The sequence below is a fragment of the Phyllostomus discolor genome, chromosome 1, assembly GCF_004126475.2.
Source record: "Phyllostomus discolor isolate MPI-MPIP mPhyDis1 chromosome 1, mPhyDis1.pri.v3, whole genome shotgun sequence".
NCBI classification, from domain to species: Eukaryota; Metazoa; Chordata; class Mammalia; order Chiroptera; family Phyllostomidae; genus Phyllostomus; species Phyllostomus discolor.
The window spans coordinates 142,633,942-142,864,904 of record NC_040903.2 but is presented as its reverse complement, the minus strand read 5'-3'; the positions used below and the strand labels follow the sequence as shown (position 1 = coordinate 142,864,904).

The window sequence follows — 230,963 nt, the reverse complement described above, 5'->3', positions numbered from 1 at the left end:
CTCACACTTACTCTGGGTGACTTCATCCACACTCATGGTTTTTAATTGCTGCCAATAAGCTGATGACATCTCCTGCCCAGCTGTCTTGCAAGCTTTAGTAATGAATGAAAATATATGTATGTCTGCATACATGTGCACACACATTCAAAAGCCTATTAGATATTACATGTGTGTCTCAGAGACACCTTGAACTCCAAAAGCAAAAGGTTTCATTGACTCCTTTCCATCCAGTCTAAACTTTGATTTTTACATTTCCCTATTGTAATGAATGGTACTATTCCTTCCCCACTTTTCCTTAATATCTCTTAAAAACCATCTCTAGTCCTACTGCACTAAGAATTTAGGCTCATTTCTTCGCTGGATTGTTGATACTCTTTTCAGTGTTCCCCCATTTCCACTTTCTCCTCTATTATCAGTTCATCTGTGCAGCTGGATCAGTCTTTCTAAAATGCAGATTCCATCGTGTCACCTCTCTGCCTGAAAGCCTTCCATGGCTCCTGAAAAATTTTCAGGGCAGATTTTGAATCAGGTTAGCACATCAGGCCTTTTGCCACCTGGGTTCTGCCAAGCCTCTCTGGCCTCTGTCCTGCTTGTCCGTGTTAAAAACTCTCCATCACTGCTGACAGCACTATTTGCAGTTTCCAAACATATTAACCTGTTTCCACTTCTTGACTGCCCTTCCTTTGCCTGGTAACTCCTGTTCATCTTATAGATTTAACTCAAGTTGAAGTTCTCCAAAATACCTCAGTCTGATTTAGAAGACCTTCAAATGTGTCATTATTAGAGTACTGATATTTCCTTTGCCTACTGTAAGCCTTGGTTTATATGCCAGCATCTCTTATCAGGTTCAGAGTTCCTGGAGGACAGGAACACACTTTTGATCCTGGCTCTGCAATACTTAGCCTTGGTTCTTAGGAGTTATTGGGTATTTATTTGAATGAATGAACAGAACACCACATGGGGGTGGGCTGGCTTGGCTGGGTCTAGTATGGTGTTGGCATTTAGGGAAGGAAGAGTTCTTGTGGCCTGGACCAGCTCAGGGAGGTTTCCTGGTGGAGCCTTCATGGGGTTCACGATGACAGTGTGCATGAGTGTGTGATGTATTTTTGAGAAGTGCACATCTGTGTAGCATGTGTATGTTTACAACTCACGTCTGGGTAAGACAGCGTGGCTTTGAATTTTTTATATTCCATACCTTTTAAAAAATCCTCATCTGAGGATATGTTTATTGATTTTTTTTGAGAGAGAGAGAAAAGGAGAGACAGAAACATCAATGTGAGGGAGAAATAGCAATTGGTTGCCTTCTGTATGATCCCTGACCTGGGATCGAACCTGAAACCCAGGTATGTGCCTTGGCCCAGGCATTGAACCTGCACCCTTATGGTGCATGGGATGACGCCCCAACCAACTGAATCACCCGGCCTGGGCTCTTCTAGGCCTTTTTAATAATATTCACCTGCTAGAGTTGAGTGAAGATTAAATACAATTATGTAGGTAAAGTGCTTAGAACAATGCCTGCACTGAGTAAGGACACAGTAAATAGTAATAGTAGCAATTTCCCCATTTTTTGTGACAAATATGCAAGGAAATTGAGACTCAGAAAGATTAAGTAATCTGTGTCTGTGCCAGCCCTTCCAACTCACCAACTGATTTTTTTTGTCACCACCTGCTTTTGCTTCCTGCTCTATACACACTGTCATATGTATAACCAGATACCTGGGAAGACAGGTGCCAACAGGTGCAGTACCATCTTACATCATAGTCACTAAGAGAAGAGGAAAGGGGTGGATGTAGGCTGAAACAGTCATGAAATATGTTTTAGTAATTAGCAATCTTGAAACTGGGAAAGTTGAGTCAACCAGGCTTAAAGGAGGAAGTGACTGTCATGAACAAATCTGCTTCCAAGGAGGTAGGGCCTGTTTTTGGAAAGAGAGGGCAGGAAAGGCATTTCAGGCATGTACTACGATGTGAAGGTGGGAAAGAGAAACCAAACAGACTTAGCTGGCAGACAGAAGGTGAACCAGGTGCCTTTGGAGATAAGAGCAGTGGAACCAATGACAAGCCTCTTGCTTTAAGGCAAGAAGCTGTTAGGAGTTATTGTGGGATAAGTGGGAAGCATGCAGGTGTCTGAGGGCCATGATCTGAATGATGTTTGAGGAAAGAATTTTACTGCCTTCTGTGTAGAGAAGGGAACAAGCAATAATTGAGTTCCAAGTGAGCCTCAGACATCTTAATGTACTCACTGCATATAGTAGTGAAGTAGGCATTCTTATCCATATTTTACAATGAGAAAGCAATGCTCACTGTGGGTTTACCAAGGTTAAGTTGCTTGCCCAAGGGCACACAGCTTAGAGGAAACACAACCAGAATCCAACCGTAACTAAGCCTGTGTGCCTGCCCACTGCATAGGTGGGAGTGGCCATTGCCAGAGGCTCAAACTTGAGCTTCTTTTAAAAAAAAATTTTTTTTTAAATATTTCATTGATTATGCTATTACAGCTGTCCCATTACCTCCCTCCATCCCCCTCCACCCTGCACACCCTCCCCCACCCACATTCCCCCATCTAGTTCATGTCCATGTGTCATAAGTTCTTTAGCTTCTACATATTCCATACTATTCTTGTCCTCCCCCTGTCTATTTTCTACCTACCATCTATGCTACTTATTCTCCATACCTTTCCCCCTGTCTCCTCCTCTCACTCCCCTATTGATAACTCTCCATGTGATCTCCATTTCTGTGGTTCTGTTCCTGCTCTAGTTGTTTGTTTAGTGTATATTTGTTTTAGGTGTGGTGGTTAATAATTGTGAGTTTGCTGTCATTTTACTATACATGTTTTTATCTTCTTTTTCTTAGATAAGTCCCTTTAACATTTCATATAATAAGGGCTTGGTGATGATGAACTCCTTTAACTTGACCTTATCTGGGAAGAACTTTATCTGCCCTTCCATTCTAAAGGAAAGCTTTGCTGGATAGAGCAATCTGGGATGTAGGTCCTTGCCTTTCATGACTTGGAATACTTCCTTCTAGCCCTTTCTTGCCTGCCAGTTCTCTTTTGAGAAATCATCTGACAGTCTGATGGGAACTCCTTTATAGGTTACTGTCTCCTTATTTCTTGCTGCTTCTAGGATTCTCTCCTTCATTTTTACCTTGGCTAATGTAATTATGATGTGCCTTGGTGTGTTCCTCCTTGGTTCCAACTTCTTTGGGACTCTCTGAACTTCCTGGAAGTCGATTTCCTTTGCCAGAATGGGGAAGTTCTCCTTCATTATTTGTTCGAATAAGTTTTCCACTTGTTGCTCTTCCTCTTCTCCTTCTTGTATCCCTATAATTCGGATGTTGGAATGTTTAAAGATGTCCTGGAGGTTCCTAAGCCTCTCCTCATTTTTTTGAATTCTTATTTCTTCATTCTTTTCTGTTTGGTTGTTTCTTTCTTCCTTCTGGTCCACTCCATTGATGTGAGACCCAGCTTTCTTTCCATCACTATTGGTTCCTTGTATATTTTTCTTCATTTCACTTATTGTAGCCTTCATTTTTTCATCTAATTTGCAACCAAAATCAACCAATTCTGTGAGCATCCTGATCACCGGTGCTTTGAACTGTGCATCTGATAGGTTGGCTATCTCTTAGTCACTTAAAAGGATGGGTTCTGGGACTTTCATTTGTTCTTCTGTTTGAGCCATCTCTCTCTCTCTCTCTTTTTTTTAATCTGGTTGCACCTGTTACGTATGAGGGGTGGAGCCTTAGGTGTTCACCAGGGCGGGGCAACCCAGTAGCTAGGTTGTGATGCTGCATGTGGGGGTGGGGTCCGAGAGGGAACAATGGTGCTTGCTCCACTCTTTGCTGATTTCAGTCCCTTCTGCAGCTTCCCCCAAGCAAACTGAATCTTTCTGGTGCTGATTCCCTTGTGGGTGGGCTTGTGGACCCCATGGGACTTTCCAACGACCTCTCCTGTGAGGATGGGAGTCTCTCCCTGCGCCTCAACCCCCACAGGTGTTTTCAATCAGTGCCCTGAGGCTCTATTTCCCAGCACTGGGATCCTGGGTTGTGTGCAGTGCCTTGCTTCACAATCGTCGCCTCGCTGAGTCTTCCGGTTGTCACCCCTCAGCTGGGGTTTGCCAGCCGCCACTTGCACGCCCAGGGTCTGCCAGCTGCAGTCTTACGTGCTCGGTCCTAACACTCTTTGTGCTGCACAACCCCTCTCTGCCCGGCTGCCCGACTCCGCCCCTCCTACCAGTCTGGATGAACGTGTCTATTTTAACTTCTTGTGTTGTCCAACTTCCATACAGTTCAATTTTCTGTCAGTTCTGGTTGTTATTCTGTTTCTAAATTGTTGTTGTCCCTGTCTTTGTTGTGTGAGGAGGCACAGTGTGTCTACCTATGCCTCCATCTTGGCTGGATGTCCTAGTATTGTGTGATTCTATATATGTGAAACTCTCCAAAAGTCAAACTTGAGCTTCTTAAGGCCTGGAACCATCTCTTGCTAACCCAGTCCTTTCTCTACACCTACTTCTACACACACACACACACACACACACACACACATTTACAATGCCTCTAGGACCCTGAATCACAAACCAGAGATGATTTGGAGGGAGGAAGGAGTCCAAGAGCCCTGGGTTGGGCTCTGGAGGCAGAGAGTGTAAGGAAGAGGCAGGTACTGGAGCTGGTGTGGGGCTGGTGCAGTGTGGCAGTGTGCACATTAATTCAGTCACTTGAGAGGTCTTGAGCATCAGAACTAGGCCTGAGGGTGTGCTCACTGCCTGCCAGGGACACAGTGCTGGGCCACAGAGACTTAGTCTCTGCCTTCCTGGAGCTTACTGTGTAGTGTAGCATTGTGCTAGACTAGAACGTTCTGTGATGTGGAAGTAGTATCTACGCCATCCAGTGTGGTCACTCCTAGCTCCATGTGGTTGTTGAGCACTTGAAATGTGACTAGTGCAATTGAGGAAATGAGTTTTAAATTTAATTTAATTTGAATTTATTTAAATATAAACAACCACATGGCACTCGTGGCTATTATGGGACAGGGCAGGTCTCAGGGGTGAGACAGATATGGCAGCATGTAAGCTGGAGTACGACAGGGGCTTATGGGACAGGCCCCAACCTGACCTAAGCTGAGGTCAAGAGGAGCTTGTTCTAGATCTGGTGATATGAAATGGTTTACAATTTTTTCCTTAAACTCCTGGTGCTTTTCATCTTCTTGTAAAACTTGTCAATGAAGTACACGTATACGAGTATACTAAAACTGCACAGATCATAAGTGTACAGCTCTGACCCTCCTATTTTACACTCTTTAGTTATAGGTATGTGGAAGGGGGTTGTCAGGTCCCAGAATACAGGGAGTGGAGGTGAGTGTCAGAAGGGGGTCAGAAACCCCCCTTCTCAGGGATATTTAGGCAGGACCTGAAATCCAGATCTGAGTCCCCTCCACTTTGCTAGGAAGTGGGGTGGAGTTGAGGAGGGGGCTGGTGAGAGGATGGCTATTTTTAAGGAATAGTAGGCAGGACTTGGTAGCAGTTGGGACTGAGATGCTGGGACAAAGGTGACTTTGAGGCAGACCTGCAGGTGGTAAAGCTGAGGGACTTGAGAATTTGTGGGGTCTGTAGAGGTCTTGGAACATGGGTGGGGGCAGGGCGTGGTACTCAAGAAGAGAAAGGCTACTTCTAACACGTTTGGTGTCCTGAGGCAGTGGGAAATGCTTGCCTGCAGAGGGCTTGAGAGGTCAAGGCAGAGGTGTTGGCTAGGTGCAGATAGTAATTAGACCCCGCAGGGAACAGCGCTCCAGAGAACAGCACTCCAGGAGGGGACCGGAGGAAACCCACAAACAAGCTGTGGGTAGAGTCATGGTGAAGGCAGGACTAGGGGTGCCGGGCATAAAAGCCTCAATAGGGGAGCAAAAGAAGAAATGGACTTTGAAGAGAGGTTCTGTGACCCTGAGGCCAATATTGATGAGAAATAATAATGACTAAGTGCTTTATAGCCCTGATGAGAAAAAACTGAAGACACTGTCCATGGTCATGCCACTCATAAGCAATAGAGCCTGGTCTTGTGTCCTGGCTGTCTGATTCCAGAAGATACATTCGCACTCACTTTCCCTCCAGCCTAACCTTGCCCACTGATGTCTGCTCCACTTGGCAAAGACGGAGAGTGTAGAGTAGGGTGAGAAGAGTGTGGATATGCCTCAGACTTCTGGGAAGCTAGGGTAAGTGTGCTGGAGGGCCTGGTGGGGAGGGAGCCAGCCAGGGGAACTTGGGCCTGATGGTCCAGATCTTCTTGGAGCCCTAGATCAGCAGGTTATCACATGATCAGTGGTTAGACATCCGGATGGGGGCAGCCAGGCACTTGAAAGAAAATCAAATGTTGTGAAGGTCTGAGAGGGTCAGCGTAAGTTGTGGTAAAAGAATTTCAAGTGGAAGAGCTGAGCAGGGCATCTGCTGCACAGCAGGAAGGGCAGAGCTGAAGCTTTCTCAAGGCCTGGTTGGAAGTGCCCACTTCTTATCTTCTGTAACATGGGCCCGCCTCTGCCCCAGCTTCCTGACTCCCTAACCCTGACCTCCAAGAACAGGACGTCAGAGCTGGAGAGGGCTTCACAGACCACCTAGCCCCCTGCTCATTTCCCAGTGGCTCTGTGTTGGAAAAGCTCAGTTTTCCACCATCTTTGTATGAAAAACCCGGTTCTTCCCTGCTGAGTCTTTCACCTGTGCGTCTCCTTTACTACACATATAGAACACTGCACACACAACACACTTCACTTCTGACATTTCTGGTCACCAAATGTGTGGAGGTTTTTCCCCACAACAAGCAATTCTCTGTGATGTCAGCTGGGTGTCCTACAATTTAACTCAATTCTGACACTACCTGGAGATAGCGCAAGATCCCACAGGTTAAGGGCTCAGTACCACAAGGGTACTCACCCCTAAACCACACATACACTTCAGATGCCAGTTGAAAGCCCAGGTTATCACCTGTGCTTCTGACTAAGTGGCTACAGATTGGAGGTTCCAAGGATTCCCCTCCTTGAGTTTGATTAATTTGCTAGAGGGGCTCACAGAATGTAGGGAACATGTATGTTTGCCAGTTTATTATTAAAGGGCATGATAAAGGAGACAGATGAACAGCCAGATGAAGAGATACATAGGGCAAGGTCTGGGAGGGTCCTGGGTGCAGGAGCTTCTGTCCCCGTACAGTTGAGGTGCATCACATTCCCGATGTGGATGTATTTGCCGACCTGGAAGCTGTCTGAACCCCACACAGTTGGGATTTTATGGAGGCTTCACCACACAGGCATGGTCAGTTATAACGATGTTTCCAGCCCCTCTTGCCTCTCGGGAGAATGGAGGGTGGAGCACTGGCAAGCAGTCCACATCCAGAACCACCCAGAAGCCCACCCTGAGTCTCCTCATTAGACAAAAGATGCTCCTAATGCTCTTATCACTTAGGAAATTACAAGGGTTTTAGGGACTCTGTGCCAGGAACTGGGGACAAATACCAAATATATATATATTTCTTACTATAAATCACAATATCACAGGCCTAGAGATCCTTGGTGACATGAAATTTGTATGCATGGTGGCAGAGTCAGGGCTAGAAACCAGGTTCCCCAATCATGGGAGGCAGTCAAGCATGTGCTGGTCCGTCACTTGTGAGAATGTGGCAGATTGTCTCAGTGCTTTCGTACCCAGCTCAGGGTACGTCTAGGAACAAAATGGTGAACTGTGTGTGGGATAATAGGAGAGTAGGTGCAGTTATAACCGATAGGACGTTCATCTCCAAATAAAGGTGATTAAATGTGTCTTTGTCAACCTGCAGAGAAATCTCTAGTGGTGGCAGTTTTCCAGTGACATGTTGAATGATCACATAGGTGCCATTCTCATTAAAAGTCAATAAGACACCTTTGGGAGGAACACTAGGTCATGGAACCTGATCTAAACATAATTTGAGGGCCAGATTTGAGATGGTATTGAACAGGGATAGAGGTAGAGTCTGGGTCTTCGGTTCCCCAAAGTCATCTGCATAAGAGCAAGAGTTGTGGGCGGGGGGACAACAACAGTGTGTGCAGACAGGGAGACTCTGGTTGGCACAGGGCTGGTCAGACGAGACTCTGTGCTTCACTTGCCAAAAGCACTGACATGACTTTGAGCTGCATGGAGACAGCTTTAGGACCCAGAGTGATGGGGCCCAGGGGCCCTAGGTCTGTGATAGGCAGACCCTGTCAGGAGGGTAAAGTCTATTTTAAGAGGGATAGGAACAAACTTTAGTGTCCAAAGGGAGAAATCAGAATGGTGAGGAGAGCCCATGACCAGAAGGGAGGACGTGGAGATGTTAAACCGGGAGAGGGGATGATGCAAGGGGCAGATGATAGTGGTCCCCAAACTCTTGAAGGACTGCTAGTTAGAACAGAAACTACATTGATTCTGTATATCTGAGAGCAAAGACAAAAACTATTAGGTAGATATAGACTCAAGAATAAAGACTTTCTGATAATGAAATCTGTCCTAAGGTGAAATGGGTTTCAGTGAATGGTAGCTCACATCATGGGAAGTAATCAAATATGTGTTGGTCAACCACTTTGTGAGATGTGGTAGAGGACACTCAAAGATCAGAGTCTCTCTACCCCAGAGTTCTGCAAGGTTTTGATTCCTGGGGTGGACCAGGAGACCAGAATGACCCAAAGTGCAAGAGGATCCTCTACACAGCCTGTCCCCAGGGTCCTGGGCTCCTTGGGCACTTGGTCTGAGTGCTTGGATATTTTTTTCTCTCTTCCCTGCTCCCAAGTTCCTTCTGCCAGACTGGGGAACTCCTCACTGGCCAGTGGGGCCACCATGTGCCCACAGCCATGGCACATGGCTCATACTTCTTGGCTGGGGAAGAGGAAGGAATAGGCAGGCTGGTAGGAAGGAAGGGCAGGGACCCAAGGCTGGGCCCAAAAGACAGGCGGGCCCCAGAGGGAAAGTCCCCACAACAGAGCTTCCGATCCTACCCAGGGCGTGGAGGGTGCTAACTCAGGTTGGCGTCTCTGGGAAGAGATGCCAGAAAAGCAACCAGGCAGTGGGCCTGCAAATCTGGTAAAACTTCTTGAGTCAGAACTGGAACCTCTTTTACAGGAATCAGGCCTTGCACAGTGGCTTTTGAAGATGACAGTGTTGCTTTAAAATTGCTGAGAACACTGGTGGGCTGGACACATGGCCAAAAGGCTTGCTGCCTGGCAGGGCTAGAGTGGCAACCACTGCTGTACAACTCCAGGGGGCGCCTGAAGTTTAGGGAATATACAATGTGAGTGGTGCCAGGAGGCAGCAGCCCTGAGGTTCTATGCCCACACAAGAAACAAAAGCCTTAGAACAAAGTAGGATTGTGGGAGCCTGGGGTAAGCAGGGGTGCTCTGGTTGGTAGATGAGCACAGGAGACAAAAGGCCAGTCCCAGAAAGCAGGAGCTGTTCCCTTGGGGGAGGACCTGGCCCCTACCCTTCCCTGTCCCATTCATTCATTCAACAGCTAGGGACTGAGTGCCCTTTGTACTGAACACCGTGCTGGCCATGGGGACCAAGACAGTGAGCCAAACACAGACACAGGCCTTGCCCTCATGGAGCTATGGTTCAGAGCAAGGCTGTCCAATAGAGCTTTCTGTGTGATGAAAATAGTGCCACCCCAGCTGGTGTGGCTCAGTGGATTGAGTGATGGCCTGCGAGCTGAAAGACTGACTGTCCCATTCCCCATCAGGGCACATCCTGGGTTGCAGGCCAGGCCTGCGGCTGAGGTCATTGGAGAGGCAACTGATTGATGTGTCTCTCATACATTGATGTTTCTCTCCCTCTCTTTCTCTGAAAATGAATAAATAAGATCTTTAAAAAAGAAAAAATTGTACAGAGATGGAGTCAAGTAACTGTATAAGCAAATGTAAAATGACAGCTCTGCCTATATCTGGGGTGGGGGAAGTTTCCCAGGGAAGTGAGCTAGAGCTGGGGCGGAAGGGGCGGGGAGGAGCCCTGGCTGTCCCTGTGCCCGCCCCCACACCGTGGCCTGTGGTGCCTGCATTCTAGCTCACCCCGTGGTGTGCGGCAGCCCCGCTTTCACTCCAGCTGTGAACTATCCAAGGAGCCTTGTTTGATGGCACCTCTCCTCACCCAGTCTGGTGTCCACACCAGGGTGGTTGCTGAACAGACATTTACGTAATTCAGCCAATCACCAAGCAATAATCACTGAGCACCAGTAGGACTCACTTTGCAGCAATGACCCAGACTGCTGAGGCCCCTGCTCTCACGGAGCTTCCACTTGTGGAAGCAAGTGTACACAACAGATGATTTCAGAGTCAGAAGTTCCCTGAGGAAATTAAACAGGGTATTGAGATAGTGTTGTTGGTGGCAGTGGTATTGGGGTGTCCTGGGAAAGAATGAATGAGTGAATGGATGATGAGCAATGGAGGTGAAAGAAAGACTACACTGCACGCCTGGGTTGGAGTGGGGATTAGGGAAGCGGGAACTCTTAAATCCCAGGGCGGGGAGCTTGGGGTGAGGTGGGGAGGAGAGGTCTGAGGTGGCTGTGCTCCAGGCCTCATGGCCAGGGTGAGGCGGAGAGGGAGTGGGCAGGGGATGGGGTAGAACCTCAAATTCAGTAAAGAACACGTAGAATTGCTGACAGGAGCAACACTATGTCCCCATGTCCTTTTTGCACCCAATCATGACTCAGGGTTGAGTTCTGAGGGAAGGGGTGGGGCCTAGAGCTGAGGTTTCGGGGGACTTGCCTCAGTTTTCTCAGCTGTAGGAGAGTACTTCCACTACATGGCAGATGAAGGAAGATTAAGTACAACCCAGACAGAGTTTAGGTCATTGCTGGCGCTCTGTAGACACTAATTCCTGCAGCCCTGCAACAGCGAGTCTCTGGTTGGCTCAGCTGTGTCACAGTGACGCCAAAGCTTGCAGCCCAGGCCCCTTGGCTTCCTTTCGCACAGGGTGCTCTGAGGATGCTGGGGCAGTGTCTGCGTGTGCAGTTCCAGCTTTGCTGGTTTCTTCTGGAACCACCTCTCCAAGGAAGGGGGAGCCAGGGATGGGGCATATGTGTTTGTACTCACTGAAAGAAATTGCACAAAGCTGACCCCACTTCCTCCCTCTGCCTCCTTTCCAACATTCTTTGGTCTTCTCCATTTTCAAGAGCTTAAGAAAGGGTCCTCTTCTTTCCCAGATTCCCCATTAAAAAGTTAAGCACAGGTGGCTTCCAGTTCCTCTCCTCCTCTGGCACGCACGTCCAGGAAAGCCCTGTGGCCTGTTGACCTTGCGCTGAGTGAGCCTGCTTGGGACAGAGAGAGATGGGCAAGGATGCCCTTAGTTGCCTGGAGGCAGGGACTGAGGCTGAGTTGTGAGGGTTTGGTAGAGAAGGCAGGGATCAGAAAATGAAACCTGAAAAGAACAAGAGTTTCCTGTGACCTGGAGAGCAGCCTGGCTACACTGACTCCTCCTGCTCCTTTGCGTCCCCACCCAGGGTCTTGCCATGGTTGTCCAATTGTTCCATGATGATGACCCTAAGCATTCTGAGAGCTGGACCCTTGCTTTACAAGGCTGGCCTGTGCCGGTCCACCCTGCCCTGCCCAGGGCACAGCAGGAGGCTGCAACAAAGGCCAGCCAACTAGGAGATGGAAGGGTAGAGGAAGGTCCTGTGGAGAGGTGGGTTTGGGGGCCAGGAGGAACAGTGGCAGGAGAGGCCTGAGAGGGCGTGGGCAGAAGGCTCAGGGAGGAGGGCCTCTGTGAAGTAGTGGGCCAACTTAGGGGGTGAGGACCAGGGACCAGATTGGATAGGGACAGGTTGTGGCAAAGTGACTTCTGAGGATATGGTGGGGCCCTCCCCAGGAATGGGGAGGCCAAGGAGCTGAAGGGACCTCACTCGACATTTCAGAGGCCACGTCAAAGCCTTTGGGGGCCATGGTGTGTAGCAGCCAGGATGAGGAAGGAAAAAGGACAGGTCTGGGACCAACCAGCTCATCTTGATTTGTCTGTTGGGCTGGGGCTGCTCACTCCCTGTTCCTAAGTCCCCAGCTTACCATCACTCACATCCCTGAAGGGGCCTTCATGACCCAATGGGAACCCCTCCTTGGTGACTTGTCCCGAAAGCTGGAATCTGGACCTCTTGGTCCAGCCCTGCTTCCATCAACTTCCTGTTCATGTTGGCCAGTTGGTCAGAGCTCACATCCACGGGGACAGACACTTCCCAGTCTGCTTCATGTTGGCAACTCTAACTGTTGGGCAGTTGCTCTAGAAGGAAGAATCCCACATCAGGTGTGACATGCATTTCATAGTTGCACCGTGGGCTCCCTTCTGTGAGGAGGCCAGGGCTGGGCTCCTTGGCATTCATGCCCCTTCTCTGCGGCCATTATTCTCCATCCCTTAAGCTGTCAGTCACTCTCTTACTCTCTCTGCTGGCAGAGTCAGGAAGTTTCTGGTGATGGGAGCAGCTGCAGGAGGGCCCGGGAGGGGAGGGGCCTCTGGGCTCAGGGATACTCCTAGCTTAGAAGTAAAGGACTCAGGGCCAGTACAGGTCTCAGGCTGGAAGATACACGCCCCTCTCCCCCCCTTAGCTAGAGGAAGAGATGTCCCACTTTGTACACAGTCCCATCAGTTCCTTGAGTATGTATAGCTATTTACTTACAGCTATTTGTCTGGGCTGTTTCTGGGCCTACCTCTAAACTTGGTAGCACTGGTTGCCTTGCCTGAGTTGGGATATAGGCACTCAAAGGCAGGGATAGGAGGGGACTTGTCATGGCACACCTTTCTATAACTTTTGGGTTCTGGGCCATGTGAAAGTGACCTTTAAAAAATTTTAAATTACAAATGCAACCCCCCCCCCCCCCCGCCCCCAACCAACCCTCTTCTCCCTGGGCTCTTTTGGGGGATTAACCATCTTCTGGGGACTAGTCAAGCTGGTGAGGGTAGGGGCTGCATGCATCTCAGCCAGCCCCTCAGGGTCCCACCAGGGCTAGCCTCGGGCAAGCTGGCGTGTCCTTCACAGCTCAGGTGCATCCCTCCTTTCTCCGTGCCTGCTGCTGGTCTCATGGTTCCCCATGCCAGTGGTAACACCACAGCAGTCCTGCCCTACCTCCCTTCCCACAGGCCCCCAGTCTGTTGACTCTGCCACCTACCATGTCCCCTTTGCCCCCACCTCCACTGCCACCACGTCCTGGGTATGGTATGTTGGCTCTTCTGGCTGGTCTCCTTCTGGTGTGTCCTCCCCAGACCTCAGTCCCAGAGAGCTTCCTAGAATACAGATCTCATCACACGACTCTCCTGCTTAACTCCTCCTGTAGCTGACCCTTAGTGCTCCGCCCACATCCCCCTGGGTGCCCTTTTCTATTTTTGCACATGACGCCCCCTTCAGTGTGCTTTCTTGGTGGACACTTCAGCTCTTCTTGGAGGGGGGTCCTTGGCCTCACGGAGCTGCTTCACCCCTAGGCCACAGCTGGGGCTGCCCGGAGCCCTCAAGCTCGAGCTGTTTGGGTGGCTAGCTTGCTTGTCTGCCCCCAACCCCACCCACCTGCCGGCCTCCTCTGGGAGCACTTCCTTAATAGTATGTCACTCAGCATCTAAGATGGACCCCTCAGTGGAAGCCTACTGCCCATAACTTAAATTTCAACCACTTGTCTTTGCTCATCTCTCTCTCTGGAAATTGATTCCTTATCATATCTACATTTAAGCCACATCAAAGCTCTAGCTGTTCTGTTCTGTCACATTTTTTATCTTGGTACCTTTTTTTAGTAAAAAAAAAAAAAATTATGCCCTGGCTGGTATTTCTCAGTGGATTGAGCACTGGCCTGCAAACCATAGGGTCATTGGTTGGATTCCCAGTCACAGCATGTGCCTGGGTTGTGGGCCAGGTCCCCAGTGCAAGGGTGTGTGGGAGGCAGCCACACATTGATGTTTCTCTGCTTCTGTCTAAAAATAAGTTAAAAAACAAACTAAACCCCTTCTCTCCCCATACTTTACATCTCTGGTCAGCATCATCTCCTTCAGTTCTGTAATGGAGCTGGCTGTTTCCTCCTGTATTCATAGGGCGTTGTGCAACCTTTATTATAGGGCTCATCTCACCAAATTTAATTAATCTTTGTGGTGTCTAGCATGGTGCTGGGTGCAGAGGAGGCATTACATAAATGTTTTTTAATGAATACTGATCCCCCAAATATCCTAAGACTCTCCACTATTGGGCTTTTCAGTCTTGAGTCTCTTCTACGTCCAGTGAAAATTCACTGTCCTGTCTTCATTATCTCAAAGCACTGTACTCTATTGCTTATGCTGCTAAGATTAATGAAATCCTGTTGGAGGCAAGCAGGGTGGTGGACTATAAAGAACACTGTTCCTTCTGGTACCCCGGGATACCAGAAACTCCAGGTCTAACCGCATATACTGTGGGATCCTGCAGGGCCAGCTTGCTTACTTCTTTCACTAAGTGGAAGGTGTAGATGACCCCTGAGATGGTCCAGGGCTGAAACGAACATTGTTCGTAGGCGGGAGCCTGGTCTGTCGTATTCTTTGTTCTCCCAAGACCAAGAATGGTGCCTGGTGCAGAGGATGCTCTTAAATGTTTGAGAGAAGGATGTGGCTATTTCAATAGTTATGTATTTCCTGGTGCTTTATGTTATTTCATGCAGTTCCCGAAGTGGTGGGATCAGGATTTATATGCAGATTTGGATGACTTTGAAGTGCATGTTCTTCCCATAATACCTTGTGGCAACAAGGATTTCTTCTATTGATGGCTTTTAGTGGTGGCTGTGGAAGGCTGCAGGTGACCCTGAGGCCCTTATTCATATTATAGCACACAAGCAACTGCCTCTGCCCCTCGCCAACCTTGGGGGACAACAGGAATTGAGAGTGGGTAAGAGGGGGGTGAGGAAATCTTATCACTGCGATCCAAACAGGGTGCCTGGGCAAATGGCGGGGTTTAGGAGCACAGTGCCAGTCATGTGCTGACAAGGCCAGCTCTCTCCCTCTCTCTCCAAAAAACAGAACAAAACAGACAAACAAACAAACAAACAAGACACCAAAAAACAATAAAAACCATGTTTGGTAGCTCTTCTTGGTCACTGTGGTACGTGTGCTCTCACTATATGGCCGGCTTCTGGCAACCACTGTGTAGTTGCTACTGCGGACTTGGCAGAACTGTGCACAGTTGGCCCTCACAAGCCAGTGAGCTGCCCCAGAAAGCTAAGGGAACAGTAACCAGGGCTGTCCCCAGAAAGCCACAGGAAGATCGAAGCTGCTGAAGGCACCGTGGGCAGCCTTGGGAAGGACCCTGCCTTTTTGGAAGACTAGGGATGGTCTCTGCCCCTCTGACTTACAGCAGCGCTCCCATTACCTCCGCGGCCATTTAGGCTGCTGTCTGGAAGGCCCTCCCAGAGTGGCCCTTGGCTCCTCTTTGGAACACACCCTCTGCTGCCTTGCCTCAGGCTGGGACAGCCCCCTGAGCAGGCAAGGCAGCCCTAAAGGGCTCTTCAATTAATTCTTCAGAAAGTAATTCAGGTGATATCATCCTGAGAGGAAGGATGAGAGTGTGTTAGTACCATCACTTATTCCTTTGCCCCTCACTTGAATTCGGATTATACTTTCCTCCCAAGTCCCAGGAAATCATCACCCCTGAGCACAGCGCCCTCGCTGCATCAGGTGCAGCTGGAAGGCAGCTGGCATCCCTGAAGAGATGGTGCAGTGAAGGGGCAGGAAAGCAGTGTGAGACCGAGGGGTGCCTGCTTCTGGTTGTGGATGGGCACTGATCCTCAGCTGGGGTGTGAGAAACAGGCCTTCCCGCCCCACGGCAGGTGCCCCTGAGATGGACTGTTTCACAGGGAACAGCAGGAACAGCTCTAGAGGAAAGGGGCCTTGTCCCAGTTATGGAGCTCCTGGAGAGCCCAAACATTTTGCATGTCTTTGGGTCTTTCTCTTGAGTATTCAAAACATGGCCCAATACAGAATCAGCACTCAAAAAAATGTGTTGAAGGAGAAATGGGACCTAATTAGTACCCAGAGTTATTTGTCAGGACTAAGGCAAAAAGAAAAGTGTAGGGGCAAGGAAAACCAAGGCACAAAGAAGGACCTATAGGGCCCCAAGGCTTGCCAAAGACACACAGCAGAGGTTTTCTCTCTTTGTATTGGGGGCACGTGGTACGTGGGAAAGGCTGCCCTGTTCTACTGAGATAGGCCCAGCCACCCAGTCCAAATGCAAAGACCGGCAGAGTAGTGATGTAAGCACAGGAGAGTTAGAACTTGCTTGTGTAGAGCGTCATAATCCACTTGGGCATCCGGAGAAAGCCAGGCAAGTAGGAGGCTAGCCAGCCCAGGCTAGAGGCAGAGTGGAGAACCGAACTCAGAGACAAATAGTCCCAGATGGGGCGGCCTGAGGAGAACAGGAAAAGAAGGAGGATTAGACCCTCATTTACCACTCCTTGGACACCTCCACCTGGGCTGAGAACACTGAGCAGGATGTGAGGGAGGAACAGGAACGGATCGAGGGAGGAGTAAGCAGGAAACAGAAGGCAGGCAGGGCCAGGCTGGTTGCTGGGCTGGAGCTCTTACCATCCACATCCTGAAGGCCGTAGCGCCGAGCAAGGTCACAAGATGGCAGCACCTTTCCACTCAGGCTCAGGATATTGGGGTCTGTGGGCACACATACAGCTGAGATGGCATGGGAGTGGTGCAGGGTGACAAGGCTCGGGCCCAATGGGACAGGGCACCACTGAGACAGGCTGAGGAGCCCAAAGTTGTTTCTGGTCCTAGGAAGGCTCCTGGGACTCTGGCTTCTGGTCATATGTCCTAGGAGCTAGTTCTTGAAGTTCCCCAAAACTTCCTGAAGATCCTCAAAATGGGAATCCTGACCCTTTGGGTCTCCAGAAGCCAGAGACAAGAAGGGTTTATTCCTCAACCACCTCCTGAGCCGAAACCTAGAACTGGCTGCCACCACCCTGCAGACCCTTTAGGCCCTTTCTGCCACCAGCTGCCCTACCTCTTTACCTGTTGCCAGAGCCACCACACATTTGCCACTCATTTCTGGGGTTTCCCCGGATGAGAAATTAGATTTGAGCTGAAACATAGGAGCAGAGAAGTGAAGGGTTAATTTTCCAGAGCACTGCCGAAATCTCTCCCCTGCTTTCAGCTTCTGTTCCAGAACGGAGGCCCTCAACACTGCACCTGTAAGACTCAGCATCTTGGAAGGTGCCAGAACCACTCCTCCCCACATCCACGTGAGTGGATGTACCCCAGCCCCAGGACCCATTGTCTTTCCTAAGTGGAAGGATCAGGGGAAGCCAACTATGTTGACCTTCTAGGTTAGTGCAGTACAGGGGTCAAGACCATGGGATGACCTTAAGTAAGTCTTTTATCTTTCTGGGTTTCAGTTTCACTATAAAAAGGAGATACTGTCTCCCTGACAGGATGAAAGGACAAGATGTGTGCACAGCGTTCAGCCCCATAATCTATTGTCGTGGTAAAATACCCAGCATCTACTCCTTGCTGTTGTTACTGCCTTGATGTTAAGGATGGACAAGCTGATTCCCCTGCATTCTGTGCCACCCTCGGCTTCCCCTCACCAACCTGCTTTAAGAAGGGATCCTCAGCATTGTCACTCTTCTCCATGTAATCCTTCAGCAGTTCTGTCTGCACCAGCCCTGGCCACAGAGACACATAGCTGACCCCGTGGCGCCGTAGCTCATGGGCACAGTCAGCAGCCAGCCTGTCACACTGCAGGGGGACAAAAGGCAGAGTGAGAGCCAGGGCATGTGGCCATACCACCTTCCTCCCCTGCTTTCCCTGCTTCCGCTGGGGATGCCCCAGCCCTGTGCCCTTCCCAGGTGCCCTGTCTCAGCTGTCTACCTTTCCCAGTGCACTGCTGACTCTGGCCAGCAGAGGAGTCCAGCTGAAGGAACTGTTCATGGAAGGGTAAAGGAGAACTTGATGGCCAGCTGGCCTTACCCCTCTGACCACTGGGGATTGACCTCCCAAGGTAAGTGGGTACCATCACTGTTTTGTACCTCCCCAACCCCTGTGCCACTGGGTCCTCACCGCAGCTTTGCCCACGCCATAGGAGACATTGAAGGTGTACCGCATTCCCCCAATGGAGGAGATGACCACGATGAGTCCCCGGCCAGCTGGTACCATCAGCCGTGCCCCATACACTGAGCACAAGTAGTGGCCTCTAGAAGGAGGGGTAAGGAAGGAATGGGCCCTGTTCAGTGCTGGCCTGGGTGCTGGAACCTACACAGCTTCCTCTGCCCTCTAGTGGCTAAGGTCAGCCAGGAGAAGGCAGCACAGCAGTGCGGTAGACCTGGAGAATCCAGGGCTTGAGGCCACCTTCTGAGAGAACATGATAGAATTAACCACTGAAGGATGAGAAATAGTACTCTGTAGAAGACACACTGGAAGAAAAGAGCTCTCTCATGATAGCAGTAACAAACCTAAAGTAGCTCAGGGGAAAAACATACAAGATCTACATGGAAAAACTAAAATTCTGTCTAATAGAGAAGAACAAGTACAGGCATAATTTATTCAGAAGAATCAACATGTAAAACATCAGTTCTATGCAGATTCAGTCAATTCCTATTATATCTCAATAAGACTTTGGGAGGAACTAACAAAATAATCTAAAGCTCAGTGAGAATAAACATGGAATAGCCAGGACAGTTCTGAAAAAGGAAGAGTAGTATCTTGTGGGTAGGAAGATGTGCTCCCCCATCCCACATTAAAATGTATGGTGACATAATAGTTAAAAGAATACAGTACTAGTATAACAATACACAGAAAGTCAATGAAACAAAATAGTCAATAATTACATCCAAGTGTAAATGAGAATTCAGTGAATTATAAGGGGAACATTTCAATTCAACAGGAAAAGAGGCATCATTCAGTAAATGAATTTGGTACAACTAGCCATTTATTAGGTGGGTGGGATTGGCTGTCCACCTCATTTATCACTTCAAAATACATTTCAAAAGGATAAATTATTTGAGTATTAGGAAATGAAGGCACTGAAGGAAAGCATGACAATGTATTCATGAACTTGAGGTGAGGAACACTTGTCTTAGAGGCATACCAAGATAGAAAATATAAAAGGTTGACCTATTTGACTTCTTAAAAGTAAAACGTGTGCATAAGTGTTTTATATGTACATATATGTAAATGACAAACACATCTACATGTTTATGTATATCAAGAGCTGGAGAGAACATGTATGCAAAAAATGAGTAATAAATTGGGAAAAATAATTGTAAACATTATATCAAAGGAACCTATTCAACAAAGATCGCTTACAAATTGATGTAAAAATAGCCCTGGCCCTGTGGCTCAGTTGGGTAGAGTGTTGTCCTATACACCAAAAAGGCTTTGGTTCAATCCCTAGTCAGGGCGCCTACAGGAGGCAACCGATTGATGTTTCTCTCTCACACTGATGTTTTTTTTCTATCTCTATCCCCCTTCCTCTCTCTCTAAAAAAAATAAAATAACATATCCTTGGTGACGATTAAAAAAAACCAAGTTGATGTAAAAGTAAGTTTATAACACAAACAGCTCACAAAAGAATAAAGAGCCAATAAATAAATGAATAAAAAGCTCAGCTTCACAAATAATAAAAAATATGAATCAATCTTCGGATCTCTCTGGCCTAGGCTGCCTGACCGAGTGGCCTGGTGGTTTCGCACAGCTGAAGACGTGAAAAAGGTATTCTCCAGTACTGTCACCAGTTTATCAATTGGTGGGGTCTTTTTGGAGGACGGTTTTATAATGTTTATTAGATCTTTAAGAAGTACATTTTGGCCTTCCGGCAAGATGGAGGAATAGGTGGACACACCGTACCTCCTTGCACAACCAAGATTAGAACAACAATAATTTACAGACAGAATAACTCCCAGAACTGGCAGAGGATTTATCTGAATGGAAGTCGGACAGACCCAGAGGGGTAGCGATTGTGGACCAGGGCAGAACTCGCAGCCTGGGAGCCCAGACAAGGGTCTGAGCCCACAGAACTATCGCCATTGTTCCCTCTCATCCCCGCTCCCGCTCCCGCCCCCGCCCCCACATATAACGTCACAATCTAGCGACTGGGGTGCCCAGCCCCATTGAACACCTAAGGCTCCACCCCCCACTGTAACAAGAGTAACCAGACCGGGGGGTGGGGGGTGGGGGGAGAAGGAGAGACAGGGGAAAATCATGTTTTCAACAGAGCAGATCAGTCCCCCAGGACTCATCCTTTTGAGTGACCAAGAATTAGCCAATCTATCAGATGCGCAGTTCAAAACACTGGTGATCAGAAAGCTCACGGAACTGGTTGATTTTGGACGCAATTTAGATGAAAGGATGCAGGTTACCATAAAAGAGATGCAGGAAGATACGTGGAGCAGAGCCAATAGTGAAAGGAAGGAATCTGAGTCTCAAAACAATACAGTGGACCAGAAGGAAGATAGAATCAACCAAGCAGGAAAGCATGATGAAATAAGAATTCAAAAAATTGAGGAAAAGATTAAGAGCATCCAAGACACCTTTAAACGTTCCAATATCCGAATTATAGGGGTACCAGAATCGGAAGGGGAAAAGCAACAGATTGAGCACGTATTTGAACAAATAATAAAGGAGAACTTCCCCAATCTGGCAAAGCGAACAGTCTTCCAAGAAATCCAAGAAGCTCAGAAAGCCCCAAAGAAGTTGGACCCAAGAAGAAACACACCAAGGCATATCATAATTACATTAGCCTAGGTAAAAACAAAGGAGAGAATCCTAGAAGCAGCAAGAGATAAGGGGACAGTAACCTACAAAGGAGTTCCCATCAGACTGTCAGCTGATTTCTCCAAAGAGACCTTCCAGGCAAGAAGGGGCTGGAAAGAAATATTCCAAGTCATGAAAGACAAGGACCTACATCCCAGATTGCTCTATCCAGCAAAGCTCTCATTTAGAATGGAAGGGCAGATAAAGTACTTTTCAGATAAGGTCAAGTTAAAGGAGTTCATCATCACCAAGCCCTTATTTCATGAAATGCTAAAGGGACTTATCTAAGAAAAGAAGATAAAGAAAAGACATGTATAGTAAAAGGAGAGCAAACTCACAAATATTAACAACCACACCTAAAGCAAAACCAAAAGAAACTAAGTAAACAACTAGAACAGGAACAGAACCACAGAAATGGAGGGCACATGGAGGGTTAGCAGCAGGGGGGTAGGAGGAGTAGAGAGGGGGAAAAGGTATAGAGAATAAGTAGCATAGAATGTAGGTTGAAAATAGATCGGGGGAGGGCAAGAATAGTACGGGAAATGTAGAAGCTAAAGAACTCATAAGTATGACACGTGGACATGAACTAAAGGGGGGAAATGTGGGTGGGAGGGGGGTACAGGGTGGAGGGGAGAGAAGGGGGAAATGGGACAACTGTAATAGCATAATCAATAAAATATATTTAAAAAAAAAAAGAAGTACATTTTGGCCCTGGCTGGCATAGCTCAGTGGATTGAGCACGGGCTGCGAACCAAAGCATCACAGGTTCGATTCCCAGTCAGGGTACATACCTGGGTTGCAGGCTACAGCTCCCAGCAACCACACATTGATGTTTCTCTCTCTCTCTCTTTCTCCCTCCCTTCCCTCTCTAAAAATAAATAAAATCTTTAAAAAAAAAAGTACATTTTTTTCCCAAGAATTTCACTACTGCAACAAATAAAGGATTAGATAAATTATGGGACCTACTCTAAGTTGAATATTTTTTTTTAAATATACTTTATTGATTATGCTATTACAGTTGTCCCATTTCCCCCTTCTCTCCCCTCCCCCCTGTACCCTCCTCACACCCACATTTCCCCCCTTTAGTTCATGCCCATGTGTCATACTTATGAGTTCTTTAGCTTCTACATTTCCCGTACTATTCTTGCCCTCCCCCGATCTATTTTCAACCTACATTCTATGCTACTTATTCTCTATACCTTTTCCCCCTTTCTCTTCCTCCCACCCCACTGCTGCTAACCCTCCATGTGCCCTCCATTTCTGTGGTTCTGTTCCTGTTCTAGTTGTTTACTTAGTTTCTTTTGGTTTTGCTTTAGGTGTGGTTGTTAATATTTGTGAGTTTGCTCTCCTTTAACTATACATGTCTTTTCTTTATCTTCTTTTCTTAGATAAGTCCCTTTAGCATTTCATGAAATAAGGGCTTGGTGATGATGAACCCCTTTAACTTGACCTTATCTGAGAAGCACTTTATCTGCCCTTCCATTCTAAATGAGAGCTTTGCTGGATAGAGCAATCTGGGATGTAGGTCCTTGTCTTTCATGACTTGGAATATTTCTTTCCAGCCCTTCTTGCCTGTAAGGTCTCTTTGGAGAAATCAGCTGACAGTCTGATGGGAACTCCTTTGTAGGTTACTGTCCCCTTATCTCTTGCTGCTTCTAGGATTCTCTCCTTTGTTTTTACCTAGGCTAATGTAATTATGATATGCCTTGGTGTGTTTCTTCTTGGGTCCAACTTCTTTGGGGCTCTCTGAGCTTCTTGGATTTCTTGGAAGACTGTTCGCTTTGCCAGATTGGGGAAGTTCTCCTTTATTATTTGTTCAAATACGTGCTCAATCTGTTGCTTTTCCCCTTCCGATTCTGGTACCCCTATAATTCGGATATTGGAACGTTTAAAGGTGTCTTGGATGCTCTTAATCTTTTCCTCAATTTTTTGAATTCTTATTTCATCATGCTTTCCTGCTTGGTTGATTCTATCTTCCTTCTGGTCCACTGTATTGTTTTGAGACTCAGATTCCTTCCTTTCACTATTGGCTCTGCTCCATGTATCTTCCTGCATCTCTTTTATGGTAACCTGCATCCTTTCATCTAAATTGCGTCCAAAATCAACCAGTTCCGTGAGCTTTCTGATCACCAGTGTTTTGAACTGCGCATCTGATAGATTGGCTAATTCTTGGTCACTCAAAAGGATGAGTCCTGGGGGACTGATCTGCTCTGTTGAAAACATGATTTTCCCCTATCTCTCCTCCCCCCCCTCCCCACCCCCCGGGTCTGGTTGCTCTTGTTACAGTGGGGGGCGGAGCCTTAGGTGTTCACTGGGGCTGGGCACCCCAGTCGCTACATTGTGATGTTATATGTGGGGGCGGGGGCGGGAGCGGGAATGGGGACGGGGACGGGAGAAAACAATGGCGATAGTTCCGTTCTCCTGGACTCAGACCCTTGTCTGGGCTCCCGGGCTGCGAGTTCTGCCCTGGTCCACAATCGCTACCCCTCTGGGTCTGCCAGCTGCAGCTTGCGTACTCAGGGATCACCGCTGCGTTCTTGCGCCCCCGGATGGCTGTTGCGCCGATTTCGCGCCAAACTTTCCCCGACCTCCGCGCGCCGCCGTCCCGAGCCAGCCCCTCGCCCGCCTGGCTCGTCTTCTCCTACCAGTCCGGATGAACGCGTCTACTTCAACTTCTTGGCTGTCCAACTTCCATTCAGATAAATCCTCTGCCGGATCTGGGTGTTATTCTGATAGTAAATTATTGTTGTAAATTATTGTTTTTCTAATCTTGGTTTTACAAGGAGGTACAGTGTGTCCACCTATTCCTCCATCTTGCCGCTAAGTTGAATATTTAGAACAATGGTAGAATACTAAATTATCAACACTAGTTATATCTCAGTCAAGGGAAAAATGGGTGGTGATACGAGAGTGAGATCATACTGATTTTCACATCTTTCCATAATTTAAAAAATAATACGTATAAACTTGGTAACCATAAAAAAATTTCTTTTGCATGGGAAACAGGAACGTCCAAAGGAAAACAAGTACAGGGAATATGGTTTTGAAAGGAAGCCCAGCCTAAGGTAATGCAGAGGAAGGCATAGTAAATGTTTATGTGCAGGTCTGTGGGGCAGGTGAGAGGTGGTGGTGATGGGCTTCCAAGAGGAAATGACCTTAACCTTGGAGAATTCATCAAGGCTGGGACTTTGCCTTGTAGGCTGAAAACCCTGACCAGCAAGAGATAAGTGTGAAAGGCCCCTCTCTTTGCAGGGCTAAGGATGTGGGTGGTGCCTATTCCCAGCTGTTTGGATTTTCTTTTCTTGCTTCTAGGCTACCATTGCTGTCTGTCCTCATAGCCTGTCTTGTACTCTGGAAATTACAACTGGATTCCCATTCTGTTCCTTGGGATTGCCACTAGAGGCTGTATGTGTTCTTAAACAGTTTAATCTTAGATTTGCAGATAATAGCTTAGTGACTCTCACAGGTGGCTGGTCATATTCAGGGAGTGTAGTTTCTGAGAGTATCACGGTTCCAAAAATAGAAAACACAGACACTACTGGTGTATTATCACGCTGAGAGAACTTTAAATACTGTGTTTCATCTCACTCCTATACCACATGTACAAGAACGCCTGTGACACTCATGTGACAACCCTGCCCCCGAACTTGGACCTGGGAATGCCCTTGCCTGCGGGTCCGGAGTAAGGCCCTGGAGGCTAAGATGGCTGGCACTCAATCTTTGTTATTGTCCTTCTCTTGATCTAAAATAATACAATTTTGATAGAGGGAGGGGATATAAGGGAACCAAACGGTAATGGGAAAAAATATGATAAAAACTAAATAAAAAATTTCTTCTAACCATTTTTGGAAATATTGACTATGGATGGTGTGCATTATTGAGGGAAGGAGGCCCCCTTCTGGGTCATGCATTTGGATAGGCAGAGAGGGAGGCAGGAAAGAGGCAAAGGGCAAGGTCAGATGAAAATTACTGACAGAAACAAGACCGAAGGTGACATTCTCAGGTACAGATTCACTTGGATGGAACTTCTCCATAATTGAGTGGAACAAATGGGACAAAAGGGAGACAAAGAGATGGGTTATCAGAGGGAAGAGGGGGCATATGGGGAAAGATCTGAGCCCTCAGCCTGTGTAAGTGAGTGAGAGGAGCCCAGGCCCTTGCAGTGGGGCAAGGGGAGCACCCACCTGAGTCCTGCGTTGTTGATATCATCCCAAATGGAGGCGGGGCTTTCCCAGAATGCCTTCTTGTTTTTCAGAACTGTCTGGAAAGCAAAGAGAGAGTGGTAAATTAGATGGTCTGAAGGCAGGATGGTATGAGGGGCTGGATCGAGGAAGGGACAATGAGTGGGGATAAGGACTCAGGGGTCAGAGTAGGCAGTCAGGGCCGTGGGGCTGGGATCAACGTCCAGAGTACCTGGACCCCAGCGTAGGCGTTGTTGACCAGCACATCCAAACGCCCGTGCTGTTCTCGATCCACTTGTTCAAACAGGCTTCGCACGTCACTTTCCTGGCTTGAATCACACACCACAGGCACACAACGGCCCCCTCGGGATTGCGCCTGGAGAGAAAGAGGATATGAACTCACAGTCACTCATGAGTGTAGCCATAAGGCAGCTTCCCTGAGTTCCCAGTATGGGAGCTGAGAAGGCTACCACAGGAATCAAAGCCAGCGGCTGAGGGAACATGGCTGGCAACATTGCCCTCTGATGAGATCCTTCCTTTATAGAGCAAGGTGGATTGGGATCTCAGGTTTAAAATATACAAACATTTACCGAGGCTTACCATGTGCAAGGCATTGTACTCTGCATGTGGAGGGCATGAGACAAATAAGACATGGAGACTGCTCTTGTGAAATGAGAATCCATATTTTTCCTTGTCCTTGGGCACTCATCTCATGTGCCCTTAGCTCCCAACCTTCACTGCTCACGTGGAACCCATACTCAGTCCCAGCCCTCTTACCCTCTTCACTCCACCTGTGCTGCTGCCTGGTAAAGACATCAAAGCTCTTAGCCACGAACTGTTTCTACTTCCTGATCTGCCTCAGCTTCTACAAATGTGCCTCATCCTCTAAGTTAATAAAAAGAAGAGTACCTTATTCCGGAACAAGCCTCCTATATCAAAATTCATGCTCTGGGTCCAACTCTCTTATCTCCTTGCCTACTAACTGCTCGATTGGCCTCCAGTCTTTCTGCCTTATATTATTTGTCATACTCCAGCCACACAGTATGAACTATCTAAAATGCAACTCTGTCTTGCCCTGGCTGACGTGGCTCAGTGGATTGAGTGCCAGCTTGTGAACTGAAGGGTCGCGAGTTTGATTCCCAGTCAGGGTACATACCCAGGTTTCGGGCCAACTCCCCAGTTGGGAGTTTGCGAGGGGCAGTCTATCAGACAGATCAATGTATCTTTCACACATTGATATTTCTTTCCCCCTCTTTCTCCTTCCCTTCCTCTCTCTCTAAAAATAAAATTTAAAAAACTTTTAAAATATAGATCTGCTTAAAGTTCTCTAATGGGATCATCACCTCTTAGAGAATAAAGCCAAAGTTCTCTACCTGGGTCTTCCAAGACCCATTTTCTGTTTCCTCTCCAGCCTGTTACCTAACACTCCTGCCTTGTACTTGTATATAAGCTTTGGAATTCTTTCTCACATCTACACTCTTTCACTATTGTCCCTCTGCTTGTGAAGTTCCCTTAGCTGTATAGTGGTCTTAGCTTTACCTTTCAAGACTCAGTTCAAGAATCACTTCCTCTAGAACACTTTCCCTAACTAACCTCCCATATCATATCGAAACCCTGTGAAGCCAGAGCATTCTGTGTACATTCGCCTCTTAACCACTTACCAAGTTTGTATTACATTGAAATGAACCATTTCTGCCTCTAGCTGGACTCTAGCTTTTAAGAGGAGCAGTTATATCTAATTAATCTGGGTAGCCCCAGTGCTTCACCCAGTGCCTAGCAAATCAAGTGTGCCCAAGTATTTAACTGAAAACCAGTAGAAAAGTCAAGTAAGAATGTACAGCTCAATAAAAGTCTTGTCTAAAATAGAGGAAAACACAGGTCCACAACTCTTTAGCTGCAATTCCAAAATCCCTAAAGCTCTCAAACAACACTTTTTCATAAAACTCACTTGGTAGCAAATAGGACCCAATCTGAAGATATTTATGGAGTTCATTTATCCCACTTTGAGAAAATATTCACGTTTTATTGAGGAGTGTGAGGGGTTGGGAGGAGTGGATAATAGGAAGGGATCCTGCAGGTGGTTTCTGTCCCTCTGGTCCCAGAGGAAGCACTCACATCCTGAGCAGCAGCCTGCAGTGTGTCCAGATGTCGGCCAGTGATGTAAACTGTGGCACCGGCTTGGCAGAGCTGCAAGGCGATGCCACGCCCAATACCCCTGGAGGCACCAGTCACCACGCACACTTGGCCCTCCATGGGGGTTGCCATGAATAACACACAAGCAGAGGGTTAAAACCTGCGGAAGCAAAGATTTGCTCTGAGGAAAGCCTGCAGATTGTGTATGTGAAGGGGGACTCCCAACAGTGGTAGGAGTTGGGATCCTCCGAAGGGAGATAAGTTTCAGAGGGGGACAACTAGGTGCAGGCCTCGGGACAAGGCAGGCAGTCCGCTTTGGGATATCCAGAAGTGGAAAAGGGGGCTGGGTGGGGCTGTCCAGGGTGGGACATCTACCAGGATTCCGAGTGAGCCTGGCTGGGTGAAAGATTCGGGCGCAGCACTCCCTCACGAAGCGTCCACGCAGAGGGCTACCTGGAGCTCTGGGCCCTGGCCTGGCTTAGCCAGGCTGAGCTCGGACGCTCGGCTTCTGGGCCAGGTTGTGAGCCAAGGTCTTGGAACCCTGGGCCTTAACTGGGAAGAGTTTGCGTCCCTTACCGGTCACTTGTGCTGCCTCTGGAGTCCTTGCTCCGCTAAACTCGCAGATTGCCTCGAATCGCGAACTTTGATTCTGGGCACGGAGAGGAGACCGGGAGCTACCGCTGAGTCAAAGTTCAGGACTGGGGTACAAATCGATGTTTGGGCGGGGTTTTAGCAGGCGTCGCGGACGGGAGAGTCCCAGAGCCTGAAACGCGGATAAAGGGCAATCTGGGTATACGCCCCCCACCTCCGCGCCTCTAGAGGCCGTCGCACGGCTATGACGTAGGCGCTGCGTCCTGGGCGCGCCGGCGTTTCTAAACTCTTCCCGGAGCTGGCCGGCGCCTGGGTCGCTGAGTGCTGACCGGCTGCAGCTGAGACAGCTTTCGCGGGCTGAGAAGGAACTAAGCACCCATGGCACTGGGTCCGCGGTCCTCCCATAAGACCGGGAGCAGGTTCCCAGCTGGCAGCAAACGAGGGCGCGGGGCCAAGGGGTCGGGGCGCCCCGCATCAGGCCGTCATAGACAACCCAGCGCGCCTCCAGAGGGGCGCTCGGAGCCGGCTGTAGACGCGCATCCTCACCTGAGCCCCGAAGCGCTGGGGTATTTCCGCCGGGCTTTGACGGCGCTTAAAGAGGCCCCGGAGACCGGGGAAGAACGAGGTAGGGAGGAACTCCCGGGTGGGACCAGGAGAGGGACTTGACTATAAAATCCGGTACAGGCAAGGAAATTTTCGTGGGTTCCCAGGGCATGGGGGACTTAAGTTTCATTTACCGTATCCTTTTTCTCACTCCCAGCCCCTTGGTTAAGGATAAGTTTAACCTTATCCTCCTCTGGGTCTCTTTAAAATTAAAATCTTTCTTGTCTTTCTAGAGCTGATGGTGCACAATGTTTTGAAGGAAGTGGAGGCTCAGGCCCTCGCTTTGGCCACAAACAGGACTGGCAGCGAGATGCTGCAGGAACTGTTGGGGTTCAGTCCCCTGAAACCTCTGTGTCGAGTACTGGCTGTTCTGCGCTCTAACTTGCGCTTTGTGGCCTGTCACCGATGCGGGGTCCATGTATTGGAAAGTGCTTTGCTGCAGCTGCCTCGATTGTTGGGGAACCCTGTGGAGGAGGAGGAGGAGGAGGAGGTGGAGGAGGAGGAGGATGGGAAGGATCCTCCCTTGGACACCCTGAAGGAGCTGGTCCTGGGACTAGCCTCTGAGGTGTGTGATGATTTTCTTTTCTACTGTGGAGACACACATGGCAGCTTCGTGGTCAGAACTCTGCTGCAGGTGTTAGGAGGGACTCTTCTGGAGTCTGAGAGAGCCAGACCCCGTGGCTCCCAGTCACCTGGTAAGTATTAGGAGAGAGGGAAGTGGACCTAGAGGAAATGAAAGTCGAGGAAGTTCAGAAGGACAGAGTAAGCGGAAGAGTAATTCTTTGTGTCCTTGAAGAATTAGCAGATAAATGAGGACAGGGCTTAGCAGGCCAAAGATTAGGGAAAGCTGAACATGACTCAATGTACGTTTGTATTTATACACATCCTGGATTGAAGCAAAAGATTGGGAAATAATACCCTTAATACATACAAGCCACTCTGACATTTTCTTTCCTTTTTTAAATTGTTGTATTAAAAAGGTGCTGGTTGAGACCCACTAAATTGATTTCATCACACACTCATAGGCAGTGACATACATTTTTAAAAAACTTCGGGAATAAAGGTTAGAGTATTTAGATAAGGCTTGATTTTCGAACATCTACATTTCCTGGCTGAGGAGTTTGGAATATCCTCATGGACCATGGGGGAGCTGGGGAAGTTTCTTAGAAAAATTAAAACAAATGTAGTGTCAATTCAGTCATCTAGATAAGAAGACACATTCAGCTGTGTCCTGCCTCTCTAAGCTGAATCCTGGTTCATCTATGGTGATTTTCAACTGGTGTGCTGTGACACACTGGTGCACCGCAAGAATTTTTAAACCATGCAGTGCCTGACTATATAGTCAGGGGCACTGAACTCTGTTCCCTTAGACTGTCAAGTTTAGCATTAAAAAATGCTAACAGCCAATATAGCAATAAACTGTCCAGTGTGAATGAATCAAAGTTAATGCTTATTTTTTTGTCAGATTGGCAAAAAATATATTTTTAGTGTGCCACAGAATTTTAGTAATCAGTTTGTGTTCTATGAGATGAAAAAGGTTGAAAATCTTTGGAATTCTCCCTCCTAGCTGGTGGTTTGTGCTCTCACTGCCGCACACATTCTTGATCTTCCTTCAGAAGCACGAAGGGCCCCAACCCGGGAATATAAGCCAGCTGCTTTCGAGGTTCCCGAATCCTTCTTGAATTGTCTTCAGGACCTGAGCTCCTGCTTTCTGAAAGACATCGCTGGTAAGGAGAGAAATAGGAGGAGGGCCCAGGATCTCCCTTTCTGGAGGTGATTATCTTCAAACAAGGCCCTTACTGAGATCAGTCTTCTTTTCCAGTCTGACCTGGTTTGGTGTTGCAAAGCCTATAGACCCTTTGTCCGTGGTCCCTTGTACCTTGTTGTTCGATGTTGTACAAGTTGTCTGGATTTTGGGACAGTTGCTTTTATTATTTGTGCTCTTGCCCCACAGTGTTTATCACTGACAAGATCTCCAGCTTCTGCTTTCAAGTGGCCTTGCAGGTCTTACACCACAAACTGCCCCGGTTTTGTGCTCACCTGTGTGATGCTGTGATTGGCTATCTGAGTAACCGCAGTTCTTCAGCAGATGGCAGGTACGGTCAGGGCCTGAGGATTAACCAAGGCTGGTGGGGCTATGTGAAGTGAATGAGGTGATGTCGGTCTTTTGGATGGAGTGGAGTTAAGACTACCTTCTCACTTTCCAGCCCCCTACTGCTATTCCTGAGGGATCAGACGAGCTCCAGACTCCTGGAGCAGGTGCTGCTGGTGCTGGAGCCCCCAAGGCTCCAGAGCCTTTTTGAAGATCACTTCCAAGGGCGGCTGCAGACCCTGGCTGCACATCCTATTGCCAACTTCCCTTTACAGCGTTTACTAGATGCGATCACTACCCCTGAGCTGGTAAGCTGGGAACTTGCCTGGGTCTCCTTCTGTATGCTGTTGTTTTTATTTGTTCTTGTTCATTGGGCCTTATTTTATGGTGTGTCCCTCTCTGTATCTCTGACTGTGTGCTGGCTATTCCCCTTGAAAAGTTATTCCTGGGGGGTTCCCAGAGCTAAGGGTGAAGGTGCCTTCTTCCCAGAAAGGATTTGCTTTGGCTTTACTCAAATGCCAGTGCCAGCAGGAGACTGGCTTAATCCCAGGTAGCAGCTTGAGGTTCCCTTCCACCCAGACTGGGTACTTGGCTATAAATCCGAATGAGCACTGGAGCTGTTGCCATAGCTTCTCTTTCCCTTGGCTGTTTAGTGCCAGGGCATGCTTCCCTGGGGTGTCGTGGGTTGGGAGTTAGGGTGGAAGGACAGGTTTGAATCTAGTTCTCCTTTACCCTGAAAGTGTGGTCATTTAAAGTCCCCTCCCCATGTGAGGCAGCTCCTCTAAGACAGCCCCCTTGTCCTGGACCTTTCTTATCCAGCCAAACCAAAATCCTGATATTGGCAACGCTTTTATGTTTTATCTAGCATTTTTGTTGTTTTTGGCAGAAAGACTTCTCTGAATAACTTAGCCCACAATTAGCATAATGCCAAGGATTCTTTATTTCATGTCTCCCCTTAGCTGTCCCCTGTGTTTGAGGAGCTGAGCCCCGCCCTGGAAGCGGTGCTGGCACAGGGTCACCCAGGGGTAGTCATTGCCCTGGTGGGAGCCTGCCGTCGAGTTGGGACCCACCAAGCCCAGGTCCTGCAGCTGCTGTTAGAGGTGAGTGGGTGTTCCTGCAACTCATTTGTGCCATCCCTTCAAATTCTACCCTTAGGACTTATCGAATCTTTAGACATTGTATCTCTGGACCCAAGAGATTTAATGCCCAAGGAGTTTACAGGTAACATGGGAGAATGAGGCCAAAGCCATCCCATAGCCCTAGAATGAAAATTGTTTCCCAGAACAAAGAGAGAAGTTTATTTAAGGACTAAATAATCATTGACCCCTGGTACATATGTACATTATGGGGGTACATCGGGGCAGATGAGACCGTGTTCTCATGCAGCTTACATTTTTGTGGGCGCAGGCATTCTCACTAAACCTGAATCTTTTTCCTTGTCTAGAAAGTCAGGGTTAAAGTCAGTTCTCAGACTCATTACATTTTGTCTTCTCATCTAGGCATTCCACTGCGCAGAGCCCTTTTCTCGGCAGGTGGCCTGTGTGCCCCTCTTTGCCACTTTGATGGCATATGAGGTATACTACGGACTGGCGGAGGAGGAGGGGTCAGTCCCCACGGAGCACGAGGTAAGGCGGGGCAGAGCCCAAGCCAGTGACTAACTGGGGGTCAGGCCCAGGGAGGCTTCGGAAGCCCGTCACCACTGAAGTGAGGGTGGCAGACCTCTGGCTTCCTCCAGGAGGTACTTTGGTGGCTGTCTCCTGATTTCCTGTCTCTGTCCCAGGTTGACATGGCCGCAGCCAGGGCCCTGGGGGAAGTGACAGTGCTTGGATCTCTACTGCTTCAGCATCTGTTGCACTTCTCCACTCCTGGCCTTGTACTTCAAAGTCTGGCCGCCATGACGGGACCACAGCTTCTGACTCTGGCCCAAAGCCCTGCTGGTTCCCATGTGCTGGATGCCGTCCTGACCAGCCCTTCTGTGACACGCAAGCAGCGCCGCCGTGTGCTCAAGACGCTGAAGGTTAGACTTCCAGCTTCTGCTTTGACTCCTCTCCCATTTTCCATTTAGAGAACACGAGCTTCCCCCAGGACTATTCTTCAGAGACAGGGAGGATATGCCTTTCCTAGACTCTTTCTACTCAGCCTCTGCACTTCTGAAGCTTCACTCCCTCCTACCCTCCCCAACACATTTTCACGGACTGCCCTAGAGGGACCTGCCTTGCTTGTCTCAACACAGGGACAGTACGTGGCTTTGGCTTGCAGTCGCCATGGCAGCCGTGTGCTAGATGCCATCTGGGGCGGAGCAACCTTGGGGGCCCGGAAAGAAATTGCTGCCGAGCTAGGTGAGTACCAGCATGTCTCTGACCTTTTCAGACGTTCTCTTTCCTTACTCCAGGTAGCTGGGTGGCTGGAAGAGGCATTTAAATTCAGCAGAGACTTCGGTTCCAAAGGGTGGTCTTGGTCATGGTGCTTAGTAGTCTCATCTCCCCTGCCCCTCTGCTGATTGTGCAGCCCCATACTCCCACCCCTCCTCTCAGCTTGTTCTTTGGAGAGTGAGGGGTTAACTCCATCTGAAGGTAGGCCCAGGGTCCAGGGAAATGGAGGGATCTTCACTCCAAGTGGAGTCTCTTTGAGCGTAGGTTCAGTACATTCTGATACTCAACATGAATGGTTCCCTCTGCAGGGGAGCGGGATCAGGAGCTGATAAAAGACCCCTTTGGCCACCACGTGGCACGAAACGTGGCCCTGACTACTTTCCTGAAGCGTCGAGAGGCCTGGGAACAGCAGCAGGGAGCAGTTGCCAAGCGGAGGAGGATTTTGAACTCAATTCTTGAAGACTGAGGCCTCGGGACCTGGGAGTGGGTGTAGACGGGGGAGGGAGAAGGGGAGTATCTGTCCTGTCCCCTTACTAACTTAAATTGGTGTCATCAAAGTCAAAAGTCTTACCGGTAAACATTTTTATATTTTTATTGGTAATGCCTTTGTTATTCTTGGGAAGGGTATGAGAAAACAGAGATCTCAGAGTACAGTCCAAGACGGCTGACTGTCTTCACCGAAGTGGGAGCGCAGGGAGGGGAGCTGTGTGAACATCTAGAGGCCGCAGCAGTCAGGGTGGCATGAAGATGTCTGGGACAAGCTTGTGGCCTTTCGGGGTAGGTGGGAGGCTGAGAAGATGGCTAGGAATGGGGCTAGGCTAGCGGTGTGAGGCATTATGCTGACAGGGCAGAGGACAGCGGGGAAACCAGTGGAGTTACCTAGTCTGCACTATCTGCAGGTCCCCGGGCCTAATGTCACAGTCCCTATAGCTGTCTGTTGGGATGAGTCTAGGGGCAGAAGCTCCAAGCCCCTTCTCAGTAGGGATGAAGGCGACCTTGCTGCTGCCACTGCCCAGCCCCTTCCACTACATGGCGAAGGGTAGAGGCAATTCCCAGCAACGCATGGCCCAGGCCTTGCAGCAGTGTGGAGGTCCATCGGAGGAGCTCCCTGAAGGGCAGAGACAAGAGGCAGTCAGATGGCCAGTGGGGAGTATAGAGCTGGGGGCCAGGGGCTCGAAACAAGGGAGAGCTAATGGGTTAGGTGGGTGCAGAAGGAACTGCGGGACTGAGGCTGTAGGGGTGGGGAAGTAAAACATGTTGGGCTCTGACCTGAGTACTTTCTTTGGGCCGAGTCCTTGAATGTCACAACTCATGGAGTAGAGCCCATAGAATGTGGCCTTGATGTTCAGGCTCCCAAAGAGGTCTCGAGGGTTTTGCTTGTACACGTCAAAGGTGATGCGGGCGATGTCCTTGCTGTGCTTGGGCTTCTCCCGGCCCAGGCCATATGACAGCACCCCACTCTGTAGGGCACCCCATGAGTGCAATGGACCCTCACCTGCTGACAGCCACTGTTAATCCCCACCCATAGTGGGACAGACCCACCCTCGCCTGGACTGTTAGTCCACGATAAGGTGTCCTCGATAAATCCTTACCTCTCGCGTCACCCCTGCCTCCCAGGGTTAGGCAAGAGGAAAGGCTTGGGAGAGACAGAAAGGGTTGGTGGCCGATAGCAGCCCCAGGACGAGCCTCTCACCCTGTTGGGACTCCAGCTCTGTCCACACTCCAGCACCATCAGGCACGTGTCATCCTCCAACAACTGGAAGAAGTCTTCGCTCTCCACGGCGGTCCCATCCTCCTCCAGCACCAGGGTTAGCGCTCCACTCAGCAGCAAGGCCTCCAGTGCCTGCCCAGTGGCAAAGCAGGAGGGAATGGCAGAGTTTGTCCCTGCCCCTCCTCCCTCCAGCTGCCCAGCATCTATTGGGTGGCCTGATACTGATATCCCAACTCTGCTTCCTGGTGCTTTGCCATCCATTCAGGTGTCTCTGGATCTCAGTGTTCTTTTGTGGGGGGCCTCACCAGGAGCCAACCTTTTTTTCCAGTTTGCTCCTATCATGTCACTTACCTCCCCCACTCTCCTCCAGGCCGCTCCTGGTTTGGGATTGAAAAGCTGGCAAGGGCCCTGGCCACGTGGCTCAGGTGGTTGGAGCATCATCCCGTACACCAAAAGGTTGTGGGTTTGATCCCTGGCCAGGGCACACACCTGGGTTGTGGGTTCAATCCCTGGGGGTGTGTTTGGGAGGCAACAACAGATGTCTCTCGCATTGATACTTATCTCCCCCTCCTCTCTAAAATCAATAAACACCCTCAGGTTAGGACTAAAAAAGAAAAAGAAAAGCTAGCCAGGTTGTGCTGAAGTCCATCCTTTGGGAACAGGCACAGGCTGGGGTGCAGGGCATCATGCTGACGGGCCTGACGAGATGGAATCTCGTCTCTCAGCCCCACCACGCTCTCGCCGCCCCCGCCCCCCAGAGTTCCCCACAGCAGTTTTCAGTAATGACGACAGTCTTTCGAGTCTTCACTAGTGCCAGGTATCTATGCAGCTGTTTACATACACTATCCTCTTTTACTTCTTCCAACCACCCAAGGAGGTATATTATTCCCTTTTTATAGTTGAAGAAATGGATGTTTTGACACTAGGTTTGACACTAGGAAGTGGCAGTATCGGGACTTGGACTTAAATTGTTACACGAGTCACCATGCCGTACTGACTAAGTCTGTCTCTCCACCCTCTATCTACTCCTTCTCCTATCCTCAAAGAAAAGCCCACTCCTTGGGGAAAAACTAGATTGACCCAAATGCAGCAGGGATTGTTCCCCCCACCTCCCTTTAGTTACCAGAGGGAAGGGCACTGTGAAACCTCAGTGCCCTTTCTGCAGCTCATCCCAGCTTCTCACTCTTCTTGACCCCCTTGGCTGCCTCTGGGGTAGGAACCCAGGGGCCTGGCTCACTCACCTTGTCTAGCAGCTCCTCTCGGGTGGCAGCTGTCAGACCTTTCCGGTTGGTCCGCTTGTGATCACAGACACGGAAAGGTCTCGGGGGTGGTGAAGCTGAGGTCCAGACTCTACGGCCAAACTCAGAGCTCATATTGGATACTGACCTGGTAGTTCGGAGAAAAGGTCAAGAAGGAGTGAGGGGTTTGCTGAGTGGAATGGGGATGATGGGGGTGGGGTGGCTGGAGAGTTAGGGAAGGAGGGGTTAGGTTTTTGGATTAGAGTAGCCCAGGGAGAGAGGGAGAGGCCCCGGAGTGGAGGTGGATGGTGGTGGTTTGGAAGCTGGACAAGCCCACTGTGGAAAGTCGGAGTGGGAGGGGAAGGGGTTCATGAGGTTCATGGGTTTCCTAGGGGCTGAATGAAGTTTTGCTGGCCTGCTCCTGCCCCCAGAGTCGGAGAGTGGAGAGGAAGAGGAGTAGTCACCTGAGTAGGCCACTGGGATTCAGGGCAGAGAGGTACTCCATGGTGGAGGGAAAGAGGAGAGTTCTGGGCTAGGCTGTTCTCTGCTGTGCTGGGCTGAAGCGGTGATGATTTCTGTTACGGAGCTGGGACCTCAGCCCCAGTGAGGTGGGGGATGAGTCAAGCCTGGACTCTGGCCCCCTGCCTGGCCTGTAAGGAGGGCAAAGTCCAAGGGGAGGGAGGAAAGGAGGGGCCTAGATGGGGTCCTGTGGGAAAGATTAAAGCCCAGAGTTGCCAGGCAAAAGCCAAAGAAACTTTCTGTGGGTCTGTCTCCGATGGCAGCATGTGGTGTGAGGGTAAATGGGAACTATGTGAGAGGATGGAATGTGACCTCTGGTGTTTTTCTTCGTATGGAGCTAGTTTCTAGGTATAGAAGCTGCATTATGTGTTTTGTGCTGTACATGCTGCCACCTACTGAAACACCTGTAAACTGCAGCTTTAGGAAAAGGGTGGCTGGGTTGAGGTTGGGATCAAGGGCAGGGCTTAGAGAAAGGGGAGGTGAGGCAGTGAATTTGGGCGGGGTGTGAGAAAAGGATAGGCCCTCATCCGTGGACCTCCAGGCTCCTGTCTGGGACTCTGGCCCTCCTGCTTTCCTGCTCTTTCCTGGTCTAGAGGTAGCAGTTGGCTCTATATTTCTTTGGTTCAATTCTGCAGAACTGCTTGCTTCAGCCACACTGGATTCGTCGCTTTCTCTCTCTCCTTCCCCCTTTGACCACTCAATGGGCATGAAGATTGTGAAAGGGGAAGGGGTCCTTTGATGAGATCAGGACTTTAGCTTTTGATGTCCTATCTCTGATCTCAGCTGCAGTTGTGATGGGCAGTTGTGTGGAAGCTCAGACTCTCACCGGCAATGAACTCCTCATATGAGTGCAAGTCCCTCTGCTTTCCTGCCTGGAAGTCTTGTCTGAGGCTTCAGCAGTCCAGTCAGTGCCTTGACGAGGGCAGGCTACAGGTGTGTGTAACAGTGTCAATGCCGCCTCTTTCTGGAAGGCATCCTCTGCATTCTTAGATGCCCCTAATGCCTATGGAAGGAGCCCCATAACACTCTCACGGGCTTTCCTCTTCCCTCTGTTCTGCTCGCACTCCTGCTTCCCAAGCTGATCTCCCAAATGTGGGGTTACCTGTACCCATACCCTTAACTCACACTCTGCTTTGGAGGGAACCCAAACGGAGATAATGTTAGTGTCCTGGTCCCAAGGAACCCCCAGTTCTGGCTGTTGACTGATACAGGTCTTTCCCCTCCCTTCAACTTTATCAGTTTACTAAGTCCTCTCAAATTTCTTCATTTCTCATCTTTGCCTGACCTCTCCACCCAGAGAAGGCTTGTTTTCAGCATGCCTTCCTTTGTTTCTTGTCTTGTATCCTGGTGCAGCCTAGTAATGTGGTATCTTCAGGGTAGTGTGCTGTAAACTCTCAGGCAGGTTACACGCCCCTTACACCTCCATGCATTCCCCAATTGTCCCACGGATCTTAGCACCACACTTTACACTGAGAGCTGTCATTGACAACCCAGCGAGAGACCTGAGGGTGGGATGACTGGGCTGGGAGGGTTAGAGCCAGAGCTGGGTGTCAGGATTCAGCAGTGTCTCTACTCATTCACTTGCATGACCAGGGAACCCCATCTGCACCCCTTCAGCTTTTCCTGTTGCCTGGGAGGCAGTACCTCACATGCCTGGACGTGTTGGTGATAGGAAAGAGTAGGGTGAGGGAGGTGCCCCAAGAAAGGCCCCACCTTGTCCCTCCCCATTCTCGCCTCACTCTCTGCAAATTTAACAGGCACAGGACAGGAGCAGGCACCTAACCCATTGCTGCTTTGCCTTTCAGCCTCCCCAGGCCCTTTGTGGGCCCTCACGCTGCTAGCTTCCAGCTGGGTAAGTGGATCTGCCCAAGTGCCCTTACTTCCCACTGCTCGTTTTTGCCCTGAGGTGTAAAGAATGGGGCTAGACAAAGAAGGGTAGAGGAGTGCAGGTGGAGGTGCTGACAGCCTGAGAGTGAGGACTGGGTAGGCAGTTGACTGAGAGCAGGGCAATTGGGTTCTAAGAAAAAGAAGTGTTTTGAGTTGGGGCTGGGGTCCCTGAGGAAGTCAAGGCTTCCAGACAGAAGGGAGTCAGGCTGCAGAGAAGTGGGAGAAGGTACAGTTTCCTCTCACCTGGCATCAGGGATACCGTGGGCTTTTACCCACCTCCTGAATGCGCTCTGTGGCTCTTTCCAGCCCCCCGTAGGTGCAGAAGGATGACTGACTGCTACCGCCCCCCTGGGAACGAGACGCTGCTGAGCTCCACGGCCTCACGGGCCACAGGCACCGCCTTCCTGCTGCTGGCAGCGCTGCTGGGGCTACCCGGCAATGGTTTTGTGGTGTGGAGCTTGATGGGCTGGCGGCCTGCTCGGGGGCGACCGCTGGCTGCCACTCTCGTGCTGCACCTGGCGCTGGCCGACGGCGCGGTGCTGCTGCTCACACCGGTTTTTGTGGCCTTCCTGGTGAGGCAGGCGTGGCCGCTGGGCCAGGCGGGCTGCAAGGCCGTGTACTACGTGTGTGCGCTCAGCATGTACGCCAGCGTCTTGCTCACCAGCCTGCTGAGCCTGCAGCGCTGCCTCGCTGTCACCCGCCCTTTCCTGGCGCCTCGGCTGCGTAGCCCGGCCCTGGCCCGCCACCTGCTGCTTGCCGTCTGGCTGACTGCTCTGTTGCTCGCAGTCCCAGCCGCTGTCTACCGTCACCTCTGGGGGGACAGCCTGTGCCAGCTGTGCCACCCGTCGCGGGCCCACACCGCCATCCACCTGAGCCTGGAGACTCTGACCGCTTTCGTACTGCCCTTCGGGATGGTGCTCGGCTGCTACAGCGTGACACTGGCGCGACTGCGGGGCGCCCGTTGGGGTTCCGGGCGGCAGGGCACACGGGTGGGCCGGCTGGTGAGCGCCATCGTGCTCGCCTTCGGTTTGCTCTGGGCCCCCTACCATGTGGTCAACGTTGTGCAGGCAGTGGCTGCTCTGGCTCCACCTGAAGGGGCCCTGGCGAAGATGGGCGGCGCAGGCCAGGCAGCACGAGCTGGAACTACGGCTTTGGCCTTCTTCAGCTCCAGCATCAACCCGGTGCTCTACCTGTTCACTGCGGGGGATCTGCTGCCCCGTGCAGGTCCCAGCTTTCTCACGCGGCTCTTTGAGGGCTCCGGAGAGGCCCGAGGAGGCGGTCGCTCTAGGGAGGGGACCTTGGAGCTCCGAACTACCTCTAGACTCAAAGTGGTGGGGCAGGTTCGGGGCAATGGAGACCCGGGGGGCGGGGCAGCAAAGGAGAGTCAGGAGGGGGATTCTTGACCCCAAATCCTGTTCTTCCTTACCCCCTTCCATCACCCCTCAGAACTCAAGAAAACCACTCCTGAGCATTTGGGAATCCTCTGACTAGTTTGGATCTGCAAAGGCAGAGCTATTATGCGCCTGGGGCAGGCCCAATTTCCTCCAAACTGAAGGATTGCGTGGGGTGAGGGTTCGTGCTAATGAATGCTGGGCACTTGCAGGTTGGCATGTGCCCATGTGCCGGCGCTGCTAGCTTGTTGCCAGTACATATTGTGAAAGACGCCGTGCAGCCATGACACCATGGCTGAAGCATGCTCAGCCCGGTGGTTCAGCGTGCCTGAACTTCAGGGGTACTACCTGGTTTCCCTGCTGGAGCGAGCCAAGTCTGGGCAGGATGAGCCTTCCATGGCATCTTGACCTGTCCTTTCCTGCCCAGGTGGCCTGGTTCCCTCAGGTCAGCCCATCCAAGCACTCTGTAAATACAGGGAGAAAGGAAGGAAAGGTGTGTGTGCTTGCATGTGGGGCGGGGGTGGGATCCGTCTTCCGGGGTCTGGAAGAGCCAGGTGGGAGGAAGCTGGCTCTGGAAGGTGAAGTCGGTCTATGGAGTTTGAAAGGGAAGTTTTCTGTCTGTCTGTAATGTGTTTGGCCCAGTGAGGGAGGGTCCCTGGGGGTCTGAGACTCATCTTCCTCTCCGAGTCCAACACTCCCCTCAGAGGTCGCCCAACTCAAAAGGGAGCCCAGGAGCAGGCACTCGCTCTCCCAGAGGGTGTCTGCGGTTGGGGGTGAGGGAGTATGAGGAATGGTGTGGAATTCTGGAGGACAGAAAGAACTTTTCAGGGAGGTGCCACCTCTCCTTTATCCTTTTTCTCTCTGCCAAGTCTTGGCTCTTCCCAAGACTGCTAGCTGTTCCTTACCTGCCCTCCCCAATACTTCCCAGCCCCCATCTTTTGGAATCTCTTTACATCCAGGCCTCAAAACGATTCTGGATCCTGACAGTTTTGAGTTTGAAGAGGCAAGATGGGATTCCTTTTGGGGGACATTCCTGTGTATACACATGTGGCCACTAGGGGGACCGACTCAACCTGGTTGGCCCAGGACCCTCCCAGTTTTAGCAGTGGAAGTCTCTTATTCCAGTCCCCTCAGTCTCTGGCAAACCTAGATGTTGGTTATCTGAGTTCTGGGCAATCTGACCATTACCCCAGGTCCTGCTTTAGTGGCTGTTCACACCACCTAGGCAGAGGCCAAGAGAGCAAAGGAAACCCAGTCCTCAGGGTCAGGGTCACACCAGGGCCACCAAAACAGGCTGAGGGTGGAGCTTTGGACTTCAGGGCAGGTATGCTCAGTGTCTAGCCCCGGTTGGAGGAAGAAAGACCACCGACAGAGATGTACAGGGGAAGCAGCTCAGGAGAGGAAGAAAGACAGTTCAGTTTGTGTCAGAAGGAAGGGGCCTCTGATTGACCCCAGAGCTCTGAGTCAGAGGCCTTGACACTGATACATCAGCTGCAGAGGCTTCTCCCTGTCTTCATGCACTGGGGGAGCGGATTGCCAACTTCCTCTGTTACATATTCCCTGTCTCACACACTGTCTGTGGTCAGAAAGCCCTTTCTCAACCCGGCCTGCTTGCTGTGTGGTTTCAACCCTTTCTTTTCCTCATATCCTCTACCTGACAGCTACTGGGTGAACTCCGCTTTGACTTTTCTCAAAGCAGAGAGAGTGGGAGGCACCATTACACTCTGCAAATTTCCGGAGAGTGGGAGAGTTGGAAGGGAAGCAGGAAGCAAGGAGGTCAGACTGAAGGAAAGACTTTCCAGCTCTTAGCTCCTGCAGGAGAGTTCAAGAAAAGGAGGAAAGGGGAGAGAGATCCTTTTGGGGGGCTGTTTCCTTTTCCACAGCCCTGTTTTCCCCTTTTGGCAGGGCAGGCATGAAGCATCACTGCTCCCACCCCCTCATTCCTGTTCCCCATGCTCAGCATCTATTTCCCGTGTGTGTTGAAGGTGGAACTGGACAGTAGGCTGTGGGAAGGCAGGAAAAAGGTGGTGCTGACCTCCTGTCCAGTGCCCAGATCTTAAATCTGAACTCATGTGTCAGGGTAGCCACGAGGACAAGCACAAGGCAAATGGTTGGGGAAGGGGAAGAAATTGACATTCCATGTGATAGTAAGGAGACCCTTTGGACTTAAATTGATTAACCTAGAATGGAACCAACCCTTTTAAGTGAGGGGAGGGCCTGGGTTGCTGGAAGATGGACTTCTCCCCTCAACTCCACTCATTCTTGAACCTGAGCCAAAGATGACTTGCTGATCTCTTTAAGTCATTTCATAACCCAAACTTCGAACCTAACCACAGATCTAACCTACATTTACTATTAATCTAAAAATCTACTTGTTCACACAAAATATACTCAACATTCTGCCCTCACATTCTGAACCCATTTCCTCTCTCTGGCTTCCCTCCCTCCTCCTCCCATATGACACAGTTTATTACTGTGTTCAGTTATCCAGTCTAGACCTGCATATGAGGCCACACCCCAGCCTACTCACTCCTACACCCTTTTCTCTCTCACTGCCCCTTCTAGGGCTCTTCTCATCTGGCCCCTCCCCTGAGGGTCCTCCTCCCTGCTGGCCTTTTTGGAACACAAAGGATATCCCTCCTTCTAGTGAAGGGAGGAGGGTAGGCGTTTCAGCCCCACCTTCAAGAAGTATCTTCCCCCTCCTCTGTGCTGTGGTACTTCCTCTCTGGCTGACTTAGCTGACAGCATCCAGACTTGGAGCCAAATTCCTGGCACTGAGACAGAGCCAGGAATTTGCCCTGACCCTGGGATTGGTACCAGCTTCCAACCAGTGCCCAGCAAAGCCTGTGAGTAAGGACCCTGGGAGTGGAGGAGGTGCTGGAGGGGCGGGGTGCAGCCACGAGAGAAGGTCCAATGGAATTTCTGAAGAGAGCCTGACCTGTGGTAAGAGGACTTGGGAGGATTTGTACTTCTTTCCTTGAACTCCTTCCCATCCCTGTTACTCCTGGTGAAACTTGGGCATCTCTGGGGCGAGTGGGTAGGGAACTGGAGGACGTCAGTGGGACTGAGGGGGCTAAGGACCTGGCAAAGAATAGAGAGAAGTTAGCCTTTTGAGAGGCACAACATTGGTAAGGAAGTCCCTCCACCCCTAGTTTGGCTCTGGGTTTGAGGGTCTTCTGAGGAAAAGAGGCTGAAAGGCTCTGGAAATGCTATTGCTGCCGTTATTGTGTATTTTGCAATTGGGTCTATGCACAGGAAGGGGGCCTGTGGCCCAGTTAGGAAATTAGTCTTTCTTCTCAGCCAGATCTCCTAAGATAGGTCAGTTGACAGTGATGAGGGCAGTGCATTGCAAAGGTGCATCTGATGTTGCTGATTTGGAGAAAGATGAAGAGGATTCAGGCTGTTTGTGTCCAGGGTGCCAGGAAACCCTCGAACCCCTACCCTCATGTGCATGTCCACCTTAACCTCCAGATCCTTGCGATGGCCACGAACACTACATCTCCTGCAGCACCTTCCTCACAAAGCGTCATGTTCATCTCTCTGCTGGCTATCATCCTACTGTCAGTGGCTCTGGTTGTGGGGCTCCCTGGCAACAGTTTTGTGGTGTGGAGCATCCTCGTAAAGATGCGAAAGCGTTCTGTCACTGCCCTGCTGGTGCTGAACTTGGCCCTGGCTGACTTGGCCGTATTGCTCACTGCCCCCTTTTTCCTCTACTCCCTGGCCCGAGGCACCTGGACTTTTGGAGTGGCTGGCTGCCGCCTATTCCACTATATTTGCGGAGTCAGCATGTATGCCAGCGTTCTGCTTATTGCGGCCATGAGCCTGGACCGCTCTCTGGCGGTGGCCCTCCCCTTTGTGTCCCAGAAGCTGCGTACCAAGACGTTTGTCTGGCGGTTGCTGGCAGGCATCTGGGTGGTATCATTACTGCTGGCCACACCCGTCATCGTATACCGCAATGTGGTACCGAAGGGCAGGAGCCTGGTCTGCTTTCCAGTATACTCCAGCGAAAGTCACAAGGTCTTTCATCTGCTCTTCGAGGCCATCACGGGCTTCCTGCTGCCCTTCCTGGCTGTGGTGGCCAGCTACTCAGACATTGGACGCAGGCTGAAGGCCCGGCGCTTCCGCCGCAGCCGGCGCACCGGCCGCCTGGTGGCGCTCATCATCCTGGCTTTCGCGGCTTTCTGGCTGCCCTACCACCTAGTGAACCTGGCTCAGGCTGGTCGAGCGCTGGCCGGCCACGCAGAGGTGGGGTCTGTAGGGCAGCGACTGACGCTGGCCCGCCATGTGCTCATCGCCCTGGCCTTCCTGAGCAGCAGCGTGAACCCCCTGCTGTATGCGTGCGCAGGAGGTGGTCTCCTTCGTTCAGCCGGCGTGGGTTTCATCGCCAAGCTGTTGGAAGCCACCGGCTCGGAGGCATCTAGCACCCGACGTGGGGTCACCTTGGGCCAGACAGTGAAGGGCGCCCCTACCTCTCCCGAGCCTAACCCAGCTGAGAGCCTCACTGTCTCCACCGAACCTCTCCAGTGAAGTGAACTGAACCAGGCCTGGAGAGAGGCGGTGGAAGAACGCTTGCTTTCCTCCTGGCAGAATGCCCCCACGCTGGCCTGACCCAATTCTGCATATCGTGTGGAGGTGGAGAGGAAGAAGAGGGAGGGGAGAGACGAGTAAGGGCAGAGTGAGATCCTGGTTCCCCTGGGCAGCTTTGCAATTAAAACTGAAGTCTGAAACTGGGTTAACCCTGTGTGTGTGGCGTGTGCATTATGGGGGATTGAGATGCTCCTGGGTGTGTCTTAATGGGGGTCTGTCTCCACAGTTGAGAGGCACATCCTTTAGTTTCCCATGATTTTCAGTTTTTGAAGGGACACAAAGGCAGACATAGAAATCAGCTCCCTCTCCTGCGTTCTGAGACAGGTGGCCTGCAGGTCATACTTAGAACACAGGTTTGCAGATTCCTGAAGGAGCTCACAGAGGAATACCACCCGTGTGGGCTCCTCACTCCAGACTCTGTGACTCATCTGACTTTCTGAGAAAATGTAGCACTGCTCTGGGACCTCTACCCTGAAGCCAGTGATAGTTATCATTGTTACCATGGCTCCAGCTTCCTGCCCTTGACCTTCATCCTCTCAGCGGTATGTTTCTAAGGGACTGGCTTTCTTCCCTTGAGGGGAAGGCCCCCCTATCTCCCAAAGAGGCCTCACTTGAGAACCGAGTCAGCAGATCTTGTCCCCTAGAATTGACATCAGCGTTTAGCCAGGCCCAGCAAACACACTCTGGCACAGGGTGGGGCTGAGGGTACTCCGTGACTGTGATCACGCTTAGGAAATGAAGATTCCCCAAAGTGCAGAGGGATGAGGCATTCTTTCCTAGGGATGGCTGTGGTCTTAAGGGCCTCTGTTCTGACAGCATTTTAGGAAGATGGGAGCAGCAGTGGCAGTGGCATACTTTTTGAATCTTCCCCATAAGAAAAGAAAGAACAACTAGGAGAAAAACCAAAAAGCCATGCTTTTGTTTTGTTGCAAAATATTTGCAACAAAGCTAGGGTGTCAAGATATCCCTCATGGTCTCCAAAATATGAGCAGGGGAATGAACCAGGGATGCTTCAAGACCCACATAATATCGGCATCTGAGCAGAAGTTTACAGAAGGAAGCAATGGGGCATCTGAGGGGCCCCAAAACAGAAGAACCCCAAAACTGTCTACAGGCCCTCACAGGAAAGCATCGTGGGTCAGTTTTAGAACAGCTGAAATGGGGAGGGACCTAACAGATTTTTTCCAAGGCCTCTCACCCATGCTGCATAGTAAGCACATAAGAGCTTATTTAGTGTTTGTTGAATGAATAAAGGTCAAATGACATTCTTCCCAAAGATTCCTTCCAATATTTGTGGGTGGAGAGCAGGAAAGGACAACTCCTTGTTTTGAGTCATGCAGCTAAAATTCTTCATACTTCCAAGGTTTATTAAATACTGAAATCAGGTTGGCAGGCAGGCAGGGAGGCTGAGGCAGTTCTCTTCCTGAGCTTGTGTAACGAATCATTCCCTTCCATGCACTCACGCTCATGCTTGCACACACACACCACTCTGTGTGACCTGGGGAAAAGCAGTCTGGCTGAGAGGTGTGGAGGTTGTCCCAGAAGCTGTCTCAGCAGTTTCTCACATCAATTTGCTCCAGACATTCCAGTCTCTTTACTGAGGATCTTCGAGATGAAGAGTAGGGAGTAGGGTCTCAGCCTAGCGTGGCTGAGGGAGGTCCAGCTCGTGTCAAATCTGTGTTCAGGAAGTAGGTGCACAGCTGCCCTTTGCCTTTGACCTTGATAACACCTCTGCGGTAGCAGGTGTAGCCTAAAGCCTGCAGGGCCCAGGCCGTCTCCTCTGTCACCTGCGATGGGAGGAGGGTGAGGAAGTACGGGCATGGCCCTAACCTTACCCACTGCCCCCATGCCTCCAATGCGGTTTTCTCACTTGGATCTTGCCCAGGACTCCTGTGCTCTCCATGCGGCTGGCCACATTCACCGTGTTGCCCCAGATGTCATATTGTGGTTTCTGGGCCCCTATCACTCCAGCCACTACAGGTCCATGGTTCAGCCCTGACAAGACATGGTAAAGATGGGACAGATTTGAGGAGTGAGAGAAGAAGAAAAAGCTCAAGGAACTAGGAAGAAGGGCCTGGGGGCCTTAGCAGAGAGGAGTGCAGGGGCAGGGAGTGGGTGCACCTCATAGCTTTTGGCCCAGCAGCTTCCTGTTCCATCTCGAGGGGTGAGTCTGAAGGGAGGTCCAGGGATGAGCTGGGAGCAGCTAACAGAGGACATGGGGAGGGAGAGCTTGGGAAGGTGAGGAGGAGGTCCCAGACTGCCCCAGCGCGGCAAGGCCCTTACCCACACGCAAGCGGAAGTTGTTGAATGAGTGCTTGTTGATAACGTCCAGCTTAGACCCAAGGGCCACTGCAAATTCCACCATGGTGCCAAGGTGGCTGCAGCTTCGCTCAGCATCCTGGCAATGGGTCAGCCACCAGAACGGGTCAATGAGGGCACAGGAATAGGGCCCGTTTATGGACCTTCCAATGAGAGCCCAGATGAAGGTTGGTAGGTAAAGAAGGAATGCTGTACCTGCTGTGCATCCTGTCCAGAGGTGGCATTTAGTCCTGTAGCTGCCATGTAGGTGCTGCCAATGGTTTTGATTTTCTCCACCCCGCTGAACTTGGGCTTAGAGAGCAGCTGTATAGAGATGAGGCTGTGTCCCCAGTCTCCCTTGCTCTCTCCCTCCTCTCTCCCCAAAGCCCAGCCCCAGGCCTTTGGAGACTAAAGGACCAGTGAGGAGTCAGGGATGGAGGCAGGAGGGGGAGTTGGTAGTGAACAGAGTTGCTGAAGAAGGCAGAGCTGGGGTGTTAGAGGAGAGGTGGGAAGGCTCAAGAGGGCAGACTGGGCCTCATGGCCAGAAGAGCACAGTATTTAGGAGGAGGGACTGGTGGGGAATTCTAGGGTCCCGGACATAGGATGTGGGGGACCCTTGGAGTTGTCACCTCATCAAAATCAGCAATGATCTCATTGAGCAGCCGCAGACACTCTAGCCCCTCATGGTTGATGTTGGATTCAGAGTAAAACTCCTTGAAGTCTGGGACTGAGGCGAAGAGGACACAGACACATTCGTAGGACTGGTGGTAGAGGTCCTGGGAAGGTGAGAAGCTGGAGTAAGGCTGGAGGCCACATTCTCTTTCCTTCTGTCATTTTGTCCCCATGCCTCCACCTCTGTGTAAGGACTGGGAATGAGGGGGCAGGGGAGGGCTAGGTTACCCTAGGGATATGATGCAGGAGTCAAAGACGGTCTCATTGTGAGTCCAGGAAGGATACATGTTTGAGGTAAAGATCACCTCATAGCAATGTGAAGGGAATTACTTTTAGAACTGGGATCATGTCAATAGGAATTATCTTTATATCTTATCTATTGCTGAAAGGTGTTAAGTGAGTTAAATCAGCTTATAAAGATCTACTATTTGCACAATAAAATAAAGCAATAATAGGAAAAATAGGGCAAAGGGAAAATAAGGGTAAGATGGTAAAGATGGAATCAGGTCTGAGGTTGGTTCACCAAATGGGTTAGTAAACCCATGTTAGTCCTTGATTCTGTGTCTGAGCTTTCGAGTAGCCAATGTGAAAACAGAAACAAGATCACTCACAAGATTCCCAGTGTCTATAAGAGAAGAAACTAGAAGCAGAGCTACTTCTGATCTTGAGAGCAGACAGCAGTTGGTGGGGACATAAGGCCGTAAAATAACCTCTGCACTATTTCTTTCAACACCTCTCAATACAGGCCAAGAGCATTGCCATAGCAGAGGATGAGGGGTTGGTGGTAGTACGAATAAGAGGGTACAAATATGTGGGTGACCTTCTGACGGACTGACTATAGCAAGATTATTTGAAGATCTAGAGCAGTGTCATCTAATAGAAGTTTCTGTGATGATGAGAATGTTCTATAGATGTGCTGTTCAATATGGTGGCCACTAGCCACATGCTGCTGTTGAGCACATGAAATGTGGCCAGTGTGATGGAGGGACTGAATTTTCCTTCCTTCCTTCCTTCCTTCCTTCCTTCCTTCCTTCCTTCCTTCCTTCCTTTCTTCCTCCCTCCTTTCCTCCCTTCCTTCCCTCCTATTCTCCCCCTACTTTTTTTTTTGGTTTAAGATACAGGTTTATTTACAAGACCTGAAAATTACACAGCACACCCAAGGCAACACAGCAAGGTCATGGGTTAAGAGTGAGGGTGTAGGTTCTCCGTCTCACCTTTTTTAAATTTGTCAATTACAGTTGGCATTCAATATTATTTTATATTAGTTTCAGCTGTACAGCATAGTGTAGACATTTATACGATTTATGAAGCAATCCCCCAATAAATCTAGCACCCACCTCACACCACACAGTTATTACAACATTATTAACTATGTTCCCTAGGCTGTACTTTACAGTGTCATCATTATTTTGTAACTACTGATATTTATGTCTTAATTCCTTCACCTTTCTCACCCAGGCCCCAAACCCCCTCTCATTTGGCAACCATCAGTTTGTTCTCTGTATCTATGAGTTGGTTTCTGGTTTGTCTGACATTTATTTTGTTCTTTAGATTCCACATATACATGAAATTGTATGGCATTTGTCTTTCTCTGCCTGATTTTTTTTCACTTAACATAATACCTTCTAGGTCCATCCATGTTGTCATGTGAATTTCCCATTTGATTAAGTTAAATTTAAATGACCAAATGGGTTAGTAAACCCATGGCTACTGGCTACCACACTACAGTGCAGGCCTAGAGAGGAGGCGGACTCTGTCCTCCACACAACTCTTGTCAACATTTGACAAAGCTTCTGAAAGGTGTGGAGTGATCCTGAGTTGGAGAGAACACTCTTTCTAAGAACTTGGAATGCAGAGATTCTGTGCTCACCAAAAACAGAGCCTAAGGTCTTGTGAAAATGGGAGGCCCCTGACAGGGGTATGGAGGGGCTTGGGCAGCTGCCCAGTCCACTCTGGGGGCATCTAGAGAGGTTGGGCTAAGTCCAAGACTTTCATCTGAAATCAGCACCTCTGGTGTCTGGGGCTCAGGAGTCAGGAGTCACCTCATTGCGCCGGTTCTGGCCAATAAACTGGGGGGCCACATGTGCAGGAAGCACATTCTCCAAGAGCAGCCGAGTCAAATTCTCCATTGTCTCCGTCTCCTCCCTCTCCTGCCTCAGCTTCTTCTTCCACAGGAAATCCAGGCGGCAGTAATACTCATTCTGGGGAGGGTCATGGGGCCATGGGGAGACACAGTGAAGGGGAAACCCCATGATGCCTAAAGCCACACCTCTTCACAGTTTAGAGATAAGGTTTAAGATGCAACTAACCTGGGGAGACTACCTTGAAACTAGATTCAAACTAGGGTGGGCAGAATTGGTAGCAATTTTTTTCTTAAGCATGGGCTTTCCTGGATTGGTGGTGGGCGGGAAGGGAAGAGTGAATTTGAGGACACTCTCCTCGAGGAATTAAGGAGAAAGAAAGGGAACAAAAAATTCACTTAGAAGCTTTCAGTGGGTATGCCACTTGGGCTCAACCCTGGAGACGCCAGATTAAGGAAAGTGTAAGAGAGACCAAGTCACAAATATGGGGACCCCATCTCATTCTTCATAGGGAGGCCCTGGAAGGCTGAACTGGGTGACTTACCTGCCGAGCCAAGACAAGGAGTGTGAAGAAGAAGATGAAGAAGGAGATAGCTCCCATCAGTTTGGGCTCCTTCAGCACTCCAGGCCTGAGGAGGCCATGGGTCAGGGCTGTCTCTTGTCTTGCCCCTTCACGATGGCCTCTCCCTGCCCACAATGCTCATGGAGTCCTCAGCCCCCCTCCCGCTTTTCCTTGTGGGTGGTTCAAGTCAGTGAAGTGAGGACAGTTCTGCCCTGTCCCACCACCCAGTCCCAGAGGCCCTGGGCACCTCTTTCCAAGCGGCCATGCGCACCTGGAGTCCAAGGAGCCCTGATAGAGGCGGGCGACGAGGCAGTCGGACAGCCAGGCATGGGAGTGCAGGAAGAGGGAGCAGGAGGCCGCCAGCCATAGCAGGAGCAGCAGCAGCTTCAGTTCAAAGCTCATGTGCAGAAAGAGGGAGCAGGAGAGGAAACCCAGTATGCAGCAGTGCATGGAGTACTGTGGGGCCAGACAGGCTGGTCAGGAGGTGGGACATGTCCCACAGGCAGGGGTGGGGAGGCACCTGAGGGCTCCTGTCCCGCCCCTCCCAGGTCCTATCTGGGGTGTCATACAAACAGGTACACACCAAGTGTGATTTATGACCCTGACCCGTGGCCTCCTCACAGGGTGGAGTGTTCTTCAATGAAAGATGTGGGGGAGGAGCTGAGGAAAGTTCTGGAGGAGATATGAGACACTCACCGGAATGCTGATGAGAGGCAGGGACCCAGGGAGCTCCCAAGAGAGGTTGAAAGCCATGGAGGACACATTGGGAGCCCGGAAAGGGCAGTTCGATGTTGCCGGTGTGAAGAACTGCAGAAGGAGATAAGGAGCTGAGGTGGGCAAGCAGCTCCTTGGGCACAGTGGTGACTTGGGCTGGGTGTCAGCTGAGCCAGGGATAAGTCAGGGCCAAACTCCTCCGCAGGAGCAGATTTGGCTGCTTCTGGATGATGAGGCCCCTCACTGGTGGTAGGGAGCAGGGACTAGAGGAGAGGCTGTCATGAGCCCTAGACTGCCCAGGCTCCGCTGTGTGATCTCTTGCTGGCCACTCAGCCTCTCTGGGACCGAGCTTTGTTTTCTTGGCTGGGCATGATTCCTAAGGTGCCTTTCAGGGATAGAATTCTAGGAATGATTCTAAGTTCTGAAAAATCAGCCAAACTTCACTATAAAATCATACTGAGTGAGCTAAGTAGTGATGATCTGCCTACATTAAAAAAAAAGAAAAGATGGGAAAGATATCTACCAAAGTGTTAACAAGATTATGCAGGTGGTAGATCATGAGTGACTGTCATTTTTTTTTTTCATTCCTTGTTCAAAATTTCCAGCATCCCCTGACCTTAGTTGAGCTGCCCTCCCAAATCCAGAGGTCCCCTTTCAGCCTTGGCAGATCTAGCATGCCCTGATGGGGGTGCAGAGGGCCCCCTCTGCCCTTACCAGGCTGGCAATGGCCATGGCGAAGATGAGGAGGATGGTGGCAGTGCCCAGGGCAACTCGCAGTCCAGGCCGGGTGGCCACCAGACCAGACAGTGCGGGCAGCCAGTGCAGCATTTTGGGGCCTTTCAAGACACACCTCTGTGGAGGAAGCATGGGAGTCTTTGTCAGGATCAGGTGGTGGTCAGAACCCCAGCTCTCCACTTCCGCCCCACAGCCCACCTCACCGTCAGGTGCTCTGAGAAGCAGACGAAGAGGAGGAGGAGGAAGAGGAGGAAGGTGATGCTATAGGTGATGGCCAGCGCTGGGGGCCTAAAGGGAGGCAAGAGTGAGGCTTTGAGGAACCAGAATAGGCTCCCTGTGTGTGGAAGGGTGCTGTATCACCTGGTTGGAAGAAATGGGAAGTGGTTCTGGGGATCTGAACTAGCTGCTGATGGGGTCTGGGATGATAAAAGGCATTACGTGATAAAATGGGAAAGTTGAGGGGTCTAGGGCAGTGTTTGGGTGGGACCAGAACTAATAAGATGGGAACAATATTGGAAGGGGCAGTGGGGCCCACAGTGTGGCTGAGGCTGTGTCAGGATGGTCTCCGAGGCTTGAGGCCAAAGGTCTTTCACCAGGCTGAATTTTAAACAAGTCCTCACCCCTCCTAGCAGTGGACTAGGAGCGAGGACCCACTTTTTATATTTGTTTGCTGTGAGATTTGGGCTTCTTAGTGGAAATAGAACCTCATTCATGGGAGTGTTAGACTCAAGAGACAGGCATGTGAAAATGCTCGGGTCCACCAGATGTAGGAAATTCACAGGATGTACAGTAATAAGTGGGGGCTGTGGTTATCATGGTTCCCCAGAACACATGTCTCCATTTCCTCTGTGGGTCAGTGCCAAGGGCAAGTAGGCAAAAGAAGAAAGTGGGTGTCAGGGATTGGAAAGAACCAGAGGGCTCATTTCTTGAGAATCCGGGCTTCCCTTTTCTGGGACTGTCTCACCTGTTTGTCACCAGCATCTGAATGGTGAAGTTGGAGAGAAAAACCAGGAAGGTGCAGGCTGCGTAGTATTTGAAGGCGGGGAGTGCAGACAGTCGATACTGGAAGGGAGGGGGTCAGGGTGGAGACAGGATCACCAGTGCTGCTCATCATTGTGAAGGTGTCAACTCCAGGCAAGGAGTCGGCCCCCCAGCCTCACGGCCCCACCCTTCATTAGTTCTAGGTAGCTGCTATGGGTTCTCCAAGGAGCTGTCCTCTCTTCCATCACCACCCAGTAATTCAATCTACAGTGTGACTTTTCTTCTAGAGAGAGCCACAAGCCCCTCCATCGCTCCCAGGATCACAAACTGATCACACCTGTGGTGGGGAGATGGGACCGCAGGGCATCCTTTGACGCCCCCCTCCAGCCCCGCAGCCCACCTCTTTCTCCATTTCCTTCTCTCGGAAGTACAGTGTCAGCGGGTTGAAGTCCTTTGACTGCTTCCACTGTCTGGTGGGAGGTGGGGAGCAGTGAACCCCAGAGAGGAAAGAGCAGGGCAGGAGGAAATGGTTAGGCGAGTCTTTCCTCAGGCTGGAGAGGAAAGACCCTCCCTCCCCTCCAGGTCATCAGCAGAACAGCACCCCTGGCCTACCCCAGGAGCCCCAGCCCTCCAGCCCTCCCAGCCCTCTTCTGTTCTCCATACTTCTGAGAGTTGAGCTGTTCGATGACCTGGAAGAACTTGGCGTCCCCGGTGTCTAGTTCATCATCTAGTCCCCGGGGTGTACGGCTCCTGCACAGTGAAAGCCAAGCCTGTTGCCATAGAGATCCTCAAAAGCATCTGGGCAAAGCAGGAGCGACCCCCACCCTCACCCCAAGGATGGAGGTTGGTCACCCAGACAGCTCCACTGTCAAAATTGCTCAGGCCTGCTCACCGGTCCAGGCTCCACTGGGGGCTGAAGGAAGCCAGGGCCTTCTCCTGTCGGGAGAACACAGGGAGGAGAAGGTGGGAAGATGGTGTGGGTCCTTGGAGCCTCTCTGGAGCGAGGCACTTCGTATCTACACATACCTTTGACCTTGGGCATTTGATACGGCTGTGTCTGCTGCCTCTAATGACTGCTCTCTCTCCACCAAATTCCACCTGCTCTTCAGGGAAAGTTCAAACTGCATTTGCTCCTTAAAGATTCCTCCTGACTCATTCTATTTACTTAAAATATTTTTTATGAGTTTATTTGAGCCAACCCTTACCAGGCAACCCTATGTCTTCCACAGGCTTGAGTGGTTGTTGGCTCTGTGTGCCTCACTTTCCCTAAGGGCTGCCCAATGCCAAAGTCAGGGGCCTTCCCATCACCCTGGGATGCCCACAGATCCTTACTGGTGTGAACTGAAGTGACAGTGCAGAACATTTTGACTCCTCTCAGACCTTTTGTGATGGTCAGGCTGAGCTGGGAGGTGGTGGGGGTGGGAAACAAAAAATGGAGAAGAAAGGAAAAGAGGAAGAGAAACAGACTTGGTTGCAGTCATTCTGTTCTGTGTCAAAAGTGCTGCACAGTGCTCGAAGAGATAAGAAGACAAACGGCAGGTGGACAAGCACCAAGGGACAGGGTAAAAACGCTGGCCATGGCCCAGGGCAAGAGGTGTGATGACCTTCCCTGATCCCCTGGGCTCAGGTGAAGGAAGCAGGGTCACACGGGCCACCTCGTCTCCCTCAACCAAAACCGGGTGTGTGTGAGAGGAGCGGGAGGGACGGCGACTGAGACAGGAAACTGAGAAAGATTAGGAGGCATGTTCTAGGAACGAGCTCACGAGCCCATCTGTGCATGTGTGCCTGTGCCTAAGTTTTTTCAAATTTCCTACCTGCCCCCGCTCAATGCCTATAAGTTATTTTAAAAAAGGGAAAGCATCTTATTTACTTCTATCTTTTCAATACCTAGTCTAGTGCTTGCCATATAGTAGGTGCTCAAAATTATGGAGGGGGTGACTAGACCAACAGGATACACTGGCACAGACATGGCCCCGCCTTCCCAAAATTCCTCACTGTTTAGGAGTAGGCTGATTGTGATTCTCAGGATTTCTAACATGTGACTGTGACCCTGGAACTTCAGGGACTGAGGTGAATTTCTGGGCCGGTCAGGTCCTGTCCATAAAACAAGGGGTCCCTATCCCTCCACTGTGATACTTCTTAGCTTGCATCTTCGTGGGGGTTGGGAAAATCTGGCATGGGTTCTAGGGGGCATCCCCACCATGGGGACGGCACTCAATGTGGTGTCACGTCCTTGGGTCCCCAGCCACATCCCCTTTACTCTACCCTCATCCTGGAGGCCTCATCCTGCACCAGCCAGCTGGGTCTTGGGTACTTTTTTCCTCTCCTTCCTGTGAGCTTAGCCCTTCTGACTTGTCCTCTACTCTAGCTGAGGCTTGAAATGAAGTACTCTCTTGACCCACAGCTACCAATGTCCCCTCACTCCTCAGTGGCCGCTGCTCTCAGCCTGCTTTCCTGCTGAATGGGAGAGAAGAGGGATGGAACGGAAAGGATCCCCTGGGGTCATCCCATAAATCTGACCAGGTCTACCAGTAGAGAAGATTCTGGGAAGATCTGCAGAAAGGTAGCTGGGAATGCCTATCAGGGAGATCAGGAAGATCGGTAAGATGGAGAAGAGCAGGCTGAGGAACCTGACCCCGTGGCAAGCCTTTAGGGACATAGCTTGGCTCCCCGCGTGAAGGCTCTAGTCCCTCATCACCCAGCACCAACCCCGAGAACTAGAGGCAGGGCTCCAGGCTCCTCTGCCAGCTGGAGGTCAGTAGTTACCTGAAGGGACTATGCCTAGGATCACCCAGTAATCGGCCCTGCCCTAGCTTTCCCTAGACAGGAGGCAGGCCCACTCCCTCCCCTTCCTCCCTCTTCCCTGCCTGCTCATGGTGACTTTCTTTCGCAAAGCCATGTGAGATTCTCACTGTCACCTCGTTTTCTCTGTGTACAAGTGCTGAAGAGTAGCGTCAACAATTGCCCCATCTTCCCAGTCCTAGTGGGGACTGAAGAAGAGAGCATGTAGTCGCAGGAACTGAGTTAAAAAGAGACACTTCCCAATGAGAATGGGTGTGAGCACTGGCTTCAGAGTCAGGAGGAAGTGGGGTCCCCAGAGGGGGGCTTTCTGAATGGAGGTTGGGGAGCCATGGGCACGGCGTCTATGGGAACCTCACATCTCTGCATTGAGCTCAAAGGGCAGTCATCTTTGCCCTTTTTCTTGAGACAGGGCAAGGAAGGTCCTGAGACAGTGACTTGGGTGACCAGAGAGTTCAGGCTTGGGATGTCTGTCATCAGGTGACTCACTGGTGGTAGGGGCAGGGAGGCTGGGAATGGGCACTGGGGGTGGGTTTATGTAAATGTGGGGGCTCATGGTGGAGGTGGACATACCTGGAGAGGAGTAGAAGTGGACACAGGGCTCTCAATGTGGCTTAGGTGAGCAAAAGGCTTGGCTGCACCCCAGGATTCCAGATAGCGGGTCATCAACAGTGATGGACGCATCTTGGGGCCCTCAAGAGAGGACAGCAACCCTCCTGCAGTACCCTTCTCATCCTCCTCCTCAGCCTGGGGTATATAACGGTTGACAGTCAAGATTATGAACCCTCCTCCATTCTCCCCACAGACCTTAGAAATTCGTGTCCCCTTCCCTGCAACATGCACACTAGGACCCAGGAACTCCATCTCTGGCATTGGAGAAGAGACTGGACCTGTGGCTGTGGGTGGTTAGAGCAGGCCAGACCTTGGGTTCCCAGTTAGGCTTTTACCCGGGGATCGATGACCAGGTAGGTAGGCTCCCCTAGCTCCCGCAGGTACGGGTCCCGGTGTTCCATGGCTGCATCCTCCACAGCGTAAGCTCCTGCCAGCAGGGCCAGGGTAGCCCCTGTGATGTGCACTCGTCTGGAAGGAGGAGACCATGGAAGTTAGGAGGAAGGGCCCCCAAACTGTCTTTTTTCCCAAGGCTCATTTCTGAAGGTCTGACTTCAAGGAAGGACCAGTGCCATAGGAGGTCCCTCCCAGCTTCCCTCCCTGCACCCCACAGGCTCCCTGGGCCCCAGTGGGATTGCTTATTTGAAGGAACTATGAAAAGGGAGGCAACAAGGGGGAGGCCTGGTTGGCTTCTTCCTGTAGCTTCTTGGAGCCCCAGGTCTCACCCTGGCACGCCGCTCGCCTCCATGTGGTTGGCTAATGTGACGTCATGGGACCAGACATCATACTGCCACTTCTGCAGCCCGATGACTCCACAGAGCACGCTGCCTGAGTGCACACCCACGCGCATGTTGATGTCCACGCCTGTGGCTGCTCGCAGTTTCCTGAGCAGGGTGTTTCGGGGATAACCTGAGTGCTGTCTTCAGCCCTACCCAGGCCACACCTCTCTCTTTCTGCAGGAAGACTTCACCACCCTGCCTCTCCTCTCCCACATCCATCCTCGGGACTCCTCCTGCCCGCCCTCCTGAGCTGACCTGATGGCCCGGCACATGTCCAGCCCCATGCGCACACAGTTGATGGCGTGGTCTGGCAGGGAGAGGGGCAGCCCGGAGACACAGTAGTAACAGTCTCCCAGGATCTTGATCCGCATGCATTCGTGCTCCTGGGAGTGTGTGTGTGTGCAGGGGGGAGAGGGACACCTGATTAGAAGCCAGAGGAGGCAGGAAGAAGTTGGGAAAGGTGGGAGCACATGGGGTGTTCCTGAGGAACTTGAGAGGTTGGGAGTGTCTAGGGTGGATCTATGGACACCCTTAAATTGTTGTGGGGCTAGTTGAGGTCTCCCATGCAGGTGTTGTTCTCAGAAGGATTTCTTAAGGGTTGGGATGTCTGTCACTCACCCCAGCTTTGGCATGTGTAGGGTGTATTCAGATTTGAGCATATAAAAGTAGACTCTGGTATGAGGAGATTTTGGGGCCAGGAGACCCAAGATTAAGTTGCTTGGGGGCATCCCTAGGGTCTAAGCAGGTGGCACTGGGCCAGAGATTTCCCTTGGAAGGTCCTCCTAAGGCTAGCGCATCTGAATATCTAGATTTGGGTTTAGTGTCCAGAGACACCTGTGTTGGGGTTCTGGGCATATTTGGGGTGCCGTGGTTGGGGCACCTGTGGAGATGTTGAGAGGTGTCTCTAGATTTGAGGTGTGTGGTGAGTGGCTCCATAACTGGGGTGTTTGCCAGGGTTTCCTAATTTTCAGCAGTGTATCTGGGAGCCCACATGGGCTCTGAAATGAGACCAGGGTCTTATAAGTTAGGGATTGCTTTTGGAACAGGATCTCGAGTGGGGTGTTTGAAGCTGGGGAGAGAGGCCCCCTCTGACCTTGGCGATCTGGTCGAACTTGCCAAAGAGCTCATTGAGCATCAGCACCAACTCCTTTGGGGAGCACTCACTGGCTAGCCGCGTGAAGCCCACGATATCAGCATACAACACGCTGGGCAGGGCAGATGCAGTCAGTGAGGCCAGGGTCTCGGCGCATGCCCCCTCCCCTCCGGCCATCCTTGCCCGTACCTGACTCCCTGGTGCCTCTTGACATAGAGGCTGTGGAAGTTGTTGGTGTTCTCTGGCCTCGACCCCTGTCCAGCCTGCAGCCGTGCCATGATCTCTGCCTTCATCTCTCGGGCCAAGTAGGCAGGAAGGATAGACAAGAGAAGGTGTTCCTGAGGGAGGTCACTATGAGAACCAATCCTTCTGCACCCTAAAGCCAGGAGCCCAGCGTCTCCAATGCCTGGGAGGCCACGTCCTTCTCCAGCCCCACTAGGTGTTCCCCAGGGTGGTCTTCCAGGTCTTCCCCACCCCACATACAGCTACGCTCCAGTACCCCATCTTGCACTGACCACCTTTAGGGATTGAACTCCCAGCACCAATGCCAGAATTAGAATTTGTTTAGTGTCATAAGGTTCTAAAAGGCTTGTAACCTTCCAAGGTAGGTAACAGCCACTTTTGACAAAGGAGAAAATAAATCGGATGACCTGCCTGAAGTCATTGGCTTGTGAAAGAGCCCAGTTGTGTGAGTTAAGTATCCCTTTGCCCCTGGACTGGGTCCCTCCTCACCCCCAGTACAGGCAGACCTGGTGCTTCTTCTCTGTGTCCAGCCGCCGGCGAGAGTGCAGGGAACTAAGCGCCTCTCGGAAGGTGGCACGCAGTGCCCGCTCCATCAATGCCTTGTGGTACACTCCGGCCACATTCCCGCACAGGAACAACACCGTGTTTGCTGCCAGCTGTGGGTGAGGGTCAGCCTCAGGGGGGGCGCTAGAGCTGGGTAGGGGTGGGGGTGCCTATGTGTGTAGCTGGAGTCGATCTCCAGAGGAGCTGGGGAGGACACTACCATTAGAGACCCAAGTATTTGGGGGCAGTTTGTGCCACACAGTGGGATCCGTAGGTGGTAGGTGGCACTTCTTGCTCACCCCGCCTCCTTACCCCAGTTGCAGACTCTTGGCTGCTGCACCGATATAAGCTTCTTAGGTCTAGAAACCTTTGCACATACTTTTCCTCTGCCTGGAATACTACTCTATAACCCCACCCCACCCCTACACACACAGCAGCACAAAACTACTCAAGCTCCAACTTTTGCATTCTCTCTGAGGGCTCTATCATGCACAGCTGTCCCCACCACCCCTGTCTAACTTCCTTCCCCGAGGGCACAGAGCCCTCTTCTGGTGTCTGCAGGTATGGCACTGCACCAGTGTACCAGCTCCAAGAGGGCACAGTCCGGGTCTATCTGTATGTGTGCCCTGTGCCCAGCATTGTGTCCTGCCGTAGCGTCGGAGCTCAGCAAACGGCTGGTGAATGCCCTGACGAACCAAGTAGCGTCCAGCTGTGCTGGCCCTGGGCGCAGCCTGTGCTACTCCTGAGTGCTCACCTGCGGCAGCAGCGCGGGTCTTGAGTCCAGCTGAGGCCCAAGATACAGCCCGAGGACCAGCAGGTGTGAGAGTGACGAGACGAGACCCGCAGCAGTGGCATCCCGCATGCCCAAGGGCAACATGGCATACGTAGTGAAGATGACAAAGAGGAAAAAGGACACCTGAGGGAGGGGGAGCGGGAGCGGAAAGCTGCAGGCTGACACTGCTGCGCTGCTCGCTGTTGGTGTCCTGGGTGCAAGTTGGAGGTCGGGAAGTCCCACTACCTCCTGCTCCACCTGCCACCCATCTCACCTGGTCCCAGGCGCTCACCACGCCCCCAGTAAACAGGAAACCGTGGCCTAGAGCAAGCAGTGCTGCCCACACGAGGCCCGACAGGGGACGCGTCCAGCGCTGCAGTCGTTGCTCGCGGGAGGCCAGGCCCAGCAGCAGTGAGAAGCCACCCAGCGCGCACAGCACCGTGGTCAGAAAGCCCGGGTCTGAGGTCAACTCCTGTGGGGAGCGGCGCGGATGGAGTTTGGGGAGCTCATCCAAGAGCAAAAATGGGCAGCCCCTCAGGCCAATTCTGAAAAATGTCTCAAACCCAAGTACGTAAGGGAGGCAGGGCACCTCTGCTTGCCATTCATATTAGGTTGAACCATATGAATTGTTGATAACCTGATCTTAATCTACAGAACTAGCAATCTCATAAGGTTCAACCTAATATCTCACTTGCATGCTGCAGAGGCGGCTGAGCCATTAGCCATCTACCCAGAAGTTGGGACTCCAGCTCCATATCGGCCATTGAGTATCCGTGATCATTCTGAGCCTCAGCTTCCTCATCTGTCAAATAGGAATCACAGCACCTGCCTGGGATCGGTGAACAATGCTAGCTCACAGAAGGCACTTAGAACTAAGTGCATCCAAATCTGGCCAATTTGATGGTGAAATTCCCTGCCCTAGGCAGACGGCTCAGAGTTTCCGAGCCCCGGGAAGCAGTGCTCTGGCAGCAGGGGGCGCCAGGAACTTCCCTTATCCCTCAGGGGCTGCGTTCTCGCCACCGCCTCTGGGCGTAGAAGTCCTGCCAGTGTCTTCGCCCTTTGTCCCACCTCTTCCTGGACTTTGAGGTGGGTTAGCAAGGACTGGTTACGTCCAGTGAATTTTCCCCACCTCGCCTCGGAAGAATGAAAAGAAAACTTGAAGGAGGATGTTTCCAGAAATGGATTTAAAGACCCCTTTTCTCCCTCCAAAGGAAAGTGGACATTGGTTTATTTTGGGACTAAATGAGAGCGGGATGGAAGGTAACTTCGGGGAGTTGGTGCGTGCAATTGCCCCGCAGCTCCTTAGGTGGAAAGAAAACCAGGAAATGGATTCCCACGGGGCCTGGCGTAATTTCCCCCACTCTGGAAAATGGGAAAATCTGGTGTTGGGTGTTGGATTTATTCTAGAACTAGTAGATTACAGAAGCTCATAAGTACAGAAGATCTGTCAGCACCCTGAGAGAAATTAGAAGCACCCAGGGCTCAGATACCTCCCAAAGTAGACCCAGAGACTGTGTGGCCCAGAGAGGTGAAGTGACTTGTTCAGGGTCTCTGTAGAAAGGCTCAATGCTTCTTTCCCGGGTCCCAGCAAAGAAGCCCATAGAAAAGAAGAACCCACAAGCCTCAGCACTGAAAATACCCCATAGACAGTGACCCTCCCGTTGCCCTTGAAGCTTGGGCACCAGAGGCCCTGCTCACCCTGCCGCTGGCTGAGGCGACAACAAGCAGGGCCAGGAGCTCACAGAGCACGATCACCAGCAGCAGTAGCAGGAGCGGGTACTGCTGGCTCAGGCTGTAGTAGGTCTCGTAGAAGAGGTCTTCGCTGGGCGGCGGCCCGGGACTGAAGAGTCTGGCCATAGTCTTCTCTGGTCCCGCGCTGCACCGCCGCGGGGCAGACCGCGGGGCTGGGGAGGGCCGTTGTCTGGCTTACTGCCAGCGGGCCCCAGCAAGCCCCAACTGTGTCCCTCTCACCTGGTACAAGCCACTGCCACCCCGCTCCCAACCTCGCGGGAACTCATCTTCTTCCAGGCACACCCTGTGGCTCCCAGTGTTCTCCCAAGTTGGTGGTGCGGGCACTGCTGCTCCTCCCTCAAACCCCGACTGCCGAGGTATCCCCCATCCCCCCACCCAAGCCCAACCCCGCAGCAAAAGCCTCACCTCTAGGAGGACAGGATTTGAGGTGGAAGCAACAGAGCCCCGGGTTCCCTTTATTCCCCAACTCACCGCCTGCGAGGCTGCTGCAGCTGAGTTTGCTAGGCCCGGGGGCGGGAGCCGGGGGGCTAGCTGCGGAGTCTCTGCCCGCCGCTAAGTTAGTGGCTCAGAGCCCCGGGCGACAGGCGCTTCCCTCCCGGCGCCTCGGGCCCCCTCCCACTTCCCCGATGAAACAGCCCGGCCCTTCCCGTGCCCGAGCGGGACTCCCCAGGCCCCCTCCCCCACTCTAATTGTTTCTTCTGACACTACTGCCTTTCCAGTTCAACCCACTTTAGTAAGCAGAATGAAGACCACAGGAGAGGTGCCTGCGGTGGGCCCACTCAGTGGCAAGTGTTTAAAACAGAGGTGGAAAGCTTGGCTGGTGGGGAGGCTGAGGGAGCGCTGGAGTGAAGGCTGGCGAGAAAGGGATGCCCACGGTAACAGATGGAGCTAGGATCTAGGTCGGATGGAGGCAAGTGCTCATTTCCCCCTTGCCCCTAGTGCCTGGACAGCAACTGCTGTGGCCGCAGCCGAAGTGTCCATTCTCCCACCATCTCCAGCTCCATAGGAGGGGACATGTCTGTGGTTGCTTTGAGGAACCATAGCTTTCCACTCCCAGACACAAGCTGAGAACCAAAAAGACTCGTACCTCAGAAGTAATGTGCATGTGTGTGTGATGCAGGAAGGTGACCGTATGAGGGCTGACCTCCAAGAGACTGGAGGGGCTCTCCTGTAGGGCACAAGATGGGCGGGGATCTGCAAATTCCCATGGAGACTCCCCTCCCCAGGACCCCATTGTGGAGTCTCTGTAGCTCGGAAGAAAACAGGGCATAGTGGCACCACAGCATCTATCCCCACAGTTTGGGTTTAGGGTGGGGAAGTGCTCTGCCCTGAGATTAGAGTGGGCCCCAGGAGCAGGCCTCTGAGATTCCTGGATTCCTTCCTGCCACCGGCTGGGCCCTGACCTCCTGCACCATGGCATGGCCGACCCTCAGCCTCAGCATCCCGCTTGCTTCCTGTGTCAGCGAGACTACAGTGCCTCCTCTACCCATAGCCTCCTGCGTAGTACTTTGGTTAAAATTCCACCACTTTATTGACTGCTGAGGCCACAAAGTCAGTTCCAGTGCCAGGCCTGATGGCCCTCAGAGAAAGACTGGGCTAGCTGCCTCAAGTCCAGGAGGCAGTTTAGAGGCTTCCTCAATTCCTGTTGTTATGATACTGGCTCTGTGACCCAGTCCAGGCATCAGGTTCTTGCGTCACTTCTTTCAAAGCTACTTGCGGGGGCCATGCTGCCAGCCCCTACCCATACCCTGAGGTGGCCAGTTCCTTGTGGGGAAAGCAGTTTTTCCTGATATTATCATGTGGTTGTCGTGTCCGATCTGCACCCACTTGCTGTTATGGATGGTAACGTGCGATGGCCCTTTAAGAGAAAGAGTGGTGTTAGTGTGAGGGTTGAGCTGTCCACAACTCAGGAGGAGCAGCAGAGTAGAGGGGCAGCGGCACCTCGTGTTCACCTGGGGAAATGCAAAGATGGGGTCCCAGGGCCTCCCAGGGAAGGTGTTGGGTGTGCCTTTGTCTGTCCCCTATTGGCTGCCCCTTCAGAACTGGGTGTACAGAAGCTCAAGAGTGGTGGCAGCTGATGTTTCTGACTCTGGTATTTGGGTCTTTTCTGCTGGGAGGCCCTCTGTACTAACCTACCAAAAAGGAATTGGGGGATTCATAGGGCTGGTCCTGGGGAGCCAGAAGGCCCAGGGACAAATCCAGGCTTTGCTGTGACCTCAGCAGGATCCAATCCCAGTGGGTGTCAGTTTTTCCATGTATGAAACGAGAAGATGTGGGGTAGATGGCCTCTAGTCCTATCTCTCCCTGCTTTTCCCCAAGGTGCCCTGGATCTACATAGAGTCCTGAGGGTGAAGCTGGTAGAGGAGCAGGGTAGGGGGAAAGGAGTGGGAAGTGGGTACCTGGTGTTGGATTTGGCCCTGGCTCCTTAGGAGGCCAGTTGGCGTCACATCTCTCAGGCCCCTGTGGACAATAGCGTTCTCAGGCTCCCTGTCTTGGGGCCTGTTTCCAGACCATAACCCCTAGGCCCCAAGATTTCCGTGGAAAGGGGACAGGATTTGCATCCTCTAGTCCTGCCAGAGTCTCACCTGATTTCCTTGGGGTCCCAGACCTGGCGTCCAAGCTGAGGTGGGGTTTGGCTTCTGGTTTTTGAATGATGAGGTCTCTGGAGTTGAAGGAGGTTGGGCTGTTGAATCAGAAGACATGCCTGCCGTCCAGGCATGCTGAGCCTGCTCTTTCTGTGCCTCAGTCCTCTCAGGAAGGTTCGCACCTCTTTTGGGAGCAGAGCTGGAGCATTGCAGATTCAGTTTGTTCAGCATGTCAGAGGCCAAGATGGAATCAAGGCTTCCTGTGGGTCCCCCAAGGCCATCATTTTCTGTTTCAGGGGCAGACAACTGCCTGTTGCTGTTCCTGTGCGTAGACAGGAACTTCTTTACCTGCAAAGACAGGGAGAACTTGCTGGGTGTGGAGGCAGGAGAGCCAGAGTAAACTCGAGGAAGGAATCTCTTGATTCATAATCTGCTGTCTGGGAATTCAGGAGTGCAGTGGGGAGAGTGGGCATGAGGGTCAAGGCATAAAGAACAGTGGTCAGTAGGAAGCTGCTGGGTGGTCCGGGGAGCCATGTGGTGCCATTTACGCCCAGTTCTCGGGCTGGGTTTGGTGTGGGACACTCACTGTGGAGACGGCAGCATCCATCTCCGTACCATCTTCATCTCCACTTTGTACCAGGCGGAGGATTTCCTCAATGCATTGTCCACATTCTGGAGAGAAGGCAGAGTGGGTGGCAGGTGAGCAAAACTCCTTTCCTAGGGAGACCATCTGGCTGACAGATCCAGGCTGCAGCCAGCTGCCAGTTAAATGCCAGTTCACCTTGGAAGGAAGGCCTGTCCTTGGGTTCATGGCTCCAGCAGCGCTGCATTAACTCCACCAGTCCTTCCAAGCCTGGAGTTTCCGGGCCAGGCTGGGGCAGCTCTGTCAGTGGTGGCCGGATCTTCCTGTCACACACAGCACTCTTCACCAGTGATGTCTTGTTCACTGCTGATGTGGGTGTGTGGGACATGAAGAAAAAGCACTCAGGGTATGAGGGGCCACCTGCTGCCTCATGGAAAGGGGCAGAGAGTGTAGTCCAGAGGAGGTGAGGAGGGAGTAAGACAGTTTGAGCAGGTAAGAGGGAAGAGCAGGGCTTGGGGACTTTCAGGAGGAGGGCACCTGCATTAAGGACCCCAGAGTGTGCTTAAAGTCTTACTCTCAGCTTCTCTTCCGGCGAGCACTGCCCACATCAGCACCCCAAAGCTGTCAGAGACACAAAGGTGAGGCCAAGTCCAATCTCTGGCAAAACACCTCTCCAGTATACCTCCCCCTAGAAGGGCCCCGAGAGGTGTAAAAATTGGGAATGTGTGTTTGGCATGGGTACCTTACCTGTAGACATCACTGGCCATGGAAGCCTTCTGGTTTACATCAGCCAACAGTTCTGGGGCCAAGTAGGCTGGGGTACCCCCTGATACCTCAGATCCTGCCCGTGACCGTGGGCATCCCAGAAATGTGGACAGGCCAAAATCTGCCAGCTGCAAAGAAAGGGAAGGAGAAAGAGGTAGGGGATGGACGGAGCGAGGCAGCTTCCAGAATCCCTTTCTTCCCCCACCCCGAACCAGAGATACAGATCCAGCCTTGTGAAGGGGGTGTGGAGGGTTAGGGGAACAGTGGGACCAATGGGGCCCTTGGTTTGGGGGTCTGGGGCCCCCCTCTAATGAGCTCAGTCAAGGTCTGAGTTTCCTGAGCTGTCAGCCATGGGTCTTTTGAAGTCCTACTGGTGTGGTCAGGGCCTCTGTCACTTGTGGTAGAGGCTAAAGCTTCTGGGTGGGCCTTGGCACTTGGGCAGCTTTCGTACAGAGGAAGATGCTGAGGGTGTTCAGTAGACAGGACTGTAGCAGATGCTACAGTGGGTGGTTCTGGAGCAGCTCTAGGGCAGGGCCTTGTCCAGAGGCTGAGCTGGGGTGTGGTAGGCTGACCTTGGCGTGCAGGTCTGAGTCCAGTAGAACGTTGGAGGGCTTCAGGTCCCGGTGCAGAAGCACAGGATCCTGGCTGTGCAGGTAACACATCCCAAGCACAATCTCCTGCAGCAGGCGGCAGATAAGTGGCCAGGGCAGAGGACATTGGAGTTGCAGCAGCCCCGCCAGGGAACCGTTCTCCATGAATCGAGTCACCAGAGCTGGTCCAGACGCGTAGTCCCACTCCAGCTGCTCAGTGACTCCCAGCAGTGGCAGCACGTCCTCACTATTCAGACTGGCCATGACCTTCACCTCTCCGGATATCACCTCCCTGTATTCCATGAGAGAGCTGGGGTCCCACTCTGCTGGGAAGATCCCTCCCTTCCCCATTCAGGCCCCCAAGGACAGCAGCCTGCCTCCAAGGCAAGACACTGGCCAGCCAACAGCTGGGGCACTCACGAGTTCACGATCTTGACTGCCACATTACGACCCCATTGCTCATGTCGCGCCAGGAACACTGTGCCGAACCCACCTTGTCCAATGCGTTTCACTTTCTTTAATGCCTCAGTGGGCACCAGGGAGGCTTGGCGACCTTTGAGCCTGAGAGAAGGGGCCTTGTCACCAGCTGGCCTCGGCCCCAAGTCCCTGCTGCTTCCTGAAACCCTTCCCCACAATGACACCTGTGACTCAGCAGGGTTGGTACAATCCACAGCCTCCCCCATGGTTCCCACCGTCCCCTGGCTTCAGCACGGGCACAAAGGTGGTCCCTGAGCAAGTTCAAGGGGCATCCTGGGTCTCATTCTCAACTCACCATATCTTGCTGTAGGACATCAGGCTGGATGGGGCGAGAGGCTTCTGGAAGTTGCGAGTTCACACGAATGGAGTAACTTCTGGGAGTGGGGTTTATGGTAGAGAGGGGTCTTGGGGTGGGGTGAAGGGTCAGTCTCTAGGCCACTTAGGCCACTGCACGGATTCAACTTCCTTACCCTGAGTGACTGAATAACTTCCTTTTACAAGAACTGCCGGGAGCCTCTAAAGTTCCGCCTGTCTCTGCAGTCCCGCCCCAAAGGGGCTGGGCAGAACGGAAGCTCAGTGCTTGTCTTTTTCTTTCTCTTTTTTAAAAATTTAATCTTTATTGTATTTTTTTCATTACAATTAATCTCCTCATGCCTCTCTCCCCCCAGCAATTGCTTGTCTTTTCTCATTGGCATTTCCTTGAACAGCTGCTTTATGCCACAGCCTGTCAAGGTGTCACTGGCTTTTAGCCTGGCACAAAGGTGTCCTCACCTTCCAGGAACCCATTCCAACAGCTGGTATCTCTCTTTTCTCCCACAGGACTCCCAGCTGTGCCACCTGCCAGGCCTGGGCTGGAGGTGGGATGGTGCTGAGGAGGATTTCCTGGTCCTAGGGCTCAGCTCTCCCACAGCTACCCTAAGACCATAGCTAACACCTCTGTAATGCTTACCATGTGCCAGGTACATATATGAGCTTATGTAATTCTCACATCAATCCTAAGGGCATCGATACTGCTTTTATGACTTCTTTACGGACAAGGAAACACAGGCGCTGACAGTTTACCTTGGCCAACCCAGTGTGGAACTTCAGAGCCTGCCTCCAACCATCAGGCTTTCCTATTTTCACACAGGCTTCAGGGCTGCACCACTCAGGGGGAGGTGAGAGTGGCTGAGGAAGGTGTGAAGAGTCCAACAGTGTGCTGAAGGGTCCCTGTCTGTATTCCTGCCTAGTCCCTGACAGCTGCTGTCACTGAGGAAAGCTCCTGGCATTGGCAGTGACTTGTCTGCTGTCAAGACCAAGACCTGCTCCCAGAGTGCTGTGGTCAGCTGGATGAACAGCCCCGCCGGAGGGTTGCTGACATGGAGGTGTGTGCTGCAGTGGAAGTACCTCAGAACCTCCCTGCTCTTTCTTCCCATGCACGTTCCCTGGTTAACATAGCTTTCCCATAAGCATATGCTCTGAACAAGGGCTTTTCAGAGCTCAGGAGCTTGGGGAGCCTTAGGGGTTTAGGGTAGACAAAAAGTTACATTACCTATGCAAGGCCTGACCATGGCTGGAGCTTGTGGAACAGCCAGCTCTGGGCGCTCAGTCCTTCACAGGCAGACCCATACCTGTGGGTCGTGTGCCAACTCTCACCAGAAGGTACTCATCTTGGTAGGCACTTTCCATTCTGTTCAGTGGTCCATGGGCTTTGCTGGATGGAGTACAAGTGGCCAGTAGTCAGCTGTGATTTTTAGAGCCACTGAGAACTCCAGAATCCACCCCATGAATTCTGGTGGGGTCAGTCCAGAAAACAGCTATTTTGGAGCTGTTTAAGGGATTTTTTGACCTTAGTCAGTACATGGTACACACCAAATATTTGTTGAATTGAATTAATAAAAGAACAACCAAAACTTCAGGGGCTTCCTTAAGATGCTGATCATCCCAGCTGGAGCTCCATACTCATTGAGAGAAAAGAGGAGGTTGGGCTTTTTCATGGTTAGGGGCTCTCACTTGCACATTGACAGAATACATTGGAATTAGACTTTATTATAGAGATATGATGGTATTTCATAGACTATGAAGGCAAGTGCAGCAGGTCCTCAGAAAAGTGTGGTCAGGAGCTAAGAGCCAACAGGGAGTGTGCCATTCCTTTCATGACTATCTCTAGGGAGAAGAACCTGGGCTCAATGTCTCAGCTCTCCTTGATGAGAACAGACAGAAAGGAGACAGAGGGGTATTTAAAGACCTGGCTGGATTTCTTAGATTGGGACAAACCCTGAGAATCATGGGTGAGCCACTGTGAAGCATGTGGTCGGGGATAATGTTGGAGCCTGTACTGTTTTTGACTCAAGATAAACCAAGTCCCTTTAAAGGAAACAGGGGCAGGAATGGGAGTCTGGAGTGCGTGCTTGAAAAGACCCTCTGCTTCTAGCAGGAGGGGACTAGTGAGGCAGAGTTGATTCCTAGATTTTGAAGCTTGGGCCTTTCCTGAGGCCTGGTGCCCCTGACCCCAGTTGTTCCAGGTTTTGGATTCTGTTTCAGTGTCTGTCATCCTTTTAGTTCTCTGCTCCTGATTTGGTTGCCTTCAGCCCCTCCCTTGTAACCTGCTCTGGCTCCCTATCCCTAGTTGTTAGGGTGAGAGGTGGAGAGCAGAGGGTGTAGTCTCTCTTCCTTCATATTCTAGACCTAAGTAACTCTCACCTTTTGTTTGATTAAGAGATTTCAATTATAGACCAAATGCTATTCATTAAGGTGATGGCAAAAACGATTACGGAGGATTTTCATTTTCCTTAGTGTAGGAATATTTTATATTAGCATACATTACTTTTTTTAAATCCTCACTGGAAAACGAGCTTATTGATTTCTAGACAGAGGGGCAGGAGGGAAGGAGAGAGGGAGAGAAACATTGATGTGAAAGAGAAACATCAATTGATTGCCTCTCACATGTGTCCTGGCTGAGGACTGAACTCATAACCTAGGAATGTTCCCTGACCAGGAATTGAATCCATGACCTTTCAGTTTATAGGCTGATGCTCCAATGAACTGAACCACATTGGCCAGGGCAGCATATATTACTTTTATAAAAACTTAAAGAAGGAAGAAAATCATGATTTTGCAAAAATTTAGCTATGAAGATATTAACTCAAGTGCTGTTTAAAATAGTGAAAAAAGAACCCTAGATATCCAATGATAAGAAAAAAGACCAAATAAATTTTGTAATAGAAGACTACATAGTCATTAAAATGATGCTCTAGACCTATATTTATTTATATGACAGGTGATTTCCACATATCAAACGGGGAAAAAAGCAAGTTATAAAACAACGTGTACCATATAATCACTTTTTTTGTTTGTTTAAAAATTCTCTTCCAGTAGTATGAGTTCTCAAAAGCCTCCTGTAGCAGAAAACTTAAGTGCCGTACTGTATAAAGCACGGCAAATAGATATTTAAAATTTCTTTAATGAGCTCTCCCAAAGTAATCTCCCAAGGGCATCCCCCTGAAACCAACAAAATAAAACAATACAAAACAAAGGGTAGAAAAATACAATAAAAATAAAAAAAAAACTAAACTAAAGGTAAATAGCAAATAAACAGAGAGGTCAACTAACTAGAAACCTAGAGCTTTGGGGACTGGGCAGGGGTATGGGAAGTTGGGGGAGAATCAGAGAGTAAGCCCTAGGGCCTAGGAGGATGGAAGAGCTAAATGTGAGAGACACCCCTATTCCCCTCAAAGCTGGGACCCTCAACGAGGCTACATTCTTAGTGGAAAGGATACAGTCCACTTGCTTGCAGAGGGAACCTACAAGGAAGCCTATCTAGGCTGCATTACTAGATGTTATAATTAATAAAAATGTTAGTCTCCATGTGAGACCTGCTCTCTTTGCCTTTGATCAAATAAACCATACACTGAAAAATTTAAGAGGCCCCAGATTATTAATGCTCCTTAGAGTTCAGCAGATGCAAACTGAGTCCTCCTCAGAGGAAAGCAACCTCAATCCAGGCTTCTGGATTAAATTCAGACAAATATAAACCTACCAAAAATTACTAAATATATACAGATTCAGATCACTATGAGGGTGAATAAGTAGGAACAGTAATCAACAGGTTTATATCTCTAAGGACTCCATAGTTTGGAATAATCAGATAATCTAAAGGAGCTATTGTAAAATGCTTAAAGAATAAAATATGGAGCATAAAAACTGAATGAAGAACAAAAGATGATTAAAAATGCCCAGATAGATCTAGGAAAAAATAGAATATCAAAACCCCCAAAATTGTATGTGACCATTAAAATTAAAATTGCAATGCTTGGTTAAACAGAAGATACAGCTAAAGAGAGAAGTAGTATGCTAAAATGGATCTGAAGATATTCCCCAGAAAGCAGCAAAGAGAGACAAACAGAAAAATTAAGAGGCAAAGACTTAGGAGATTCAGCAACTATCATCAGATTGGATGGATCCCTGTGAGGGGAGAAGAGGAAAAAAATGGGAACCAGGCAATATTTGAAAAGAAAATGGCTGAGAATTATCAAAAATTGACAAAATGCAAGAATCCACAAATATAGAAAGCACAATGTATACCAAGAATGATAAATATAAAGAAATCTACATCTAGGTACATTTTAAAAAAGATTTATTTATTTTTAGAGAGAAGGGAAAGGAGGGAGAATGAGAGGGAGAGAAACATCAGTGTGTAGTTGCCTCTTATAAGCTGCCTGCTGGGACCTGGCCCACAACCCAGGCATGTACCCTGACTGGGAATTGAACCAGTGACCCTTTGGTTCTCAGACTGGCACTCAATCCACTGAACCATACCAGCTAGGCCTATATTTGGTAAAATATGTAAGTGGAAAAATAGAAAAATGTCCCAAGTAATGGCTGGTAAGTTTACACATGATTTTATTTTCTTATATTTTATATTCATATTTTTTTCTGTATTTTCTAGCTTTCCTAAAATGAATTCATGAAAGTTATGTAGCCTCCGCTTTACTCCCAGGACATTACCAGAGATGCAGTAGTTCCCTGTGCCATTTACTACTGTTCTAACAGGAAATCTACTCTTGGCTGTTCCCTCTTGATTTCCTGAAGCTCTCTCTACATAGGCCCACTGGCTTCACCTTTGACACCTGATTGGTTAACCCTTGGTGGTCTAATGATGAGTAGGACTTTATATTAGACCTAGGAGAGGTAAGTCCAGTCAAGAACAAAGGTACAAAGTTCACAGCGGAACTTTGGGAAAGGCAAGGAGCTCAGACTGGCTGAGTGACCATTTCCTCCCCCCCCCCATATGCATCATTATTATCATCATATCATCAACAATGATAAAAACTAGTCTTTTTACACTTGATAGTTCACAAAGCACTTTTACACTAAATCATCACAAGCCTGTGAGGTTGGACCAACTGTCAAGTTTTGCAGATGAAGAAATAAAAAGGCCTCACTATTGCCTGGATGTAAAAGACAAAGTGGTAAGAAAGTTTTTACTGTGGTTGTGCGAAACCCACCCACTGGTGCAAGTCTGCTTTACTCATCAGGGAAACCCTTATCTCTGCTCCCAGTTGTGGAAAAACAAACCCTGACCAGAAAAGGAAAGGGTGCAACTGTGGGCAAATGAACTGCCACTTTTGGAGACTGCACTCAACTTGGAAAAGTCAAAAAACAAACCCCAGAGTTTGAGCAGAGAAGAGTTATGGGGAAAACGTTCTGCTGGGGAAGGCATCTGTGATACTGTGATTTATGATTAGGCATATATATTTGGTCTTACCCCATTCCTGGCAACAGACCTTCTAAAACCCTTGGAATTTCCTGTGAAAAGCAGTCGGGGGAGTGTCTTTTTTATGTTAACTGAAGTGGCTTTTGGAAACTGCTTAGGTAACCAAAGAAGCGTACAGCTTGCCAAGGGAAAGGGCCTCCGCCTCCTCTTTGGAGAGTCGGAACTTTCAGTCCCACCCACTGGGTGGGCAGAGGAGCTGGAGTTTGAATCAATTGCCAATGGCCAATGATTCAATCATGGCTATGTAATGAGGCCTCCATAAAACCCAAAAAGATGGTGTTCAGAGAGCCTCCAGGTTGATAAACAGGTAAGTGGAGGTGTTGGGAGGATGATGCCTGAAGAGGGCATGGACACTCCAACCTCCTTCTCACATAACTTGCCCTATGCCTCTCTTCCATCCGGCTATTCCTGAGTTAGATCCTTTTGTAATAAACCGGTAGTCTAGTAAGGAAAATATTTCTCTGAGTCTGTGAGCCGCTCTAGAAAATTAATTGGACCCAAGGCCAAGGTTGTGAGAACCTCTCATCTATAGTCACTTGGTCAGAAGTATAGGTGACAATCTGTGTTTGTGATTGACATCTGAAGGGAGGTGTCAGCCTTGTAGGATTAAGTCCTTAACCTGTAGGATCTGAGGCTCTCTCCAGGTAGACAGGGTCAGAAGTGAGTTGAACTGTAGGACACCCTGCTGGTGTCAGAGAGTTTCTTGGTGTTGTGGGAACCACTCCCCACCAAACACATCCATTGGAGCTGGGTTTAGAACCAGTAGGGTTCCACGTTTGGGAGTCCCTTCCAGTGCCCAGGGCATGCTCTTCTCCTTTAGCGTTCCAAGCAGGGCAATAGGCCCCTTTAACTTGTTTTTCCTCAGCACAGCCGAGACTGATGCTTTCACAGAGAACATGGTGCCCCTTGGGTTACTGGCCCCAGCCAGATGGAGCCCTGCTTGTCATCTGTTTCTTTACAGAGCACATTTTGAAATGGTGTCCCATTAGCAGAGCCTGCGTTTGCTGTCTACACACTCTGGGCAAGTGAGGCTGGGAAGGCTAACTTCTTTTCATTATGCCTTGGCACGATGGGACTAAAAAGATTTTGAGCAGCTGTAAATGATGTGTCCACACACATACAACAACCAGTGTGCGCCTTCTGTCAATGTGGAGTCCTTCTCTCTTTGCTTTCTGTGTCTAGTTAATGTCCTCTCTCAGCCTCTCTCCTCCCAGTGGGGAAGGCCACTGCTTCAGATTGATTCCCTAGCTGCATAGCCCAATGGTCAAAGTACAGGCTCTCAGGTCACTGGACTGGGGACTGAGTTCTGGTTCTACGAGTTACTAGCTGTTTGACATTCAGCAAGTTACTCAGCCTCTCCGAGCTACAGTTAGTTATAATACCTACTGGGGTGGGTTACAGTGGGATGAACTGAAATAAGGCATAAAAAACCCCCTAGCACATTTCCAGGCACATATCACGTGCTTAATCGGTGATAGGCATTAATACAATAATCACAATCGAGTTTCCAATCTGAGGAACATTTCTCCACTTTTTCCACTTTATTTATAGAGCAGAGAAAAATGCTTTTGCTGCTCAGTGAAATAGCTAGCTTTCCCTCCTCTTGGGAAATTCCCATGCACCCCCCCTACCCGCCCCCCACCCCCTGCCAACCTGCTTTCTCCGAGCGCCTTTAATGACTCATGCCCTCAGGTATTCTCTCTCCCAGACAATATTCTGAGGCAGCAGTTGAGGAAGTCAGTAGTGTCCTTGCCTGTGGTCTTGAGGGGAGAGGGCTTTAATCTGGGGTCTCCAGCTTTTCCACTGAAAGGCACTTGGGGTCATCTGCTTGACACAAAGGTGCGCAATAAGTCTGAGCAGATTACATTGTCAACCTAAGTATGGGCTTTGGACCTGAGTCAGCTGCTTTTGGTGTCCCATGCCACATATTCTCCGGCTGCTTTTGATTTGAACTGAGCTCTGGTGGATGGTCCCATGACCCTGCCAGTGCCCCACGAAGAGGCCTGGTCTTGGTTTTTCTCCCTCAGTTGACAGAAGTGTGGCAAGAGGAGGGGAAAGTTAATGCTTTGAATGCAACCCTCACCCCTTGGAGGTCATGGGTCCATGCCCAGCCTCCTAATCTTCAGGGGGTCAATTCTAAAGCGAATTCCACAGGTCTTCAGAGAAGCGTTGGCTGGGCTGAGCTCCATGTCAGTTGCACATTTTTATTGGCATTTTTTCCTTCCCCGACTTACATTTTCTGCTCCAGCCCTCCCTCCAGGAAGTCTCAAGTTCTGGTCTCAGGCATTGTGTTCAGGGCATCGCAATCCAAGTCCTCTGCTCTGCTTCCTCCTCATTGTTTCTCCTCTGAATGTTTTTGTGACTAGGACCCCTCCCTATCTGGAAGGAAAGAGGAAAGGAGGGGAAAGGAAGAGAACAAGAAAAGAATCTAGCTCCCTTGGAGATGGGGCATTATGTATTCTGGCATCTAGAATGGGCTAGAGACTCACTAACTTGTTACCTCACTAAAATTTTAACAACAAACTGGTGAGGAAGACTATTATTAGCCCCATTTCATGGACGAAGAAACTGAGGAGGCCGTGAGAAGTTAAGTAACCAGCCCAAGGTCATAAACAACTTTGTGGCAGAACAGGGTTTTAAACCAGATCTATGCTCTTTCATCTACTTCCCTTTATGGGTGAGGTTCTTTGAAAAAATCAAGAAGCAGGACTTTTTCTTTTTTTACACCATACTTCAATTTATTGGCATTGCCAATCTATAAAGAAGACAGTGACATCGTTTTCAATCTACCATATCATGTGTCCACATATCTTCACCTTGAAAATGTAGCACTTCAAGCTTTAGTCAGGGTAGATTATTATTCCTCTTTCACTTTCACAATTGTCATGCTGCTGCCAGAGGTCTTCTTGATGCGTGCTTTGAATTCTGTTTTCAGTGCATCTCTCTGCTTCGGCACGGTTCTGGGAGCATAGGTTGTAGTGGAGTCCAGCCTGTCTCCAGAACACCACCAAGATGTTGGACGGAATCATGAGAACATATAAAAGTCAGCTCCGTGACTTGGGGAGCAGGATTTTTGAATCAAGTAAGACGATTAGTATTTTTCATTAAATATTTTAACAGCTTTATTGAAATAGAGTTGACTTTCAATAAACTGTACATATTTAAGGTATATAATGTGATGAGTTTTGATATGTGTGTATGTCTGTGAAACCATCACAATTAAGATAGTGAACACATTTATCACACCTAAAAGTTTTTGTGCCCTTTTCCAATTCTTCCCTTCTGCCCTTTTGTGCCATTCCCCCTTTCTTGGCAACTGCTAATCTTCTTTGTATAACTTCAGACTGGTTTACATTTTCTACTTTATGTAAATGGAATCACATAGTATGTATTGTTTTCTGTCTGACCTCTTTCACTCAACTTAATTTTGAGATTCACTTACATTGTTGTGTGTATCAATATTTCATTTCTTTTTATTGCCAAGTAGTATTCCATTGCACCACAATTTCTTCATCCATTCACTTGTTAATGGACAATAATTTTTGGCTATTACAAATAAAGCCCTGATGAATATTCATGTACGAGTCTTTATATGTGCATATGCTTTCAGTTCTCTTGGGTAAATACCTAGAAGTGGAATGGCTCAATCACACGGTAGGTACATATCTAACTTTTGAAGGAACTGTTAAATGGTTTTCCAGAGTGGTTGTACATCTTACATTCCCACTAGCAATGTGAGAGTTCAAGTTCTTTTATATCCTTTCCAACCTTTGGTGTGCTCAATGCTAGATGTTCTGATAAGCTTCACATTGTGATTTTAATTTTCATTTCCACAATGACTAATGATACTGAGCTTTTTTTTCATATGATCACTTGCCATCCACATCTTCTTAGGTAAGTGTCTGTTCAAACTTTTTGTTCATATTTTATTGAGTCATTTGTTTTCTCATTATTAAGTTTTAAAATTTCTTATATATTCTGTTTTTCTCTTTGGTGGATTGTGCTTTAGTTGTCATCTATAAAAAATTTTTGCTAATCCAAGGTCATAATGATTTTCTCTTATTTTCTTTAAAAGTTTTAGATAGTTTTACATTTATACATGGTTTTATATTTATAGGTATTAGTTTTATTTTAAAACAAACCAATTTGTTTTAAAGGTTCAGACATCCCTGTTTATGGTGTGTCTGTGTGTGTGTGCATATTTTCTTTGATCTTTTCTCTTAGCTTTTAAGGAAATTCATTTCAAAAGTGTTAGATTGTCTCACCTTTGATAGGGGAACTAAAGACAGGGAATCTGCGTAGTTTAGACCAGCTTTTGGGTGGAGGAGGGTGCCTTCCACCCCTGTAGCTGTGGTGTGGATGTGGAGAAGTAGCTCAAATGAGCATCAAGAATAGTGACCACTATTCTCACCTGAAGATGTGCCTTCTCAAGTTCTTCTCTGCCAAAAGTTTGAAGGTTTTGTTTTGTTTTAACATTAGAAGCTGTGGGAAGGTTCTGATCTGTGTTGCAACATGTTTAGGAAGATCAAGTCAGTGGCTGATTAGAGCGTGAATTTAGTTGGGAATGTCTGGAGGCAGAGAGAACAGGAGGCCACAGAGGAATTTAAGAAAGAGATGATGGCCATGACCAGTGTGGCTCAGTTGGTTGGGTGTCACCCTGCAAAGTGAAAGGTGGCCAGTTTAATCCTTGGCCTGGGTTGTGATCTCAGTCCTGGTCGGTGTGCTGTGTGAGCGGCAACTGATTGATCACATCGATGTTTCTCTCCTTTACTTTCTCCTTCCCTTCCCCCTCTCTAAAAACAAATAAATAAAAAAGAAAGAGATGATGGGGGGACTTCCAGTCAAGATGGTGGCATAGGTAAACATGGCTTGCCTCCTTGCACAACCACATCAAATTGGAACTAAACTATAGAACAAACTATCACTCAGAACCATCATAAATTAAATTGAATGGAAGTTTGACAACTACCGCATCCATCCAGACTGGTAGGAGAGGTGGAGACATGGAATGGGATAGCCCTACATCCACACATGGTGGATAAAATTTGGGAGGACTGTCTTGGAAGTGAGGAGTCCCAGCCCCACACCAGGGCCCTTAACCCATGGTTCCAGTGCCAGGGAGATAAGTCTCCAAAACTTCTGGCTGCAAAAGTCAGGAGATTGAGTGAGTGGAAGAAACTTCTAGAGTCCCAAGCTGTTCCTCTTGAAGAATCAACACATGGAATTACTCAGACTCACTCCTTCTGAGCTCTAGCAGTTTGTAGGGCACCAGCCAATAGAGGGAGGAACTGAGGTGTCTGGTATGAAAGCGAGGGTTGGGGGACAGCTTTCACCTGGATAGAAAGGTGGGCAGAGGCCATTGTCCCTTTTCTGGACCTTCTCCCACCCAGAGCCACAGAGCTGGCAGGCAGGTACCATATCTGAGCCTCCATCAACCTGACTAATACTGTTTGCCCTGCCCTGTTAACTATGACTCTTCCATATGAATGGCTTGTCTTGGCTCATGCTTCACAACTTCCTAAATCCTCTCAAACAAGCATCAGCTGGCCTCAGTGAGCCCCAAGCCCCTGTACCTCTTGCTAAGTGGCCACAGGCCTGGCACTAGCAGCAGCCAGCCTAGATTCATAGCTTGGCTTTGTCTGGGAATCTCCAAGCCCAGTACAAGTAGCAACCTTACATTGTTTTATAGCTCAGGCAGGTTGACCTGGGCAAAAGACAGGTGGGGCCTGACCTTGGCCTGTACCACCTGGGAAACCCCAGAGCCTGTGTACCCAGTGGACAGCTACAGACAATGTTGGAGGACGACCTCCCTGCCCCACACAGCTGATCCTCCACAGAGGGTGGAGATTGGTGGTCAGTGGTCACAGCCAGTCCTTGCAGCTGACTGGCTTGGATAAATCCCTTCCATTTACCTGCCAACAGCAATCAATGCTCAACTACAAGAGGAAGGTGTACTCAGTCCACATGAAAAGCACACTTGGAATGCCCAGCTTGAGTGATAGGGGAGGCTGTACCACTGGACCCTACAGGATACCTACTACATTAGGCCATATTACCAAGACAGAGAGACATAGCAGCTCTATGTAATACAGAGAAACAAACACAGGGAGGCTGCCAAAATGAGGAGACAAAGAAACATGGCCCAAATGAAAGAACAGATCAAAACTCCAGGAAAAGAACTAAATGAAAAAGAGATAAGCAATCTATCAGCTTCAGAGTTCAAAACACTGGCTATAAGGATGCTCAGGGAACTTAGTGAGGACCTCAGCAGCATAAAAAAGATCCAGTCAGAAATGAAGGATATACTAATTAAAATAAAGAAAAATTTACAGTGGAAGCAACAGTAGAGTGGATGAAGCCAAGAGTCAAATTGATGATTTACAAAATGAAGCAAAAAGCAACCAATCAGAACAATGAGAAAAAGAAGAATCTATAAAACTGAGTAGTGTTAAGTAGCCTCTGAGACAATTTCAAGCATTCCAATATTCACATCATAGGGGTGCCAGAAGGAGAAGAGAAAGAGCAAGAAATTAAAAATCTATTGGGAAAAATAAAGGAGAAAACTTCCCTAATTTGGTAAAGGAAATAGACATGCAATTCCAGGAAGCATAGAGGGTCCCAAACAAGATGAATACAAAGAGGCCCCTTCCAAGACATGTCATAATTAAAATGCCAAAGGTTAAAGACAAAGAGAGAATCTTTTTTTAAAAAAAAGATTTTATTTATTTATTTTAAAGGGGGAAGGGAGGGAGAAAGAGAGAGAGAGAGAAACATCAATATGTGGCTGCTGGGGGCCATGGTCTGTAGCCCAGGCATGTACCCTGACTGGGAATCGAACCTGTGACACTTTGGTTCACAGCCCATGCTCAATCCACTGAGCTATGCCAGCCAGGGCTCAAAGAGAGAATCTTAAAAGCAGCAAGAGAGAAGTAGTTAGTTACCTATAGGGGATTTCCCATAAGACTGTCAACTGATTTCTCAACAGAAAATTTGCATACTATAAGGGATTGGCAAGAAATATTCAAAGTCATGAAAAGCAGGGATCTACAGCCAAGATTGCTCTACTTAGCAAAGCTATCATTTAGAATTGAAGAGCAGATAAAGAGTTTCTCAGACAAGAAAAACTAAGGGAGTTTATCATTGCCATACCATTATTATATGAAATGTTAAAGGGGCTTATTTAAGAAAAAAAAAAGATAAAACCATGAACAATAAAATGGCAATAAATATGTATCTATCAGCAATTGAATCTAAAACACAAACTAAGCAGACAAAAGGAACAGAGACAGAATAATGGATATAGAGAGTGTTTTGATGGTTCTTGGGTAGGAGTGTGGGGGAATGGGCAAAAACATGAGGGGATTAAGAAGCATAAATGGTAGGTACAAAATAGACAGGGGGATGTTAAAAGCAGTACAGGAAATGGAGTAGCCAAAGAACTTACACACATGATCCACAGACATGGACAATGTATTGGATTGTCTGAGGGAGTGGGGGGTGCTGGGTGAAGGGGGGCAACGAGGGGAAAATTGGACAACTGTAATAACATAATCAATAAAATATAATTGAAAAAAGAAAAAAGAAAGAGATGATGAAGACCTGAACTGAGTTAATGCCAGTGGGGATGGAGAGCAGGGAACAGAAACTGGAGTTATTTTCGAGGCATTAATAGAAGGATCTAGGGGATGAGAAAGAATGAATATTTGAAGTTGCTATTCTGGGACAGGATATTATCATTGAGAGAATGATAATGCCATGAGTGGAGATGTGGGACATAGAAGGGACACATATATTATGTGGGAATAGATTGTGTCTGGATGTGGGCACATTTGTGTGAGAACCAGGTGCTGAAGCCTCAGGGGATTCCCAGAAGGCAGGCAGAAAGAGGAGACTAGATCAGAGAGAGTGGCAAGTGCTGTGCTGAAATGAATGACATCAACCAGGAGAGTCTATGGTGGGAGACAAGAAGAAGGTAGAAGACAGAGGACCCCTCATCATCAAGATCAGGCCAACGGAAGAAAACCAGTGAAAGAACAGGTCAGAGAGGAAGGAGCAGAATCAGGAGAGAATCACAGAGCCAGCTACTGCTAAGAAGGCATTAAGTTTGAGTTTCCCTAAAAGAAGAGCCTGAGCATGGATTTAGGTGCGGGTTGTTTTTTTGGGAGGAATCCCAGGAGTGAGAAAACTGAGTGAGACAGGGAAGGAGGAAAAGCCAACAAAACCATGTTTTACTGAGCTTGCAGTTGTAGGCAATGCAGGCTTTATTCCAGCAGAACTCTCAGAATTGTCCTCATGAAAGATGGGAGTCTGAAATATTCATTCACCAATGAATACACTCATTGGTTGAGGATTGCACCTGGACACTAACTCCCTGCACTTCCTGGCTGTGTTTGCATCAGAGTGCACTAGGAGAGGGGTGATGAGCAAGTTTCATTTTGTGGGAGAAGGACTTTATGATGGTTAATTTTATTTGTCAACTTGGAGGGTTATTTTGTATGAGATTAACAAATTGGTGAACACTGAGTAAAGCTGTCTCTATAATGAGGGTGGGTCTTATTTAGTCAGTTGAAGGAATTACCCAGCAGTCTGCCTTCAAACTTCATCTGTACCATCAGTTCTCTTGGGTCTCCAGCTTGGAACCACACCATTGATTCTCCTTGGTCTTGAGCCTGTAGGTCCACAATGCAGACTGTGGACTTGGCAGCCTGTGTGATCCAATTCCTTATCGTAAATCTCTTTCCGTATACACACACACACACACACACACACACACACACACATCCTATTGGTTCTGTTTCTCTGGAGAAACCTGAGGAATACCAACCTGAAGCAGTTTGTGAAGGTCAAGGTGCAGACCTGAAGCAGAATACTGGCAGTACAAGGTGAGTCATACTGAACAGTCCACTACAGCTGGGGCTGAACTCAGAGATGTGACATGCAGACCATAGTCATCTGCTAGAGATAGTTAACAGAGTAAGGAATCACACAGCCTGTGGGGTTTGGCGGTAAGGAGGACTCTGGTGACAGTTGAAAGAGGGATTTTATGTTTCATTTTGAGTGAGTTAATGTGTGTGTATAATCTGTGGAAACAGAAACCGAGAGCAGAAATTACCATTGAGAAGTTAGGTAGTGAAGGAAGGGAAAGGAACGGATGTTAGATTAAGCAAGATGAAGAATCAAGGGGTTCTTTTTTTCTCTTTTCCCTTCCCTTTCCTTCCCTCCCCTTCCCTTCCTTCCCCTTCCCTCTCCTCTTTTCCCTTCTCTTCCTCTTCCCTCCCTTCCCTTTCCTCCCCTTCCCTTCCTCCCCTCCATCCCCTCCCCTCCCCTCCCCTTCCCTCCCCTTCCCTCCCCTTCCCTTTCCAAGTTTGGATTACGTGAGGCTGTGGAGACAAGGGAGTGGCTGTATTGAGGGAAAGGGGACAGGCCTAAGAGAGGAAGTGAGGGCTCTGAGTAGTGGGTAAGTATGGCGTTAGGTGCACAGGTAGAAGGATTAGCTTTGCTCAGAGTTAAGAAAGTCTTTTTATGAAAAGAAAACAAAAAATAGAGCCCTGGCTTGGTGGCTCAGTTGGTTGGAGCATCAGCCTAAACACCAAAATGTTGTGGGTTCAATTCCCAATGGGGGCATATACCCAGCTTGCAGGTTTGGTCCATGATTGGGGTGCATTTGGGAGGCAACTGACCGATGTTTCTCTCTCTATTGATGTTTTTCTTTCCCTCTCCCTTCCTCTCTCTCTCTTAAAAAAAAAATCAATAAACACATCCTCATTTGAGGATTTAAAAACAAAAAGAAATAGGAAATAGGTGAAGATACTAGATTATGCTGAAGAGACAGGAAGGAAAGTAGTTTTCATCTGCTCAGGCAAATAGGAAGGAGAGAGGTAATGTGTAATTTAGTTGCAAGAATGCAAGTTTATAGTCTGTGATAGACCTGGGATTTCAGCTTCACCATTTCAGTTGTTTGTTTTGGGGGAAATTCCTTCATCTATGTGTCAATTTCCATATATATATGATGGGAGACTAATAACTACTTAACAAGGTCAGTGGGTGGATAGAAGTATACAATACATGTATTACATTGCCTGGCACATAATAGACACTTAAAAACAATAATTATTAAATAAAGCAATTTTCTGTGTGGGAAAAATTAAGTGGGACTTGGGCATGGATCAATTCCTATGAAAAGTGGGAAACAGAGACAACTATATTACTTATAGGATTTTTCAGTTTTTGATTTTACATTTAATTCTTTTTATAGATTTCATTTCTCTGCTGAAATTCTCCATCTTATCATCTATTTTCTCAAACTTGTTAACTGCAGTTATTTCAAAGTCCATGTCTTATAAATCCAATATCTGGATTGGCTGTAGACCTGTTACTATTGAGTATTTTTTTTCTCTTGGTTTTCAGCCTGGTAATTTTTGATTGAATGACAGCTATTTTGCATGAAAAATTGTAGAGATAGTTTGTGTCTCTGGAAAATATCAGGTTTCTTTAGAGGTCATTTGCTTTTATTCCTGGCAGGCAATTGGACTAGGGGGAAAATCACTTTAATCCAGTATGGGGTTGACCTGAGGCTGAGTTTCAGTCTTAGTGTAGGCTGACCTATTTCCAGATTGCCCTTTGTGCCAATTATCAATTAACCCTCAGCTCCAGACCCACCCTTCACTTCCTGCTTTACAATACTGGAGCTCGATTCTGTAAATATTTTTCTTCTGCCAGCTGGCACAATGTTAAGCATTGTCAGTAGAGGGTGCTGGAGAAACATTGGAAGAGGATGAGGTCTCTCCCTAGTTGAGCCTCCCTTTGGCCAGGCTCCAGGGGCACATACCTTTGCCTTCAGTGCCCGGAAGTTAGCAGCACACAGCAGCCAACAGCTTCACCTGTCACCTTGGGCAGATTCTCAGTGAACTGAGAATGATGAGGCACCTCCCATGAATGACTTCCCCGGGCACCTCCTTGGGCAACTTTGCAGGAAATTCTGAGGTGCAGCATCTCAGCAACTCCTCCACCAGCGAGTGAGCCACAACTAGGTCCTCTTAAACTAGGTCCGGATCTCGGCCCTGGAAGGAGTTTGGGGCAGGCTGGGTGGTCTTTCTTGGATATTCTATTTCAGCCCTAGGAGAGGTGACTCTTCCTCATATCTACTATTCCTGTGTTCTTTGGCATTATCCTTTCTTCTTACTAGCCAATTTCTCAGTAATTCAATATCCTATTATAGTTAATACTTCTTTATATTAAACTTTTCTGGTTCAAATCCCTGTGTGATAACTGTATCTTGATTAAACTCTGACTGATACAGCAGCCATCCTAGGATAGAATTCTTCAAGGACTCTGGGGGTACTAATCAGAGCCCTTCTTCCTGACAAGCCTTTAACTCCAACTTTTGTTTTCTCAGTACCACAAAACTGCTGAAAGTTCTTCGCAGACTCTTACCTAATAATTGGGGACCATTATTCTGCCTACCGCACCTTGCTTCTCCAAACCATGGGTTCTGGTATTAGATAAACAATACTATTTATTAGTCACTAGGTCAAGTATAAAGAGCACTTAACCTCAATATGTATCTCCCTGATGGTGAATTGAGTGATTATTCAATAAGCCATTCGCTCCACTAATCTATAGTTCGGACTGTATGCAACAAAACCTTAGAGAATATGTAGGGTGTGTGGAATTGGATATGGAGTAAGGATCATACAGAAGAAAATGAGACTCTTTCCATATTCTAGCAAGGCAAACCAGATGAGGTAGTGAGGGACCAGGTAGCTTCCAATGCCATTGGGTGGTTAAAGATGGGAGAAACAAAGAACTGAGAACACAGAACGTCCACCTCAAAACCCAGAAGAAACTACAGCATGCTTCAGACATCTTTCTCCCTGTAGATGTCAGATGTAAACTAAATGCTGTAACTGATCTTGCACATTGTTGAACTGCAGATAAGTTTACAGCTTCACCAGGATTCTGTAGCAAAAGTAAGAATAATGATCTGGAAAAACATCAGGGGCTTGATAATTCAAATATGTACGTAGAAAATAACTAGAAGTCTTTGGGAAATGCAATCCCATAGTCCTCTTTGAAGTATTTCTCTGTGTCCTCCTTCCAGAGGGGAGAGTGAGACTCTGCTATGCCCCACCGCCTCTACCTCACTTTACACTCATCCTTTAACCAGGACTCGGACCAGAGGGTGACAAGCAATAACACGTTGAAGTACACAGGATGATAGCCAGAAGGAGCTTTAGGAATTTCCTAAGCCAAAATATAGGGAATTCTAGGTGATTATGAAACTAAATGTATGTGATCATGAATTTGATTGGATTACAAATTCATCCAAAAAGACAACATAGTACCTTGGACCAAATTAATTGCAATAAGGGTTTGCAGCATCTATTGCAAATGCTCAGGCTAAGAAAAAATTCAGTGCCTGCCATCTCTCTGGTTTTGTCCTTTGCCTGATGATTCAGGAGAAGCATAGTGGTTGAGAGCCAAGGGAAAAGAGTCCCTGGTTACAATGAGGATTCCAGCAGTTGCTGTAGACAACATCCTGGGCAGCATCCTTAAAATAGGATAGCCATGATTCTCATACAGCTATTTCTTTTTAACTATGAAAAGAACTTGATTTGTAACAGTGAGAATAATTACGCAGTAAGTCAAGGGTACTCTATATTAGAGAAAAGAGACAATATGAGTAATTGGATTTATGGATAGTCCCAAGATCCCATTTCTCCAGTTGGCAGAGGATGCTAATTGACCCCCAAGGTCTTTCTCTTCATCTTCCTTAGTAATAAAACCTGACATTTTTAGCTTTACATATGTGTACTTGGAATAAATACATTTCCCAGCTTCCCTTACAGCTATATATGGCCATATTACTAAATTCTGGTCCCTTGGGAAGTAAATATAAATGGTGTGGGGAGGGAAAGGGTATGTGCTCTTTGGCTCCTGTTTTTTTGTTGTTGTTGGTGGTGGTAGTGGTTTAAATATGAATGTGATGGCTGGACCTTGAGCCACCACTTTCTGGGAAGTGGAATGCTAAGGACGGTGGAACAGCAAGATGGAAGGAGCTTGGGAGTCTGATGGTTGTGGAGCTGCTATACCAGAGCTTGAGTGCCTACCGGCAGAGCCTTTACATGAGAGAGGAGTAAACTTAAATTTCACTTAAACCATGGAGTTTAGGTTTTTATGTCATGCACAAGCCAAGCCTAATCCTAATGGATGCACCCAGTTATTTAAACACCACCTTGTACCAACAGTTGAATTGGTCAACAACCATCTTTTATCAATCTCTATATCCCAGAGCTTATCATGGTGTGTGGAACATGATAGATTTTCTGATAAATGTGAGAGATTGAATAGATGATGAACAATGTCCAGACCATATATGACAATAGAACTCTGACCTACAATCGCAGCAACTAGCCTGGGGACCCAACCCATCATTCACACTAACCAGCGCAGGCAGCCAGTCTACTATCTGGGCCCAAGTCAGACTTGGAGGAAGTCCGAACACTGTCTGCACCAGCCAGGCTAGGAAGCCATACAGTAGACCCTGTAACAATCTTCCTAAAACAGCAGATCTTGATTAATAAGTGACAGCTTTCCTAATTTTTGTCTCTGCTTTCAACTTGGGACCAACCATAGAAAGCCAATTAATGCACCCTTAACCAATCACATAGGACACCCTGTTTCCAGTTAGCTCACCTGCAGCTTCCAATAAACATACCCAAAACTTTCCTTTTTTTCCACTGTAAAGCTTTCCCACTCTTTTACCTGACTTTGCGTTCCTGCCAAAATGCAAACGATGGTGGCTAACTCCCTTGTTGTAGCAAGTTGTGAATAAACAGTTTTTGCCTTTCTCATTTGCATGGTCTTCATTTATTTCTACAAATGTTTATTATATAGATGAAAATTAAAAAGTTTCAGACTTAGGTAGATAAAAAGGACAAAATTCCTCTCAGAGAATTGTATACCCTAGTGAGGTACACAGGCATTAAAAAAGAATGTACACAATTATCATATTACAATTGGGTTATATGTTATGAATGCTATGAGAATGCCATGAGATTGTAGCTGAGATCTAGAGATGAGTAAAAGTTAGGCAAAGAGGGCTGTGTGTAAAGAGAAATCCAGGCAGAAGGAACAGCATCTGCAAAGTCCTGGAAACAGAAAGGACTTGGTACATAGTGGGAACTGATAACGTCCAGCATCATGAAAAGACTGTGACTCAGGTCTCGAGGATTGGTTCCCCAGAACCACTGGTTTCCACCCCTCCTAAAGCCTGATTCTCCTTTTCTGTTAGTTCTGTGATCTCACCTTTCAGTATATCCCTCTTTTGCTTCTTACACGGAGTTAATTTCTGTTGCTTCCAACCAAACATCTCTTATTGATAGAATTGCTTTGTTCCATCTCCAGAATTATTGGTTTTTGTTACACTTGTTTATTAGTATATAACCTTTCATATATTTACATCTTATCTCCCAATCAGATAATATATACCTGAAAGGTATATATACTAACTTTGAGGGTGCTTTGTTACATAGCATTTACTCAGGCTTGAGGTCCAGGATCTAGGTGGTAAGATCTGGCTGGCCCCTTGTGCCTGAGCTTGGTATCATGGTGATCCTGGGACTTGAGGGTCTATGGGAAAATATAAGTATGGGAGAGTTGTGAATTGTTGTGACCAGTGGGCAGACTGTGACAATCTAAAGATGGCCACCTGTATGTGTTTATCTCATTGTACATGCTCTTCTCGCAGTGTAACTGATACTCCTCACATAGTGGTGAGGTCTATGTTCTTGGCCCTTTGGCCAGGGGTATGTGATTGACATACGATGACTTTCAAGGGTACATCATAAAAAAATAAATGTAACTCCTACTCAGAGCTCTCTCTGTTTCTTAATGCTTGCAGTGTTGTAAGGAAGCCCAAACCATGTGGAGCAGTCACATGTAGGTAGTACAGCCAATTGCTCTAGCTAAAATCTCAGCCAACAGTCAACATGAACTGCTAGACATATGATGATTCTAGCTCCTAGCCTTGATTAGCTCCCAGTCCCCCACCAGCCATTGTGGAGCACAGAATGGCTATACCTTGTATCCTGTACCCTCTGTACCTGTCTGAATATCTTACTTCCTCTCTGTACCTTGTCTGAATTTCTTATAGAAACCATGAAGGGCAATAAACGATCGCGGTGGTTTGAAGCCACAAAGTTTTGGGAGTGATTTGTTATGCAATAATCGAAACTAATACATTATGTAAAAAATTTGAAGTGTTTATTTGTGTCTGAAATTTTTTTCAAGAAAGGAGACATTTGAAAGCTATTAGCTTCAGTCCTGGAGGAGCAAAGACATATTGCAATATTTGGAATTTATTGTGAAATGGGATTTTTTTATGAATATTGCCAATTTTATCCCTAGGTTTAAGATGTTTTCTAACCATTAGTATACCTATTTTTTTTGTGTGGAGAAAACTTTCAATATTAAAATTGATATTTAGCTAATGAAGGAATGATACATACCACAAGGATGAAGATTGAAAACATTATGAAAACATTGTGAAAAAAGGTAGACACAAAAGGTGACATATTATATGATTTCATTTATATTGAATACATATATTTTACCAGCATGATTATACATATGAGCACATGAGTTCAATAAAAATATTTTTACTCTTTGTTTTTCTTTTCTGGCCATTATTATGTTTCATATCATTATTAGTAAGGAAAATAATTTTTTGTTATAGAGGAGAAGCACTTTAAAATGATATGTTTCAGTTGTCATATATGTAGGATATGCCATTAGCATCAGAAACTGTTATTGAGAGTCCACATCAGAAAAAACTCAAGGTCCACACTAGAATGGCAACGAAAGGAATGGAAAGGCTGCATGACTAGCATGAAAAACACTGATACAGTTCTCTACAGTTATGGGGGCAAGGAACAGATATATTTTAGTATTCAGATATGAGATATATTTTCAGCCTGATAATAACCAGAAATTCTTGGAGGCTTGGTTTACAGATATAGGTACTCAATGCCTAGAACTGCCTTTGAACATAGAGGTTCTTTAATGCATACGTTTTGTTTGAATGAATGAATGATTTATCTAGGACACATCTTATCTGCCTCACCTAACTCTCCATCCATCTTTTCACTCCAGCTATGACTGTGGAACCAACAGCTTCCAGGTGTCACCTGACAATATCTGCTTTTATCTTTTGCTTTTTGCTTAGGGGTTTCTTTGCTGCGGCCTTGCAGGACACCTACCATTTTCTGACACCTGTGTAAACCTAGAAGAGTAAGGGAATTAACACTTAAGGGGGAACTTTTGACCACTGGGAGTGGGAGCAAGTGGATAAACATTCCCCACTCTATCTCTTGAATCACATTATATATGGCTCCACAAGGGTCCTCAGGGGGACAATGCTCCTCCTCTGAGTGGCACAATACCACACCCTTGGCCAGAATTTCCATCCTTCCCTGTTTCATTTACTCTTCTTGGTCTACCTTTTTTGTCCCTTGGGATTGCTTTCCACAATACACTGCACACATCTAGTTCTTGTCTCAGGCTGTGCTTTCTGGGGGGAGCCCAGCCTAAGACAGATTCCTATGTAGAATGGAGTTAGCACTGGATAAAGACCCAGGAAGCCTGGGTTCCAGACCAAGCTTTGTCACTAACCTCAAATAGACATGAGACTTCCATCACCATTTTCAGATGCACCTGTGTTAACAGGTAAAGGTGTCCAAGCCATTTGTTAACTGAACAACAACAACAACAGCAGCAACAAAAACAAGGCATGGCAAGTGCTTGTAGTATCTCTTATACGTATAGAGAGAGCTTATGTGTATACGTATATACGTTAGTAAGTGTATACAAACTGGACTATCATGGTTTCCTATATTTTTTTGTATGATTTGAATAGTTTACAAGGAGAATGTATCTTGTGTAATAATAATAATAATATTAATATTAATAATAATAATAAAAGAAGCAACCACCTCTAAGGCCTTGAATTATAGTGGAAGTGCAGAGCCTGAGGCAAAAGCGCTTCAAAACACCAAGTGAGAGAGCCAAGTTGCGCTCAGGTGCGCTGGGAGGCAGCGAGCCAGGACAACGGCCAGTGGGGCGAGAAACCTGGAACTGCTGGAGAGATGGCCGCTGGATCATCCTTTGCCAGGGGGTAGAAGAGTAGGTTAACCTAAATTTGCAACTACCCGCTCTTCCCTGGGCTGGACACGGCCAAAGTCATAAATTCCATCCTTCTGCTGCAGCCCAGACTGGAGGGTTTTCAGAGTGGAGGGTCCTCCCTCCACTCCCCCGCGCCGCCCCCGCGCCGAGAGAAACTTGGCACCCGGAGTAGTCTTCAGGCTCTTTTGTACCATATTTGCGCTTCACAACTCTCCCCTCTGCTCCCCACCCTCCCCCCCAACAACCGCAGAGGGGAAATTGAGTCACTGAGAGGCGAGGCCGAGTCGCCAGGGGAATGTGCGCCGACGCCAGCCCTCAGGGCCTTCCAGATGCTAGGAGGAGGGGGAGGTTCTCCAGGAAAATATACAAAGGGGGTGAGAGGGGGAGGCTGCTGGCTGTGCAGGAGCTGAGCCAGACACATGGAGAAACGCTGCCCAGGATCAAAGGAAATATGACATTTGAAAAGAATGTGCGCGTCTGCCTGTGGTGCGGAGGGGGGCTCGGGGTGGCGCTGGGGTGGGGTGGGGGGCTCGGGGATGGCCCGGTGGAGGGCAGCAGGGGCTGGGTCCGGGTCGGGGTCTTCACCCTGCCCTTCTTGGCTCTGCTTCCCACCACCCTCCCCCGTCCCTCTTAGGTGGTCGCTAGTCGCAGGTCTCAGGGTGTTGCTCGCTCTCCCTCCTTCCTTTATTTCCGAGTTGAAGCTGGAAGGGAAATGTAACCTGAGAACACCAACCAAAGGGGGGGAAAATCAAACCGGGCCGCCTCCCCACTCTCTCGGCCTCAGAACATTCTTCCCTCCTCGCCAGCCCTGCCTCCTCTCTCCCCGCCCCTGCAGCGTCGCGGCCCTGGGCTCGGAGCCGGGGCAGCTCCGCACGTCACTGGGGTCCCCGGGGGCTGGGGGGTCCCCAGGGCGGGCCAGAGGGAGGATGGGAGGGAAGGGATGGGAGCCGCCTCGACCGCTGCGGAGCTCGGCCGGCTGGGCCAGCCCTCCCCTCTTTCCTCGCCCGGCCGAGCCTGTTTCTCATTAGAGTAACGGGCGCGGTCCCCGCCCGGCTCCCGAGTGTTTGTAAACGTCTGACCCGAGGGCCGTCCCTTAACCCTTTAGATGCGGGGCTGTGGCACCACGGATGGGGGAGGGGCGCAGCCCTGAGCAGGAAAGATTTAAAGATCGCGTGCTAGAAAGGTTTGAAGTACACGGTCTGCGTGGGGGGCGGGGGGGGAATGGTAGCACCCCATCCTGTCCCACGTCCGAGCTCGAACCTCGAATCTAAATCTGTCTTCACACAACAGGGCCCTCCCTTGCCTGCCCTTCCTAAAAAATCCAGTCCGAGTTTTCCTTCCTCCTCTCGCCCAGGTGACAGGTGTCCCACTACGGGGTCCACCAAGTCGTAGGGCTCCGGGCCCATAGTAAACCTGGCCAGGATTTTCGAGAGAGCCGGAGCGGAATGCCAAAGGGCAGCGACTCATTCCAGACTTCAGTTCTGGGGGGAAGGGAGCCGACTTCCCGCGGAGGCTAATTAATGGCCTCTCGGGGTGCCTGGGACAGGGGCATCGGTAAAGCCCGGCCTGGATCATCGCCCATTTGGGGCCATGGACCTATGAACTGATCCCCAGGGCGGTTGGATGTTCTTCACCTTTTGGGGGTGGGGTGGAGTGGGAAGGAGAGACGGACGGCGGAAGGGCTGCTTTGAGAGAGCAAAGGCTTCGCCAAGGCCCAGACAGGTCGCCTCAGGCGAAGGACTTCGAAGGAATAGACTTTTTGCTTTTCAGAGCAGCCTGGAGCCGCTCTGCACCCGAGTGTCCTCTTGGCCTGAGGGAAAGGGGAGGAGAGGTGGTCCTTCCTAGCTAGTTGATGACTGCAGAACTTCTTCAGAACTTAAGAAACGGCCTTCCGTGGACCTTCTGTACTGTGGGCACCAAATGTGGCCCCTTTAAGGCGCTCGGACCCAGAGCCCCTGAACTTAAGCTAAGTTGGGGGGGGGGGAGTAGTGGTGGTAGTGCTCCCTGCGAGAAATGATTGTCACAACTGCGGGCCAATCGGCATCATTATGGTCATACCACGCTTGAGGGACCGTTTTCCAATTCAGTTTTGCGCTCTCTCTTTTTTTTGAGGGGGAGGGGCTGGAGAGAGGACAGAGGGAGAAAGAGAGGGTGGGGGAGGACGAGGGGCGCGTGCATCCCTGGAGGAGGGGCTGGAGCATCCCGGGCAGCCAATCAGGGACAGGCTGGGGGGGCCGCTTTGAAGAAGTTTGGGGGAAAAAAGTTTGGAAAAGTTTCTATAATAACTAGGGGGCGTCCGGAGGGAGGCGGCAGCGGCGGAGGAGGGGGCGTCTTAAAGAAGGGGAGGGAGGGAGCCACGGGTGAAGCGACGGCAGCCTCCTGAGCTCCCCCCTCCCACCCTGACCCGGACCTGGGGTCTCAGGCCGGATCCATGGGGGCAGCAAGCTGCGAGGATGAGGAGCTGGAATTTAAGCTGGTGTTCGGGGAGGAAAAGGAGGCCCCCCCGCTGAGCGCGGGGGGGCCGGGGGAAGGTTAGTGCGGGGCTGGGGAGGGGTCTCGGGGTCAATGAGGGACGTGCCGGGGATCCTGAGCCTGGGAACTTCAGGGCAGCGAGCCTGGGGTGGGAGATGAAGGGGTCAGAGGTTGAGGGGAGTAGCGAGGCTTGGGGGTCTGCGGACGTCTGCTGGGGGCCGGGCACCACTTTCTCCTTTTTAGGTCGTGCCTGGGGTGGGGGTGGGGGTGCCGCGGGCTGCGCGCCGCCTCTAGGTTGGGCCGACTGTCACAGGCAAGGGGGTGGACGGGAATAGCGGTCCTGAGAGCCCCTGGCGCGGCCGGGGGACGGGAAGGTGGGATTCCGGAGCTTGCCCCTTGCGGACTGAGCCCTGACCCCGCGGACCCGAAGCCCCGGGCCAGGGGCGCTCTCCGGCTCAGTCAGGGCACCCCTCCCCCTCTCTCCGTCTGGCCGCAATGAGAGGCAGATGGCTGGGACTGAGCCGGGGGTGGCGGCCGCCGCTCGCACGGAATCCGCGCGGCGTGCGTCCCCCTCCCCCCACCGGGCCGAGCCTTGCGGGGCAAGCAGCACCCCAGCCCCCGAATTCAGGGGAGCGAGGGAGGAGCCACCTCCCCTCGTCAGGACTGCCCTGGCACACCCCTCCCCTGGCCACTGTTGCGATAGCAACTGGGGCTCCTGCCAACGCAGTTTGGGGGTTTGGGAACCGCTGCTAATTGGGTTCATGTGTGAGTCGCCCCTAGCCCATCCCAGCGTCTCTCTAAACGCGCCTTCAGGCCGGGCTCCAGCCCCTTCTGACCCACCTCCCTCACCTTAAGACCTAACAGGTTTGGTACCCGAGGTCCGAGGGCAGAGGGCTCAGGGTGTGAGCTTTTCCGTTTGGGGGAAAGGCTTGGCACTTCTGAATCTATCTCGTCCACCTTTGCTCCTGCCTTTGTGGCTTTAAGGGCACCGCACAGACCCTCTTTGCTGAGGAGCGGGTGGCATACGGGATTTAGGGGGCTGCTGGCTACTGAAGGAACCTAGACATCTCATCTGCTTCTCTCTTTTCCCATCTCCTGTGGCGTCCCTCTCTCTGTTCCCCTCCCTTCCCATTTTGACAGAACTGGACTCAGAGGACACGCCGCCATGCTGCCGTCTGGCCCTGGGGGAGCCCCCTCCCTATGGCGCCACCCCTATTGGCATTCCCCGGCCGCCACCCCCTCGGCCTGGCATGCACTCACCACCGCCCCGTCCAGCCCCCTCACCAGGCACTTGGGAGAGCCAGCCAGCCCGGTCGGTGAGGCTGGGGGGGCCAGGAGGGAGCTCTGGTGGGGCTGGGGGAGGCCGTGTCCTTGAGTGTCCAAGCATCCGCATCACTTCCATCTCTCCTACTCCTGACCCGCCAGCTACTCTGGAGGACAACCCTGATGCCTGGGGGGACGGCTCTCCCAGGGATTACCCCCCTCCAGAAGGTTTTGGAGGCTACCGAGAGGCAGGGGGCCAGGGCGGGGGCCCCTTCTTCAGCCCGAGCCCTGGCAGCAGCAGCCTGTCCTCGTGGAGCTTCTTCTCAGATGCCTCTGATGAGGCAGCCTTGTATGCCGCCTGCGACGAGGTGGAGTCTGAACTAAATGAAGCAGCTTCCCGATTTGGCCTAGGTTCCCCACTGCCCTCGCCGCGAGCATCCCCTAGGCCATGGACCCCTGATGATCCCTGGAGCCTGTATGGTCCAAGCCCTGGAGGCCGGGGACCAGAAGATAGCTGGCTACTTCTCAGTGCTCCTGGGCCCACCCCAGCCTCCCCACGGCCTGCCTCTCCATGTGGCAAACGGCGCTATTCCAGCTCGGGAACCCCATCTTCAGCCTCTCCAGCTCTGTCCCGCCGGGGCAGCCTGGGAGAGGAGGGCCCGGAGCCACCTCCACCACCCCCATTGCCTCTGGCCCGGGATCCTGGATCCCCTGGTCCCTTTGACTATGTGGGGGCCCCACCAACAGAGAGCATCCCCCAAAAAACCCGGAGGACTTCCAGTGAGCAGGCAGTGGCCCTGCCTCGGTCTGAGGAGCCTGCCCCCTGTAATGGGAAGCTGCCTTCAGGAGCAGAGGAGGCTGCAGCTCCTCCAGGTGGTCCTCGGAAGGAGGTGGCCGGCATGGACTACCTGGCAGTGCCTTCCCCTCTGGCGTGGTCCAAGGCCCGGATTGGGGGACACAGCCCCATCTTCAGGTGAGGGTTGTGTCTGGCACCACTGCTACCTCCAGCCCTTCCACTTCAGAGCAGGAGGCCAGGGATGGGTTTGCAGAAAGGTTCTAGTTTCTGTGCTCTTGGCATTTCAAATGAATCTGCAACTAGTTTGGCTGCTGTCGTTTACACAGTTTTAGGGAGAATTGCAACTACAACAGCATGACTTCTACAAACCAATGATTTGCAAAAGATAACCATTCCCCATGGCCCAATTAGAGAAAGCCCCCTCCCCCACTGCTTAGGCCAAGGGGAGTTCCCCTAGTGTTCCCTCACACCTAGCCCTGGGCTGGCACTGTCTGGATTTGGGCTTCAGACTGGATTTCAGACCTACAGTGGGTGGCAAGAAGTCCCATTTTCTAACTTTTAATTTCTAGGGCCTGACTTGGTGGAAAGTGTACCTGCTCATTCGAATTAAAATAGCATATACTTGCAAGACAAATTTCATGTTAAAATAAACTGTTCTTGCATTTTTCTACCCCTTTTACCCTAAAAGAATCCTGCCCATTCCAATAATCCTAAACCTTGGGGTGTGAGACTGAGCTGACTCCATCCAGGAAAGTTTCCTGCAGAAAGAAACCTTAACACCTGCTCCCCTAGGTTCCTATAGAGCATGGTTTCTCACCCTTAGCACTAGTGATATTTTGAACAGGATAATTCTCTGTGGTGGGGATTGTGCTGCATGTTTAGCACTGTAGGGTGGTTTAGCAGCATCCCTGGCCTCTACCCACTAGATGCTAGTAGCATCTCCTCCCCTAGACAACCAAAAATGTCTCTATGCAAAAATGCATTACCAAATATTACCTGGGGGCAATTACCAGTTGAAGTCCCCTGGCCTAGGGTATCTGGGAGCTCAAAACAGGAATGTTGCACATCCGTAACTCCCAGCTTCAGGAATTGACCTGCCTGGCCCCAACTAGTGGAGTAGGTGCTGACCTGGGAACAGGGTCTGTGCTCAGTCCTGGCTTCTGTCAGTCACTGGCTTGCACAGCCCACTGTGTTCTATCATAGGGGTCTCAGTTTCTTTATTTGAAAAACAAAGGGGTTTATCTCTGAGGCCTTTCCAGTCTGAAGTGGTGCTTCTTTGCTCCACCCTTCTCATCCAGATCTAAGGATTAGGATGGGCTTTGGGTTCCTCTGTGTCTAAGTGAACCCTTGCCACCTCAGACCCTGGGGTCAAGCCTGGAAAGGAGGGAGTCTCAGGTGGGGTGCCATCTTCTGTAACCTCATCTTGAGGGGCTCTGTGGGGCTTGTCACCTTGCTTCTGGAGTTTTGGGCTGTTTTGTTTCTGTTGTGATTTCTCCCACACCCAGATCCCCTTCTCCCTCACATCCCAGGGTGCTGACACTCAGCGCTGCCCTGACCAGGGTCCAAGGCTGCAGGTAACCAGTGCTGTGCTCTTCTGTCCAGGACCTCTGCCCTACCCCCACTGGACTGGCCTCTGCCCAGCCAGTATGAGCAGCTGGAGCTGAGGATTGAGGTGCAGCCTAGAGCCCACCACCGGGCCCACTACGAGACAGAGGGCAGCCGAGGTGCTGTCAAAGCTGCCCCTGGTGGTCACCCTGTAGTCAAGGTAAGGGCAGGGGCCAGGCCTGATAGCCTTTCTCCTCTCCAGTCCCACATCCCTGCAGATGGGATCCAGCTGTGCAGACCCGTGGCACTGCCCTTTCCCACACTCCCTCTCAGCAGTGACCCTGCAGGCAGGCTGGAGTTGGGGGAGGAAGAGTGCCCTTCAAGGACCCGGATATACTTTCTATTCCTCTATCCCTCCACCCCCACTTTCCTCATCCCGTGGGACACCAGCCTCATGTCTACTCTGGAAAATGATGGCCTGCCAGATGTGGGGGAGGGTTTAGGCCGAGGCCAAAGTTCACTGGGAGTTAGGTTGTCTCCATTGAGTTGAGCCAGTCTCTCTTGGGAGATTTTCTCCTTTGCCCAGCTCAATTTGGGCCTTATTCCAAGAATAACACTGTGAACTCCAGGCCATGTTTTCTCCACAACTGGTGCCCAGTTCCCCCTGGGAATCCCTTCCTGGATATCCTTTGTCTTTCACCAACTTCAACCTCTGGTGGACTGAAAACCCTGGGATGGATGAAGGATGAGACAGTGGAGATTTCAGTTGGGTTACCTGTATCTCCCTCTGCCAGCTCCTAGGCTACAGTGAGAAGCCACTGACCCTACAGATGTTCATTGGCACTGCAGATGAAAGGAACCTGCGGCCTCATGCCTTCTATCAGGTACACCGCATCACCGGCAAGATGGTGGCGACAGCCAGCTATGAAGCCGTGGTCAGTGGTACCAAGGTGCTGGAGATGACCCTGCTTCCTGAGAACAACATGGCAGCCAAGTAGGTCCCCACTCTACTTCCCCTCAGTCTTCAGGCTTCGGGACCAGTTTTTTACATGGGTCCTAAGCCAGACCCACTCTTCCTCTTCCCGGAAGAGCTAGACATCAACCAGAGGAGCAGCTTCAGGCCTTCTCACCATCTAGAAGAGGACTTCGGGGGCTGGGGAACACTCTGCAGAGGCCATCCCTGGGTTAAAATAGCCCTCCTATACTGGCAGAGAAGGTCTTCAGGGCTTTGCTAGAGGGCGGGGCTTCCCTCTTGGGTGGGTGAGGGGCAGCACCACTCTGGCTTCAGCTGGGAAGGCTTGCCATCCACTCTTTGCCTTCAGCATTGACTGTGCTGGAATCCTGAAGCTTCGGAATTCAGACATTGAGCTGCGGAAGGGTGAGACGGACATCGGGCGCAAGAACACACGAGTGCGGCTGGTATTCCGGGTACACGTGCCCCAGGGCAGCGGGAAGGTCGTCTCTGTACAGACAGCATCCGTGCCCATTGAGTGCTGTGAGCAAAGAGGCCCTATGCTATCTTTCTGTCTCGTGGCCCTCTCATCTGTGTGTCTGTCTGTTCATCTCCTCTCCTGGGCATAGTGTCCTGTGTCCCGTCTGTTCTGCGTAGCCCTGTAAAGGAGTTAGCCCTTATTTCTATACTGGAGGGGTGGGAGGAGTGTCCTAGTTTGCCCCTGCTGCAGACTCTGTCTCTGGGTTGGACTAGAGTGTCCTTGTCCTCCCTCTGCCTTGGGTGGCCCTGGGCAGGATAACTCTCCGGCTTGCCCTGTTGGCTTCACTCTCTGCCTGGGTGGTTTCTTACATGATGGGTGCTCCCCTAGGGACTCCGTGGGTTTACTTGTGTGCCTGCCACTGAGGAGGGCTCCTCCAGGGCCCTGTGGCAGTTATTCCAAGGAGCTGGGGGCAGAGGACGCTGTCCTCTCCATACTCAGCCCAGCCAGGCCTTCCCTGCACTGCTCTGCAGCCCAGCGCTCGGCCCAGGAGCTGCCCCAGGTGGAGGCCTACAGCCCCAGTGCCTGCTCAGTGAGAGGCGGAGAGGAGCTAGTGCTGACTGGCTCCAACTTCCTGCCAGACTCCAAGGTGGTGTTCATCGAGAGGGGCCCCGGTGAGTACCCCCGGGGGAGGGAAGGGCAGGCAGGAAGAGTTGGAACAGGCAGGTGGAAGAACTCTGGCATTGTCACTAAATCAACTAATTGAGCCTGAGTTTCCTTCTCTGTAAAATGGGGCAGAAAGACTGTCCTTCCTCTTGGGCATGACAGCAATCTACAATGCTTAGGATGCTGAACAAGTGTGAGTAATAAACATGCTATTTTTTAAAGAGAAGTTGGCTTTGAGATGATTGACCCCATGTGGATAGGAGCCATGAGAAGAAAGGAAGAGGTAGCTTATATCCTCACAGCCGCATGCTGAGCCCCTCCTGAGTTATGAGCCTGGCAGCAGAGCTATGAGCACGAGAGCCTGTGACATACCCCAAGACGGAGCTTCAGGGTGAAGGGAAGACTGAGGGGCTCAGGTGCACCCCCCAGCCTGAGGTCTTTGTCCCCCCACAACCCTGACCACCAGGAGCACTAGCCCCCACACTCAAATCTAGCAGATTCTGAGGTGCTGGATCATGAGTCTTGAGGTCGCACTGCCTTGCTTCAAGCTAGCACCCTTCCCTACCCTTAAACTTCCTCCCAGCACTATCACCAGAGATGCTTGGAGCTGGGTGGGAGGGTTCAAGAGATGCTTTGTTACCCACGCCTTCTGATTCCTAGGCTGGCCATGCTATCTCTATGGGTCTCAGTTTACTGCTCTATATCTTATGGACAGTTTTAAGCCTTGCCTTTTCCATTTAATTGAGCAAACATGCAGTGGGCTCTTTTGTGAGCCAGGCCTCGTAGGGGCCTTCTGAGTCTGACCGTGGCTCTAGCAGGAGGGGAAATGGCAGGTGACTGGGCACGGGGCGGGGCCCTGGAGCTGAGCTGGAGCAATCTGTTTCCCCGCACAGATGGAAAGCTACAATGGGAGGAGGAGGCCACCGTGAATCGGTTGCAGAGCAATGAGGTACCAGTGTCACTGGGGTGCCCACCCTGGGAGTGGGACAGGGGAGAAGTCGGGGAATTCCCAGCTGTGTCCTTGCCCATGGGAATGGACTCTGAAGTGACCTGTTCTTTTCTAGAGGAGGCATTCTGGCCACTCTGAGAGCAGGTTCTTCTCTAGGGAATGAACTTAGCTCCTGAGCAAATGGAAAAATCCAGGAGGTGGAGTTCAGGTCCTTGGAAGGGCTGGGCTGAGCCTGTGTCCCTGAGAGCTTTCTGCTTCATCCTCTGCTCCTTCCCAGGTGACACTGACCCTGACTGTCCCTGAGTACAGCAACAAGCGGGTGTCCCGGCCCGTCCAGGTCTACTTTTATGTCTCCAATGGGCGCAGGAAGCGCAGCCCTACCCAGAGTTTCAAGTTCCTGCCTGGTGCGCTCCAGGATAGCTCATGGTGGGGTGTGGGGACATGGGAGCTGCACAGGGCAAAGGGATGCCGTGCCCCCACTGGGAGGGGGCAGGGGCTGGAGAAAACCTGGAAATGGGAAGGTGGGCGGGGGTGTGCAGTGGGGAGTTTGCCAGCCTTCTCACAGTGTCTCCTCTTGCTTCCCGTCCACCCAGTGATCTTCAAGGAAGAGCCCCTACCTGACTCATCTCTCCGGGGCTTCCCTTCAGCCTCAGGCCCCCACTTTGGCACTGACATGGACTTCTCACCACCCAGGCCCCCCTACCCCTCCTATCCCCATGAAGACCCTGCTTATGAACCTCCTTACCTGTCGGAAGGCTTCAACTATGGCACACCCCCTCTGTACCCCCAAACGGGGCCCCCACCATCATACAGACCTGGCCTTCGGATGTTCCCTGAGACTGGGGCTTCCACAGGCTGTGCTCGCCCACCTCCAGTCTCCTTTCTTCCCCGGCCCTTCCCTAGTGATCCCTATGGGGGACGGGGCTCCCCCTTTCCCCTGGGGCTGCCATTCCCTCCTCCAGCCCCTTTCCGGCCTCCACTGCCTTCCTCCCCGCCTCTGGAAGGCCCCTTCCCTCCCCAGAGTGGCGTTCATCCCCCATCTGCTGAGGGGTACAATGAGGTAGGGCCAAGCTATTGCCCTGGGGAGGGGACTCCGGAGCAGGAGAAATCCAGGGGTGGCTACGGCAGCGGCTTCCGAGACAGTGTGCCTATCCAGGGTATCACGCTGGAGGAAGGTGGGTGTGGTGCTGGGAGCCGCAAGTGTGAGCATGTGTGAGAGTTTGCCCTGCGTGTTTGCTGAGGGCTAGAGCTTGGCTTCCCAGAAATTGGGCATCCTTGATTCCTCGGGGCCAGTCAGAGGGTCTCAGAGGCAAATTCTTGATGTGTATAGCTACGTGAACCCATTTAACTTAATTCTGAAGGGTTCATGGGGTTTCGGCCCCGACCCTTCTCCGTGATCACAAAGTCTCAGGCTAGAAGTCCTTTGAAGGTTATGCAGTCTAGCTCCCCAGTTTGCAGACTGAGACACTGAATTTCAGAGAGGAGCAGTGGCTTGCTGAGGCCCAGTCAAGCGTGTTTGCCCTTGCCTCCGCTTTCCCCTGAACATGGTGACTGTGGTCAGAGTTGCCCATGAGGAACCTTTGTATTTTACGTCTCCTTCCTCTCGATGACTGCACTTGTCACTGGCCCTGCTGACAGCAATTGTCCTGATACTGCAGGCTGCTGAACCAGCGGGAAAGGGTGGGAGGGGGCTTGGGAGCCCACATGGATAGAGCTGAGCAAGATTCAACACCCGGAGCAGGTATCAGGACACATTGGGGAAACTGAAGCCCAGTGGAGAAGGAGCCTAGAGGCATGCTAGACTGAGGCCTGCCTTGAATGGATTGAGGGACTCTGGAAAAGGAGGGGACCTGCCCCTACCTAGCCCAGTCTCTCAATTGTCCCTCCTTTGCAGTGAGTGAGATCATTGGTCGGGACCTGAGTGGCTTCCCTGCGCCTCCCGGAGAAGAGCCTCCTGCCTGAACTGTCAACTGGCAACCCGCGCCTCCACAGCCCCTCCAGCCTTGCCCACTTTCCTTTCACCCTGGGGTGGTGGTTCCAGAAGCTTAGGGCCAATCTGGTTTTTCTCTCCCTAGCTTTTGCCTTTCTCCCCTGCCCACCCTCCCCTCCCCTAGCTGAGATGTGGCCCCCTGGGCCTGGTGCTGCCAGGGAGGGCTCGGGAGGAAGAGCGCGGAGGACTGGGGTGGGTGGAGACTGAGGCTTGGGTGGGAGGACGGCTGATCGAAGGCTGCGTCTAGACTGTGTACGGGCCCTGGTGCTGGAGGCTGGGGACAGTCGATGGGTAATAAACCGCTCACTGATGAGTGCTGATCAAGGCTCCAGAACTCTTTGGAGAGAGAGGAGGTGCAGCTTACCCTGGCCTGAGGTGGCTTAGAGGTTGGAAAGAGATGGGATGTAGCTGGGATCACTGTGTCCCTAGGAGCTTCTCAGAGCAGGGGCCTGGGGAGGATGTGAAGGGGCCTCAGAGGTCCGCAGCTGGGTGGGGGCTGGGGCCAGAGCTTTAGTAGCCTCTTTTCCCTGGGATGCAGATGCCTGGAGGGTCTTTGGGACGGGGCCCAGGAATATGTATTTTTCAAGTTTCTTTCTCTTGCTACCACTCAGATGATTCTTTTTCACAGCCTAGGTCAGGAAACACCAGTCTAGACCTTCTCTCTCATTTACCAAGGAGGAATTTAAGATTCGGAGAGGGAGAGGTGTGCCCAAAGTCACACAGCTAGTCAGGAACAGGTTGAACGCTGTACGCCTGCGCTTCTGCCCCCAGCCCACCCGCAGACGCCCCGACTCATCAGGCTCAGGGCCCTGAAGCTTATCTCCCTGGAGCAGGGTTGGGGGTGAGGGAGGGCTGGCATGGGTCTATCCACAGTCTGGATTCTTGGGGATTGTGAAAACATTCTGGAAAGAACTGTGCTTTGGAGGTAGACTGCAGGAAGCCGAGCAGCCCCTGTAGCAGCTCCGAGTGCCACCTGCCCCGGGGCCCAGTGCACTGTGTGACCTCCGAGCCTGTTCTGCTTGTGTGCCCACATATCGCCACTGACAGGCCCGTGCTGAACACCGGGTTTCTTCCCTGCCTTGACAGCCTATGGGGCCAAGTCCCCAGTGGATTGGAGGAAGTCAGGCCTTGTCAGTCCTGCTCCATGGAGCCTGGCACGTGGTGGGCACCGAGTACCACTAGCCTGCGTTGGCTAGACCTGGCTGCTGGGGGCCATACCCAAAATGTATTCAGGGCATTGGTACTTGGGAAACTGGCCTCACCTCCACGCTGGTGGGGCCTCTCTATGTCTAGTGGGCCCATGCAGGTCTGGCAAGAACCCACGTGTTCAGGGGTGGGTGTGAGAGAAGCTGGCTCTGGAACGGAGAACAAGGGAACCAGGACAACCCTCGGTAACAAGGAATTTCCTTTATCTTCCTGAATATAAACTGCTGTGAACCAAACTGACATTAAGTGGTCAGTGCATGGGGCCTTGGCTGCTTTCCAGAGATGCCCTCCAGTAGGGGCCAGAGTCGTTGCCCTGTAATTTCCATGTCAGGAGAGACCCTGGGACACATGTGTTATATCCAGCATTCTTCGACTCTCCCACTCCCCCTCTCTACCCCAGGGTCCCTAACAAGGGGTTGGTAGGTCAGCTCCTGTGAATAAAAAGCTGTAGTGAAGGGGACTCACTACCTCCCTAGGTAGGTGATTTCATTTTCGGCCAGGGTACTGCCATTCATTCATGGCCAGACACTGACCCAGCAGCTACTGAGTGCAGCCAATGGGTCCCAGAGGGTCTCGTAGCTTCATGAGGCAACAGTAAGTCAACATCTCATTATAACTCAACAGTTCAACTCAGTATGTATTTCTTCTAGTATGTCAGGTCTTAGTGGGGCAGGGAACAAATCTGTTACAGGGTGTACAAGGAGCAGAGAGCAGGGGTAATCTGTCCAGCTGTGGGGGCTAGAGGGAACTTCTGAGGTGACTTCTAGATTGAGACCTGCAGCAAGACAGAACCAACCAGCCCAAGAGCAGGGGAAGGCAGGCCAGGCAGAGCTGCCAGAAGGGGCCAGGTCCTGGAGGAGGGGCAAACAGGGGAGGTTGACAGATGGAGGGCTTGCCGCACTTGAAGGCTCAAGAGAGGTTCTGTGCCATGCGGGTAGAAAGGGTTAAGTTCTGGAAGTGGGGGGCCCTGAGGAGGGACTGCAAAGGAAAGCATGGGCTGGATTCTGAGGGGTCTTGTAGGCGTGCCAGGGAACTTAGAGTTATCCAGTGACGATAGGAGCTTTCCCACTAGATGGTAGGCTCTAAGCTGGGAGTGATGCAATCGATTTGCCCTGAAGTTCCCCCGAGGGGTGAGCTGACATCTGCTTGCCTGGGACGGCTCTGTGAGGCGCTTGTGCTGCCCTCGCTTCACAGGGTTCACCCCTTTCCTCGTTAGAATCCTGACGGGGGTCAGCCTTCCAGGATGCCCACAGACGTCTAGCTCCCTGAGGCTGGGGTTGGGAGAGGGGAAGGGTGCTGGATCTTCAGGTGGTGCCAGAAAAGACTTTCTTGGCCAGGATTTTTCAAAGTGTGGTCTGAGGATTACTTGCCTTTGAATCACTAGGTGTTGGTGGTGGAGTGGGGTGGTGGTTTGCTTTGTTTTGCTTTGTTTTTTAATGTAGATTCCTAGGCAACCCCCAACCTTCTCAATTATATTCTGGTGGGGGTGGGGCAGAGGCCTAGGTAACGGTAACTGCTTTTTAAAGAGTACTCTAGGTGATTCTTTGGCACAGGAAAGTTTTAGAACTAGTGTGATTTATCAAACAAGTATAGGTCTTTCCCATCCAGACTCAGCAGTAACCCCCTGCCCCTCACAGATCTTGTCTGGGCTGCTGTGGGCGGAGGGTCACCTGGAAAGTATTTGGGGAAGTGAAGGGAGCAAACATTCCTGATATTGCAACTTATCTCTTCCCTCATCTGGCTCTGTCTTGCTGCTTAGATGTATAAGACGGTGTCAGGGACAGCCTGGAAGCCTGGTGTGGGCGCCGCTTCCCCCAGAGCTGAGTCTCCTCCTCTGGTTGCAACTCTGGGTCTCCAAGATGTTTGAGGAGGGCTCGGTGGGGAGCCTTCCAGGTGGATTTTGGGCTGTGCTTGGAGCGGGCTCTGAGGTGCCTTGGAGCCTGCCGCCAGACCTTCTCAGTTGCCATGAACTGCAGAGAAGCAGTATCTTTCACGCTTCCTGGAAATCCCAGATGTGGGAAGTGCATAGAGGTTTGGCTGCTTTTTTTTTTAGGAGCTGGTTTTAGTAGCCTCAGTGTCTGATTGCTCAATTAGCCAACCCTCCACAATGTCCTACAGGGTCCTTGGTCTGTGCCAAACCCTGTGCTAGGCGTGAAGGACATGGGCATCACACTAGGGCCTTGCCCTGGAGAAACGGACAACCCACTCGCTAGTGGGAGAGACCTTTTTGCCTGGAGCTGCTGGAGTGTGTGTGTGGGGGTGGGGTTGGTCTGAGCTCTCTGAGAGGCAGAAATGGTACGTTGCTATGGAAACACTGGGACAGAACACAACAGGGAGGGTCTAAGAACATTTTACAAAGGCAGGTGATTTTGAATTGAGTTTTTGAGGAGGAGAGGGAGTTTTCTGGGTAAACGAGACAGGGATGAGAGAAGGGTGGTCACGCCTGTGGGTTAAAGTGTATGAGGTCAAGACCAAACAGGCAGGAAGGAATCAGAGTTGGGATGCTTCAGCAGGCCGTGCTAAGGAGTGTGAATAACAGGTAGTCACTCACTCAGTTGGTCAAAGGTCTACAGGTGTGTTTGTGCATGTGCATGCATGTGTGTGATTGAAGCTTAGAAGCTGTGTGGAGAGAAAGTGGCAGGGAGACCATAAAGAAGGGTTTTGCAGTAGTTCAGGCAACAAAAGTCTGGGCTTGACCTACTACTTAGCTCAGCTAAGTGGGACGAGCTATTCCTCACAGGGAACGGGAAGGGGCCTGGGCTGGAGTCACAGCTCAGCCAACCGTCTGTGCGATCTCCAGCCCATCCGACACGCAACAGGGCCCTGGCTGCCAGCTGTAAATGTTTACTGAGCGCCTGCGATGTGCCAGCCTCTGTGCTAGCTATGGGGGATGCGGCAGCGAATGAGACAAACAGGGTTTGTTCCCTCACGGAACTCAGGAATTAACGGGCAGTTACACAACAGCTTCACGGGGGAAATGCTGGGGGCTTTGGGACCTCACGGAAAGGTCACTGAACTTGTTCTCTTGCACGCTGCCTATGCATCTCTTGTAGCAACGGTGGATGTCCATATTTTGAGAAAATCTTTTGGATCCACCTCTTTTTTGGGGGTGCAGGGACAAGGCATTCTTTGGAAGACGGGATTATTTCCAATGTCAGTGTTATTCTAGATGAAGAGCATCCAAGGTCAGGAAATGTGGGTTTGTCACTCAGGGGCATCTCCTATGCTTTTTTCTCTTAGGCCTGAACCCTGAGGAATCTAGTTAGGCCTGAGTGTGTGCAAGCCTCCCAGTGAGGCAGGGTCCTGGGAGGGCGGGATGCTAGGGGCCAAGGTGGGGAGTGGGGGCATCTCTATGACTAGGTGGCACTCCACTTTAATGTTCTTCTAATTCCTTTAGCCCTTTTCAAATGTCTTAGTTTCCTAGGGCTATCATAACAAAGTGCCACAAGCTGGGTGGCTTCAAACAATAGAAACCTACTTTCTCATGGTTCAAGAGGCCAGAAGTCTGAAATCAAGTTGTTGGCAGAGTTTGTTCCTTCTGGAGGTTTGGAGGGAAAGTCTGTTCCAGTCCCCTCTCCTAGCTTCTGATGGTTGCTGGCAACCTTTGGTTTTTTTGGCATATAGAAGCATCACTTCAGTCTCTGCCTCTGTCATTACATGGAATTCTTCCCTGTGTCTCTGTGACCAGATTTCCCTTATTAAGACACCAGTCACTGGATTTAGGGCCCTCTGTAAATCCTAAAGAATAGAGGCCGCTTCCTTTCCAGTGAGACCTGGCCGAGCTTCAAGTCTGGCTTGGCTGTGCCTTGGGGTGGGTGGCGGCTGCTCCCCCGATACTGCCCTGGGATGAACAGTGCTGAGGTTATCACCCAGGAGTGCTAGGAAGGTGACTGACACCAGAGGGCAGCAGTAACAAGGTGGAGGGTGGGGTTGCAGGGTGGGAGAAGAAAGGTTAGTAAGCGATCAGTGCCCTGCCCCCGTTCCTCTGTGAACTTCACATCCAGATCCTCTTCTGCATTTCTCAGACCACCTCTGGAAGACTGGTTCTGCTTCCCAGAACCATCAGCCATTGGGCCCTTAATACTCGTAGATCTGTCATGTTAACTGCATTTTAGGGAGACTTCTCTGTCTCCCCTACTAGATTCAAAGGTCCTAAAGAGCAGAGACAGTGTTTTTATTAGTAACTCTTCGCAGGTACAACGAGAGTTAGAGTGAATGATAGAAGCTGCCATGTTTTGTGATGTGTACCAGGGGAATGCTTTGAGGGCCTCCACGCCCTTTGCCACAATCCCCAACCCAAGCTCCGAGATACCTTTTAAGAACCACAGCAATGGAAGTACATAGCACTTAGGGAAAGCTCACCTCCTGGCGCTTCACCATGCCTCTTACACAGCTCGCCTCATTTAAGCTTCTCCCAACAATCTGGAGAAGTTGCTCCTGTTACTCTCCCCATTTATAGCTGAGAAAACTGAGGCACAGAGGGCTTAAGAAGTGACTAGAGTCACACAGCTTCCTGAGGACAGAGCTGCAATTCGGAGGCCATCTCCTGACACCAGGTCCAGCAATCTTCTCCGCTATACTGCAGCCAGTTCCTTACCTCATGGGTGAAATCAGAGTAAAAGTAAACATTTAGTAAAGTACAGCATGGGGAGTATAGTCAATTATATTATAATTATGTATGTTGTCAGATGGGTACTAGACTTATCTTGGTGATCACTGGGTAAGGTATATAAAATGTGTAATTGTTATGTACACCTGAAACTAATATAATATTGTATGTCAACTATGACTGAAAAATAAATTTTAGCCCTGGCTGGTGTGGCTCAGTGCATTGAGTGTCAGCCTTTGAACCAAGGGGTCACAGGCTTGATTCCCCATCAGGGCACGTGCCTGGGTTTCAGGCTGGGTCCCCGGTTGTGGGCGCATGAGAGGCAACCACACACTGGTGTTTCTCTCCCTCTCTCTTTCCCTTCCCTTCCCTTCTCTCTGAAAGTAAATACAAAAAATCTTTTTTAAAAAGTAAAGGAAAAATAAATTTTAGCACTGGCTGGTGTGGCTCAGTGGATTGAGTGCAGGCCTGTGAACCAAAAAGTGTGTTTTGATTCCCAGTCTGGGCACTTGTTTCCCCAGGTGGAGGTGCACAAGAGGCAACCACACATTGATGTTTCTCTCCTTCTCTTTCTTCCTCCTTTCTCCTCTCTCAGGAAATGAATAAATAAAATCTTACAAGAAAAATAAGTTTAAAAAAAGGAAAAAAGTAAACATCCAGGGCTGCCTTCAAATGAAGCAGCCAGACAACTCAGAGACTGAACTTCAGACTTTTTTTTAATCCTCTCCTGAGGACATCTTTTTTCATTGTTGTTTTTAGAGAGGAAGGGAGAGAGAGAACTATCTACGCACTGGGACCGAAGATAGTACAGGTCTGGACATCAACCTTTCGGTTATTGGAAATGCTCAACCAACAGAGCCACACTGGCCAGGGCCGAACTTCAGAGTTTTAATCAAAGGCCTTGGGATTCATGCTCCCATTTGGAAATTTCTTACTTCTTAAGTAGTAAAATGCTTGGTTGGGCAGGTCCAAACAGTGCCTGAAATGCTTTCCAGGTCTAACACTCCAGGAGTTTATGTCACAAATAGCAGTGTGCAGAGGAGCCTGTAGAAGGTGACCCTCCCACTCAGGGGTGCTGGATAAAACACAGGATGGCCAAGTCCTACTGCTCCAGTCCCTGGCTGAACAGGTGGAGTGGGGAAGGGGTATATGGGCTGGATGTATGTACACACAAGGAGCGGAACTGAGCCCCTTTCCCCTCCCTTCTTTAGGTTCTTTAAGGAGGTTGCTCAGCCTCAGAGAGAAGTCTTCTTCATTCCTTGTCCCCCTGGTGGCAGAGGACAGAGGAATAAAGTAGGCCAAGTCCTCAACCTGCCTGGTCCTGGCTGGTCCTACATGCTGGCCGTGCAGACAAAGCTATAGTACATGGATACAACCAGGTGCTGAAATGCTTTATTTCCCCTAATGTGAGTGACTATGAAGAGCACAAAAGATTTTTCCAAGGCAGGGGAGATTGTTTCAATTCCATTTCAGGTTGTTTTTGTATTATTTTCTCTATCCTGAAAATTCTAACACTTTTCTAACTTAGCACCCCATTGGCTACTGACCATAGCCTCTCCTGGTTTTGGAGTTTCCCAGTTTCAGGTGGATCTGGCTGCGCTCTGCTTCCCGCCTCCATCAAGACTCCCTACTGTTGTCTTTTTTTGAGGTTGTAGTTGGACAGGGTGACCTTTTCTTGCTCTCCCAAGATGTAACACACCATCACCAAAATCCTTGTTGGCTTCATTGTTCATCAGCCATCCAAAATTCTATTCTATTATGCAATTCGCACTACAAATTCATCATTTATCAAACTTAAAAAAAAGAAATATGTAACTGCAGGGAGAACTGTTGGTCTCTGCTGGGAGGAAAAAGGCATGTAGGACAAAGACCCTCCCTCAGAGAGGCTGCAGCTGTGCAGGAGTTTCTCATTCAGCCATATTCATTTGTTCACAAAGGAATTGTTAAGTAGTAAGCACCAGGCAATGGTAGGCACTGCGGATACCAAGAACAATAAGATACAATTCCTGTTCTCCAGGAGTTCACCGTGAAGAGATCACTAGCTAGTAATTTGAGGTGTTTGGTAGGCATGGTGCTTTACTCATTTCTGCCTGTTATCTATTGCTGTGTAACAAACCACCCCAATTTAGTGGCTTAAAACAACAATGATTTACTTTTCCTTATGATTCTGTGGTTTACCCTGGTGGTTCTTTTGCTAGTCTCACCTGGGCACACACACATGGTTGCATTCAGTGGTCAGTTCACCTAGCTGGTCCTAGATGGGCTCACTCCCATCTGAGCCCTCAGCTGGGACTGCTAGAAAGGCTGGGATAATCTGGCTTCTCTCTGACCACATGGCTTCTTTCCAGGTGGGTTCTCACCCTCCTTCAGATGATACCGGGCTCTGTTACATGATGGCAAAGAATTCCAAGAGGGTGAAAAAACCAAAGTCCCAAGGTCTCTTGAAGTCTTGGCTCAATGTTGCAAATACTACCCGCAGTGCATCCTATTGGTCAACCCAAGACACAAGGCCAAACTCCACCTTCTGATGGGAGGAGTGGCAAGGTCACGTTGCAAAGGGTGTGTGTATAGACAGAGAGGAATTTGAGGTTATGTTTTGCAGTCGACCGCAGTTGCCAACATAAACACAAAATTCTATTTCATGTAAAAGTTCAGGTTTACTATTTTTTTTCTTGAAAAATGGGGAGATTTGGCAACAAGTTGCTAGAGCTGAGTTACTACTGGCCTGCTAAGACTGGACATTGCTTCTCCAGCTCATCAGAGTCTCCCCATCACTATCTATTGCTTATCTCAGGCTCTGCTCAGCCAGCAAACCTCCTCCTGACCACTGTCTGTGACTGCTGACTGTGACTGCTGTCTGTAGCATTTCTGGTGATAACCATGGAGGACAGTGTGTGATGAGATCAAATGTGTCCTAGAGGTTACTCAACCATTTGCTCCTGTGCGGTGACATGAGGCATTATAAAGTGGCACAGAAGTAATTTTCTATTAAAAAGAGTTTAAATGCTGAAGCTAATTGTATTAGTTCTCTTGAACTGCTATCAAAATTACCACAAACTGGGTGGCTTAAAACAACAGAAATTGGTACTTTCAGAGTCTGGAGGCCAGAAGTCCAATATCAAGGTGTCAGCAGGGCCATGCTCTCTCTACAGGTTGCAGGGAAGAACACTTCCTTGCCTCTTCCAGCTTCTGATGGCTCCTGGCCATCCTTGGCTTGTCCTTCTCCTGCATTCCTGCAGTCTCTGTCTCCATCTTCACATGGTCTTCTGCTCTGTGTCTCTCTGTCTTCTCCTCTTCTAATAAGGACACTGGTCATTATTGGATTCAGAGCCCACTCTAATACAGTATGACCTCATCTTAGTTAATTACATCCACAAAAACTCAATTTCAAAATAAGGTCACAATATGAGACTCTAGGTGGACGCAGATGTTGGGAGGACACTATTCAACCCACTGCACTAGTGAATGGTTCTTCTAGATGAAACAGGGCATCTTGAAATGTGTGCCTCTAGGCCACCACACTCACTACAATCTAATATACTTTGTTGAGTGAGAGCCGAGCAGCATTGTAACTAGGAATTTTGCACAACTGTGGTCATACTCAGAGAGTGTATCTGCCACGTGAATTCTCCAGGTTGGGAGGAGGAGGAACAAGAAGGGAAAGGTTGAGGACAGCTGGTAAAGATAGTGAGTACTACTTGATTGGAGAAGAGGTCAGAGCAGCCAAGAGAGGCTTCAACAGGAGGTGGGAAGTAGTGTTTGACTGAGACCTCCGACTGTAGTAGGGTTTAGATGGGCAAGAGAAAGTGAAAGAACAGCCCGGACAAAAATTCAGAGATTTCGTGACACGCTGGTGCAAAGTAAGTGATCAGCATGGTCGGACGATGGCAAAGGTGAACGGTGATTTTTGGGGTGGGCAGTGTCAGGGCTGCGAGGTCAGACATATACCTGTGAACTGGTAGAACCAGGTGTTCAAATCATATCAACTGACTTTATATCTCATATCTTGGACTCCCTTTAATATTTCCTTTGGCCCTGGCTGGTATGGCTCAGTGGATTGAGCACCAGACTATGAACCAAGGGGTTGCCGGCTTGATTCCTCATTGGGGCACATGCCTGGGTTGTGGGCAGAGTACCCAGTGTGGGGTGCATGGGAGACAGCCACACACTGATGTTTCTCTCCTTCTCTCTCCCTCCCCATCTCTCCAAAAATAAATGAATAAAATCTTTAAAAAATATATTTCCTTTGAACAGCAACAACAACACTAAGAACTAATGATTATAAATGTTTACTAGACATATAGTAAGCACTTTATATACTTTATCTCATTTAAGGCGCCCAATTTCCCACCTCATTGACTAGGTAGTATTATTACCCTCTTTACATGTGAGAGAGCTGGGATTCTTAGACCTGGGATATAGTCTCTGGGCTCCAGATATCAGAGCCTACCTTTTTGATCACTATGCTCAACTGCTGTCACCAAGTGGGTTCCATGGAGAATAATGTTGGAAAGCTACTGGTAGGGAGTGACTGAGGGCGTCTGAACAAGCTTGTGCCATCAAGACAGTGGGATTCTTCAATTAACTGGGCACCTGGCTTCCAAAGCCGGGGTGGTGTCTGTGGCTTCTGAACCAAATACATCTCAGGAGATAAGGACACATTCATGGGTAAAATAAGGAGAAGCAGTGAGTGAACTGCTTGTGTAAAACACTAATCTAAGTGGTCAGTTCCCTCTTAGATACTATAGGCTCACTACTGTTGAGAGCTATGAGTTTTAGTGTTAATACAGTGTTATAGTAAAAAACAAAAACCAAACAACCCCCCCCAAACAACAACAACAACAACAACAACAACAAAACAAGAAAGAAGAACGCTAATGTAGACTGTTGTAACAAAAGCACCACATTGGTGCTGGATGTTGTGAATGAGGCTGTGCATGTGTGGAGGGGAGGGGCAGATGGGAACCCTGTACTTTCCACACAAATTTGCTAAGAACGTGAAACTGCTCTAAAAATAAAGTCTAAGTGTACAGGAAAAGAAGAGGAAGGTGGTGGCTTCTGAGGTAAATATAGAAAACACAGGTAAATAGTTAATTTTTTTAACTGCAAGACCTACAGCATTCCTTTTCCTTCATAACACTCAATAGCATTGCAATGCTATGATTATGCCATTATGTGTTCAGCTCCAGGCATAGGCTCCATGAAAGCAAGCACCAGGATCACTGATGTATCTCCAGCACCTAGAACAGCGTTTGGCACATGGTAGGCACTCAATACTTACCCATGGAAGGAAAGAGAAATCAACCCTGTAGGTCTTGTAAGACTGGATGATTGATTAGAAGAGAGAGGTAAGGGAGCAGGAGGTGGGCCAGAGCTTTGGAGTGGCTCTAATCACTCATACAACACACTTGTTAGAGATGATCCTTCCTGAAGTTCCCCACTGCCTACCCTGTTTCGCTTGACTTGTGATGACCTCTGGCCTCTGGAGCCCCTACTGAACCAGCTTTGCCCTGCTCCTCTCGGTGGCTTCCAGGCATATCTCTGAATATGCCCCAGCACACACTGTGCTCATTGCCCCCCACCAGGCCTCTTGCCTTCCACAGCCACTGAATCCAAATGCCCTCACAGCCAGCCTCAAAGCCCCGGCTCAACACCCCTACAGCTTTGAAACATTGTCCTTGGTTTTGTGCAATAATTTCCCAAAGTGCATCGGTGTCTCAAGGCAGTACATATGGGGTGATTGAGGGAGCCACCAGTGTTCTCTGCTGTCCCTGGGAAGCCAGGGAGTAGATCCCCATGAGCCATACCTCAGGCTTTTTGTAGGAAGGACTGGAAGTATTGCCAGGACAGAGGCAAGGTAGGAACCACCGTATCTGCTGTGATGTCAGGGACAGAGGCTCTCTTTGCTAGCTCAAGCCAAGATAAAGAGTAACCCTGAAGTCTTAGGAACGACCCTTCAGAAATGAGCTCGGGAGAGGTGTGGATAGTGCCCTTCACACCAATTGGAACATTCTTAATAACGGAAGAAAGAATTTCCTCCTTAGGTATTGGTATATTTGTATAAGAATAAGTCTATCTTCCTCTTGTTAATATTAAAAATGTATAGAGGTAGTACCTGCTTATTAAAAACATTTTAAAATATTAAAACAATGTAAAGCACTAAGAAGCAGAAAGGGGAAGTGGAAGTCTCGTCCTGCATTCCCTACCCACCTCTGCCCACCCTTACTTTAAATTCATGCTATGTGTCTTGTTTTGCAGCCTGTGCCCTGCCAAGTGTGTCCCCCCACTTTAAGGAATTGAGAAATCATCTACCTCATTATTTTTACTTGCCACATAATTTTTAGCAGCGTGAGTGCACCATAACTCTGGAGAACAATCTAAGCATGCACAGCCTTTAAAGCAGCAATTCTGTTTCTAGGAATTTGTCCCAAAGAAGCGCCAGAACAGCATGAGAGACTGTCCCCTGAATGTTTGCCAACAGTGAAACAATGGAGTCAGCCTGTTAATCTGTAATATAATTGAGGAGAGACAGAGAGCAAACTACTTAGGTATGAAAAACTCTGGCTTCGGGGACTCTGTAGGGGGAACAAAGGGCCCTTATGGAATAGAGGACATGTGTTTCCCACTAACAAAAACTTCTCCTTCGGTGGTTCAAACAGGGCAGCCAGTGTCAGGCTACCTGGACTCCCGAGGGCTAAGCCAATTGGAGGGCCACTCCTTTTTTCTTTTTCCCCTAAAGATGGAGGTTAGCAAGGTATTCTGCATTTTGCTTTTAATTTTTGGTACAAAACAGAAGAATCAAACTAAATTACACATTTTAAAGACCATAAATACCACAAACACTTTGCAATTCAGAAAAAATAGCATGGTGTTTCAACGTCCAGTTGGTGTGAGCATCTCAGGTGAGGTGGTACAGCGCACGGGCAGTGGAAATAGTTCTGGAAGACGTGTCGGCTCAGGCATGGCAAACAGTTACTTAGATCTGTGAGGAAGTTACTGTGAGTCATGTAAATCTATCCCACGAAACCTGTAAGTCATGTGTCTGCAACCCACATTCCCCTTAACCAGATCCCCAAAATGCCTGTGGCGGCTCCAGTGTCACTTGAGACACGGGGAAGTGTGACAGGGAGGTCCAAAGGGGAAGGCACCGTGGCCTTAAGCAATGGGGTTAAAATCTCTCTTGCAAATTTGATAGAAACACAGGACCGTGCAAACAGCCGGCTTTGGCAGGGCCTCTATGAGGGTAGCAGTGAAGGGACACGGTGAACACACCTCTGGGTGGGGGTGTGGTCAGCACACCGGGACAGCAACAGTCAGATGGTGCCCCCAGCACCCCTTCCCTTGCACTTGGCTTTATAAAGTTCACCTTGGTATGTCTGAGTGTAGTTTCATTTTTGGACACATAGAGGAGCCCAGTTTTACCCCCATTTTTTAAAATGCTGGTATTCCATTGTATGAACACCCACACTGATGATTTCAAGCTGCCATAACAAACAGTGCTGCAAAGCATAGGCTTGCTCATATTTTTCAAGCATCTGTGAGAACATATTTGTAAAATACATTTTTATAGTGCCATTGCTGGGTCTCAGAGTATACCCAGTTGAGATTTTGATGGATAGTGCCATGTGCTGTCCCTGAGGGCCAGCCAGCCCTCAGGGACATGAGAGAGTGGACAGGGCATGAAAGTGGCCAACCCTGCATGTTAGCAAACACCGCTGATTCTTCTTACTGTACAGGCATAAAATGCCATCTTGCTGTAGTTTTAATTCACATTTTTCTTAGTAATGGTGAAGAGCATCATCTTTCCATATGCTTAAGAACTGCTTATATTTCCTTTTTTGTGGACTGTTTATATACTTTGCCCATTTTTCTATTGAGTTAAACTTTTTCTTATTGATTTGTAAGAACTGTTTCAATATTAAGGAAATTGGCCCTTGGTTTGTGTTATAATTGGCAAATATATTTTGCTAACTTTTCATTTGTTGACTGACTGTTTATGGTGTTAGTTTTCCCATAGGGAAAAATTCTTTATTTATGTGACTCAGTGTTCTAGGCTTTTTTCCCATAAATAAGAAATTTACTTGTTTTTTAAAAAATCCAACTTCTTTTCCAAGGAAACACCAAATGGTGGATGATGCCAGTGTGGGGGGGAGGCCCTGGGGACCCAGGCTGTGGCAGCTTCCGTGGAGGATTTGGCAGTGGCATCTGGCACTGAGGTCTCAGCTGGGGTGGGGGTCAGGGTCAAGGTAGGGCTGAGACAATGAAGCTTGTGAGGGCAAGGCCAAGGACAAGAAGTGGATCCCTGTCACCACACTGGGACACCTAAGCAAGGACATGAAGATCAAGTCCTTGCCTTTCCTGGAGGAAATCTATCTTTTTTCTCTGCCCATCAGGAATCTGAAATCCTTGACTTTGCCCTGGGGGCATCCCTCAAGGATGAGGTTCTGAAGATTATGCGCGAGCAAAAGCAGACACGTGCAGGCCAGAGGACCTGGTTCAAGGCATTTGTTGCCTCTGGGGACGACAATGGACATGCTAGTCTGAGTGTCAAGCGCTCAGAGGAAGTAGCCACTGCCGTCTGTGGGGCCTTCTTCCTGGCCAAGCTCTCCATTGTCTCTGTGAGGCAAGGCTGCTGGGGGAACGAGATCAGTAAGCCCCACACTGTCCCTTGTAAGGTGACCGCCCCCCAGCCACCGTGGCTCTGTATTGGTGCAGCTCACCTCCACCCTCAGGGGTACTGGCATCATCTTGGCTCCTGTGCCCAAGAGGCTGTTGCTGATGGCTGGTATCGACAACTGCTACACCTCGACCAGGGGCTACACTGCCACCCTGGGCAACTTCGCCAAGGCCACCTTCAATGCCGTCTCTGAGAACTACAGCTCTCTCACCCCTGACCTCTGGCAAGAGGCTGTGTTCACCGAGTCTCCCTACAGGAATTCACTGACCATCTAGTCCAGACCCTCCCCAGAGTGTCTGTGCAGAGGACCCAGGGCACTGGGCAGGCTCCAGCCGTGGCCACCACATAATTTTATACAAGAAAAATAAAGTAAATGAAGCTTGATAAAAAAATCCAAATGCCAGCATTGTCCAGAAAAATTTAAAAGGTTTATTTATAATTGTTATAAAGTTGAACTGCTGAAACTTGTTCACTGAAACATTTTGACTTGCATTAATGCTTTCTGTCCCTACATTTATATTTTTAAAAATTTACACACAAGTGAAAAGGGGAAACTGCCAATACCTGATTTCTGCATCCTATTTTCCACTTGCAATTATATACTTAGTTACCTTTTGACCCCATGGGAAAAATATATAATGGTCAGAACTAACAATAACAGGAAGAAGATTTTTTTAAAGCATACTCTTTTTTTAAAGATTGTATTTATTTTATTTTTAGAGAGGGAAGGGAAGGAGAAAGAGAGAGAAAGAAACATCAATGTGTGGTTGCTGGGGGCCATGGCCTGCAACCCAGGCATGTACCCTGACTGGGAATCGAACCTGCAACACTTTGGTTTGCAGCCCATGCTCAATCCACTGAGCTATGCCAGCCAGGGCAGGAAGAAGATTTTTTTTAAAAAATGGAAATGTTTTCCATCATAACAGATTCTTTTAAAAAATTCTTTATATTATATTTTATTGATTATACTATTACAGTTTTCCCAGTTTTTCTTCCTCCACACAGGCCCACCCAGCACCCTTAGGAAATCCCCACACCATTGTTCATGTCCATTGATCAAGCATAGATATTCTTTGGCTACTCTATTTCCTATGCTGTACTTTAAATCCCCATGACTATTCTGTAACTACCATTTGTACTTTTTAAAAATACATTTTATTGATTATGCTATTACAGTTGTCCCACTTTCCTCCCTTTATTCCCCTCTGCCCTGCACACCCCCTCCCACCTGCATTCCCCCCCTTTAGTTCATGTCCATGGGTCATACATATAAGTTCTTTGGCTTCTACATTTCCTGTACTATTCTTAACCTCCTCCATAAACCTACCATTTATGATACTTATTCTGTGTACCTTTTCCCCTTCTCTTCCCCTCCCACTCCTCTGCTAACCCTCCATGTGATCTCCATTTCTGTGATTCTGTTTCTGTTCTAGTTGTTTGCTTAGTTTGTTTTTGTTTAGGTGTAGTTGTTAATAACTGTGAGTTTGCTATCATTTTACTGTTCATATTTCTGATCTTCTTTTTCTTAGATAAGTCCTTTTAACATTTCATGTAATAAGGGCTTGATGATGATGAACTCCTTTAACTTGACCTTATCTGAGAAATACTTTATCTGCCCTTCCATTCTAAATGAAAACTTTGCTGGATAGAGTAATCTTGGATGTAGGTCCTTGCCTTTCATGACTTGGAATACTTCTTTCCAGCCCCTTCTTGCCTGTAAGGTCTCTTTTGAGAAATCAGCTGACAGTCTTATGGCACTCTTTTGTAGTTAACTCTCCTTTTCTCTTGCTGCTTCTAGGATTCTCTCCTGTTTAATCTTGGGTAATGTAATTATGATGTGCCTTGGTGTGTTCCTCCTTGGGTCCAACTTCTTTGGGACTCTCTGAGCTTCCTGGACTTCCTGGAGGTCTATTTCCTTTGCCAGAATGGGGAAGTTCTCCTTCATTATTTGCTCGAATAAGTTTTCCATTTGTTACTCTTCGTCTTCTTCTTCTGGTACCCCTATGATTCAGATGTTGGAGCGTTTAAAGGTGCCCTGGAGGTTCCTAAGCCTCTCCTCATTTTTTTTGAATTCTTATTTCTTCATTCTTTTCTGTTTGGTTGTTTCTTTCTTCCTTCTGGTCCACTCCATTGATGTGAGACCAAGCTTTCATTCCATCACTATTGGTTCCCTGTGCATTTTTCTTCATTTCGCTTATTGTAGCCTCCATTTTTTCATCTAATTTGCGGCCAAAATCAACCAGCTCTGTGAGCATCCTGATCACCAGTGTTTTGAACTGTGTATCTGATAGGTTGGTTATCTCTTTGTCGCTTAGTTGTGTTTTTTCTGGAGCTTTGATCTGTTCTTTCATTTGGGTCTTTTTTTTTTTTTTTTTGGTCTTGAGCCTGTTACGCAGTAAGGGGCGGAGCCTTACCACCTAAGGGCGGGGCAATCCAGGTCTCTGTGTTATATTGTGACACTGTATGTGGGGGAGAGATCCGAGAGGGAACGGTGCCGCTTGCTCCACTTTCTGCCAGATTTCAGTCACTTCCCTCACTATGCACAAGCAAGTGGGCACCTTCTGGTGCTGATTCCCATGTGAGTGGTTTTGTGTATGTTCTAGGACCCTGTGGGTCTCTCCAATGAACTCTCCTGTGAGGCTGGGAGTTTCTCCTGCTGCGGCTTCAACCCCCACCGGTATTTTCAGTCAGAGATTTGAAGCTGTATTTCCTGGTGCTGGAGCCCTGGGTTGTGTGATCTGTTTCACTCCCCAGTTGTTCCTCCCAGTTGATTTGCAAGCAAATGGGGGACCTCCTGGTCCACCAGCCCCTGTCTTGCCCACCAGCCGCCACCTTACCTGCCCCAGTCCTCCAGCCACTTCCTTCCTGAGAGTCCTCTCTGCCTGGCTGCCCATTTCTGCCCCTCCTGTCGGTCAGGATGGATGTTTCTTCTTTAACTCCTTGGTTGTCGGACTTCCATACAGTTTGATTTTTTGTCAGTTCTGGTTGTTCTTTGTTTTTAAATTGTTGTTGTCCTTCTTTTGGTTGTGTAAGGAGGCACAGTGTGTCTACCTGTGCCTTCGTCTTGGTTGGAAGTCTGAGAAGTGCATCATAACAGATTCTTAAGCACATTCTCCTGTATGCAATGTACTCGCTGGATATCTTTTGGCATAGTTGCTATATGTTTGCCATGGATAGCACACAGGCTGGTATTTCAGAAAGACTAACCAGATAGGCCTCACATACCTCCTGCAAAGCACCAGTAGTTGCTCTCTGGAAGAGCAGATCTGTTTTGAAGTCTTGAGCAATTTCTCACACCAGACACTGCAAGAGAAGTTTGCAAATTGTAAATTCAGTGGACTTCTGATAAAGTCTAACTTCATACAGTGCCATGGTACCAGGCCTGCAACGATGAGTTTTCTTCACTCCTCCAGAAGAGGGCACACCTAGCAAGAGGCTTTTATAGCCAGTTGCTTCCTTGGTGCTTTACCACCCTTCCATATGAAGGATGATACCTCCTTACTTACTTACCCTCCTCTTTTGGCTGGAGCTCGGGGAGCTAGAGGTCACTCTGGTGTTCGAGAGCGATGCTGGTGCAGTGGCATCTGTGAACACCTGTTAAATGACTTCTGATATGGTGCCATCCTTTGAAAGGCCTTTCTCTCCCAGTGTAAGAGTAAAAAATGTTCTCCCATGGTTTGTTGTAGTATTTTTATAATTTCATTTTTTAAATTTTTATTTTAATTGTTGTTCAAGTGCAGTTTTCTGCCTTTTACTCCCATCCCAGCCCATCCCCCCAGCCCTCCCCACCTCCCTCCCATTTCCAACCCCCCTTTTTATTGTCCATGTGTCCTTTATACTTGTTCCTGCAAACCATTCACCCTTTTCCCTGGAAATTCCCTCCCCTCCCCCCTCTGGTATAATTTCATTTTTGATATTAAAATTTTGATTTTTCAGGAACTTCTTTTGGTGTAGGGGTGAGGTGTGCATATTTTATTTAACCTCAAAGGTCTCCCCATTGTCACAAGATCATTTATGGAAAAATACACATTGACTGAAGGGCTTTTGTCAGAATACTAAATTAAAGGGTGTGGATGTTCTGCATTTCTAGATTTTGGTCTGTTCCACTGAAGAGTTTGTTCATGCATGCACCAGTTGCTTAGAGTAGTTTTATATGTACTGATTTTGGACTTCCAGCTTTCAGAACTGTGAGAGAATGCATTTCTGTTGTTTTAAGCCACCCACTTGTGCTAACTTGTAAAGACACCTGCAGGAAACTGATATAGTGACAGAGCTGGGATTTGAGTGCAAGCCTTTGACTGTAAGCCCTGTGTTCTGAATAGGAGCTCAGGGGTAGTCAGCCTTGTTCCTGAGATAGAGTGTTTGTGGGGGAGGTGTAGGGGAAATTCATATAATGCCAATGTCCTTGGGCCTCATCAGCCTGTGGGTGTTAAGGGCCAAAGGGGTGTGCTGAACTAAAAGGGACATTTTGTGTCCCTTTAGTTCTCCCCTTTGCTCTTCTTCAGCCTGTCCTGTATCCTTGAGGCTGACCTCAGTGGCCTGTCTTGCCCTTTGGCTTCTGATTGGTTTTGGCCAATGCTAGGCAGCAGCAGGGAATTGAAAGGTGACCCCCTCCACGCTGGGCCACAGCTTCTTAATGGCTGTGCCTTTTTACCTAAGGTCACAGTTCCTATTCTGTGGCTGCCTATAGCTCCAGCTCTGGCCCATTGGTTCCAGTGACCACTTCTTCCCTTTTCCTTTTCAGGCCTATAGCTTTCCCCATATTAGTCCTGGAGTACTGCACCCCTCTCTTACTGGTTTTCCTTAACCCTGCCCACATCCCCATAAAAGATCTATTCTTTAAAATTCCATCAGCCATCCCTTTGAGAGGACTATGTGTCTCCTATCAGATCCTAACCAACAGAGGGTGCCATCACTCCCCCAATACCTAGAGTAACTCCAGTTTCCTTGGCTGTTGCCCCCACCTGCTCATGTGGAATCACCTTAAGTCTTGACCATTCTATGTGCCATTGGGAAGCCACTTCTCTGATGAGAGGTGCTCCAGGAAGGCAAGCTGCTCAGGGACCCTGGCAAAGTCGGGAAGGAGCCTGTCTCCCCTCCCAGTTGCTCTACACAAAGATCCCAAGCAGGCTGCCTGGGTCCCGGGGCTCACCACCCCCACCCCTAGGAATTGGGCTCGGAATGGTCTGAGCTAGGTGGGAAGGTCTTCCAGTGACAGAACTGCCTGTCTCTCTGGAGCCTGGGAGGGATAAGATCTGTTACTGTCAGGATCACAGAGCAGGCCAGTCCTTTGATCACAGGGAGTTTCTCCCTGAGGCTCCTCATTCCTTATGCAAACAGGCCCATGGCAGGGTGTGCTACCTGTTGACAGACATGCCTAGACATACCTGATTCTCTTTAGTCTTGACCGGGGATCTTTCTATACAAGGTGGAAGGTAGATTTGGGTCAGGGTGAGGAAGGCCTCCAAAACAATCAAACAAGTTTGAACATAATATTGTAGTCAAGGAATGGATAGATGTATTCAAGCTGGGGAGAGACCGGGATCAAAAATTGTTTAGTGCTTAGGGTGTTGCCACCTGAGAGCCTGGGTTTTTGCTCTCTCTCTAGCTGAAACATCACCCCAACCAAAGAGGCTCCATTACCGCACCTCTTTTGATTTCCAGCAGAGTGTGTGCAGTACCATTCCTTGAAATCATAGCTGTTTTCTTCTTTTATTTACTCTGCGAAGGCAGGCAGATACCGGTCTCAGTCAAGGCTCTATACCTAGGGCCTGGCTCATAGTAGGCACTCAATATATAGGTGTTGAATTTGTTGAATGAGTGAATGAATTTGGCCTCATTTATTTATGGCCCATCTATTCCTTAGATGAGGGAGCCTGGAGAGGTCAAGGGGTTTAGCTCCCTGCATAACAGTGTACAGCTCATGGCTGACAAAGCTGGGACTAGAACCAGGATATCTAACTAACTCCACAATATTCAGGGGGAGAGGCAGGAGGGGAATGGGTTAGCAGGAGAGTTAAGGAGAGCCTGATGTAGGAGCCAGCCTGGTGGCATCTACATGGCAGTGAAATTCAAAAGGATAGGAAGGAGAGAAATCTCTGGGAATGTATGGTGACATAGTGGTCAGAGCTGAGGTGGTGGAGAACTGACGAGATTTAGGGAGGAAAAATGAAAACATATTGGACGTTTACTCCTTGCCAGGCAATGTGCTGGGTGTAGTACCTCTACCTGTGTGGTCTGATTCACAACCTGTGCTGTAGGTATTATTATCCCCTGTTTTATGAGCTAAGGAAAATAAAGGCACAATAATTTAAATAAATTACCCACTTTTTCCCATTTATCAAGCACTTGACTCCTAATCGTGACCTATTCCCACCCTCCACATGGGATTTGAACATAGGATTAAAGCTGAGAGTCTCCCTCTAAGATGCTTGAGGTCCACAGTTAATTGGAGGAGAGCAGCAAGAATTAAGTGTTTATTAATGGAGAGCAGGGGTACTTGGCTGTCAGCTCGCTTCAGAGGAGTAACTGAAGTACAGTGAGTCAGGAGCTTCTTTTGATAAAAGGGAGACCAGTTAGAGGCAGGAAGAGTGGAGAGGTACAAGTTCACCCTGGGAGTCTGCTTCCAGGTGCTGTAGAGGGGCAGGTTAGGGACATGACAAGTAGCAGAGCTCCAGGCCTTGGAGCCAGAGATGATACAGATCACCTTTTTCCTTATCTGGATTCCGATCTAGGGAGAAGCAGCAGAAGTGGGTGTGGCACTGGGCTGGTTGGGCCCAGTTCTGTCCAGACTAGGAGTGGTGTGAGCCCATCTCCCCCCCTCACCCCACGCTGGGCTGTGTCCTCCTGGCAGTGGGGCACTCCTGGTCCTTGCCTGCTCACACACAGAAACACGGTGTTCCCTCAGCCCAGATGTTCCATGGCAGCTCTGATTTAAAGCCCACTGCCCTTTGTCCCCATAGGTACACTTGTCCCTGTCAGACTGTGGTTCTCGGTTTGGGTTTGGAACATAAAGGTCACTGAAGCCCAGATGCAGACTGTGCTCTCCACAGAGACAGGTCCTTTCCTGGCCACAGGGCTGCATAAGGTGTCCTTTGTGCTGGGGATGCCTCCAGGGCCCGGTGTTGGAGGTGGCCCCCAGCCCAGGGCCAGTCCCTGACCACTGATACCAAGCAGCTGGCTGTGGGTCAAGGTCAACGCTCCTTCAACCCGAACTCTCAGAGGCTGTGCTACCCACCAGACCCTCACTCCCATCCTAAAGCCTCAGGGCATAACTCAAACTTGCTATTTAAAAAAAAAAAAAGGCTTTCATAAACAAGGCAAGTCTGAAAACTGCGGCAGGGAGGCCCCTCCAGCCCTAGGGGCTTCAGGAGGGTCTGGGCGGCCTGCCAGCTCCTGGCTGTCCCCAGACTTGGGGGGAAGGGTGGGGAGGCTGTGCTGTTACTGTCTCCTGCCCGCCCGGTTTCCAGCCCAGAGTTTCTTTGGGCCCGGGCCTCCTGGGCTCCCCACCCTGTCCTCTCCTAACCCTTTCCTTGAGGGAGGGAGGAGGCACAGGTCCCCGTTCTCCGAGGAGGCCTGGGAGGCGGTGGGGTGAGAGGGAGGAACCGAGAGAAAGGCCGGGTCCCTGAAACCAAGCCCCTTCTCACTCATCCGAATGCCCCTCCTTCCCCTTCCTTTTCCTTCCACTGGGGAAAGGGGAACGTGGAAGGAAATTAACTTTGACCCCTAGATTCTGGCTCTGGGCCCAAAACTTGGGTGGAAGGCAGAGGTTTCCAGCACCCTTCGTCTGCCCCTCAGTTCTCCCTCCCCCGCTTTAAGCTGCCCAGCAGTCGGAGAAGGAGTTCATCCCGGAGGGGCTGGCGGAGTGGTGTAGGGGGAAGGCTGGGGGCGGAGGGAAGGGCGGCGGGAGCCCGACCGGTCCCACCCCCAGCTGCAACCCCTGGCAGGAAGAGATTGTCGCTGGAGCCGCCGAAAGGGACGAGCTCGGGAGGGCGGGTGGGTCTGCGGGCCGGGAGGACCCTGGCAGAGGCTCCGGCACACCGCAAGAGCAGGGGGCGTGGCCTGGGCTTCTCCGACCCGGGGCTGGGGAGCCTCCCGCACTGGGACCCCGGTGACACTTTGGGCTCCCTCCTTCCAGGAGCAGGCGGGGCAGCCATGCTCCTGGCTGGGGGCGACCTTCCCGCGCAGGAATGGGTCATGGTGCAGATCAAATCGAAGCCCCGGGTGCAGCGGCAGCGGCTGCAAGTACAGCGCATCTTCAGGGTCAAGCTGAACGCCTTCCAGAGCCGCCCGGACAGCCCCTACTTCTGGCTGCAGCTCGAGGGGCCCAGGGAGAACATGGGCAAAGCCAAGGTAAACAGCTTCTTCCCTCTCCCACCCGTCCCTTCCTGCCAGACCCCTCTCCCACTCCGCTGCCACCCGTGGAGACAAGGGTCCCTAGAGTCCCCAGGATCTGGATTCGGCAGAATGGCGGGCAGGTACTGGACCATCCTCTCCTCTTTCCAGATCTGCAGCCTTGGTTCCTTCTCTCTGGTTTCTTCTTTCTTTTCAGCCCCACCCCTTTCTCGCGTGCCACTTCTGTCCCTAGAGTGCCCTGAGAGAGGCTCCCCAGCGTGCGTACCCCCCTGAGCCTTCCCTGGCCAGGGCCCCAGCGTCCACAACTCCCCTCTTCTGTCTGGGGAAAAACTTAAGGTCCTGCATTTCTATGGCCTCTGCAACACACCTCTTTGTTCTTCACCAAGAGGATCTTTCTATCTCTTTTTAAATCTCCTTAAATCCTGGGCTGTGCCGTGGAGCCTCTCAGAGTGCTGGGGCTGGAGGGGCCTTAGAGATGCTAGTAAAGCAGTGCTGGCACTTTGCGGATGAGTTATCAGGGACTGGAGAGGGTCAGGGGGCCTGAGTGCTCAGTGTCAGGTAGGTGGGGGTGGTGGCGCTGGGACACGCGAACCCAGAGCTCTGGGTTCCCTGCTCCACCGTCTTGATGCCCTAGGCAGCCTGTTGCAGGGCCTCAGGGGTGGGGTTGCCGCTGCTCTGGAAGGCACCAGCCCTTAGGGACGGGTTGAAATCTGGAAGGAGGGCCGTGGGCTTTTAGATGAAAGGACCTGGCGTATGGCACTGGGCACTGGAGAGGCCAAGACGCAGTGCTTCTCCCTGGCTTCTCTCACAAGCTTCTCCTCCACTTGGGCCTCTCAAGCTCCCTTTGACCCCCAATCATGGCCAAGGTCTCCTTCTTCCCTAGGATTCCTTTATCTTATCTTTTCCCAGCAGGAATGCTACAGCCTCCCTCTTCCCCAGACCACCCCAGCTGGGATGTCTATACCAACATCCCAATTGGTCAAGGCCATGGCTGGGGGAGGTCCAGAAGGCACTGGCCAGAGGGCAGGCAGGCAGACTGGAAAGTTCCTCCCTCAGCCCCTCTGTTGAGCTGCTGCATCAGCAGTTTTTCTAATTCTGACAGAGGTGCTGGGGGAGGGGTGGGGTGCCTGCCCCTCGAACAGATGTGCAGGAGCCATGAGATGAAGACTTTTTAGTAGCTGGGATAGGGTGGGTTAATAAGAGGAGCCTTTGGGTTTTTTGGGTTCTTAACCTTTTTGGTGCTTTCTGAGGTGCCTAGCTCCCCACCTCCTGCTTCAATCCTGGATCAGCTTCGCCAGGCCTGTTCACTCCCACTCCCACTGCCTCCTCGGGATTGGGCCCTCACACCCCAGGCCCTGCTAATGTGACCAGTGGCTCCTCCAGCTCCCCCCACCCTGTCTTCCACTGGGGAGAAGCACTGTTTAAGATGGAAATACAGCATGAAGGAGTCCGAGGTAGGGCAGGGAAGGTAGGGAGTATAAGGCTTGTCCCAGGAGTTTGGAGATCCTGGCTGAAGGTGCTGCCGCCAAGGTACACCAGGACAGGGGTGTGGTAGAGAGAGTTGGAGTTGGGGTTTGCTCCCTTCTAACTGGGTGACCTAGGTCACATCAGTTACCTTCTCTTGAGCCTGTTTTTTCATGTATAAAGTAATATAATAACACCCACATTATGGCAGGGTTGTGAGAATCAGAGGAAACCATGCATGCTCACATACGTTTGCAAAACGTGCAGGGCTGTAGAGTATAGATGTCAGTCGTTGTTGTTCACTAGCTGTGCAACTTTGAACAAGCCCTTTCCCTCTCTCAGTCTCAGTCTCCTTGCTTGTAAAATGAGAAGCTTGGATTAAATGCTTTCTAAGGTCAGTGTAAGGATGTTTTGTGGTTTCTGTGTAGAGGTCCTGTGGCTGACCCTGATTCCAGCTGCAGGGACACGGAGTCATGCATTTTGATAATGGCCTGTGATACACAGGCCCACTGGCAGAGAGGCCTCAGTGAGACTGGAGGTTGCACGGTGTGGAAGGGTTGTGGATAAGGATGGCCTGCTGATGAGGAGAAACAGGGTCAAGAAGGATTTGGACGTATCTGGAGAAGGGCCAGGTTACAGTCCTACGTCATATGTGGCTGGTTTTCCAGGAAAAATCTCTGACAAACTCTAGAGTATCTTTACATTGTTTTGTTGTGGTGGGATTTAAAAAATAAAAACATTGCTAGAATCACATTCCCAGGCAGCAAAGACAAACACTGGGTGGTCTGGCCACTGAGGTGAAATCAGCAAGTGGAAAGGAGGGTTTTAGTAAAGACCTGAGTTGCCCGGGGACAAGCCCTTTTGTCCTCCTGGGCAGCGCAGTGAGGATGAGAGGAGAGGTGACATGTTCGCTTCTCCCTCTTTTTGGAGGCTCTTTTTGGAGATGGGAGAGGCCCTTGATTGGGAGGCAGAGGCTGGGTTCAAGGAGCTGGGAGATGGGGTGTGGTTTGGCTTGGCTGTCAGGTGGAAGTTCATCTATCCCAGCTTCACACTAACTGTGAGCACAGTGCCGTGGACACTGGCAGTGGCCAGGGGTATGCTGGAGCTGGCTCCCATAACATTTCAGGGAGTTTGCAAACCAGTGGCCTCCCATTGGTAGTTTGAAATTAGCATGGTGGGAGTCTTTACACCAGAGAAATTGGCAAATGTACCCTGGACCTGTGGCTAAGCTGGTTGGAGTGTTGACCCTGAAACCTAAAGGCTGCAGGTTCGATTCTGGTCAGGGCACATGCCTGGTTTGCAGGTTCGACCTCTGGTTGGGGCATATGCAAGGCCCCTCTCCCTCTTCCTCTCTCTCTAGAATCAATGGGCATGTCCTTGGGTGAGGATTTAAAAAAAGGATTTCCAAAATATTTTTAGAAAATAATAAATTGGCAAATGCTACAAATCAGGGCTATCCCCTAGTTGTGTTGTGGGCACATTACCTTCTCTCTGTCTTTTTTTTATTGCTTCAGCCAATGAACAGGGAACTTTATTGAGGCCCCAGGGTCACAGGGGTTGGGCAGAAGGCCGCCCAGTGGCAAGGCCGTGGTGTGGAGGCCTTATTTAACCTTCTTGGTGGGCGTGGGCTGTTCTTGTGATCTGTGGTCAGCATGGGAGTGCAGGTGGGAGGAACACTTGCGGCAGGTCATCTTGTCTCAGCTGCACTTCTGGGTGAGCTGGCCAGGGGGGGCTCCGTGATGCCACCCTGCAGACGCAGCACCCAGTGCAGGGTGGACTCTTGCTGAATGTCGCCGTCTGAGAGAGTGCGGCCACTCTCCAGCTGTTTGCCCGCAAAGATCAGAAGCTGCTGGTCAGCTCGGATGCCCTCCTTGTATTGGATTTTAGCTTTGATGGTTGCAGTGGTGTCACTGGGCTCAACCTTAAGGGTGACGGTCCTGCCAGACAGGGCTTCACAAAGATCTGCATCTCAGTGTCTGCTGGGAGGTGGGGCACTCTGTGCCCTTGTTGAGAAGAAGGAGATTTCTTCCTTATTTATTTGATTATTTATTTATTTAGAGGGGAAGGGAGGGAGAAGGAGCAGGGGAGAAACTTTGATGCAAGAGAGAAACATCGATCAGTTGCCTTTTTTACACACCTGACCTGGACCAAACCTGAAACCCAGGCTGCGCCCTGGTGGGGAATTGAACCTGTGACCTGTTGCTTTGTGCGCCAGTGCCCAACCAAGCCAGTCACACCGGTCAGAGCCCTTCTCCTTTTTTTTTAATTTCATTTTTCTTTTATCCAGGTAATTAATAATCAAAAAGTCCAGTAATTTTGGACTCACAATAGAACATAATGAATCCCTGCCTTGTCCTTCCCAACACGACTCTCTTCCATGCCCTTCCTTGTAGACATTTGCACATCTCCACATTCCTAAACAAAGTTGTAGGTACCGTTAGCTTTTGATTAATCCATTTTAGATATTTTTTACTTCCTATTATTGTAAGTGAAGATGTAACTTCCTTACATTGCCATCTCCTCTATATCTCCAATATAATTAATTTTCAATTTTCTGTTAAATCTATATTTAGTATTTGCATCATTATACCTATGCAAATATCATTAACCTCTGAGCATTGAAGTGTACTATGATTGTGTTTTCTTTCTTATTTTGTTCCACTGAGGTTTAGAACCCATTGCTTTTTAATGCTTGTTTTTCTTTGTAGTTATTGCTAATTTTACAATGTTCAGTGGCTTTGCACTATAGTTTTTACAAGGTCAATCTGTCAGTTGCTCTGGCCTGCATAGCTGTCATCCTGCGATTTCTGTTTGCTGTCATTTTTGACATCTCTTTGCCTTTTTGTTGTTGTTAAATGTCTTGTTTCCTGAGCTGAGTGTCTTTCACTTTCTTGGGTTGCTGGCCACGCCCATCAGTAGCTCCAGCAGGTCAGAAAGATGGCACAACGGTAAAGGGCATGCTGATGATTGCCCTCAGCATGCTTGTCTCTGTGTCCTTCCCTCCAGTCTGAACTGGCTGTCCTCCATGCCTGCTGACATCCGTCATCCTAGAACAGTGCCTGGCACATAGTACATGCTCAGTAATGCCTTGTTGAATGGATAAACAAATTCCAAAAGTTCTCTTTATTATCATCCTGAAGACCATCTTTGCCTTTTTCCTATGTTGGTCTCCTTTCTTGTATTTTTTTTCCTTCTTCATTTGCTGGAAAACACTCTCCAATAGCTTCCTGAGAAAGACTTCACAGGGGGTAAATGTTGGAATTGCATGTCTGAAGGTCACTTGATTGATACTTTGACATTGAATTATTGTGAGTGGAAAATTATTTTCCTTCAGAAGTGTAAAGGCATTACTCCACAGACTTTTTGCTTTTTAGTTGTTTGAGGTGATGTTGGGTCCCTGGTCCTTTGCATGTGAAATTTCTCTCTGAAAGTTTGTAGTTTCCCCTACTGTTCTGAGGTTTCCCAGTGAGATTCCCTTGTGTGGGTCTGTCTTCCTCCATTGTTGGCTACTACTGTGTTCCGTAGGCCCTTCCGTCTGAACGCTCATCTTCTTCAGATCTAGGGCATTTTCTGGAAATTCTTCGTGGATGATTTTTTTCCCTGTGGCTTCTGTGTTCTCTCTTCCTGGAACTCCTATTCAGACATTGGACTTTCTGGGCTGACTGGTTCACTTTTCATATTTTTTCTCCTATTTTCCAACTCTGACTTTTTGCTTTGCTTTCTGGAGAGATTTCCTTAACTTTATCTTTCAACCCTTTTCTTGGGCCTTTCACTTCTACCATCATATTTTTAATGTTTAAAAGTCATTTATGTCCTCTCTGAATTCTCTTTTTTAAAAAAAAACTTTCTATTTTTGTTCAGTGTGTACAATATTCTCTATTATCTCTCTGAGGAGAGTAATGATAGTAAACTTTTTGAAGTTTTCTTCTCCCTGTCTACTTTCTCTTTTTTCAAGTTGCTCCCCCTTCTATATGTTTTTTGTGTGTGTATCTATCTCACATTAGAAGTTTTCCTCATATGTCTGGTCATCTTTGCATGATTAAGAGTGAAGAACAAAATGAGTCACATAGGAGCTGAGGCTGAGGCTTCCTGCTTTTGAGCTTGACTGTACAGAGATATGGGGGCACTGTCTGTGAGGGAACCGGTTTGGTGGTCTTTGCTCTTGGGCTGGCTGGACTTCTAGAATGAATTTTTCTCTTTTCTGTCCTGGAGGGTCAGCGTCTGGCTGCTGAATCTCTACATGGGAAGAACGAGTTTCTTTGCACTCAGTTTTCATTGTAGATATCATTATTTGGCCCTCCTCCTTTCCTCCATGTTTTCTTATATGGTACCTACACCCTCAAGTATGCTGATAAACCTCTAATCCTAGGACATGTTTTCAGCTCTCTAGAGAACAAATTTTCAGTGGGTAAGGAGGTACTTGCCCAGCTTATATATGTGTGTACATTTAGGGGGGTTCCTGAATCTAACTGTTCCTCAAATAACTTTTCCTCAATCCACTTTTTTTATGTTCCCCTTCACTCCCAATTCCAAAGTTTCTTGGTGCTGCCATTTTCTGAGGCTTGTGTATTCTGCAGTATAATTTTGGGTGGTTCTGGAAAGTAGACAGTGAATGGCAACTAGCTTACGAGAAAGAAGAATCCTAAGTCAGGTGTTAAATAATAAAGCACTTTGATCAAGTGTAGAGCAGTGTTGAACTATTGATTTAATGTATAAATTGACAAGGGATCTGCAGGACATTGGGCAATATATTTTTACAAACACACAGCTCTTTTTCTGTGCTTATTTTGTTCCTGCCATGTCTCTACTTTTTCTTCTCTTGGAGGAAAAAAGTGTGGGTGGACTTTGTGTAGGAAAATTGCTCCAGGTATTTTCTGGATGTAAATGCCTGTTGTTTACTTTTCTTCCCTTCCCTTCCCTTCCCTTCCTTTCCCTTCTCCTTCCTTCCTTCCTTCCTTCCTTCCTTCCTTCCTTCCTTCCTTCCTTTTTCTTTCCTTGAAAGTATAGACAGCATTATGGTTAAGACCCCAGACTTTGGAGTCAGATGGGCTAAGAGTCCCAGCCCACTACCTGTGTGACCTAGCACATGTGCCCATTCTTGCCCATCTAAAATGGGGATGATAGTACTTCTCTTACAGGGCTGAGGGAGGAATCAATCAGATAATGTGTGGCATGTAGTAAGTGTTCAATAAATATTCAGATTTATTATTTTAAAAAGTATTTCAGTCCCTATGTATCTTTTAGTTTAAAAATATTGAGCAGTTAATGGTACAATAAATATTTTAAGCTCTTTGCACAAAAGAAAGAAACCAGCCACCATCTCCTTCCCCAGCACGTCTTCATGTTTGAATATTGTTTTCATGTAGTTAGAATGTGGGGTGCATGGGGTGGAGGAGTCTGTTAAGTTCTGTGAGAGCGATCCCACACCTGGTCAGACTCCCCCTTGGGTCTCGCTGAGGTTGTGGGTGAGAGGGTTTGGCTTGGGATGTCTGTTTTGAACTGGCTTTTGGACTTATTAGAAAGGGGTTAGACCTGGGCCTAAGTACCTGGGTGCATTTCGGGCCCTTTGGGGAAAGGGTTGGCAGGCTATGACCTGGGCCTCTTCTGTAGATGGCAGAGGTAAGCACAGGCTGGAGCAGGGAAGGACGACGGGCTAGGCACTGAGCAGAGGGCCCGGAGTGGTCTTCAGGATGGCTGCTGGAGATCCAAAATGGAACATTTGTTTTTTAATGGAACTGTCTGGAGAGAGCAGAGTGAACGTGACTGCTCTCCACACGGAGATATGGAGCGGCAGGAGGGCGAATGCAGTCAGTGGGGGTGGGGTGGGGGGACTGATGAAGAGGGAGTGCTCATGCTCCCTTGGAGCTCCTGGATTCGTGCTGGTGGGACTCAGCCATGCGGCGAAGGAAGCCAACCTCTCCCATCCCAGGGACTGCTAAAGACTGAGTGTGCGGGCCCTGCAAGCTGGGGGACTTGGTCTGCCCAGAAAGCCAGAGGCCTTTCTTCTGGTACATACATACTGTGTGTATCTGTGAGGTTATCTCCTGGATGCTGGCCCAGCGACTTATCTCCTCCTTTCCTCCTCTGTCCCCTCTGGGCAACAGAGTTACCATGGTTACGGGTACAGATTGTGCTAGAGACTCTCTGAAGGTGGATTAACCCAGAATCCCACAGGATTATCCTGTTGTCATGTGTAGTCAGCCTGAGGAAGTGGAAAGAGCCTTGGTTTCAGGGTCAGACAGATGTGGGTTGTGGTCCTGGCCCAGTCACCTTCTAGCTTGAACAAGCTGCACAGCCCTCTGATCCTGCAAAATGGCAATAGGCCATGCCAGGTGCTAGGCCCAGCACTTTCTTTGTATTAACTCACTGAAGCTCCGTAATAGCCCAATGAGGCAGAACTATCATCCCCACTTTACTGATGAGGAAATGTAGGCACAGGGAGGGTAAATAACTCGCTCCAGGTCACCTAAGTTCCTGGCATGTGGAGGGTGCAACCCCCCTCCCTCTGGCTATTTCACAATTCTGGAATGTCAGGGTAGGAATGGACCTTAGGAGCACCTCGTTTAACCTGTCATACAAGTGAAGAGGCTGAGGCCCTGAAAAGATGATAAATTTCCCACAGTTAACCTAACTTACTGAGGTCGAATTGGAAGTAGAACCAGGTCCCTTGAGTCCAAACCCAGGTGCTCCCTTCTCTCCAGGGCTCCCCCATTCTGTCAGTTTCCTGGAAAGAAATGATCGTGTGAGGAAGCAGGACCAGGGAGAGAGGGGGTGGCTATGGGGGAGTCATTGGCTTCTGGGAGGCAGGGGGAGGGCACCTGGTTGGTGAGGTTGGGCTTTCTGCATGGGGAAGTGTGAGCCAGTGGCCACCTCCCAAAGGGATGACTGCCATTGTGTTCTCCTCACTGTGGCTGCAGGAGTACCTGAAGGGCCTGTGCAACCCAGAGCTGTGGAAGGAGGTTCGCTACCCGCCAGCCCTGCACTGCACCTTCCTTGGGGCCCAGGGCCTTTTCCTCGACTGCCTCTGCTGGAGTACCCTGGCCTACCTGGTGCCCGGCCCCCCTGGCTCCCTAATGGTGGGCGGGCTGACCGAGTCTTTCATCATGACCCAGAACTGGCTGGAGGAGCTGGTGGGGCGGCTGCGCTGGGGCCCTGCCCCTCTGTTTACCCCCCGGGGGATCTGGGAGGCTGAGGTGACCCGGGCCTTTGGGGCTTTGATCTGGATCCGTGGAGACCAGCATGCAGGGGAACTGCTGCAGCTGCCCCCCGCGGTCCAGGAGCTGCTGCTGAGCCTGGTGCAGGATGCTGCGGGCAAGGAGGACATCATCGAGTGGCTCAGCCGCATCAGCACCTCCAACGCCCGCTCCAACCCAGAGGTCCTGATCTGCCTTCCCCACCAGCAGAAGGAAGGCTTATCCATGACGTCTGTGGGAGATGGTCCTGGGCCCTTGCTGGAGATGAGGGCCATCCAGAACGGGAGCACAGAAAACTCAAAGAGATTAACCAGCCTGGGAGCTACCTCAGGACGGAACACACAGCAGGAGACAGCAAACCAGCTGGTGCGGTAAGTTCTGGGGAGTCAGTCTGGCATCTCTGTCCCTGTCCCTGCTTCCCCACCCCAGGGAAAGGGTTTGGGACCTAATTGGTCTCTTCACCTTTCCAACAAACTTGGGTTTCCTCCAGGGTCGGTTCCAACCACCAAAGTGAATCGGACAGTGCTCGCAAGGAAGGGCCGGTGCCAGCCGCCAGCAGCCAGGATCCTGCGATCCACTCACAAGCCTTGTTGCAGCAGAGGCAGGTCCAGAGGGTGGATGACAAACTCCCCTTCCAGCCTCCAGTGTCGGCCCTGGGTGTGTGTCCATCTTGGAAGGCCTGGGCCCCAGGGCCAGCCTTTGGGCCCTTGTGGCCAGGGACTATTGCTGCAACCTTCTGGAGGATCAACGAACTGCATTCTCTCCACCTGGCCTGGCTCCTGTCCCAGGCGTGCTTCAGTTTCCCCTTCTGGCAGAGGCCTCTGGGCCCCATTCAGTTCAAGCTGCCAGGACAGAGTCCCTTGCCCTTAAACCTGGAGTGGAAGCAGAAGGAGCTTGTTCCTTTGCCCAGTGTGGAAAGCCCAGATTGTAGAATGGAAGTGGGGCCAGGAGGAGAGGCAGCCCTACAGAATTGTTCAAGGTCAGAGACCTCCCCAAAAGTCATGAGTTTATTGGTGGTCTCAGGGAGCTCGGCTGTAAAGGACAAAGCTAGCCCAGGACTTCCACAGGTAGGGCCACCTTTGACCTCTACACCCCAACTTGAAGCTGGAAGTGAGCTAGGGGACCAAGAAAGGGTACAGTGGGATTGTAAGGGGCCAGAAGGAGGGCCCGTTCCAGTGCTGCTGACAGGGCAAGGGGTGCCTGCAACTCAAGGGGAACCTGTGGATCAAGGGAGGCTGACAGCTCAGTCAGTACCTGACGCTCAGACAGTGCCTGATACTCTTGAAGTGCCCGTGACTGCCCCAGCGCCCACAGCACAAACTGCACCCACAAACCCAGTGCTGCCTCCAGCCCCCAAAGTGCCTACAGCCCAGATAATGCCGGCAGTGCACTCAGAACCTGCAGCCCCCAAAGTGCCTTTGGCTCCCACAAAGCCAGCAGCTCACAGGGGGCCCACAGCTCAAAAGGCAGCTGCCGGTCAACCGGCATCGGCAGCTCAAATGGTACCTGCAGCTCAGAAAATGCCTGCGGCCAAAACATCACCTGCGGGTCCCAAAACATCGAAAGCTCAAAGTGGGCCTGCAGCTAAAACAGGGTCCACAGCTCCCAAAGCACCTGCAGCCCCCAAAGCACCTGTGGCTCCCAAAGCCTCCAGAGCTCCGAAAATGCCTGCAGCTCAGAAGGCGCTCACAGATCCAGGGCCGGCCTTGGATGCAGCCAAGCTCCTGAGAGAGGTCCAGCCTTCCTCGAGGGGCAGTGCTTCCTTCCCAAAGGGCAAGGGGGAGGCCAGGAGGCAGGGCCTCCAATCCAGCAGCACTTTGGCTCCCAGTAGTAAGCAGCCCTCTCAGGTGGGTGGGCTCCTGGGGGCTTGGGAGGGGGCCCCAAGGCAGCCGCCTCGACAACTGCAGGCGAATAGCACAGTGACCAGCTTTCAGAGGTACCACGAGGCCCTGAATACACCCTTCGAACTGAACCTGTCGGGAGAGCCTGGGAACCAGGGGTTGCGGCGAGTGGTCATTGATGGCAGCAGCGTGGCCATGGTGTGAGTAGCATGGGGCAGGCTGGGCATGCTGGGGAGCTGGGGCAGGGCATCCTTGGGTGCACAGTGTGGGCATTCCTTTAGACCCCTGTATATGAATGATGTGGGATTCACATGGGGAAAAGTGGAAGGGAAGTGGCCCACGCTGAGTGGCTACTACTTGCGAAGCCGTGTGAGTGGAATTGTCACAGCAGCTCTGCAAGCGCAGGTTCCTGTTTTCCCTCCTTGGCAAAAGCAGAAATGGGCTCAGAGATGTAGTGGCTCTTGCCCAGGGTCCCAGAGCCAGTAAGGGGTCCAGCTGGCCTGTGAGTTCAGATTGTCCACTGCTGAGGCCCAGGCTCTTGCCACTGCAGCCTGCCTCATGTACCATGGTACCAGTCCACCCCGGGCCAGCTTTCAAATGTGTAGCCGGAACTGTAAGGCCCAGCACAGGCCTCCTCTATGAAGTCTTTCCTGACCGACCCTTAGAGATGGCCCTCTTGGCACGGCACCTACTGTGTGTGTATGTGTTAGCACAAATATATGCAAAACCACTTAATGTACCAACACAGTAGAGTTATCTGTGCTGAGCACACTCCCAGCACACAGCAGGTCGTCAGTGAATGTTTGCTTCCAGCTCTAACCTGAGCTCTGTGAGTGTAGAGGTTGCCTTCTTCCTCTTGCCCTGGAGACCCCTATACACATGTGCCCATGCACACACGTGCATACCCACACAGTAGGTGAGGGTGCCCAGTAGGTGCTCATGGAATGTTTAATGATGCAGGGAAGGGAGAAAGGCATTGTCAGTGCCTGTGGTGCTGATGCTGGTGCCCCGGCATTGCCCGCTATGCTGCCCAGGCCCCGAGGGAAAGGTAGAGGTAGGGCCATTCCTAGGTCAGGAAGTGGCTCCCTCACGTCCCGCCACGCCCACAGGCATGGCCTTCAGCACTTCTTCTCCTGCCGTGGCATTGCCATGGCCGTGCAGTATTTCTGGAACCGGGGACACCGAGAGGTCACTGTGTTTGTACCCACCTGGCAACTGAAGAAGAACCGGAGGGTGAGAGGTGAGTTGTCCCTTCCCCCTGCCCCTGCGGCAGCCCCCGGCTTTTCCTTCCCTGCCTCTCTGTCCCTGCCGTGGCCTTTCCCATGCAGCCCTTCCTCTGACGATCTCTGTCTTCTGCCTTTCACTTCCAGAGAGCCACTTTCTGACGAAGCTCCATTCCCTCAAGATGCTTTCCATCACCCCCTCCCAGCTGGAGAATGGCAAGAAGATCACCACCTATGATTACAGGTGTGCCAGTCCCCAGGCCTGTGTGGGGCTCTGGGAACTGGGCTGGTGTGTCAGGTGGGGTCCTGCCTTGTCCGCTCTCCGGAGATGGAGGCAACATGTCTGAACGGGTCATTTCAGAGAGGAGGGCACGTGACCCTCTCTAGGCAGAGAAAGGGACACAGTGAGAGAGGGCTCCAGTGTCGGCTGTGCCCGAGGCCAAGGGGCATTCCTGACGTTGGGGCTCTGCAGCTCCATTGCCCTTAGTTAACAGGCTTCCTTCCCCCATGACCTGTGAACTGAGACCCGCTGCCCTGGATGGGGTTAGCCCAGGTGACTCCTGGTGTGTCGAGTGAGTTGCTCCCCCAAGCAGCTGATTCTGAGTTGAAGTTCATGTCTCAAGGACCTGCTTCAGTCTTTCCCTTCCCCAGCCCTGGCAACGGGAGGAGGTATGTGTGTGGCCATGTGGGGTCGAAGCTCTGGCTGGGCTCTGATTATGGTTAGACTGGCCCCTATCTCCTAGCTAAAGCCCAAATGCCTCCCTACTTGTCAGTCTTAAGCACCTAGTCTCCAACATGGCTGCACAACCAGTATGCCCACGGGGGCGTCTGTGATGCAGCTTCTGTGGGGCAGGAAGGCCCTGCTGGAGTCCCTGGGCCTGGGCTGGAGTCCATGCTGGGCAGACATGGGTCTTGGCTTCACCAAGGCACCTCCTAAGCTGGACAGGGAGAAATTCTGTTTCTCTCCACTTTCCCCCAAACCTGACACCTGCTCAGCGTTCAGGCCTGGGAAGGGCTGGGAGGGCAGCTCAGGCATCTCTCCTTCAAGATCGAGGCCCCTGGGTGAGGTGTTTAAGTACCTATAGATTCAGGCCTGGGTTCCAGGGAAGATGGCTTTTCTGCAGAAGGCCCTCTGCTGGGCACTAGTGGAATAGCATGTTTGGGGTGGCCCTAAAGGCAATCTTCAGAGAAGGCCTGAGGAGGTGGCCTGAGGAGGTGGCCTTCGCTTTCATTCCTGGTAAAAGGGATTAATGAGTAGTGATCCTTGGGAAATGGGTTTCTTTATTCAGATGTGTGTTTTTATGTGTGTACTACATGAATGTTATGTGTTGGTGAAGGATAATAATGGAAAATTTGTGCGTATGCTGTGGGGCAAGCACCGAGCTAGATACTTTGATATGCTGTCATTCAGTTAACCCTCATAGCAATACATGGGAGGCATTTCATGCTTTACGGATGCAGAAACTGAAGCAGTAAAATGCACGTCTGGATGTGAACAAGTGTGTGGTTTGTGTGGGTGTCTGTGAATGCCTATGTGTGAAATGAGGGTTTGTGTTTGTATATACATTTGGGAGGCATCCATCTCAGTTCCCCTCCCAGGCGCTAGTGGTGATCCCAAATGGTATCGCACAGATGGTGGGGGGGGGGGCTCCTGAGCCCTGGCTTCCCACTACCAAGGGCGGCCTTGGTCCAACACAAAGTGAAGCTGCAGATTCATTTTCCCAGAGGCCCAGGAAGGGACGGGCTGGTCACTGGTCATCAGTGACTCCCTCTCTCCTTGCAGGTTCATGGTGAAGCTGGCAGAGGAGACAGATGGCGTCATTGTCACCAACGAGCAGCTTCACGTCCTGATGAATAATTCCAAGAAACTGATGGTCAAAGATCGGTGAGGGGGTTGGGCTCTTCCTTCCCTTTGATTGTTAGGCACCCCCGGCAGCAGGGTGTTGGGGCAGGGAGAGGGTCCTTGGGACAGTGTCCACCAGCATCTGCTGAGAAGAGGTGTGGGTCTCTGCTCCATGGAGATGCCCAGGCAGCAGTGGGGTGTGGGCGGGTCAAGGGCTTCCCTGCAACTGTCTCCTCTCTTCCCTGTCCAGCCTGCTGCCCTTCACCTTTGCGGGAAATCTCTTCATGGTGCCCGATGACCCCCTGGGCCGTGATGGCCCCACCCTGGATGAGTTTCTGAGGAAGCCAAACAGGTAATGGGCCTCCCCTGCATCCCAGCCCATCCTGTGACTGACTAGAATCTTCCCCTAAGTGCCAGCCAGCATTTATGTAGTGATTTGACTTTTTTACGTCTTTATACTTCTCCCACTAATTGGTGCATCCATAAACCACTCCAGTATGGTTTTGTGGTTTTATAGGTTTGCACATGTGCTTGAATATTATGTGTACCCTTGCACAACTGGCATTTGTATTCAATTCTTATTGTTTTTGCCAGAGGTTAATTCACGTGGCTCACTTTAGTGGCTGTGTGGTACTCCATCACCGGGGCACCCACCGGTATGGGATCTCCTGTGGAGGGCTGTCGATGGTTTCCTAGTACTTTGGTTTTGGAACTGGTGCTGCTGCGGCCTCGTTCTTGTTCCATTGTGTGCAAGAGCACCTGTGTCTAGAGTCTATGCCAAGTAGAATTTTTCCCCACATTTATTATCTCCTTTGGTCCTTACAACTTAAGTTTGACATACATGACCACTACCGCAATCTAGGACTCAGATACTTTCCCAAGGTTCCTTTGCTGGTGCCAGCAGAACTAGTTTGCTGTAACTCAGATCCTCTGGCCTTTGCCTCCTCTGAGGCACCTTGCTGTCCCTCTCCCAGTTCCCTGGGCCCACAGGAGACTGTGGTGGATTGTCTGGGCAGGGCACTGCTTCCTGGGCCAGTGTCCCCCAGACTCATGCTCCCAGTTTGGGGAATAAATGATGTGGTTGAAGTTTGTCTGCTGTGTTCTCCCAAATCCATAGTCAGGCCCCCCTCCCTCTCTTGACCTCTTCCTGGCTTGCTCATCCTGGCATCAGGTTGGAACTAGCAGTCATCTAATTCCCACCAAACCGCCGACTTAAAACTGGTTGAAAATATCACTTGGTTGTCCTGGCCGGTGTGGCTCAGTTGGTTGGAGCATCACCCCATATCTGAAAGGTTGCTGGTTCAATTCCCAGTCAGGACACATACTGGGGTTGTGCGTTCAGTCCCTGGTCTAGGCACATGTGATCCCCTGTCTGGGTGTGTGTGGGAGGCATCCAATCGATGCTGCTCTCTCACATCGATGTTTCTCTCTTTCCTTTCCTTTCCTTTCTCTCTAAAAAGCGATGAAAAATGTCCTCAGGTGAGGCTAAACAAAGAAAATGTCACTTGGCCACTGAGGGTTTTGACTGGATAAGCTTTTAGAGTACATTGGAGTCTCATATTTTGGCCTGGCACATGGTGGAGGTGGAGGTAGAGGGGGTGCCTGTGAGCAGGGTCCTGCCTGAGGGCCTGCTCTGTAGCAGGCTGGCACTCTGCCCAACCTGAGCACTAGGGTGGGGCCCTGCAGGGCTTCCACAGCTGTGGTTTTCCCTTTGGCGGACCTCCTGGGGCCGGCTGTCCCTCTCCCCACTCCATAGGGCCCCTCTGCTCTGCTGTTTCGGTACAGGTTGGACACCGACATCGGCAACTTCCTGAAGGTGTGGAAGGCTCTTCCTCCCAGCTCAGCCAGCATCTCTGAGCTGAGTGATACCGCTGATCCAAGGCCCCTGGAGAGTCCTCAGAAAGTGGAAGAAGTCAGGGAGGAGAAGAAGGAGGGGCAGGATGAAGAGCTGAAAGAGAGGCAGGACGAGGAGCCCAGGGAGGGGCAGGGCACGCAGAGGCCAGCTGAGGAAGAGGACCTGGACTCCTCGCTGGTGTCGGTGTTCAGGGCTGAATGCCCTTCCCTCTCAGAGGAAATCCTCCGGTGCCTCAGCCTCCACGACCCAACTGATGAAGCCCTTGACATTGATCTCCTTCCAGCGGTGGCTTCTCCGTCCCTAGGCATCCCCTGGGATGGGCAGGCTCCCTGCCAGCAGGTTCTCGCCCACTTGGCCCAGTTGACCATCCCCAGCAACTTCACCGCACTCTCCTTCTTCGTGGGATTCATGGACTCCCACCGAGATGTCATCCCTGACTATGAAGCCCTTGTGGGCCCCCTACACAGCCTCCTCAAGCAGAAGCCAGACTGGCAGTGGGACCAGGAGCACGAGAAGGCCTTCCTGGCCCTGAAGCGAGCCCTGGTGTCTGCCCTCTGCCTGACGGCCCCCAACCCCCAGCTACCCTTCCGCCTGGAGGTGACAGTGAGCCAGGTGGCTCTGACGGCCACTGTCTATCAGGAGCACTCAGGGAGGAAGCACCCCATTGCCTATACCTCAAAACCCCTCCTCCCTGATGAGGAGAGTGAGGGCCCCCAATCGGGGGGAGACAGCCCCTACGCTGTGGCCTGGGCGCTCAAGCATTTTTCCCGCTGCATTGGAGACACCCCAGTGGTCCTGGACCTTTCCTATGCTGCCCGCTCCACGGTGGACCCTGAGGCGTGGGAGGGCCGCAGGGTGTCGAAAGCATGGTTGATCCGATGGTCCCTCTTGGTACAGGACAAAGGCAAGAGGGCCCTGGAACTGGCCCTTCTCCAGGGCCTGCTGGGGGAAAACCGGCTGCTGACTCCCGTATCCTCCATGCCTCGTTTCTTCCAGGTTCTGCCTCCTTTTTCTGACCTGTCCACGTTTGTCTGCATCCACATGTCAGGCTACTGCTTTTACCGTGAGGACGAGTGGTGTGCTGGCTTTGGTCTCTATGTCCTGTCTCCCACCAGCCCGCCTGTCTCCCTTTCCTTCTCTTGCTCGCCTTATACACCAACCTATGCCCACCTGGCTGCGGTGGCCTGCGGCCTAGAGCGCTTCGGCCAGTCCCACCTCCCTGTGGTTTTCCTCACGCACTGCAACTGGGTCTTCAGCCTCCTCTGGGAACTCCTGCCCCTGTGGAGGGCCCGGGGCTTCCTGTCCTCCGATGGGGCCCCGCTACCTCACCCGAGCCTGCTCTCCTACATCATATCCCTCACCTCTGGCCTCCCATCCCTTCCGTTCATCTACCGAACCTCCTACCGTGGCTCCCTGTTTGCTGTGACAGTGGACACCCTGGCCAAGCAGGGTGCGCAGGGGGGCGGGCAGTTTTGGAATTTGCCAACGGATGTGCCAGCCCCCATGGTGTCTTCCCATACTGTGGGCAAGAGGCCTAACTTGCTGGCATTACAACTAAGTGACGGCACCCTGGCAGATATCATTGCCAAGCTGCAGGCTGGGCAGAAGTTGTCTGGCTCCTCACCCTTCAGTCCTGCCTTTAACTCACTCAGCCTGGACAAGGAGAGCGGCCTGCTTCTGTTCAAGGGAGATAAGAAGCCCAAGGTCTGGGTAGTCCCGAGGCAGCTCCGGAGGGATCTGATTTTCTCTGTGCATGACCTCCCCGTGGGGTCCCACCAGAGGCCGGAGGAGACCTACAAGAAGTTGCGGTTGCTGGGGTGGTGGCCCGGGATGCAGGAGCATGTTAGAGATTATTGCAGGAGCTGCTTGTTCTGCATCCCCCGAAATCTTGGCAGTGAGTTGAAGGTTATCGAGTCCTTGTGGCCCCTCAGGTCGACCGCCCCCTGGTCGAACCTGCAGATTGAGGTGGTGGGCCCGATCACTGTGAGTGAGGAGGGCCACAAGCACGTTCTGATTGTGGCTGACCCCAACACCAGGTGGGTGGAAGCATTCCCGCTGAAGCCCTACACACACATGGCCGTGGCCCAAGTGCTGCTGCAGCATGTGTTTGCAAGGTGGGGCGTTCCCGTGAGGCTGGAGGCTGCCCAGGGTCCCCAGTTTGCCCGGCATGTTCTGGTGAGCTGTGGGCTGGCCCTGGGAGCCCAGGCTGCCTCGCTGTGTAGAGACCTCCAGTTCCCTTGCCTGACGAGCTCAGGGGCCTACTGGGAATTCAAGAGGGCTCTCAAGGAGTTTATCTTCTTGCATGGCAAGAAGTGGGCAGCTTCCCTGCCCCTGCTGCACCTGGCCTTCAGGGCCTCCTCCCTCCAGGCCACACCATTCCAGATCCTGACTGGGGGCCCAGAGAGGCTGATGGAACCCCTGTGGTGGGAGATGAGTTCTGCAAATATCGAAGGGCTCAAGATGGATGCCTTCCTGCTGCAGCTGGTGGGGGAGCTGCTGGAGCTCCACTGGAGGGTGGCCGACACAGCCAGCGAAAAGGCAGAGAACAGGCGTTTCAAGCGGGAGAGCCAGGAGAAAGAGTGGAATGTGGGCGACCAGGTCCTCTTGCTGTCCCTCCCCAGGAATGGCAGCAGTGCCAAATGGGTGGGTCCCTTCTATATTGGGGACCGGCTGAGCCTGTCTCTCTACAGGGTCTGGGGCTTCCCAACCCCGGAGAAGCTTGGGTGCATCTACCCCAGCAGTCTGATGAAGTCCTTTGCCAAGAGCGGCACCCCCCTGTCCTTCAAGGTCTTGGAGCAGTGAGTCGAATCAGTGAGGGGGGGCCATATCCCCAGGGTCCTGGGCTGCTGCTGCTAGGCCTCCCCCTCCCCCCATCAGTACTTTCAAAGCCACCCTGGGGGCCTCCATTGTGCCTTTTGTGAAGTTACTTCAAAAAGCTTTGCTGAATTGCCTTGAACTGGGAACTAGTGTCCCTGTGGGAGTATCTGCTGTCAGATATGGGCCCCTGGCAGTTTCACCTGGGGGACTGCAAAATCCCCTTACTGAGGTAGGCCAGGCTCAGCGTCTTTCCCCAAGCATCCCCTTCACCCTGTCACACATGTGCAGGTGTACACTCACAGACACGCACATGCACACCCAGAGCCTGACTTCTGGCTACCAAGTCAAGAAACAGTGCAGTTCAGGACCTCAGGCCTGGAACCACACTCTCCCCTCTTAAACAGAAACCTCAAATGTAGACTCCTCTCCCCCAGTCTTCATGTGGGGACCCTTTGCCCTTGAAGTTGTCACAGTTGATGCAAGTCCATGCAGGCTATGGAGAGGCAGCCTGTTCCCAGTCTCACGGTCAGTTTTCTCAGGCCAGGTGAGGCCTACCCAGCTGTCAAGGAAGGGCTGGCAGTCCGGCACCCCTAGACTCGGAGCTGGGGTGGGAGGGTGGCCAGCCATGGATGAGTTTGTCAGCACAAAAAGGCAAGGGGGAGACCGAGTCAGCCTACCTCATTGAACTCCAGCCAATGGAGACAACCCTGACCCCTGCTGTGATGGTGTCAACCGCACAGGAATCAAGGATCTCGATGCCAAGTGTGGCGTCTCTACCTGAAGAGCTGCTTCAATGAGGCCAAAGGGCCCAGGCCTCTCTTTGAAGAGGGGAGGGTGTCTGAGATGAGCAGCGTGGCAGACAGTGAGGTGCTGATGTGGCTCTACCTCCCAGCCCCACTCCAAAGCCCACAGCCCTCCTCTCGCCTCCACTGTACCTTACATCCCACTTCCCCCCCTCCCATAGTGTGTGACTGCTGTGGTTGGATCACTCTCCCCTGCCCCCATTCCCTGGACCTGCTTTCTATGTAGAGCAAAATCTGGGTTCTGCCAGAGAACTCTGCAACGATCATGCTTACAGCAAGAGTGAGCTCTCATAAGTGTGTGTGCTTATACTCACTCTGATTTGCTGCTGCTGCTAACAAAATAAACTCCAGTGAAGGCCAGCACTGTATCCCTCTGGCTAGGCCTCTCTTATTTCTTCAAAGCTGAGCCAGTCTCCTGGCCCAGCTCAGGCTGTCAACACACTTGGCATTGCAAGAGCCAGAATAGAACCTGCCATAGAGTCGAATGTGATGTTTTACAGCCAAAGAAATGCCCAGAGAGGAGAAGTGACTTACCTAAAGTCACACAGCTAGTTTGCAGTTGAGCTGGGACTGGGATTAAGTTTCCCGACCCTCAGTTCACCGTAGACAGGGTTCTGGTGACAGGTGCAAGTGAGAGAATCCCTCCAAATCCCTCATTCATATTCCCGCCAGCTCCTCATCTCCCATATCTTATAGACAAACTACTAGATGTTGCCCTGAAACCATTTCCAGCTGCTCTGTCCAGGAAAGAATGGGAGACATGAGAAATTGAAAGGTGAGCTGTAGGAGCTTTAGCAGAGACCTTCCTTTCTTCCCCTCCCCACGTTTCTTCCTGCTCCCTCTATGGTATGGCCAACCTCATTCTCCCTCCCCAGTGCTATACCCATTCCCCGTGCTAACAACATTTATGATCTTACACCTTTTTATTTTTCATTTGATTTATCAATAAAAAGGTCAATATGGAGCCAATGTCCAGTTCTTTTTTAACTTTGGTTCAATTATGGGAGTGAGGAGGGTGGGGGGCAGCCATGGGGCACTGCTGTATGTTTCTCAGGCTGACTTGCAGATCTGAAGACCTGGTGGCACCTTTTCAAGTTCATCTGACCCCAGCTCTTATTTTGTAGATGAGACCAGCACTCAGGTAAGTGATCTGAAGGCCCCCCCGCTGGCTCATGGCAGGGCCAGCAGGAAAGCCCAGGCTGTGGCTTCCAAGCTAGGGCTCTTTCCAGTTTGTGTCTTGAAGATGGGCAGGGTGGGAAGATGAATGAAGACTGGCGTCAGGGCATGGTGTCGACACTGAGCAGCTTAGTTGTATTGGAAACATGCCAGATTTAGGTTTGAATACTGACTCTATTATCTGCTACTTATGTGGCCTGTTTCCTAAGGTCTTGGTTTCCCCATCTATCAAAGGCACGGTAACAACTCCTAAATTATGGATGGTGCAAGGACTGTATGAAATAATCTGTGCGGAGAGGTTTCTGTGGTGCCGGGTATGTAGTAAGCATTTGTCAGCCATGGATTGCGTGTTTGCCTTTCCCCAAATTCATATGTCGAAACCCTAACCCTGAGGGGGATGGTATTAGGAAGTGGGGGGCCTTGGGAGGTAATTAGGTTTAGATGAGGTCACTAGGGTGGAGCCTCCACAATGGGATTAGTGTCCTTATTGGGCGAGAAAACAAAACAAAGAGAACAGAACCAGAGCTTGCTCTCAGTGTCAACCCTGTGAAGGCACCGTGAGGAGATGGCTGTCTGCAAGTGAGGAAGTGAGCACTCCCTAGCCACTTCACTTGCTGGCGCCTTGGTCTGGAATGTCCAGCTTGCAGAACTGTGAGAAGTACATCTTCTGTCATTTAAGCCACCCAGTCTATGGTGTTTTGGTTAGAGCGGCCCGAACTGACTACGAGGATCACACAGTAGCTAACATTTCTCTCAGTCCTGCCTCTAAAACTCCTGCTGTGACCACCCCTCAGGCTCAGAGACCTTCCTAAACCTGGCCACACTTCCCGACTTCAGGCCTCTGCTTCTTGCTGCCTTTCTTTCTGAACTGGGAGCCGACAACTCCCAGTTCACGCGTACACTGCCATTCAGTATTTACAGAGCATCTACTGTGTGCCAGGCCTTGATTAGGTGTGGGGTGGATAGTAGGTTATGTGGGTTAACATAGGTCTCTGCCCCTTTGGAGCCCACGGTCAGGTGAGGGAGACAGTCCAGATACAGTTCCGAATACAGTTCCAGGTGGCACGGGAAAGAGTGTGGCATAGGGGCCCATGGCACAGGGGCCTGCGGTCTCCGCTCTCCCATCACTCAGACAGGTCTGGTCTTCCCTGACTCCCTGCTCCAAGCATAACGCACAAGCTATTGGTACAGGTCAGTGAGTGAAAGGTTCAGAACACCTACATGGAAGACTGGTCAGAAAGGTGGCTCAGCAGCATCTCATTTTTACTGAAGATAACTTTAAGCAATATTAGATTTTGCCCACATTGGCCTCTTGAGCCTTCTGATGGTGAGATGTCTGTTCTTCACCATTGGACAATTTGCAAGGTCTGAGCAGGGACTGGAGATTCTTCCTGTTTTTGAAGGAGGGAATAAAAAAGGTTTGTCTACAGCTGAGCACCTCGGGTACCAAAGACTACCAGTCACTACTTCTCTCATTTATACTCATCACCATCTTCCCTTCTCCTTGGGGGCACTGGCTGGTGGGTTTAGCCAAGTCTCTAAATGAGAAATTACAAAGTCATCAGCATGCAGAGAGTCCATGACATAAGCAAATTATAGAGAGCATCCCACACTGCATCCTATTCCCACGTTAAAACGTACATAAACTATTTGGTGAGATCAGGACCCCCACCGCCACCTCACACGCCTCTCTGCGCCAGGTTTTCTTAGCGACCGTCTGCTAAGTCCTGTGTTCGTGGGTAAAGGTGAACATGCCTGAAAGAAAGAAGCACTGGAACAGATAAACGGCCAAACGGCCACAGTGAAACAAAGTAAAAATTCTGCCTGCTTTTTAAAGGTTGTCCAAGAATCCTTGGGACATGTATGAATTTTGACTTGTTTACTAATTTATACAATAACAGTAACTTACACACATTGAGCACTTTCTCTGGGCCAGGCACGGATCTGTTTTCCAACACTGTCAGGTAGATACAGTTGTCTCCATGCAGAGACGAAGAAAATGAGGCACAGTGAACTGACTTGCTCAAGGTCCTGTGCAGCTACTAAGTGAGAGGCTCCCGTGCTCACCGTCTTAACCACTGTGCCCACTGCCTCTCATGCCAGTACATTAACTGTGTTCCTGGAGCTACCTTCCCTCCACAGTCTATGGCCTTCCCATTTTTTATTAATATGTTATATAGTCTCAGCTAAGATCTCTCCATTTCAGTTTGGCCCCGATTAATGTGATGTGTAGACTAAAACAGGTTCTGGTTGACCTCAGTTGGGCCTGAGAATGATTCCTTCAGCCCTGGTAAGTTTTGACTCAAATGTCATACTGTCCTTTTCTAATAAGTGCCGTTTTCCCTCAGCTAATAAAGGGTGTTATTCCACAAGTTTTCCCATTCTTGTAGATGGTAAAAAAAAATGAAGCAGGGAGATTGCAGCAGCTGGATTGTAAGAGACCTCAGAAATCCATGTTAAGAAATATGGATTTCACTCTGAAACCCACTCCCCTCCTGGGGATTCCCCTGAGAAGCTCTATGCAGTGAAGTTCATTCAGATAGATCACTACAGCAATTCCAGTGCAGAGAATGGACTAAGGGAGGCCAAGAGGCCAGTGAGGAAGCTTTTGTAGGACTCTGAGAGGTGGGTGGTTTGAGCCAGGGTGGATGGAAAACAATGGATGGAGTCAATGGATGTGAGTGATTGGATATGAGGGTTATGGGAGAGGGAAGACTTGAAGAGAAGAGCTGGTGTTCGTTGGGGGAACAGGGAGGTTTCATTTGGAGACACAGGGAACAAGGGAGGGAGAACAGATTTAGGGAGGAAAGACTAATTTCAGTAGGTTAACTTCAAGCTGAGACATACAATATATAAGTCTGAGATTTAGGAGGGAGATTCTGGACAGAGATAAACAATGCAGATGTTGCGAGCACATGGGGGGAAATTTCTGCTTTTGAGAGTGCATCAGATAGAAGGAATCCTAGGGCAGAACCTTGAAGAAAACCAACAGTTAAGAGATGGGCAGAGGTAGAGGAGCCTGGAAAAAAATGGGGCTTGGACAGAGAGGTGGAGGGAGAGCCCAGAGAGTACACAGTCAGGGAAGTCAGGTCAGAAAATGCTTCTAGAAGGAGGATGTGGCCAGCAGGGTCAGATGTTAAGGAGAGCCTGAGTAACAGAAGGACTAGGAAGTGTCTGTTGACTTCAGTAACGTGGAAGTAGTGGCCAGCTGAGCACAATTTAGGTGGAGTTGTGGAGGCCAGAGCTGACTTAAGAGGTGAGTGACAGGTGAGCATAGATATTTGGCTCTAAAGGGGAGGAGAATGATGCCATTTAGCTGTGGGGACATATAGAGCCCAGAATAACTATATATCTACAACCATTTCCACACCCATTTTTTCTCTTTCAGGTTTAGGAGACTTGAGTTTATTTAACTGCTGAAGAGAAGGTGTAGGTAGAAAGGGAGACGTTGGACATATCGGAGAGATGAGAGAAAAGAAGAGGGTGTGTTTGGAAGAAATGGGATCCATGGCTGGAGGATGAAGATAGCTGCATTGGCAAGAGGAAAGACACATCCACTGAGCCAGGTAGGAAGAAACCCAGATGAGGAGGACAGTGAGTTTCTACATATGGTGATGGGAAGGGTTCCTGCCTGGTGTTTCTGCTTTTTCAGTGAAGTAAGATGTGAAGCCGTCTGTTGCTGACAAGTGGGGGCAAAGTTGGTGGGGTAGAGGTTTAAGGAGAAAATGGAAGGCTTCACTTGGATTTTGTGGAGGGTGAGGAAAGAGTCTGGCAAAGGAAACCACAGAAGAATTGCCTGGAGCAGGGGTCCCCAACTCCAGGGTCACAGATTGGTACCTAGGGCAGTCTGTGGCCTGTTAGGAACCAGGCTGAACAGAAGGAGGCGAGTGGCAGACAAGCGAGTGAAGCTTCATCTGTATTTACAGCTGCTCCCCATCGCTTGCATTAGTGCCTGAGCTCTTCCTTTTGTCAGATCAGCAGCAGCATTAGATTCTCATAGGAGTGGGAACCTTAAAGGGATCTAGGTTACATGCTTCTTATGAGAATCTAATGCCTGATGATCTGAGATGGAGCTGAGGTGGTGATGCTAGTACTGGGGAGCAGCTGCAAATACAGATTATCATTAGCAGAGAGGTTTGACTGCACAGGGACCAAAATAAATCAATTTCTTGCAGACCCATACCAAAACCCTATCAGTGAGTGGCAAGTGACAATTAAGCTGCATCTGGTGGCAGGCTTTACAATGGCAAGTGAGTTGATGTACTTCAGTTGTACAGCTGCACCTGGTGGCAGTCTTTAAGTCAGAATCTGACACTTATTTTAGTCTACATATGGCCTGCCCATTATTTTATTTACCACTTCTGTCCATGCCTCTTTCCTGCACTGCTTACTAGTCTCAGTCACTGTTTTGGTAAGGCCACAAACTACCCTAGCCAAAATGAGTAAAAAAACAAACGTCTCTGGAGAGCTTCTTTGAAAAGGGGGAAAGACCCAATGATGAGACAGCAGAAGACTCTGAGACTGCCAACAAAAAGAAAGCTGCATTTTAAAGGAAAATACCAAGAGTCCTGCTTAAAGGGACCTACTTATTGTGCGTTTATTACAACAGATGATTCACATTCTTCAAGCCTGCTTTGTGTATGTGGTGACTGGATATCCAACATAGCCATGAAACCTTCAAAACTGCTTTACTACATAGACACCGAACACCCTGCATTAAGAACAAGCCTTTGAAGTTTTTCAAAAGTAAAAAATGTGAACACAAAGAACATATGCAATTATTGAAGGTCACCACTTCATCAAATGTATCTGCATTGAGAGCATCATTCTTAGTAGCTAACCATATATTGCTAAAGCTAAAAAACCTTTTACTACTGGTGAACAGTTGATCCTGCCTGCTGCTAAGGACATTTGACATGAACTTTTAGGAGAGGCTGCAGTTCAAAAGGTGGTACGTGGTTCCAGCCAAGATAGAGGCATACGTAGATATGCTTTGCTTCCTCACACAACTAAAAGAAGGACAACAACCAATTTAAAAACAAAATCAACTAAAGGACTGCAAGAAAATTGAGCTGTATGGAAATATGACAACTAAGGAGTTAAAGGAGAAACATTCACCCAGACTGGTAGGAGGGGCAGAGACAGGCAGCTGGGGTGGAGAGGATGCAAGGCAAGGCAGTGGTGGGCAAGGTGGTGGCTAGCAGACTGAGCACTCCCACACTAGCATGTGGATAAACCAGGAAGAACAACTGGGGCGCAAGACAGGCCACACGACCCATTCCAGCATGGGTAATTAAAGCCTCAAAGCCTCTGGATTTGTGGGGGTGTGGCAGTGGGAGAAACTCCAAGTCTCATAAAAGAGATTGTAGAGGGACCCATGGAGTTCTAGAAGGTGCACAAACCTAACCACCTGGGAATCAGAAGGTCCCAATTCACTTGTGGGTAATGGGGGAAGTGACTGAAAGTGGGGCAAGAGTTGAGCAAGAGGTCTTGTTCTCTCCTGATCCCTCCCCAACATATAGCCCCACAAGGCAGCTAAGTGGGTTGCCCCACCCTGGTAAATACCTAAGGCTCTGCACCTTACAATGTAACAGGTATGCTGAGGCAAAGAAATATGGCCCAGATGAAAGAACAGATTAAAACTCCAGAAAAAGAACTAAGTGATGAAGAGATAGCCAATTTATCAGATGCAGAGTTCAAAACACTGGTAATCAGGATGCTCACTGAAATGACTGAGTGTGGATGCAAAATAAAGGAAGAAGTGAAGGCTATGAGAAGTGAAATAAAGAAAAATATACAGGGAACCAATAGTGAAGGGGAGGAAATCCAGACTCCAATCAATGACTCGGAATAGAAGGAAGAAATAAACAAGAATTAAGAAAAAAAAAAAGGGGCAGAGAGGCTTCGGAACCTCTGGGACAACTTTAAATGTTCCAACATCTGAATCATAGGGGTGCCAGAAGGAAAAAAGGAAGAGCAATAAATTGAACACTTATTTGAAAAAATAATGAAGGAAAAATCTCCCAATCTGGCGAAGGAAATAGACATGCAAGTCCAGGAAGCACAGAGAGTCCCAAAGAAGTTGGACCCAAGGAAGAACACACCAAGGCACATCATAATTACATTACCCAAAATTAAAGATAAGGAAGGAATCCTTTCTTTTATTAAAAATAGTTTATTTATTTATTTTTAATAAATAAATAGAGAGAAGGGAAAGGAGAGAGACAGAGAGGCAGAGTAACACCAATGTGTAGTGGCCTCTCACATGCCCCCTAATGGGGACCTGGCTTGCAGTCCAGGCATGTGCCCTGACTGGGAATCAAACTGGTGACCCTTTGGTTTAAAGGCCAGCACTCAATCCACTGAGCCACACCAGCCAGGGTAAGATAAGGAGAGAATCTTAAAAGCAGCTAGAGAAAAGAGACAGTTACCTACAAAGGAGTTCCCATGAGACTCAGCTGATTTCTCAAAAGAAGCCTTACAGGCAAGAAGGGGCTGGAAAAAAGTATTCCAAGTCATAAAATGCAAGGACCTACATCTGAGATTACTTTATCCAGGAAAGCTAACATTTAGAATGGAAGGCAGATAAAGTGCTTCCCAGGTAAGGTAAAGTGAAATGAGTTCATCATCACCAAGCCCTCATTGTATGAAATGTTAAAGGGACTTATCTAAGAAAAACAAGATAAAAAATATGAACAGTAAAGTGACAACAAACTCACAGCTATCAACAACTTAACCTAAAAAAACAAAAACAAAAAGCACTAAGCAAACAACTAGGACAGGAACAGAATCACAGAAACAAAGACCAAATGGAGGATTACCAGTGGGGAGGAGGAGGGGTTAGAATGGGAGAAGAGGTACAGGGAAAATAATCATAATTGGTAGGTACCAAATAGACAGTGGTAGGTTAAGAATAGTGTAGGAAATGGAGAATCAAAGAACTTATGTATATGACCCATGGACATGAACTAAGAGGGGGGTAATGCTGGAGGGAAGGGTGGTGCAGGGTGGAGGGGCACAAAGGGTAGAGAAAAAGGGGACAACTATAACAGCATAATCAATAAAATATACTTAAAAAACAAACAACCCCCTCCCAAAGGTGGTATGTGTTCCTCTTTTGGCTAGCACCATAAATAGATGAACTGAGGAAATAGCAGAGGTATTGAGGCACAATTGTTAGAATTAATGAGTCACCCTGGTGTGCAATCCAGATTCATGAGTGTACTGATGTTGACAACAAGGCAACAATGCTTATTTTTGTGTGATATATTTTTAGGAGGATGTGCATGAGGATATGTTTTTGTGACTTTTTGTTGCCAACAGACACCACAGGTGCAGAACTATTCAAGTCTTTGAATGCTTACATATCAGGAAAACCGAATAGGTCATTTTGTGTCGGTATGTGCATGGATGGAGTGGCTGCCATGACTGGATGGCTTTCTAGTTTCACTCCTTGGGTCAAAGAGGTCACTTCTGAATGTGAGTCTACCCACTGTGTCTGTCATCCATTGAGAAATTCTGGCTGGCTGAAAAATGTCACCTGAACTAAAAAGTGTTTTGCAGGATGTAATTAAAATTATCAACCACATTAAAGTACACACCCTTAACTAACATCTGTTCACACAGCTCTGTGAGGAGATGGATGCAGTGCACACCCATCTTCTCTTATACACAGAAGTGTGATGGCTTTCTAAAGGTAGATCACTGGCCAGAGTTTTTGAGTTATGAGAATTGCTCCAAAGATTTCTTTTAGAAAAACAGGGACTTCTGGCCAAGATGGAGGCATAGGTAGAATACACTGTGCCTCCTTGCACAACCAAAAGTAGGACAACAACAATTTAAAAACAAAAAACAACCAGAACTGACAGAAAATCGAATTGTATGGAAGTCCGACAACCAAGGAGTCAAAGAAGAAACATTCATCCAGACCGGTAGCGGGGCAGAGACGGGCAGCTGGGCAGAGAGGACTCTTGGCAAGGCAGTGGCTGGAGGACCAGGGTGGGCAAGGTGGTGGCTGGCGGGCAAGACAGGGGCTGGTGGACTAGGTGGTCCCACATTTGCACGCAGATCAACAGGGAGGAATAACTGGGGAGCGAGACAGACTGAGCAACCCGGGGTTCCAGCTCAGGGAAATAAAGCCTCAAACCTCTGATTGAAAACACCTGTGGGGGTTCATGCGGCAGAGGGAGAAACAACCAGGCTCACAGGAGAGTTAGTTTATTGGAGAGACCCACAGGGTCCTAGAATGTACACAATCCCACCGACCAGAATCAGCACCAGAAGGGCCCAATTTGATTGTGGGTAGTGACTGAAAACCCGTAGAGAGCAGAGCAAGCAGCATTGTTCCCTCTCAGACCCCTCCCCCACATACAGCGTCACAATGCAGTGATGTGAGTTGCCCTGCCCTGGTGAACACCTAAGGCTCCACCCCTTGCTATGTAACAGGGTCAGAGATTAAAAAAAAAAAGGCCCAAATGAAAGAACAGATCAAAGCTCCAGAAAAAACACAACTAAGTGACAAAGAGATAACCAACCTATCAGATGCACAGTTCAAAACACTGGTAATCAGGATGCTCACAGGATTGGTTGAATATGGTCACAAATTAGATTAAAAAATGAAGGCTATGCTAAGTAAAATGAAGGAAAATATACAGGAAACCAACAGTGATGGGAAGGAAACTGGGACTCAAATCAATAGTTTGGACCAGGAGGAAGAAAGAAACAATTCAACCAGAACAGAATGAAGAAACAACAATTCAAAAAAAATGAGGAGAGGCTTAGGAACCTCCAGGACATCTTTAAATGTTCTAACATCTGGATCATAAGGGTACCAGAAGGAGAAGAGGAAGAGCAACAAATGGAAAACTTATTTGAACAAATAATGAAGAACTTCCCCAATCTGGCAAAGGAAATAGACTTCCAGGAAGTCCAGAAAGCTCAGAGAGTTCCAAAGAAGTTGGACCCAAGGAGGAACACACCAAGGCACATCATAATTACATTAGCGAAGATTAAACAGAAGGAGAGAATTCTAGAAGCAGCAAGAGAAAAAGAGACAGTTACCTACAAAGGAGTTCCCATGAGACTCAGCTGATTTCTCAAAAGAGACCTTACAGGCAAGAAGGGGCTGGAAAGAAGTATTCCAAGTCATGAAAGGCAAGGACCTACATCCAAGATTACTCTATCCAGCAAAGCTTTCATTTAGAATGGAAGGGCAGATAAAGTGCTTCCTAGATAAGATCAAGTTAAAGGAGTTCATCATTGCTAAGCCCTTATTATATGAAATGTTAAAGGGACTTAACTAAGTAAAAGAAGATAAAAAATATGAATAGTGAAATGATAGCAAACTCATGGTTATTGACTCCCAACCACACCTAAAACAAAAACAAAAACAAAAACACAAACTAAGCAAACAACTAGAACAGGAACAGAACCACAGAAATGGAGATCACATGGAAGGTTATCAGTGGGGGAGTGGAAGGGGGAGAGAGGGGGCAAAGGTACAGAGAATAAGTAGCATAGATGGTAGGTAGAAAGTAGACAGGGGGAGGGTAAGAATAGTACAGGAAATGTAGAAGCCAAAGAACTTATATGTATGACTCATGGACATGAACTAAAATGGGGGAAATGTGGGTGGGAGGGGGTGTTCAGGGTGGAGGGGAATAAAGGGGGGGGGAATGGGACACCTGTAATAGAATAATCAATAAAATATATTAAAAAAAAGAAAAATGGTCACCACTAGCAGTGTATTTCAGTGACACAGAATAGCTTGCAAAACTTGCTTACTTGTGTGATGTATTCATCCTGTTCAATGAACTTAATCTGTCACTTCAGGGGAGAATGACAACCGTGTTCAAGTTGGTAGATACAGTGGCTGCATTCAAAGCCAAACTGGAATTACAGGGGTGATGAGTGAACATTGGGATTTTTGACACATTTCAAACATTAGCAGAGATTTTGAAAGTCAGGGTTTTCTTTCTTCCAGCTGGTGCATGATCACCTGTTTCAGCTTTCAAAAGGGTTTGAGCATTACTGCCCAATCTCAAAAGACCCCCAAACTGGGAAGGAATGGATCCGAGACCCATTTGTGAATAAGCCAGGTGATTCAACTTTGTCCATGCTAGAAGAGGATCAACTGCTTGAAATCACAAACGACAGTGGCTTTACAAGTATGTTTGAGACAACTTCAAATCTCCATACATTCTGGATTAAAGTCGAGGTGGAATATCCTGAGACTGCCACAAAAGCACTGAAAAGCCTGCTTCCATTTCCAACATCTTATCTTTATGAGGCAGGGTTTTCTGCAGTGACAGCAACCAAGACGAGATTACAGTAGACTGGGCGTAAGCAACACACTTCGGGTGTCACTGTCTCCTGTCACCCCCGAATGGGACAGTGGCCATTCTGTCCCATTCGCTAGTTGTGGCCAAACAAGCCCAGGGCTCTCACTGATTCTGCATTATGATGAGTTGTATAATTATTTCACTATATATTACAATGTAATAATAGTAGAAATAAAGTACACAATAAATGTAATGTGCTTGAATCATCCCCAAACCACCCCCCAACCCCGGTCTGTGGAAAAATTGTCTTCCATGAAACCAAGCCCTTTTGGTGCCAAAAAGGTTGGGGACCGCTGGCCCGGAGGATTGAGGACAGTGTGGCTACAGACCATGGATTTAGGTCTACAGAGAATCTCCCAGTGTGGGACTTTTCTCTGTAACGATCAGCTGCCAGGGCATGTCTGTAGGGAGAGCAGGGCAGTTGGATTCTATTTTTAGGATCCTTAAAGTCTGAGGAGCTTTTTGTACCTGAAGCAAAATGCTTACCGCCATCTGTCCTTTATTTATTGCTTAATCTATTTACTCATAAATTCATTTTAGCAAAAATTATCTCAACATTTAAACATGATTTATATAACCAACAAATCAAAGTCAACATGTTTTATAAATCAAATTATTTAAACATTAACTGCAAACTTAAATCCTCCTCCACAATTTGACAGAATCACCAGTATAATAGGTTGGCTTCTCTAAAAGCATTGAACATTTGGTAAAGCACATATATCCTACAAGGATTGTGAAATTTATCACACCAACATTTAAACTCATTATAAAAGTTGGTTTGTAGACCCAAGAGACAGACACTATATCATTTGAGACCATTTGGATATCCAAAAGAATATTATTTCAGCACAGATCAAGTTTTGGATTATCATTAAATACATTCTTATTCCAAATGTATAAAGGAAACTGTAAAACTGTCTTTCTCTGGAGCATTTGAGATCTTGCTTTCCAGCTTGTCATCAGTTTGGCTCAAACTCATATGAAAATTAAAAAAAAAAGGATGAATTCTGGGTTGGGACCTAGGAACTGGCTTACCTTTAAAACCCAAGCTTATTTTGTATTTCATGGGACTCTTTCAATCTTACACCTTTTCCATGCATTTAGTGTATTATAACTGAATGCCTCTTCTTTAAATGATGTCATCTTTGAGTTTATTGACCATGATATACAGCTGCCCACGCCACATCCTTGGAACCACTGAATATGTTATATTTCATGGTAAAAGAGACTTTTGAATATATAATTCAGGTCATGGGCCTTAAAATAGCTTACTGTACCCTGGGTTATCTGGGAAGGGCCGATCTAATCACAGGAGTCCTTAAAATCAGAGAACTTTCTCTACTGAAGTCAGGCAGGTGGCAGAAGGGTAGGTCAGGGAGATTCAAACTGTGAGAAGGACTTGGCTTGATGTAGCTGGCTCAGAGATGGAGGGGGCCAGGGCCTCAGTCCTATAGCCATGCTGGGGAGAAATTATCCTGTACCATAAGGTTCTTCTCACTGTATTAATAATGAAATTAACATGACACAGATTAGCAGGGGGAAATCAAATTGAAGTTTATTAACGTGTATACCTTCTGTATACATAGGAGAGCCCCAGGAACACTTAGTTAACTCGCCAACAGGGTAGATGCCATTGCCTTGTCATACCACTGTCAGTGATGTTGGCCAGGGAGAGTCAGTTAGGGGAGGTTACCAGGAAAAGCACAGTAAACAAAGGTAAGGTTGTCATGCAGAGTTCAGTCCAGGGCCTTCTCCACTAGTAGTGAAGGCAAGCCTGCTATAGTGAGATAAACACCCTTAAAGATGGAGACTTCCCTTGTAAATCTAAATGTCCTTTACAGAGAGCAACTTACTCTTGGCTTCCAGAGCTTCTCCCAAGTCATCTGGCTCTTCAAATTAGTCAGCCTAAAATAACCAATATTCTAAACATGCATATGTTGGGGTTGCAAACTCTGCTCCCCTTCAACCATCAAAGCTGAGTTCTGAATGAGCGTGGAAATAGACTCTCACACTTCAGTACGAAGGGCTGTCCTGCCCACACCTTGTGTTTGGTGTTGGGAACTCTGAGTGAAGAATCCCGTCATGCCCTGCTGGATTTCTGACCTGCAGAAACTGTGAGACAAATGGGTGTTGTGTTAAACTACTATTCCAGCCAATGAGATGCAGTCAGAAATGTGAGGTGCACTTTCAGAAAGTGTCCTTAAAGAAAAGGGGTGTGGCTTTTTTTTTTTCACTCCTTCCTGGGGCTGTAAGGCTCATCATGTAAAGGCTGAACTCAAGGAGCCATCCTGTCAGGAGGTGATGTGCTACAGATGGTAAACACAGGAAGAGAAACTGGGCTGCGATGCTCATAAAACTGCTGCAATATTATGACTTATAAGAAAGATGTACTTGGCCATTCAGATGGCCAAAATATATTTCTCAGATATCTTTGGTCTTCCTCCACAATTTTTGGCTCATAACTCCTGAAACCTGTAGAATTTCCTAAGTGTTGAGACTGAAAAAGGCGTCTTCTGTTATTTAATGAAGTGACTTTGGAAAGCACTTATAGATGGGGGCTGGTTGCTGATGGAGTCAACTGAAGGATGGTTGGAACTTTCAGTCACATCGTGCACTCATTCTACCTTTGGGGAGGGGAGCGGGACTAAAGTTGAATCAATTGTCAGTGACCCAATTAAACATGCCTCTGTAATGAAGCTTTCAAAAAATCCCCAAAGGACAGGGTTCAGAGGGCTTCCGGGTTGGTGAGCACGTGATCTGGGGGAGTGGCACCTGGAGAGGGCTTGGAATCTCCGTGCCCTTTCCCTGTGCCTTGCCCTGTGCATCTCTTCCATCTGGCTGTTCCTGAGTCTTTTGATAACAAACTGGTGATGCAGCAAGTAAGTAACATGCTTCTCTGAGTTCTAGGAGCCTCTCTAGCAAAGTAATTGAACCCAAGGAGGGGGTAGCTGGTGACCAGGGAAAAATTCTGAGACAGTCTAAATTAAAGCTACAGTGCCAGAGAGTGAAAGAGACAGTGCAATTCCTGTTAATTGCTGTGTGACAAAAGACTGGTCACATTCTTGTACATCTGTTGGAATTTAGGATTAATTTCCAGGTAGCTATTTCTGTGATTATCCAAGAGAGAATAGCAGGGTACCATCAAGCCCCAGGAGACTTCGGTTCTTCTTTGCACTTGAGCTTTACAGACTCTTGCACCCCTCCAAGAACTAGCCCCACCTCACCTTCTATGCACAAGTCCTTTGTGCATAGAGAATGTAAATTCTTTCAGAATGGGCTTACAGCTTTCTCCCCCATACCTGATGTAAAAAACACTTGCAAAACTCCTGGACGTCAGACACATTAACTTTTGTACTTAGCCATACAGTGGTTTAGATTCCATGCCCCAAGACCAGTTGTAGTCTTCTTCTTCTCCTCCCCTCCCTCTCTCACCCCTCCTCCTTCTTCTTCTCCTCCCCCTCCCCCTTCTTCTTCTTCCTCTTCCTCCTCCTCCTCCCCTTCTTCGCCTCCTCCTCCTCCTTCTTCTCCTCCTCCTCCTCCCCCTTCCCCTCCTCCTTATAGCAACGGCCTAATAAACCCTTTCTTTTAGAAAACCCAGCTATGGAAGTTAAAATTTTTTATTTAACACTGGAACCCAGCCAGTCAATCAGAGGCTCGGGGAACAGCCTAGACTTGAAACTGGTGTTTGAACTGAGTTGCCGAGGAGTGGGGTCGCTGGAACCTCTAATCTATAGGCAGTTGATCAGAAGTATATTTAACAGCCTGGGTTTTCTACTGGGGTCTGAAGCAAAGAGGGATGGGGTGTAGGACGAATCCTTAACCTGTGGAATCTGATGCAAAATCCAGGCAGGTAGTGTCAGAATTGTGTTGAATTGAGTCAAAATCTTGGATATCCTGCTGGTGTCTGAGAATTGCTTGGCATTTTGTGGAAAGCACCCCGTCCCCTCCACACACATTAGAATTGAATACAGGAACCCAAAAGCACTGCCATCCATCCCTGGACTCTGTCTGCAGATTCTTCTATGTGAGGCAGAAATAATCTTCTACCTTATGTAAGCCATTCTTATTTTGGGCTTTACTGTTACTGTAATCTCATTTTAATTAGTTGGTAATATAGAGGCTCCCTTTCCCAAGAGATGAAGGATCAAGTCTGAGCAGCAAGCAGTTATCTGTTGGGCTTTCTTTCTTCCTAGCTGTAATATATGGCCAGATGGTGCCAATCAGTCTCTTTCACTCTTGGTACAGTTCCAATGTTTTTCTGGAATTACTCACAGCTCTCTATATCCACCCCTCCCTGCTTATACAGATAAGGAAAAGTAAGTGTAACTTATGAATAGTTAAAATACCTACTATATTTATATTCTATTTGTCAAAATTAACTAAAAATATCCAATATATTCATTCTTCTTCACTCAGCATATGAACTGCCTTTTTGCATGCTTCATAGTGACTTTTTCCTTTTGGAGTATCACTAGAGTCATACATTTAAAAAAATCACCTTCTTCCAATTAAGTACATTATTTTTGCTTTTGATTGCCAAATTGCCACAGAATGTCAGATGGGAGTCTTTTAAAATTGGTCCCTTTGTCTTCTCACTCTCCCCTATACATTTAGAAAAGTATCCTTGCTTATTGTCATCAACAACATGTTCCAGGCCTAGAATTATCTGGGACATGGAGCTATTCTCCTAGGAAACCCGAGTCCTTTTAAAGGTGAATGATGTTTGAGGTAAAGATCCAGGTGCTAAGAATACCTATCAGAATTTTTCCTAATGTTGTTTCTATGCTACTTTAGTGATAGTATGAAAAATTGTTTCTTTTGCAAACCACAAATTTACATTGGTATTTCCTACTTAAATCAAGCATTACTAAATCCTTTTTTATTTGACTCTAATGTACAGTTTTATAATCTCTTTGATATACCTGGTGGTATCCTGACCCAAATTCTAATGGCATCTTCTGTCTTGAGTGATCTGATAATGTCTCATCAACGATAATTCTCTGGTTGCTTTATTGATTGAGTCACCCATGCTGGGCCAATGGGGCAGGGAGGTAAGGTAGTTTATAATACTCGCAGGAGATTGGTTGAAGGGATGAATTATTGAATTCAAGGTAATAGAAAGTTTAAGATAGCACAGATCAGGGGAAAGAAGAGGGGCGGTGGGACAGTCTAGAACAGGTTCACTGCAGGTAACTGAGAGCTGGGGGAGGGAGGCGATGGTCAGAGCAGGGAGTGATCGAAGTGCAGACCGCAAAGGTGGAACTCTTAGAAGGTGGCTGTGGGCATTGATGTGTTCCATGCCTGGAGATCTACACTTGCCCACATGTGACCTTCTACCTACAGCTGCCCAAGGAAGTGCTGTACACCTGCTCTCAGCTGGTACAAACAAACATACACACCCCATGTCTCAGCTGGGGAAGTGAGAGCCAGAGTCCATTTGGGACCTGGTACAGATGAACACCCAGGTTCACTGCCTGCTGGTTGCCCCAGTGGACATGAAAAATGTGTACCTTGCTCAGGCTGGTCACATGTTCCCTTCCTATCCTATCAGCTATAGGCTCTGGGCTGCTCAGTGGCCCTCCCCACACTTCTACTTGTGGCTGAGCCTCCTGCCGTAGTCCATATGGGCCGGCTCAGCTCCTGACTGTGCTGGCCGAGATCCACAATGCTGGCAATCCTCACAGGAAGGAGCCTGCAGGGCATGCTGAGCCTGGTCCATCTGGGCCCTCGTGGGGGCCTGTCAAGCTCACCTGCCCACCTGTTTCCAAGTAGCTCTGAGCCAGAAGCTGGAGGTGGGGTGGAAGAAGGAAGAGCAAAGTCTGCAAAGTGTGGCAGGACTCTTTACCTGCCAAATCCTGCCCTCATCCTAGGGCTGCAGACAAAGAGATGCAGTGAGAGACTGTGAGGGCATTTGGGAAGGGGGAGGGGTTAAGAGGGGCCAGGTCCTGGGACACCACAGCTCTGCTCATCACCTTAGGTGTTTGGCACATGGTCCCATGCAAGAAGCTGAAATACAAACAGCCAGAGGGAACCTCTCTCCAACCTCAAAGATGTTGCTTTTGGGGCAGGAGGGGAGAGGGCATAGGCCAGAGGTCAGGGGCTGGATTTTTGTCCTTGAAAGGCATGAGCCCTCAGAGTGGAAAGATGAGGAAGCCAGAGAAGCTTGAATATTTCCAGCCACCCAGCAGGTTCCCCCGACGTAGGCGCAGAGACACCCTGTCCCCAGGGTCCAGGGGTAGTAGCACTGAGCTGGTGGCTGCCTCTCGGGTCACGTCAGGGTCATTGGCAAAGGCTGAGATGACGGGCCATGTGTTCAGCATCAAGCTTACCTGGGAAGGGAACCTAGTTAGCATTTCTCCCCAGACCTTGTCCTAGGACCCCATGTTTCTGAGGATTGCCCTTTTTCTCCCCAGCCCCAGAGGGATACCCTGGAATCTGGGAACCTAGAGCTCATGCACTCTCCTGGGATGGCTGAGGGGTGGCCAGTGTTGGACTTTGCAGGTCCTTCACATTCTGCTAAGCAGGCCCTTTCCTTCCTCACTCCTGGGTCCCCAGGACACAGGCCAATGAAGGGTCTGTCCAGGATTTAGCTGGGCTTCGCTTATTCCTCCCTCCACCCAACCTGGGACAGGGACAGGGCCTAGTGCTCAGATCACCTGGACAGTTTGGCGGTTGTACACCTTCACCACATGGAACCGGAAGCTGTAGACACCCCGGACAGGGGCCACGAAGGAGCCCGAGGCCCGATCAAAGCCACCGCCCTCATTCACCAAGACCTAGGGGAAGCAGACCCTGCTGAGTGGGCTGGGATACCTGGGGCTCAGGGAAACTGCTGGGTTGGGAGATGGGACAGTGAGTAAGGAAAATAAGGGGTAGCAAGTAGCTGCCAACAGGAGGAATGCACAGATTCAAAAGAAATACTGAGAAAGGGCAAGGAGGAGCATGGGTAGGAGTGAAGGGAAAGGAGATGGGCAGGGAGATTGGGGGCAACTGGCCACAGCACAGTGGGCTTAGATTTATTCTAGGCCCTTGCAGGGCAGGGGGTTACCTGGTCAAAGTAGATGGCCCCATTGGTGCCGTTGCTGATCTCCCCTGCCGGCTCATGGTGGTGACTTCGGACTGCAGCAAATGCCACTCTTCCAGGGGGTGCTTCTCCCAGAGCTGCTCCTCCGGGCCCCCCTGCAGCAGCTCTGCCTGGCTCACAGACCACCAGGCACTCACCTTCCAGGAGGACAGGCTCTGCTCCCTCCTGGGCCCATCCGGTCCCCAGGGCCAGAATCATCAGGGCCATGGGCAATCTGGAGTTGAGTGTGAGACCTGGTAGCCAGAGACGTGGTAGCCAGTGCTGCTTTGCTCCTAGCATGGCTGAGTGGCTCTGACTCACAAGTCCTCCTGTCTTCTTGTCCACCTTTCTGCTTCTTTCAGTTTCTGCCCTCCCTCAGACGCTCAACTCCCCTTACCCTGCTTCTCAGCCCTCTCTCGGTGTCTCACTGTCACCTGGTCTCAGTGTCTCCCTCTCCATACCTCTCTGTGCACCACAACTCTGTCCTGCTTCTCACTCCTGCTGTCACTGCAGTTCCCTCCTCTTTGGCAGGGCACAAAATGACAGCAGTTGGGCTCTGGGAGGGAGAGGAGAGATGAAGCAGCCCAGTAGGAAGGCTACAGCCAGAATCCCAGGACAGCCCCTGGAGAGAGTACTGAAGGCTGGAACTGGGACCTTGGAGATAGGGTGTGTGTGTGTGTGTGTGTGTGTGTGTGTGTATGTGCACAAGACAGCGCCTATAGCCCTTTGTCTCATCCCTCCCCTCTTCAAAGGCCGTCACACGTCTACAGCACTCTGAGTGGCATTTTTTTCATTGTTAGAAAGGAAAGCCCTTGTCTTTTTCCAACAATTCTTTTTGGTGGGAAAGTGCTTGGATCAGTCACTTTTCCTCCTTGGCCTTCCAATAGCTTCATTCAAAGGGACTGGATTCGTCCCTTTAAGGCTTTCTTCACTTCTGACTCTTATGAGTGGTCCCTGTTTTCCAGGTACTACGGAGAATGGGCAAGAACCTAGAGGAATCCGAAGCGATGGTAGGAAAACCCAGTGAACTGCGGGCAAGTGGGCGGGGTCGAGGCCGGGGGAGGGGCCGAGAGCTGGGAGGAGACTGGCGGGCAAAGGGAGCGCTCCGCGGGGCGCCGTGCGGCCCCAGTCCGGGGGAGGAGCTCGGCTGACTCCGCCCCCGGCCAGGAAGTGACTCCAAAAACAGTTCGAGATGTGAAGAGAGGTCCCTGTTGGGTGAGAAATCCGGGAAGGCCCGCCCAGATTCGAGCCCCTCCAGCCCCCAGTCTTTCTCCGCTGGGCCCGGGCCGGGGGCGCAGACGAAGTTGGGGCCGACGTACACCTAGAGACACCGGCTGAAGAGGACCCAACGTGTGGCCGAGGCGGGTAGAGGTGGAAGTCGGAGGCCTCAGCGCAGTGCGTGGCCGGGGGCGGCGGCCGCCAGAGGCTGTAGGCAGGGCTCAGTCAGGCCCCTGGGCCCCGGGTGGGGCGCGTGGCGCAACCTAGGGGGTGGCAGCGGACGCAGAGGGAAGGGGAGGCGGGGGGGGGGGGGGGGCGGGATGAGAGTGGCTAGAACCTTGGAAATGGCAGGCGAGGGACTCCAGAGTACAGCGCAGTTCAAGCCTTGGTGAGGATCCATTTTAAAGAGGACGTCTTGGACCTGGTGATTGCAGAGCACCCCCCCCCCCCCCAGGAGAGGGACTCTTTCGTCACCCGTCCACCCTTTTTGGACCCAGGCCAAGCTGGAGCTGCCCCCCCCCCCCGCCCCCGCCCCAGGGCTGTGGTCATCCTTTTACAAAGCCCAGACGCCCATCCCAGAGAGACAGCCTTGTTTATCCATGACGTCCTCTTTGGAGAGAAGGCCCATGCCCCTTTAATCTGACATTCTCTTCCTACCTCCAAGATGGCCCTAGATCTCCTGGGTTGTTTTTGTCAGATTTGTAACTAGGTGCAACCTGTTGGTAGCTGATGTAGCCCGAGAGACCAAGATTTGGGTTGAGGGAACGGCGAGGCTCTGAGCTGTCTTTCCTACTTCCAGGTCTGGGTGGCCAAGCAGCCATGCCTACCTGGGGGGCTGGCTCCCCGTCCCCTGACCGCTTTGCCGTGTCTTCGGTGGCCGAGGACAAGGTACGGGAGCAGCAACCCCATGTGGAACGCATCTTCCGCGTGGAGATGAGCATCCTCCCGAAGGACTGCCCTGAGAACCCTCACATCTGGCTGCAGCTGGAGGGCCCCAAGGAAAACGCTAGCAGAGCCAAGGTGAACGCTCCCTTCCTGACCCTTCTGGGAACAAAGACTCCCTCCCTCTCTCAGAGGCCTGGGAGAAGAGGGGCTGGGAAGGATCTCTACCATTGTTGGTCTCATGGCAACCTCAGTGGCCCTGGGCTGTGAGAGGCTCTCCAACTTTGTGTTTGTTTGGAGTTTTGGTTTTATTTCTGCTGTGATGACCTAGGTTCTGCCAGGACTTGGAGACAAATGATTCATTTCAAATGAGTGAGTGCTCTTTGGGACAGTAGAGAAAATCCAGTTGGGCAAGCAGGCCCCACCAAGGAATTCACTGTACAGAGGCTCGGCCTGGGTTCCAGTACAGCTCTATCGCCTGCTAGCTCTGTGACCTGAGTTTCAGTTCCCTTATCTATAAAATGTGAATAGTAGCAGTGCCTGACTCTTTGGGCTTATTGTGAATGAGATAAAGCATGAGTTCAGTCAAAGTTGGCAGTAGTGATAATTATGATGGGAATATACCACACACACATATAAATATTTAGAGAGACAATCCTGTTAACTAATTAATTATGATTGTATCTTAACGTCAGTCAAGTTCTAAATGGAAATACTAGCCATGGCTGGCAGCTACAAAGGGAAGGAAGTGAGATTCTTGATCCCTGTTTAACTCCCACCTTTGTCAGGATCTGTGGGGTTCCATTGTCTGCTGAGGCATCCTAGAGCTTAGGGGAGAGCACTGAGCCTGAAGATTCCAGCAGCCTCCTTTTCTTACCTTTCCCCTTTTTTCCCCTAGGAGTACCTGAAGGGTCTCTGCAGCCCGGAGTTGCAGGATGAAATCCACTACCCACCAAAACTGCACTGCATCTTCCTGGGGGCCCAAGGCCTCTTTCTTGATTGCTTGGCTTGGAGCACCTCAGCCCACCTGGTACCTGGGGCGCCTGGCTCACTGATGGTCAGTGGCCTGACAGAGGCCTTCGTCATGGCTCAGAGCCGAGTGGAGGAGCTGGTAGAGCGGCTGAGCTGGGACTTGCAGCCAGGGTCATCTGCTGGAGTCTCTCAGTGTGCTGGAGTGCTGAGAGACTTCTGTGCCCTGCTGCAGCCCCCGGGGGATGTCCACCGAGAGGCCCTGCTGCAGCTGCCCCTAGCCGTCCAGGAGGAACTGCTGAGCCTGGTGCAGGAGGCATCCAGGGGGCAGGGGCCCCAAGGGCTTCCTTCCTGGGAGGGGGAGAACCCAGGCCTGCTGGGTGCTCCACACCAGGGAGTCAGAGCTCCCCTGAGTGAAGGCAGGGGGTCCTTAGACACTGGGCCTACAGGGTGGCAAGAGTCAAGGGGAGAGGGACATGCTATGGAGAAGCAGGGAGGGAAGCAGGGTGGTCCCAGGGAGATGGATTTGGGATGGAAGGAGCTGCCTGGGGCAGAGGCCTGGGAGAAAGAAGTGACCTTCAGGTCACAGTTAGGGGGAGGAGACGCAGGGCAGGAAGGGCTCCTGAAGGGGAAGGCCATGGGGAAGGAGGGGATGCCTCAGGAAAGAGGAAGGTTCTGTATACAGGGTGAGCCTCCTGGTGCCCAGGGTCCCTGTCAGAGGGCAGCTCAGCTCCGGGGAGCCTCTCTCCTCCAGCGGCTCCACAATGGGGAAGCCTCACCTCCCAGGGTGCCTAGCCCCCCGCCTGCACCTGAACCCCCGTGGTACTGTGGAGACCGAGGAGACAGGGGAGACAAGCAGCAGGTTGTGGCTCGAGGTCGCGGGTCTCCATGGAAACGAGGCACCCGGGGGGGCAACTTGGTGACTGGCACACAGCGTTTCCAGGAGGCCCTACAGGACCCTTTTACCCTGTGCCTTGCCAATGTACCTGGCCAGCCAGACCTCCGCCACATTGTCATTGATGGCAGCAACGTGGCCATGGTGTGAGTACCAGGTGGGGCTGAGGGTCCTGGGGAGGGGGATGAGATGGGCAGTATTGTTCACCTTGGGGACATGTGCTGAGGGGTGAGCATTCCAGCCAGGCTGCCAGGCCCTCTGCTGGGGCCCCAGAGTGCCGACCCCTTCCCACTGCAGGCATGGCCTCCAGCACTACTTCTCCAGCCGGGGCATTGCCATTGCTGTGCAGTACTTCTGGGACCGTGGCCATCGGGACATCACTGTCTTTGTGCCTCAGTGGCGCTTCAGCAAGGATGCCAAGGTCAGAGGTGAGTTGGGCCTTGTCTTTTTTGTGCCCTGGGATAGACCCTGCTTCTACATTGAGGATAACCACGTTGTGCTCCTCTGTTTCTAGAGGGTCACTTCCTGCAAAAGCTCTACTCTCTCAGTCTGCTCTCCCTCACTCCCTCCCGAGTCATGGATGGCAAGAGGATCTCCTCCTATGATGACAGGTACTTGCTTCTTTCCTGGACCCTTCAAGGAGCTCAGTGAGAGACAGAAGGAGAGCCAGAAGCTTCTGAACCTTTGTACTGTTTCTAAGCCTGGGAATTGAGCAAAGGGCCAGTTAGTCCACTGTGTGCCTCTGTGACTCTGTGAGATGAGATGGATGGTAGACAACCGTGTTTGCCCATTCATCATTCATTTTCTATTCACCAAACTAAATAATGCTTTGCATTTATATAGCGCCTTACTGTCTAGAACATACTAGTTTAATGGGAAGATGGGAAAGCTGATGACATGAATAGCTGACAAATGCCTTCTTACAACCTAAATTTCCAAACAAGTGGAGAAATTTCCCAGCATTCTGGAAAAACCAGAGTCAGTGTTCCAAATACCAAGTCAAGTGAAGAAATACAATCCATGCATAATAGCATAAAACAAAATGTAAATAAAACATGGTATAATAGAGAGATCACTGGAGCTGGAATTGGATGATCTGACTTGGGGCCCCAAGTTGCACTGCTCATAGACTCTGACTGTGGACCAGTCTGTTGCTGAAGTAACCTCTTGTCTCAGGGTCCTCTTGCATTCATTCATGCGCCCTGTGACTCTCTAAAAAAACATAAGCCGTGTGCTTTTTTTACTCAAGGTGCTAGGCAGAATATAGGATAGTGCTTAACTGTTCATGAACCCACTCAGGTGTGGCAGAGGGTTTTGTCTCTGTGGTACAGAAATGGAGCCGAGGGTAAGGGTGGTTAACTCTCTTGGGTGAAGTCTATTAAGTGCCAGAGGAAAAATGAGAATTTAAAGCTGTGTCCTGGGATAGACCCCGCTCTACTGTACCTTGCAGGCAACGGCATTGTGCTCCTGTTTCTAGAGGATCACTTCCTCTGGAAACAGGGTGGGAAATGGGCAGATTTTAAAAGCCAATTAACCAGTTAAAATGTTTACAATGAAAGTTCTTGATTCTCTTAGTATTTTCAGTTTCAAATAAAAAACTAGTTTCCATACCACAGTGATTATATATTTCATCTTTTCAAGTACTGAACTTTTTCTCCTTAACAAGTAAATGGTATTCTACAAAAAGGCAGTTCCCTGTGTCCCAATGCTATTGTTTTATGTCTAGATTTCACAGATTATCTAAGATGTGGAAGCTTCTTTTTGTACCAGCATTTACATAGAACTGAAGCTGAAGGTTGAGTCATTTGCAATGAATTTTAAAGGTGTGTGTGTGTACAGCTGTGTAGGTCATGAGAGGCTGACAGCACAACATGAACTTGGAGTTTTGCCTAGTTACAGTGACTAAAAGCCGTGCACAGCACAGGCGTACTGGGTAAATGCTGTCGAACACCATGTGATGTAACTCAGTAACGGTGAATGTGCTTAGCCTGAAAAGTTTGTATTCTACATGACACCATAAGCAATTGTACATCACCTCCTTAATTTGTTTCCCAGACAGAAACTCAGAACCCGATATCTGTCACCTCAAATCCTAATTGCTAGTCCCCTCAATACCACACTGTCTTCCAAATACTTACTGCCCACTTATTGCTAGGTGTGTGGCTTTCAGAAAGAGATGGAAATGTTGGGAATTTTATTTCAAAGAGCCAAAAGAAACTATAAACCAAACACTTCAGTAACCTGGAGGAAGGGGAAACTGCTTCTGGCTGGGGTTTTGTGGGAAGGGAGAGATTTGTGTTTTTCGATGCTAGAGAAGGATGATGGGGTGGGCTGGATCTCCGGGTTTCTAAATGTGTTTAAAAAGATCCTCACCCACCTCTTCATGAACCTTCCTCCAGTTCCATGGAGTCTGGATTACTCGGGTGGAGCCCAGACATGTCTTTTTTAAAGTTATTCTGGTGAATCTGTTCATCAGTAGAGTTTGGGATCACTTTGCAGAAGGAGGGAATAGTTTGAGAAACATGAAGTCAGAGAGCATGTTTGAAGAACAGGATGTAATGTGATCATTGATTTGGCAGTAGCTGAGAGTACCTTTGGGAATACCGGGAGAGATAAGGCCGTGAAGGGGACTGGATCAAGGTTCCAGATGGGTTGGCTGCCAGGCCTGGGCATGTGGACTTTCTTCGGGAAGTAAAGGGCAAGTATAGAAGAATGTTGTGTGGCTGCAGAGCATGTCCCCCTTTTGGGGGAGGGCAGGAGAAACTGGAAGGTGGTAAATGGCAGGGGGCAGGGACCCCCTTATCAGTATCTCAGCTGCAGTGTCTGAATAGCTGAGGTGGTAGTGGTGGAACTGGAAAGGAAGGGGGCAGAATGGAAGGCTTTTCAGAGGAAAAACATGATGGATTTGTGACCAATTGCTGATGGATTTGTAGGGTGCTGTAGAGGGAAAAATACAGAACCAGGGCTAGATCTTACTGTCTTCCTAACGAAGCACTAAGTATTGGGTGGAGGATTGTGGTGAGTGGAGGGCATGTCCTTGGGATTCCACACTGGATTCATCTTTGTTTTCTCTCTAACCCATGACACTTGTATCCAGTCTGTCTCCTGGTGGCTGGTCAAGATGAGGGGGGCAGGGAGGGGTAGATCTCCATCACCAGAAGTAGGTCATGGGAGTTGATAGCACTCTTTGGGGTTGAGGCTTTGGAGAATTCCAGAATGTTGTTGTGGTTTCCGAGACAGGTTCATGGTGAAGCTGGCTGAAGAGACTGATGGGATCATTGTCTCTAACGACCAGTTCCGGGACCTGGCGGAGGAGTCCGAGAAGTGGATGGCAATCATCAGAGAGCGGTGAGGGGCATCCCCTGAGAAAAGGGCTTGGACTCAGACCTTTCTCTAAAAGCAGTTCTGCTCTGCCACCGGGTGAGGACTCTGGAAATGGCCGTGACACTGGCTTGAAGGATGGTAGCTTACAGCTGCTGGTGGGCTTAGTCTCAGCTGTTTGGGAGATGAGCAGGGGCCCCTCTGTGACCATTACATTTTCTGTCCCCATCCAGCCTGCTGCCCTTCACTTTCGTGGGAAACCTCTTCATGGTCCCTGATGACCCACTGGGGCGAAATGGCCCCATGCTGGATGAGTTCCTGAAGAAGCCAGTCAGGTAATGCCCCAGTCTGTCCTAGGCAGGCCCCAGCCCTCGCCCCCTTTCTGCAGGGGCCTTGCAGACCTGGAGACTTGGGAGAAGTGTGACCTCAGTCTGGGCCAGCTTAATTCTGTAGTGGTTTAGGTTGCCTTGGGCCTGGCCCTAACGGCTTCCCTGGAAACCCTGACACAGACCCTCCAATCTGGGAGGGAAGCTCCTGTTTCCTGTTTCCCCTAGTCAGTTTTTGCTGGAGTTATTTGGAACATGGTTGCTTTTACTTATAGCCACTTGTATTCAGCACTCCCTCTGCTGGGCCATTAAGTGAGTAATGTATTAGACACGAACTAGATTATAATAGTGGCAGGATTCCCTTTCCTGGTTTCAAAGGAACCTCCCTTCTCCCCTTCAGGAGTGGGTTGATACTGCCACTTAGTGGTCAGCTTGGGGAACTTCAGAGCCAGGAACAGGCAGGGCAGTTAAGAGCTGCGGAATGCTGGGAGGCCCACTGAGTTCTAACTTCTCTCCGGGATGTACATCAGCTCCTCTCTTCTCCCTGCTTCTTCCCAGGGCACAGGAGTCTTCTAAGGCTCAGCATCCATCCAGGGGCTTCACAGAACACAGTAATCAGCAGCAGGGGAGAGAAGAGGAGGAGAAAGGCAGTGGTGGCATTCGGAAGACCCGGGAGACAGAGAGGCTCCGGCGCCAGCTGCTGGAAGTGTTTTGGGGCCAGGATCACAAGGTGGACTTCATCCTGCAGCGGGAGCCCTACTGCCGGGACATCAACCAGCTCTCTGAGGCCCTGCTCAGTCTCAATTTCTGAGCCTCGCCAGCCCGAGTGGCTGTCTCCCCATCAGCATCAGCCTTGCCCAGCTTAGCCTCTTCTGTGAAGATCCCCGTGATGCTCAGACCCTGACCTAGACCCACTCTGAGTTGGTGCCTTGGGTCAGGGAAGGACAGAGGAAGAGCATTCCAATGTTCTTGCCTGGGGCACTTTGGGGACAGGTCCATAAAGTGACCCGATCTCCTCTTGAGGCAGGACCTCAACCAGCTCTCAAGAGGTTCTGTTCAGTTCCAGCTCCTCAACTGTAGCACAGGGTTTCTGTTGGGAGTGGGGCTGCCAGAAAGAGTAGGTCCTGGAGATTGGGACTGCCAGCTCCTCCTTGAAGCTGAGTTGGGGATGGAAGCTGGAGTGCGCAGGAGGGGAATGAAACAGGTGGCAAGAAAGCTGAGCCTTTACTACCCCTGGCTGCTGCTCTGGATAGCCAGAGGACAGGATGCTTCCCAGGCCTGGCAGGGCTCCTGGGAGCCTTGAAGGGAATGCTGGGCCCTGGAAAGGCTAGTGTGACGGGGTCTGGGTCACAGTGGTGCAGCAGGGAGCTGGTGGGAAAGGTAGAGGAAGACTTGGCTTCTGGTCTCAGCTATGCCTGTCTGTGACCTTGAATGAGCTACTTGGCCTTTACTTCTGCCTTTAAATCAGATGTAAAAATGCCTGTTGGGAGAAATGAGAACATGGAGGAGGGTTCTTTGGAGGAAAAGTACTTGGACCAAGTCTCAGGTGTGTCTGACTGCACAGGCTTCCAAACCAAAACCTCACTTTCAGAGAACCGAGGGTCCTCTGTGCCCAGGGCCTGTGCCCTAGATTTTAACATTGCACCCTCATGATGTGCCCTATAATGGCTGCGTCCCTTTTGGGCAACCCCCAAATCCACATTTACAAAACAGTTAGTTAGGGGTGACTGTTTGCATTACCAGAATACTCTCAGGGTTCCTCTAAATGGCAGCTCTCCTGTTGCATTCGTGTTGTTTACAGATTGACGAATGTGTCAGAAAGTCCCCTGTTCAGTGCACGCGTGGTGTTGTGAACTCAATGGAAGCCATGCTCTGCAATGACAATGTGATCTAACCCTAGTGTTTTCTCTACAGAACACATGTTGCATAAAGCGAGGCCCACTTCTGCTTTGTGTGTGAGTATATATATATATGGGGGGTTATACAGGTTGTATGTAGATGAGCTAATTATCTGGAAAATGAAAACTGAAGAATTATTAGAATACGGAGACTCAGATCAACTGCCATCCTGTTGGAACATTCTGCCCCGATTCCTACAGGTCATTGTCCTGTATCGGCTTGAAGTCCTCCCGTGCCAGGGACTGACTGCTTCCAAGTAATGCTTCCTCTAGTGCAGCCCTGATTCGTGCTTCTGTCTTTGAGGCTGGTCATTCCTCCAGGAACAATACTAGGCTGGCCAACTTCCTAGAGTCCAAGACTGGATAAAGAGGAGGGACAGGGACCGCAGGGTTCTATGTTGTCTGGGCCTTGGGCAAGCCCCTGGACAGGATCCTTTTCGGGCTCTGGCTTCTGCTACCTGAGCAGCACTGGGAGCTGAAGGCTGCCACCCCAGTTCCTCATTCCAGCAACTAGTGGGAGCTGAGTGGTGATGGGTGGTCTTTGGGTCCTACTGTCTGCCCCTCCTCCCTGTTGTGATGTGTACCGCTAGACCTAGTCAGGGAGGTAGGTGACAGGGACTCAAAGTCCCTTTTTAAGAAAGGTGTTTGGTTAATATGGCCCCAGTTGGGGGCCTAGAGGAACTACTGGTCGAGTTGTGGCAGGTATCAGGGTATGTAAGCAGGGAGAGGGTCTTAAATGAACACTTGGGGTTTCTTTTTACCTGTTAGGGCTGTTTACAGTTTGGGGTACATTCCTTGCCCCTTTCACTTTCAGCGATGGTGGGTGTGAAGTACACCAGAGGTTTCTTTCCTTTTGTGCCTGGGACTCTGGCTGACTGAGTGGCCTCAATCAGATGTGAGGCCAGTCCGAAGCTTCTTACAGACAGGGTTGTTGGCTTACTCCCACAGCTTGTTGAACTGGGACCATTGTGTGATCGTTTTATTAATTCACTGCCGTTCAGCAGCACACCGAAGGCTGTCCTAGACTTGGGTCTCACCTCTTCCTCTGCTGGCATCCTAATGGTATCATGTGAACAAGTATGTAGGGTAACCACAGAACTCGTTGGAAATGGATCATCACCTCTCTTGTGTTCCAGTGTCTGCCATCATCATAACCTCATGCCTCAAATTTGTTTCCAGCTCTTTAGAGGGAACAAAAAGGGAGGTAATTCCCATTGTAACTTTACAAACCCCACATAGGGGGTCTTCAAGGGTGACACTCCTTGAGATAAATTCAAGGAGAATCTAGGCTAAAGAGACGAGCCAAAACCAATGAGATAACTTATCTTTATTGCCTAAACTGTTAGAGCATTCACTACATAGCAAAAGAGAAATGGGGCAGGAATGGGTCATGTAGGGGTACTGAATGTGGAGACTTTCACAAGGAGTCGAAGATGTTACGGTCCCAACCTGATGAGACTGCACTCTTGAAACAGTGGACAGGCGAAGTGCAGCAACAGAATAATGAGAAAGGACAGGGAGGAGAGGAATCCCCAAGAACCAGATGGGCTCACATGGCAAGCAGAGTACTTCATCCTCCTCAGTCCCTACCTGGGAAGCCTCTGTTGAGGGCCAGGCCGTGGTCTCTGCCATGAACTTTCTCGCTTAGGCTATGACTTCCTTCAGTGCAGGCCCCAGCTCTGGGAAGGAATACTGGTAGCCAGTGGCCAGTGTCCGCCGTGGGATCACCTTCTGGCCCTCCAGCAGCATGATGGCACGCTCTTGCCCAAAGACAGCTTGCACGATGGTGCTAGGGAGAGGGATGAAGGCTGGGCGGCCTAGAGCTGTGCCCAAGGCCTGAGCAAACTCAGCATTTGTAGTGCTATAGGCTGGAGCCACGCCGTTCAGGACACCCTGCACGTGGCTGGCTTCAATAGCATGGGCCAGGATTCCTACCAGGTCCCCAATGTGAATCCAGGGGAAGAACTGTTGGCCGGAGCCGATGGGGCCCCCCAGGCCCAGGCGGAAGGGTAGCAGCATGTGACCAATGGCACCGCCCCCACGGCCCAGCACAACCCCTAGAACAGGCAAGAAGGATGGTACAGGGGGACCCCTCAGCTTCCAGGCAGCCTCACTGTTCCTTCCATTTCCCCTTCCTCTTTTCCTTTGCTGGCTTAGCTCTGTAGCAGTCCAGGGGTATGGCTGTCTTGGGGACTTCCCATCCTCTCATCTGCAGGTTGGCCAGAAGTGGTGGCATCCTCACCTCAGTAAGCTCTGCTCCCCTTACCCCCCAACTCCCCCAGGAGAGAGAACACATTCCAACCCCGCCTGATAGGCAGGCCCCTTGTTCTCACCGGAGCGTACCACCACCTGGCGTGTAGAATCTCCAGGAAGCCTGGCTGCAGCTTCCCATTTGGTTACGAGATTGGAGAAAAAGTCAAAATCCCCTCCTGGGCTGTCTTCATCATACTCAGCAGTCAGGCTGGGCTGGTAGTAAGCTGCCGGTGAGATAGCACTTGTTTGCCCTGGCTGGTCCTTTGCAGTGAAGGGACCCGTTGGCCTAACCCCCCTTGGCCTTTGGGGTCTTCCCATGGGATGGAGATGCAGATATTTTTTTCCTTGAGTGATACCATCAGCTGACTTGTTCCTGCCCTGGAGTAACTTATCTTTTGCTGCAGGGCTAAGCTGAGAAACTGATAGAGGGCTGTGGTTCAGAATAAATACATGGATGCTAGGCTGAGTTTTTTAAATCTCAGCACTGCTTTAACTACAACTTTAGGTGAGTTACATAACCTCTGCAAAATCTGTATACCTTTAAAAGGGGAACAATTGTCTACCTCAGAGTTCTTGTGAGGATTAAATGCTGCAATATGTGTAAAACACTCAGTGGCTGGTATTTATGCCAAAATTGCTTGCAATTATTCTGTCCCCCAAAATACAAGAATCAGAAATTCTATTCCTAAAGAACTTTGCTGTGAGAAGCAAGGGACCTGGGAGTAGGTGGAATTTTTCCCGGCACTGGGGCAGCACCATTCTACCCTCTTTCTCTGAGGGTCCCTGTTTCTCAGTGAAAGGGCACAAAAGTCAGGAGAAAGATGCATGGATCAAGGGCCTAGGAAGAAGACTTCTGGGATCATATACCTCGAAGGGTATGAGCTACCTCTTCAGTGTGTATTCTCCCCTGGTTAACGTAGGGGCTGGTGATTTGGGGCATACCTACACCAGTGACTAAGACCCAGGCCTGGGGGGGTTGTGGGGCCTTGGTGATGGCTCTCGCCAGCAGCTGGGTAGTCTCCAAGCGGCTGCTGAGAACTTCTTTTTGGAAGGCTTCATTCCACCTGCAGGAGAAATGGGAAATAAGCCACTGAATATGTGCATTGCACATATCCCTTCCTCTGCCTTTCCTTGGGGCCTATCCATGTCCATTTCTAGTAAAACCCTGCATTGTGGTTTAGAGAAACTGTCCATCTCTCCTGGAGAGGGAAAAGGCTTGTCCTTTTTGGGCATCCTTAGTTATAAGTGAGGACTATAGTCAACTGGCTGTGTGGATAGGAGGGAGGGTGAATGTGGAGGAGTGGGGCAGGATAAGTAATCAAGGATCGGGCAGCTCCATTCTTTACATCTCAGGTCTCATCAGAGTTGTTCCTCTTCTCCTTATGCTCTAGAGGATATCAGTTTTAGGGTCCAGCAGCAACTGACCTTCGAAGAGGGTTGAGGATGTTCTCTCCAGCCAGGTTGACTGCCGCATCGCAGCTAGGCAGCCCCGAGGTAGCAAGCTCATCCTGTCAGAAAAATTCACAGTGCCAACCTAGCCCTGCGCCGCCGCCAAATCGGGCCTCCTCCCACCCACTAGTTTCCAGAGGGTGGACATACCCATGTGATCCGACCTGGCCCGGGCTTTCGGGAGACCAGTGTCACTTCATGGCCTCTGGCTTTCAGCAGATGGATTAGGGCTGTCCCAATGAAGCCCGTCCCTCCACCTGATCAGAAAATACAAGGTGTTTATCATCTGGGCCGGGGTGCCTACCGTTCCCGCATGTGGCCCCATCTGGTGCCGTCCCATTTGACCCCAGGTTTCTCCCCTCTTTTTCGGCCCCGTTTCTGCGACACAGGTGACACAGGTCACGGGGATATGGGAGATTCGGCTTCAGTTAGGAGGATAAGGCCGGACTGCCAGTGCCCGAGACAGTGCCCTCCATCGGGGTCCACTCAGGCCTTAACCTCTGGTTCAATCTTTTTTTCATAAACCCGCCTCCCACCTCTCCCACTTTGCCCTCCCTCACCCACGAGCACCCGCATAGCAACCAGGACCTAATGCGCCTGCGCAAGATCGGAACCCCCCCCCCCCCCCCCTTACCCGATGCCGAGCGTCCTTCCGGCAGCGCGCTCCAATTGGGAAGTGAGCAGGATTGAGACTAGGCGTGGCTTTACCCCACAACCCGGAAGAATTCACAACAAGGGGGGCAAGTGTAAGTGTTTCACCCGGAGGTTTGGGGGGGGGGGCGGGGTGTGCGAACGCGCTCGCGCGTGCAGGGGCAGCACAGGGGAAGAGGGCGTGGTCCGCAAAGAGGTAGGGGGAGGGGCCGAAGAGGGGGTGGTGGAATTGGCCCAGAGTCCTGAAACGAAGGGGAGGAAGCGGGGAAAATGCCTTTAGTGCAGAAAACACCCTTGACCAAAATCCAGAAGCTGTTCGAACCACCAGGTTCTTAAGGTCCATTCAGCTTGGTGGCTCAATAATCCAAAAGCATCTGTCCACCGTTACAATGGATTTCTTTTTAACCAGGCTTTTATTTTTTTCCCTTCTTGTTCCAGTCCCTTCCTGTTGGCATTTAAACATTCTGTGTCCTCTTCTAATGGCCTCTCTCTGTCTTCACCTTCATTGCCAAACTTCTAAATGATGGGTGTCCATTTTCTACTTCCCAATTCCCTGTCGTCTGGCTCTGATTTTATCATTCATTGCCTTTCTAGCCAAGATCACCAGTTCCCATGTGTCACCAAATCGAATGCCTACGTTTAAGCCATTTTTCTTGAATTCTGTGTCACTGGACATGTGCTGACTCCTCTCTCCCTTTGGAAATGCTCATCTCTTGGCCTCAGTGAAAACTGCACTCTTCTGGCTTCTTCTCTTAGCTCTTTTCAGCCTCTGTTGCTTGCTTAGCCATCTCTAAGCTTTTAAAATGTTGGTATTCCTCAAAGCTGGGTCCTACGACCTACCTCTCTTCCCTCTTTGTGCTTACGCCCAAGCGTCTTTGTGGGTGAACTCAGTTACCAGTTTTTCAAGGAAGACTTGCCAAATCTGTGCAACTTAAATATCTCCTCTGAGCTCCTGACTCTTGTAAAAACTTCCCACTAAACACCTGTTCTTGAATGTCTGAAACACTGTTGCTTTTACTTACTAAATATCGCCCATCCATTTATCTCTGTCACCACCACTCTCCAAGATATTATCTAAATTTTTGTGTAGATTTCTGCAATAGTTTCCTAATAGGTTTTCCTGCTTCTGCTTGTTTCTCCTCTCCGAAGTAGTCTGCACATTGCAGACTGAATGATCTTTTAAGAACATGTGGGAGGAACACTATGATGGCATATGTGTCCTAAAAACCCCCTTCAATTGCAAAGTTCCTGGATATGCTGGATAAAATTTAGCACATCTCCATTTAAATACATTTGTGGGCTAGCTGGAAAACAAAAGAAAGCCCCAGAGAACAAAAACAAAATGTGCCTTGGGACCGAGGCTGCTTTGTGATTGGTTGTCAGTTTCAGTAACCCAGAGGCCTGGGTGACAGGAGATGATGCCTGGGACCCAAGTGAAACTGGGAATGGGACTCATGCATAAAGTTTTCGGTGGGCTATGTCCACTCAATATCAAAGAAAATGATTAGGAAACATGTTTCTGTAAGCTTGGCTCTTGGGTAGGATTTGCTGTAAAACAACAACAAATTAGTCTTTTCTGAGAAGTTGTATCCATTGGCCTGCCCTGATACAGTTCTGGAGTTTGAACTCATTGTTACCTACCTGCTTGGCCTAAGGAGCCCTAAGCCAAGTTTTCAACTTACGTGTTCCAGATAGGAGCCAATGTAAACCCTAGGTTTCACAGAATCTCATTAGATGAAATCCTGCCAACCATCAGCACACATTCCAAAATTATAAAACACAGGGAAACAGACCACTCTGGGGAGGAGTCAGCAGAGTCTGACCAAAAAGGATTTCAGATATTAGAATTTTGAGATACAGAGTATAAAACAAGTTTAAAATTTTTAAAGAAGGAGGAGACATTAAAAACATGAGAGATAAGATACTATAAAAAATTATAGCAGAATTGATAAAGAACCAATTCGAACTCCTAAAAATTAAAAGCATAATGATTGAAATTAAAAAACTCATTGAGTGAGTTTCATCAGTGGGGAGTAGACTTATCATTTGTTGCGGGATTAATGAGATATGAAGAAATTACCCATAATGCAGCACAGAGAGATAAAGAGATAGAGAATATGAAAGAGAAGGTAAGAGACAGGGAAGATAAAGTGAGAGATTCTGACTGTCCTATTTGTCATTCCAAAAGAGACGAGACAGAGAAGGAGATGGAGAAAATATTTGAAGATTATCTTTACAAAGTAATGAAAGATAGTGAATACTCAGATTCAGTAAGTAAAATAAATCTCAAGTAGAATAAATAAAAATAAATTCATGCCTAATCACATCATAATAAAGCTATAAAACAAAGACAAGAGATTTTAAAAGCAGTCAGAAATAAAACAGATTATCTATAAAGAAATAACAATTAGATGGGCAACTGACCCCTCAACCATAACCATATAAACCAGTAGTACAATACAGTAGTGCCTTCAAATGCTAGCAGAAAATAATTGCCAACCTAGAATTGTTTGTCTACAAACTGGTGTTCAAGAATGAAGGTAAAACAAGGATACTTTTAGACAAGCAAAAAATGAGACTTTACCATTCTCAGACTTCTAAACTTTGTCAGGAAAAAAAAGAAAATTATCTTGAAAGGAAGGTATGATATGCAAGAGAATAATCCAAATGTTAGTAAAGAAATGGGTAAATATAAACAAATACTGACCATATAAAGCAACAACCATAATATATAATTTGTGGGTAAAAATGAAAAGAACATAAATGTTAGTCACCAATAGTGTAGAAGTATGTGACTGCAGCTAAATTGTTGGAGAAAGGATAACAATACTGAATAATATTAAACTGTTAAATATATATTTGAAAAAATTAAGGGCATTCCTGGCCAGGTGGCTCAGTTGGAGTATTGTCCCATACACCAAAAGTTTGCAAGTTCAATCTGCAGTCAGGGCCATACTCAGGTTGTGGGTTCAGTCCCTGGTCAGGGTGCATATGGGAGGGGAAGGCAACCAACTGATGTTTCTGTCTCTCTCAAATCAGTAAAAACATATCCTTGAGTGAGGATTAAAAAGAAATTAAGGGCAACTGTTGCATATTAGTAGTAAAATGTACACTTCCAAATCAGCAGAGAGAAACAAGAAAGCAGTTTAACCACTTAATTACCATAAAAAGAAAGTGTAGATATAATTCAATAGTGGTCACTGAGCAGATCGGACTCCTCTCATTTGCATGCCTCCCTCCACTTCTTCAGCAACCATGTCTGATAAACCCGATATGGCTGAGATTGAGAAATTTGATAAGTCGAAATGGAAGAAGACTGAAATGGAATGGAAAAATCCACTGCCTTCCAAAGAAATGATTGATCAGGAGGAGCAAGCAGGCGAATTATAATGAGGCCCACACCACCTATATGCTCTGTATGTTCCACAAGCACTGCCCTCTTGCTTTAGTACTTTTAGCTGTTTAATTTTGTAAGATTCAAAGAGGTTGGATCAGTTTAAATGACTGTGCTGCCCCTTGTCACATCAGAACCACTGACAGTGAAGGCTGCACCTGCTGCTCCCATCTGCCTCTCTGGCTGGCAGGGAAGGAAAAGAACTTGCATGTTGGTGGAGGAAGAAGCTGGGTGGGATGACAGTGAAATCTCAAGTAAACCAAGCTGGTCCAAGGTGTCCTGCGGGCTGTGAAATGCAGTTTAATCAGAGTGCCATTTTTTTGTGTGGAAATGATTTTAATTATTAAAATGCACAATTTTAAAAAATATGAAAATAAAATGTTTTAAAACCCGAAAAAAAGTGGAGGTAAAACTAGAAAACTCCAAATAAGATAATAGGAATAGTCAGTAACCATAATATATTTAAAAAGACTGAGAAATTGAATTAACTAGATGTATTGGAATTATAAATTTCAACAAGAATGAACCTCAAAGTTATCAAGCAAAAAGGAAGTTGCAGAAAAGCATTTACAATATGATACTATTTATTTAAAGATTAAAAATAGGCAAAATCATACTATTTTTTATTGAGATAAGTAGATTTGTAGTCAAAGTAAAAAGGAATGCATGAAAATGAGAAACTTAGGATAGCATTTCGCTGAGGGGCTAGAGTGAGAATGCGATCAGGGAGGAGTGCACAGGGGACTTTGATTTCTTTTCTTTTTAAAAAGTATTTTATTTATTTATTTTTAAAGAGAGGGGAGGGGAGGAAGAAAGAGTAGGAGAGAAACATGGATGTGTGAGAGACACATCAATTGGTTGCTTCTCTCACACCCCTGCGTGGGGACCTGGCCTTTAACCCAGGCATGTGCCCTGAATGGGAATCGAACTGGCAACACCTCAGTTCGCAGGCTGGCACTCAGTCCGCTGAAGCACACCAGCCAGGGCTGATTTCTTATTCTTATGCTAGGTGGTGGGTACATGAGCATTCATGCACTTTGTATTTTTGTATGTCTGAAATATTTCATAATAAATAAAAATATACAGTAATTTAAAATTTATAGTCAGATTTCAGATGTGCAGCAACATAACTTTATTTTTTATAATTGAACGTAAATTATTCATGAACATTACTCCTTGGTAATGGAATAAACTTAAATTCACCTAAGCCAAGTAACTTTATCATTTCTAGTTTAAAATTTCTCAGTTAATTCAGTTTCTCTGAGTAAATTCTTAGCCTTTCAGAGTGCCATATCCCACTTTCCTTTTCCTTCTCTCAGCTAGTTACCTGGGTGTAGGAGGCCCTTCGGTCCAGACACTGTGGCGAGTTCTCAATGCTTGCTCAGAAGAATCTTGTCTCCTTTGGCCTTTAGATGTTGCCTGCTGACATCTAAGGCACAGGTGGCTAGGCCAGGTCTTTGGGCCAGTGTTTTGATACTGATACCCATGCTTCTGAGTATCATACCTTTTGCTTTTGATGCTCATGGTCCTTTCCTTGCTCTCAGTATTCCAGAGCCTTCCCTGGGGCACCAAAGAACACTTGGCTTGTCTTCGGGCCAACAGCGTGGACTTTATGGGTGTTGGTTAGTCTCCCCTCAGGCTCATCTCTTGCTTATCTGCCTCAGGCACTGCCCAGGCGCCTTGCTGCAGTCTGGCAGTGTTAGTTATATGTTGCTGTTAACAAGCTATCTTAGTGGTTTGAACCAACAATATTTATGATATATGATTTCTGTGGGTTAGGAATCTGGGAGCAGCTTAGCTGGGTGATTATGACTCATGGTTTCTCATGAGGTTATGGTCAATGTAGCACCTAGAGCTGCAGTTATCTGAAGACATGGAGGATCCTTTTCCAAAATGGCTCACTCACATGGCTGTTGGTGGGGGGGCCGTGTTCTTGTTGGTTATCAGTAGAAGACCTCAATTTCTTAAAATATAAACCTCTTCATAGGGCTGCTTGATGTCCTTACGACATGGAAGCTGGCTTCCCTGGTGCCAGTGGTCTAAGAAAGTGAGAATGAGGAGGAAGTCTCAATGCCCTTAATGACCAACCTAGTCTCAGAAGTTACATACAATCACTGTATGTATGTCAGAAGTGAGTCACCAGGTCCAAGGGGAGAGGAATTTGGCTCTAACTCTTGAAGGGAGGAATGTCTAAGAATTTGTGGACTATATTTTAATAGCACCACAAGTTCTGTGGGGCAATTAGGGGTTCTTTGAGAGGCTCGTAGCCTCTTGGCAATGCCTGGGAATGGTGGCACAAGCCTGCTATTTTCAGATATCCCTTCTGCTACTCTGGGTTGAGCATCAATCTCCTACCTCCCTAACTGAGTTCCTTCTCAGAGAACCCGGGCAGCATTTATAATCTAGTTTTGTTCTCTCCACATCTCTTCTAGCTGCTTGCCCAACCCAGGAAAAGCTGTACGATGGAAAACTGCTCTTGTTACAGAACAGACCGGGGGCGGGGTGTGTGTGTGTGTGTGCAATTATTGGCCCACCCAGGGATGCCAAAAACTGTTACCAAGCAGGGCCAAGGGGGGCAATATACTGTTACCGAAAGGACCCCCTACTAGGTTCACATTTTCTGCCACCAGAGGAAATGTGTCTCTCAATGCCAGAGATTTGTGAAAAGGAAAGGAAATGTTTATTTAAAGCTATACAGACTTAAAGTAGTGACCTAATGTCTTCATTAAAATATCAAAGTCCTTTAGGATACCCATAGACACACACGCGCGCGCGCGTGCGCGCGCGCACACACACACACACACACACACAGTGCTTTGTTCTTCCTCTGCCCTAAACTGGGGTATCCTATCTCAGGAAGAAGAATTAGATTCAGGCTCCCAACATCATCAGCTGTGCCATCGGCTAGGATCAAGCCACATGGTTCTCCTCTGCAAAGCTGTGAAGGGGTCTGCACTCTGCCAAGACTGCATGGTTCTCTCCGCAATGGCTGCGAGGAGGCGGGGTTGCCACTCTGCCAAAGCCGAGTGGCAGTTCTCTGCTAAAGCCAAGTGGTGATTCTCCCTCACAGGGCTACAGGAGTCCCCACTATGGCCAAAGCCACATGGTTCTCCTTTCTATTGCCACAGCCACATGGTTCACTGCCTCCTCACCAAGGCTGCAGGGATCCCCACTCTGGCCATAGCCGCGTGGTTCTCCTCCTACTAAAGCTGCAAGGGGGTCTGCACTCTGCCAAAGCTGCGTGGTTTCCCCCCCAATGGCTGTTGCATCTGGGTTTAAATCCTCATGCCAATCCTCCTCTGCAGCCCCATTTCCGACTCCTCCCATAATCGGCTACACTTGCCAGCACTCTCATATCCTTCCAGCTTTACTGGGCTGCCATAGTGAGTCTGGGCAGGTGTGGCCCCATGACCTGGAGCCAACCATCTTCAAGCTCTCATGCAGGCTCTGTACCCAGGGGGAGTTGCCTCCTAGTTACATCTTGGGTGGAAGTCACTTCCATCCCCCTGGCTCAAAGCATGGCCACAGCTATTTAACATATCTATGAAACCAGTTAAAGGTTATAGATATGTTAAATGACCATGCCAGAGGTTAGCTGCAAAGCTGTTGCTATGCAAAACAACTCAATGGCCCTGCTCTATGTGTCCCTTGCCCAACTCATACCTGTGGGGGAAACGGGTGAGGACATCCTAATATTTCCTGGACATCTTGAATTCTGGACCCCATTCCAAATCCCTATTTGGGGCCCCCCTCTTGGCTGCACCCTGTTACACTCTGATGCCACACATATCCTGTTTCTTTTCTACTTTTTTAAAAAAGATCCTTACCCCAGGATATGCTTTTTACTCATTTTAGAGAGAGAAGAAGGGGGTGGGGGGAGAGGGAAAGAAAGAGAAAAGAGAAAAGATAAGAAAGGAAAACAGAAGAGAGAAACACCAATTGCTGCCTCCTGTATGCACCTGGACTGGGGATTGAACCCACAACTTTTTGGTGTATGGGATGATGCTCCAACCAGCTGAGCCACCCAGCCAGGGTTCTTTTCTACTCTTTGATTATAGAACAGATTCTATGCTCAGCCTTCCAAGATCCAGCTAGTTGGAACACTTAAATATTTTCTTCTCTCAACAAAACCTTGCTTTTACAAGTGAATCCCTTACTTTCCAAGCTATTATTTAGATATGGAAGAAAATAACCTTATTTTGAGATTCAAAGCTAAGGCTTATCTTATTTGTTTCTTTATGCTGCAGAAAGAGAAGGCAGTGCAGAGAGGGGAGGATACATTGGGTAATATTTCAAAACATATTGACTTTCAGCATGACTGGATCCAAGTGCTCTAATGCCATTGGGAATCCACATCTTTCTAGTTCTCAGCTCTTCTTTTTTGTAGTTTGTCTTCATTTTCAGGAAGATTCCCCCTTTATGGCAAGAATGGATTCTTGATTTCTAATCCCAGGAAAAATCTCAGAAGTTGACCCTCCTTGGACTGATTTGGTTCATGTGTCCATCTCTGAACCAACCAATGTGGCCAAGTATGGAGTGTTCTCCATACTTGGGACATGGTTCTACTGTTGGACTAGGGGTGGAAGGGGGTCCCCACTCACCTCCCTGTCCTCCAGTGTGGAATCTCAGCTAGGTTTCTGAGGTGTCAAGGGTCTCATCCCCTCTCCAGTCACACCCTAGTTGTTGACAGTTCCTTCTTTCTCTCCTGACTTTTTTCTTCCAGTGAGCTTGAGGGGTGGGGAAGAGGGACAGGAGATTCTGTTAAATTAGATGCCTTTAGATTAGGTGCAGGAGGGTGGGGGTTGATCAATATCCTCATGGAGGTGGGGTGGGAATGCCTTCCAGAGCTTTGTGCCCCTTGTGAGAGGGGACATACACCAGGACAGTGCTCTGCTCCCAGCAGGCACTTCCTGCTCTCCAGGGAGGCAGATAATAGAGAGCAGGCTCTGCTGGAGTGTACCCGGCTTCTCTTCAAATGCCTTAAACTCTTCTTTTTCCTGGGTTCTGGGGATGGATGGGTCAACATATTCTTCTTTAGCCTCTTCTTTAACAACTGAACTAGTTAAACTATTTACAGCTCTCACAGTCCACCTGACACTTTGGCAGTTAAAACATTCAAAACTCAGCCAGACAACAAGATGACAAATTTCTGTTTGCGTATCTGGATGTAGGGGAAAATGTAGTTGGCTAGCCCTTCAGGAAATCAAGGGCCCTTCCTGAGCCTGCAGCAGTTGCCAGGACTTCATTCATCAAAATGGGACTCTTTCCCACAGTTGTTTCCTGAAACAGTAAAAGGAGCTGAGCACAGTCCCTCTGAGTGGTGAGGCCATCACTACTGGGCAGGGACAGGAAGCTTTCCTCAGCGTGGCTGGGGCAGGGTGGGATGGGGTTTTGCTGGTGATAGGCGCCTCTGCCCTTCCCCTACGCCACCTCTAACTGTGAATGGCCTTTGATTCATTTGTGGGGGGTGGGGGGGGGGTGGGGGAAGGGAGGGGGGAGGGCAGATTTTTGCAACTTCTCTCAGGCTCTGGAATGTTACTTGCTAAATGCTGTTCAAATCATCATCTCACTTGGTTTCTGATTAAAATATGGTAGAGCCAACAAAACAACCAAAATCCTAATATGGGGACCTGACAGATGAAGGATCCTAGAACCCTCTGCCCCTCCTTTGTAAGATAGTCTCCTATGACCCTGGATTTGTGATGACAAAGGCAGGGTCCCTGAGTCTCTCCCTCTGTGGAGAGACCAGCTCTTGTCCCATGGGAGTATACCTCCTTTTCTCTCCTCTCCCCTCCATGAAGACTTCTGGATGCCACCCTCTCTAGTGAGACCATTATCCAGACATCTGTTTCAGCTCAGGAGTTGATATCTCTTCATCTCCATATCAGCTCCATCTTCTGTGTGTTTGAGTATTTGTGTGTATGTGTGTGTGAAAGACAGAGAGAGATAGAGAGAGAGAGACATCAATGTGAGCAAGAAACATTGATTGGCTGCCTCCCATATGTGCCCTGATCAAGAATCCGACCCACAACCTTTTGGTATACGGGACAATGCTTGAACCATCTGAGTCACTTGGCTGGGGCCAGATATTCCATTTCTTACCCACTCAAAGAGAGGGCTACAGGCTGCAGGCTGTTGCCAGTGTTCTGGCTCTGGGCTGTAACAGTGGCCATCAGGAGGCTTTTCCTGGGTTTGTTTTTTCCCTGGCCAACCAGTGTAGCAAAATAGATGCAGGCAGGAAAAACCAAGCCAGTCCAGGTGAGAGAAATGGTTCTACTTCATAGCTGGGTTATGAATTATTAAACAGGGGATTTGAAACCCTTAGTGACTTTTATGGGCAGCTTATGAGGGCTTATCTGATCAGCAGGGACCTAATGGGAAGATGGTCCATGGGACATAATTCTACAGTAAAGAAACATACGGTTAGGCAGGTGAGAGTGAAGTGACCCTGTGTGTGGGGAGGACATAAATAAGCTTAAAGTACAAACTGACATAATGTTTATGGGAGGAAATTATATTCTCATGTGATTTTCAGAATCACCTGCACATACAATAAAATGTTACCAGATTTTATGTGTCATGTCCAGATGCAAAAAACTTCTTCAGTGGCCTTCTAGAACAATTTGATATCCTTTCTGGGAATTTTTGAGTGAGTGGATGAGGTGGTGAAAAGCAAAGTAGACTTTTATCACTTAAGGTTGAATGAATAATAAAAAATGAACCATGAATATAAAAAAATTGAGTACTCTCTATGGCTGATCATCTGACAGTCCAAAGAGTATAAAGGGAGGTGATAGGAGCTGTTAATTGAATACAAACTGTATTACTTGAGGAAACAAAGGCTGGAAAATGCCTTTTGAGGGTGGAAATTAGAAGTGATGTTTTTACTTAAGATTTTGGGATGTGCAAATAGATTGCAACATAAAGAAGGCCAGGTGTTAGCTGTAATTCCTTTCATAATAGTTGTTATACCCAATTAAATCCAACATCCTTGCAGAAGAGGGAGATAACTGAGATACAATAGGAAAATTAGTCCATGAAAAATGGAAAGATAGAATGTTAAAAGGCAACACTCCATAAAAACCATTTAAATTAAGAAATAAAATTCCTGGATTAATGTTTCCGGGCACTTAAAGTAGTCCTCCTTAGTGATTAAGCAGCATAGTTAAGTGACTGCTATAGGTAAAAATACACCCTTTTAAAAAAAGGTTTTTATTTATTTATTTTTAGAGAAAGAGAAACATTGATGCATGTGTGAGAGATACATCAACTGGTTGCCTCTTGCATGCCTCCTAGTGGGGACCTGGCCTGCAACCCAGGCATGTACCCTGACCGGTAATTGAACCAGCAACATTTTGGTTTGCAGGCTGGCACTCAATCCACCAAGTCACACCAGCCAGGGCTAAAAAACAGTCCTTCAAAAAGAACAGTAAAGACTTCTGGTCAAGATGGAGGCATAGGGAAACATGGCTTATCTCCTTGCACAACCACAGCAAAAATACAACTAAAGTACAAACAACCATCACTCAGAATAGTCAGAAAGTTGAGCTGTATGGAAGTCTGACAACTAAGGAATTAAAGAGATCACATTCATCCAGATTGGTCGGAGGGGCAGAGATACATGGAATGGGCAGTCCCACATCCATATGTAGTAGATAAAAATTGGGAGGGATACCTCTGGAGTGAGGTATCCTAGCCCCACACCAGAGCACCCAGTCCAGGGTTCTAGTGCCAGGAAGATAAGTCCCCATAACTTCTGGCTGTAAAAACCAGTGGGGTTTGGGGCGGCAAAAGAAATTGCAGGATTCTCAAGCCTCCTCTTAGAGGTCCTGCAACAGAACAAGGACTTACCCAGCCTCACTCCCTCTGGGCTCCAGCACTGTGGCAGCATCTGGAAGAGCACCAGTGACATACAGGGAGAAACTAAAACATCTGGCATCGGGGCAAGTGCTGGGGGACAGCTCCATCTCAGACAAAACACCAGAGGCCATGTAGCAGCATTGTCCCCTTTCTGAGCATTCTCCCACACAGAGCCACAGAGTGGCAATACCATATCTGAGACTCCATCAACCTGGGTAACATGATTGTCCCACCCTGGTGATTACCTAAGGCTGTGCCCCATCCAATTTACTGTTGTGCTTTTCTACAATAGACCATGCTACTAAGACAGAAAGTCAAAGCAACTCTACCTAATACATAGAAACAAACACAGGGAGGCTGCCAAAATGAGGAGACAAAGAAATATGGCCCAAATGAAAGAACAAAACAAAACTCCAGAAAAAGAACTAAAAAAAAAAAAAAAAGGAAATAAGCAATCTATCAGATGCAGAGTTTAAAACACTGGTTATGAGGATGCTCAAGGAACTCTTTGGATACTTCAAGAGCATAAAAAAGACCCAAGCAGAAATGAAGATTACCCTAAGTGAAATAAGTAAAAATTTACAGGGACTCAACAGTGGAGTGGATGAAGCCAAGAATCAAATACATGATTTGGAACATGAGGAAGTAAAAAACATTCAATCAGAATAGCTAGAAGAAAAAAAGTATCCCCCCAAACCAAGGATAGGCTAAAGAGCCTTTGTGACAACTTCAAATGTACCAACATTTGAATTGTAAGGGTGCTGGAAGGAGAAGAAAAAGAGCAAGGAATCGAACACTTATTTGAAAAAATAATGAAAGAATAATGTCTGTTTCCTTCCCTAATTTGGTGAAGGAAACAGACATACAAGTCCAGGAAGCACAGAGAGTCCTAAACAATGGATGCAAAGAAGACCACACTAAGACCCATTGTAATTAAAATGCCAAAGGTTAACTATAGAGAGAGAATCTTAAAAGCAAGAGAAAAGCAGATAGGTATCTACAAAAGGGTTCCTATACGACTGTTAGCTGATTTCTTATAAGATACTTTGTAGGCTAGAAGGGATTGGCAAGAAGTATTCCAAGTGATGAAAAGCAAGGATCTACACCCTAGATTACTCTATCTAGCAAAAGTATCACTTAGAATGAAAAGACAGATAAAGTGCTTCCCAGACAAGGTAAAGCTAAAGATGTTCATCATCACCAAGCCATTATTATATGAAATGTTAAAGGGACTTATTTAAAAGAAAGAAGAAAAGAACAACTATGAATATTAAAATGGCAATAAATTCACAACTATCAGCAACTGAATCTAAAAATCAAACTAAGCAAACAACCAGAACAGAAACAGACTCATAGATATAGAGATCATTTGGAGGGTTATCAGCTGGGAGGGGGGGAATGGAAGAATAGGTGAAAAGGCACAGGGATTAAGAAGCACAATTGGTAGTTACAGAATAGACAGGGGGATGTTAAGAATAGTATAGGAAATAGAGTAGCCAAATAACTTATATGAATGATTCATGGGCATGAACTAAGGGGGGGGATTGCTGGAGGGAATGGGGGTACAGGGTGGAGGGGGGCAAGGGGAAAGAAATTGGGACAACTGTAATAGCATAATCAATAAAATACATTAAAAATATAGTAAAATCAGCCGGATAAGAAAGAAAGGAGAAGTCACTGAATAATAAGATTTAGATGTTAATTAGAAATGAGATAACCAAAGAACTTAGGGGGACTAAAACCCAACTTAGCAAAACCCCAACCTTTCATTTCATTGTAACATTAATGTAACTCAGTGAGTTATCACAGAGTGAACATATTCATATAAGCATGAGCCCAGTCAGTACCAGCCCTCCAGAAGCCTCCCATTCCCCAAGTTATGCACCTCCTCCAGCTCCTGCCCCTTCCTTTCTCACCAAAGGTAATGCTATCTTGGCTTTTAACACCATAGGTTAGTTTTGTCTGCTTCTTAACTTTATATAAAGGGACTGACACAATAGGTCTTTTTTAAAGTATGACTTTTTTCTCCTCTCAACATTATGCTTCTGAGACTCATCCATATTATTCTATTTTTATTGAGGGTAGTATTCTATGTGGTGTTACCATACCAAAAAGGTTGTTTTCATTCTACTCTTGATGTACTTTTGGGTTGTTTCCAAATATCAGGTTGTTACGAGCATTCTTTTCATGCTTTACAATGCAGATATTTCTTTTGGGTGTATTCCTAGGAGTGGAATTGATAGATCATAGGACATGTGCATTTTCAGTGTCTCATAATGGTTGCATCAGTTTATACTCCCTCCTATCATGTGTGAGAGTTTCTGTCACTTGCCTGGCCAGTATTTGATATTATCAACCATTTTTTAAAAAAAGTCATTCTGATGAGTGTGTAATGGTATTGTATTGTGGTTTTTGCATTTTCCTGATTACTAATGATGTTGGGTAGCTTTCATGTTTATTGGACATTTGGATATCTTATTTTGTGGATTTCCTATTCAAATCTGTTGTCTATTTTTTATTGGGTTGTCTGATTTTTTCCCTTGTTGATTGATAGGCATTATTTATAAACTCTGCATAAACCCTTTGTTGGTATATGTGATACAAGGATCTTCCCCCACTCTGTGGCTTGCCTTTTCACTCTCTTAAAGATGTATTTTGATGACCAGAAGTCCTTCTTGTAGTCCAATTTGTCAAATCATTTTTCCTTTAAGACAGTAGTTCTCAAATGGGGTTGTGTTGCTTCCCCAGGTAGGGTTATACGATTAAATATGTGACACCTAGTTAAATACAAATACCAGATGAATAATGAAAAAAATATTTAATCCTTACCTGAGGACATTTTATTTTTCTTGCTTTTGGAGAGAGAGGGAGGGGAAGAGGAAGGGAGAGAGAGAAACATTCATTGGTTGCCTCCTGTATGCACACGGACTAGGAGGGTTGAATCCTCAACCTAGGTATGTGCACTGACTGGGAACTGAACCCACAACCTTTGGTTATGGAATGATGCTCCAACCAACTAACCCACAACTTTTGGGTTATGAGACAATGCTCCAACTGAGCCAATCAACTAGCCAGAGTGAAAAAGTTTTTAATATAAGCGTTTTCCAGGTAATAATTGGGACACACTTAGACTATTTTTTGTTGTTATCTTAGATTTAAGTTCTGTTCCCCCCCAACACCTAATTTTGGCAATTGGACCTCCAGGGGACATTTGCCAACAATGTCTTGGAGACATTTTTGGTTGTCAAAATTCGGATGGTGGTAGTTGTGCTATTGGCATCTAGTGGGTAAAGGCCAGGGATGTTGTTAAACATTCTACCATGTCCAGGACACTCCTCCACAGCAAAAGTTTATCCAGTTCCAAGTGTCAATAGTGTAAGGTTGAGAAACTTGCTTTAAGGTTAGTGCTTTTTGTGTGCTTTGAGGAAATCTTTCTAAACCCTAAGGGAATAAAGGTACTCTCCCATCACATCATCTACAAGTTTTACTGTTTTACCTTTCATGTGTGGATCACATGGAATTGATTTTTGTGGCTTTGTGAGATATGGGTCAAATTTCATCTTTCCCCATGAATATTCACTTGGCCTACCAACATGTGCCGAAATGACTTCTCACTGCTCTGCAGTCCCTCCAAAAGCTGAGTGCCTGTGGATGAATGTGCCTGTTTCTGGACTTTATGCTGTTTCACTGCTCTAATTGATTGCCTTGCATTAACATCACATTGTATTCCTGGAAGCATCAACAGAGGAGTGAAGCAGCAAAACAGGCAAGGAAAGAAGGAAAGAGAATACCGGGTGTGTTAATGAACAGATTGCTTCTGTGGACGACTGGAGCTTCATCTTGCATGAGATTGTTGGGAGATGGTGACAGACATGTCTCAGAGTTGCCCCACCAGGACAGTATTTATTAACCAGTTCCCCTCTGTCATGGGTTGAGGTCACTTTAGAGCCCATTTCTGGTTTGCTGTGCACTGGCTAAGGATGCTCCTGCAACCAGAGAAAGCTCTTAGGGAGAGAAGTATGGATGCTTGGAGGAAAAAGCCTTCTGGATAGGCTCACTTCAGTGAGCAGCAATGGACTGTGGGTAGGATACTAACAGTATCAGCTACCCTCCTGCCTCTGCAATGGTCTGACCCACTCATGCCCTACAGTCAGTTTATTTCTTCTGGCCACTGATCCTCCAAGGTAGTGATCATTTCAGATTACAACAACAGCAACAAAACATGTATATAAATAGATATATAGATAGAGATGCAGGCAGGCTGGCAATTCAGGTAAGGGTGATGTTGCAGTCTTATTCAAATTCCATAGGGCAGCAGGCTGGAAACTCAGGCAAGGTTTCTGTGCTGCAGTTTTGAAGAATTTCTTCTACTTTAGGAAACTTCAGGCTTTCCTCTTAAGGTCTTCAACAGATAGGATGAGGCCCACCTGCATTGTGGAGGTTTACTCAAAGTCTACCAATTTAAATGTTAATCACATTAAAATGCCTTTATGGGGACAGCTGTAGTCCCTGTCATTGCCATTGGTCCTGGGGTCATTATTAATAGTTGTTATCTTTCTCCTCGAGTACCTGTCTCCTCCCAGCTTCCCACCCCCCATTCTGCCCCTTGGTAAGCATGTCTGTTGGTTTAGGCTGCTACCCTATTAGGTTTCAAAGATCTGACATGCAGAACATCAGCAGCAATTGGGGCTGTAGCTGGTGAAGTGTTGGTAGTGCATTGTCATTGCTATGGTACATCTGGCTTTCCAGGACACCACCCCCTGTATGCTTTACATCTTTGAGGGTGCTGCTAAACTAAGCCATTTCACCTAAGATGTTGCATTGCTTCTGAGTTCCCATTTTGGACAGAGGTTTTGAAGCACCTACATGGGCTTTTCTACCAAAATAGACCTAACTTTATAAATCAGAGAATCATTATGAGAGTCTGTTAGCCTCTACCTACTGTATATACATTCCAAGTATGCACAAATCCTCCACTGAACTTTCCTAAATTCTCCTGTGTGATTGTGCCATCTGTCACTGTTGGGAACTGACAGACAGACTCTTTGAGGATGAAGGCTCAAAGGACAGGTTGACACAATTGTTTCACAGTCCAGAGGTGGGGTTGGCAATGGAAAATTTGCAGTTGGTTGTGGTGCACGTTTCAGAACCATCAGGCCCAGCAAAGATAAGCTCATGTGCTAGATGAAAATCAGAGATTTTCATCAGGAACAGCACCATGAAAATAAAGATCTTAGCTTCCTGGCTATCCTTGCCCAATGATGCAACTACTGATGAGGAAACTAACCCAAAGTAATGCAGCCAACTCCTCTTCTGGGGAGTCAGGTGTCTGATAGCCCTAAAGCCATGTTATAGAACTCAAACCAAACACTTTAAACACTTCAACTATCCAAATAAATTGAAAAGTACTGAAAGATTGAGTAAGGACAGAAGACTTTCATGATTTAATCAAAAACATAGACTCAGTAAATAATGGTCTTAACCACAAAGCACACAATCTGGGCAGAGATCTACTAGCTTCTCCTTGATCCCTCTCTGGCCTGGGGGACTGAGGTGGGATGTGCAGTCATGGATTATTTTACAGTGAGAAGAGGAAATGTCCAGGGTCTTCCCAGGAAAAACAAGCCTACCTTAGAGCCCCCATCCTGACACAGATCACCCCTGTCATTAAGTGCACGGCTCTGTGTTTTGGCATGTAGTCAGTACTCTGTGTTTTGACTTGAGCAGTGTTAGCTTCTGTCTCTTTCCCTTAGCTTAGGGGACTAGCTGGGTCAGTGTGCGTGCTGGGCAGGCCTGGGACGGTGCCCTTCCCATGGATTGGGTGAAGCCTCTTGTGCTGAGAGATGAACCTCATGCAAATTCTTGCCTTTGGTAATTAACACCAGCTAGCTGGGAGCAAGCAATAGGCAACAACCCCAGGATCTCAGAGTCAAATTTCTCCTGCTGCATGCTCTTGTCTTGCCTGACTGTGGACCCATATGGAGCTTATTTGATGGGAGGAGGGGTGTCACTGCCACAGGCTGAGTTAGGGCATTGGGCCCTGGGTGGCGAGGTTCAGCAGTGTCCAGTTTGGAGTCCCCTTATAGCTGCTACCATGGGTGGTTCCCCCAGCCCTGGGTCTGGAGGGTCATGGGCCTCTCCTGTACTTTCTGTCCTGGGGATCTGGGTCCTACGTGCTCTGGTTCCACATCTTTCTGGGAAGGTCCTTCTGCTTTATGTGCTCTCTATGTTTTTTTTTCCCTATGCGTACACAAAATATACATTTACAAAAATTGAGATTCTATTATAGGGAGGTTTTGATATAGCTTTTAAAAAGCATTATATTATATGGACTTTCCCAACATTATTAAATGTTTTTGAGAATAAATTTTTGGCCTGGCTGGTGTAGCTCAGTGGATTGAGTGCAGGCCTGTGAACCAAAGGGCTGCCTGTTCACATATCTGGGTTGCAGGCCAGCTCCCCAGTAGGGGGCGCGCTAGAGGCAATCACACACTGATGTTTCTCTACCTCTGTCCTTCCCCTCTCTCTAAAAATAAATAAATAAAATCTTTAAAAATTTTTAAATGAATTCAAAATATTCAATTATATGAACTGACCATTTAAACATGTTCCATGGCTCGAATTTCTTTTTCTTCTTTTATTCTTAAGTATGGTTTAATGCTCTTCTCCATTTCTGTACATCACAACACTAAGAATTCGCTGCTTAGGATCGCTCTGTAGAGCCTACAGAGAATGCAGAGGCTATGGTTTTTACCCCCTTGTATTGATGTGTTTGTAGAATTTCACTTTTTTTTTTTATTACTAAGAATACTAGGGTTAAACTCTTTATTCATGACTCTTTGGTATATCTCTGATTATTTCTTAAAGGGGAATTCCTAGAAAGAGTTCACTTGATGGAAGGGATTCACCGTACCTTCAGAGGTGAGAAGTGCTATCAGCTGCAGGCTCCTGTTGTGTCTGTCCCTGTCCTGCACTGTTTTCTCTCCTCCAGCCAGTCCCTTAGCTGGCAACAGTTTGTGCTGAGTAGGCTCTACACTTTTGTCTTTCTGCTGGTTTGGGTGTAGCCCTGTGTGACAGGGTATTGCTTGTGTGGAACTTGTGATGATACCTTCTCTTATCTGTTCCAGGTATCTGCTTTGCAGCAACAAATGAGAGATAATCTACATCTCAGATTAAAGCTCCACAGATAGTACATCTTTTCTTACTGAGGTGGACTTCAAGGAGGACCCTATATGGTACTGACTGCCTTTTCTATATCATGTATCTAAACCAGTGGTTCTCAACTGAGGGTGATTCCTGCCCTCCTCACCTCCCTAACCCCTCACCCCCTGGAGGACATTTAGCAATGCCTGGAGACATTTTTGGTTGTCACAATATGATGGTGGAGGGGGTTGCTACTGGAATCAAGTAGAATGAGATCAGGGATGCTGTAAATATTGTACACCTATTTACTTTGTTTAAAAAGTTTTTATTTATTCATTTTTTTAGAGAGAGGGAAAGGGAGAGAGTAAAAGAGGGAGAGAAACATCGATGTGAGAGAGAAACACTGATTGGTTGCTGCTCATACATGCCCCCTACTGGGGACTGAACTGCAACCCAGGCATGTGCCCCAATCGGGAATTGAACAGGTGGCCCTTTGCTTTGCGGAGTTGTGCCCAACCAGCTGAGCCACACCAGTCAGGGCAATATTGTATACCTTGTTTGAAATTAAAATGTTCTTAGTGATTTCTGAATATTACTAAAGATAAATCTTAGTATAGGGTTGATAATCAAGACAAGAAAGGATCTGGTGTAATTTCTTGTTTAAGTTGGAAATATGGATACTGCCTCTTAGGGAATCCCTTTCTCTTTTTTCTTTACCTATTATTTTCTTTGTCTCTCGGCCTTTCTCTTACACACCTGTATGTCCACCTCTTTCAAAGCTTGTAGGCTGCCTGGGCCGGGCACCAGGTTGCTATGTGCAGGGAGAAGAGAACATTAGAGAGAGTAGACACACACTCACTGGAAGTTGAGTCTTTATTGGGTTTACTGAGAGTTTTGTAGCATAGAGGAATCCTCTTGAGGATTAGGGGTGTGGCAGGACTTTCGCAGTGATCAAAGGCAGCTCCTTGGTTTTTGATTGCATCAGAGAACCTGCTCAGGTCCTGTTAAGATTTCATCTTGGGCTGGCCCAAGCTCCAGGGTTAATTCTCCTTCAGGACCTTATTGATCCAGGGCCGGTAATGGGAGATCCGGGTGAAGACAGCAGGGGGCTTTGCATTCCACTGTCCATAGGAGACAACGCCCTGGGCCACTCCAGCACACAGAAGAGGGCCCCTGAGTCTCCCTGGGTTGGGTGGGGTTGTAGGGGGGCAGAGAGAGAGAGAGAGAGAGAGAAGAAGGTGAGCCAGGGAAGTCATCCATTCCTGCCTATGGGTTCCAACTCAGTCACAGTCAGACCTAGGGTTAGACCCACGAGCCCTGGCTCCTCATGGGGTTATACGTCTTGGTCTGATACCCCTTCTTGTTATCCGTGTCCTGTTTAGCAGACTGAGAGGGACGGTTAGATACTGCACAGGGCCATGGGAGAATGGATCCACAGAGGGACAATTCCAGTGCCCTCAGTTCATTGATCTCAAACCCAGCCACTGGCTGACAATTTTTTAACCCTGTCTCATTCCAGAAGATGTCTGGACCTTGAAAAGTGATTTGTGGAGAAGAACCCTTGTCTAAGGATTACCTTAAATACAGATTTTCTCTTTTGGGGATTGCCCACACACAGTTGAAGATTGGGGTCAAAAGAGTGGAAGTGTCTGCAGGCCTTGGTATCCATAAGTCTCAGCTTCACCTCTTGCAGAGTGTCAGAGCCCGATTCCCCCACTTCTGTTATTCCCCAGCCAGCTGCCCGGCACACTCTTCCAGGTGGGACAGAGTTGAACTGGGGTGGAAGGGGTAGTGTTCCCACGGCCAGGGTCAGGTTGGCTTTCTCATTCAACTGTGAAGGGAATGAGGGGCTGTCAATGCTAGAAATGGGTTAGGATGCTGTTGGAAGCAATCAGGGAGGGAGAGTGCACGTTGTTTTGTATTGGAGTCACGTCTGGAGAGGGGAGTTGTGCGGGGGGTGGGGGGAAGTTGTAGTCCAGCAGCAGGCCAGGAAAGTTTCAGGGCAATGAAGACCTGAAGGAGAAGCCTAGGAGTACAGGAAGTAAAGAAGGAGAAGAAAGATATTTTCACCTTTAGTAACATGATGTCATGAAGAATAAGAGTGTTGTCATATTTTGGATGAGGGAATTGTTTTATGACCTCAAGCTTCTGCCATGTGTCTTCTTTCTCCATTATGTTATGGGCTCCAAGGGTGACCGTTATAGACCTGTTATGAGAAAGAGGAAGGTCAAGGAGAAGCAGTGGTGGTTTGGGGTTTCTCCTGGCATGTACCTATCTGAGAGAAGGGGACTGGAGTCTCTCAGTAGGTAACAAGACTCTATCTACTCCCCTTTTCCTGTGCCACTGTGGTATTTGTAGGGCTGAGGTTTTACTCGGGGAAGGCTTTTCCCAGGGATAAGAGACAATTTCCAAGACTTGCAGGAAGTGCTGGGGACTGAGCAGGCCATGGAGGACCCAGGGGACAGGGTTAGCACTTCCTAAATCAGGGAGCCCTTTTGAGAGCCAGCCCTCTGCAGCAAGAGACATCAGAGAAAAGGAAGAGGTGGTGGAGTCTCAGATGGGCTCTGTTTCCTGCCTCCCAGGGAAAGGCTAGGTCAGGTACCTGAGAACTAAGGGCCTGTGTTTTGGGAATGAGCATAGAGGAAGTGGTTCAGAGAACTGGGTGGGGCCCTGAGAAGTGGTGGAGAATCTTATGTGTTGGGGTTGGGGAGAGTTACTTTTGGGGGAGGGTTATTTGGTTGGCATCTCCTATTATTTTGTAGGAGAGCTGAGTGTCTAGTGACTAAGGCTCAGGGCATCCATTCAGTTAACAAGAACAATTTCCTTAGCCCAACTCTTGCCTCTCCTTAAAGGGACCCGGGCCCATGAGCCCCTCCTCAGGCACCCCCTGTGGGTGAGTCTCTGGTTGCTACCCTGGATATTTGGAGAGAAAGAGGACCCTGTTGTCTCACCTTCCTGCACAGTGAGCAGCCGTCAGCACAAAGTTCCGTCTTATCAGGAAACCACCACAATGCACTACTTTATCCTGGGCAATGACAATTTCCAGGTGGGCCATGTAGGGGCGAGAGTGAGGCTTGCACTCTGTGCCCCCAATGATCTCCCCTGGAAGAGAGAACCACAAGGCCTGAACACAGGCATTGGTACCCACTCCAGAGAATGCACAAGTTGGGTTAAAGTTGAGAGTGTGTTTCATAAATCTCACCCTCACCCTGTATTCTGCCCATCTTCCCTCTCAGATGTCTCTAGTGTCTGTTTTCCCTAGGTACAGTCTTCTACATAAATTCTCATCCCTTCCTTTAGACATGATAGCCAACCAGCCTCAGATGCTGTTCAGGCATTTTCCCCCTCAGATTTCCCCCACTCCCATTCTGCCCCTGCCTCAGCCCTCCTGTCACCATGCAGGACAAACTCTTGAGGTTGCTGTCTTGATTTTCTCCACAGCCCATGAACTGTGTCACAAAAGGACCAAATTCTAAGTTAATGTATAGCTCCAAAGCTCAGAGGATGAAGAGAATATAAGACTTTATACACATGTTCACACATGTTAGAGAAGAAACCCCTTTTCCTCCCAACTGCTCTGGGCTTTTCCCCAATCAATGTGGGGGTTCCTTGTTCCTGGGAACTACCACAGGCTACAGAGATGCTGTGGGTGCATTCCAAGGGGAAGCTTTACTCTGGACTCTTGAAGAGAGAACCTGCTCTTCTCCTGTTTGGGAGTCATCTATATTCAGACAAAACTTTGTTTTAGGAGCTGATCCTGGAGCTCACAGAGGGAAGAACCCCGAGACTCACCAGCTTCAGATCTGGAACATAGGAGAAAGAACAGCAGGGGAAGAGGAAGATGGCCCATCTTCTCAGAGAGGCTGCCCATGGCAGGTGCTGCTTCTGTCTTTCAGTCTTGAGTTTTATAACTCCCAGCAAGGAAGAAAAGGGCAGGGCTGGTAACTACAGGAACTGGGTGGTCAGGTTTTTTTAAAAATTATTTTTTCCCCTCTTGTTCTAAGCTGTCTGTCTTTTTGATCAGAAAAGACAGCCCTGACTGGTGTGGCTCAGTGGGTTGGGCATTGTCCCATAATCCGAAAGTTTGCGGTTTGATTCCTGGCAACTGCCTGGGTTGCAGGACAGGTCCCCAGTATGGGGCATGTGAGAGGCAACCAGTCAATGCTTCTCTCACACATTGATGTTTCTCTCCTTCCCTTCCCCTCTCTCTCTCTCTCTCAAAAAAAAAAAAAAAAAAAAAAAAAAAGAAAGAAAGAAAGAAAGAAATTCCCCCAGAGTTGCCCTTTGTTTTGTTAGAGGTGAAGTTGAGGCCTGAACTCTGAAGTGCTGGCTTCCAGGATGAACTCGGCACTGTGGTGCCTTACCTGGAGTGGGGGGTGAGTGAAGGGGATCATGTCTTTCCCAGTTAGAGCAGTTTGTTAGAGGCCCCATCAGAAACATGGGTGGGGGAGATTTGTTACACTGAGCATTCATATGCACTTTTATGGCTATAGCCCATAGTAGGAAATAAATTTTGCAAAAACACTCAATGCCATATATATGTTATATGTGAGTACATGAGCACAAATGTATACACATACAAATGAGTCAAAATTTCAGGAAACAATATTTATCCTTATCAGGTACAGTGCCCTCTCTTAGTTTCCATTCCATTCCATTCCATGTTAAAATATGAATACCATCCATTTAAAGGATTATTACCTGTAATTTGAAAAACATTAATCTGGCTCTCTCTTCCTCTGAATCAAATGTTCATTGGCAGAAGAAAAGTGAGATCGAAGGAAAGTAGATCGGGGAAGGGAATATACCCTGTTTTAAGACTTTACACACATTATCACAAGAGAAAATGGCACTAGCATTTAAAAAAGATTTTACTTAATTTTCAAGAGGGGAAGGGAGGGAGAAAAAGGGAGAGAAACATCAGTGTGTGGTTGCCTCTCATGCTCCCCCTACTGGGGACCTGGCCCACAACCCAGGCATGTGCCCTGACTGGGAATCAAACTGGTGACCCTTTGGTTTGCAGGCCGGCACTCAGTCCACTAAGCTACATCAGCCAGGGTGGAATTAGCAATTTTGAGAGCCTATGCATATCATTTATTGTTATAACTATGATATATTTTCATCACAATATTGCAAAGTGGGTATTATTATGTGAATTTTATTTATCTGCTATCCAGGCTTATGGTTCAGAATTAGACTTACCTGATTCCAAATTAAGGGCCCTTTCTGCTCTGCCAGTGGTGATGTATAGATGTAGAAAAATGATCACTTCTCGGGGGCTGGGGTTTTCTACTCTCACATCAGGAATCAAAGTTGTTTTTGCTGAAAAAGAATATGTGCACACAGATGTCAGTGTCTGAGGTTTTTTTCCCATAATCACCTTGGGAAATACCATTATGGTGATTTTACAGATGTAGAATTGAGACTCATACACACTAACATGACCAAGATCACACATATAATAACTATCCTAACTGGGTTTCAAGTGCATATCTGTTGTGTTCCGCAGAGTTGGGGAAGCAGGGAGTCTAGTGAAGAGCTGGGGTAACATGGTGGCATGTCATTTCTATTGGAGAGTTATAAGGCATTTAGTTCAGAGATGGGGAAGCACAGGGGCCTTATACCTTCCCAGGTCATTCTATCATGACCTTAGTCTCAGTTTGGGCTTGTAACTGGGGTGATACAATTCTTAGTATGTACTGGCTGAGTTCTCTGTTGCCCTCAGTTCTGACCCTGTCTAGAATAGAATATTTACATATTTTCCTAATGCTTGAGGAGTGTTTGAACTAATTCACTTACACTCTAGAGTTACCAGTTTAAAATACAGAATGCCAAGTGAAATTTGTGTTACAGATGAATAACAAATCATTTTTTAAGTAGAAGTGTGCCCCGATATTGAGTAAGGCATACTTATAATAAAATTGTTGTCTGAAACTCAAACTTACCTGAGAGTCCTGTATTTTTATCTGCTAAAACTAGTAACCATACTCAGCATTCTACCATTAGCAGAGCAGAGAAAAATCTGGAGTTGCAAAAGTTTTGTCCTGTAGCACTGTACCAGTTAGACCAAAAAGCAGAGTTGTAAATGAAGGAAGGACATCCATTTTTCACTCATGTAATGAGGAGCTGAGAGGTAGGAAGTTCAGGGCTCGTGTGATTGCTCCACAGCATCATTAAGGTTCAGATCCACCAAGACTGAAGTTTTGTTTCACCTGCACCATCTGAGGGCGAGAGAATGGAATAGGTGTAGCTCCAGCCAGCTGACCAATTTCTGAAATGAGAACTGCACAATCTGATCATGTTTCTCCCTTGCCATGTCATGTGTGTATTTACATATTTCGATAGCTTACCTTTTTCTCTCTTCTCTGCATCCCTTCTGTTGTTTTATATGTGGTACATTGTTGTTGGTGAAGTTTATACTTTAGCCTATGGTTTGCAGAATATCAGTTTGGGAGTGTGACTAAATTAGAAGTGGAATGGGTATCATGTAGAGTTCCTGAATTTGGAGTCCAAAGTAATAACTGATGAGACTGGGTTATTTCATTTCTGGGGAGAGCCAAGCCTCATTTTCCTTTGGACAAAAGATAGTGATGGTTATGGTCAATGAGAACATTTTTGTTTTGGGGAATATTAAGTATGGAAAAGAGCGCATGTTCATGTTGGGCAGCCAAATGATGGATTGTATTGGACATTTGCCATGTATTTGGTGGATCTGTGGCGTCTTTTGAATGTCCTTCCTGTATTAGCAGAGTTCTCAATTATTGTTCTTACCTTCCTAAGGTAGAATCCACAACCTCATTTTTCTGATTTTCTTTTTTAAAATTATATTTTATTGAGTATGCTGTTACAGTTGTCCAAATTTTTCCCCCTTTCCCTTCCTCCATCCAGCAACACCCACTCCCTCAGGCAATCTCCACATCATTGTTCATGTCCATGGGTCAGTCATGCATGTAAATTCTGTGGCTACTCCATTTCCTATACCATACTTTACAGTCCCATGGCTATTCTGTAACTACCTATTTGTATTAATCCCCTCACCTCTTCACTTGTTCCCACATGCCCCCTCCCATCTGGCAACCATCAAAATGCTCTCTGTATCCATAGTTCTGTCTTTGTTCTTCTGGTTTGCTTAGTTTATTTTTAGATTCACTTGTTGATAGATATGTATTCTTTTTGCCATTTTATTGTTCACAGTTTTGATCTTCTTTTTCTTAAATAAGTCCCTTTAATGTTTCATATAATAATGATTTGGTGATGCTGAACTCAATTAGTTTTTTCTTGTCTGAGAAGCTCTTTATCTGCCCTTTCATTCTAAATGATAGCTTTGCTAGATAGGGCAACATTGGCTGTACGTCCCTGCTTTTCATGACTTTGAATATTTCTTGTCAACCCCTTCTAGCCTGCAAAGTTTCTTTTGAGAAATCAGCTGACAATCTTATGGGAACTCCCCTGTAGGGAACTAATTTCTTTTCTCTTGCTGCTTTTAAGATTCTCTTTTTATCTTTAACCTTTGACATTGTAATTATGATATGTCTTGGAGTGGGCCTCTTTGCATCCATCTTATTTGGGACTTTCTGTGCTCCTTGGACTGGCATATCTATTTCTTTCACCAAATTAGAGAATGTTTTTTAAAGTTAGTTTTTCATTCTCTTTTTCTTGCTCTTTTTCTTCTCCTTCCGGTACGTCTATTATGTGAATGTTGGAATGCTTGAAGCTTTCCCAGAGGCTGGTTATACTATCCTTGTTTGTTTTGGATTCTTTCTTCTTATTGTTTTGATTTTTTTTTTTTGCTTTCTTATGTTGCAATCATTGATTTGATTCTTGGCTTAATCTACTCTACTGTTGTTTCCCTCTGAGTTGTTCTTTATTGCAATTAGTGTATCCTTCATTTCTGACTGGATCTTTTTTATGCTGTTGAGGTCCTCACTAAATTCCTTGACCATCCTTATAACCAGTGTTTTGAATTCTGCATCTGATAGATGGCTTGTCTCCATTTTGTTTAGTTCTTTTTCTGGAGTTTTGATCTGTTCTTTCATTTGGGCCATGTTTCTTTGTCTCCTCATTTTGGCAGCCTCCTTGTGTTGGTTTCTGTGTGATAGGTAGAGCTGCTATGACTTCCTGTCTTGGTACCGTGCTAACGTACTAGGTCCTGTAGGGTCCAGTGGCACAGCCTCCCCTGTCACCCAAGCTGGGTACTTGAGGTGCATCCTTCACGTGCATTGAGTACACCCTCCTTTTGTAGTTGAGTGTTGATTGCTGTTGGCAGGTCAATGGGATGGATTTACCCACGTCAGTCAGCTGCAAGGACTGGCAGTGACCAGTGACCACCAACCTCCATCCTCGGTGGAGGATCAGCTGTGCAGGGGCAGGGTGATAGTGCTCGGACATGGTCTGTAACTATTCACTGGGTGCACGGACTCTGGGGTTTCCCAGATGGTGCAGGCCAAGGGCAGCTCCCATCTGTGTTTTGCCCAGTTCCACCCTGCCTGAGCTATAAAACAATATGAGAAGGTTACTGCTTGTGGTGGAGTCTTGGAGATTCCCAGACAAAGCCATGCTATGAATCTAGGCTGACTACTTTAGTGCTGTGCCTGGGCTACTTAGCAAGATGTATCAGGTCTGGGGGCTCATTGAGGCCAGATGATGCTTGTTTGAGAGGATTCAGGAAGTTGCGAAGTATGAGCCAAGACCAGCCATTCACATGGAAAAGTCACTGCTAACAACTTGGAGGGCCCATGTTTTGGGTGGGATGGAGTCTTAGGAGATGTCTAGGGTGGGGCAAACAGTTTTAGCCAGGTTGATGGAGTCTCAGATAGGGCATCTACCTGCCGACTCTGTGGCTCTATTGGGGGAGGATTCAGAAAAGGAACAACAGCCTCTGCTCACCGTCCTGTCTGGGAAAAAGCTGTCCCCTGGTTTTCTCCTTGATTCCAGCCAATTCAGTTCCTCCCTCCCTTAAGAGCCACTGCTGGCTCTTAAGTTGCTACCCTGGTTCTGGAGCTCAGAGGGAGTAAGTATGAGTAAGTCATTATTTGAGTTCTTTAAGAGGAACTGCTTGGGATTCCAGAAGTTTCTTCCACCAACTGAATCCCTGCTGGCTTTTGCAGCCAGAAGTTGTGGGGACTTATTATCCTGGCACTGGAACTCTGGACTGGAGGGCCTGGTTTGGGATTGGGACCCCTCTCTCCTGAGATATCCCTCCCAAATTTTTATCCATCACACATGAGTGTAGGACTAGCCCATTCCATGTCTCCACCCCTCTTTCTAGTCTGGATGCATGTAGTTTTTATAATGCCATAGTTGTCAGACTTCCATTCATCTTGATTTCTGATGGTTCTGAGTGATGGTTGTTCTATAGTTTAGTTGTAATTTTGAGTGGTTGTGCGAGGAGGTGAGCTGTGTTTACCTATATTGCTATCTTGACTGGAAGTTCTCTTTGATTTTCTTGCATCGAGGGCCATGTAATGTAATGAGACTGCCAATCAGATGAATGTGTGTAGATTTGATTTAGAAGGGGTAACAAGGTAGAGGGCATTATGTGGAATTATAATTTTTCTGGTGAGGGTGAATTGCAGAGGGATCTGTCTTCAGGGGAGGAATTAGTTGTGGTTCAAGTGTCTGGTGCAAGCCAATGGGCATTGAGAACTTTGCTGAACAGTCTCACGGTGTAGTTCAGACATTGTTTCTGGTCAGGTTGCTTCCAGATTGAATTCTGCAGCATCTGGCAAACAGAAGTTGAACTGGTATAAAGAAGAATTTACTAATAATCAGTTGTTACAACATGATTGTGTGGTTAGGAGAGGTAAGTGATTTCCTATTTGCTGGAGACACTTAAAGTAGATGTTGCATGAAGTCTTGTTTAGGATTCATGATTAGTGGAAAGGAGAGGTTTGAACTTGATGTAAAAACACTGACATTTCAATGGCAGTGATTTCCTTAGCCACTATAATGCAGAGGGATCATCCCTTCTCTGAGTTCCTGAAATATTTATTATCTGTGCCATTTTTCACTTTGACATTTGAGGGATTCAACTGCTTTTGCAGTTAGATGGGGCAAGCTTGTATCATGCTTCTTCCACTTATCTGTCTGACTTAGGACAAGCCCTTAAGTTCTCAGCATTAGTTACTGCAACTGTAAAATATGAAGAGTGACGTGAAACAGGGCTTCTGGAGAACTGAATATGGTGCTAAATGTAAAATGCCACATGGTTGGTCCTTAATAAATGTTGGTTTTGTTCCTTTAATTGTGTTATAACTTGTGCTGCCATATAGCCACTTGATGGGTAAATGATGCATATGTCCTCATTGAGGCTTTCTACTTGTCTGATCAAAGAAGATCATACTTTCTTTAAATTCCCATAAACACATTACAGATCAGTCAGATAAACAGACTTCAGTTATGCCCTGCTTTGAACAGCATCTTCTTTCTATTCATTTAACTTTGGCTGCCAGGTTGTTACTTTACTGTTTCTCAGTAATTGGCTGTGTCTTTTTTTTTTAAGATTTTATTTATTTATTTTTTAGAGAGGGAAGGGAGGGAGAAAGAGGGGGGAGAGAGAGAGAGAGAGAGAGAGAGAGAGAGAGAGAGAGAGAGAGAGAGAGAGAGAGAAACATCAATGTGCGGTTGCTGGGGGTCATGGCCTGCAACCCATGCATGTACCCTGACTGGGAATTGAACCTGCGACACTTTGGTTTGCAGCCCGCGCTCAGTCCACTGAGCCATGCCAGCCAGGTTGGCTGTGTCTTTTTTGATTGAGCATGTGTATAAAAATTGTTTTAACCTTTAAGTCGCCATGTAGAGATACAACACCTATAAGCTTTTGTAAATGTTCAAGTCTCATATAGGAAATACTATGGATAGCTCAGCTGGTTAGAGCATTGTCCCAATATGCCAAAGTTGTGGGTTTGATTTCTGGTCAGGGTTTTTACAGGAATCACCAATGAATGTACGAATGAGTGAAATAGCAAATTGATGTTTTGTTCTCTCCCTCTCTCTAAAAATCAATGTATTAAAAAATACTGTGGATGAAGGACAACTGATGGCACAGGCTCATGCCACCTTGCATCAGATTGAGAAAGCAGTGCAATGGAGCAGGGACAGAACATCCTTTATGGCATTGGCCACATTTTCCTGAAGCCAGAATGGAGCTTACTCTGCTTGCTTTTGCAATAACTTCTACCTGTTTCTGTAGTTGATGTTGCTGAACGAGTTTTTCTAAATTTAAAGCATAAATTTAACTGCTGCTAACTTCCATTCAGCACCTGTAAAGAAATTTCAAGGATATAAGCTGATTTATTTTACTATGTTCTTGCCTCAACTCTGAACACACTAGTTCCTTTTTGAATCACTGCACTGTGCACAATTCTTTCAGTGGACAGAGAATCCAGGGGGATCATGAATGGAGAGGTCCTGGGTGATTACCTCAAGTTTTGGTTTGGAGACAAGATGCTTCATGGTTGTGTGTGATCATTTCTGTCCCAGGTTTTCCCATCCCCAATCTTGCTCTTTTGGAGTTTCTTTCTGATATTTCAAGTTTATTTTTTCATCTTCATAAATATTTATTTGAAGTCAAATAACATTTTAAAAAATAATTTTTATTTCTAATTACAGTTGATATACAACATTATGTTAGTTTCAGGTTTACAATATAGTATTAGACATTTATATATCCTATGAAGTGATCACCCCAATAAATTTAGTGCCAATCTGACACCATATGTAGTTATTGAAATATTATTGACTGTATTCCCTATGCTGCACTCCATATCCCCATGATTGTATTGTAACTATCAGTTTGTAAATCTTAATGCCTTCCCTTTTTTCACCCACTCCATTACCCCCCTCCCACCTGGCAACCATCAAAATGTTCTCTGTATCTGTGAATTTGTTTCTGTTTTGTTTGTTTGTTTTGTTTAGACTCCATGTATATGTGAAATCATATTGCATTTGTCTTTCTCTGACTCATTTCACTCAGCATAATAACCTGTAGGTTCATCATGTTGTTGCAGATGGCAAGATTTCATCCTTTTTTTCTTATGTCTGATTCATATTTCATTGAATATATGCACCACTTCTTTATTCATCTATTCATGGACACTTATGTTGCTTCCATATCTTGGCTATTGTAAATACTGCTGCAGTGAACATATGGATGCATATGTCTCTTTGAATTAGTGTTTTGAATTTCTTTGGGTAAGTACCCAGAAATGGAACTGCTGGGTCCTTTTTTGTCTCTTATTATAGCCCTTGTTTTAAGGTCTGGTATAAGCATTGCTGAGTTGTTTTTCTTTTTTTAAATTTTCATGAAATATCTTTTTCCATCCTTTTACTTTTGGTCTCTGTGTGTTTTTTGATCTGAAGTGAGTCTTTTGTAAACAGCATATGTAAGGGTATTGTCTTCATATCCATCAACCACCTTGTAACTTTTTGTTGAAGCATTTAACTGTTTACATTTATAGTAATTGTTGATAGATTTGTAGTTATTGCCATTTTATTATTTTCATATTTTTGATCTTTTTATTCTTTCCTATTCTTCAAGAAATTCCTTTAACATTTCTTGTAATACTGGTTTGGTGGTGATGAACTCCTTTTGCTTTTTCTTGTTTGGAAAGCTATTTATCTGTCCTTTGATTCTAAATGACAGCTTCTGGGTAGAGTAATTTTGGTCATAGGTCTTTGCTTTTTATCACTTCAAATATTTTGTGCCAATCCTTCCTGGCCTGCAAAGTTTGTGTTGAGAAATCAATTGACGGTCCTATGGGAGCTCCCGTGTAGGTAACTAACTGCTTTTCTCTTGCTGCTTTTAGGATTCTCCCTTTGTTGCTTTTCTAGATCTGGTCAGCAGAAGGTACCATCATGGGGGTTGACATCTGCCACAGCAAAGACTGAAAGGTTTGGCTCAAGGAGCCCAAGAGCCAGACCATCTACCTAAGGCTGTTGGTCAAGCTATACAGGTTTATGGACAGATGAGTCAACTCCACCTTCAGCCAAATGGTGCTGAAGAGATTATTCATAGGTTGCAGCAATGGGTTGCCTCCATCCCTTTCCTGGATGATCCAGAAGATGAAGCTTCCTGGTCATGAAGGCAAAACCACTGTGTTTATAGGAACTATAACTGATGATGTGTATATCCAGGAGGTGCCCAACCTGAAAGTGTGTTCACTTTGTGTGAGCCTCTGTGCTCAGAGCTGCATCCTGAAGGCCAGTGGCAAGATCCTCACCTTTGACCAGCTGGCTCTGGACACCCCCAAGGGCTGTGGCACCATCTTTCTTTGTAGTCCTTGCAAGGGCAGAGAAGTGTATAGGCATTTTGACAAGGCCCCATGAACCTTTCACAGCCACACAAAAATCTATGTACATCCAACAGCCAGAAGTCTGAGCCCACAAGAGGCCCATGGGCTAACTGCAGCTATAAAAACTAAACTCAGATTTTACCTTGTTATTAAAAGATTTTGGATGCTGAAAAAAAAGATTTTCTCTTTATCCTTAACTTTAGCATTTTAATTATGATATATCTTGCTGTGGGTCTCTTTGGGTTCATTATATTTGGGACTCACTGTGCTTCCTGGGCTTGTATGTCTATTTTCTGTGCCAGGTTAGAGTAGTTTTCCATCATTATTTCCTTAAATAAGTGTTCAGTTCCTTGCTCTCTCTCTTCTCCTATAGTACCCCATGATGTGAATATTGTTACACTTAATGTTGTCCCAGAGGTCCCTTAAACCACCCTAATTTTTTTTGGATTCTTTTTTCATTTTTGCTGCCTTGATTAGGTGTTTTCTGCTACCTTATCTTCCAAATCACTGATTTGATCCTCTGCTTCATCTACTCTATTGTTGATTCTTTGTAATGTATTCCTCATTTCAGTGATTGCATCCTTCATTTCTTTTTTTTAATATATTTTATTGATTATGCTATTACAGTTGTCCCATTTCCCCCTTCACTCCCCTCCACCCTGTGCCCCCTCTCCCACCCACATTCCCCCCCTCTAGCTCATGTCCATGTGTCATAAGTTCTTTAGCTTCTACATTTCCCATACTATTCTTGCCCTCCCCTATCTATTTTCAACCTACATTCTATGCTACTTATTCTCTATACCTTTTCCCCCTCTCTCCTCCTCCCACCCCTACTGCTAGCCCCCCCCTCTTGTGCCCTCTATTTCTGTGGTTCTGTTCCTATTCTAGTTGTTTACTTAGTTTCTTTTGGTTTTGCTTTAGGTGTGGTTGTTAATAATTGTGAGTTTTCTGTCCTTTTACTATACATGTCTTTTCTTTATCTTCTTTTCTTAGATAAGTCCCTTTAGCATTTCATAAAGTAAGGGCTTGGTGATGATGAACTCCTTTAATTTGACCTTATCTGAAAAGCACTTTATCTTCTCTTCCATTCTAAATGAGAGCTTTGCTGGATAGAGCAATCTGGGATGTAGGTCCTTGTCTCTCATGACTTGGAATATTTCTTTCCAGCTCCTTCTTGCCTGTAAGGTCTCTTTTGAGAAATCAGCTGACAGTCTCATGGGAACTCCTTTGTAGGTTACTGTCACCTTATCTCTTGCTGCTTCTAGGATTCTCTCCTTCGTTTTTACCTTGGCTAATGTAATTATGATGTGCCTTGGTGTGTTTCTTCTTGGGTCCAACTTCTTTGGGGCTCTCTGCGCTCCTTGGATTTCTTGGAAGACTGTTCCCTTTGCCAGTTTGGGGAAGTTCTCCTTTATTATTTGTTCAAATAACTTTTCCACTTGTTAGTCCTCCCCTTCTGGTACCCCTATAATTCGGATGTTGGAACGTTTAAAGGTGTCCTCGATGGTCTTAAGCTTTTCTTCGATTTTTTGAATTCTTATTTCATCATGCTCTCCTGCTTGGTTGATTCTATCTTCCTTCTGGTCCACTGTGTTGTTTTGAGACTCAGATTCCTTCCTTTCACAATTGGCTCTCCTCCGTGTGTCTTCCTGCATCCCTTTTATGGTAATCTGCATTTTTTTCATGTAATTTGGATCCAAAATCAACCAGTTCTGTGAGCTTCCTGATCACCAGTGTTTTGAACTGTGCATCTGATAGATTGGCTATTTCTTGGTCACTCAAAAGGATGAGTCCTGGGGGACTGATCTGTTCTGCTGGAAACATATCTTATGTCTTTCCCTATCTCTCCTATTATTTTATTTATTTATTTATTTTTTCTCCAGTCTGGTCGCTCTTGTTACAGTGGGGGCGGAGCCTTAGGTGTTCACCGGGGCTGGGGGCCCCAGTCGCTAGCTTGTGATGTTATATGTGGGGGCAGGGGTGGGAGCGGGAACAGGAGGGATCAAAGGCGACCGTTCCATTCTCCTGGAGCCAGACACTTCCCTGGGCTTCTGGGCCGTGAGCTCTGCCCTGGTCCACAATCGCTGCCCCACTGATTCCCCTAGCCGCTGCTTGCGTACTCAGGGATCACCGCTACACTGCTGCGCTCTTGCGTCCCGGATTGCTGTCACGCCAATTTGCCGATTTTGCGCCAAATTTCCCCCGACCTACGCGTGCCTGCGACCCGCGCCAGCCCCGCGCCCGCTCGCTAGGCTCGTCATCCCCTACCAGTCTGGATGTACGGGTCTACTTCAACTTCTTGGCTGTCCGACTTCCATTTAGATAAATCCTCTGACAGTTCTGATATTATGACTGCAAATCATTGTTGTAAATTATTGTGGTTCTGTTCTTGGTTGTGCGAGGAGGTACGGTGTATCCACCTATTCCTCCATCTTGCCGGAAGTCCCGCATCCTTCATTTCTAATTGGTTCTTTTTTATGTTTTCTATCTCTATTTTTATACTTCCTATCTCTTTGTAGAAGTTCTGACTGACATCACCAAGCTTCCTTAAACCTGTGTTTTGAAATCTGCATTTTGTTTATTCCTTTTTTCTGGAGTTTTGTTCTTTCATTTGTGACATGGTTTTTTTTCCTCCTCATTTTGACTGCCTCCCTGCATTTATTTCTATGTATTAGGAAGAGCTGCTATCTCTCCCAGTCTTAGTAGAGTGGCCTAATGTAGGAGGTATATTCCCTGGGGCCCAGTGGTTCAATCTCCCTGGTCATCTGAGGTGGGTGTGCCAGGTGTGTCCCTATGTAGATTTTGTGTGTCTCGTTGTATTTGAACCTTGATTTTTGTTGGTGCATTAGTGGGAGGGATTGACCCTCAGATTGAATGACTGTGAGAACTGACCATGACTACAGCGGAGGCTCTGTTGTGCAATGGCTACCCTTTGGAGCAAGATTTGTGTTAGCAGGTCCCTGGTGCTAGCCAAGTCTGTATTTTGAGTGTGTGGTTGGGTGGTCCTCTGGTGTGGCCTGAAGCTGGTCACCAGGTGTATTGGTTCTGGGGATTCATGGGAGACGTAAGCAAAAGTCAGCTGATGCCTATACCCTGCCTGGCGCCAGTTGGTATAAGCTCCAAAATGATCTGCAGGTGTTTGCCACTTGTGTTGGGCTTGGAGGTCCCTGGGAGAGGCTAAGCTATGAACTGAGGCCAAGTGCCTCCAGTGCTGGGCTTGGGGCTGTTTAGCAAGAGGTACACAGCATGCTGAAGCCAGATGCTGCTTGTTTAGGATTTGTGAAACTTAGATTTTAGGAAAGTCCACAGCATGAGCCAAGAGAGGCCATTTGTATGGAAGAGCCGCTGGAAGTGGCTTGGGTGGGTCTTAAAGTTGGGTGGGACATGGTCTCAGGGAATCAGTCACCAAGGTGGGAGAACACTATTATCTGGGTTGATGGAGACTCAAATATAACACCTACTTGTGCCTTCAGGGTGAGGGCTCAGCAAGGAAACAATGGCCATTGCCAGTACTACTGTTTGGGATGAAACTGCCCTCTCCCCTAGCCATCATACTGCAGCCAGGCAAGGCAGTGTATTCTTGAGTATCCCTGTTGCCTTTTGAGCTGCCACCCCAGTGCTAGAGCCCAGAGTGAGTTAATCAGCGAGTAAGTTCATGCACTGGTCCTTTAAGCAGAATGCCTAGGAACCTGAAAGCCCTCCCTCTCAATCTGCCACGATCTTCTCTGGTTTTCACAGCCAGAAATTATGGGGACTTTTGTTTCTGGCACTGAAATCCAGGGCAGCCTGGTGTAAGGCTTCTCAGGGGTAACTCCACAGCTAAGATATCCCTCCTGATGTTTAACCACCGCACATGGGTGTGGGACCAGCTGATTCTGCGTGTCAGCCCCTTCTACCAGTCTCTACGTGGCTTCTTCTTAGTTATGAGTGCTGTTCAGCCAGTCTGCAGGCAGTTCTCGATGTTAGTTGTTCTGCAGTTTAGTTGTAATTTTGATGTGGTCACGGGAGGAGGTGAGCACAGCATTTACCTACTCTGCCCTCTTGACTGGAAGCCCCCAGATATTTCCAGCTTCCATTTGCCATTCCTGCAATAGGCTAGCATTTGAGGAGAGAAAGTCCTAGAGTGTTCCTTCTTTTTAGTTTGGTGAAGCAGTTTCTCCTGTAGACTCTGTGATCCTCGCACTCCCCTTATCACTGTCAACATTAGTCAGGTCAGCCTGCTCCTTGGATCATCATCTCGTGTACCTCAGAATTAATAACCATGATAATCTTATCTTTCTGGTGGGCTGCAGGAGAGACAGCAACTGTTATTTCCATTTCAGGGGTTCATATAATGTGTGCTTGATGTATAGTGTCTGCCAATGGTGAAGTCAGTGTTTGTAGGCTCAACCCCCCTCCTCCCAGTCTCCATTCTTGCTTCCTGTCAGGGTATAGTTCCTGGATTTGGAATGACTTATCTTCAGGTAGCTCTAGAACAGCCCGATATTCTCTTTCTACTGGGATTACTTTATTATGTGGAGGCCTTATAATGGTGTCTTATCTGCCTAGTCTTTTTTCCACATCCTACATTCTTGGTTGCAAGAACATTCCTTTGTTTGCCTAATGGAAAATGCTGCCTAACCACAGATACGGTTTTGTAAGGCTGTTAGGGGTGTGTGAAGGGACAAGTTATGTGAGACTAATGAGACAGGAAGTGTAGAGTTTCAACAGTATAGGGTAGGGCCAACCTACCCTAGGTTGTTTTCAGTAGTGCTTCTGGGGAATTTTCACTAGTGTTTTGGTCTAACTACATTTGGGTTTTCAGTAGTGCTCCTGTCTAACTACATCTGGGAGAGATGTAGAGGAAGAAAATAAGCACCACAAACTAGGTGGCTGAAAACAAGAGAAATTTATTTTCTCAGAGTCTGGAGAGTGAAAATCTCAGATCAAAGTTTTGGCAGAGTTGGTTCTTGCTAAGGGCTGTGAGGAAGAATCTGTCTCATGCTTCTCCTCTAGCTTCTGGAGAGAGCTGGCAATCTTTGGTGGTCCTTGGCTTAGAGATGCATCACACCATGTCTGCCTGTCTTCCCATGGCCTTCTGCCTATGTGTGGCTCTCTCCTCTTCTTATAAGGACACCAGTGTTGGATTCGACTCCAGCATGGCCTCATCTTAACTAATTCTGCAACAACCCTATTTCCTAAATAAGGTTACATTCTAAAGCACTGGGAGTTAGGACTTCAATGTGTGTGTGTGTGTGTGTGTGTGTGTATATATATATATATATATATTTTTTTTTTTTTAGGGACACAATACAACCTATAATAACTCCTTCAGTATATACATGCCAAGCCGCTACACCATGCATGACTGTGTGAGGTTAACTGTTGTCAGGGAAACTGTGGGTGCAAGAGAAGAGTCCCCAGGTTCCCAGAGGAGGGCCTGACATTGAGGTGAGGTGGGAGGAACAGATACTTGCCTGTTGGGCTTTTGGACCTGGGCCTCAGCAACCATGATCCCAAGGGGAAGTGACTGTTTAACACTTACTTCTTTGTATGTTGCCTAAGCTGTCCACAGGCCCTCTTCCCATGAGTTTGGGCAAAGCCCTCTTATCTGGACAGTTTCTCCTGCTGACTCTGTGATGCTGAGACTATCACTCTTGGTGTCGGTCAGGCGGACTCACTCTGTGGACTTATTCTCCGCATGGCAGAACTAACACTTTGACAATGATGATATGCTTATCTTATCTGGGTGACAGCCACCAACTACTTTTTCCATGTTAAGGGTCCATGTGATGCCTGTTTGGTTTTCTGTGGTGGCTGGGCCCCTGTTAACCCCTCAGGGTCCATTTCAGCCTGTGGACTCAAGCAAGCTCTTGGTACTCTCCACTTGCCCTGCTACTCCCTGGGGGCCAGGCTGGCAGGACAGGTTGAGTACTCTCCCTACATCTCCATTGTCCAGTTCCAGGGAACAGGGCTACCCTGTGGATGTGCTCTCCTTAGGGTCTGGGGGTCAAGGGTGGATGGGACTTTAGCTGCAACTCAGTGTGGGTTCTGGTCTCCTAAGCAAACATTACATAGTGTCTCTGTTTCTTTTATCTCATATTTAAAAATTTTATTTAATTATACAAATATAAAACATGAGTTAAGATAAATAGAAAAAAGTCCTTATATTATCATTCCAACATATGGTCTCTTAGTTTGAGATCTTCCTTGGCAGATGAATTTAGGTGGCTCTGAGATAGTTCAGAGATGAGGCTCACTCTGATGCTCTAGGGGACCCCTGTGCTGGGCCAGAATGGCCCTGAGCTGCGTGTAGCCCCATTGTGACTGCTGCAATAGACAGACTCGTGCTGAGGACTTTCAAGGGTCATCCCTCTCTCACCCTACTATCCTGAACTCTTGTGCTTGAAAAATTTTCTTCTTTCCCACTTGGCAGATACTTCTGTGACCGTAGACACAGTATTGAGGGGGATAATCATGAAGCAGAGGTGGGTATGAGGACATAAGGTATCAATAGCCCAGGCCTGGGACCATGTTTGGAAACAGTCAGGGGGAATTTTCTATGGCACATCTATGCCCTGAATTGCAGTGGCTGAGTCTGGGGTTTGAGAGAAGAAGAGAAGCAAGAAAAGAAGAGGTGGTAGGGGGTGGGTGGGAGTAGGAAGAGGAAGAAGAGGGGACAGAGGAGAAAAAAGGTCAATCAGTGCCAATATTACTTGGGATGTTAAATCCTATTGAACAGATCAAAATGTTTTCTTTAATAATCCATAACAGCATACAACTTACATGGAAACTGGTAGGCTTGATGATTAATCTGGCAAGAAAGGAGCCCAGTGCAATTCTTCATTCACACTAGAGAGGAAGATCTGCATTTCTCCCTGTGGAGCAGACCAGCTGTGGGGAAGCTCTGGGTTGGATAAAGAGTGTCACACACATATGCTGGAGGCAGCATCTTTATTGAATTTTGCTGGGGATACAATCAGCAGGGGATTTGGGTGCCTCTGGGAGTCTCCCAGGGCTTAGGCTGGGGCCAGGCTCCTGTGGAACCTGGGGGCTACCCAGGGAGAGCTCTGGCTTTGGGATTTTCCTTGAGGCTGACCAGGCGTCTGTGGCTACTCGCTCTCCAAGATTTCATTAATCCAGGACACATATGCGGAGATTCGAGTGAAGACAGCAGGAGGCCTTGTACTTATATGTACATATGACATAACACCTTGGGCCACCCCAGTACACAGAAGGGGGCCCCCAGAGTCCCCCTGTGGGTTAGAGAAAGCAGACCACGAGCAGGGATCATCTTTCTCTCCTGTTATCTCATCCTGGTTCTATCAGCACCCTGGCTAGCCCCAAGATACCCCATAGTCAGGCCAGGAATCCTGACTCCTCATGGAGTCATAAGTTAGGGGTCTTAAGTTTAATATCCTTTTTCTTTCTCTGGTTCAGAACCACAACTCTAGATCTGGCTCCTCCCCCACCCCTCACTTATATTTTCTCTCCTGGATCCCTGTACAGAGACTAGCTGGGAGGATTAGAGGCAGGACTTGAGTATGGGGTGATGGAACCCAGAAGGAGGATTCCAGTTCTCATAATTCTGGACACCTATGAATGTAGATACCAATCACTATACTAGGGGACTTCCTGATTTACCCCCTTGCAGGAGGACTTTATCTCCCAGGGACTGATTATGAGGAGGAAGTGTAAGTATGTGGTACCTTGTATGGTAATCCTTTCTCCCTGGGGTCGCCCACACAGATTTGCAAATTATTATTGTAGGAGAGAAAGTGGCGGCAGGTCTTGGCATTCATGAGTTTCAGCTTTGCCTCTCTCAGAGTATCTGATGCTGGCTTGTTCACTCCTGTTCTCCCCCAGCCAGTTGCCTGGCATACTGTTTTCAGGTTGAATAAAGGTAGACCGGGTGGGCAGGGGTATTGTCCTCACGGCGTGGTTCAGCTTAGCTTTTGTTGTAGCTATGAGGGAGGAAGGGTAGATGGTTGCCCGTCTCAGGGAAAGTAGTGGGTGTGGTATGGTAGAGGCTCCCTGGGCAGGGCCTAGAGTATTTCCCCAGGGGGGTGGTGATACATGGAATGGGGATGGTCCCCAAGGAAGTGGGTTTGAAGACAGAATGAGAAAGGTACAGGTCAGAGGAAGGATTAAGAAGGGGGAATCAAGAAGTCCAAGAAAGAGAATGGCACCTTCAGTAACATGATGTCATTGAGATAGGTGTCACCGTTGTATTCTGGATGAACAAATTGTTTTTTGACTTCTAGCTTCTGCCATGTGGGTTCTTCTTGTTTCATGTCATGAGCTCCAAGAGTGACAGTAATATTTCTGTTGAGAGGGAAGAGAGAGTCAGGAAAAGGTGTCGGTCTCCTGAGAAGGGCCCATTGTGAATAAGGTGACACCAGGCCCTCTTCATCAGTGTAGAGCCAGCTGAGGAACTTGTATCTTACTGAGGACAGGTGTTTCCTGGGATCACAGCCTGGGATCACAGCTGTTTCAGGAAGGGCCAGGCCCTGACAGACACAGAAGTGAGAGGGCTTTGCTGGCCCAAGGATGAGAGGGGCAACACTGGCCTGTCTTGACCTGGGCTGCCTATGATAAAGCTGTGGCCTCTGGAGATGGAGATGACTAATCAGAAAGGCCCGGTTCCTCCAAATATACATCACTGACCATCTTGATATGAGTGGGGCATGAAAATTTTTCCTCAGGCCACTTGAAACTTGTGTTAACTCTGGTTCCTACAACACCTCACATGAAAAGGGAATAAGGCAAAGTTTTCTTACCTTCCTTGACAATGAGCAGCTGTCACCACAAATTCTTCACTTATGAGAAACCCACCACAGTTACCAACATTATCTTGTTTAGTGATTTCCAGATAGGCCATGTAGGGGTGTGAGTGGGGCTTGGACTCAATGCCACCGATAATCTCCCCTGAAACAGAAAAGCCCAGGTTCCCAAACATTGGCCAGCTGAGCCTTCAGACAGAGCACTGGCTGAGGAAGATGAGTTGAAAGCTGAGGCAAACCCCCACCCTCAGTCTCACCCTTACCTCTAATGTAGCTCAGCCCCACCACATATCCTTCTTATTGGCTTTCCCTGCCCCAGTGCACCCTGTCAGTCCTCATCCTACTTTGCAGACCACCATGGCTAGTCTTGATTGTGAGTTGTTATCGAAACATTTCTTCATGTCCTGATCCTGACCTCTTGCACGTGAGAGCAAAGTTGAATGACCATGAATCAGAACTGTGGATATTTTGAGGAAAGCAGCTGAAGAGGTACTTCCCAAGCAAGTTTTCTGATTCTATCTCCATCCAAGACTTCTTTGGCCAAGTCAACTGTCATTAACTGCTGGGAAAGAGTATGACTCTTCCAGATAGAGATTTTCCCTTGGAACATTTGCAATGGGTTCCTGCTTTCTCATTTTAGACTCTTATTTGATTCAGGTCAGTAAGCTTGGAATAGGAACTGAGGACCAGAGAATAGGGAATCACACCTCAAACTCACCAGCTCCAGCTTCAGGAGGCAAGAGAAAGACCAACCAAAGGAGTAGGACCTGCATTTTCCCAGTGATGCTGCCCATGGTAAGCGCCTTCTGTCACTCTCCTCTCTTGCTCCTGCTTTATAACCCCAGTCATAGAAGTAGGGGGAGGGCTGGAAATCATAGGAAGCACATTTTGTAATTCACTCTGGCCTGGCTTATCTTCCTCATCAGAAATTTTTTCAGCTCTCCTCTTTGCTGTGCTGCTGTTGAAGCTGTGGTCAGAGCCTCAGTGTCCTGGCTTCTAGGATGACAGGATTGGCTGGGGAACTGAACCCTTCCAGACTGCATGGAATTTTGGGCCTGGAGATTTAAATGGGGGGAAGGGAAAAACATGTGTTTTCTTTCCTTCACTTTGTTCTGTTGGAATAGGCTTGTGCTGAGGCCCAGTCGTGAGTGCTGGGTCATGCTCCAGTGATGTGTGTCCCAGCGGTGGCCTGAGGGATGCTGGGGCGTCTTCTGCTGCTGCACAGATGGTGCCAGACCATGCCTTCTCTTCCTCAGGAATCTGTAGCGTGGATGTTTGGGCCAGAGCACTTGTGAACCACGGGCCCTGGAAGATGCATGGCCAGGCATCAGGCCCCACGGCCACCGGCACGGGAAGTGGCAGTGGCTGGTAGTACAGACCATGAGCACAGACTCTAGGCAGGAGCTTGAGGCCGGACAGTGATGGGCGGCTAGAATGATTGTGCAGTAGCTGCCTACAGTTTCCCAAAGGACAGTGTTTTAAAATGGGAGAAGGAACTCTGCGTGCAGCCTTGGGTTTGTCTGGCAGAGGTTGGTGGGGTTTTTCTCTGGGTGTTCTAGAGGGGATGGGACCTGAGGCAGAAGCCTGCCATTCTTCCAAAATTGTGTATTTAAAAACAAGTTTTTATTTATTTATTTTTAGATGGAGGGAAAAGGAGGGAGAAAGAGATGGAGAGAAACAATATGTGGTTGTCTCTCACGCACCCCCAATTGGGGTCTTGGCCCACAACCCAGGCATGTACCCTGACTAGGAATTGAACTGGTGACCCTTTGGTTCACAGGCCAGAGCTCAATCCACTGAGCCACACCAGCCAGGGCATAAAATTGTGTAGTTATTGAATAAATGACCCCTTTCCTTTTTCACCAAACCTCTGCCCCTGGAATTTGCCTATGTGCAGCGGGCAGCAGAATCCCAATCTCTGTTTGGTAACACCCATACTCCAAGGTTGTGGGTTTGGCCCAGTCATACAAGAATCAATCAATGAATGCATAAATGAGTAGAACAACAAATTGATGTCTCTCTCTTTCAATAAAATCAGTAAAAATAAATTTAAAAAATTAAAAGAACATATGGTAGGTGGATTTGGCCTGAGAGCCAGAATTTGCCCCACTTCCCAATGTAGAAGATCAACCCTTCCTTCAAGGCAAATAATCAGCAGCAGATTAGATATTGAATACCCACAATATATTTCGAACTGAGAAGGCTTTCCATGCATTCTTATTTAACTTTTTAACATTTTTTGGGGGGTAAGCATCATTATACACAATAATGGAACACTCAGCTGATGCTCAGAATGTCACACAGCAGTAAGACTGAAAACATAATATGTCAGATTCTAAAACTCATACTTTTCCATTCCACTAATCTGAATAATAAGGGGTATGGGATGAAGGGTTTGTACAGTAATGGAGAAACACATGGAATCTATGAAGGAGAATACCTGTGTTCTGTAGGGGACGTTGGGGTTTTCCACTTGTGCACTAAGAGTCACATTTGGTTTGATAATGAAATGATATCTGCAGTTGTCATTACTTGAGGTGTTATCTGGACTGTCATATTATGTGCCCTGAGAAAGGAAAAAACTTCTCAATTAGACAATAACATGCCAGTTATTACAGGGCTCACTCCTGCTATAGTGAAGTTAAAATGTGAAATATTGTGCACCTTGGAATCAATGAGCTAATACAATCAATAGCTTATTACGTGTGTGTGCTTTACCTCACTTATCCTCATATCAACCCTGAGAAGTCCTGTTGTTTCCATTCTACCAATGAGGAAATTGAGGTTCAGAGATTTTGAGTAATTTGAAAAGATTTCCTAGCTAATAACTATCATAACTAGGTGCCAAACACGTATCTGTTTGACTGTACAACATGATCTTTTTGTATGTCACCCTGCTTTTCTGGAAGGTGAAAACAAACAAGAAAACAAAAAGAGAACAAGAAGAATGCAAAGAGGATTTCTTTAGCAGTTCCCACAATTTTATAAGATACAATCCTTTTAATAACTTCCTTACTTTATATCACTCATAGTGGCTCTGCTTTCCCAATTGAACTCTAAATAATAGGAATATTAGCACTGGAAGTGGGTCCTAAACTTAGATTCTATAAATCGTCCTGGGCTATCTCCTCTTGGTTTTGTAATCTAAACACAGTCATATCTTGGTACTTGTTGGCTTCAGAACACGTCAATCCCTGTACTCATTGCATTTTATGAGAAAAAAATGTTGTAGCACTTGGCGCTTGCTCGGGACTTGTCGTACCTGCTAGAACCTGTGTGAGTTGTGGCATTGCCCCACAAGAGAAAAAGGCTTCATTGTTCAGTACTCATTGGTTTTGGCACTTGTCACGACTTCTGGAATGAATTAATGATGAGTACCATGGTACCACTATATATTTAAAGGTATTACCCAATTGTAAGTGGTGAAGAATATTAGTTGGAAGTTGTACATGATCATTTATGGCACACAGTAGCACACCTGTTCCTTAAATTATTGCCTATATATATCTGTAATCATAGGGAAGACTTTAGGTGACCAAGTATTTGCTGGCACAGATAATATTAGTGGAAATAAAGACTTGAATGGGGTTGATTGCTTCTGAGTGCACTACAGAACTTCGGACAAGAAAGCAGTGAGCTTTGGGCTTTAAATTATGGTCCAGGTAAGGGCCCCAAATCTTCTGATTGTCATAGAAGAAATGCTTTTTTTTAAAAAAATATATTTTTGATTATGCTATTACAGTTGTCTAATTTTCCCCCCTTTACTCCTCTCAATCCTGCACACCCCCTCCCACCTACATTCCCCACCTTTAGCTCATGTCCATGTGTCATACTTATAAGTTCTTTGGCTTCTGTATTTCCCACACTATTCTTACCCTCCCCCTGTCTATTTTCTACCTACCATCTATGCTACTTATTCTCTGTACCTTTTCCTTCTCTCTCTTCCTCCCACTCCCCTGTTGATAACCCTCCATGTGATCTCCATTTCTGTGGTTCTGTTCCTGTTCTAGTTGTTTGCTTACTTTGTTTTTGTTTTTGTTTTAGATGTAGTTGTTAATAATTGTGAGTTTGCTGTCATTTTGCTGTACATGCTTTTTATCTTCTTTTTCTTAGATAAGTCTCTTTTACATTTCATATAATAGGGGCTTGGTGATGATGAACTCCTTTAATTTGGCCTTATCTAGGAAGCACTTTTTCTGCCTTTCCATTCTAAATGAAAGCTTTGCTGGTTAAAGCAATCTTGGATGTAGGACCTTGCCTTTCATGACTTGGAATACTTCTTTCCAGCCCCTTCTTGCCTGTAAGGTTTCTTTTGAGAAATCAGCTGACAGTCTTATGGGCACTCCTTTGTAGGTAACTCTTTCCTTTTGTCTTGCTGCTTTTAAGATTCTCTCCTTATCTTTGATCTTGGCTAATGTAATTATGATGTAGCTTGGTGTGTTCCTCCTTGGGTCCAACTTCTTTGGGACTCTCTGAGCTTCCTGGACTTTCTGAAAGTCTATTTCCTTTGCCAGAATGGAGAAGTTTTCCTTTATTATTTGTTCAAATAATTTTTCCACTTCTTGCTCTTCCTCTTCTCCTTCTGGTACCCCTATAATTCAGATGTTGGAATGTTTAAAGATGTCCGGGAGGTTCCTAAGCCTCTCCTCATTTTTCTTCATTCTTGTTTCTTCATTCTTTTCTGATTGGATGTTTTTTTCTTCCGTCTGGTCTACTCCATTGATTTGAGTCCCAGTTTCCTTCCATCACTATTGGTTCCCTGTACATTTTCCTTTATTTCATTTAGCATAGCCTTCATTTTTTCATCTAATTTGCGACCAAATTCAACCAATCCTGTGAGCATCTTGATCACCAGTGCTTTGAACTGTGCATCTGATAGGCTGGTTACCTCTTTATCGCTTAGTTGTATTTTTTCTGGAGCTTTAATCTGTTCTTTCATTTGGGCCATTTTTTTTTTGTCTTGATGCACCTGTTACATAGTGCGGGGTGGAGCCTTAGGTGTTCCCCGGGGTGAGGCAACCCACATTGTTGTGTTGTGATGCTGTATGTGGGGCAGGGATCCGAGAGGGAACAATGGTGGTTGCTCTGCTCTCTGCCAGATTTCAGTCACTTCCCCTGCTTCCCCTAAGCAAATTGGGCCCTTCTGGTGCTGATTCCCATGTGGGTGGGTTTGTGTGCATTCTAGGACCCTGTGGGTCTCTCCAACGAACTCTTCTGTGAGTCTGGGAGTTTCTCCCAACACCTCAACCCCCACAGTTGTTTTCAATCGGTGCTTTTAGGCTTTATCTCACTGTGCTGGGACCCTGGGTTGTATGGTCTGTCTTGCTCCCCAGTTTCACCTGCTTTATCTGCATGTGAATGTGGGACCATCCGGTCTGCCAGCCGCCTTGCATGCTGCGCCCCTCCACAATCCACCATCTCGCTGGGTCCACAGCCACTGCCTTGGGCACCCAGAGTCTGCCAACCACTGCTTTGCCTCAAGCCCTCTCTGTCCTGGCTGCCCAACTCTGCCCCTCCTATTGGCCTGGATGAATGTGTCTACTTTAACTCCTTGGTTATTGGACTTCCATACAGTTGAATTTTCTGTCAGCACTGGTTGTTTTTTGTTTTTAAATTGTGGTGGTTCTTGTTTTGGTTGTACAAGGAGGGACAGTGTGTCTACCCGTGCCTCCATCTTGGCTGGAAGTGCCATAGAAGAAACTCTTATCTCATGTAGCCTCAGGTCTGAGATATCTCAGTTTAAATCAGTGTGTAATCCTGTGGGTGGCTTGCAACACATTTTGAATTCCCAGCCTGGCAAGGTCTCTTCTATAAAGTTAAGTGTTAATTGGCTCTCTGAAAATTGGAGTAGGGCCATATTTGGGGGAGATTCTGATGAAACTGGAACCTTGAGACCTTAAATTTCTCCAACTCTCCTTTGCCATAAGAGTAGCCCATTTTTTCCAATCTGAGGAGGTTTAGTCTTCCCAGGCCTGAATAATCTGTAATGGGGTCCCCTGAGATAGTTACTTTGCAGGGCTGCTGAGCCCCCCCCCCCCTTCTTTATTACTTCTACAATAGATCTATAACCAGTTTCAAGTCCCAGTAGGTCTCACAGGTAAGTGTGGCCCATGAGGAACTGCAGTGTCTATCAAAGCAATTGCAAGAGTTTTGCTAATTTATATCAATAGAAACATCAATGGGCATGGATATTAAGGGTTTTTCTGTAGGGTAGAAGGAAGGTGGTAAAATTGGGCCAGGATGAGTTTCTTGATGGGATGAACTAAGCAGAGATTCTAATGTCAGTGCATTAGATGAAGCATATTGAAGTGGCTCTATTTGCCTAGTTGGTCAAATTGAGTTATAGACCTTTATTAAGTGAAGTTGAGATGTTATACCTCCTTTGGTCATTAATTTGTTTTGCAGCAGTATTCAATACAACGTTCACAAGGGATATTTGTCTGTTTCCTATGTTGTAATATGTTTGTCTGCTTTTGGTATCAGAGTGATACTGACCTCAAAGAATATGTTTGGAAATGAGCCCTCCTATTCTATTTTTAAAGAAGTTTTGGTAGAAGTGGTAGTACTGTTTTTTTTTTTTTCAATATTTGATAGAATTCACCAGTGAAGTCTTCTGGGTCAGAAACTTTGTTTGAAGGAAGATGTGTAATTACGTGATATAGTACTCTAAAGAACATGTTTTTTGAATAAGTCTGATAGTTTATGTCTTTTAAGGAATCTGTCCATTTCACCAAGTTGGTCAAAATTACAGCATAAAGTTATTCATAATATTACCATATTATCCTTTAAAATACCCCTCACTAGGAGACATTTTTTCATTGGTTTTTAGAGAGAGTGGAAGGGAGAGAGAGAGAGACATCAACAGGCTGCCTCCTGTATGCACACAGGTAGTGGGGTAGAACTCACAACCCAGGCATGTGCCCTGACCAGGAATCTAATCCTCAATCTTTTGGTTACAGGACGATATTCCAACCAACTGAGCCACATCAATCAGGGCCCATATTATCCTTTTTAATAGCTGTAGAATCTCTAGCACCATTGCTTCTCTCATTGCTGATACTGTGTTGTCTTGAAATGTGGGCTTTCTCTTTTTTACTGATCAGACTGCCTAGAGATTTATCAATTGAATTGATCTCAAATAACCAACTTTGCTTTCATTAATTTTCTCTATTGTTTTCTAATTTTTAATTCTTGTTTTTTGTTCTTATTATTCTGCTTACCGAGGGTTCTTTTTATAGCTTCTTATGGTGGGTTCTTTCTTAGATCATTGGTTTGAGACTTCATTTCTAGTTTTTGATATATCTATTTTGAATTATTGCTTTTATTAGAGGCATATTTAGAATTGAATTTTCCTAGAGACTTCTAACTTTTGTCTTTATATATGGAAATAATCCTCTGTAATGCATTTTAGAAAAACAAATAGTCTGGTTTTAATATAATCTCATCAGGTCTGTTTTGGTCTGTGTCTACCAGGTATATCTTTTTTTTCATCCTTTCATTTCCAACCTTTTAACATTCGTTAGAGTAAGCAAATATTTAGCTGGATTTGTTCTCCAAACCTGATGATATTTATCTTTTATGTTAAGTGTTAAGTTCATTTACAATTTCTTTTCTTTTTTAAAAATTTTATTTATTTATTTTTTAGAGAGGGAGGGGAGGAAGAAAGAGAGAAGAGAGAGAAACATCAATGTGCAGTTGCTGGGGGTCATGGCCTGCAACCCAGGTATGTGGCCTGACTGGGAATCGAACCTGCGACACTTTGGTTTGCAGCCTGTGCTCAATCCACTGAGCTATGCCAGCCAGGCTACAATTTCCTTAACTGCTGTTATATTTTGAATTATTATACTAAATTATTTTATAGTCTGTATTTTTTTCCTTCTCTCCTGTCTGCTTTTGTAAGTGATTAAGTTTTTAAATATTTTCCTTTCTCTTTTTACTAGTGTAGAAACAATACTTTATACATATACTTTTGTGATTTTCACCCCACTTTCTGAATTTTATTTTGGCACTTATCTGAATACCAGACACCTTGTTTCATGTATTAACAGGCCTTCTTAAGGACACTGCATAGGATAGGGATTGGATGATTTGTTTTTTTGGTACTTTAGCTGGAGTCCATTTGAAGTTCTCTGATATTTAGCTTTACTTGAAAATTTTGCTTTGTTTTAATATTTATTGTACTTAGTTTTTAGGTGTAGGATTTCTGGGCTCTCTCCTGCATGCCTGAGGACATCTGGGTCTATTGTGTGTGTTTTTTTTAATTTTATACATTTCTTAAAATTGTTGTTCAATGTTCTTGCTTGAAGGTTATAGGAATAAAGTAGCCAGGGAAGTAAAATGTCGAGGGAAAGTGGATTCCACTTTCTTGGAGGTGATACATGGCAGGGCATGTGTTCTTATTTTGATTTCTGGTTTCTTCTTCTTCATTGTCTTTTTAAATTTATTTTTAGAGAGAGGGGAAGGGAAGAAGAAAGAGAGAGAGAGAAACATCAACGTGAGGTTGCCTCTTGCACGTCCCCTACTGGGGACCTGGCCCACAACTCAAGCATGTGCCCTGTCTGGGAATTGAGCCAGTGACCCTTTGATTTACAGGCCACACTCAATCCACTGAGCCATGCCAGCTAGTGCTGCTCTCTGGCTTCTGTTGTAAGCTCTTTGCAGATCTGACAACAGCCGTCCTTGTGTTGTTCACTGTCCTGTCTCATCTCCTTTCACAAACTTCTCCATTGGGCCACTGGTCACATTAGGCTTTCCTTAAGCCATCCTTTCCCCATGGGTTTGGGTAAAGTTCCTTAAATCTGAGATGCTTGTCTTATATATTTTGTGATGCAGCCAGTCTCTCTACCAGCAAAAACCATGGGTGGCCTGCAATGAATAGTTCTATGCATCTTAAAATCAAATCTGTCTTTGGCAATCTTCTCATATCTGGTGGGATATTGCAGGAGGCCTGTGTAACACCAACTGTCCTTTTCATGTGACTATATCAAGATAGTTTGATTTGTGGTTGCTGCCAGGAATGGAGCGGGGCAGCTGTGCTGAGCTAGTGTGGCAAGAGTCAGAGGGCCCAGGTCCAAGATATCTTTTATGGCCTTCTATCTGTGGTTTCAATTAATTGGTGGGGGGTGGGGATGGGTGTGGGAAGGTATGTTACTCAAGACTTTTCATTTAGCCTCCAGGTTCTGAAACCAATGTTTTCCTAGGTAACGATTCTTCTTTTAAATTGCTACTTATTCCTGCATTTCCTTTCATCTTAACACAACCATCCAGAGTATCTTTCTCCTTCTCCTAGAAAGCACAATAGAACATTTGGCTAGTCTATTGATGCTGCTATGGTGGCGGGAAGGTCTCTTGTGAAGGACTGATTTTTCAGCACTTGTAAGATGAATGCCATAAAGGGGAGAGAGGGATAGATCTCCCAGGGCAAATATCTCTGAGTTAAATGCAAAAGTTACATTGTTGAGGCTTGGGCAGTAGTTATCCTCTTTTTACAGAAGTCTTGTCTATACTGTGCAGAGCTAGGTGGATTAAGTACATAGTCAAGAGCTCGGCAATCAGACTGTGTTGGAATTCTTGTGCCATCCCTTATTAGCTTAGTGATTTGGGGCAAGTTTTTTTATGTCTCTTAGCCCTCTCCCCACTCATCTGTAAAATGGGCATAAGAATGGTGAGGATTAAATAAGAGAATTGTTTTTTGTAGAGCATCAGGCATAGGAAGTACTGAAAGTTAATTAGTATTAGCATTACTAGCCCCCAAGGTCACTTACTTCTTCCAGGAGTTTGTTAACCAGATTTAGCCAGCACTCTAAGTAGCCGAAGGAACTAAAAAGCACCTTCCAGCACTTAGAAGAGTCTCCCTCCTGCCCCAATCCTCTGATAATATCTGAGAGATTCTGGGGCCCTCTACTTTGTTTCCAGAGGAACAGTGGGTCTGTGCCCTTGGTTTCTCAGCTTTGTTGATGTTATGCTGTGGTTTTTGTTATGCTTGGGAAACTGAGGGCTGGGGTAGTTAATTGCATCCTCATTTTTGTGTTCTGGGACCTCATGTGCCATTATTTCTGTGTGTTCTTCCAGTTGTTGACTCCTCCCTGATTTCATGGTCCTCTCCCACCCCGTTTTTTAATTTAGTTTGAATTTGTGGTAATGACATGAAACATGAATGGCACTCTCTCTCCCAGTGTCGAGCTTCTATTCCTTTTCTCCTACTATCATACAAGCCTTTCAATGACAACACTTGTATCAGTCTGGATATCAAAATTCTGCATTCCTCTGGGTTCTGGGTATATCCACTCACTCACTCATTCACTCACATTATCAGAAATTTCTGTATGCTAATAATGAAATATCTGAAAAAGAAATAAACTACCCATTCACAATAGCATAAAAACCAATAAAATACTTAGGAATAAATTTAACCAGGGTAGTGAAATATTCTTACAATGAAAACTAAGTTAAATGAGAGAAACTGAAGAAGATAAACAAATGGAAAATTATCCAATGTTAATGGGTTTGAAGATTTAATATTGTTAAAATAGCCATATTATTCAAAGACTTCTATAGATTCAATGTATTTCCTCAAAATTCCAATGATATTTTTCTTTTTTTTTTCAGTTTTTTAAATTGTTGTTTGGTACAGTTGTCTCCATTCCCCCACCACCACTTTTCCCTGCCCCACCCACCCCCACCTCCCACCCTCAATCCTTCCCACCTTTGACTTTGTCCATGGGTCCTTTATACGGGTTCCTTGACTTGACCCTTCTCCCTTTCCCCCGTTATCACCCTCCCCTGTCCCATCTGGTTACTATCAGTTTGTTCTTTATTTCAGTGTCTCCAGTTCTATTTTGTTTGCTTGTTTGTTTTGTTGATTAGGTTCCACTTAAAGGTGAGAACATATGATACTTTTCTTTCACCGCCTAGATTATTTCACTTAGCATAATGCTCTACAGTTCCATCCATGCTGTTGCGAAGGGTTGGAGCTCTTTCTTTCTTTCTGCTGAGTAGTATTTCATATGTAAATGTTACCACAGTTTTTTGATCCATTCATTTACTGATGGATCCATAGGTTGCTTCCAGTACTTGGCTATTGTAAATTGTGCTGCTATGAACATTGGGGTGCATAGATTCTTTTGAATTAGTGTTTCAGGATTCTTAGGGTATGATCCCAGCAGTGGGATTGCCAGGTCAAGAGGCAGTTCCATGTTTAGTCTTCTGAGGAAATTCCATAGTGTTTTCCAAGTGGCAGCATCAGTCTGCATTCCCACCAACAATGTACTAGGGTTCCCTTTTCTTCACAACTTCCCCAGCACTTATTGTTTGTTGCTGTGTTAGTAATGGCCATTCTGAGTGGTGTGAAGTGGTATCTCATTGTGGATTTGATTTGCACCTCTCTGATGGCTAGTGATGCTGATTATCCTTTCATATGTCTGTGGGCCTTCTGTATGTCTGCCTTGGAGAAGTGTCTGTTCAGGTCCTTTGCCCATTTTTTAATTAGATTGTTTGTCTTCCTGGAGTGGAGTAGTGTGAGTTCTTTTTTTTTAACTTTTTTTTTATTGTTGTTCAAGTACAGTTGTCTCCATTTATAAATGTTCCCTAGAGCAAGGGACATAAAGGGAAGAATAAACAAATGGGACTTCATCAATTTGAAAAGCTTCTGCATGGCTAAAAAAACAATCAGCAAAATGAAAAGGGAACCAACCATGTGAGAAAATACATTTGCCAATGATACCTGTGACAAGGGTTTTATTTCCAAAATATTAAAGAACTCACATGACTCCACTGATACTTTTCATAGAAGTAGAACAAACAATCCTAAAATTTGTATGGAACAACAGAACATCCCAAATAGCCAAAGAAATTCTGAGAAAGAACAAAGTTGAAGGCAGCACAATTCCTGACTTCAAACTCTCTTGCAAACTATAGTAATCAAAACTGTATGGCGCTGGCATAAAAACTGACTGTTGCCAGTGCCCCAGAAGTTTCTTTGTGACCTTCCCATAGACTACCTTTCTTTTCCCTAAATGTAATCTTTGCCTTGACTTCCATCATCTTAGATTAATTTTGCCTATTTACTTAAAACTTTATATAAATAGAGTCAGACAGTATACACCTTTTAGTGTCTGGCTTCTTTCATTCAAGCTATGTTTTTAAAGACTCATCTGTGTTGTCATGTGGAATGGTGTTTCTTCATTCTTATTGATGACTAGTGTTCCATTGTGGTGATTCTACAATTTATATGTGCATTCTGCTGGATATTAGAATTTGTGTTATTTCCAGTTCTTGCTATTGGGAATAAATCTGCTATGGACTTTCATACTCATACCTTCGGTACACACATGTGTGCATTTCTGTTGAATGTGTATTTAAAATACCATTGCTGTGCTCAACATAAACATAAGTTAAGCAAAACATTTGGTCCAAAATGATTGTCCCTCTCTCATCAGTAGTGTATAAAAGGTTTGGTGTTGAGAGTATATAATTTGTTAACACTTGGTATGGTCAGAACTTTTTATTTTAGCCACTTTGGTGGCTGTGTAGTGGTATGTTAATGCAATTTTCAATTTGTATTTCCCTGAACTAATACTGTTGAACAATGGTTTTCTTGCTTATTGGCCATTTAGTATCCTGGTTTGTAAAGTGTGTGTTTAATATTTTGCTCACTAAAAAAATTACATTGCCTGTATTTAGCTTATTGGTTTGTAAAAGTTTTTATATATTCTGGATATGAGTCCTTTGCCAAATATATGCATTGCAAATGATTTCTCCTATTTTGTGGTTTGTATTCTCACCCTCTTGTCTTTTGATAAACAAACATTCTTTGTTTCCCCTGAAGTTCCTTTTTTTTCACATTCTGCACACCATTTTATGCTTTTTTTAATAAAGAAAACTCGGTGGATGTAAAACAGTATCTGATTATTTTAATTTTATTTTCTTCTGACAACTGAGCATCCCTCATATACTGTTTAGCCACTTGAGATTTTCATGCTGTGAATTACATATTCACATTCTTTGCCTTTTGCCTATTAGTTTCTTGCCCTTCTTGCATATTTACAAAATTTCCTTGTGCATTTGATTATTTATTTTTACTTTATTTTTATTGTTTACAGTGTTACAGATGTCCCTGCTTTCCTCTACTTTGCCAGCCTTCCTTTCACCCTTGCCACCCCCACCCCCATCCCCGCCCAGGCCGTATCCACACTATCGTCTGTGTCAATGGGTCATGCATATACGTTCTTTGGTTAATCTCTTCACCTTCTTTCATCCAGTCTCCCCTTCCCTCCTCCCCTCTGATAGCTGTCTGTCCCATCCATCTATGCCTCTTATTGATTTGACCCAAGGATTATTCAGAGTTTGTTTCCAAAATATTGGTTAATTTTTAGTTATACTTTTAGTTTTATTTATAACTTATCCATTGTGGGTCAGAGAAATACTGTATGAATCCAATACTTAAAAATGTGTTGCAGCTTATTCTTTGGCTTATCAGATATTCAATACTGATTAATGTTCCATATTCACCTGAAAGGAATGTAGATTCTGCAGTGTTTGGCTGTACTGTTTTGCTCAGTATTGCCTAGCTCTTCCATTCTTGGCCTAGATGATAGCTCCTGGGATATATAACCACTCTTAGCTTAAGAGAATGGAAAGTTTTATCCCTATTTTCAGCATTCTAATAAGTTCCTAGTAAGTCATCCTGGTGAAAGGTAAGTGGGCTCACCATTGTCCTTTGGGAGAAGTTTTCATTTCTGTCCTTTCAGTGAATTGTTTTCAACAATAGATCTGGGGTTTAGCAAATTCCTAGATAGCACTGAGCCAAGAATGGGTCACAGAGATAGCCTGGCTAGTGTTCTCTACGTGGTGAAGGTGTTCCAAGCACGGCATCCTTAGGCAGTTGCTGAGACAGCAGGACACTATCCACCAGGGGGAAACCTTGGGCTTGCAGAAGGTTTTTGGGGACTTGGACAGAAGTGTCTTTCCCTACCTTGATTGAATTCTGGGTGCTCAAAGGGCCTGAACATCACGCCGCATTGCCGTGCATTTGTGATTAGTGCCTGCATACTTCCTAAAATATCAACACCTGACCCAATCCTCTCCTTTTTAGTCTTTCATTGTTTGACAGCCCAAGCGCTTTTTTGTTTACATGTAAGAGTGCCAAGCACTAGTCTCACCTGCAACATGCTGGTGAAGAACCCAGTCATTCAGCTTCTTGGTAGTTCAAGTTAACTGCAGAATCCTGGGGATACAGGTGCAGTGTGGAGTTTGGGGAGGAAGTGGACATGAGATGTTAAAGGGAGTACCAGGAAGATAAAGACAGGCCAGAGAGCAGTTCTCAGAGGAGGGATCAAGTGTGCTTGAGTTCACTGTGTGGTCCCACGTTGCCCTGATAAAGATAGTGTTATTCTCAATATCATGATGCTTGGAAGGAGGCCACAATTTCCAATGCTAACGTAACTGGGACGTGTAAGCAGAACCATAAAGAAGTGAAACCAGACTGTGTCAGTAGTCCTCCCTGTACCCGATCTCTCCTGTTCCTTAGACCCATGCCACGGGGTCCCACTGAAGACTGTTATATAGGCAAAATTTATGTAGCTCATCACTCTCCATTCCCAGTTAGAAGTGTATGATTTAATTTCCAAGGAAAGAAGAAACAGTCCCAGTTATAGGAGACTGACCCAACCTGAGTGTTGTTTTCTGCCTTTTTTCCAACTCAATGTCCTGAGAGGAATGGTGGGTGTAGTGGAAATACTGGCCACTTTCTCTCCTGAAAACACATTCCTAGGCCCAAGCAGCTCACTAGGGCGGAGGATGGGTTCTTTTCCAAATGGGCCAGTTTCATTCATTACCTGAGAGGTTAGCTCAGCACAGTGGAGAGAATTGAAGAGAATCTGGCATTGGAGATAACCACCTTTATCCTCTGAGGCAAATTTCCACTAAAGAGGATCCTGGGAGTTGAATGGGTTCTCACTTCAAGAGGATGGATAAGGAACCATAGATATTTAGCTTGGAAGAGAGTATGGTTGGACTAAAAGGATGGTATGCGTGATCGCTATCCCAAATTAAGGACTGTCAGGTGGGGCCTTGGTGAATTCCTCCTTGAGGTGCCAGGTCTTGTGGTTAAATAACCTCACCAGTAACACTAATAGAGTTGAGAAGATACTCAGGTAACTTTACATTCCAGCACTTACTTGAGAAATACAGTTGTTTGGGAGCCCAGAGGGGTTGATTCAAGCTTATAGACAAGAGACGGGATATACCTCATGATCCCACATGGGGCATCCTCTCTAGTAGGTGTCATAGCATCTTCTGTGTCCATGTGGCCAGAATTTTGGAGAAAAGGGAGTGTGAGGAGTAAAATCTTTTGTATGGCCTGTTAGTGTAGATACCAGACAGCCCTGTTCCTGTTCACCTCTTGCTGAATGGCTGTGCTGGTCTCTCTGAGGGTCATTAGGCATTTGTCATTCTCACCATTGTATCTCCAGGGCCCTGTACCATACCTAGGAGTTGACTGATCCTCACTAACCTTTTCAATATTGATGGATGGCAGGAGTACAACCAAACTGCCAGCTGTAACCAGAAATGCTGGATTGAAATGTTCTGTGGCTGTTGAATGATTAGCCCCGAGGTTGGGGCTGATGCTGCCACCTTGTCCTCCAGCACCCAGAGCCCAGGTGAGCTGCCAGGAGTTTTGGCACCACAAAGAGGAGTTCAGTTGATACCCACAGGGTATGAAACGGCCAGCTGTGGGAATCTGGGCCAGATAAATGTGGGCGATTTTCTAAGAAAAGGGGTCCTGGTGGGATGAAGGTCTCTTGGGTCCTCAGTGTCCATTAGCTCAGTTCACTGTCCCTGTTCAGGTTCCCTGCACTGCTCAATTGGCCTTCCAGGTACAGTCCCCTCAGAGGGGAATTTTCTTTGGGTCTCAGACTCACTTCTGCCACAAAAGTCTTCCCAGATGCCCTTAGCACATTTTGCATCTGGGTTGCTGCTGGCATACATCTGTCACCTTACATCTGCGACAGCTTTCTTCTCTTTTGACTTTCCCACATGCAACATCTCACATACAACTGATCAGAGCTGTTATAGTGATGATGCTCTGTGCTCCTGCCATTCCTCCATCTCTACTTCCCAGAGTGTGTCTGGATGGTTGCCATCATCCAGATCCCCTCAGCTTGCCTCCCTGCACTTCATCCCCTGTATCACCTAGTTCCAGCTCTGGTGCAAGAAGAAGGGCCTCAAAGCAGAAGTCTTTCATCCTTGTGTTCAGATGACTGGGAGAGGCAAGAGATGGCAAATGGTCTGCTTTTCTCTGTTAGGTGTTAGAACCATGGAGGATCTATGTTTACTGAGCCCTCCTGTAGCACCCGTACCTGTCCCTGAGTGACCTGAGATCTAGCAGATGAGTCAGGCTAGAGGAGAGGGTGGGGCTGGGACCTGATCGACTGCTGAAGCAGAAAAGCAGGCATGGGCACTTATATTGCATCTGGCTCATGTC

The 230,963-nt window shown here is 48.1% G+C and overlaps 16 protein-coding genes, 1 long non-coding RNA gene and 2 pseudogenes across 30 annotated transcripts; 10 read left to right on the top strand and 9 right to left on the bottom strand.

Annotated features, from left to right (window-relative positions):
* Positions 1–15,960: 15,960 nt before the first annotated feature.
* On the bottom strand, positions 15,961–27,840 carry DHRS1 (dehydrogenase/reductase 1). 2 transcript variants are annotated; one of them, XM_028506916.2, is made up of 9 exons: positions 27,605–27,840; positions 27,011–27,188; positions 25,128–25,271; positions 24,899–24,975; positions 18,024–18,156; positions 17,556–17,702; positions 16,977–17,046; positions 16,542–16,622; positions 15,961–16,362 (listed from the first exon to the last, which is right to left on the bottom strand). In XM_028506916.2, exons 2-9 carry the CDS (start codon positions 27,158–27,160, stop codon positions 16,226–16,228), a joined length of 939 nt encoding a protein of 312 aa, XP_028362717.1. In that variant the 5' UTR covers positions 27,161–27,188; positions 27,605–27,840; the 3' UTR covers positions 15,961–16,225. The 2 variants fall into 2 exon arrangements, with proteins under 2 accessions (XP_028362717.1, XP_028362716.1); XM_028506915.2 differs by lacking the exon at positions 27,605–27,840 and adding an exon at positions 27,404–27,505.
* A 51-nt stretch (positions 27,841–27,891) lies between these two features.
* NOP9 (NOP9 nucleolar protein) lies at positions 27,892–33,284 on the top strand. The gene is made up of 10 exons (XM_028508023.2): positions 27,892–28,244; positions 28,456–28,917; positions 29,839–29,949; positions 30,177–30,318; positions 30,430–30,622; positions 31,274–31,414; positions 31,814–31,939; positions 32,095–32,331; positions 32,548–32,653; positions 32,995–33,284. Exons 1-10 carry the CDS (start codon positions 27,998–28,000, stop codon positions 33,150–33,152), a joined length of 1,923 nt encoding a protein of 640 aa, XP_028363824.1. The 5' UTR covers positions 27,892–27,997; the 3' UTR covers positions 33,153–33,284.
* On the bottom strand, positions 33,258–36,266 carry CIDEB (cell death inducing DFFA like effector b). Its single transcript, XM_028507658.2, has 5 exons — positions 36,100–36,266; positions 35,639–35,783; positions 34,380–34,529; positions 33,956–34,146; positions 33,258–33,794 (listed from the first exon to the last, which is right to left on the bottom strand). The coding sequence occupies exons 1-5, from the start codon at positions 36,138–36,140 to the stop codon at positions 33,662–33,664; spliced, it is 660 nt and encodes a 219-aa protein (XP_028363459.1). The 5' UTR covers positions 36,141–36,266; the 3' UTR covers positions 33,258–33,661.
* Positions 36,267–36,299: 33 nt separating this feature from the next.
* LTB4R2 (leukotriene B4 receptor 2) lies at positions 36,300–39,919 on the top strand. Its single transcript, XM_028506282.2, has 2 exons — positions 36,300–38,006; positions 38,348–39,919. Exon 2 carries the CDS (start codon positions 38,368–38,370, stop codon positions 39,442–39,444), a length of 1,077 nt encoding a protein of 358 aa, XP_028362083.1. The 5' UTR covers positions 36,300–38,006; positions 38,348–38,367; the 3' UTR covers positions 39,445–39,919.
* Positions 39,920–39,997: 78 nt separating this feature from the next.
* Positions 39,998–44,168, top strand: LTB4R (leukotriene B4 receptor). Of its 2 annotated transcripts, none has more exons than XM_028507688.2 (2): positions 39,998–42,278; positions 42,904–44,168. In XM_028507688.2, the coding sequence occupies exon 2, from the start codon at positions 42,913–42,915 to the stop codon at positions 43,957–43,959; it is 1,047 nt and encodes a 348-aa protein (XP_028363489.1). In that variant the 5' UTR covers positions 39,998–42,278; positions 42,904–42,912; the 3' UTR covers positions 43,960–44,168. The 2 variants fall into 2 exon arrangements, with proteins under 2 accessions (XP_028363489.1, XP_035885734.1); XM_036029841.1 differs by having other exon boundaries at positions 39,998–42,375.
* Positions 44,169–45,344: 1,176 nt separating this feature from the next.
* ADCY4 (adenylate cyclase 4) lies at positions 45,345–61,233 on the bottom strand. Of its 2 annotated transcripts, none has more exons than XM_036029810.1 (26): positions 61,124–61,233; positions 60,599–60,804; positions 59,175–59,372; positions 58,883–59,044; positions 58,092–58,241; positions 57,532–57,680; positions 57,343–57,454; positions 56,505–56,632; positions 56,196–56,354; positions 55,809–55,941; positions 55,435–55,608; positions 52,955–52,998; positions 52,726–52,812; positions 52,463–52,532; positions 52,046–52,143; positions 51,285–51,369; positions 51,061–51,198; positions 50,329–50,439; positions 49,904–50,088; positions 49,615–49,699; positions 49,032–49,190; positions 46,947–47,093; positions 46,534–46,641; positions 46,303–46,417; positions 45,890–46,014; positions 45,345–45,806 (listed from the first exon to the last, which is right to left on the bottom strand). In XM_036029810.1, exons 2-26 carry the CDS (start codon positions 60,755–60,757, stop codon positions 45,654–45,656), a joined length of 3,234 nt encoding a protein of 1,077 aa, XP_035885703.1. In that variant the 5' UTR covers positions 60,758–60,804; positions 61,124–61,233; the 3' UTR covers positions 45,345–45,653. The 2 variants fall into 2 exon arrangements, with proteins under 2 accessions (XP_035885703.1, XP_028363245.1); XM_028507444.2 differs by having other exon boundaries at positions 60,599–60,776.
* A 931-nt stretch (positions 61,234–62,164) lies between these two features.
* On the bottom strand, positions 62,165–66,155 carry RIPK3 (receptor interacting serine/threonine kinase 3). 2 transcript variants are annotated; one of them, XM_028506281.2, is made up of 10 exons: positions 65,948–66,155; positions 65,596–65,736; positions 65,158–65,467; positions 64,568–64,713; positions 64,395–64,441; positions 64,019–64,186; positions 63,824–63,909; positions 63,238–63,585; positions 63,052–63,112; positions 62,165–62,510 (listed from the first exon to the last, which is right to left on the bottom strand). In XM_028506281.2, exons 1-10 carry the CDS (start codon positions 65,965–65,967, stop codon positions 62,362–62,364), a joined length of 1,476 nt encoding a protein of 491 aa, XP_028362082.1. In that variant the 5' UTR covers positions 65,968–66,155; the 3' UTR covers positions 62,165–62,361. The 2 variants fall into 2 exon arrangements, with proteins under 2 accessions (XP_028362082.1, XP_035885686.1); XM_036029793.1 differs by having other exon boundaries at positions 62,306–62,510; positions 64,019–64,183.
* On the top strand, positions 63,862–64,975 carry LOC118501400. The gene is made up of 3 exons (XR_004904052.1): positions 63,862–63,925; positions 64,310–64,312; positions 64,911–64,975. It is a non-coding gene; the product is annotated as an uncharacterized LOC118501400 (long non-coding RNA).
* Positions 66,156–74,158: 8,003 nt separating the features above from the next.
* LOC114492078 lies at positions 74,159–74,452 on the bottom strand (annotated as a pseudogene).
* Positions 74,453–90,861: 16,409 nt separating this feature from the next.
* Positions 90,862–100,019, top strand: NFATC4 (nuclear factor of activated T cells 4). The gene is made up of 10 exons (XM_028505887.2): positions 90,862–91,119; positions 92,201–93,296; positions 94,722–94,884; positions 95,459–95,658; positions 95,987–96,159; positions 96,628–96,768; positions 97,654–97,709; positions 97,987–98,113; positions 98,303–98,884; positions 99,604–100,019. Exons 1-10 carry the CDS (start codon positions 91,020–91,022, stop codon positions 99,669–99,671), a joined length of 2,706 nt encoding a protein of 901 aa, XP_028361688.1. The 5' UTR covers positions 90,862–91,019; the 3' UTR covers positions 99,672–100,019.
* Positions 100,020–109,398: 9,379 nt separating this feature from the next.
* Positions 109,399–114,545, top strand: LOC114492077 (40S ribosomal protein S2-like). The gene is given in 3 exon segments (XM_036015102.1): positions 109,399–109,407; positions 113,908–114,201; positions 114,203–114,545. Coding segments are annotated over 3 exon segments (567 nt in total). The 3' UTR covers positions 114,467–114,545.
* Positions 114,546–121,814: 7,269 nt separating this feature from the next.
* NYNRIN (NYN domain and retroviral integrase containing) lies at positions 121,815–142,549 on the top strand. Of its 2 annotated transcripts, XM_036029778.1 has the most exons (9): positions 121,816–122,543; positions 130,928–130,969; positions 131,411–131,574; positions 131,694–133,244; positions 134,154–134,284; positions 134,415–134,511; positions 136,051–136,152; positions 136,361–136,462; positions 137,896–142,549. In XM_036029778.1, the coding sequence occupies exons 1-9, from the start codon at positions 122,346–122,348 to the stop codon at positions 140,765–140,767; spliced, it is 5,259 nt and encodes a 1,752-aa protein (XP_035885671.1). In that variant the 5' UTR covers positions 121,816–122,345; the 3' UTR covers positions 140,768–142,549. The 2 variants fall into 2 exon arrangements, with proteins under 2 accessions (XP_028361414.1, XP_035885671.1); XM_028505613.2 differs by having other exon boundaries at positions 121,815–122,543; positions 130,928–131,574.
* Positions 142,550–155,108: 12,559 nt separating this feature from the next.
* CBLN3 (cerebellin 3 precursor) lies at positions 155,109–161,200 on the bottom strand. The gene is made up of 3 exons (XM_028507249.2): positions 160,153–161,200; positions 159,761–159,880; positions 155,109–159,433 (listed from the first exon to the last, which is right to left on the bottom strand). The coding sequence occupies exons 1-3, from the start codon at positions 160,465–160,467 to the stop codon at positions 159,236–159,238; spliced, it is 633 nt and encodes a 210-aa protein (XP_028363050.1). The 5' UTR covers positions 160,468–161,200; the 3' UTR covers positions 155,109–159,235.
* A 59-nt stretch (positions 161,201–161,259) lies between these two features.
* On the top strand, positions 161,260–172,535 carry KHNYN (KH and NYN domain containing). Of its 7 annotated transcripts, none has more exons than XM_036029742.1 (8): positions 161,260–161,382; positions 162,185–162,405; positions 163,166–164,277; positions 164,429–164,559; positions 164,646–164,742; positions 167,372–167,479; positions 167,686–167,787; positions 168,337–170,384. In XM_036029742.1, exons 2-8 carry the CDS (start codon positions 162,205–162,207, stop codon positions 168,587–168,589), a joined length of 2,004 nt encoding a protein of 667 aa, XP_035885635.1. In that variant the 5' UTR covers positions 161,260–161,382; positions 162,185–162,204; the 3' UTR covers positions 168,590–170,384. The 7 variants fall into 7 exon arrangements, with proteins under 7 accessions (XP_035885635.1, XP_028361356.1, XP_035885639.1 ...); XM_028505555.2 differs by having other exon boundaries at positions 161,269–161,528; positions 168,337–172,535; XM_036029746.1 differs by having other exon boundaries at positions 161,326–161,538.
* On the bottom strand, positions 170,989–174,024 carry SDR39U1 (short chain dehydrogenase/reductase family 39U member 1). 2 transcript variants are annotated; one of them, XM_028505557.2, is made up of 6 exons: positions 173,939–174,024; positions 173,529–173,635; positions 173,355–173,437; positions 172,872–172,993; positions 172,010–172,153; positions 170,989–171,733 (listed from the first exon to the last, which is right to left on the bottom strand). In XM_028505557.2, exons 1-6 carry the CDS (start codon positions 173,952–173,954, stop codon positions 171,321–171,323), a joined length of 885 nt encoding a protein of 294 aa, XP_028361358.1. In that variant the 5' UTR covers positions 173,955–174,024; the 3' UTR covers positions 170,989–171,320. The 2 variants fall into 2 exon arrangements, with proteins under 2 accessions (XP_028361358.1, XP_035885654.1); XM_036029761.1 differs by lacking the exon at positions 172,010–172,153.
* Positions 174,025–177,066: 3,042 nt separating this feature from the next.
* Positions 177,067–177,814, top strand: LOC118500645 (thymosin beta-4-like). Its single transcript, XM_036026244.1, has one exon. The coding sequence runs from the start codon at positions 177,258–177,260 to the stop codon at positions 177,417–177,419; it is 162 nt and encodes a 53-aa protein (XP_035882137.1). The 5' UTR covers positions 177,067–177,257; the 3' UTR covers positions 177,420–177,814.
* A 15,470-nt stretch (positions 177,815–193,284) lies between these two features.
* On the bottom strand, positions 193,285–196,321 carry LOC114492443 (chymase-like). Of its 2 annotated transcripts, none has more exons than XM_028506732.2 (5): positions 196,219–196,321; positions 195,378–195,528; positions 194,497–194,632; positions 193,986–194,257; positions 193,285–193,599 (listed from the first exon to the last, which is right to left on the bottom strand). In XM_028506732.2, exons 1-5 carry the CDS (start codon positions 196,295–196,297, stop codon positions 193,467–193,469), a joined length of 771 nt encoding a protein of 256 aa, XP_028362533.1. In that variant the 5' UTR covers positions 196,298–196,321; the 3' UTR covers positions 193,285–193,466. The 2 variants fall into 2 exon arrangements, with proteins under 2 accessions (XP_028362533.1, XP_035885606.1); XM_036029713.1 differs by having other exon boundaries at positions 193,285–193,609; positions 194,003–194,257.
* Positions 196,322–205,046: 8,725 nt separating this feature from the next.
* Positions 205,047–205,938, top strand: LOC114492076 (annotated as a pseudogene).
* A 6,696-nt stretch (positions 205,939–212,634) lies between these two features.
* LOC114492444 (mast cell protease 4-like) lies at positions 212,635–215,275 on the bottom strand. The gene is given in 6 exon segments (XM_028506734.2): positions 212,635–212,953; positions 213,407–213,580; positions 213,582–213,657; positions 213,882–214,022; positions 214,478–214,625; positions 215,199–215,275. Coding segments are annotated over 6 exon segments (759 nt in total). The 5' UTR covers position 215,275; the 3' UTR covers positions 212,635–212,809.
* Positions 215,276–230,963: the final 15,688 nt, after the last annotated feature.

Excerpts from the sequence above, each read along its gene's own strand:
- ADCY4 (XM_036029810.1), bottom strand. The coding sequence starts at position 60,757 with ATGGCCAGACTCTTCAGTCCCGGGCCGCCGCCCAGCGAAGACCTCTTC. Across the intron at positions 57,681-58,091 it reads ACACAGAGAAGAAGCACCAG|GAACACCTTCTCTTGTCTAT; the intron begins GTCTGCCTGTAC and ends GACCTCCCTCAG. Across the intron at positions 52,144-52,462 it reads AGAAGGAAATGGAGAAAGAG|TATCGACTGTCTGCACTCCC; the intron begins GTGGGCTGCGGG and ends CCTCCCTTCCAG.
- DHRS1 (XM_028506916.2), bottom strand. The coding sequence starts at position 27,160 with ATGGCAACCCCCATGGAGGGCCAAGTGTGCGTGGTGACTGGTGCCTCC. Across the intron at positions 17,703-18,023 it reads ATGGCGTGGGCAAAGCTGCG|TGTGACAGGCTGGCTGCTGA; the intron begins GTGAGGACCCAG and ends GTCCCCCTGCAG. Across the intron at positions 17,047-17,555 it reads AGGATCCCTTCTTAAAGCAG|CTCAAATCTAATTTCTCATC; the intron begins GTTGGTGAGGGG and ends CCTATGTTTCAG.
- LTB4R (XM_028507688.2), top strand. The coding sequence starts at position 42,913 with ATGGCCACGAACACTACATCTCCTGCAGCACCTTCCTCACAAAGCGTC.
- NFATC4 (XM_028505887.2), top strand. The coding sequence starts at position 91,020 with ATGGGGGCAGCAAGCTGCGAGGATGAGGAGCTGGAATTTAAGCTGGTG. Across the intron at positions 93,297-94,721 it reads GGACACAGCCCCATCTTCAG|GACCTCTGCCCTACCCCCAC; the intron begins GTGAGGGTTGTG and ends TCTTCTGTCCAG. Across the intron at positions 94,885-95,458 it reads GTGGTCACCCTGTAGTCAAG|CTCCTAGGCTACAGTGAGAA; the intron begins GTAAGGGCAGGG and ends TCCCTCTGCCAG.
- NOP9 (XM_028508023.2), top strand. The coding sequence starts at position 27,998 with ATGGCACTGGGTCCGCGGTCCTCCCATAAGACCGGGAGCAGGTTCCCA. Across the intron at positions 32,332-32,547 it reads GTGTGCTCAAGACGCTGAAG|GGACAGTACGTGGCTTTGGC; the intron begins GTTAGACTTCCA and ends GTCTCAACACAG. Across the intron at positions 32,654-32,994 it reads AGAAATTGCTGCCGAGCTAG|GGGAGCGGGATCAGGAGCTG; the intron begins GTGAGTACCAGC and ends TTCCCTCTGCAG.
- LTB4R2 (XM_028506282.2), top strand. The coding sequence starts at position 38,368 with ATGACTGACTGCTACCGCCCCCCTGGGAACGAGACGCTGCTGAGCTCC.
- SDR39U1 (XM_028505557.2), bottom strand. Across the intron at positions 172,994-173,354 it reads ATCCTCAACCCTCTTCGAAG|GTGGAATGAAGCCTTCCAAA; the intron begins GTCAGTTGCTGC and ends TTTCTCCTGCAG. Across the intron at positions 171,734-172,009 it reads CCAGGTGGTGGTACGCTCCG|GGGTTGTGCTGGGCCGTGGG; the intron begins GTGAGAACAAGG and ends TGCCTGTTCTAG.
- RIPK3 (XM_028506281.2), bottom strand. The coding sequence starts at position 65,967 with ATGTCCTACAGCAAGATATG. Across the intron at positions 63,586-63,823 it reads TGGATGCTGCCGTCTCCACA|GTAAAGAAGTTCCTGTCTAC; the intron begins GTGAGTGTCCCA and ends CTGTCTTTGCAG. Across the intron at positions 63,113-63,237 it reads TGGGACCCCAAGGAAATCAG|GGGCCTGAGAGATGTGACGC; the intron begins GTGAGACTCTGG and ends TATTGTCCACAG.
- LOC118500645 (XM_036026244.1), top strand. The coding sequence starts at position 177,258 with ATGCCTCCCTCCACTTCTTCAGCAACCATGTCTGATAAACCCGATATG.
- LOC114492443 (XM_028506732.2), bottom strand. The coding sequence starts at position 196,297 with ATGGGCAGCCTCTCTGAGAAGATGGGCCATCTTCCTCTTCCCCTGCTG. Across the intron at positions 195,529-196,218 it reads ATGTTCCAGATCTGAAGCTG|GGGAGATCATTGGGGGCACA; the intron begins GTGAGTCTCGGG and ends TCTCTCTTCCAG. Across the intron at positions 193,600-193,985 it reads AAGGTAATCCTTAGACAAGG|GGGCCCTCTTCTGTGTGCTG; the intron begins GTTCTTCTCCAC and ends AGGGAGACTCAG.
- NYNRIN (XM_028505613.2), top strand. The coding sequence starts at position 122,346 with ATGCTCCTGGCTGGGGGCGACCTTCCCGCGCAGGAATGGGTCATGGTG. Across the intron at positions 134,285-134,414 it reads GAAGAACCGGAGGGTGAGAG|AGAGCCACTTTCTGACGAAG; the intron begins GTGAGTTGTCCC and ends TTTCACTTCCAG. Across the intron at positions 134,512-136,050 it reads ATCACCACCTATGATTACAG|GTTCATGGTGAAGCTGGCAG; the intron begins GTGTGCCAGTCC and ends CTCTCCTTGCAG.
- CBLN3 (XM_028507249.2), bottom strand. The coding sequence starts at position 160,467 with ATGCTAGGAGCAAAGCAGCACTGGCTACCACGTCTCTGGCTACCAGGT. Across the intron at positions 159,881-160,152 it reads GGGCCATCTACTTTGACCAG|GTCTTGGTGAATGAGGGCGG; the intron begins GTAACCCCCTGC and ends TGCTTCCCCTAG. Across the intron at positions 159,434-159,760 it reads ACAACCGCCAAACTGTCCAG|GTAAGCTTGATGCTGAACAC; the intron begins GTGATCTGAGCA and ends TTCCCTTCCCAG.
- CIDEB (XM_028507658.2), bottom strand. The coding sequence starts at position 36,140 with ATGGAGTACCTCTCTGCCCTGAATCCCAGTGGCCTACTCAG. Across the intron at positions 34,147-34,379 it reads AGAGCTGGAGTCCCAACAGG|AGTGGGGTGCTGTCATATGG; the intron begins GTGAGAGGCTCG and ends GGTGCCCTACAG. Across the intron at positions 33,795-33,955 it reads GGCCCAAAGAAAGTACTCAG|GGAGCTCCTCCGATGGACCT; the intron begins GTCAGAGCCCAA and ends TCTGCCCTTCAG.
- KHNYN (XM_028505555.2), top strand. The coding sequence starts at position 162,205 with ATGCCTACCTGGGGGGCTGGCTCCCCGTCCCCTGACCGCTTTGCCGTG. Across the intron at positions 164,278-164,428 it reads GGCAGCAACGTGGCCATGGT|GCATGGCCTCCAGCACTACT; the intron begins GTGAGTACCAGG and ends TTCCCACTGCAG. Across the intron at positions 164,560-164,645 it reads CAAGGATGCCAAGGTCAGAG|AGGGTCACTTCCTGCAAAAG; the intron begins GTGAGTTGGGCC and ends CTCTGTTTCTAG.